Source organism: Ursus arctos, unplaced genomic scaffold, assembly GCF_023065955.2.
Source record: "Ursus arctos isolate Adak ecotype North America unplaced genomic scaffold, UrsArc2.0 scaffold_10, whole genome shotgun sequence".
Classification (NCBI taxonomy): Eukaryota; Metazoa; Chordata; class Mammalia; order Carnivora; family Ursidae; genus Ursus; species Ursus arctos.
In genome coordinates this window covers 54301117-54589474 of record NW_026622764.1, presented here as the reverse complement: position 1 = coordinate 54589474, position 288358 = coordinate 54301117, and the positions used below count along the sequence as shown (strand labels likewise).

The window sequence follows — 288358 nt, the reverse complement described above, 5'->3', positions numbered from 1 at the left end:
TTGTTCTCTCCCTCTCTCTCTCTTTCTCTCAATTTTCTTTCCTTTGTTAACAGAGTTCCGGATGTGGTATATATATATATATAAAAGCTGGAAGCTAAAAGGGGAGACTTGGCTCAGGTCTGCCTCCCAGGCCACAGCTTCCCCCAGTGACTTCTCCCTTCCTCAGAACTATCACCACCTCCAAGTAGCAACTGTTTGTGTTCCATGATCTGTGCATACACGATATCACTTGAATCCTCCTTCCAGTAGTTCCATGGGGTGGAAACAATGATCGTGCCCATTTTACAGATGAGTAAACAAAGGCCAGGCACTGGCCTCAGTTGTCGCAGGTCATATGGCTGGGAGTGGAGGAGCAAGATTCACACTCTGTCTCCCTGGCTCTCAAACTCAAATTCTTCACCCAGCCCTGCCCAACTCCCCCCACTTCCAATATATTTTAAAATTATGGTGAAATTCACACACACACACACACACACACACACACACACACACACACACAAAGGTTTCCATCAGGAAACCCTGTTGGCCCAGTCTTCAAAATGTATCCATCACTCCACGCTCTTACTACCTTGGTCCAAACCACCATCATCTCTCACCTGGATGACTACGGTAGCTTCCTTCCTGGCCTCCTGGCTTCAGTTCTTACCTCATTCTAAAAATCTATTCACAACACAACAGTGAGAAGGATCCTTCTGAAAATAGCATTCTGCTCAAAAGCTTCCAATGGGTCCCCACCTCATGCAGAGTACAAGGTTCTGTCCTTCTGGAGCCCAGAAAGTTCTGTACAATCTTCTTTCTCTGAGCTCATCTTCTGTAACTCTCCTGGCTCTGCACAGCCACACTGGCTTCCCTGCTATTCTCAAATGTGCCAGATCTGGGGCCACTTAGGGTCTCCAGAATGAATACAGCTCTACCAACACCTTAATTTTAGCCCTGGAGACTCATTGTGGATGTCTGAGCTCCAAAAAGGAGAAGATAACAAATTTGTGATGTTTAAGCCACTACATGTGTGATAATTTGTTACATAAGTAATAGGAAACTAACACATAATCTGCCTTTCTTTTATAGTAGCCCCAGGAAACACCCTCTCTAGACACAAGTGGTAGAAGTACTTCCAATTTTGAAATTTTACTTAACTTCCCAGTGAATGTATGGATTCCTTGCTTAGTTACTTATTTTCTCATGTATTTGTTTATTCTGGTATAATATATAGTAACTGGTAACGTAGCCTATTTAGTAGACATAATGCACACAAAAACAGACATCCAAATAGAGAAAGGACAGAGATCTAAAAAAAAAAAAATTTTTTTTATTGATCTAAAAGTTACTGAAAATCTCCCATGGGCCTGACACCATAACCATGGCATGTACTGAGTCCCTGAGAGTACAAAGGACACTCCTTCATTCAATGACTGAATCTGAGACTATGGATCTAACAATTACTGGCCGATCGTCTACTACTCAGTACTATACTACATGCTGAGTAACATAAAGAAGTGTCAGGATTCCTGATTATGTATGACCAGAATAACAGACAAGTGAACGGTGTATGGACCAGAGTGAGGGCTGCATTCAGCAGGACCTAAATGGAGGACTGGCAAGATTAGGATAAGTGAAAAGGGGATACGAGGGCATCTCAGGCAGGAGAAACAGCAGGAGCAAAAGTGTGAAAGAGAAAATGAGCATAGCGAAAGTGAGGGAGAGTGAGGAAATGAGCTTGGTTACAGCACAGGGCTTGATAGGGAGCAGTGCAAATAAAGCTGGACAGGTGTGGCACAACTTTTTAATTCTGAGCTTTAAAAGCCAGGCAGAGGCCTTTGGACTCGATGTAAGAAAAGTAGGGAGCTGTGGCATATATTTTCCCATTTTACTTGGTAAATTTCCAAACATCAAAAACAGTTGAAAGAATTGTACATAAACAACCTCTATGCATCACGTGGGCTCCACAATTCACCTGTTAACATGTGTACTTTATTCTTATCTAATCATCCCTGTACCTCCTTATTAATCCATCTCGAGGTTTAGGACCTTTTAAAATTGTTGTAGATTTTTAATTCTTATTCTTCCAGATGAATCTTGCATCATTTGCCAAGCTCCACAAGAATACCTTTGGAATTTTGAAGAATGTTACACAAAATTTGTCAATCTGGAGGGAATTTACATTTGTTTAATTGCTTGTTTTCCTTCTTAGGAAAATAGTCTCAGTAATGTTTCGTGTTTTGTATTTTCCCCCTTGCATAGGTTTCACAAATCTATGATCAAGCTTATTCTTAGGTATTTTATCAATGATGTGAACATCCTTTCCCCCCCACTTCATGTTTCTAACTGGTGGCCCAGATCTTTTCTTTCATGGTCATGCTTAGCCATTCTTTGCTCATCTTGTGTGTTCCTCTTATCTGAGACCCCATTTTAACCTGGGCTCACGGTGCCAGACGCAGGGCTGAGATGGGGGCAGAGGGTAGTCCATACATACAAACTAGCATTCTTCTCAACGATCCATTTAAAAAATATTCATAAGCTAAGACTCGCTTCTCAGTACTTATAGACTCTTTTGCTAACCTAACATTTGGTAGAATAATGATTTCAAAAAACATTTAAGTGTCCAGGGAATAAAAGACCTAGCAATTGATTAAAAAACGAAATGTAAATCCCTCTTCGATGGTTGGCAACATTCATTTCCTGAATAAATATTCTTCTGAGAGAATAAAAGCCAGGGTACAAAAGTTAGTTATTTAAAGTCAAAGATAAAAGGTGGTGAGTGTGATAAAGTGGAAAGCAACTGGAAAGCTACATGGCACGTATTTCCAGCAGCACAAGGCCATCCTTCCCTGGACTCATAGCCTTTGATTCAACTATGAATGAGCAGAACTTTTAAATAAATGATGTATTTATTTTACAGCTAACCACAGAATACAAATATTTTCAGTTTGCTTTAAAATTAGTTTTATAGTTAACAGATTCAAATGTTTCCAAAAAATCAAATCAATATAGTTAGGAATCTCACGGCTTCCTGTTTCCTCATATCTAGCCCCAATGATTTATCTATAGATAGCACATTTTATTAGATTTGTGTATCCTCCCGATATTTCTTTACACAAACACCTATTTATGTTTTTCTACTTTTATATATAAATGGTGGCATCCTGCACACATGGATCTACACCTGGCTTTTTCCTTGAACTAGAGATCATGCCATATTTATACACAAAGAGCTTCCTCATTCTCCTGTAAGACCTCATAGAATCCCATTTTGTGACGCGCCACCGTTTATTTAATCAGCCTTTTACTGATGGAGACTTGGGTTGTTTTCCTTGGTTTACTATTATAAACATTGCTACAATGAATAGCTTTGTATGTATAATATGTCATATATTTGCAGTCATATCATGGAGTTTATAATGTACATAGATGAAATATTAATGATACAAGATCTAAAAGGATGACGGGTTGGGAAATGAAACTGTGCTGTTACAAAATTCTCATTTTCATAAAGTGGCATAATATTAAGTCAGGGTAGACTATTATTAAATAAGAATGTATATTGTAATTCCTAGAGAAAGCAGTTTAAATATACAGAGGTTAAACTGAAAGGCAACAGGAGAATACTGAATACTGAACACAGAATATACAAATATTCAATGAACCCCAAAGAAAGCTGGGAAAAAAGTTCAGAAAAATAAAAACTGGAGGACAAATAGAAAAGAGCTAACATATAGACCTAAATCCAATATATCAATACTTACATTAAATGCAAACAGACTGAATGTTCCAATGAAAAGACAAAGACAATTCAAACTGATAAAGGGTCAATTAATCAGGAAGATGTAACAGTAATGAATGTTTACCAGAACTTCAAAATACGTGAGGGAAAACTGACGGAACTAAAGAAAAAAGAAGATAAGTCTATAATCGTGGTTGTACATTTAAATACCCATCTCTGAAAAATTAATGGAACACCTTTAAAACTTCCTACACAAAAAATTAATAAAGATATGGAATATCTGAACATTATTGGTCAAAAATAATACAAGTAACTCTTGTACATCCTTTACCACTTTTGCTCTATCAAAGATCCTTAATATTTAAATTTTGAAATAACCTAGTGCAATTATTGAAATCAGGAAGTTAACACTGATGTAATACCATTAACTGATCTAGTTCCTATCTGAATTTTGTCAGTTTCCCCTTTAATTGTTGAATAAAGCATCCAGTGGATTGGTAGGGGGTTTTTTAATTTGTTTGATTGATTCGAATAAGTATTCCCATTACAGTTGAATTATGCTGTCACTTACACCCACTTTAGTAATGGAAGAGCTAAAGTACGTGGGTTTCATCTCTGAAAGGATCACCTAACCTCACACACAGAGGAATCATTCAAGACCACAGCCTCATTCAAGAGCACATCATCTCCACATCATCTCATGTCTTCAGTATGCAGTAAATAGCTATATACTTAGCTCAGTATTTGGGGGGCTGGGGAATGGGAAGTGGGGCACCTTTAGGAAGTTAATATCTTAACTAGTTACAACCACTTGGAAATTTATTCTTATTTGTGTTTAACTAGGAAAAATTTTTCTCTCATGTTCTCATGGAAAGCCTTAAAATTCCTTTTTCCATTGGAACTAGAGTAGGCCTTTACCTAGCAAGCTAAGCCCACACAAAACCTTGTCTAGACATTACTAAGCCCAAACACGTGGCACCACTGTAGAAACAAAGTAACACGCACACTGATTAAATAAATCCTGTCAGTGGAGAATTATTTACTGCTGAAAAAAATTACCCAATACTAAGAAATGGGCAAAAAGATTACTGGGAGTGCCCTTGGTGGAGATCAGACACTGTCTAATAGACATTCTGGGTATTATCTGATTCTATGGGAGTGTGCATCTGTGATTGACTTTCTATTAACTAGGCTATTCTACAACCCTATAGGGGTAAGTAATACCAAACTTAGCAGTCAATGCAAATGATTCCAGTTAGTAGCAGTGCAAATTATTCATTTTTATGGTAATGCAGATTAATTTTATCTAGCAGAGAATATAAATCTCTGTAACTCATTTGAACCAATTTTAACCATCTGACTAGCCTTTCCTTTAATTAATAAGTTGAATAGTCTTTGATTCATGTGTACTTTTTATTTGTATAAGAATGACTTTTAAAAAATTAACACTTTGCAGTACCATGAGGTAACAAATGTTTCCTCTAGGGAAACCAAAAAGGCAGCATGGTCAAAAGAAAAGGGAGAGGTGACAACTTTATCAGTAATTTAAAAAATTTCCTTGGAGAGAAGTTAGGCCTGTTGAAGGGGCTGAGACAGCCTAGGCATGTGTTAATCAAAGCCCCCTCATGAGGATGTAAATCCAGAAAAATAAAAAGTGAGAACTATTTATGAAATTCTGGGAAGAAAATGCAGTAGGACTTGGCAATTGGCTGGGAAAGTACAATAAAAAGTAATCAAAAATACAACTGCTTGGAATTTCTTGTTTGAGGAATTGGTGATACTAAGGCATTGAGAACAAAGAGACATCAAGTCATTAATGGAATGTGAATAGTTAAGGACTCAGAAAAAGATTATTATGCGGTCTGATCTAATGGGAACATGACCAAGAGCGAACTAGATGAGTATTTCCCAAATTGTGTTTCAGATGACAAAAAATCTCAGAACGCTGTAAGACGAAAACAGTACTATATCTCCCAAAGGGAGACGTATATTGTTTGCTAGCACCTGAAAGATTCAGTGAGGTCCTTTGTTTAACCTACCACTCCTACATCTAATCACAGAAACATGAATCTAAATAATCTCCAGAAGAATTGGGAGTTTCTCCGTGTCACTTTGAGAAATGCGCCACTAGATTTACAAAGAAAGTTCATTTATTAAACAAATTTCATCAAACGATGATACAATTTAAAGCGAGATATAAATTTTTACGTGATCTCTGACTTCACCTAAGTGTATTACCAAAACATCCTAGCCTATGATTTTATAGAACTAGTTCATGAAAATTCCAGAGATCTGGCAGTTTTGCAAGAATGGTCTTTCATAGTACCAGGCAATTCAAATATAGTAATAAAATTATCACTGTTTTCCTTACCATTTCCAATAAGTCCAAAATGATCTCAGTATTTTTTCCATTCCTCCATCTCGAATCAAGTTCCATTCCAAAAAAATCTCTAATAACCACACATTTATTCTCACATTGTTCTCATTCTCCATTAACTCTTCTTACTCAGACTTTTTTAAAACTCTGCTCTCCCCTTCTCTTATGGATTCCAATTAAAACATTTTTAGATATGGCTCATTACCCCTGTCTCCTATTCACAACATAATGTTTCTCAAGTGTTTATATAACCTTGCTAACTTCGAAGTTCTGTGCTTCAATTTAGTAGAAGGTAGATTGGAAGAGACCAGAATTTACTAAGAATCAGGAGATACTAGCTATGTCTTCTCAAATTCAACTGAGTTTTATAGAGCTGAAAGCAATAGTCATTCGCAAACACATCAGAGTCCATTCTATGGGACAATGTGTTGCCTTTCTTGCAAACCTTGCTCTGTTTCAAGGAATTAGATTCACTCAGCATTTTAGTTGAAATCACATCACTTGGGTTCATGAAAATCTAACCTTAAACTTGATTTCTGGCTGTGCCAATGCCTTGTCCCCTCGTGAATCAGTTTGTAGTCTGTAAAGACCAAATTAACTGTATCCAAAGACACTTGATTCTGTTAACTGAGTTAGTATGTAAAAATTTGCTTTACTAATATAGAATAATACTTTTTAGGCTTTTAGAAAAAGTAAAGTCTGTAAGCGCAGAGAATTTGATTTGTCCATTTCTATATTTCCAGTACCTAAAAAAGTGCCTGGCCTATGGTAGGCAAAACAATAATTATTGGTGGGTAAAAGAATGGATGAATGGATGACAGTATAAGAAGAGATCTAGAAGGTATGGCAAATGAGTTTACTCTGCCCAGTGATGCAAAATAAACCCATGTCCTTGCACCTATTATCTTATATTTTAAAGGTCAATTCCTTAGTGTTTACATGTTTTCATAAGATGTAATTTGAGGATGACATTGATTTGTTCAATCTACAATGCTTTGATAGCAAAAATTAAGGTGTATACCGCGATCTTCCTCATTATTATTACCAAAAAGCGGCACGGAATAATGGTTAAACACACAAACTCTGGATTCTGACTAATGGAAACAAATCTCAGCTCTTCCACTTACTAGCTCATTGTCCCATGTTAAATAATTTATCCGTGTTTCAGTTTCCTCATCTACAAAAACATAAACATAAAAATACTTATCTCAGAACCTCATAGGTTAACCCATGTAAAGAACTTAGAACGGTACCTGCTCATAGGAACCACTAGGTAAGTGTCTACTATTATTAGTAATAGTACTATGCACTCTTATCTTAGAAAAGTGTAGAACAATTGTTAGAAATGGCAAAGCCTCATTTCATCTCGATCTTTAGGTACCAAACACAGAGGGTCTCACAGTAGAGCACCTTTAGCATCTGCCCTGTTAGCCTTCTTTCTTCTACGGAAGCACACCAGGTTCCACCTCAGCGCCTTTGCACTAGCTGTACCCTCTACTTAGAATGGTCTCCCACTGATCTTTACAGAAGGGAACTATTCTTCTCGTTGTGATCTCCGCTATCTAGCCTCCTCAGAAGTCCTTCTCTGACCAATGTTTCTGAAGTTGAGGCTTACTACTATATCCCTACTTACTCTCTGAACAGTACTTAAAACTAACTGAAATTTTATTTATTTATTTATTTATTTATTTATTTATTTATTTATTTATTTTTTACTTTCTGGATCCTCCTTCTAGAAAGTCACTTTGATAAGATCATGAACTTTGCCTATCTAGTTCACCATTTTATCGCAATAATAGTCCTGGTACATAAAAGAAAATAAATAAATATAGACAATGCCAAAGTGACTGAAACAATCTCGAATTCCTTGAAACAACTCATTGCTAAAGTCATGGGTAACTTTTATTCCAGTAGTCTCATCTCCTGAAACAGCATTTTCAAGGAGATAATTACTGTTTAGTTAGCTACAATCAGAATTGATTTTACACAGTTCATAAAACGTTTTATGAATTAACTCAGAAGGAAATTAACTCAGTAGAAAAATAAACATATATGTAACTATGAGATGTAAATCCTATTTGCCCATAATTTTGGAAACTTGATCAGTCTCCCATGCTATATTTGCAAGCTAACACATAATAACGGAAAGCTAAGATACCAAACACAATAATGTTTAAAAAAGGGTGCCTGGGTGGCTCAGTCAGTTAAGCATCTGTATTCAGCTCAGGTCATGATCCCAGGGTCCTGTGATCCAGTCCCGCATCACGCTCCTTGCTCAGTGGGAAGTCTGCTTCTCCCTCTCCCTCTCCCCACCGCACTCATGCACACTCTCTCTCTCTCAAATAAATAAAATCTTTAAAAAATAATATTAAAAAAATACAGGATCAGAGACATAAATCATTTCAGATGTCAATCTAGGGTTGTTAGATCTATTATCTGAGTAGATGTAAAATGTTAAAATGTGCAAAATTCTCTTCTATAGCTAGTTCTGTGTTGCAAAATAATCCATTAGATGTTTTATTAAAAATAGTTTATAAAAACAAAATCAGATTAAGCTTAAAATAAAGACTTTGATTAATCCCAAATTCCTAGCTTATTTTGCCAGGTGAATAGCAAAATAACTCACTTTAATTTTTTTTTTAAGATTTTATTTATTTATTTGAGAGACAGAGAGAGCATGAGAGGGGGGAGAGTCAGAGGGAGAAGCAGACTCCCCGATGAGCAGGGAGCCCTACGCGGGACTCGATCCTGGGACTCCAGGATCAGGACCCGAGCTGAAGGCAGTTGCCCAACCAACTGAGCCACCCAGGCGCCCCAACTCACTCTAATTTTTAAATGGCTTCTAGGTCATATACAAAAACTAATACATATTTAGCTCAACCCTCAAATCATCTACATTACTAATTAAAGATATAATTTTTATCAACTGATTTATAATTTGACCTTTCCTCTCGATCTTCTAAAAATGATTGAAGGTAGAACTAATTGTAGTAAAAACTGAATGTTCCCAAACAAAGGAGAGAAATAAGTAACAAAAGAGGAGAAAAGATAATTTAGATTTTAAAAAATCTTGCTTAAAGTGAACAATACTATAGTAATTGGATAGAACTTAGTTCTTTATTCTGATCATCCTAAAAACAAGGATGAAGAAGGAAGTACAGTACATAGCTCTCACCAAGAGACAGAAGTACATTCGTTTATCAGGAAAAACAAACTTTTATCCAGATCCTTAGTGCCAAGATAAATATTCATAGGAGATTTTGTACAAGGGAATTAAACTGCTTTATAAATATGACATAGATCTCTTTCAAATGTTACATGTTTTCAATTCCATCATCTACATAGGAAAAAATGCCAAAGCACGGTTTTATCAATGCAGGCACCAGGCAGGCCTGGAAATGCGGACAGGTGGTGCAATGCAGGTATTGAACTTTCTATTTTCTTTAACACATGGTGCACATGAAAAAGAAGCTGCATTCATCAAAACATTGTCTTCCTGGGAATTATAACTGGAGAGTTATTCTATGTGATTTCTGAGTTCACATTGGGAATTTGTAGTAAATGTGCTTCGGGGTATGTATCAGAAAATGCGACGTGTCCCACTGTTGATGAACATTGCGTAATAAGAGGACATGTTGATGGGATGTAAAGTGACATAAATGTTCTGTTATTTTGGCAATATATATCAGCAGGCTTAAAAAAGGGAATAAATTTTGACTTAGCAATTCTATTTCTAGAACTGGGTCCTCAGGACATAATTAAGAAAGTGGGTAAAGGTTTACTTACTAAACACCCAAACAATACAAGAGTGGTAAAATACATTTTATGAAAAACTATTTATCCATTAAAAATTCCTTGGCAGAAAAAAATTTTTATCCTGGAGAAGTGTTCAACTGCAGGTTAATGTTAGGAAAATGGTAAAGAAGTAGTTTCTTTCCTATGCTGGAGGCTGCATAAATTTGGCAAAGCCTTATGGAAGAGATATTACGTAGATTTATCAAAATTCTAAACGTGCATGCTCATGGAATAGCACTTCTATTTATGAGAAATATGCCCTGCAGGAATCCTTACTGTGTGCATGAAGATATATGTAAGCACATATTCATTGTTATGTTGTTGTAATGAACAAAGTCATAAATGGCCTAAATGTTCTTAATAGGTGTGGTGGTTTTATGCACAGTCTCTGACACTTCTCCCATCAAGAGATGGGGTCTATGTCCACTCTCCTGAAATCTAGGTAGGCATGTGACTACTATGACCAAAAGAGCGTAGCAGAGGTGACACAAGGTCAAAAACAGCTATGCATCTCTGCCTGGTTCTCTGGGGGCATTCACCTTTAGGACTCGCAGCCACCCTGGAGAAAGTCTAACTACACTCAGGCAGCCACACTGTGAGGAAGCTCAGACCACATGCAGAGGTAGGTGCTCTGGACAAGAGCCAGCAACAACCACCTGGCATGTGAGCAAAAATACCTACCAGTGACTCCATTACCCAGTTACTGAATTCATCTGGCTGTTGGATGACCCCAGCTGAGGCCCCAGACATCATGTATCAGAGAGAAGTCATCTCCACTGTACTGTGTCTGAATTTCTAATCCACTGAGCACAACAAAATGGTATTCCACATGATTAACTTTTTGAGTAGTTGATAATACAGCATTGCTAACCAGAATGGTAAGGCATTGGTTAAGTAAAATATGGTACATCCATTGAATGAAACTCCATACAGCTGTTAAAAAGTAAAAGATGGTGTAGTTTTAGGAACAATACATAATATGACCCTAGTTTGTTCTGTATTTTTTAAATTTAGTTTCAACCTTACAGAGGCATAAATGACAATTATGATCCAGTTCATGAAATAGAGAAATAAAAACAAACATTGCATATGAGTCTTATGAACTTTCTAGAAAGCAATTTAGTAGTATATTTATTTCAAGAGCAGTAAAAACCCAAAACAGTTGACCCAATAATACCTTTTGTAGGGTATCTTTATTTTGTATTTTAAAATTTCATATATAATCTAAGAATTGTTCTAAAAAAGTTTCTTTAAAATAGTTCTAAAAAAAGGCCCTTTGAAAGAATCAAGCAAAAAAGAGAAAGAACACATTCAACACTAAAAAGGGGGGAAAGTGTGATAACCACAGGAGTGGAGATTTAAATTTTTTTAATGCTACAAAAAATATAAAATCTGGATAAAATAGATTTCCCTTTTTGAAAACATAAATTATCAAAATTTAAAAAAAGAACTTAAAAATCTAAACAATCATGTTAGAAAGTGAAAAAGATTTCACTGCTGCTTCCAAAAAATTGTCAGGCACAAAAAGTTTTGCATGCAAGTGTGTTCAAATCTTAAATGAATAAAAGACCTCTCAGAGAAATTAAATTAAATTCTCTCTTAGCCAGTAGAATTACTGGTAATTTCACTTTCTTTCTTTCTAAGTGTTCTACTTTTCAAATATATATTTGAATTATATTAATTCAAATTATATTAATTAATTATATTAATTAATTATATTAATATTATATAATAGTACAATGAAAATGTATTAAAAATGTGGACGAATCTAACCGAAATCATGAGAATGGGAATATGTAATTTTGTATGCAGCTTTGAAATCAATGAAAGGCAAGGTGAAGGTGGTACTAATCTGGTCGGGGATGCTGAAATCTTGAGAAAGTGGTAAGAACAGAAACGTAGCCTGCTCCTCAGGCCAAATCTTCTGGACCAGCAGATAGGCCCCTTGTCAGAAAGACAGGGGTGTGATTCTGTCTGCTACCAGTGCAGTGCCCTAGGGGTGCAAGTCTGGTTTTTCTGCCTCCAGAGCCAGACAATCAAAGGGCTTCCCCTGGGCTTTCACTGCAAAATACTGGGGCACTAGACTGTGTAAAAGCTCCCCTCAGAAGATCGTGAGGCTGTGGAGCGTGGCAGAGGGAGAGCCCGAAGATGGCACACACCAAGGAAAGAAGAAAGGTCTAGAGAAAAAAAAAAAAATTTTGGAAAATGGTGCCTGCCAGCAGCTCTATCTCTAAAAGTATCCCAACAGGCCCCTGCCCCTCCAGGGATGCTTTAAAATGAGCAGATGAGGGGTGCCCGGGTGGCTCTGTGGTGGGATTGAGGCCCAGGACAGGTTCTGCGATCAGCACAGAGTACGCTTGAAATTCTCTCACTCCCCCCGCCCCCCAGCCCCGTTCCCACGGCACCTGCGCATGCGCTCTCGCGTTCTCTCCTCTCTCTCAAATAAACAAATAAAATCTTTAAAAAATAAAATAAATAAAATTAGCAGATGAATCCCTTTCACCTAAATTCTGGGTAATTTTCAAAGAGCTGCTTCTGCTCTGGGCCCTGGGGCCTCTGAGCCTGCGCGAGCCCATTTAAAGACCGTTCCTCAGCTCCCTTCTGGTCTCACCGACTTGAGCCCTGTTCATTTTCTGAGCCAGATGTTTTGCGGGTTCCTTTCTCTGGTGCAGGTTTTAAAAGTTGGGGGTGCCTGATGTGGGGTACAAACTCTACACTCCTCAGGGAGAAACTCTGAGTTTGTGGGATTCCACCTGATCGGGAGACACTGTGAGAGGAAGGTTAAAGGTGAGATTCTGTCTCAGCCTCTCCTACCTGCTTCTGGGGTCTTCATTTGCCCAAGTGAAGGACTTTCCCAGCTTGTTTTCAGGTCTTTTTCAGAGGAAATTGCTCCATATGTAATTGCAGACTCCCTGTGTCCGTGGGAGGAAAGGAGTTCAGGATCTTCTTCTGTCGCCATCTTGAACTGCTTCCCAGGACTTACCCTACAACTGGAAGTTTGTATCTTTTGATCCACTTCACCTTTTGCGCATTTGCTGGCCCCCAACTGCATAACTCTGGTAACTACCAGTCTGCTCTGTATATCTATCGATGAGCTGGGGGTTATTATTAATATTTAAGGTTTTACGTATAAGAGCGATCATATACATGTAAGTGAGACAGTTTTGGCCTTTCTCTGACTTATTTCATTTAGCGTAATGCCCTCAAGGTCCATCCATTTTGTCACAAATGGCAAGATTTCCTTCTTTTTATGGCTGATTTATATCCCAGTGTGTGTGTGTGTGTGTGTGTGTGTGTGTGTGTGTGTGTATATATATATATATATATATATATACCCATTTCTTTATCCATTCATCCATCAATGGACTCTTGGGTTGTTTTCATGCCTTAACTGTTATAATACTGTAATGAACATGGTGGGGGGGTTGTGCGCGGTGCAGTATCTTTTCAAATTAGTGTGTTTCCTTTGGATAAATACCCAGAAATGGAATTGCTGTATCATATGGTTGTTCTATTTTTAATATTTTGAGGAACTTCCACACCGTTTTCCATAGTGGCTGTACCAATTTACATTCCCACCCACAGCGCACAAGGGTTCTCTTTTCTCCACCTCCTCACTAACACTTGTTATTGCTTGTCTTTTTGATTATAGCCATTCTAACAGGTGTGAGGTGGCATCTCGCGGTTTTGATTTGCAGTTCTCTGATAATTAGTGATGCTGAGCACCTTTTCGTGTACCTGTTGGCCATCTGTATGTCACTCTTGAACTTTCTGAGACAAATAAGGAGTAACAGATAAAATAGAAAACAGTCTGTGAGATTTGGAGATTTGTCAATATTAGTTAGATAATCTTCCAAAGTTTCATCTGTACTCACTCTGCTGTAGTCTGTGGTTAGAATTAAGATAACAAAGTCAAGATGCGACACTGGCATAGGGCTACACATTTGCGGTACTGGGTTAAGTTTCCATGGTTCAGAGTCCTCAGTGATACACATTTAGAATTTTACAAGGTGGGTATCACATTCAGAGGTGACCGGTCTCTTAGAGAATGAATCACCCCAATTAGATTATCCAGATTAATGCATTATTATCCTAAAATCTGATTTATTAAATAATAATGAAGGCTATTCTTCTCTAAAAGGTCACTAAATGAGAACAGAATCAGAATAAAAGGAGTTTTGGGATGCCTGGGTGGCTCAGTCGGTTAAGCGTCTGCCTTCGGCTCAGGTCATGGTCCCGGGGTCCTGGGATCGAGCCCTGCATCGGGCTCCCTGCTCGGCGGGGAATCTGCTTCCCCTTCTCCCTCTGCCCCTTCCCCATGCTTATACCCTCTCTCTGTGACAAATAAATAAATGAAATCTTAAAAAAAAAAAAAGGAATAAAAGGAGTTTTGAAAGATATTTACTTTGGCCAGAGTTTCTCAAATAGGAGCAAATTGTTTGGCAATATCTAGAGACATTGTGGGCATCACAGCTTGGGAGGAGGGGGAGTCCTATTGTCATTTAGTGGGCAGAGGACAGGGATGCTTACTACAATGCACAGGGTAGCTCCCACAGCAAAGAATTATCTGGCCCTAAATGTCAATGGTGCCAAGGTTGAGAAACGCTTATCAAGTCTGTGGAAAAGCCATAAGAACACTTCTCAATAGCACAATGTTGATGCCCAATAGATTATACCATTCTTCATGTATGATGCCTTTTCCAGGTGCCTTTCCCAAAGACCTTAAACAGAATTGAGTTTTTCTCATTCATTACATCTCTTTTTCGACTCCCTGAGAGTACATCCTATTTATTTTAGTTCAAAAAGAGTCCTTAAATCTTCTCAGCCACATATTTACAGATAATTTTTGGTCTATTTCTTTAAGTAGTTAATATTCATCCATTTTTAATACTAGTTTTATTATTAGAAACATCAACCTTAATTTATGATTTCAGCTTACTTTGTTTCCATGCATATAAATATATATGTATGAATATATATAAAATATGTCAAAGAAGAAACAGAAATTAACTGAATCTGTTGTAATATTATTTATGCTGAGTAAAAGAAATTATAGTTCTGGTTATTATCATACTGTATTTGTGACACAAGAACACTTTCATAAAAGACTACATGCTCACAGTTGTTAGGCTGGTCTGCACCGCATAGCAATCATTTTATTAAATAAACACCCTTTAGCTTTCTTCAAATATTTCCTATCAGTTCTGAATAACTTGCAAACCTGGGTATTCTGTTTTAGTTGTGAAAATCAGTTTGAAGAACATTCCCTTTTCAGTGATTTATATTTAAAAGTAATAGAAAGCAAAAAGAAAATTTCACTTCAATAGTTTCTCAGAATACAATCTTTTTGATTAGATAAACATTATTTTTGGACTGAGTCTCAATTGATCCACAGGTCCGCGGGTTCAGTCCACAGGTTAGGTCAGTCCACAGGTCATTATGGCAAAATGGACATGGGCCACAGGACCAATTCTGGCATCCATGTTTGTAATGTCAGCGCCCACACAGGTCATTTCACCTACCAAGCCTTTCAGCGGGATCAGCCACATGATTTGCAGGGCTCAGTGCAATAGGAAAATATGAGAACCCCTTGTTAAAAAATTACTAACAATGTGGCACAGCAAATAATTACACCAAGTAGAGAATTAAACCAAGTGCAGGGTCCTTCTGAGATAAGGACCCTGCTCTATGGCTTGCACCCCCATGAAACTAGTCCTGCCTTTCAGATTGTATCATTTACACTCAGTCTAGCTGTTGGTTTAAAAAAAAAAAGCTTCTTGTGGTCACATTTAATTTTCTCAAAAAGCAAAGTACATGCACAATCAGTTCAATTAAATCAAGTCAAAAAATAAAAAAAATGAAGAGAAGATTTGCTGTAAATTATCAACCAGCAACTATTAGTTCAACTAAGTTGTATTGAGAGAAGGGAGAAAAGGGAACATTGGTGGAGTGTGTCTCCTCCTATGGGTCTGGCACTGGAGATTTAAAAATGACGCTTCATGTGGATGGGGGGATGGGTGAAATAGGTGAAGGGGATTAAGACAGCACTTCTCTTGATGAGCAATATATGAAACTGTTGGCTCACACTGTACACCTGAAATTAATGTTACGCTATGTTAACTACACTGGAATTAAAATAAAAAATAAATGAAAAGTAAAAATTACGCTTGTTTAAATCCAGCTAAGTAGATGAACTGGAAAGATTTAGGGAATGGGGGCTCCCAGACACGATAATATAATCTTGTTTTAAAATGAGTTCAAAGACTTCTTGGAAATCCTTTCCACCAGATAAGTGGGGCCAGACCTCGGGCCTCTGGGAAGAGCCCGAGTCCGGGGGTGGGGGTGCGGGACGCTGGCTCGTCCTTGACAGAGTAGCCCGCACCAGGACCAGCAGGAGGAGGAACGCAAGAGGATTGGACCAGGAAGCGTTTGATAAGGCTGGGTGGCACCAGGGCGGCTGAGCCGCCGGGGCGGGGCTGCGGCTGGGCGGGGCCAGTGAGAAGGGACTCGGGAGGTGGGACCCGGAAGTGGGCGGGCCCGATAGAGGGCGGGCCTGGTGGGGGCGGGGTCGAGGCTGGGCGACCCTAAGCGTTCGCCCGTGCCCTTCCTCTCCGGCTGCCGCTCGTTTCCCAGCCGCCGTCAATCCCAGAGGTAAGACTGTGTCAGGGCAGAACCTTGGATGTCCTCGGTTCGTCTGCGGCTCCGGCTGCACCCGCGACACGGCGGGGCCTGGTCAGGGCTGACGCCGAGGCCAGAGGCGAATCCGGCAGGCTTGATCGCGGGAACTGCGGCCCAGATCCCGAACGCGACCAAGCCAACTCTGGAGGCCTTGCAAGGGCTGGGGCGCCCAGGCCAGGACCTTGGCTGCAGGCGCAGGCGTAGGCCCGAATCCCTTTCCTTCCCTGAGCTTCCAAATAGGTGTAACGCTGGGCGCTCGGGCCTGCAATCTTCGAGCCCGCTACGTTTATTTAGCTCTATTTCGCATAGATTCTCCGCGCCCTTTGACCTGATCGCCAGCGCATGAAGTAGCTGTGCACCGTTTAGTTAGAAACAGAGCCCAAAGCCGTATTTGCCCTGGCAGGCGCGCGTTTCAGGGCCCCGCGGACCTGGGATCCCGCACCTGCTAAGGCACGTGCAAGAGCTTTGTTAGTGTGTCCGTGTTGTAAATGCTGTCCGAGTTCTGGAGGGGGCTGGAACACACTCCCTGATGGCCTCGCCCAGGAGCTGGCCCTTAAGCGGACGTGGGGGGACTTCGAGGTTGCTGGAATAATAATAACTAACATTTGTATGCATAGCCTTCAGTGGTAAAATCAATAATGAATTAACTCATTTAGTCTCCGGAGCAACCCTATCAAATTGATCGAATTTACATCCCCATTTTATAGATGGGGAAATGAGCCATAGAAATATTACCTCGCTTGTCTAAAGTCATGTAGTAGTAGTACGTGGTGAAGCCAGAATGTGAAACTGAAGGGTCTGCCTCCAGAGCCCACTCTGAAGCTGTTACACCATGGCATTGAGTCAAGCCACCCAAAAGAAACATCCAGGCTATACTTGGATTCTGCATAATTGAGTTTGAGTGACTTAAGATAATAGAAAGTTTGGCCAGAAAACTAACGTGGGGCCATTGAAAACAATTTTGAGAGCCAATTAAGGTGTTTGGAATTTGTGGATGCTATATTTTTTTCTGCATGGTGGATTAAAAATTTCTAAATGGGCCAGCCATGTGAATTTTTATGAAGGAGAAAAAACTATGGCTTGTACACAGTTAAAAAGTGACCAAAATATATATGGAGTTTTATTCATCTTTATTTCAATTTTATGAAGTTTTGATAGCATCGAACTTGAAAAAAATTATAAATAGTTACATTATTTTTCATTTCAATGGTTTAGTGATTTTCAAACACTAGGTGAGTGGGATTCCCTCTACACCTGTAGCAGCAGCGTGGAGATCGCCAAGGTTTCTCCTCTGCTGGTTATTTGGGCAAGCTAACCATGTTTTTAAAATTGACAATATACTTAACACTACTGAATTATATACTTAAAAATGGTTAGGACAGTAAATTTTATGTGTTTTTTATTACAATTTTTTAAAATCAAATAAAAAATAAATGACAATGACTAACAGTTGCATGTATGTCATGTTAGGCCTGAATATGTAATGTGTTAGGTATCCGTGAAGCAGTAAGTTACATGTATTAAAGCCCTCGGCTTCCATGCAGGATTGATTTTAGTGGGACATACAAGAAGGAAAGAAAGTAGGAGCCTAAGTTTTCATATTTTTTTTTTGTATAATTAGGATGGTGGCAGTGGGAATTCAAAGTAGAGGTAACTTTTAAGACATTTCACACATAGATTGGGCAAGACAGGCATGGATGAAAAGAGAGGCAAGAAAAGGAAAGAAAAAAATGGTTTGAAGGTGGGAGATAGACATTTAATTTTATTTTTTGAGAGGCAGAGTGGTGGGGAAGGAGAGAGAGCATCTTAAGCAGGTTCCAGGCCCAGCACGGAGCCCCACATGGGGATCAGTCTCACAACCCCGAGTTCATGACCTGAGCCGAAATCAAGAGCCTGGCTCTCAACCAACTGAGCCACCCAGGTGCTCCAACACTTAGTTTTAGGTGTGTTGAGTTTTACTAGCTGGTGGCATATCTTGGTAGAAGGGTCTAGCAAGACATTTCAATTCTGCTACTAATGCTTGAGAGTGATTAGGTCTAGAGAGGCAGATTTAGATTCTTCCACCTAGAAAATGTGGTTCAAACATAGGGAATGGGAGTTAGGGAAAGAGTGCATGTGAAGAGAAAAGGAAAGGGAGATGGGAGGACAAGGGGAAGGAGTGGAAGAACCCAGATCAAGAGTTTTCTCTGAAGAGAGGATTTGAACAGAGACGTGATGGTCAGCAGTGCCATAATCTGATTATGCTGGGGAGACCTATGTAGGTTGTAAGAGCAGGTGGAGTGGGAGACCCTGAAAGTGAAGAAATGGACCAAAGTCCGAGGAATCACAGAGAATGGGAACAAAAACACAGGAAGAGATCGAGACCTTCTGCGACTCATCAAAAGAAGAAAAGAATAGGTAAACATATAAAGAACACAGATTTCTGGAGGAGGATGGCATTTAGCTTGAATAAAGAAAGAAAAGAAAACTAAGATTTGACAAGTTGGCTTTCTGGGGGAACAGATGCTTCATGAATAAAGATTTCTCTTTGATAGTTTTTACCTGATTGGCTTGGCAGTGCACTTGAGAAAACCTTCTCTGAAGAATATTGATGTTCATTTCATTGACTTTCTAGAAAAATTGTGTAACACCCACTGGCACTGTGAAATTGTTTGCTTTTGTTTGGGGTTTTTCTTGGGAGAGGGATCTGTTTTGTGTTTTGCTGTTCTCCCCACTCTTTCACTACATTTCTCCTACAAAATATGTCCAAGAACCTAAATAAGACATCCGGCAGATAAATGATGCTGACAGGCCTATATGTCCAAGTTTCTATTTATTTCTTACAGTGTCGCAGCAGTCCCTTCACCGTCATTCCTAAGCCCATTTTTCCCTGCAGTTCATCCTTTCTAGCCTGTCAGCCCAGCAGTCCTGAAGTCCTCTTCTCTTCCCTCCTTTCTCCCTGCGAGACACGGTCCCTCTACACCTTTTAGCCAGACAGGTTTGGGCTATCTATCTCTTTCTACTCTTCCAGTCCCCACTCCTGGTTTCTTTCCTCTCAGCGGTTGATTGTATCTCATACCAACAAATTACACTTTAAAACGTTTTTTTTCTATTTAATTAAAAAGAGAAAAAAAACACAACTTTCTTCATAGGAATCTTAGTCCAGCAGAAGTTTTTGACAGAACATCCTGCCTTGTGGCAAAATAGGTATTAAGGTAATTAGATTAAGGGCCGTCGTGATGGGGTGATGCTGTTCCCTCAGCTGCTTTTGCCATACTGCCTTATCCAAGGCAGACAGTCATCTGCCTCAAGAAGAGAAAATTGCTCAGAATGTGTTGTGCCCTGCACATGTCTGTATAACCTCTGTTGTGAAAAGTATGTCCTATTTATAAACCAGTTGGTCTTTTTATTTTTTTCAGGATCATCTGTCTATCCTTTGGTGCAGGCAAAAAAGCAAATAGCAACTGATCAGGTAAGTTTAAGTTTTATTTCTTATGTGTTACTTTGAAAGTTGGATGAAAAAGCTAATAACTTAAGTTTAAAATATGTTATTTCTCACATAGAAAAACTTTAATGAAGAATGTAATCACCTAGTGTATTATTTCATATAGTGTATCTAGTTCTTAGCTTATGTCATATTTTTATTGAGTGTAACTTTTATCTTGAGTTGTAATCGAAGGTGATTTCTAAAATGGGTGGCTAGAGGAAAAAACTTCAAAAGCTTTGATTTTATTTTTTCAGCTCTTTCTGTCAATTGAAAACACAGCATTTTAACTTGGTTTTCTCTGATTAAATGGGAAGTATTTGATTTTGAATTTTAATTAAAGCACATTAAAAAAGCAGAAGAAATAGACTAGTTATGCTTTACAAAAAAAATCATTAAGTATAAAACAAAAAAGGTGAAGGACAAGCTGATTTTTAAAACTTTCACATAATTGGTAGTCAGAAGTTAATTATTATTAGTTATCTCTTATGTACTAGATATAGGCTCAGTGTGCCATGGTTTGGGAAAGCAGACATAGCCCTTCTAAATTTAAGAAAACAGGACATCCTTATAGAATAATTCAGCAAAAAAAATTCTACTCCTTGGTCTCATGTATGTATGCTAAAATTATACGTCTTTCTGTGTTAGTATATTATTTAAGCTGGGATCATGAACAAGAATAGCTGAAGTTAATAATCAATAATCAATAACATTTGTGAGCAGTTTGTTAAGAATTGATCTCTTATAGATTAAATGCATAAACCTGTGAAGAGAAGGTAATTTCTCTATAATCTCCTAATCCTATAAATTTAGTCAATCTCAGAGCATCTAAAAAAGAGAGTATATAAAGACCTTCCAAAGAAGCAGGAGAGAATAGCAACAAAAAGTAGGGGTTCTGATGTCAGGCTTCCTGGTTCAAATCCCAGCTCAATAATGCAAAGCTAAGTATTTAGATTTACTGAGGAAATTACTAAAAGGTAGGATTAAAACTAATCTTATTTAGAATTTTGCAAAGACATTTCCAAGATTAACTTTTTAAGATTATTGTTACTTTTTTTTTTTTTTTTAAGATTTTATTCATCTATTTGACAGAGAGAGACAGCCAGCGAGAGAGGGAACACAAGCAGGGGGAGTGGGAGAGGAAGAAGCAGGCTCCCAGCAGAGGAGCCCGATGCGGGGCTCAATCCCAGAATGCAGGGATCACGCCCTGAGCCAAAGGCAGATGCTTAACGACTGAGCCACCCAGGCGCCCCGTTATGTATTTTTTTAGAGTAACCCTAACACCACAACCGATCAGCATACTGTAGAACTGAGAATGTTAGAAATTATGTGGAACATGTTCACTGAGAAGCCCACGAGAGTGGTAATACCTGTTCCTAGTATGTGAGGATTTTTTATTTAGTGTGTACGGCTAACTGATTTTTAATAAGGAGGGGAAGGGAATCCTTCCTTGAGAGATACACATCAGAAGAGTCTGGTTCCTCTTTGCTGAACACGCAGTTCTGATAAGGATGGTTCACTGACTTTTTTTTTGTATTATTAAAAATTAATAATGTATGGCATTCTAACATTTAAGCCTAAAATTATTTATGAACATTTAAAAGATCTGTCTGAGAGAAAAGAATTACCAAACTTCAAAATCTCCCATCTATGAGCTGCACTTTTAATTCACTAATGTTTTACTTGTCAGTTCATTTTAGAAGGAGAATTGTTGATAAAAGTTGTGCATCACGTTCTCAGAAGAACTCTCATAAGACGAGGAATTTGATCTGGGTGTGTGTACAGCACAGCAGCGATGATGCTATAAGTGCTCAATAAATGTCACCACTTACTGTCACCAAATCGTTATGGTGACATCATTTTCCTCCCACTTGAAAAAATCAGCCATAATCAGTAAGACCAATTCTTTGATTCCTTTGTTACAGTTGACAGGTAAACTATTAACAATTTTTGTTCTTCTAAGCTAAAGTATTTAATTAGTAGCTTGTTTATATTCTCCCTTTCTGAAAAAAATTTGGGGCAGTCCACAAAAAGAAAAAGAAAAAACAAAAAGCTTGTTAACCAACTGGATAAATTAGTACTCACCTACCAGAGTACTAAAGTTTCCTGAAGTACATAACAGGTATGAGTGTGTACATGAAAGTGAGTCAGTTTCTTTATGTTATTTATCAGAGAAAATGAGCAAGCGAAAAAAAATATTCTCAGTGGAAAACAGTTGTATGTTGGATAATTTATCTGAAAACTGTTTTATTTCAAATTTTTCAGGAACTAATGTTCTAGAAATTAATGAGATTAATCTTCAATCATAGGGGAAGAATGGCATTGAAGCAGATTTCCAGCAACAAGTGCTTTGGGGGGTTGCAGAAAGTTTTTGAACATGACAGGTAACTACCAAGAAGATAAAATTTTAGGTATCTCTCATTCTGCTTCCATCTATTTGATTCCTTAAATAGGCCCATGAAAGATCATTATTGCACAAATTACCATTTACATGGAAAAATACCTGTGGTTTTTATCAAAATTACCTCATTTGTGATATTAGTGATTATAATAAGATGTTAGTGACAAAGAACAAATTAAAGAGGTGGTACATTTCAGCACCTGTGAACCAACATATGATTTAAGATCTTTAGAATTCATTTTTCATAAAAGCTGATTTGTTATTTCATATATCTCTTTAGAAACAAAAACAATTTTTCATTTAGCAGTATTAGTGCCATATTGAGGGTATTACATTTATTTTATTTTATTCCCCCCCAGTGACTTATGTGCCATGCACAGCAAAGACCCAGGTTGCTTAATAGAGCACTATACTAAATTGGCCCCATTATTTTTTTAAGATTTTATTTATTTATTTGACAGAGAGAGACAGCGAGAGAGGGAACACAAGCAGGGGGAGTGGGAGAGGGAGAAGCAGGCATCCCGCGGAGCAGGGAGCCTGAAGTGGGGCTTGATCCCACGGCCCTGGGATCATGACCTGAGCCGAAGGCAGACGCTTAATGGCTGAGTCACCCAGGCACCCCATAAATTGGCCCCATTCTTTATTTAAGGGCCAAGGTACATTCCTTAAATGTTGGTGGAATCATTTATTTTGGACATTAAATCACTTATTTTCTGTTTCTGTCTTAACCAGTGAGAGGCATTGATTTTTTTTGTCATGGTTGTTAAAATTACAGTGTTGAACTGAAGTGCAAAATGAAATTTGCTGTCTACTTACCACCAAAGGCAGAAACTGGAAAATGCCCTGCACTGTATTGGCTGTCTGGTAAGTGTTATTCATTTGAGTTTTAGAAAGGAGTTTGTTCTTCTTTTTAACTGCTTTATCTTACTCTTTTATCTTGACTTATTGGTGTGCTTGCTGAGCCATTTATAAAAGACTTTAGAAGCCTCTTATAGTCTACTCGTACTTTATCCTGAGAGTAATTTCAGACCTACTGAATTATATTTATATCACTTCTTTTAAAATTAAACCAAGTAATTTAACAGAGAATGTAAAATTCTGGACTCAATGGCAAGAGCTTAGAAAAGTTACTTACTTAATTTGTACCTACCTAAGAATTTCTGAAGTTTATAGAGATTTTACCATTCAAATAGAACAATATTAGGTAAAACCAGAACACCCATGATACACTAATTAGAAACTACAGACAAGTAACTTCTTATAGTCTTCTTTAGAATGTTTTAATTGGACTCCATCAGTCTTCTCTGGCAACAGTCTGGAAAATCACAAAAGAACACGAAAGCTTCTTCATTGGTGAATATTAAAGACTATAGACTGGATTGTGAGAGAGTAAGGTTTTGCCACCAGTAATTTGAAGCTGTCTGCTAATTCTTTCACAAGATGTTGTTGGCATTTTATCTTTAGAAGCAAACATAAGGAGATACTTGATAGAAACCAAATTATGTCATAGAGTGCTATTTTTGTTACTTTAAAATTGCTTATAACTTTGATTTTAATAAATCCCTTCTTACATATGTTTTACCAAGGATAAGCCCCAAATACAGTTGTTGAAAATGAGAATAAACATTTCATTTCAAAAGGTAAAAAATTTTAAAAATAAAAATAAATAAAAGGTAAAAATTAAGTGCCTATCTGATTGTAACTCAACAGCCCATTTCTGTGGTTGAAAAAAGCAAACTGATTTTGCTGGAAGAGCACTGGGTATTGCCAAAAGCAAAAAGAACAAAATTGCATGCTTGTTTTAGAAACAGTATTGTGTAGCCGAAGATGACCTTAGAACCACATCCTGTCTGAAATCCAAAACCCATTCTTTTTACACTATTACCTTGCCTCTGAACACATTTACGTTAAGGTCAGCAAGACCGCTGACCTTTTATTAGTATTTGGGGTAGTTCTCCATCATGATGTGGCACCTGTATCTCTGGAAGACGTACTGGGAAGGAACATAGTGGACAAACAAGGACCTTGTTCTCCTGCCAGGACTAGTGGAAGTATGTATGTCCTAACAGTTTAAACATGAACTCTTGTAACAGTTTTATCCAGTGATAGTTGTAACTTTGTATCTTGAAATTATTTATTAATTTAGTCTTCATTAGCAGTCATTTCATAAGTCCCTGTGCTGGCTGCTAGAGGATAAACAAACTATAAAAGTGTTCCATAGTTAATTCACACCGCATCGCACGTACTAGTAAGCTTTCCTGTCGCTAATTAGCAGTAGTGGGATATTTAGCATTGGCCACTGGAAAAGGGGTGTTGGGTTAGGTGGTACTTAGCTCATCCATCTATTGCCAGTTTATTCTTGGCCTTCTCCTGTAATAAGAGGATTCAGTCATCTCGTCTATCACATGACTCAAAAGGCTATAGCTAGGAAAAGTGGCAAAACCAGCCGGAAGAGTTAAGGAAGGTATATGGTGACCCTTTCTCTCTTAAATCGGCAGGGAATACAAAGACGATCAGGCTAATTCTGTTGCTGAGGACTACTCATATATTTGTAAAAAAATAAGTTATTTATAGTATTATGATGACTTATTGTGAATATTTATGCTTTGATGCAGGAATGGTAACATGTTTAATTAGCATGTTTGACAACACCCCACTGGGGTTGATATAACATTTGCTTTCTATTGCCATTCTACACTTTGAAAAATTCTGAATTACCAAATATATCTGTCTGGTCCTAAGGATTTCAATAATTAAAACTTTAGTGAGTGACTTTGAAAGGACAGCTATGAGAGCATTTAACCTAAGACAGTTCTTAGGTTAATACTACTGTAAATTTTATGAGAAAGAGAACTTTATTGTCTTCTTTAGAATTATTTCTATTAAAAAAAAGTGTTTTAATAATACTAAATGAGCTTGTTTTCCTGTATTATAAAAGGGTTACATCTTATAAACCGTCCAGAGTGTAGCATGAGATAACACTATTTCCGATCTTCAGGTTTGACTTGCACGGAACAAAATTTTATATCAAAGGCTGGTTATCATCAAGCTGCGTCCGAACACGGCCTTGTCATCATTGCTCCAGATACCAGCCCTCGTAAGTGTTCTCAGTCCAGAGGTGCTTTGTAAAAATATAAATCTTTCAGACTAAGTTATAAGTGATATAATGTAATATTATTTTGTTTTTTATTTATTTTATAATTTTGCTATTATCTCTATTAATCTTTGAGATGATATCATGACTCTAAAATACTGTGCTATATATTTTCCTCACTGTGAAGTTTACTCATGACCTCACTCTTATGAGAAGGGACCATTTTGCTATTCCCATTTTATAGATTAAGACACTTCAAAACAGAGACTGAGCAACTTGATTAATATATCATTTTGGCACTAGTGCCAAGACGCATAAAAATATTTCTCTCCCATAGGTAAACTGTCTTGTCATATGAAAATTATGTCTTTTCTCATCTGCTCTTTATCAAACAATCATACAGTTTAACATGTATTGGTTTTAATATAAATAACTAGAATGCTTACATTAGAGAAATGAAACGTTTCGTCAAATATTTGAGAACTCAGTCCATCAGAGATTATTTTGTGACCCTAGAAGTGTCAAGAAATGGAATTTATTAAATGGCAGCTCAAATTATCTGGAAGATAAATGGCTGGCCTTAGGAAGTAGTGCGTTTCCTTTCATAGGACATCTAATACACCAAAGCCGGACATGTCTCACAAGAATGTAATAAAAAATTTAATTCTGAGTACTATCAAAAATATTAAATGCCTAGGAATAAACTTTTAAAATATGAAGGTTTATTTTTTAAAAGAAATGTAAAATTTGCTAAAGATTTTAATAAATGGAAAAGTGCCATGTTCCTGGATGAGCGTACTGAATATCATGAAGAGGTCATTTGTCTGTAATTACTCTACGTATTACTGCAATTCTGTTAACAGTCTCAGTGGTTGGCTTTTTAATCACCTGCAAGCATATAAAATAAAACCTAATAAATTTTAAAAGATTATATAAAAATCCCATTGGGGGATGAATAAATAGGGGAAGCATGATGGAGTGATTCCAAAGTACCTAAGGAAACATTTTCAGTGCAAAGTAGTGATCTGAGCACAAGCATTTCTCTCCTTTTCCTTCTAAAAAGAAGAAGAAAAGAAGTGTTGATAATAGGGACGGGTCCTCAGGGAAGGAATCTCAACATATTTTGGAAGAATAGAGAGAGGATGTAAGTCCTTTGACAGGTGAACAGTGAAGAAGCATATATTCAGAATATATAGGAGGGCCCGTCATCCACAGAGGAAGCCAATGTGCCTCACCTCAGCAGTGAATTCTCCCCCATGAAAGGGCATTCCCTCTCTCGCCTCATTAGCTAGAACTAGTCACATGGCCCCATTCTGGGACAAGAGGGCCAGGAAGTATGCGCCCCAAAAGGCGGAGAACTGCCATGTTTGGTGAATAGCTCAAATGCAAATGAACTTTCAGATTCGTTTCAAAAGGTATTACTAAACAGGGGTCATTACTGTGGAGTAGATGAAACCCCAGGATGTTTCCTTGGTAGGTGGCTGCAATATTAAAGGAGAAGATGAGAGCTGGGACTTTGGCACCGGTGCTGGGTTTTATGTGGATGCCACTGAAGATCCTTGGAAAACGAACTACAGAATGTACTCTTACGTAACTGAGGAGGTAATTTCATTTATGTTGTATGTATTAATTGATGATGGCCAATAATTTGGTTTGGGACACGAAATCCTTCTAGTCCTGAGAGTTTTAAACCAGGGTATGGTATTGTTGAATCTGCTTGGTACATATTTATTGATTGTCTTAGTGAATATTCTAAAGTTTACTTATATGGTAGCCTTATTTACTACAGTTTAAATTAATATTAAGTACAATTTTAAAGAGGGTAATAATTATATTGATACCTGTGTGCACTCCCCAGATTATACAAAGAAAACAATGTATAAAAACACTCTGGCAGCTGGTTTATTCAGACATATTTTATGATTATTAACCAAGACCTACCTAGAAAGGATAAGGGTAAATCTTTGCTTCTAGTAATAATATTTATATGCAATTAATGCATTTTTCTAAATTTTATATGATTTTAATTGTTAATATGTATATCATAAAAACCCGGAAACAATAATAAAAAATTTTAATCACCCATTATTCTGTACCTCAAATAATAACAATGTTTTGGTATATTCCAGACTTTCTTTTGTATGACCAGTTTTCATACAGTTGTAAAATTTTTTATCTTGTTCTTTTTTTAGTTGTATAAAATAGATATTTTCTAATATTCTTTTTGCAACATAGCCTTAATGATTGCATAATATTCTGTCATATGTTATAATTTAGTGTTTCCTAATGTAGGATATTTACATATATTTCTTACCACAATAAATTTTACTGCATTGATTGTCTTTATGTATAATTTTTTTCCCCTAAGGACTTTTCCCTTATAATAGATGCCAAGTAGTGAAATTACTAGACCAAAAGTTAAGACATTTTAAAGGCTCTTTCTGCATCATCTTCTTTAATTTGCTTTCTGAGAAGGATTGCTTTTCTCCAGTGGCACATTAATAATCCTTGTCTACCTGAGGTTTTTTTTTCATCTTTATTAGTTCATAGTATTGTAAGACTGTGATTTGGAAGTGTTAATTGTGTAATTATTTTATATGACTTTGAAAAAGTCTAAACTTGTTTCTTTCTTATCTTTTGTCACGATATTAAATTCTCTCTAGCTTCCCCAACTCATTAATGCCAATTTTCCAGTGGACCCCCAAAGGATGTCTATTTTTGGCCACTCCATGGGAGGCCATGGAGCTCTGATTTGTGCTTTGAAGAATCCTGGAAAGTACAAAGTAAGATGACCAAAGCTTTCAGTGACAAGCATTTCTCTTGGATAATACCACTTAGGAACTTTCAAAAAGTGAAATTAGGATATTGTTATTTTATAGTACTGGGACTAAACTTTTCTAGTGTTGGGAGTTTCAAGGGACTGTAGGGGAAGAGTATTAAATTTGACCACACAATTCTGTGCTCCAGAATCAGAAGTAAAGGAATTCTATCACAGTTGGTCTACCAGAGGTATGATAAAGCAATTTTTATTGCTTCTATTCAAACTATAGTTTTCTAGGCATTTTTTCCCCTAAAGTTATTCTTGTAACTGTGGCAGTGTGTATCATTTACTTATATTTTTACCTGGAATACATTTGTTAAGTTGACTTTGATTTTCTGAGGTAGAAGACATTCATGATTTGTAAAAGTTTAAGTATTCTGTCTTCTCATTGCCTCTGATGAAAAGTGGATTGCAGCTTAACTTTTGAAAAACAACACTGTCAGTCTTTCCATTCATTTATTCGAAACTGTATAGCTTTACTTTTTTGTTGTTTAAAGAAGCCAAGTTGGAGTAACCCCCATATGTAAAATGTCCTCCAGGGCAGAGCCGTATACCGTCAGGTTGAAAAAGGAAATTCTGAAGCAGTGATGATCTCAGGATTGCTTCTGTCTTTAACATCACAGGGCTGATACCTCAAGATTTGTTTAATCCATTTCCTTCCCTTAGAAAGAACTTCTTAGCCATTTCAGGTGTGCCAGTGAGAAATGAAAATATTTCTTATACCAGTTTCTTATTGTGGCACCAAATATTTTTCTTTTAGTAGACTTTATTATAAAGTTGAACTAATTCATGGCTTCACAGTAGGTTTTTAAAAATAAGGTCTTGTTTTCTTTTTGTACATAAGGCAATTAGTTTATTACGTTCAAGGGAGAAAATAAAATTCAGTTGTTTTTTTGTCCTTTAAAAAAAGGTAATAGACATTGATAAACATATACTTTGATAAGTGCTCTGAAACTGAACGATTCTGTCTCTGCCATTTATCCAGTTAAAAATAAGAGTGCGTAGAACACAAATATTTAAGGGCATTGCTCCGGGCTTTCTTGGCCCTGTTTAAGAGAAATAATGTGTCTCAGATTTAATACCATGATTGCAAAGGTGGGTATAAGCTGTTCTGTATTACTACTCATTCATTTTAGGTGGAAAAAATGAGTGGAAACTGAATATAAACTTGTATTTGTGCCTTATTTAATGAAAATGTAATGCCTTACAGTATGTTGGCACCTACGGTTAACAGCTCTCTTAATAGAACACACAAAAGATGTATCACGAAGAGGCCTGCAATCTCAGCCCTTCGTATAGCCAACGGAAAATTGTTTACAAGTATTTTCATGGCAAGTCAGAGGTTACAAGCAAGTTGCAAATAAACTTCTGGGTTTTTAAGTAAATTGCAAATGTTTGTTCATGTTTGATTTAGCAAAATATAATTTGTTTTTAAATTTCCTTTGTTTCTGAAGTCCGTGTCGGCATTTGCTCCCATTTGCAACCCAGTGCTCTGTCCTTGGGGCAAAAAAGCCTTTAGTGGATATTTGGGAACAGATCAAAGTAAATGGAAGGTAGGTACTGGGATGGCTGTCTTCATACTCATTCCTAAGTTTTCAGATTTTGAAAGAGCTGTACACCACAGACATATTCCTAACTCACTGAAAGATCCTGAGCTAAAATAATTAACAAAAGAATAGACATATAACAATATCAACAACAAAAAAGCCCTATTTTCTAATTGTATTGAATTGTGGATGTTCTGAAACTACATTCTTTTTTCTGCTAATGATTAATTTTTATGTTTATTTCTAAATTAACATTACCAAAGAATGCCACATTTTACTACTGACTTTACATTTGTCTCTTATTAACCATGTGCTCAACTGTACAACAACAAGCATGAGTCCTGGCCTTTTAATTATTTCACGTATCTGTTTCAAAATCCAGCATCTCTCAGATTTGGATTTTTAAATTCCAGACTTAAAAGTCTTTAAAAATAGATATCGTGTAATGTACATTTATGTGAACATTCCCAATCTCAAGATTGCTTTTTCAAGCAGGAGAGCAGATGCATCAAAATGAAAATTAAAAAATGGCTCTTTCTCTCGAGACCCATTTGGCTTTTGTGCAGAAGTAGGCTGTTTGTAAACATTGCCAAGAGTTTGAATATTTTGCAAATGCCTTCATCATCATGTGCATGTTAACAAGTAGAGAATACTTGAGTGGGGGGAAGAAAGAAACTTTTTTGTCTTACTGTTGTGCGTTCAGGGTCATTCACACATGGATCCTAGTTTTATATGAGATTGGTCATTGAAATTCTAACAAATTGGAGGGTTAATCCTTTAGTCACTAGATTAGAATTCTGTTTTGTTTAGGCTTAGATTTGTATTATATTGGAAGAATGCAGAAAGTGATTACTATTAGGTACTTTGAGAGCTGACAGTGCATGTTCTTGGGTGTTTGGAGTCCTTGCCACCGTGCAGAGCCTATGTGGAGTTTGAGATCTTAGGTCACAAAGGTGATAACCTTTAACATCCAAACGGTGCTTAGGTTCTGATGGGAGTGTTGGGTAAAAGACCAACTGGTGGGGTGCCTAGGTGGCTCAGTCAGTTAAGTGTTCAACTTGTGATTTCAGCTCAGGTCATGATCTCATGGTCTGTGGGATCGAGCCCTGCATCGGGCTCCCCACTCAATGGGGACTTCTGCTTGGGATTCTGTCTGTCCCTCTGCTTGCACTTTTTCTCTTCTCTCACTCAAATAATGAATAACTTAAAAAAAAAAAAAGAAAGAAAAAGGAAAAGACCAGCTGGTTGGAAGAAAGGAGGGGAGAGGCAGAGGCACAGGTAACCTATAAAGGAATCTAATTATCTAATTTTTCTCTAAGTGGCAGTAGATTTTATTATCTTAATTATGTTGTGTTTATTAGGCTATTATTTAATTTACTGTTGGAATAAGGAGGGCATGCAGAATTATGAAATCACAGAACTTAGAACTAGTATGACTTTACAAATCCCCTTCCAGTCTCTCCTTATAAGATTAAAGAAAGCACGTCTTTAAAAACAGGATACTTTAGAAGGAGAAGACTTTGGGTTTTTGTTTGTCTTGATTGGTACATAGAAGTTGTAGCTAGGGGATATATATGAATACTCAAGAACACTTAAAGGTAGATGGTAAAATATAAACTTGTAACTAGTGGCAGCTCCTCAGATTATAAATTTGAGGGGTTGTTTATATGATTCAGATTATTTAAATTAAATCTTCCTGAAAACTCATGGGGATAACAGACATTTGGTGCTGTTCAACAGACCACAGAAGAGAAGGCTGAATGTATTTAAGTCTGGAATTAGAGCCAAAGAGAAGAGGCAACAAAATAGTCTATTTATTTGAAATAGAAAATATCTGGAAATAGAAAAAGATAAGGAAGTTAGAAGAAATATTCAATTTGTGGAAGGGTTTATAAAGAAAAAAATTACTATTTTGTTTTTGTTTTTTGGAGTTGAGAGGTGATTAAGGACCTCAAAGGTTTAGAACAAAAAAGTCTATACTATGAAGAATGCTGAGATACAGAATTCTTGCCACTGGCCCAGAACTGCTTGGAAGTAGAGAAGCGGCTATAAGAGGGACATAGATTTCTGAAGACCTTATAAATAAAAACCAGGCAAGACAACATAAAAAGAATTTTTCTGATTTAATCATCCTTAGAGCTTAAATAACGTTAAATTTCTATTTGGTTGTACTGCAGTCTATTTTGAAGAACATCTTTCTGGGCACTTTCAAATTTATTTTTCAATATTTTTCTTTTTCTAGGCTTATGATGCTACCCATCTTGTGAAGTCCTACCCAGGTTCTCAGCTGGACATACTAATTGATCAAGGGAAAGATGACCAGTTCCTTTCAGATGGACAGTTACTACCTGATAACTTCATAGCTGCCTGTACAGAAAAGAAAGTCCCTGTTGTTTTTAGATTACAAGAGGCAAGTATTAGGAAATCTCAGCTTGTTCTAAGTAACTATAAGGAAGAATTCCAGGGGCGCTTGGGTGGCTCAGGCGGTTAAGCAGCCGACTGTGGATTTCAGCTCAGGTCATGATCTCGGGGTCATGGGATTGAGCCCTCCGTCTGGCTCTTGCTTAGCTCTGGGGTGTGCTTGAGAGTCTCCCTCTCCTTTGCCCCTCCCCCTGCTCACTCGCTGTCTCTCTTTATAAATAAATAATTTTTTTTAAAGCAAGATTCCATAATACCTTGTATTTCAGAATTTGAAAAGCTACCTCTAGTAAGGTATTTTTTAAATTATAACAAGACACTTAAAGTGAAAGCCGTCTAATTAAGTTAATGATGCCTGTGGTCAAATTTCACAGAAAGAGGAAAGCTTTCAGAAGTGAAAGTATTTATAGTTTTTTGTCCCACTATAGAACCAGTGAATAACAAGTTTCAGGCTTGAATAGGACTTAATCTGCAGCATTACTGGCTGCGTCTGTCTTGACACATACGGCTGTTTACACAGTAAATAATTGGTAAAAGCTTCCACCTTAATTACTCTTCACTTTCTCTACACATCTTAGCCTCAGAAGCTGTGAATGGTTTATCTCACACACACATAGTTACTTTATACTGTTTGAGTTAGTTGCTAATCTATCCATTGTGCTACTTGGTATTTTTTATTGTTTAAGAATAATTACTGAACTTCAGTTGGTTTGCAAGTTTTCCTTGACTAAAAGGCTTTTGACTATCTACTACTCACCTACCTCAATGCTAATACAGTTAAAATTAAATTCTACTTTTAGTTTTTTAAAATTCCTTATTCATAAGCTTTGTATAACATAAAATATTTCAGGATGAAAAGTGAACACTGTAAATTACAAATGATAGTGATTTTAAAAAACATTTTATTCATGTTCTAGGGTAATGTGTCAGGCACATTGATCTAAAATGTATAATTATGATGATAAATGTCCAGATAAATCTAGATCAATGTGTAATGTGGTACATTTCAGTTTACAAAATGTTTTCATAGCATTAGCTCATTTTATCCTTTTGTGACCAAATGAGCAACCATTCCTATCCTGTCCATCTGGTTTTTTTGTTTGTTTTTAAGTTTTTTTTCAACTTTTTTATTGTGTCAAAATACCATACATAAAATTTACCATCTTACCTTTTTTTTTTTTTTTTAAGATTTGTGTATTTATTTGAGGTGGGGAGGGACAAGAGCAAAGGGAGAGAGAGAGAGAATCCTCAGACTCCCCTCTGAGCACAGAGCCCGATAGGGCTCCATCCCAGGACCCTGAGATCATGACCTGAACAGATATCAAGAGTTGGCCGCTTAACCAACTGAGCCACCCAGGTGCCCCCCGCCCTGTCTTAACTATTTTTAAATGTACACATCTATGCTAGTAAATACATTCATAATGTTCAGCCATCACCACCATCCATCTTCGTATTTTGTAAAATTGAAACTTTATACCTGTAAACACTAATTCTTATCTCTTCCTCCCTGTCTCCAACCTATGGCAACCATCATTCCACTTTCTCTGTAAATCAGACTACTCTAAGTATCTCATATAAGTGGAATCATATAGTTGTTTTCATAATTTCCCCTTTAGATTGTTCATTGTTAGTGTATAAAAATGCAGCTGATTTTTGTGTGTTGCTTTTGTATCTTACTACTTTGGATTCTTTAGGGTTTTCGCATATAAGATCATATCACCTATGAACAGATAATTTTATTTCTTTCCAAATTGTACACCTTTTATGTCTTTTTCTTGCCTCATTGCTCTGGCTAGGACTTCTAGTACTATGTTGAACAGAAGTGGCAAAAGTGGGCAGCTTGTCTTGTTCTTGATCTTAGAGGAAAAGCTTTCAGTATTTCCTGATTAAGTGTCATGTTTGCTGTAGGTTTGCATATATGGCTCCTGTCCATCTGTTTTACAGGCTTAGAAAAGTATTATATATCTAAGGTCACACAGCTGGTTTACAGTAGAGCCCGAACTGGAAGCAAAGTCATTTGAATGGAAACACTTGTCCTCCTGTCATCAGTTTAACCATTCCCAAGCAAGGTGAAGCAGTCAGGGGAGCAAAGGGATGGAATTAGCTAACACAAGGAGAACTGATGCATAACCTGTGATCTAACTTATATAACAGATCTTAACAATCTCCCTGTTTTTTTAATTCCCCTAATATTTTGATCATGTAAATAATATATATTATAAATAATAATATATAATCATATATCTATTTACATACATTTACAGGTATATATAATATTTACATGTATATCTGTGTGTGTGTATATATATCATGTGGGAAAATATGTCAAAAACCAATATATTATATATACCTTGTTCTCTCTTGAGTATTCATCTTTAATAGTATTTTCTTAGGTTAATTTAAACACTTACCAGAATTACATGTTTTCAGTCAGTAACCAACTTTGAGAAATCCAAATACTAATTTGATTATAAAGTGGTGTAACTACATTAACTATAGCTATATAAGTAACGCAATCAACCATGTTTCTTTCCAAATCACTTCTTGGCACTAGCTGTGCTGGATGCGTCCTCTTCCCCACAAGGCGGTGCCAGAAAGTTCTGTTGTTACTACCAACCAACAACAGAGTTTCAGCCTCCCAGCGAAGACTGAAAAATCTCTGGAGTTTGTTATAAAAACAGCACAGAAGTAAAATACTGATGAAATTCTTGGAGCAAAAAAATAAATCAACTTATTTATTTCTGAAATGCTTCTATCCTAAGCAACTAAAAACACAGTTGGGTGTATTTAATGAGGAGTCAAGACAAAACATTCAGTTCTAAAAAAAAAAGTGGGGAAGTATTGAAATTACCAGCCACAATCTTTAGCTCAGACGCAATTCTTCATTCGCTTTCCTTCCGGCAAGGGCAGGTTAAGAGCAAACTACATAGTCTGAAGACGATGTGCAGGCTTGTTATAATTGAGCGACTGAGGAGACGTGACTGGGCATGGCTCTGGAGAGGCTGCCTTCAGGTTTTCAGGCCAACCTCCAGTGACTTCAGATCACCTCAGGTCTGAGAGTCAGATCTGCCTTATCATTTGAGTATAAGCACAACAGAACTGTATTATTTCTTTATGAAATGGGAGCTGTGAAGCCTTAGTAGGCTGAAAAAAATAGGGGCTGTATGTAAGTATGTGAAGTAAGGAGGAAGATCAAAAATTATTACAGTCATGTGCGTGATTTACCCAGCTTCATTTATTTACCTCTTTTTGGTGTGAAATACTCACCGTCTATTTTTATACTCTACTGTCCAAAAAATAATTGAGAGGTAAGTGTGGTACATAGGGATATTAGTTTGTTACCTCATAGAATTTTTCTTTTTCTATTTTGGCTTCAGCGAATCTAAATTGAAAAAGCACTAGATAGCAGAATTCTGATAATATACACAGATCAGATCTTACTCCGAAGTCTCATATGTCTTCTTTCCAGTTATTGAAGCTACATTGTGAGGAAAAGATTTCAGTGCCCTAATAGAAACTTCCAGAAACAACATTGAAGCAAGGCTATCCCACCTCTTCAAGTCTCAGGCCGTTTTTGAAGACCCAGAGGCTGTTGTGGCCTCTGCACTGGGTGATAGAGAATAGTAAGAACATGGCACAGAATTCCAGAAGTGCGGGGATCTTGTGTCCCTGTACACTGATGCTCGGCACGATTACCCAGCACAGAGGCTCTCAGGGAGTGCTTATTAAATAAACAAGTGAGCACCTTTCAACAATCTTTGTATTCTGAAGAAACTAACCCAGGGATTCATATCTGAGCTTTTCTAATTGGTCTGGAAAATGTGTGGGAAAACACTGCCTGTTAGAATAAATGTTCATCATAGCTGCTGGAGCACTGCTGCTTTTTTGAGAGCTGAGGGAAGAATGAAAGAATGTGTTCATTTATTTTTATACTCTTAGAGAATTTGCTACTGATGATTTTTCCATTTAAAGTGGAAGGTAGAAGACAGAATTATGGCTCCTTCAAGTGTCACTGAATATACGGAATTTCACAAGCTGCTTAACATAGCAAACCAGCTTAAAGAAGTTAATGAAAGGACCCACCCCCATAGAATAGTGTCAATAAATAGAACAGGAAAACCAGTCAAGAATGACAAGTAGCTCAGATTATATAAGCATCTTCTATCTACAGGGAATGCCAGTAGTTCAAATGTGTTCTCCTGCCTTTAAGTTGACATTTAAAAAAAACTCTTTCTTGGGGTGCCGGGTGGCTCAGTTGGTTGGGCGTCTGACTCTTGATTTCAGCTCAGGTCATGATCTCAGGGTTGAGAGATCGAGCCCCGCAGTGGACGCTGTGCTCAGTGGAGAGTCTGCTTGAGATTCCCTCTCCCTCTGCCCCTCTCCCCTGCTCATATACACCCTTGCTCTCTCTCTCTCTCTCTAAAAAAAAAAAAAAAAAAATCTTTCTCATTGTGTCATGACAGGCCATTTTCTATTTTCTTGTAAAGGTGGACCTTCTATTAAATAGCATTGTGGAAGTTATGGACATTGGCTTTGTATTTTAGATAAAATATACCGTAATCTTTCAGGACACTCCTGAGAGCTCCAAATTGTAACTTTGCTTTACCCTGGGACTTTGCTAATAAAATGATAATAATAAATAATAACAAGAATAGTCATAGCTACCCCGTGGGTTCCTGAAACCGCACGTCTTTTCATCTGTAAAAACTGGCAGGCGCTGCATGGTACTACATTTCCTAGGGTTTGTGGGTTGAAAATCATGGGCTTGTTTAATCTCATAACAACTGAAGAATTATAGGAGTGGAAAATGATTTTCTTTATGTTTCTCTGTATAAGAAATTCAGTCCTTCAGCTCTAAATTGAACTAATTAACAGGGACTGATCTAATCATTGAGAAATGTGAAACCAAATAATTCCAAAGTTCAGTCTTAATTTTGACAACATTCATGTCAGAGTCATTTCTGTGATTTGGCCACAGGAAACAGAAGATCATGCTTTTAAGTTACTTTGGTGACTTTAACCTAAAACTTATTTATTAACTTCCATTCCCAAGATATATAACATTGCATACCTCTGGAAAGTAAGAGATTAAGAACATTTACTGATTTCATCAAAACCTTAGGGATTTGCCTTTTCCTTGGAACCCAGGTGATATTTTTATTAGGGCTATTTTTGCTTCTTAAGTGCTTAGGGAAATTCCCATTTTCTCCCATCAGAGACCATTGACTAAGCTAAAAATTTAAAAATCTTTCTTAGACTTGTACCTCCTTCTGGTTTATTCCACCTTAAGTTTTCATTGTGTTTTGGAAGGGAGGCCACCCCCAAATTACCTGGTGTTCCTTAGGTTCTTCCCACCTTAATTTTTTTCTTTTTCCTTTGAAAGCATCTTCTGATCTTAGAGGGTGCTCCTGGGAAGCATCCTCTCTCCATTTATCTAGATGTAGTATTAATTAACCAGATAGCATGAGATCTGTTTATTACATTTTCTCTCTGTTTCAGAATAGTTTTCAAAATAGTTTACTGACTACTCAGTGTGGTTTATTGCTAAGGGGTGTTAGGGTTTAATGAATTACTCCTTTTTCCTCAACTAAAGATGTGATATGCTTTTATTGTGTAGGAGATGAAATTCCTAACTAGACTTATGACGGCTGTGTTTGGGTTCCCAAACAACGTTTAACCATTTGAGTGGGTGGTTGCTCTTTCCCTGTATTGTCTTTGTGTGCTTATTTCACATTTTAACATTTTCCATCTTACCAATGTTAGTGTGTTTCTTCTGTGAGTTGAAACTTCTTGCCTGTGTTTCTGACTTCTTTAAATTCTGATTATTTTATTCCTTGTTGATGTGACCACCTGTTTACATACATTAATGTGTTATTTCCTCTCTTTGCATATTAATGGCAGGATCTAGAAACTAGGCTCTGCAGAATGTGTCTTTTTCTTCCTATTTTTGCTGTTCTTCTAATGTTCAGTGAAAATGTACAGTACAATTATAATAAGCTTGATTTTTGATTATAAACCTTCCTTATACTGTAATGTCAGGATTTACAAGAAAATTAAGTGACATGAGAGGTACATTTAATGTTCTTAATATTGATGTTTCTGACTGGTAAATATCTTACCATTTCTCTCTTTTGTCTTCTAGGGTTATGATCATAGCTACTACTTCATTGCAACCTTCATTACTGATCACATCAGACATCATGCAAAATACCTGAATGCGTGACAAACTTCAGATAAGAGAATTTGTTCAAGATTATGAAAAGGGAAAAATGATTTCAAGACATTGGATTTCATAGTGCTAAAAATGCATCATTCCATTGTTGAATCACTTTCTGAATAAATATGTAAAACCTGCTTATGATTTAAAAGTTATTTTACCAGTGTTCATATGGGAAATGTTTCATACTTTACAGCTTTTTCAAGGTCATTTGGAAATCATTGTTGTATTAACCTCAGGCCACAGAATATATGAATATAATCCCATTTAAATAATAGAATGCTAACTCAGGAATGGGTTTTAGAGGTAATTTAGCCTAAACCCCTCATTGTGCCAGACTTGAAGTCTGAAAGCATGGACCGTCTTCATTATGTTCAGTGTTCTATCTCTAGTGTCTAGCAACTACTTAGCTTCTAATAGGCATTTAATAACTATTTGTTGTTAAATAAGAAAGTAGGCTCGGGTGCCTGGGTGGCACAGCGGTTAGGCGTCTGCCTTCGGCTCAGGGCGTGATCCCGGCGTTCTGGGATCGAGCCCCACATCAGGCTCCTCCGCTATGAGCCTGCTTCTTCCTCTCCCACTCCCCCTGCTTGTGTTCCCTCTCTCGCTGGCTGTCTCTATCTGTGTTAAATAAATAAATAAAATCTTAAAAAAAAAAAAAATAGGCTCAGAAAGGTTAAGTAAATTCCCCAGTTACCCAGTTATTTGTGGGACAGCTAAGATTAGAAGCCAGATTTCCTAAACCCAATCCATTGATACTTCTTTTCTTATCTATTAAGCCAAACAGATTTGTGGACATTGATTTCTGGACCCTCCCAAGAGACAAGAATTAAATAATAAGATTCAGTCTGAAAATAGATATATAAGGAAATTTGTTTCTGTAAACACAGTATTTTCCTTTAGTTACATGCAGAAATTTAGCTTGGTGAGCTCACCAAGAAAAGTAATCAGTCTCTTTGTAAATACCAAATTGTGTTCCTTTAAGAATGTAATGAATAAACTTTTGAAACAAGATAGATGAAGTCTGGCTATTTTAAAAAGATTTTTCTATTGGAAAAGCATGAAGATTATGCATTTTTTAAATTTTAATTCCAGTGTAGTTAACAGAGTGTTGGATTAGTTTCAGGTGTGCAATACAGTGATTCAGCACGTCCATCTGTTCTCAGTGCTCCTCAAGATAAGTGTGCTCAGGATCCCCTTCCCCTAGTTCACAAGGATTATACATTTTAAACATTCAATAAGACTGCATATTGTATAGTAATTGAAAAAGCCATCAGGTTTTTAAAGTTTTAAAATTAGTACTATTTAAATGTGAATTAGATTCTACTAAAATTTTTAAAATCAGTCCTATTGAAATATCAGTAGTCAAGATTGAGCCTATAATAAGCTAGACACAGAATGGTTCCAGTCTTAACAGTCTCAGGTCCTCTAATAAGGAAGATCATTTAATTCCTGAATTTTGTGTATGTTGTTGGTAATTCCTTTGTAAAGAGAAGCAGGTGTGTACTTCTAAGATCATTGTAGTAGTTACAGATTTAATCAGAGAAGCAGAACTAATAGAAGATAATACATATTGAGAGATTTTTTTTGTTACAAGGAATTGGCTTACGTTAATGTAGGGGCTGGTTAAGCAAGTCTGAAATCCATAGGGCAGGCCAACAGGAAGGGAGGTTCGTGAGCAGGATGGGACCCCACAGGCATGGGCTGAGGCTATTGCCCACGGGTGGGATTTCCTGTCTGGAGCAAGCTTCAGCCTTGTTTTTAAGGCCTGATTTGGTGAGGCCCACCATATTACCCAGCATAATCTTCCTTATTTAAAGTCAGTTGATTAGGGACTTTAATTATATCTGCAAAATCCCTTAATAGCAATACCTAGATTAGTGTTTGAATAACTGGGAGCTATACCCTGCCAAGCTGGCACAACATTATAAGAAAATTGTTGCTTTGCCCTTTTGCAGGGTAAATGCAAAAACTCGGTAAATAATTGCTGACATACAGGCAATGATAACTAATAAAGACAAAGGCTTTCAATTACAACACAGAACTGACTGCCAAGGATATATAAGAAGTGAGTAAAGTGCAGATTGCTCTTAGGTGCTGCAAAGACCGGTCTGGGAGGAATGAATTCTTAAATATGCCTACATGTAAGATGTTTTTCCCCCCAGAAGTAATTCTCAAACTTACCCGTGTTATAAGGAACCATCTTGATGATTTCATAGTAAAAAAAATAACCCCAAAATGACCTCGTACTATTAGCTCTGTGTGCTCCTAAATGGCACCGGACAGAATCAGGTGTAAAAGGAGGCAAAGGAATGGACACATTTCCTGGATTATAGATGTTGTAAAATGCTTTTTATGCTCCCTTCAAGAAAGAATACAAAACAATGAAGTGTACTGTATTCTTTGAGAGTGAAAAGGCAAGCCGTGCAGTGGGTGGAATTGCTAGCAATACACCTATCTGATTATGAATTTGTATCTAGAATATCTAAAGAGCTCCCATAAATTCATTTTAAGAAAAATGTAAACCAACAGGAAAGTGGACAAAAAATTGGGTAGCTCATGAAATAGGATGTAAGTGTGCCTAATAAACCCACAAAAAGGTGCGTAACTTCCTAAGACCAGGAAAATGCACATAAAAACTACAATAAAATGCCACTGCACACTCACCTGAGTGACTAAAGTTAGGACAGCAGAAATCCCAAGTGTTGGCCAGGCTGTATGGGATCTGCCAGCGGGAGTGTGACTGGCAGAGTCCGCGGAGATGAAGCATGTGCACCCTACCCGACGAGTCCACTCTAGGTACCCCCAACCATAGCATGTGCGTACAAGACCTGCCTGAGAGTGGCCTTAGCAGTACTGTTCATAAGAGCCAAGCTCTGGAAACAACCCGATGTCCATCTACATAGAACGGGTAAATGGGGCGTATATTCAGACAGTGGAATATTCTACATTAATGAAAATGAGCGCGCCACTAGATGTGGCCCCATGGAGTGGTCACGAACGTAATATTGAGTAAAGGAATCCAGCCAAAAACTTATGTCCTGTGTAAATCATTTTGTGCCATCTCATGTAACGTTCCAAGCCAGGCAATATTCATCCGTGGTGTTAGAAGTTGGGATGGAGTTACCATAGCGGGGGGGGGGGGGGGGACCCTTGGGAGAGATGATGGGAAGGAGACAAGAGAAGGAGCTAGTGAGGCTCTCTTATTACTTTATCTGGGTGCTTGCTTCCTGGGTGTGTGCACTCTGAAAACGCACCAGCCCATACACTTAAGATTTATATACTTTTTCATATACTGTTGTACTTTAGTGAGGCTTACATTAAAAAAGAATAAAGCAGTCATTCTGTGAAGATCATAAATCTACCGCTGCATGAAGAAGAAAAACTCCCGATGTTACGCAAAGGACACTCATGGCGGGGGGGGGGGATACAATTTCCATCTGACTTCTAGATTCAAATAATGTCGTACCTCACTTACAAACCACTGAGAAGGGAAGGTGATGTGGGACACTTCAAACAAGCGGCCCATGATGTCTGATTTCGGAGATGCAAGTGAAGTGTTTGAATAAAACTGTCTCATGAAATCTTACGGTGGAAAAACTCTAAGCTGATGTCGTAAAAATATTTTTAATATATATGCGCAGTAAGCTGTGACAAGTAGACAAGCATTTTATATTGAAGAGCTCATAGACCTATTCCCAAATTAGCCAAGCAGCTTTGTATATTCACATCTCCATTTGAACACACTGGACAAACACAGTATACAACAGAGATTACATTGGCATATGCAACTTCTGAAACCAAAATCACTTGTTACTGAAGCAAAAACTGCCAGGTGTGGGGGGTTTTTTTAAGCTTTCATTTTAGTTTGGGTTCATTTCATTTAGTTTAGTTTTGGGTTGAGTTTAGTTTGGGTTTAGTGAAGAAAGGACACTTACCGGTGGTGCCTCCTGGTGAGAACGGCAGCCGCGAAGGGATTGGCAGAGGTGATGGACAGATGGCATGGCAGTAACAGCCGCAGGAGCACTGGTGACCGGAGGACCACAGCAGCGGCCATGTGCAAGGCCTATGAGTATTAGACGAAGTATTAGAACCAAGATCAGCATCTCAAATCAGCTATTTTCCTATCAGCTCAAAAATATCTAACACGAACGTATAAAAGGAAAATGATCCCATTCAGAGCAGCAACAAAAACCCAAAGTACGTAGAAATACCCCAAGCAAGAGTGGTTTGAGGACTTTAGTAAAGTAAACCCTTAACAAATGGACAGCAATGTATTCATGGAAGAAAAGACTCAATATTGTAAAGGTATTGATACGTTCCAGATTAATCTATAGAGGCAATGCAATCACAATCAAATCTCAATACTTTTTTTTTTTAAGATTTTATTTATTTAGTTGACAGAGAGAGAGACAGCCAGTGAGAGAGGGAACACAGGCAGGGGGAGTGGGAGAGGAAGAAGCAGGCTTCCCAGCGAAGGAGCCTGATGTGGGGCTCGATCCCAGGACGCTGGGATCACGCCCTGAGCCGAAGGCAGATGCCCAACGACTGAGCCACCCAGGTGCCCCAAATCTCAATACTTTTAGTGGAACTTGACAAGCTAGTTATAAAGCTTCTATGGAAGAACACACCAAGACAGTTTTGGAAAAGAACACATTGCTCTACCAGGTGTCGAGTCACACTGGAAAGCTGTGATAATCAAAACAGGCTTGGAACCGAAGAGCGCGGTGGATCAAAGAAATCCTGCTGCAGACCTAGGCGGGGATTTAGTCTATGCGATTGGTGGCGTCTCAAGTCACTGAGGAATGCGGACTTCCATATGGGGGGCCGCAAAATGGTTTTTCAGCAGCTTCACGGAGAAAGACGTACAAAAGTAGCCCCGGAAAGGGCATGCCTTGCAGCATTGCTTGTGGTCGAGAACATATGAAAACACCCCAAAACATTTGCCAGTAAAAATAAGCTGCTGAACAATGCACATAATTCAATACTGTTAACATTTTTTAAACCACCAACACAATATGTATACTTTCTATAGATAGAAATATTTCACAGGAAAAGGTGCAAATGTAGATAATGGCCATTACTTCTGGGAAGGAGAAGAGCTTCAGAATTGAGGATGATAGGCAAAGGGTTTTATTTTTGATGAATGACATCATTTTTACAAATACAAGTTATGCATATATATTTTGAGTTGTAAAACATTAATTTTAAACCTTAATGTTTAATAAATGTTGAAAGCCAGAAAGAACAAACAGTGCCGACACCCCGCTGTGTCAAGGTCCAGAAACACACCTTCACGCCTTTTCCTTTCTTTATACTCCTGGGAATTTAAGTTCTCATTCAAAAACACTTTTTAAGAAATAGAATTATCATAACTTGCTCTGTGACATAGTGAGACTTCCAGAAGAAGAAAACCGGATGTGATTCCCACATCCATACTGTACCTTGAGCCTGATTCCTCGTCTGCAAATGGAGCAGACAAGAGCCCCCACGCCATCTAACTCACGGGGCTGTGGCACATAGCAAAACAAGGTGGCCTTTGAAATCACCATCGTCCCATCCAGATGTTAGTGATCAGAGGCCTCAGTGCCACCGGGCTCCACAATGAGGTGTGCTCGCCTTGAGAGGGTGCACAAGACCATTCATTGGAGTGTGACAGCTTCTGTCTATGTGTATTTTTAGCTCATCCCCTTCCTGTTAAAATGTATATTTTTGTGCATGCTTTATAATATCCGTAACATATTCGTATGCTAATACATACAATGATATGTAAATAGCCATATATTGCGGATGCACGTGGCATGTGTGAGACCTCTCCCCTAATATTCTCAAACCACAACTTTTGGAGTAGAAGAAAAGAATCGTGAGGGTCAGCACACTGACTATCAGCTGTGCATTCAATGTGTACCCTGTATCTAGGCTGGTTGGCTATAGAAATAAAATAGTTTCCTCCAGGAGAAAGTAGTTTGTAAATATTTTCACGTCTTTTAGCGGCCCTAGCCAGTCCAGGAGAAGACGTCCTTCTGGTCTTCAGAGAGGAAATAAGAGGAATCTATACCCTTGTAGTAGTTGGCCTGAGACCAGAACTCCAATCCAAGAGCATCGGATTTCCAATTTCACTCACGTCTCTTTGGCACCAGTTGTCAGCCTTCTGTCCCTGATGATGTTTAATGAGTAGTTCACTTCCTGGTGACAGAACGTAAGAAAGAGAATCCTAGTGCCTTTTTTGGTTGACAATGGTATATACTCAACCAGTTAAATATATTAACATTTCGTTGTGTTTATCAGACAAATTAAAATAGTATTAAAAATGGGGCATCGAGGTGGGAACTAGAAGAGTCAAGAGACTTAACTTATCAAGATGGTATTTCTGGCATCCTGGTGTGAATGTGTGTGTGTCTGAGTGTGTCTGTGTGCGCTGTGTGTGTGTGTGTGTGTGGTTGAAACATTATACTTAGAGTCGTAATTTTCAGCACAGGCTGTTCAGGTGGTGGGTTAATGGCATACTGCCTTAAGTTCATTGCTGCTGAGGGTCTTATTCTTCTCAGAAGACTGTAACCTACTGCTTTTGGGACTCTTGTGAAGTCATTTCAGTAAAAATACTGCCACCCAGTGTTTTGATCAGGACAATCACAATAGGCCACATACTAAAAAGTAAAACTTTCCAGAGTAAACAGCAAATAACTCATTTTCTTAGTTATGTACACATAAGGCCTGACAGACTATTGAACATTCTTGAACACAGACTAATCCAGCCCCTCCATACTTGTGTACTGCAGAGAGGCTATCTCAGCTGCTGGGATTATCATTTTGATTTTAAAATATGAATTCTAAGATAATCCTGCTACTATTCCAGCCTTATTCAGTTGTTTCAGGCTGAGGGATTTCGTAATTCGGTTCCTCCCACAGCCTTTATGCTGTAGCCATAACCCCCTCCCCCGCAAGAACTTACTTCCAGAAGAGCTCAAAGCAACCTCATAGAGCAAGTCCCCATTGTGGGGGTGGGGCAGCGCATCTGGAGAAGCCTGTGTTCTGTACCACACCCCAGAGAGGAGCACAGTTCATTCCCCGGGCAGCCCCCTTCTCTCCACCCTGCCACCCCACAAGCCAGAGTTCAGATACCAGGCCCTGCATCAAAAACTCCAGAGAGCACACATCAGGCTTTCCAAAAAGCCCATGTATGACCACCTGCAGAGGCTGAGGTCAACCATTCCCCCTTTCCCATGGCAGGGCAAGGCTGGGGAAATGCACAGCACCCCACATCTTTCTCTGAAAACCTTTGGCCTCAACTCTTCTTAGCCCCTTCCCAGAGGGTTTTGGACAGAGCTGGGTTTTACATCCCTCTTTGCAGGTGGCCTAACACCTCCCTTTCGAAGGTGACCATACAGAGTACCCACTATTCGGAGACCTCCATCAGAACTGGGATAGAGAGAGCCCCACGACAACTTCCTATTGCACTCATGAGCAAAAGAGGGATGATAATAATGGGACCTACTTCTAGAGTCATTGTGAAGATCAAAGAAAATAACCCAAGTAAAGGCTTCAACTATTTACTCTTATTTTTATGATTGTAGATATTTGGTGAAGGGCCTTCAGGCAGTGAGCAACGATTGATAGTAGCGTGGTAAGGGCGTGAGTTCTGAGACAGCCTGTGGGGGATCTGAATCCAAACTACACTGTCGCTTAGTACTCAGGGACCTTGAACAAGTCACCTCCCTGTCAAGTGGGGTTGTGGTGGGTGCTCCTTCCCAGGGTTGCAGGGAGATGTGCAACACAGCCCTCGACCAGTGTCAGTCAGGTAGTGACTACTCAGTAGGCATCAGGCATGGTATTTTGTTTTCTTCATCACACTCGGATCTATGATTTCTCTTATTATTAAGATTTCGGTAAGAGAACAGATGAATTATTGAGGGTCTTTTTATGTCCTTTGCCCCACTGAAATGATTTTGTCCAATATGAGCTTGATAAAGAGCCGTATTAAGAAATGAACATTCAAATATAGCGGACCAAATTCTTTTTCAGGAATTTGGAGGAGTACCAAGGAGGAAGAGATCTGGAGGGAGTGGGGAAAGCTTCACCAGAAAGGAAGGCATTGACTGTACATCTTGAAAGCTGGGTAGCCCTTAACAAAGTCAAGAAGAAGCTTGCTGCTTGGAATGTCCTCTCACTTCTCCTTGGCTTTGTAAAGTGCTACCCGGGGACAGAGACATGAGAGACCCCAGAAAGGCCCAAGAGGGAGGAGACTGGAGTAGCTGCACCAGAAGGCGTTAGCAGCAAACAGTTAACAGATCGGAAAGGCACGCATGGCGCTAAAATCTGCTGCATAAATAACAGTGAGATACTGAGGGTGTTTCCAGCAGGGATGAGACGTAAGATTTGTGTTTTATAAATTTGACTGTAGTAGTAGGGGGAGGATGGTGAGGAGCAGGGAGACAGGGAGACCAGAGGGACCACTGACTACTCATCCCTGGGAGAGCCTTTGCAGGCTGGCACTAAGGGGGCAGGGATGAAGAGGAGATGCTGGGGCTGAGATCCTCTATTTCTGAGGGAAGATCTACGTGGCTTAGTGACCCAGTAACAGGGACAGGGACACACTGGTGATGATCCTACAATGCCTCGCTGGAGAGAATGGGGAGGTGGTGAAACCACTGAATCAGGAAATGCATGAGAAGAAGGGATTTGGGAAGGTAGACAGGGAATTAAATTTTAAGTACCGTGAGACTGGAGGTTCTATGGAACTTTCAAGTGAAGATAGCCAGAGCTACTGCATGCTAGATCTCAGATGGGAAGTAGGACCAAGAATTGCAAAGATCTGTATATTTGTAAGTCTCTACTGCTGGGGGGCACCACCAGAGATCTTGAATATGGAGGGAAGAGTGTCAAGTGCTCCTCCTACAAGAAAAGAAAGAGAAGACTATGAAGAAAATGAAAAAAGAACAGTCAGAGAGATAAAAATGTCAACAGAAGAAAACTCTGGGGTTTCAAGAAGCAAGTGTTCAACCATCCCATATGGTTACTATACAGGAAGATCAACTAGAACAAGGACTGGAAAGAGACCATTGGGATGGGGCCCATGACTTTATTATGAGTGTTTTCAATAGAGTGATAAGGATAGAAAGGAAAATGAACAGAAAGCAAAGGCATCTGTTCAACAAATATTTATCAAGCACCTATTATATGTCAGCCACTATTCTGGGCCTTGAGGATACCATGATAAACGAAACATAGACCCCTGCACTAATGGGGCTTACACTCCAGCTCTGTTTATAGGATATTCTTTTTTGGTGGGGGGCACCTGGGTGGCTCATTTGGTTGAGAGTCAGACTCTTGGTTTTGGCTCAGGTCATGATCTCAGGGTTGTGAGATCGAGCCCCTGGTCAGGCTCTGTTCTCAGCAGGGAGTCTGCTTGCAATTCTCTTCCTCTCCCTCTGCCCCTCCCCCACTTATGTGTGCTCTCCAGCTCTCTCTCTCTTAACAAAATAAAAAATAAAAACCAGATTCTCTTTCTAGAGAGATAGAGAACACACACACATGCACACATGTTGGGGGGTGGGGGGAGGACAGGGAAGAGGGGCAGAAAGAGAGAATCTTAAGCAGGCTTCACGCTCAGCGTGGAGCAGACTCAGGGCTCAATCTCAGGACCCTGAGATCATGACCTGAGCCACAATCAAGAGTGGACACTGAGCCAACCAACTGAGCCAACCAACCCAGGTGCCCCTTGAATATTCTTTAAAGAACATTTACTAAGGATTTGGGAAGACAAGAGATTAGACAGTATTTTGAGGTGAAGTCTGCCTGTATGGAACCTTCCTCAGGCAGTAGACATGGCTTTCCCCCTGTCCCCATCCCCAGCTTTAATGACTCCAGCAGGTATTTACGTGGAGATCACATTCTAAGAGATCAAGAGCTTTCTTTTACTTCTCAAAGAAAAGTGATAGTTGTTTGGGAGTTTCCTGGCCAGGAACTTTGGCATTTCTAATCACAGTGGAAAGCTGGCAGCCTACCTATCCCTGCTTCTCCTCCCCAAACCCACCCCCACCCTATGCCATGTGACCTCGTAAAACACCGAGTCTGCCCCCACCGCCCTCTATAAATCCTCAGCAGCTTTGTTTTTCATGAGTGTCGCTGAACTGATTGACCTTCAAGTCCGGCATACAAAAGCACAGGGAATGGCCAGATGGATTTTCAATGGTTAACTGCATCCCATTCCTTTGGTCTCATCACTTCTTTGGCCTTGTCAGAAAAGACCTCTTTACTGTCCTCCTGAAGATGTTTATCCTGCATTCTCCATGACACTTAAGGCAACAATCCTCACCAGCAGACCTGTTTGCCAGGATAGTGTCCTCTGCCCACAAATAGGTATACTTCTTAAGACCTTCTGGTTGGGCACAGCGGTCTTCGCCCTGGGTGTGGGCTGACACAGATTTCCAGTGCTGCTGGTGGAGGGTTCTACTTACCTTTTGAGATGGTCTTCCTCGGGTGCCTTTACCAAGTGGAGCACCCAGCCATTAGAAGGCAGAATGAAGAAGGTAGAATGAAGAAGTCTGGGTTCATGTCTTCACTTTTAGGATCATTTTTAGGGCATTACTACAGATATAGAGGTATTTTTTTTTTTTAAAGATTTTATTTATTTTATTCGACAGAGATAGAGACAGCCAGCGAGAGAGGGAACACAAGCAGGGGGAGTGGGAGAGGAAGAAGCAGGCTCATAGTGGAGGAGCCTGACGTGGGGCTCGATCCCGTAACGCCGGGATCACGCCCTGAGCCGAAGGCAGACGCTTTAACCGCTGTGCCACCCAGGCGCCCCTAGAGGTATTTTTACTTCTCCTGCTTGAAATGTGTTGTGCTTCCTGAATCTGAGCATTCAGATGCTTTATCACTTTGGGAAAGTTCTCAAATACCATCTCTTTATATATTGCCACTTCTGTGTTGTATTTACTCACCTCTTAATATCACACTAAGATGATAAAGACTTGAATAGGGACGCCTGGGTGGCTCAGTCGGTGAAGCGTCTGCCTTCGGCTCAGGTCATGATCCCAGGGTCCTGGGATGGAGTCCCACATCGGGCTCCTTGCTCAGCAGGGAGCCTGCCACTCCCCCTACTTGTGCTCTCTCTCTGGCAAATAAATAAATAAAATACTTAAAAAAAAAATAAAGACTTGAATAGCTTCCTGCCAGCTCCAATTGAGTCCTGCCACCAAATATAAGTTGCAAAAAAACTTTCAGGCTTCGAGTCTCAGGGCTTAATTTGTAATTTTGCTTCAGATGCTCATGCCCGGTCAGTGTCATCCTGGGGAATCTGTGGGGTCTGTTTCAGTAAGCAACTGCTTTTCTTCTCCTTGCTGTCCTGGAGTGTGTGTGACCAGCCTGAGACACTGTAAGTAAATACTATTCATCTTGGGGTTTCCCAGACCACGGTTGCAGTGGAAATTCAAAGTATAAATCTGGGGAAGATGAGACTGGTAGTGACAGGAGCTAATTTTTCCCACTTCCTCTCACCCAAGGATGGCTACTCTTCTTGTCATCTCTCTTTGTAGACAGAATAACTTCTTTTTTCTCTATCCTTTCAATGAAGATGCAGCCCTTTACGGATGCTGGCTCTGTGCAGAGATTTCAGATCCAGCTCTGGACTCACATTGTCTGGGTCCGTGTATTTGTCGCCATCATTGAGTGCCCATTAGTTAATACACCATCTCTTGGTCAAGAGGATGGACCAGTGCTCCCAGCACGGTCATAGCTTTGCCTTCATTTTAATACTCTGCTCTCTAGTTCCCTCTCCGCTTAGAGATCCTGGGGATTTCCTTATTTTCTTATATAAACAAAGCATTTACATGTGCATACATTTATTTTTTTAAGCGTTTCTAGGCATGATGTTGAGGGAGGTTTTGGGGGGGTATAATACCTCCTGGGAGTTTCGCTGGGAGGATTTTGAGGTATGAGATGCTTTCTACCATCTCCCAGAGCTTCCTCCAGGACTAAACTTCAGGCTTTCACTATGGGGCTGGCTTGAAAATGTACCTCTATTGGCCACTTTCCCTTTCCAGCCATACCTCCCAACCCCCCTGGAGACCCTCTGCCCTCCAAAGACCAAAAGACCCTTAACCTTATTTCAGGGTCGGTCTACTTCTTTTAGGTATTGCCCACCTAAGACCACATGATTCGAGGAACTATATGCTTTTAGAAGGGCTTCTAAAACATCGTTAATGCCTGTTCTGGGAACCCCATTTTTTCTTTCAGCAAACAATATTATCCTGGGGGAAAATGCATATACTCTAGTATTGACAAGGGGAAAAAGTGTGTAAAGTTGTACTGTGTAAAAATATATAGGAATGCCTCAGAGAAAATATTTCAAAAGTTTAACAGTTCCCTATAAAATGGGATTACAGGTGATCTTCCCCAACCTCTTCATACTGTCCAAAGTTTCTATGATAAACATGTATCACTTGCATGAATAGATAAAAATTTCAAAATTGAAAAAAAAAAACCTATAGTAATGTTTTATCAAATTGGGAGAGAGAAATGGCAAGGAAACTGGAGGTTTCTTCCTCGACCTCATTTCAACGTAAGGAACACTTCCTTTCCACTAGGCCTATTTTGTAAACCTCTTTTCTTTATCTTGATCTGTCTTAGCTAGCATTTAAACTGGTCCCAATAGGCTCAGCTTATCAAGTTTTATCCCACTAATTTGCTTTCTCTCATATCCCTAAATCCTAAAAATTGCCCAAGACCTTTAAAAAAACAAAAAACAAAAAAACCCTCCAGAAACTTCAGTCAGTCAGCTCTGCTGGGATACCCTCTGTACAATGAAAAGGACACATGCCCTACAGTCTTAGCCCCTGGAAAGAACTCACGGAAAGGCTGACTACCCAAGCTTCAGAAATGCAGGACTCTTACTACCAGACCCAGGAATGCAAACATCAGGGTTTTCTTCACTGTTTCTTATCCTTACTTCCCTCTGAATGTCCATGTTATCCTCTACGTCTCGTCCAGGTTTTATATCTTTTGTCTCCAGTCACCAGGAAAAGAATTAAAATCTTGGGGAAGAGATTTATTGGTCAGTTGAGTAAGGTGGCTGCTCTTGAACCAGTAAACAATAGCCACGGGGACAGTGTCAGGTAAGAACCACAAAAACCTCTTGGTACAGGAAGCAGGGTTAGTTCCCTGATGTATGTGGTATTAGCTATAGGTGTCCATAAGTCCTTTCCTGGTAGCATTTTGGTAAGAATTTTTGAAATACTGTATGCAAAGTTCGTTAATTCTTCTAACTGGCATCTTTCTAGTGCCTTCTGGCGAGCACTGTTCCAGACAATGGGGAATCAACAGAGAACAAAACAGACAAGTAGCCTTGTTTTGATGGGGTTTATAGTTCAGAAAAACACTTGACCCACCGCAGCCACTCAATGAATATTGGCATTAAGATGGTGCATGAGTGTGTGAGTGTGAGGAGTAAAGGCTGCGAGTGGAGTCCTGCTTTACACACATGTACCCCACACAAGAAGCACCAGCCCCGGGGAGAACTCCCTGAGTTCATACATCCCGAGAACAGACTCAACAGGATCTGGTCTCGGCTACTGTCATGACCACCTGCGAAAGACGCGAGATTAGATAACCAGCCCCATTGGGGTCATTGCTGCCCAGATCTCTCGGACTCGCCCAGGAGGAACTGGGAAGCCTCCGATGCAACCGATGGCCAGAACTCAGTCTCTGGCACGGTCCCCCGCTTCGACCAATGCCATAGGGCTGAACCTCATGGAAGCCCCCAGTGCCAGCGTGCCCCACTGCCAGGTCCCCCCGGCGGCCCCCAGAGGCCTCCCCTTCGCACGTTCCCAGGTGCTCCAGCCAACTTACAGCGTCAAGTGTCTGTGAGTGCTAGCCTTGTGCGACCTGTCCCCATCGGAACACCGTGGGCCATGCATCGGTTTTCTCGGCGCGGCAGGAACGCATCTTAAATGGAGAGGCCCTGACCCTGGTCCCCGCTTGCTTAGGCTGCTGGTCTCGTGTTGTGTTTTCTCCTGAATTCCTCGGAGCAGCTGCTCACCTACCAGAGGAGGGCTGCGCGTGCGCGAATTCACGGGAGGCGTAATCATGGCGGCCACTCCACTCTCGGCGCTCGGATCCCGCCGGGGTGCAGCTGAGGAGAAAGGACCAGGTCCGGTGGTCCTACAACGCGCACCACAGAGCCTTCAGGCTTCCTCAGTGACACCTTCTGGAGCCGCCCCCCAAGGGCAAGGGCCAGGTGACGGGTCCAGAGTCTATACCGCCACAGGCCCTCACCACGGCGACTCTGCTTTTAACTGCTGTATGTTCGGCCCTTCCAGGAAAGATTTTAGTTTGAAAAAAAATGGTCGGAATATATATATATATATATATATATATATATATATATATATATATATATATATATATATATATATATATATATATATATATATATTACACACACACACACACACACAAGATAATCGCTACAGTCTATTTCAGCAACGACACCCTAGGATTTGTTTTGTGACTACGGTCAACCTTTGCATCAGATGGGTAAGTCAGGCAGAAGATGGTTTGTACAAATTCAAAGTTTTAATGGTTGTTAAATAATAAAAGAAAGGATATTTGCACTATGTACATTCTGTCCACTTACGGTACTCTCAGCTGGCCATGCACATTTTATTGCACGTACAAACAGTGTACAAGGATTTTGAAGACATCTTAGCCATACAAGGACTGCATTTAAAAGGAAAAAAAAAAGCCATTGCACAAAATATTGAAGCCATTTGTTTTATACAGCCAACTTTAAGAAAAATACTGAAGATTAGTATCAAAAGAAATATTTTAATTTTGGGGAAAAAAATCTCTCAGAACAAGGATTACAGAGCTTCATGTTTGCCATATATACATGTAAAAAAATATCTCAGGACCCTGCATTCTGAATGCCCCTCAAGGTGCAGCAATCTAAATTCCTATTTCTCTATCGACCTTGGCATGTTGTTGACATTGAATACACTCTTTGCCCAAAATGCCTTTCTCTTTTACATCATTATGCTATTTGACAAAACAGGTAATTGTGCAGTACAGGAAAATATTAAAATATATTTTAAGTTAGGTTAAAGTGCACAGTACATTTGATAGGAAATAACTGCTAGCTGCCAATCCAAATGACCATTTCCAGTAACCCCCCATCTCGCCCCTGGCAGAGGGCAGCCTTGGCATTGACTGACGGTAGTCTGTGTTCAATGCATACCATCCTCCTGGTGTCAAAACAAAAGTCTTATACTTGTCTTACGAATTGTGGCGGCGGCTGCTCTCAAAACTACAATGGCTTTTCACAGAAGTGATGCTGCAGTCAGCCTTCACAAGACTTTGAAAGACGGATGACCGGGCTGTCTGTAACTGCGGGGCCAACGCACATGCACGGTAACCCTGTCTGTGATGCCTTATGTGAATCTCTCAAGCCAACATAGATCCCTTTCCTCTGCTGACTCTTCTCTAGTCGTGTTTTGACTGAACTTCCTCCTTCCTAGGCTTACTCAGTCTTCCAAACACCACTTACCTAGCCTTCTCCTAAGCCTGCCTTGGTGTAGCAGGCGGCTGCCCCACCAATTGGCTGACTCATTTCTGTGGTTTCACACCAGACTGTGAATCTTGCAGCGTTTTATGGAAGCCACCAACTAAATTACAATAAAATGAGCACGTCTGCATCTCTGAATCGATTCCTCTTTTAAGACTGGCAGTTGTGAGAAGGGCTGGTTTCCTGATCCAGGTCCTATGTGCCCTATGCCATTCTTGCTCACTCAGTCGAAGCTGTCCTTACAAAAGTTTTTGGTCAACCAATAAACTTTCTGTTATCTCTACTTCCCTATACTATTTCTTATCATCTACCTTTGGTGCTAGACTTTCTTTCATTAGCCAAGTTACAGTGCAAAATTATACTTCAAGACACATGACACTAACACTTACTACTTCTTGTGTTAAAACGTGAATGTTTTGTGCATAGCAAAATAAGTCTGAATCCAAAAAAATAATTGTTCACATTTCATCTTCAAGTTTAATATGCTTTTTTTTCATCACAGCTATTTACAAATAACTTTGGGGTGCTCCTTAATTTCACTCAGTTCGTTATATGAGAGGACAACAGGGCTGCTGGAATGTAGGAAACTGGATGGAATGAAGAAATATAAATAAAACCAATGTTCCATAAACCAAAGTGTAAATAATGCCTCCCCAAAAAACAGTTCTTGTCACAGAAGCACCTGTTTTTGGCTTAAATTTTTTTTTTTTTTTTTTTTTTTTTTGCTGAGTCACATACACCAGAAAACATGATTACTGAGACCTAGAACTACTGCACACCAAAGAGGATAGAAAATAATTCAATATTTATAATATCAAAATAAAGTGTTTAACCACAAAAAAGCAGTAATAAAATAGTTTCCTAATTTACAATTTGCATCCAAAGGATGAATAACGACTCACTAATAAATAATATTTATATAAATATTTTGTATGTCGAAAATAGTTTTTTAAAAGGCAATGGTCTCAAGAAACGTCTTGAAAAATTTGGTGGTGAAAAACCTGATCGAGACCCCCTCCCCCCACTAAATACACAAGAAGTTTGGTTTGAATAGAACAAATGCATCTTGTTGCAAAAACAGTTGTGCTTGGTGTGTTGGTAATGGCAGTAGGTGAGCATGGAAGGGAAGAAGGGGGTTGTAAAAGGCAATGAGGTGCTGCTCAGTTCTTCACAGACAGCTCCCTCACCGGCTTTAGGGTAAGTATCTCTTTCATATCTTAACAATGGAAGTCAGTTCTGAAAGGTGGAAAATCTTCCCTTCTGTCCTCCCTTCAGTGCAACCGGAGCCAGGGAACTGACAGGCAGTGAGAGGGAGGGTAGGAGGAACAGGTGCTGAGAGCAGAGCGCAGGATCTCTGACGAGAGGAGAGTCTGAATCAACCCAAACGAGAGGAGCTGGTTTCATGTGAACAGAGTCTTTGTGACCGTTACATCTAGTAATGCTTGAACGGTAGTGCCCACTTTGACCAGGCCTTTCTCTTCAAGGATGTGATGGGGTAGACACAGTTTTTCCTAAAAGGAAGAAGAACAAAATGTCAATTTTTAGATAACCAAAAACATAATCATAAAATCTTAGAGGACACCACTGACAGGAGTTAAGTTGAGCTCTGACATATGCCTGTCTGATCGTCTCAGACCGTGCTCCCTCCCCTGCTTTCCACCCATTGGCAAAGAGCTTTTCCGTGTTTGCAGAGAAAATAACGATTTTTCACAAGTGAGGGTTGTTCCAGAAAGTCTCCCAAGCATCTTGAAATGTGCAATAGGTCTAAACATTAAAAAAACCCTTTATGCTAAATAACGGAGCTACACAGGTGGAAACCAACACCAAGGATATGTTAGCTTACGTTCTTATAAAACAAAGTTGCACATAGCCTTTCACACATTTTAAAGGAAATTGTACACTCATTTATACAGACCATGCACCGTTCTACTGACCATAAACATTGATTTTATTTGCTGTGATCTCTGAAATGGAGGTATGCTGGTGGACTTGGTATCCTTTCTTCATGGTTTATGAACAGCCTTGTAAATAAGTAATTTTAACCACAGCCTTCAACAGTCTCTCTTTTAGGACTCTTTCATAAAACTGTCAAAGACACAAATGCCCTGTTACTTTCTCAAGTTGTATTTTTGCTCTTGGGAAACGGCTGGTACATACAAGTCAAGGGAAATAACCAACGCCAGTCATTCCTTATGTGGAGAACCTGCACGCTCAACCAAACAGTTTACAAAAGAACACAAGAAAACAACTTCACACCTTTGTCATTTGTCTCTGGGAATGAGCAGAATCTCCTTGCAGAATACGTCTCCTTGTCTAGGAAAAGACTCCACAGCAAGCACTCCCTCTTGTCTACCGGATCATGGTATGTTCTCTACTGCCCAAGGACCGCTGTTTTTAAGGACAGTTTAAACGGGATGTGCGCCGCACCCCAGGTGGTGGACACAGTGTTTAACATGAGGCCAATCAGGCTCTTGGACACTTCTGCTTCATTCCATGTGACTCTTGCTTGAGGAACCAGATCTTCCTGCTTCCTCAGCGCAGAGCGCTCCACAAATTTCCACAGACACAGGCATTCTGCGCTTAGATCTTCGAAGGACATGCCATGACATCTCCTGTAAGTTGTTCCACCACCTGAAAATGTCATTTTCCTGCACTCTCTCAATCACCTTATTACTCCTATCCCTCCTCCCTCCACAACTTGTGGTAAATGCAGAGTATCTCAGACTCTCTGTCTGCCACCAGGTCTTAAGAAATGGCCACATGTCGACATAGGACAACTGATTCTTTAGAACACAATTTTAACCATTATTTCATGTGTCTGCTCTGTACCATAATAGGATTATCTTGCCAATGGCATAGTTGGTGGGCATTCAGGTTTATGCCGCTTGCCAACTCAGTAGCCACATGTCAATCTGAGAAAGGACGGGAGGCCTCACGAGCTGTGCACGAGGCCAGGATGGGCAAGCCACAGCCAGGCGTCAGGGGAGATCTCTTCCTGATGCCATCTGTCACAGGCTTGTGTGTTGGGGTTCATGTAGAGCATGAAATCAGCCATAATACCTGGCTTGCTAAAACGTACCACAGGGGCTGCTGAGGGCAGGGAAGGTTTCGGAGAAGGGCGTAGTCCTTTGGAATGCCAAGGCCTGCATGACCACTCTGCCTTTGGAATGCCTCGGGGAGTTGCCTTCCCAAAACTTTCTTAGCCCAAACCACTGCCCTGTGATCTAAGAGATGTCGGCATTGTCCCTTGGGTTATGTTTAGCAGAACTCACAGAACACGCAGATTAGCATTATTCCTGTAAACAGACCCTCCCAGTTTCAGTAAGACCCCTTGTCCCATATCACATGCTTGAGAAACAGTGATAAAGATTTGTGATTATCCTGAAGGATCAATAAAAGCGGGAGCAAAGAAGAGCAAAGGGTCTTCGCCTTTGAGCACTGACCCCCTTGCCTTGTCCTCTCTTTCACGGCAAAGTTCAGAGTAATCTTTCATCCCTCGGTACAGGGATTGCTGGCCATTGCCGGCACTTGTGAAAGCACCTCAATCCAGCTTTTCATTGCTAAGGCTGGCTCCGCAGAGGCAGCGGTGTTTACCCCATTCTTATGATCTCCACAGCGCCCAAGGTGACATCGGGCTTCATAGGTAATTACAAATGACTGCTATTATGGTTAAGCTCCTGGTACAAGGCATTACTTGGGGAAAAAAAATAAAGTCTTCTATTTACACCTTATGCTAAAATCAATTTGAATGAATTAAAGAGTTAAATGAACATCTCTCCTAATAAAACAGAGATGAATAGTTAGCATTTTCTCTTATAAATAACTGGAGAATTTTCTAAGCTAAAAAAATGATATAAAAATCACAAAAGATAAAAATAATTGATTGCCTTAAAGTTTAAAACTTCTATGTGTCAAAAAAACCCCGAATTAGGTCACCTGGGTGGCTCAGTTGGTCTGCCATGGGCTCAGGTCATGATCTCAGGGTCCTGGGATTGAGCCCCATATTGGGCTCCCTGTTCAGCAGGGAGCCTGTTTCTCCCTCTGCCAGCTGCTCCCCCTGCTTGTACTCTCTCTCTGACAAATAAAATCTTTAAGAAACCCTCAAATTAATTAAAAGATAAACTCTAAAAAAGTGCATCAAATTACAAAGGGTTTTATATGATACGTAAATTCAATAAATCATTGTGAAAAGCAGTAACAGATCAATAGAACACTGGGTGAGGAAGACAAACAGAAATCCTGAAAGGATGCATACACCCAGGTCATTCTGAAAGATACTTTGCTTCTTGACCACAGTGTTTACTTATATTTAGTCCTAAATGTTCCTAAATTCAAGTACGAATATTTCCACAGGGTCTAAACTCTGTATACAAGATAGCTTTTATGGGGCTACGTGCCCTACACTAAGTCCTGCTTAAGATGTAACATGGCTCCATTAATGGCTGTGCCAGTCCCTCTGAGGAGTACTGGCTCCAGGTTCCAAGCTGGAGCGCAGGAGTGGGAAGGGATGCGGGCTTGAGAGAGACAGGGAGAGGAAAGCACTGAGGTCTCAACCTCCCACTGACAGAACTTCTGGAGATGACACAGACTGAGCTCGCTCAAGGCCATCCTCTCTCCCAGGCCTTTAGTTTTCCAGTTGGCATTTCTCACCCTCCTGGTCTCCTCACTCTTAAACCAGATGCAGAGTCCAAGAGTCCCGCGTCCACCTCACAGCTGGCAATGAGAAGTACACAGAAGACATAAAAAGGTACTTCTCACTTCCTTCCTGCCTTTCTCCTTTCATTCAGATGCCCTCAAGAAACCCAGAGTGCCCTCAGATTACTTGGATGGGGTCGGAGGGACCTACAAAGACGGGCCTAAGGTAACACAAACATAAAAACACAGTGGTTCTGTGATTTTATCCCCGGACTGGGATGAGGCCTGACAGGATGATGAGCTGAGGTGCTGGCTGAGCGAGGGGAGCCTGCCGGAAATGAAGAGGGTAGCAAGGACGGCCAGAAGGACGGCCACTTCCACCACACTAGTCCTGCCACTGCATAGGCCAGCGGGGCGTGAGGCGAGGGTCCTGGAAGTGACCCAGAAGCTGGGATAGGGAAGACTGCTGTACATTTATAGCTGGGTCCGAAGTGACAGAGAAGGGCCACCCAAACCTGCAGGAAAGGGATTGAAAGCAGAGATCACTGTACATTCACACTGACTTTAAATGCATTTACATTTATTTCAATGTTAGAGGAGCCTGGCGGCTTTCCTTGAGATTGCGGCTCCACTGCTGTGTTTCCTTTTAAAGCACAGAGCGGAGTCACAAAGGAGTATCTTACGTAAGTATAATGCTTCCGATCCCCTCTGAAGAACCCGTGCTTTGTTGCTTCTCCGATGGTGGAATCAGTAAGGTTCCCTCACATCCCGTCACCCCGCTCTTTTTGGAGCCACAGCAAACACGGCTGGAAAAGGCAGGCAAGCCAGGAACGCGAGACGCTAACTCAGAAAGATCTCTGGGGCCCCTCCCACATGCTCGGTGCCAGTGCTACAGATCTACGTCGCTTACTTCTTCAGGACAGCTGCGGAAGGGGGACATAACACCCCTCTTTTACAGAGGACAAAACCGAGATGTAGAGAATGTAAGTAACTGCTCAAGTCCTACAGCTGGTTAGGACTAGACCCGGGATTTGAACACGTGTCTCATCTCCCAGCCGGGGCTCTTGCCACAACATCATGCGGCAGCCCATAAATTCCTGCATCTGTAGGTGGGTATGTTGCCTCTGTGCCCTGGGGACAGGGAGGGACCTCTAGACGCCCAGGGTCCTATCGTGGGAAGCCCCATCAAATTCAACAGAGGGTGGAGGACACAGAACCCTCAATTCAGGGACACGCACTGGCTCTGCGACTTGGCTTGTTGGGCTTCTCTTCATCCACAGAAACAGACCTCTCTCTTCTCCATAGTTCCTTGTGCTCCCAAACAGCCACACACCTCCTCCCAGGCCAGCTGCTAGACTAAAATGAAGTCATTTACGTCCGCATAGTTCATATCGTTCAGTCTGTTTCTCAAATGCTCCTTCCTGCCCCTGCAGGGACTGAACTGAGAGCAGAACCGTCTGCATTGTTCTAACGTGAGACAGCTTCAAGTTCCTGCTCTGCCACCGAGCATTCGGAGGATCGGCTTCCTCCTGTGAAAAATGCAGACCGTGTCACACTCCTGCAGACTGAGACGGTGTCTCGTCACTCTCCCTTGGAGTCTCTGCTTCCCAGCCCTGCCACCGGCCAGTGCATCCTCCCTTGGGAATACGTCATTCTCCACCCATATTGGCCCCTTTTCTCACTTCCCTAACCTGCGCCCCCCCTTGCTGGCTATTCCCACACACCTTTCAGGTCTTGGTGTAAACATCACAGTTCCAGAATGGCTTCTCAGACTCCCCATTCCCCATTAGGGTCCCATCCCCTGCCGCGTGCTTTACAGAACCTTGTGTCACCCTGCATTCCGTTTTCTTTGTCTACTAGGTCAGGGGTCCAAAAACCACTGCCTGCAGGCGCATTCAGTCCATAGCCTGTTTCTGTAAATAAAGTTTTACTGGAACACAGCCATGTCCACTCACTGACGCATCATCGGTGGCTGCTTTCAGACTGTAACAGCAGAACGGAGTAGCTGTAACATACACTGGAGAGCCTACAAGGCCTACAATATTTATAATCCGGCACTCGACAGAAAAATGTTGCTGACTCCTGGTCTAGACTGCAAGATTTCTGAAGACAGGGTCATGTATTCCCAAGGTCTACCCCAGAGCCTTACGCACACAGTGCTCCTTCGATATTTGAAGAACGAATAAACAAACACAAGCACAAATAAAATCACATCGAAAAGCCAAGGAACTGGACCCTGATAGTCTCAAAGAAGAAAAAAAGTGCACATTCTATATTTATCTGATTGTTTATTGAGAACTAATCTCAAAATCTGATGTCTAATTTTAAACTCAAATCTCTTAAAATAAAATGATACTAAAATATTTTTCACGTAATCCCAAATCACTTTCAGGCTCCTGAAATTTTAATCCATTGTCCAGTACTTTACCCTGTAAGCTGAAGCATCCTTTGTCCTTAGGATGTCTTGTCCTTGTAGAGCAGCATGGATTTTAGAGATGACCCTGGCCACAATGCACTGAATGTAATGTCTTACTCACAAATACGTGGTATCAGGGTATCAAGTGCCTTTTTTTTTAAACCTATTCTCATTGATGAAATTCGTACTCGTGCTCAGTCGTCTTACTTTTGGGTTCTGCAGGACCCCTCTCCACCAGCCCCATTCCATAAGTGTCTTGCCCAGAACAGTGAGCTGCATGTGATCACAAATCCACAAACAGAGGGAATGAACAGACACATTAGCTGTGACATATTGTGGAAATCCTGATACTGAGTGGTGAGCTGCCACCAATGGAGGAGCTGGAGAAAGAGAACCTTCTGTTTCAAATAGATCTTTCTATCTCAAAGAGAGAACATAAGTAAGCAGTCGGTTCCTTTTATCAGGCAGTGCAAGTGCTGGGAAAATGGTCTTTCTTGTGTGAGGAAGGAGATTTAGGATGCACATAAAAATCACCCAACTAAATCCCTGCCCACCTCTCAGACGACAAGCACATCAGCTTCCATCCCCAGTCACACTGTAATGGCAGGCCTCACGCAAGCATATCATAGGTGTGTGGGTACCTCGGGGAAGAACCATGGAGGGGTTTACTAGTCTGAATAGAAATGAACAGCCTGACAAGGGGCAAGACAGTTCATTCCAAGTTTTGCCTAAAGGGCTAAATTAATTGTGTTCTGCTAGTTACCATGCCACTTGATGAAAAAAAAACAAAAAAACAAAAACCACCACCATCCCACAGATCCCAAGAGGAGCAGCGCATTAGGGCACAGACACATTAATGACATGAGAAATGAAAGTGCATCCAAAGAATCCTTTGATGCCAGGACTGAAACACGAACATAGCCTGAGAATGATGTCAAGTCAGCACCGAAAATTAAATCTGATCTCACATGATTGCTCTACTCAGTTTTTATTGATAGAATTTTCTTTCAAGTGCCACGCTGTAAGTCATCTCTCTTCTTCCCTTTTGCCCCCCCACCCCTCCCAAAGAAGAAAAAAACCACAAAAAACTGATCATTAAGGGAAGCCTGCAGAGCCGGACGGAGATGCAGAGAGCTGCTCTGGGGGGGCACAAATCAGAGCATCGATGGGCTGATAAACACCTGGAATAATCACCCAAAATGTGTTTATTGAACAACTTATGGCTCAGGGTGCTCATCAGACTTTGCACAAAGGGCTTTTATTGTGTTACAGATCGAAGAGTACAAGATAGCACCAAAAGCAAGCGGTACATCTGCGGGTTATTCATACACAACCATGGCTAAGTAGGGAACTTCCGCATACCCTGTATTTCACCAATCAACACAAAGTCAGGAGGGAAAAGCTCAGGTAACTCAAGGTCTTTCCGTGAAAAGAATGATTCCCGTTAGAAAATCTGATTAGCAACAAAGAATATTTATAAATATACTTTTCTAACTATGTGGGTTTTCCATAGTCTCAAGTCCCCTGGATTCATGGAGGCATTCAGAAAAATAAAATTATCTTCTTAGTAGCCATTGATGTAGACTCTTCGCATCTCAGTAAACTAGAAATTTGTCTTGAGGAAGTTAACACCACCATCTCCCAAATTTAAGAAATAGTATTTGGCAACCAGATGTAAAGTGAAGCATAGGGGAAACTGAACCGTGGAGGAGGGCGTTCTCATATTAGAAAAAGACATCCCAGAACCAGGAATATCTTGGCCTAAACAAGATTCTAATGGGCTTTTTTTCTTTTAGTTACAAACTGATCGCATTGCTCCAAAAGCAGATATAGCTAATATATAATCCTGTAAGCTTCCTTAAGGATAAAGCGGCTTGCCAATGTCACTGGAAATCAAAGGTTAAATGAAAATTTCAAGTCATTAGGGAAACTACATTCTTCTAAAATAAGAGCAATCTTATTGTTGGCTTCTGCCATAGTAACCCAAGTCCCAGGACCAAGAATGTTCCATGACTCATGGCTTTATTTGAAAGCAAATACAGTCAAATTCATCACATTCTTGACCTGCAGTTATGATGTGATGTAGCAGAAAAGCGAAACAACCCATTACATTATTTAAAAATAGAAATTCCCTTCTGGAAAATGCTTTTCTAAGAGCTCAGAGTAGACCTAACAAGGAGCAAAAAGTAAAAATATGCGCAGTGATGTGCAAGCGAACCCTCCAGGTGGCGCTCTAACAGCAATGGACCCTCCTTCCCCAGTGACCCACTGCACATTGCACAGCTGGGTCTCAAGTGGCAGGGCAGAGGGGCTCCTTCAAGGTAGAGGTGGGCGGCAACCCTCCCTGGTGCCCCTCACAACTCCCATGGCAGGAAACAGGGAGGAATCCAACTGCATGGCCAGCAAAGCGGTCATTTGCCGATGGTATTTTTCAACTTGGTCAATGATGGTATTATTAAAGACTTTCATAGGCCAAATTGGGCCCCAAATGCCAGTTTTCTGTCTCCTCTGCAGGGTGGTCCTTCTACACCTCAATTGCCCAGTCCTGAATTAGGTCCGACACTGACCCAAAGGAAAGATTTCCATACGCTAAATCCCCTCTGCTCCTGTTCTGGAATCTTCTTCTGCTCTACCCAGGGCAGCAAAGCTCCCCGGGAGAAAGCGAACTGCATAGCACTGCTGCTGGCACTATGTGAATGAGAAAGCGTGAGGTCTGGATACACCTGACGCTGTTTTTCAGTAAGGGAGAGAAATTATTTAATGGGAACTGCGTGCTATGAAGTTTGTGCTTTGGGAAAAATCTGACTCATAAAAGTTCGGCTTCGAAACTCCAGAGATTACGAAAGAGATGACAGGGATGGAAGTCGGCCAGGCAAAGGCTCAAATGGAGGAAGGACCCTGTGATGGACCAGGGGACATAGCAGAGTGTCTGGACGCGCATGCAGACTTTACGCGGACAGAGCATTCCAGCGGTAAGTGATATACACGAGCACTATAAAGAGAATATGGACAAGACAGAAGCTTAGAAGGTCCCTGGAGCGGAGGGCAGAAGTTGGTTGTGGGGGTTTCTCCCCAAGGGCCAGCAGAGTGTCAACAGTCTTTCGAATGTGACGAAAGTCCAACTGCAGGATGTCATACGGAGAGCAGAGGTCGGCCTATTCCGTGGGCAGCCATTAGAACAGAAAGAGACAGTGCATACAATTAAAAATACACAGAAGAACAGCTGGAAAGAAGCACACATTTCTGGTTACTAGCAAATGGCAAGAGTAACCCCTTATTTCAAGCAGCTAAAACCCATTCCACCATCAAAGATATTTTTTAATCCATTACAAAAGAAAAGTAGCATACCCAACGTGTTTTCTGCAAGCAGCACAAAGAAATCCTCCACCCACAAGGCCACTACCAAGGAATAGCACATTCTGTAATTTATAGGTCATTCTGACATCAAAACAGTTTTAACGTTTAAGTGGTATCATGTGCTCACCAATGGCATTAAAGTAAGAGCTTTCCACTGGGGACATAAAGGACATAACCTCACCTACGGGAAAAATATAAACTTCCAAGTTGAATCCCCACCTGTCCTCACCATTCTCAATGTATTCTTCAGTCTGGTTTATGAAGACTGAATGAATATAGAGTATTCCTCTCTGAATGGTAATGCATCCCCTTAACTCGTTTTTGTTTTAGGGTTACCGATAAATTCTGGGGAATGTTGGTTTTAATTACGTTCCTACATGTGTTAGAAAGTACATGAAATTTCATGTTTTTGCAGCCACACATAAACCAAAGTCTAGAGGAGACTTCTCAGATGTGCAGTTAGAATAAAAGTACATGCCCCCATGGGGCTGTTATGTAAATTTCTTCACCACCACACAGGTGGGGGGGGGGCACAGGTCTTACGTCGGCCTCTGCATATCTGCTGCTGTCAGGAAGCAAACTGTTTCCTGATTCACTGAGTTCCTGATCTGGAAATGACCACAGCTTGACATTAACAGTTGTTATAACTGATATGCCAATAGGAAAAGGAAGTCGTTTTGTGTCCAAATTAAGCAAGGATTGAAAATATTTATAATTTTAAAATTGGTAAAGCATTAAAAATATATATAACATATATTTTATAACATACTTTGCTACAATTTGACCCTTTATTTTAGCCTCATTGCTAAGCAGATGCAAATTGCACAGCCACTGAAGGATTCTAAGATTGAGATGCTATCTTGCTTGTATCCTCTGAAGTTAGCTGGATGTCCTCAGAAAAACAGAAATACTACAAGATCAAGTGGGATGAATAAGATAAAAACATTCAACGCTTAATTTCTGAAGGTAGAGATGCTGCTGTTAAGGAAAGACTTTAAAGATATCAAATCATGTTCTATCTATTCAGATCACGCATCTTTTCTCAGTGGATTTGGAGGAATCAAACTACCACTGTTATTTTCCTAAGATTTAAAACAGCTACACATAGATTTGATTTCACTGGGAGAGAGACGCTGCTCAAGGATGAGCAGATGGGGAAACATCGAAGGAAAGACGTTTTTAATTGCAACAAGAATTTTCTATTGCAATGTTGTGCTTTAACCAGTGAAATCTGAGCAAAGCAGACATAGACAGAAGGCGTCCACAAACTGAAATGCGATTTTCACAAAATAGGTATTTCCATGTTAAAAGCAAATCATTCTACCTCCAGTGTATATTTTAATACACTTCCTGGAACCCTATGGAAAATGTCTGGTCTGCTCCCCAGCATCGCCATCAAAGCACCTGGATTGGACTGTCCACGCAGGGTTCTTCGGTAGCATGCTTCTCACAGGGGTAGCCAACACAGACCTTTCTTCTCCTCCTGGAATTAATTTCATGATGCCACAGATTCTGGGCTTTATTCAGATTAAAGTGGGTAGGGCCTAGACTCACAGTCCATGGTAGCTGGTTTAAACTAAATCATGATCTCTAAAGGAGAAGGCATGGGTCTAAGACCAACTGGTAGGCAAAAATCGTCATCACCGTAACGTGGGGAGTGCAGGCTGCTCGGGCCGTCTCAGACCTGCGCTCTAATTCGGTCCCACATCCTGCAGCCCACAGCCAGCAGAGCAGCCCCTGCAGGGATGCTGGGCTAGGAACCAGCGCTGAAACCACTGGGAGAAATGAATTTCCTGACCCTTGTGCCTACCAATTACAGTCGTAATGAGAGAGACTTAGAGATTATACATTTCTTATCTTAAAATTAAAATAGGCAAATGCTAAAAAGGAGGAAAATTTGAAGAGGCAAAATATCACTCTGTATTACAGAGAATTAGTAATGACTGCAAGGCATTTGAAAAACACAGTTACTATATTCAGAGTCCTCACAGGCAAGTGTGGATGCTAATTCCCACTGTAGAGACCAGAAATCACAATCGCCAGAAGTTAACTGACTCTCTTAAAGTCGGCACAAGAATGTGTGACCAAGCCTACTATGAAAGATTGGCCCAGCTTCCCCGAATACTATGGACACAAACAGAAATGTAGACGGATCAGGCAAGAGTCTGGTTTATAAATGTTCTGAGTGTCGTGCAGTCTGAAATATAGGAAATTTAGAATATATTCAATTTATTTAATTATAATTTTAATTTTTAAGGTCAACATATTTACAAAGTATTCTTCTTTAATCTCAGATAACAAAGCTCAGGAATGTTGATGGTCATTCTGAACATTTAAAGTGCTGATGGACAAGGTATAATCTGGTGGGAGTGCAGTGAGGAAATGAAGGGTTTCCAGAATTTTCTCCAAATACATAAGAACTAATCATCAATTTTACGGATTTAGAGGGTAACTGTTATATCAGTAAGCTACTTAATCTAGATTTGTAATTGAAGATGGTGCTTTTAAAATGTTTATTCTCGGGACGCCTGGGTGGCGTAGTCGGTTAAGCATTTGCCTTTGGCTCAGGTCATGATCCCAGAGTCCTGGGATCGAGTCCGTGTTGGGCTCCTTGCTCATTGGGGAGCCTGCTTCTCCCTCTGCCTGCCGCTCCCCCTGCTTGTGCATGTGTGCTCTTTCTCTCTCTGACAAATAAATAAAATCTTTTAAAAAGGATTTAAAAAAAGGTTTATTCTCAACAATACACATACAAAAAGCTGTTGGACTGTTGACCACAGAGAACCCTGCAACCAGGAGACACATGGTGGGAAAGGAGTCTTACATTCTCAATGGTAAACACACACTACCTGTAAGAAATGTGCCTGATTTTACCCGCTAGAGACTGACCCCTTTTAATAAATTATGAATGTACAAACTGCTGTTAATAAAGTAATAAATGTGTCAGTCCGCACCTCTCATTATTTGACCTCAAAACTAATCAATATAAATAGAAATTTAAATTTTGTAATAATAATCTCATCTCATTCCCCAAAATTATGTATTAGTTATGATTTAAATTGATTCTGAAGTTACTGATGAGGGAGAAAAAGAGAGGCATCAAGCTCAAAGAGAAGGAACTCATTTCTCCTGTTCTCAAGATTAAAACAACAACAAAAAAAGAGTAGCTTCATTTTATAGAATATATGTCAATAAAAAAAAAATTCAGATTAGTTACAAATTTCCTAAACCCTCACTGACAGTAGGGAAGTTACTATTACTTTCAGATACCATTATCTAAAAAGGCAAATATGAAAGGTATTGAAAAGAAGACTCAGCCATAATGTCAACACAACCCACTTATATCAACATGATCATTGTTAGAATCTGAACGTTCTCCAGGATTTTATTTTTAACTCCATTTGGCTGATGCAGAAGCTGAGGGATCCCCTATAGTCCCAAAAGCCCCTGCCCTCTGTGCTGCCCAGGTAGGCGGTGGGGGGCGGAGGGGGGAACTGAACTGCCAAAGTGTCTATCATTCAGGGGAGCTGCTGCCCCGAATCCTCTTCTCTATTTTCCTTCTGCAGAGAGTAATGACTATGAAGGGCTGGGCATTTCGTCTAAGTTCCCTCCTCTAAAGAGAGCAAGCCTCTTAAAGACCTTGCTCGTCACAGAGTCTGAGACCAAGGCTACTTCTTTAAAACAGAGTAGAAAAATTTCCCTGGTGAACCAAGCAAATATCTATTTTCTAATACTTTTAATGCTTCATAAAGCAGAGGTTTCTTTTGACCTGCGACAACAGTAATAAGAGCCCCAAACTGCCCTAAATTTGGATCAATTTGGAAACCCACAATAGCCAACCATGAATCTTCTACAAGTTTATAGACCAAGAAAAGAAGCCTCAGTATGTCCATTAATCGCCTCATGACTCCAAGGCTTAACTGAAGTCAGATTCTTGGGTAACACAAAGAACATATCCTCAAGAATTTGAAAGCCCACCAACGGTAGGCCTACCTTCAAGATCAAGTTGATGCTTACACCAGAAAAGACAGCCTGCACAGTCTGATGACTGGCATCATTACCACAAGGAGCTCTGGGTGGTGACAGCACCACCACTCAATCCCCAGATATTTTCCAAGGCACCATGATGCACCTGTGGTTAATTCTTCCGCTAAGCAGTCCCCCTAAGCAGGGGAAACAATGACGGAGCTGCAGGATACAGATGAGCTTTCATGGAATCTTACGGCTCAGAGAAATCTTAGGAGTCCGATGATTTTCAAACTCTCTTCAGCAATAGGGTATTTTTCCCCCCAAAGAAAATGTTAGCTGGAAATCCAATATATGCTACGGACAAAGGAGAAACTGCTCTGGCAGATGCAAGGGGGCAAGAATGATCTATATAGCCTCCTCCCTGCCCCCCACCCCTTGGCTTTCCCTTACCTCCTGTGCTGGCCATTGGAAAGACTCGAGGGCTCTGAAAAATGTGGTTTGAATTTACCGCTCAAGTCCAACACCTGCAGACTCAGTCTGCAGAGCGGGGAGCTCAGTCACCCACAGCCGGGTTCAAAGGCCAGCTCTGCAGCTACCAGCTGTGAGGGTGAGCTTAGGAAATTGTTTAAGCTCTCCGGACTTTAGTTTCCTCAGGGTATGGCAATCAAACGTTTACCTCCATCCCTCCCCGGTGAGCACGTAAGATGATGCATGGATAAGAGGTCCTCAAGGAATGGGTAACCGCTGCTAATTTTAGGGAGTTTGCCTCAGGGCACAAGACTAGTTAACAGCACAAGTAGGGATAATTGACCCCAAACCTTGTGCATTCCCTCCCTCTGCTCACAGATCCCCTTCACCCACTCACTCATTTCCTTCCAGGTTATGTTCACTCCGTTTGTGTCCCTTTAGTGGAAGAACTGGTCTCCAAACCCAAACCCCAACGAACTCAAAATGGGCAGCAGGAAGGAAAATGACCTGCATGAAATAACTACTGGAAGGAATGTCATCCCCTCCACTGAGAAAGAAACTGGCCCACGAGTGCTACTTCTGGTTCATTTTTAGGGACCTTTCCTTGCATTCTCATTAGCAAACCTCTACCTCACCCCAAATCCCTCTCAGTTAATACCAAGTAATTCTCCTGTCACCCTAACAGAATGTCTCCAGATCCCCATCGCTAACGTCTTTCTGTGAGGTCCTCTTCTTTCCATCAGTAGCAGCTGCTGTTCCAAATCCTGTCTGCTTCCCCAGCTAAGGAGCCAAGGGCATAGATTCAGCCTCACCCAAACATCACAAGTAACACGCAGAGGTCTGGAGTGGCCTTACCTGTCTACATACGCTAACCTGCTGCAAATACGATGACCGGGCTGCTTCCACTGTCTGCAGCTCTGAACGCAGCCGGTTTGAAGAAGGCACATTTATAGGTAAGCCACACGAGAACCTCTCTATCAAAGCGCAGAGAAAAAAGCTTCATGAACCTTGACCGACCCTGAGGCACAGAGCTGGAGTTGTGTCCTCGGGGACTTCTAAAGAAAATACAATAAACTATAACAATTGGAACAATTTTAAAATTACTTCCATCCCTTCGGATTATTTTATATGTAAAAACTTAACTACATCTGCTCAGCAACCACATTCCACACATAGGAACCTGACAAAATTACACGGGCTGCTGACACTGACTTTGCCTTGGAGTTTCGAACAGCGATTCTATTACCAAGGACACCGAACGCAGAGCTTAGAGCACAGCTGTGACTTTCCAGTCTCTACAGGATGATTCATCACTGTCAATTAGTGTTGAGCTTATAAAATACAAAATTCAAGATCTCTGTGACTTATGAGTGTAGGTAAGTAGATAAGTAATGGATGGAGAAGCAAGCAGGAAAAGCTTGCGCGTTGAGGAATTAACTATATTTGTGCCTGGGAAATCAATGACTATTTTGTTACCCAAATATGAAGTATGATGCAATTAAGAAAATGTAATGGGTACAGGTGCTCTGTTTTGTTTTTTTTTAGGTACCAGTCTTTTCAAATGTCTGATCGTAAATGGAGAATTTCTGCGTTTAGGCTTGTGATATAATTATTTTTTTTAGTGTAAATAATTAATTGTACTGTGCCACGTATCCATTAAAACATCAACCCCCTTCAGTAGTGAAAAAGTGTATCTAAGGAGAAGGGAGCCATTTCACCCCTCCCCCAACTTACTATCATAGGCCCGGATGAAAAGATTTCCTCATTTCCAATCATGTATTCCTCGTGCATTCTGTGAGATGAAAGCAGGCTCCCTGGTGTGTACAGGAAGATCAGCCAATTGCCTTCCAATGCGTTTCTAGTTTTCCACTAGAATATTCCCTCCGCACTTTAACCTGTCTTGTTAAGAAGTTTAATTGCTAACTAAGCAACAGACTTTTTCTGGTAGCAAAAGCTTAATGTAACTCTAGCCCCCGGGAAAATGCTATTGGATTATCCATCAGGATGGATATGTATGTACACACATACACAAGTGTGCACACAACCACACAAGTGTGCACACAACCACACATGCACATTGTACACAATGCAAACTTGAGAGTCACCTCAAATCTTTAAAAAAATTCCAAAAACAGCCTATGTAATATGTTTCTTACTAAGCATAGTTGAATGGGACACTGGCAAGAAAGGTTATTTATTCCCTGTAACTCGATCTTCTCAGAAATTATGAACTGCTGATTAGAGCAAGGGCGCATATGGCTAGGCGCATATTTCAGAAATTATGATACATTTTTCTCTGCATATTATGGTAATTTAATTTCCTTTTCCCTACTTTAAAAAAAATTGTAATTACCAATCTTTACTCACAACACTTGGTTAAGGGCGTTTCCACTTCATTTTGTATCACCATAAGCCAAAAAAATTTTCTGATAAGTTAAAAAATATCACAGGGGATTAGGTCATAACTCACCAGTGCTTTCTAGCACAGACACAAGTCATTTATCTTCTGAAACTTGGTACGATAGTTCTGATTCGCACATGGAAATCTTATTAGCCCACGATGGGGTCAAATTATTAAAAATCATATGTGTATAGGAATTTTCACAAATATTTGAAGCCAACGATGTATATGCAATATTAAAACATACACATGCCATATAGACACACAGATTAACATTGCTGGAAGACATCTGGATTGATCACAAAGACATTTAGTCCATTATATAAAGATTACACTCTTTTTAAACACGAATTTATAAGCTTTTCTTTATTGATACAGTTCCAACGTAATGATGCTTTAATAATTCTCTCCTTGTCTTCAAATTAGATTAAAAATTATACTACTAACCCCTTACACCTTTGAATCTTAACAAACTAAAAATAGGGAGGGGGAGTGGGGGGAGGGAGGGAGGGAGAAAGCAAAGAAGGAAGGAAGGAAGGAAGGAAGGAAGGAAGGAAGGAAGGAAGGAAGGAAGGGAAAAAGCTGGAGGGAAAAAGAGGAAGATGGGAGGGAGGGAGAATAAGCCTTTCTCAATTCCAATACCTAACCCCTATCACTGAGTAGAACTGCATTACTATATCATTCCTTCATATACTCATAAACAATATTTCATGACACAATTTGTAGTTACTTTATCTGTGGCGTATTAGAAAACGAAGAAGAAAATTTTTTTAAATGTAATTTCTGTCCATTTCTGTTTATCACAATGATGGTAAACTTCTCAACTTACCCCCGGATTCTGAGTGGATTGGCTTTTGTCTCACGAAGAAATCATTTTATGTTACTAACCGCAAAGTCCTTTAAAAGCCCCACTTAGCCATCGGGCTGAGCCTGAGGCTGGGACTTAGCTTGGGAGAAAGAAAAAGTAGCCAAGTATAGTTGGGCGGGTTTTGGGAATGCCAATTGGGTCTACAGCGGACTAATGGGGAAAATGGAACTGCAAACAGATAACAAAATATAAAGCAACATAGAAACATTGTTATTATTATTGGTAATGATTAATTATAATAATAACAATAATTATAATATTTTCAATGTTGATTACTTTGATCCATATACCCAAAATTCAACTATATGGAATAGAAATCAACAAATTAGTAGTCAACTACAGGCCTGCTTTGCTTAAGAGCTGTGGATAAGGAAAACCAACAGCTCCAAAATTCTACCCTATGGAACCTGCTAGAAGGCTCACTGGAGCTGCAGTAATTTCTGCTCTTGGAGTAGAGGATCAAGCTGACTACATGTTTTTCCTCAAGGTTGGAATTTTGCATTTGTTTCAAAACCTTAAGGAAATTATATTCCCTTTTCCCTCAGTATTGATCTTACTACTTTAAGCCATTTTAATTTCACTGCAATAGAAGAATTTAAACTAAAATTTTATATAACTTATTTAATATTATTCCTCAAGAAAGACTGAGACTAAAAAGGATATGCAAAGTTGTACACTGGGTTCAAACACATATATTAAATGAAACCTGCACCAAAACATAGTTATTGGGACTAAGTTTGACGTTACCTCTGGTACTCCTAATTTTCGGCATGCTTCCAAAAAATTCTCCACGTTTCTTCTGCATTTGGCCATGCTAAGTTTGGGCTATAAATACAAATATGCAGAAATAAGGAATTATTAAAAGAGAAATAATTTTAATAACAGGTTAAATTTTAAACTTTCTAAATGCCACAACTAATACACGTTCAAGGGAGGAAAAATATATAAGCAAATAGAAGACAGTAAACATCACCTAGAAACATCACCAAGAGATAAGAATTATTAAGATTTTGGATTATATTCTTCCAGACATGTATATGTGTGTGTGTGTGTATGTGTGTGTAAAGATGTAAGTAAATGGGGCACCTGGCTGGCTCAGTTGGTATAGCATGCACCTCTCGATCTTGGGGTTGTGAGTTTGAGCTCCACATTGGGTGTAGATACTACTTAAAATAAAATCTTAAAAAAAAAAAGATGTGCATAAACATATGTACAAACATTAATGTTTATATAAGTGGAATTTCTGCATGTGTGCATACATGTGTCTATGTATGTGTATACATGCAAATTTCTGCATATGTATGTATACACACACACATGCATACTGGCAGTTTTTATGGGATCATACTCTTGTGTAATCTGCTCTGGTTCATCTACAAATACACCATAAGCATCATCTGTTCCCATCAGCAAGTATATTTCTATACGAAGGGTTATATTCAGCAGGTCAATTAATCTCCTTCACACCAAAGCCAAGGGTTTAACAACAAAGAGGCAACACAGAGGTAACCAGCATGAAAATGGTTGGATGTTTAGGACCCAATCAACAGCCTCTCACAGTTGAGCTGACTGTGGTTATAGATCACCTCTAAGGTGTGGGATGGAAAACAGGTACAATGGATTCACACATTTTAATTTTTGCATGGTAGGTTTAAAAGCTTTACTGTTAAATTTTACTATTTCCTTCTTAGTTCCCTTAAAAAGGGAGCAAGAGGTATGACTGACCCCAACAGTCTAGGTGTAGAAGCAAGGTTTTATAAAGACTGATTTTGCCCTGTGAACAGCAAGTGACCGTGGAGTGATTTTATTCTAAATGGTCTATATCAGTCATCACAAAAATCTAAGTTTGCACATGATCTATTTTTAAAAAAGGGACTCCTTCTATCCCTACCCCCCAACCCTGGAAAAAAGAAAAAAAAAAAAAAGAGCCTGATGATGTCAGACAATTTAGTTTGGAAGTTAAACATTCTCCATTTTGGCTAGAGAGGAAATGGTCCCCCTCAACGTGAGCCTTGCAAAGATGGGGCAGGAAGCTGCTTGGGTAGTTTTTTTCCACTCCCTGGCATGTGTTAGGACAAGACCACCACAGTAACCCTTGTGCAAAGGGAAGGACTGGACAGAGGTAATGAGACATGGGGATACAAGAAGAACAGGTGCTGGCCCAGCTGTCAGGACACCCGGAGGCATTTCATCATTCTGAGACCCTAGTATTTGTCCCTCCAATCCTCTGGGCCCATTATCTACCTTCATATACTTATTATTTAGGTGAGGGTGTCTGTTCTGAAACTCCAAAGATGCCCAACACCATTCACAATATTTAGGTCAGCCCTAAATGAGGTGTGCTTCAGTGAGGTGTGTTTCAAGCTACACTAAGGAGATTTCCCATCTTTGGAAGTAAGGGAAGGTCCCATTCTACAATTGTCGCCTGGGTTTAGGTTAGAAAGGCACTTGCTACAAATATAATAGTTAGAGGCTCAACCCCACCATGGGCTGAAGAGTCAAAATGACACCAGCCCGGCATTAAAAAAAATGGGTGCTATTAATTTCATGAATGAAAAATTAGAACGCTTAATGCTGACAATAACGAACCACTGCTTGGTGCACATGAAGTGTTGACCGGGTGTCAGATACTCCACTCGGGGCTAAGTGTGCACCTGTGGAAGCAAAACACACAATCCTCATGGTCGTTTAGCTCTAGTCTAGATGGAAATATTAGTAAGTTACAGGAGATTACAGTATAGTATAGTACAGGTCTTAGTTGTGAGATGACTATAAGGAGAAAAAAAAAATCAAGAGAAGACTCTAACTCTAACTCTATGCTAGGGGTCAAGAATGGCTTGGCTCCTACAGACATTGAAGTAGAGGAGAAACGGGAGCCAGCACGGCTGCAGAGTGGGGAGATCCAGAGAGAGGGTAGGGAGCAGCCCTCTGGGTTAGAGAGCACAGCCCGTGTGCACACACTGCAGGGGACGATGATGGCGAGGCTGGGCTGCTCATGGGGGACCCCCCCGAGACGCTCACTCCAGAATGTTTGCTAAGGGGACATTTGGAAACAGCCCGTATTTCCCAAAAGGAAAACTCTGATATGATAACATAAGCTAAAATAGCTTACAGTTATTAAAATGGGCATTTATTGAAGAATTTTAATGGAATGAGGAAATATCTAGGTTTGATAAATTTTAAAAACTACTAAATGGTACACGTGAGGAGCTCATAATTCAGAAACAACTTAAATGCAGAAAGGATGCTAGTAGCTTTTAGAGAAGCCAAAACAGTAACAGTGGTGGTCTTTGGTTTATGGGATTAAAGGCTGTTTTTTTGTTCTGCATTTCTGTATTTTCTCTAGTTGGGCATTACCTCCCATTATTTTCCAATTAAAAAATTATTTAAAAAAGAAAATAGGGGCTTCTGGGTGGCTCAGTCAGTTAAGCGTCTGATTTCAGCTCAAGGTCATGATCCTAGGGTCCTGGGATCGAGTCCCGCATCGGGCTCCCTACTCAGCGGGGAGTCTGCTTCTCACTCTCCCTCTGCTGTTCCCCCTGCTTATGCTCTCTCTGTCTCTCTCTCAAATAAATAAGTAAAATCTTTAAAATAAATAAATAAAAAAGAAAATAGCTTGACAACCAAAAGATTTCTAGAAGAATGCAGCATTTTTCCTGAAGGGTTAATAAAATATAAAAATGCTTAGATACGTGATTCATATTCACTATGAATAATATAATTGTAAATTCACATTGGAAGCTACAAGGAGTCATGGTTTCTCTCTTATAATTTGGGAAAAATTATGAAATGAGAATTTGGCACATGGCTCAGACAACTTTATAGCAGTTTGGACTTCATTTGTAGAAAACACTGGAAAGTTTCATACTGCATTATAGGACAGAATTTGCTGCCCATACTAAGGCAAGCCAGAGACCAATTTGAAAGAGAAGAGAAACTGATCTTTTTTCCCCTATGATTCTTTTTGTTTTTAAAGATTTTATTTACTTATTTGAGAGAGAGAGTGAGAGATAGCACAAGCAGGGTGGAGGGGCAGAGGCAGAGGGAGAAGCAGGCTCTCCTCTGAGCAGGGAGCCCGATGCAGGGCTCAATCCCAGGACCCTGGGATCATGACCTGAGCCCACGGCAGACGATTTATTGACTGAGCCACCCAGGCGCCCCTCTCCTATGATTTCTGAGGCAAAAGTGAAAAATATGTTCCACAATATAGAAAGGAAACCGACAGTTGGAACGGGATCCTCAGCTGATTTCTGCTGCTACCAAGAGAAAAGAAAGCATAAATAATACCACTGTCACCCACTTAATGCCCATCTCCCAGTGTGATGAGCACTGGATGTTATATGCGACTGATGAAGTACTGACCACCACATCTGAAACTAATGATGTACTATACGTTGGCTAATTGATTTTAAATTTAAAAAAAAGAAAAGAAAAAAAAAACGGAAAATAAAGATAATGCCATTGTGAGGCTTTCCTGGGGGTGAGGAAGGGAGAAAAACGTTTATTATGTGATATTTTATGAGCACCGTGCCTTGAAATTAGGGGTTCTGAATTTTGAAAATCTGTTCTACAAACACTAACAATAACAATGGCTTACATCCGTGCGTCATATGCAGTAACCTTATTTTATCCTCTCAGGAACGTTTCCATGATAGAGAACAAATCAAGGCAAAGAGAGGTTAAAAATTTGCCCACAGTCGTACAGCTTATAAGTAGACGTGCAGTTTGAACCCAAACCTTGCATTCGTAGCCCCAAACTCTTCTGCCTCTCCTAATGAACAGCAAAGAGTGTGGACAGAAATTCTTCTTTCTTCTCTACTTGCCTGAACCCGACCTAGGCTCCAAAGACAAGCTGTTCCCTGATTCTCCCTCATCTGTAAAAGGGACCCCGCAGCTCTCTTCCAGATGGAAACATGCTCTGTGACCTACGGGCAGCGCCTCCCACCACCAGCTTCATCTCCCCTACAGCGGACGGGAGGATTTTTAGGGTATTAGGGGAGTCTCACCGATCAGCCTTTCTCACTGCTGCCCCATATCTCGTGTACCCCGAGCAAAGTGAGGCATCAAGGAACCGTGGAATTAATGTCTGGCTGACCGACCTCTGGCTTGACAGGTTCTTTAAAATGTCATTTTACATAGAACCACATCTTTTCAGAGTCACCCTAAAATCCTCAGCGACTACTAAAGGAAAGAGATTCCATTTAGCAGAGAAGTCACCAACCAAAAAACCTTTCTGGAAAGACTTCTCACTGTTTAAATAACCCCTAGTGAGAAATGAATCTTTACGTCCTTACAGCCTTGGAAGTTCGCACCCCAACCAGTAATTCCTTTAACGTGGTGATGTGCTTTATCTTTGAAATAAATTATTTTCCTGTCATTTACATATTTATATATTCTCCCTTTTTAGATGAAAATGTCGCTTCATTCAGAGCTTTTTCTTTCCTGCTCTTCTAGTTGTTGAGGTTCTGGGGGGCCCTAGGCATCTTTATCAAGCAACACTGTCCCCAAAGAATTTGTCCCATGTGAAAGTTAGTGTCCCTTTATGTGGTGTTACTTACAACTGCTGGTGAGGGGACGTGGATGCTTGCGACGGATCGCGGGCGGATGTGATTGACCAGGTGGCAGAGGACCACGCCGTCCATGAGTGCGGCCCCCAGGTCTTCGTGCAGGCTGACCTTGAGTCTCATCTCGATGCTCTGGGGAGGAAACAGAGGGAAGCCACTTGTCATCAGGCAACAGAGGGTCAAATACAGTTATGGGTATTTATGAATTGAGACATTAACTTCATTATGAGGAAGAAGAATGGGAACACTTGGAAAATACTGACACTGTGTAACTTTTTCCTAAAGATATAGTAAAAATCCTGCTGTAGAAAAACAAATTCAGCTGCGCCTCAAATTTTTAGTAAGTTGAGTGAATGGAATAATGGAATTACTTCTTGAGTTCAATGTTGCCTCAGCCTTGGCTATGGAAATAGAAAACCAGAATGAGGTGACCAATAGAAAGCAGGTCCAACGGGTTCTGACAGGCAGCCAGGGGCAGAGGAGGGATTAAGGGATGCTTTTCTCTTATATTATGTGTTACCTGAGAAATCAATTTCTCTCCCTTTAAAAAAAATTGAACTTTCTATTTTGAGATCATTGTAAATTCATACTCAGTGACAAGAAATAGCACAGAGATCCCATGGACCCTTGGCCCAGTTTCCCCCGAAGGTAACAACTCGAAGAAGCATACTGGAGTATCACGAGCAGGGTACTGACACGAATACGGTCAGGATATGGAACATTTCCAGGACCACCTTCCTCACGGTAAGTTTTTATACCCACGCCACCTCACTCCCGCCCCAAGTACTGCTTCAGCCCTGCTCTCCTTCAGCCATTCCCTCAAGGCTCCCATGACATGAATATGGACCATCTGCTATATTCCCACAGGTCCCTGAGGTCTGTTCACTTATTCTCCATCTGTTTCTCTCTGTTATTCAGACTGGGTAACTTCTATCACTTCACTGTCACCTCCATTCTGCTGTTGAGCCCCTCCACCAGGCTTTTTGTTTGGGATAACGTGTTTTTCAGCCCTTTACTTTGGTTGGGTTCTTCTTTATGTCTTCTATTTCTTTGCTAAGATTCTCTATTTCTTTGCTGACGTGCTCTACTGTTCTCTCTGTTTCAACCACGTTTGTAATTGCTTGTTGGACCATTGTGATCACGATGCTTTAAAATCTTTGTCAGGTAATCCCAACATCTCCGCCATATTACTGCCTCATCTGTTGACCGTCTTTTTGCATTCAATTTGAGATCTTCTGGTTCTTGGTAGGATGAGTTATTTTCTGTTGAAACCTGGATATTTGCCTATTAGATGTTATGAGACTCTGGATCCTATTTGAACCTCCAGTTTTAACTGGCTTTTTTGGACACTGCTCTGAGTTACTACCCTGTTACTGCTGGGTGAATGCAGAAGTCTATGCTTCCCACGAGGCCTCAGACTTGGTGGAGGGAGGATCTTACTGCTGGATGAGGGTGGAAATCCAGGCTCCTGTGTGGTCTCCACTGACGCCTCGGGAGGAGATGGGCTTGTTCCCAGCTAGCATGGATGAAACTCCTGTCTGCTCCCTTGGTCTTCTCTGATACCATCCAGCAGGGGTGGAAGTCTAGCCTGCTCCATCTTTGCTCGTATGGATAAGGGTGGAGCCACAGTACTTTTCGATGTTTAGCTGGAGCAGAGCATTTATTGTCTAAAAGTTTTTGTCTTGTTAGGTTGCTCCTTTCCTGGTACTTTCACTGAAATAAGCAAGCTTTTGGGTGGCCTTTTAAAAGAAATTGTGCCCATTAGCATTTCTAGGTTTCCAACTACTCTAGCTCCAAGTATGAGATATATGAGGTAAAAAACAAAACCCACAGAACTCACCACTGTGTCATTTCTAGTCCCAAGGGGCCCTAGCCAGTTTGCTGTCTTCTCTCTACCTTTCAGAGTGTTCTTATGTTTATTTTATATATAATGTCCAGGGTTTTTACTTGTACTTAGTGACGGAAATAGGGAAAAGTAGGTATGTTCGATCTTCTCAAAAGTAGAAGTAGAGAAATTAACTTTTTAAACTTCAAATACAAATTCCTATTTTATAACAGTGGTTCCTGTTAAACGGATAACAGCCCAAGAAAGAATGACTTAGAGATCTGGAATAAATGAAGCACTAGAAAACCAGTGCATAAAACAGTGTCGCATAATTCGCTTTCAGAACGGTCCTTTGTGTAGACACCTACTTTTCTTCTCCACATTCTTTCAGTTCCTTATTTTACATCGTAAATGAAAACGTAAACAACAAACATAACCCACACTTTAAGATAAAATTGTGTCACTCTTTGAGAGGCATATCTCAGCTTCTGACCTTATGTTCTCCTACCTCTGGAAGTTCACCGCCCAAATTTATAGCACATGCAAATACTCAAGGCCAATGACAGTGGTCTGACTCTCACTCTGTGACTGGAGAGCCAACCACAGTGACTTAAAGTGGTGGTAAAAGGTTTTTGTGTTTTTAATTCTTCCCTCCTGACAACCTGCTAAACAATATATAAAGTATCATCTGCAAAAACAAAGATGTGGACCTACCTTAATTTAATTTAATTTAATTTAATTTAATTTAATTTATGGGATTCATTTCTCATTTGCAGAACTCATTGCCATCTGAAATTATATGTTTATTTGTTTCTTTCTCATTTATTATCTCCTCTCATAGACTATAGACTTCGTAAGAGCAGGGACCTTTATGTTGTCTCCTATATCCATCTCCTAGAATATTGCCTGGCACACAGTAGCAGTCAATAACCACCTGCTAGTGAAGGGAGAAGATGTACCTTAAATCTATCCCCTCTAGACTTTCTTACACTCTTCTGGTTCATGGCTATGGTACTTCTCTTTGAATATAAAGAACTTATGAAGCAATTTATGATGTGCTGACTTTAATAACTAATACCAATGTGTTCTCTGGCAACTGACCCATGCACTGCTATCTGATCTTTCATATATTCATGTATGAGCTCTCGAGCTAGAAGCTGTGTGGGAACAGAAACACAAGGAATAAGACTGCCTTGTGCGCTGCCACCAACAAGCTTAAAATCTTCATGGCACTTAGCACAAGGCTTCATTCTGGGTAGGAACTCAAACGCTTTGCTTACAAAGTTCTGACCAGTTGGGATACAAAGTAGGGTAATGATAAACATTTTTAAATTAATGAATGGAATATTATTACTAAGTAAAAGAATGACAGTGTATTATTTTAAAGCACATCTGAATTGAAACAATACTAGGCTTTATCCATATGTATTTCTACTTCCATTATCTCATATATTCCTCACAAAACCCTACTAAGATGGGAAGTATTTTTTTAATACATGAAAAAACCTGAAATCAGGGATGTTATGTGGCTTGCCCAATACCAGTCAGAAGGTGACCTGGTAAATTTGAAATGAGGCCTTTTTGCAGTACATCAAAGTCTATTTTCCAAATGTACAGAATGCTGCCTCAATTCTGAAAATGAGTATTTGGTGACAGACTATTTCTGGGTGAAAATGGGTATTCGATGATGGGCTGTTTCTGGGTGAAAATGGGTATTCGGTGATGGACTATTTCTGGGTGAAAATGGGTATTCGATGATGGGCTGTTTCTGGGTGAAAATGGGTATTCGGTGATGGACTATTTCTGGGTGAAAATGGGTATTCGGTGATGGACTGTTTCTGGGTGAAAATGGGTATTCGGTGATGGACTGTTTCTGGGTGAAAATGGGTATTCGGTGATGGACTGTTTCTGGGTGAAAATGGGTATTCGGTGATGGACTGTTTCTGGGTGAAAATGGGTATTCGGTGATGGACTGTTTCTGGGTGAAAATGGGTATTCGGTGATGGGCTGTTTTGGGGGTACCTCACGGAGTTGTTCCACCAGTTCCTTCTCCTCTCTCATCTGTTCCATTTTCCTCCGAATTGTAAATTGTGGGTCTATAGATTCCAAATTTCTCTGAGGTCTTAGAAACACTGTAATAAAAAGGAAAAAAAAAGTCTTTATTGAGTGCCTCCCACAGATCACCGTATAAGACTACTCGTATGGAAGTTAAATAGTTCACCCCAAATAATGCACTTACCACTCACAGAAACAAATTCTGACTTCACACGGAAAGCTCAATTTGAATATTCTTAAGATCATATTTTAAATTGTACTGAGTTATGCAGACTAACAACAGTTGTATTTTTGGTGATAATAGACTGAATCCAGGGAAGGGTGTGGGTCATCCTTGGAACCATGCCAGGCCACAGCTCTGACACATGTCCCCTCTCTCCTGTTCCCGCTGCTTTCGTCCTAAGTGCTCATTATACTTGGGGTTTTACGATCCTTTCATAAATTCAGATAATTATATTCAAAGAAGAGGACTCTAGAACTGCTTTACATATTACAAATGAGGACAGGTTAATATTTCTGTTGGCCAAAATTTGTTATCAGCCTGAATTAAGAACTAAGTGATGATACACAGGATTGCGTATTAAGTGTGGAGTGGAAAAATTCTGCCTTCTATCATATCACTGACACCACATCCAAAAAGTTAGTTCTTTAGAGATGAGCATAGACTCCTTTTAGAAAAGCTGGCAAGATTAGAGGCAGTTTAAGAGATCATCCTTGGCTTCACGTCTTTAAAATTACGACCATCAAGAAAGGCAGCGAGCCTCAGGCTCCAGAGAAAATGAATGTCTAAGCCTCTGAAGGATAACATGTCATAAAGACTCATAAAGAAGGTACACAGTGTTCTACATATGGCAGGGGATTCTAGCAAGGATTTTAATCACTTTTTATTATGATACAAAGCCCAGGGCAGATTTAAACTTGAATTTTTTTCTTCCTTGAGATTTTTATCCCTTTGAGACTGTCGACTTCCCATGTACACAGGAGGGAGCAAAGTGCTGGCATGAGCTGTATTTGCTCCCCTTGTTCCACTGACCTTCAAACTACATGTGTGTTTAGGCGGCAAGGTGGGCTAGGGGAGCCCTCCAGGAAATTCTGGGCAGGGAACTTCGGTTTTAAAAACCACTACCACGGGGAAGGCTGCACTGGTGCTGCAATTCCAGTAATTTCAATCACCATAATTGTAATAATGTAAACAACAAGGTCATGCAATGTTTATTCTATTCTGACAAACATTTCCTACAGGCCACTTTAAAAGCTACTTCAATATACTAATTTTTAAAACTTAAATATGGTTTACAGATACACTTAGAATAGAAAAACCTGAGTCCACTCCCTGTAATCAATTATCCCGTGCTCACCCAACTATGTCGTTTTAATCTCAGTGTGTACCTTTGGACCAAACCACCTCAATAAATGACTTGCACTGGGGCGCCTGGGTGACTCAGTCAGTTAAGCATCCGACTCTTGGTTTTGGGTCAGGTCTTAATCTCAGGGTCCTGAGACTGAGCCCCACATCAGGCTCCATGCTCAGTGTGAGTCTGCTTTAGGTTCTCTCCCTCTCTCTCTCCCACTCATGCATGCACTCTCTCTCTCAAATTAATTAATTAATTAAAAATGACTTGCATTATGTTTCTCACATCTCAGTATTGTCTAAGTCAGCTGTAGGGTATTTGAATCAGCATTCTGATGCTCTGTGGAAGACTAGAAAGCTGTCGTAATAAACCCTTGATTTACAGTCAATGGAGAAAGAGGGTAGTCTACTAGACATAACACCTTCTGGAACCTCAGGGAGGGGGTCAGCCTGGGGCCCGGGCCTCTGCTTCAAGCCATCCAGGGAGGTCACCAGCAAAAAGAGCTAAAGACATGTCACCAAAGGGCTGTCATCAAGACCCACAGAAACCAAACCCACAGGAAGTGAGACCGATTATTTAAAAAATCAAGGCAAGCCCAGCAAAGGAAGTAGGGTAGCGTAGCCCAGCAGGCAGAGATGAGCAGTTCGCAGAGCAAAGAATGAGGAGAACGTGGACAAACTAGGAAGCAGGGAAGAAACTGGAAATGCGTTAAGCTTGCCTTTGCATCCTATCAAGACCAATGAAAACATCTACCCATTTACCATAACATCCAGAAGAAATATATATTGGAATGTAAAATTTTAGAAATAATCCATGCCCCCAAAGAAAAGAAGTCAGCCAAACAAACCAAAAAAGTCAAGGAGTGTGAGCAGAGTTGAAGAGTATACACACTAGCCAGCAAGGGGCACCCCAACATCGTTTAAACAAAGCTAATGTTTTCTTTGGAGGTTTGATTTCCCTTTGCCTTTTTTCTAGGGGGCAATCTTATCTAATACAGCATGCTTAATATTTTCAATATGTTTTTATTGGCAGATTTCTCTCTGAATACGAAACTATCAGGAAGCTGAATTAACCATGAGCTTTAGTTTAACAGCACACAATTGAAGTATCTACACCTTGTTAGAGCCCTATGTGAGATAAGATAATACAGTGGTGTCTGGGTTTTAATGTCCCAGCATCATTTTTCATCTTAAATTCCCGTGCATCTTAAAAATACAAAATGCATGCTTGCGTATTTGCTCTACGAATGTTAAGCAATCACAAAGTGTTAAAACACATCTGAACTATGTTTTTTTAAATGAATACTTCAAATGTACCTAAAATTATGGGAAACCATGACTGTAATACTGCTGGTTTTCTAAATGGATTAATTACTGTGGAATATATGAAAAATTAAAACAAACTCTTCAGGCTAATAATAAATCTACAGAGCACATATGTGCTTGCTTATTTTGCGAGGTCTATTATGACAGAATCATTTTAATGGGACCATGATGGTAGCTCCGATTCTATTACCTATGGTTTTTTTTCTTTTCTTTCAAGTCATATTTAAATAATACATGCAGTGACCAGCCGGAACCAGAGCTTCGGGAAATGATCTACAGGAGAATGATCGTTTTTTCCTTAATTTCATATCACTAAATTTTAAGAATTTCCTTACTTAATTCAGGGGGGATAAAGTTTAACTCGAGGCTACAAGACAATATTAAGAAGAGCTTCACTGTTGGTACCTGTTTTTCAAATCAAATGCCACCCTATTTAAGTGTAAGTAAGAAGAAAAAAAAAGAGGGGGAAGAGAGCAGAGTGAGGGTGTAGAGGACTGTGTGTGTGTGTGTGTGTGTGTGTGCATGTGTGTACATGTGTGTAGGAAGAGACAAAGAAGTGGGTGGTTTAAGGGTGATTTAAGATGCAGGAGAAATTAGTCCTGCTTAACGGTTTAATTACCATGTATCTAATAAAGAACATTCAAAGAATGGAAAAGATGATTTGCCCTATTTGTAATTTCTTTAGCAGAAGAGACAACTCTCTAGGCAAAGCCCCTGCAAGGAACGATGAATACATTCATGCAGAATGCCAAATTCATCTTTACAGGTACAGATCAAATTCCACGGATTCTTCCATTATCTCTGCTACTTCCTTCACTTTTCTCCTCACCCTCATCCCTGACCTGGGAGTGGTCTGTTCATCAACGTACAGAATTCTTTATCAGTGTCTCTCTCATGGCACTCATCACTTTCTCTCTTACAGTCTAGATCTGTTCCTCTCCATTATGACTCTTTAAGAGTTTATGTCTGTTTCCAATTTGTATGTCTCCTACTGCCCCACAAAGCAGTTTGATGGATGAAAAAATGAAACAAGTGTTTCCAAAATTCCCTCATCCAGAGATCAGTCTATTTGGAGAGCATCTTTGCAGAGATTATCCTACCTGATAATCAGGCACCTCAATTTTTCCTGTCACGAAAAATCTACTAAAGCTTGGTTTCCAGGTCTGAACTCATTAGACTCTGAAATAAAAGTTCTATAAAAGTAGGTATCTTGTTTGTCTTTTTCAGAGTTATAGCCATAACAACGAACATCATGCCTAGCACAGAGTAGACAACAGACATTGAAGAATGTGTGCAAGAAACCATTTCTCTATTTAAGAGTATCTTTTTAAAAAGATTTATTTATTTTAGAGACAGAGAGTGGGGAGGGGGCAGAGGGGATAGGGAGAGAGAATCCTCAAGCAGACTCCTTGCTGAGCACAGAGCCCAACACAGGGTTCAATCGCAGGACCCTAAGATCATGATCTGAGCAGAAATCAAGAGCTAGCCACTCAACCAACTGGGCCACCTAGGCACCCCAAGAATATCTTTGGTTAAACTAAGAAAGCCCACTGCTCTAAAAATTGCCTGAAATGCTTATTTAATTATGTGAAATGCACTTTTGGTATAGAATTCATCAGTCTATATTATTAACCTTTATTACCTAAATTTAACTCAATGAGAGATTTCTTCTCCATGGACGTATGGGGTTTTGAAATTCAGCTCTCAGATTGTCCTTGGAAGTTAGGAACCTGCACTGGGTGTGATGTTTAAGACAGACAAACTCAAGGGCAGCAAAATAAAATGGCTTTGAAAAACCAGCAGGGGCTCTAGATCCTGGCTAATGTGAATTAGAAGTCTGATTAATGCATTCATTTATTCCCTTCTGGTGCCCCAAAATGAATTAGATACGTCCTCTCTGCCCTCAAAATACTCATTATTTCCTCTCTATAATTTTGGGCAATTTATGCTAACCTAGTGGATTTCACCTACTTGAATAGAACACAAAGATCAGTAAAAAAGTAATCAATGTGCAGAGTCTATGTGACACCAAATAAATTAGCACCTCTGAGTGTGGAGCGAGGCAGCTACAGTCTTAAAAACACTCAGATGATTCTAGGGCTAAGAATTACTGAAACGCCTCTCATGGCCTATTTCCTCATTTTTGTATGGGGAAAAGAATACCTAGAAGTGCAAGCTTATTGTAAAAACTTAGAAAATGTCTGTAATTGAGCCAAGATGGATATGTCCATTCATTCATTCTCCAGTGATAATTCAACAGCCAATTTTAAGTAAGTATAAATTAGCACCCACAAACTAATTGCAAATGAAAAAGGGACAATGATTCAAAAGAAGATAGGAATATTACTCAGCTATCAGAAAGAACGAGTTCTCAACATTTGCTGCAACATGGACGGCACTGGAGGAGATAATGCTAAGTGAAATAAGTCAAGCAGAGAAAGACAATTATCATATGATTTCTCTCATCTATGGAACGTAAGAACTAGGAAGATCGGTAGGGGAAGAAAGAGATAAAGAAAGGGGGGGTAATCAGAAGGGGGAATGAAGCATGAGAGACTATGGACTCTGGGAAACAAACTGAGGGCTTCAGAGGGGAGGGGGGTGGGGGAATGGGATAGACCGGTGATGGGTAGTAAGGAGGGCACGTATTGCATGGTGCACTGGGTGTTATATGCAACTAATGAACCATCGAACTTTACATCGGAAACCGGGTATGTACTGTATGGTGACTAACATAATATAATAAAAAAAATTTTAAAAAAAGATATATCATATAAACTCCTAAGAAAGCTGGAAATTTGGGCACAATTTAAATTTTAGTCTATATTAATTTAATATACTAAATTTAATAATTAAAATATTAAAATTAATTTAATAACCAAAAAAGAATAAAATAATTGCATATTATATCAGAAATATTTCATGTGTTATTTGAAAATTTAAGTATAATTATATACATCATACTAAATATAATAAAACTAGGTTCAAATATTAAAAAAAAAAAGATGATAGGAACAAAAAAAGAAGAAGAAGAAAGGAACAGTTTTCACTTCCCAGTGAAGGGGCGAAGGGGAAAGGCAGGAAAGAGGCAGAGTGGTAATAGGGCACAAGAGCAAAGGAAAGAGAAGTTGTTCCTAAGTTAAGAACCAGTCGAAGTGAATTGCCCCACCCAGCGCCAGAAGTGCCCACTCAGCCCTGCACACACCCTCCCGCCCTCCCATCCATCTCAAGGGGCAGAACTCTGGGGACTGTGGGAATTCAAACTTCCAAGAAATCTTCTAGCCAGTTTGCCATTTTTTATTTCTTTGAAGAAAGAGTTTTAGAAAAAGATGGGGGATTGAAAATGAGACATATTTGGAATGAAATACTGAAAAGAATTTAAATTAAGGGGAATTTTAATATAAAGCAAGACAGTGAACAAGGTCTAAAAATGCCAACTTTACCAAAAACTAATAAAATATAAATGAAAGACAAACTGCATTACACACTGGGTTGAGTCGGGAGTAAGATGCCATTTCTTTACAAAGGTTGAGATAGGTGCAGACAACGGATACCAGGAATAGGGGGAAACAAACTGATTACGGCTTGGAAATGCCAAGAATGGCCCCTGAACTGGATCTACTATGTAAGAGGAATGAGTAAGAACAACAGAAAATCGCAGGCTGTACTTCTCCTGCAAGATTAATTTGTATGCTTGTGAATACGCAGAGTGTAGCTTCGTTAATATAAAAAATGCTTTGGAAAATATATTGAAATCACAAGGCCAAGTTAGCACAAAGAATGAAGAAGCATGTGAAAAGTCAGATCTGGGAACCTGCACAAATATTGGTAAAGAATAGTTCTGCATTCTAGACAAACTGCAGGTAGGGATAAATGACAACCGCCCATTACCTGATGTGACTGATGGAACCACATGAATATCGAAAGTGATTCCTTTATTATGATTGTGGTACGGCCTGATAGCTACACGTGAATCCTGGAATTTGCACTCGTACAAAAAATACCAAGTAAAGAGTGCAAGGTTATTTTCTTTTCAGAGAGATTTCTACAATTATTAATTTCTATGGAAATCTTAGGAATTTTATTAAAAAGAAGGCAGTCTGGCTTATAGCTTGTACCGAGAGTCCTCAAGAAACAGCTGCAGAATGAGGATGGAAATGGTGCAGAGTTAGGACTCTGGGTGGCCTCGCCTCCATTGCTACGCAGCAGCATGACCTCACCTTTTTTTAGTTGGCACATCATGAGATAGTTGGCATGTCTATATAGATAGAAATTCTACTGCTACATAACATGACTATATCTTTCCCAGCTTACACCAAAAAAAGGTCCTTTGGTTTCAGATATCACTACTAAGGAAATACCAAATCACACATAAATCTTTCATTTTAGGCTTGATTTCCTTTAAACAACAGCAGAACCATAAATAGCCATGCTTTCTGAAAAACAAAAATGCCTCTCCCCCTCTTTTTTATTTTTGAGTAATGGAACCGTTTCTCAAGAAAGTTTCCACTGAGCCCTCTTCAACCTCCAGAATTTAAAATAGGGATGGTATAAGGAGGGACTTCTGTTTCATTGCTGTTATCGTTGAAGCGTAATTATTTTCAGTTAAAAAAATTTTGAAATCTATGAAATAATAAAACTCCTTTTACAACTAACCTGCCAAAATATACATGTATCCTTCTTTACAAGGAAATTGGAAAACTTTTTAAATTGAATTTTGACCAGAAATCACAGCAAATGTTTTAAATATATTTTTTCTATATAACATACTTCAATTAAAAAATAACTATGATCAGAAAATTTATTTTCCTATTGTGTTTGCATCTTGGCTATACCTCATATCTCACTTCTCTTACTTATAAATCATGCTGTTTCATTTAAAATTGCTTTTGTTACTTTGTACCTCAGAGTAAAATAAATGGAGATTCTGATCTATGTGGCATGTGGGTCTAGATAACTATATTTTGTTTTCATTTTTTAGGCTATTTAAAATATTTAATGGCACAAAATTAAAAGATATTCATAATAATCCAATTAGCTGTCTTCAATGTTTTATTGGCACATTTGATTTTCAGGCCAATTTGAATATTATATAGGTGAACGGACACTCAAAAAGGTACCAAAAGTTAAAATTTGCAAATAACAAAAAAAGGAGAAGGCAAGTGATTTCTCTTCATTTTCAGAAATTTCTCGACGTTAACATTATTTTCAGTGCACCACTCAGGGATCAGCCGAGGCATTAATTACCTTAAAAATCTCATACAGTTAAGCATAGATAATAAAAGATCAAACTCCAAACGCACTTTGGTGCAGATGCAGGAGCAAGCAGAGACACTCCAAATGTGCAACCCCCAATTTTTGTAAACAAGCAAACAAACGAAAAACAAAACAACAAAAAAAAACAAAGACAAAAACAAAAATACCCAAACAAACCCAAGCGGAAAAGGTAGAGAAAGAAATTATTGCAAAGTCCTCCCGAAATTCAGAATTTTCAAGTTAATTAAATGTAGTTCTACAAATTGCTAGAGAACCATCCCCATGCACTTTTCTGGACTTTACTTTCCCGCTTTACTCATTGGTTCTTAGAGCCGGCATGCAGGTGAAGATACTCTATCCTCAGCTGAACAGATATGAACGTTCAGTCTATTCATTGGCTTATTAATGAGCACATTGAAGAATAGGTACAAGGCCACCTACCATTGTCACTGTCTCCTTCAGATGGAACACTGTAGCTAGAGCTGTCCCATGTTTGTGCCTGTGTAAGTTTGTTGAAGGAGATAGGAGGAAGAGTGAGGGCTGGGTCTGCAGGAGAGCAAGAGAGCCGGTCCGCGTACAGTTGGACAAGGACCAGGAAAAACCAAAGGGGCGGCAGCATTTCACAAATGGCATAAGGTTTGTATGGAAATGAAGCGAATTTCATATTATGGGATTTAAATTCAAATGTACAATATAGGGGAAGAATGAAAGATGGCGCATGAAATAAAAAGAATGATAAAAACTGAGTGTTAGTACTTATCAATCATATACTTTGCATGCAGTTAATATCGTTAATCTTAACAGTTCTGCAAGCCCACAGACTCAGAGTCCTAATGAATCATGTCACCAGAAAGGAAGAGTACCCACAGATAACACAGATACAAAGCAGAAGACCTACCAGACACTTTTTCAAAAACCTTCTAAATAACTAACAATCATAGCAAATACAATTCACACAAAAAAATGTGGTTACGTAGACAAAGCTTAATATGTGTAAATATATCCATTATTTAGAAATGAGACTATTACAGAATCAGTGTTTACCATGTGTCTTTTTTTTCCCAAGGCAATGTAAAATTTCTCTTTAAAGGCTACTGGCATGCTTTATTGATAGCTATAGGTAGCCAACTCTGCTCAACCCTGGGCACGCACACCTCTCAATACTGTCTTTGGTACTGATCAGTAGAAAAACAATTTTTGATACTAGCAGAGTCTCTTTAACAACAAACCTAATTCACCAATAGATGTCAATCAATTTCAAGCACTTCTGAGTTAGGAATGAATATTTGAGTATCTATAGTTGTCTCTCTTTGGAGGAAAACACAGAAGAGAAAAAAAATTTCTTTTGAAGAAAACTATCAGCCTACTTAAGAAACTACGTTCTTATTCTAACTTGCTGATTTGAGTAGTCTGTTTTTATTTATAACACAGAAATCACATAAATCCATATACTTCACTTAAAAAGAAAAATTAATTGGCTTTTAAAAGTTCCAAAGCTAATAAAGTAGAATTTCTTCTTAAATCATATGATCCATAATTAAGATTGCTGTATATATTATTTTTTGGAAAATGTGAAAAATACATACTGTAATATGTTTAAATTACTAAGTACAATGAAAAAAAATCCCCAATATATAACACAATTTTATAAAATTCCAACACGCCACTCGATGTTCCTAAAGATAAATCAGCATTATTTACAGCAACCAAACTCCACAAAGCTTTCAACAACTAGAACAACTTCCACAGTGGTTAGTCAGCATTATAGAAGGGCTGGAAGCTTGGAGAGGAAATTATCTTTGTTTTCTGCTATTCAAAATAAATACCCCATTTCTTTTTCACCACTACAATGAATTTGACATGGTTGAATAGTACAAGTACCATATTGATAAGCTGAATTTGGATGCCATAAAAAAGAGAAAAAAAATCATTGAGACAATTTTACAACTAAATCATAAAGATGCACGTTCAAAAGAATATTGTTCTTTGGAGATGCATTCAACTTTTGATTGCCCAATTATATTTGTAAAATTCCTTAAAACTACTTGTAAAGATTAGAAGCAAGTCTGTAGCCCAGTGAGGTCCTGAATGTACAGAGATGACTCTCCTGCCAGGCCATCACTGAAGGCACAGAGGAGATGTACCCACTGATCATCTCTCCCAGCACACACCTGAGACCCCAGGGAAATGGAAGCCCAGCCCAGCTCTGACTGCATGTGCTCAGTGCCATAAATGAGGAGGCCAGTCATTTGAGCCTTATTTCACACACAACTTGGCTTTCCATAAAACACCTACTAACTTTTGCCACGCCTAGCATTTTCTCAAATAGCGCTGCCTTATAGCCATCCAGAACGCCAGGAAACCATTACACCTGGCTACATGTTACCCATCAATCAACGTGCTCCCAAAACAAAAAGTTTCCTTCATAAAGGAATTATATTTGGTTTTTTATAGGTACCTGTTTACAAAATATACACACGTATAACTTCTGTTTGCCAAAATGCTTTACTGGAAAACCCAAGAACATCTAAGTTCTTTACTAGCTTTTTGCTTAAATGTGTCTGAGTCCTTTCTTAGCACTTACTTAAAAGCATTATAGTCATGAGTGTATGCAAAGATCTGAAAGTATTAAAATAAAAAAGGACCTAAAAGAAGGTAGAGATTGCCAGAACTTTAGTGGAGAAATCAGAAGAACCGAATTGCTCAAAGCATCATCCTTCTTTTTAAAACCCAGAGTTATTTTGCACACTGCTATAATTTACGTCTGTGAATGTGCTAACAATTAATTAAAAGAAAGCAGGTAATATTAAGCAGAAAGGCTCTTTTAAAGAAATGACTCCTGACTACTCATGTGAGCCTTGAAACAATCACCCAGTTGTAGGAGAAAATACCTAACCCTATGAGGTTAGAAAGCCAACAAAGGGTATTTTAGAGAAGTCACCCTGTCAGAGGCTGCTCCTTAGCTCAGCAGCTTACCACGAAGCCCTAGGTAAAAAACTCATTAGAATATTTCTTCCCCACTTACATGCCGCATCACCTTTTCTCTTTGCTCGGATTGAAAAGGAGTTAAGATATCTACTACAAATAACATGGACTTAACAGGTGAATCACTGAAAACAAGGCTCCAAAGTCTGGCCTCCCCAAGCTGCCGCAAAGCTCTGATGTCAGGACTCAGTGTTCACCGAGTGCGTTCACAAGGCTGCTCACGCTAACACATTAAAAAGGCCAAAGACAAACCACTGAGGGTTTAGAAGTGTCAGGACGCTGAGGTTTTAATTTACCTGATCGAGGCTTCAGGCCAAATGGAGCTGTGCTGTTGGAGGTGGGAGAGATTGCAGGCGAGTTCGCTCTCATCTGCAGGATCGGAAGGAAAGGATGCTTTTAAAAACAGACAGTTGGAGCAGAACTACACACGCTTCTCTACACTGCATAGTATTATGGTAACACCACTTCCCTTTTGATTTGCTGCTGTGTGATGAAGCCCTGACTAAAAACACATGAGGACTGATGCATTTTCATATTGTAAGTGGTTTAGGTGGCATCATCAATAGAATGCTGTCCGGGGGGAGAGCCAGTCAATTTTTATTTGCGCAATAAAAAAATTCTCTAACCATGTGACACCGGTGATCCTTTCCGGCTCCAGAATAGATGCGTGCACCTGTACACATACACAGGCCCACATCACGTCCCCCTCACGGGGGCACAGCTGATGAAGAACGGCATGACACGTAAGAGAGGAAAACAGGTCACACTGAACGGAGTCTCATCCACAGGGACACCACGCACTGCATCGTTGATGGATGACAGGACATTCGAAATGCTGCCCTATTGGAGCCATCACTCTGTTTTCTATAAAGATGCTGCCATATTTGGCTTTCAAAATATATCTCATAAAATTAATCTTTCATTATGGATAGGGCAGATAAGACTATGATAGCTAATGAAAGAGACCCCCCCAGAGGATCTGCAATACAATTAACTCATGAATCATGACAGTCTCAGATTACATATTTCTTTCTTTCTTTCTTTCTTTCTTTCTTTCTTTCTTTCTTTCTTTCTTTTTTAAGATTTTATTTATTTATTTGACAGAGAGAGACAGCAAGAGAGGGAACACAAGCAGGGGGAGTGTGAGAGGGAGAAGCAGGCCTCCTGCCGAGCAGGGAGCCCAATGCGGGGCTTGATCCCAGGACCCTGGGATCACGACCTGAGCCGAAGGCAGACGCTTAACAGCTGAGCCACCCAGGTGCCCCAGATTACATATTTCTATAAAAAGTATTCCAATTCAGCCTTCACAAACTACCTTGGCTTACAGTAATCTTCAGGACACGTACCTCATTTGGAGAATACTCGCTCCCATTGCTCTGCAAGGTTAGATCATTTTGCACCTTAAAGAAAAAAATGCATGGTACATTCCATTAGACCATAAAATTATTGAGGCAAGAACGGCCTCCCGCTGACTTCCCTCACATCCCTGGCACCTGGGCACTCCATGAATATACACTGAATTAATTAATTAGTGTGTTAAGTAGCTAAGTAGGTCATACTGACATTTGCTAAAAACATGCAGCTGTACTCACAGAAAGAATACATCTAGAGTATCACACAAACTCAGAAAAGGGATCTCCCAGGGCAAAGAGCTCAGTCCAAAGTACCTGCAAACATAACCTGCCTTACTAGGTTACCGAGCCATGAGCCCACTCCTCATCTGAATCACAGGTTTTTAGAAATGGTCCATGGCAGTATATCCCAAATACACAGAATCTCATTGGGAGCTTTAATTTTTTTTTTAAGATTTTATTTATTTATTTATTTTAGAAAGGAGAGAGAGAGAGAGAGAGAGAGCTTGGTGCCTGTGAGCAGGGGGAGGAGCAGAGGGAGAGGGAGGGGGAGATAGAATCTTGAGCAGATTCCAAGCTGAGCACAGAGTCCTATGGGGGTGGGGCTCCACCTCAGGGGCTCCATGAGATCATGACCTGAGCTGAAACGACGAGTTGGCGGCTTACCCGACTGAGCCACCCAGGCGCCCCTCATCGGGAGCTTTTAATAAATATACACGCCTACTGCTCCAAATCACCTGAGACAATCTTAGGTTACCAATTCGACGCCAGTTTGCTTTGGCAACCAATGAGGAAACTCTAGGTTATTTTACTCAGATCAGCCTTCTTTATATGATCATCAAGGAGCTCACTGATAACCCTAATAAAAAACCTGGTGATAGCGAATATAAACATCCTCATTTATAGTACACCAAATTAGTATAAATTTAAGATGTCTGTTCCTAGTACTACTGTTGAGGAGTGCTATTTAAAAAATACTCCAAACTTCAACAAATCCAAAGGAAAAACATATTTTTAGAATAAAATGTCATTAATTTCGTTACCCAATTAAATGGCTTTGTTAGAAATACTAACAAGTACCTGCAGGTTTGATTCTCTCTGTAAGTAATTCCTTCCTCTAAATTTTCTTGTTGTCCCCCCAACACCTTCCCCACTTTGATATTTATGAAAGAGACTATAATTTGCAATTCTTCCGGAATGGATGCTAGTGCTACCCAAACTTGATACAGACCGTCATCTAAAGCATATTTAAAGCCCGACGATGTGATGTATAAACCCCTTGGCCATCTTGGCCCTACCTAGTGAACAGGGCATCCCCCCTTCCTCAGGGTGTTTGCCTGGCTCACACACTGTGCTGATTCTGCCAGAGCTGCCTGCTGGGACCCATGCAAAGCCAAACGACCCCCAAAATCTAGGTTTACTTACCTCTCCTTAAACTATCTTTTCCCAACTCTCCCAGAGCACCTAAAATACTCAGGATCACAGACCATCTCAAATTCTTTAAATTTTTTCAATATACAAGTCTTCTTCCCTCCACATTTTTTAAAACATCTTATAAGTGAGGACAACTTCCTACCCTTAATAGCCCAGTCCTTGACACCCAAAACAAGACCAAATCCAGCACAAGTACTCAATAAGCACTGGCTAATTGATTCAAGACTTATGCTAAAGTTATTGCTTTCCTCCTGAATGAGACAGAAGAGAAAACATAAAAATAACCAAATCATAAATGAGGACCACATTTAATTTCTGTGTGAACATTAGCCCTGGCCTTGGTAAGCCACTGCTCTCTCTTCCTCCTCCTTGTGACTTCCAGAACCCGCTACGTGATCCTTCCTTTTTAAATCATTGAGATGGGCCTGTCATGGACAGACGATTGCCCTAGAGAAGGAAGACAATGAGTAAGAATTTCTTACACCAAACAGGAGTCCTCATTCAACCAAAAAGAAAAAACTAACTTATATGAAAATAAAACATTATAAATCAGAGATGGAGTGGTCGTATCTTTTTTCTAGAGGACTTGTGTCTTACTGTTTCTCCTGAAATCATGCACCCAGGTAGGCATCTGTTTTATTAGAGTCAAAAATGGGTGGGCAGCAGGACCCCAACCGGTCCTAAAGTACCTCTTCACTGACTGCTTATCGGTTGCAATGGAAAAACAGAACAATAATTACACAGTGGACAAATCAAGTCACACAACAAAAGGGCAATCAAATTAACATCACCAATCAGGCCCATCTAGACACGTGAGATACCCTGAAAAGGACACAAAATCACCTGTGCAGTGTTCCGATCCAGAACACAGAATCTCAATCTAATCATGAGGAAATATGAGGGACTTTCGTCTCACGAAATAAGGGGCACACCATTAAAAAAGAGGAGAGCTATATTCTCCAAAATTTCAAGGTGGTAAAAACCAAAGAAAGGTTACAGAAATGTTCCTGAATAAAGGAAACTATACCTCATAACTAGATGTAATACCTGCCACTACTGGATCTACGTGGGAGGAGAAAAAATACTATGAAGAACAGCATTAGATCAACTGAACAATTTGGAATATGAAGGTAGATTAGATGAAAACAGTTTATCAACGTAAATTTCTGAATTTGGTAACTGAAATGTAGTTATGTAAAATAAAACCTCTACTAGAATACATACAGTGAAATATTTAGGGCAAAAAGGACTATGATATATGGAACCCTCAAATGTTTCAGAAAAAGAACCATGTGTGGAGAAAGAGAAAGAAAAGAAACGATATGATAAATGTGGTAAAACGTTAATAATCGGTAACTCTGGGTAAAAGGATGCAATTTTTGTGACCTTTTGTAGAATCTTTCAGTTTTTCCCCACATTTTTATAAGTTTAAAATTATTTCCAAATAAGCTTAAAAAAAAAAGTGGGTCAACTATAATCAATCAATAATAAAATAGTGGGCCTGCACAGAATCACAAGTAGCCTGTCTCAAAGGACAGCCTGGGAGAATGGGCTGGGGGCAGCCTTCACATAAAAGGACTGGGTGATTCAGTGATGCCTCGACCCGCGAAGACAGGGTGCAATAATTCTGTCTGAGGACCACACCAAGAATAACACTAGAATGGTAGAGTGAGAGTCATAGCTAACATCTAGGTGCCCTGGGTTGTGAGACTGGTCCCAATTTACAGAAAATGAAGGCGAAGTTTCAAGAGGTTGCCCATAGTTAGCAAGTCTTTGAGGTGGGATTAAAACTCAACATCATTCTAAGTCATGGAGCTCCGCAATGAGACCACAGTGGTTCTCTCTCCTCTTATTTAACTTAGCCGGAGACTTAGCCAGTTAATAGAATGAAACAGCTTCACATGCTCAGACACCTAGGGACATAAACTGGTGTGTCCTGAAGCCAGCCATCCCAAACCCACTCACTACGGCAGGATGAATTAGGGTATCACCCAGATGTCACTCCCAAGTCACCAGCTCAAACTTATTTTTATGACTGTTTCTCTGGGACCTTCTAGGCTCATCTCTAGTTTTATGTCAAAACTGCTTTCGACGGCCACCCAAATTCCAACCAGAGTAATTCCACCCTTACTCTGCCCCACATAACCCACCAGGTCTCTGCCAAAGTTCTCCTAACCCTCCCAGCCACTTACCAAATCCTTTGTTCTTGCCTCTCAAGTACTTTCTAGTTTATTTCCACCTGGCCATGCCCCAGTCTTCGCTCTTGGCTCTAAAATCCACACTGAGTGGTCCTACCTCTTTCTGATGCAGCAGGTTCCGCAGCTATCTTGGTTGCTACGGCCTGGCTCAGCAGGACTATCTGACCCCCACAATTCAGAGAACTTAATGGGAAGAGCCAACTCTCATCTTTAATGGAAGATGAAGTAGAATAGGTATGCAGGAAAACTATATAAGGCGAAAGCGTAAAAAATCGGAAAAACAGACCGTGAACAAAATTGAGTATTAGTCCCACTAATGAATGTTCTACCCTACAATCAATCTTTTCTAGACTATGGTAGTCGCTATTCTGCGTCAGAATACTGAACGGAGTTCTGGTTAATCCAAGAGCAGCCTTACCTCACACACCGGAGATGTCTCCAGCTGTATTTGACCACTGTAGGAATAAAGACAAGGAAAGGATATAAAGTGGAATTTAAAGCATACTTATTTCAATATAGAAAGAGAAAATATATTCAGCTACAACATGGTCAACATACTTTAGCGCAGAATCTTGTAAGTCTAAGGCTTCTGCAGACTCCATAGGATAAAAGTTTACAACATTTCTCTCTGTAATATCGGTGCTTAATCTAAAGAGAAGGGGAAAAAAGATGTTAGCAAATTTATTAAACTTTTCATATGTTCTATAATTTTAATAAATCAAATGTTTTGGGTCTATTTAGTTTAAATCCAATGTTTTGGGTCATATTTAGTTTATAATTTTAATATATTAAAAAGTTATGTCTATCATTAGAGTAAGTAATCAAAGGTTTATGGTAGAAATTTCAAGCCACATTTATTTTCCCACCATGTGTCACATTTTATATAATTTTAATTTAATTTTCTATCTGCTATTGGTGTTAAAATCCAACTTACTTGCAACATAACAGTAATTTCTACTAAAGTCATAATATTCATAGATAGCACACACTAAGTTTTATTCTAGAACTTGATCAATTTACAGAAGCAAATAAAATTGCTAAGAATACTATATTATATGTACCAAGGGCATTTTGTTTTAATAGGAAGATATCTCTGATATACATGAATACTTTCACTTTAAAAAATTAAAATTCATAAGCAATTTGATGTGCAATTTTGTTTCTGAAATTGTCTTCCAGATAGTTTCTGATTTTCTTCAATTTTAAGAGTTGAGTTCTTTTTAAGATCTGTAAAATTAGGAATTGCTGTAAGTCATATAAAAGTTACAAGGCTATCTTTAAAAGTAGGGATGCGTCATATTATACATGCTTATTGAAAATGCTATCAAACCAATAATCAGAAATCCTTAAGAAATCAAGATAAAGGCAAAATACGGTACCAATATTCAACTAGATTTTCTGATGTTAAGGTTATATGAAAGGTAAACCTCTAAAACTTAATCCTATAATCAGTGGCTTAACTCAAACAACAAAAAGCTTGGATCTACGAAATATGAGATAAAGGAAAAACCCAATAGGTATGTAAAGTTTTTATTATTAATATTCAGTCCCAAGCAGCTAGAAATAAGTGACCTCTTGAAGTGCCCTCTCTTTAGAAAAAACACAGGACTCTTTTTTTATTACTATTCTACTGGCTCACAGAAACATCAGTATACGTTAGAACTGTCCTATTGTGGTAGTTATTTCAGGATGAACAACGGAACGATCTAAAGCAGCCGAAGGAGTATATAATTTTAGGGAGGAAATGAAATCCATATAAAGTTTTACAACATAACGCATTTCAAAATAGCACTCCATAAAGATGTAAATCAATTAGCTTTTGGAAGGTTACTCAGGGCTGTTTTCTTCCACAGTCCAAGCACACACCCACCATTCCGACTCGCTCGACATTCTTGGCAACTCATTGCCTCAAACGATTCCAAGCTAGAGAGGAATCTCGAGGTCCTCAGTTCATCCCACTTCTCATGAAGGAAGACGAAACAAAGGCCCGGAGCTGGGAACCCTCCTCCAGGTCACTAGGATTTTTACTACTGGGCTCCAGTCCCACATTCCCAAGCCACTTCCATTTCCACCAAACTAGGCTATTCCTTTTCACTTTGGGGTTCACATACTCATCAATCTTGAGTTTGTAAGAAAAGTGTGTTGGAGGAATGATACAAAAGGTTAAGAGGTGGAAGTATTAAAACAATATGAAGTTTGAGCCCCACTGTGGCCTTCTCTCTGTCACATCATGTCTTCAAGGCTCGTTCCTGGACTCATGCTCCCTTCCCATCAATATGCTTGGCCTTGGAAATCTCATCCTCCTTAGACAGCTGTCACCGCAGCACATTATGAAAATGACTTTCAAACCTAAGTCTTGAAGCCCCAGAACTGAACCCCTAGCAGCAGAGTGGACGTTGCCACCTTGGATTTTTTTCAGTGCGTCCTATGCTGACCCCAACATCCTCCTCTTCAAACCTGCTGCCCCTCCTGGTTCCCCGTCATAGAAAACGAGAAGGGGCTCAGATCTAAATACTTTAATTCAATCCAGGATTTGTGTTCTCCTTGAAAGGGCCAGTTATTAAAGGTGCAGATGAACTGCCCCAGGCTTCACGGAAGCCAGCCCAACCACCTCCCTGTTTCCATCTGAGACCAGAATTCACTTCAAGCACTTAAATCCATTCCCCTTACAAATATCTATTCAAGGCAATCTCTACCGCAGCTTAAGTTCTTAGAAGGCAAGAGCTGTGTCTTGTTCATCCTCAGTCCCCCGAGGTACATGCGGTAGATCTTCCCGTGCTCTAAGCACTCAACTAATGTCTGCAGAACTGAAATGCTCTTCAAATCAATTGCAAAAGTTTTCCAACCAACCAAACTGACCCGTCACTCTTTTTTTTAGGGCCAGGTGACGCAGGTGGTGACCCATCACTGGCACTCTGGGATGCACTAACCACCATTTTCATAAATTCCCAAGATGTGGTGTAGTTTCCACACTCACCATATTACAAGACCACATCATCTTCAATATTTAAATCCCCAGGACCCCTAAACAGTTTACCGGGAATAAGCTCAGGATATACTTCTCTAGTGATGAAGTAGTGAGTACCTGACACCTGGTATATTGTCTTACTGAAAAATATTTCATCCATGGGAATTCCATTATCTTTTGCGAAGGAACCAAAAAATATAGCTACCGCATATAGTGCCTATTACTGACAATGGCCAGTTCAATTAAAAAATTATCTTGCGACCCAAATCTTTAGAAATATATTACTTTGTTAATATATATTTAGCGTCTCAGAAATAAATATGATAGTACCTGATAAAACAATTCTTTCTTTTTTAGAAAATCTCCCTGGTATTTCTCTAAGTCAGGAGTTAAATTTTAAGCAATATCAAATACGCATTTTATTGTATTTCTGTTTTCTAAGGATTATACCCAAAATCCCCATATCAATTTCATGAAGGGCAACTAAATTTCATTAAGGAGTAGCAAAAGGGGGAAATGATCTCAATTACTCCCAAGTGTGACTCTTTTACTTACAGATCTTGTGAAAACTTCTCTTTTGGTGGTTAGACTGAGTCCAAACGGTGTGTACAAATATTTTTAAAGGTGAGATAATGTACTCAAAAATTAATACGCATTATTTACACATGAACCCTGGGCCAAGGAAAGACACGCATACCTGTTGGGATCTTGCAGCAAATCTACCGCTTCTCTCAGCTGTTCAATCATCGCTATATCCATGTCCTGGTCTTTGGACGAACTTACTCTGTAGCCATGAACCGAGCATAAGAATGAAAATGATTACTGGAACGTGGATATTAACCAGATTCTTAAGAGCAAACTTATAAAAATCCATCTAACATATAAAAATGATTTTGACAAGATCTCCATGATAATGAACATGTGTCGGTCCCCTGTGCAGTGGATTGCCAGAGGGTAGCCGAGGTGGAGCTACTGGGTGGGGGAAACCCAGCTCCGCTATAAAAGAGCAGCTCACACAAAGTCCCAATGCCTATGGGCCTGCATCTGCTCCTCTATAAAATCAAGGCAATGGACTAGCTGGGTGGTTCTCATACTGTGTTTCCCAAGCCTGGGGGCGGGTTGGGGCGGATGCACAGGGATGCCCAGCTGCAGCAGGGCATCTGCAGCTCTTTCAACTCCAGAGCAACTAGCATGGCTCGGTTTTATCGCAACTAGCATGGCTCGGTTTTATCGCTTTCGTACAATACGGGACTTCGCTGGGGGACAGTGGTTCTCAGTGCAGGCTCTTTATGCAGCAAAATCATCTGTGGCCCTTAAAAAAAATGCCAAGCCGGATACTGGGGCTTGGGCTTCTTATTAAGCTCTACAGGCAGGGTTGAGAACAACAGGTATAAGATTTTGCATGGGGTTTCCAAAGCTTTATACACAGTTGACCCTTGAACGACACAGGTGTGAATTGCATGGGTCCACTTATACACAGGTTTTTTTTCAATAAGTATGTTGTAAAGGTTTTGAGATTTGTAACCATTTGAAAAAATTCACAGATGAACTGCATAGCCTAGAAGTACTGAGAAAGTTAGGGAAAAATTAGTTATTACTGTAAGACTACAGTAGATAATTCATATAACATACAAAATATGTTAATTGACTCTTCATGTTATTGGTAAGTCTTCTGGTCAACAGTAGGTTATTAGTAGCTAAGGTTGGGGAGAATGAAAATTATATGCAGATTTTTGACTGAACCCAATCCCTGCATTGTTCAAGGGTCACCTATAGTTTAAAAAAACACTCTCCCTATAAAATCTCTTTCCCTATAATTCTATGATTCTATAATCAAACTAGTCCTCCTTGACATTACAGAAACATACAACGAAGAGCTGGTAACACTGAACAATGATTTGAAAGGAACTTAGCAATGTTTTTAAAGGTCAGAAGAGATTTGATCATGGTTACTGCTTTCCACTACAGAACATGAGCCAATGTGTTTCTGTAAGTGGAGAAACTTTGTAACGATACAGTAAATCCTCACTAAGGGGAAATCCCTCCCAAGGTATGAAGGAAGATCCAGGCCTACATGCCAGATCATGGAAAACAAAATTCTGGGAACCAAAAATGTACTGTAGGCCACGTGGTTCAAGCTCAGTTCCCCTGGAAATCATCATCTGAGGGGTGACTCACGCCCTCCCTGGTAAAGCTGGCCAAGTAAATCCTCAGATGCAATAGGGTGAAGGGATATCCACCTGGTGTGAGACTCCTTGGGTTCCATCCCAGCCCTTGCGACCTTGGAGCAACCTCTCTGTGCCTCAGTTTTGTCACATGTGAAATGGGAGATAACGACAGAACTTATCTCATAGGATTGTTGTAAAGATGACATGAGTTACTACTTGTGAAGTATTTAGGACAGTGCCTAGCACATAGTATTTAATAAATGTTAGCTATTACAACTGTTAGCATGGGACCAAGACATGAGCGGTATATGGTTTCCTCAGATTTTGAACCTGAAGATGGGTAAAGGGTGACTGGGACTATATATTGCTCTGGTCCAGTTGTTGGTTTCTTCAGACAAATGGAAGTAAGCTAGAATCTCCAGTGTAGGAATTTTTTCTGATTTCCTGAATCATATTCTATCCACACCTTCCAGTCAGATAAAACTCCAGGCCAAGGAAGAGGTCTGACCTTGCACTGTGACAATAAGCACCTGACCGAGAAAAACTTGCAATTTATCGATAAAACATTGGGCGAGACCATCACCTGCCCAAAGAAAAGCAGACCAAAATCCTGTCATGACAGGGTTGCCTTCTGCTTGAACCATGAACTTTATAGGATTGTGGCCCTGGATACTCACATTCCCTCAGATTGCCAGTGCGTGTCCTCTTCTATCCGTAACAGTTCTTCACAGTCCTCAGCCCTATCCTGTGGACAGAACATACGGGTCTTCTGAGAGCCACTGGCTATCAACAGCCGACAGTCAAACCCTGCCCTAGTCCACGTTCACAGAAGCATTATTCTCAACAGCCAAAAGGTGGAAACAATCCAAGTGTCCATCTACAGATGAGTGGATGAACAAAATGTGGTCTATACATACAACGGAGTGTCACCGAGCCTTCAACAGGAAGGAAGTTCTGACACATGCTGTAACAACGGAGAATCTGCAGGACATTCCGCTCAGTGAAGTCAGTCAGTCACGAGAAGCCAAATACTATAAGATTCCAGTTCTATGAGCTTACCTGCAGGAGTCCCTCATGGAGACAGAACTCAGAATGGTGGCTACTAGGGAGGGGCGAGGGGTGGAAGGAATGGGAAATTAAAGTTGAACAGGTACAGTGTTTCCGTTTGACAAGATGGAAAGAGTTCTGGAGATGGACGGTGGTGATGGCTGCCCAACGTGAATGTAGCCGCCCCTGAACTGTACACTTAAACACGGCGAAAATGGTAAGTGTTGTATTACGTGTATTTTACCACAACTGAAAATAAAATTAAAACAAAAGATACCTGACCCAGGACCACAGTACCTGTTAACTTAAGAGTCAGAAATGTAAAGCTTAATTCTATTTCTTATTGCCCTCTTAGCACCTCTCAATGTTCAGATTCCTCTGTTAGCTGGCCTTTTCGGTCACATGAGAAAGCGCATTCTACTCTTTGTGAGAGGAAGGGCGTGTGTGTGTGTGTGTGTGTGTGTGTGTACACGTGTGTGCGTGTGTGTGTATTCTTGGAGAAAAAAGAAAGTGTAAACTACTGAACAACAGAAAATGCTTCAAATTGCATCTAATAGTTTTATGCACACCACACCCAGATTTCACTGAAATGTCTCTCCCGCTCACACACCGTTATTTTCCCAAATGAACGTGTGATGGGCTTAGTCAGCACGGTGTGTCCCACTGCTAAGGCTTCCATGTGCTCTGTCCGCTGTCAGCTCTGACACAGAGCAATGCTGCCTTAACTCACCTACAGCCAGAAGAGAAGCCACCCTTGAATGGCGGTACATTCCTCAGGCAAGGAAGGAACAATAAACAGATACGAGGACTGACATGCTGTTAACTAACTCAGACCCAGCCAATTCTCCAGATAGGTCACTGAGAAAGGTCGTCTTCTGAGGAGGTGGCTAGCACCAGATGCCAGCCTCTGGCTTAAAGAACACTCAGACTTTTCTTTATTAATTCTAGATTTAGTGCATAGTAAACATAGAAATTACTGCAGCACTATCCAAACAATAGTGAAATTCATGGGCGAAAATATACTACCAGAAATGAGCAAGAAAACATGTTCTAATCTCTCTTTGTTGGGGTTCAACTACAGGAGCCGTGGGAATTTCCTTCTAATTCTCAATTTCATAATAAAAGAATAGCCAATAGGATAAAACACCAATTTTTTTCAGCATGCAAAATAGGGCTTACAGGTTTCTTTTGCTAAGTTACAGGGTTATACAGTTGATCCTCATTATTTGTGGGTCTCATTTTTATGAATTTACCTACTCACTAAAACTTGTTTGCAAATGAATCAATAAATCAGTACTCGTGGTGATTCTCCAGAGTAGTGAAAACCTTGAGTCCAAAATACATGTGTATTCCCAGCTGAGGCTGAAGAAAGCAGCGTGCTGCCCTCTTATTCGGACCCAGCCCAGCAGCTATCCTAGCACCAACCTAGGAAATAAGGACGAGCACCTAGAGACCTCATACCTGCTTTACCACAGTGAGCTCGGGACCATCATCTCTCATGAGCCATAGTGAAAATGAATTTTATCCAATTACCCTTGTGATTCCTGGAGGCCACAACCTGCTCCAGAAGGACTGGCAGAAACACACCAATCGCATCCCAAAGCGGAACCCTCATGACCAGCGTTAGTAAAGGGCTAGTTTTTCTCTATTCTTTTTGCTGCTACTGTGATGAAGGTTCACCTGAAACACCAGTGACTCCATCCAACCTTTCAACACCTCAGTGCAAGGACAAGAGCTCAGGAATAAGTGTCCTCAGAGTGACCTTTCCAGAAAGCGAAGACATCTGTTTCCAGATTTTAAAGGTCTCCACTTTTCTCTTTATACTATGAACATACTCCCAAGAAAAGCATTCACCTAGAATACATGGAAAAGAACGTGAAACTCTATTTTAACTTTTACTGGATGGTGATGGTAATGCTGGCACGTCTGCTAACTTATGCACCGAGAGGTGGAAAGCTAAGCAATCACTGAATATAAAGGAAATCAGATGCATTTACAGACAGACAGACAGACAGACAGACAGGTATCACAGGGACCAGCTCCTAACATCAGAAAACAGACACCCCAAGCTTTGAGAAGATATTACAGAAACCTGAGGAAACTGGCAGTAAGCTGACATTTAAGGTGATGGATCAGTAACCTTGAAATTAAATTCTAAGGCATCAAACAGAAGAAAATTTTTAAAAAAATTAGCGGATCCTCAACTTGCCTGAATATAGGTTATAAATTCGGAATGGAGAACATCTGTTCCATCAGTAAATTGGTCTTTTTCTTCTCCTGAGTTGTCATTGTCACCCAAAAGGGAAGGCTCTGGTTGAAATTCCTGATGAAAGTCCCCTATCAGGAAAATGTAGAGAAAGACAAAAAGATGGTTTCATGAAGAGATGAGCAAAGCACAGACAACCCGCAACTACCATCGGACTATCTTCAGTCACTGCTCTTAGCTCTTCTGGAGCTCTATGAATGACCCAACGTTTCTCTTCCCTGATGAGTGGGATGAAAAGATGAATAAAGGAGGAACAAGAGGAAGAAGAGTAAAAGAAATGGAAAGCCCACCTCCCCCCATGGCGAACTGGAAATTGGCCTCTTTATGGCTTAGTCCCTGATGGAAGAAATGAAATCTCCTGTAACTTTTTTAAGAAACAGAGGAGAGCAAGTTTGGAAGAGGCAAAAGGAACACCAAGCAGATCTCTTCTCCATGATCTGCAAACTAAAAAGAACCAAGTAGGGCCACCTTTAAGGACTCCTACCCAGTAGAATATCTACTTCTAGAAAAAACTCACTGGTAACAAATTACATAATTCTTTTATTGTAAAAATTTGCCTAAGACAGTACCTCTTATACCGTGTAATGTTACATAGTTTATCAAAGTTAATAATATGGCAGTTATATTTTTGCATAGAGTATACAGTGATTTTTTTTTGGACAATGTATGGTTCTAATCATAACCTCAGATACACATAAATGCTACACTTAAAAACCTGAAGGTAAAAATTGGAAGCAAACACTAGACATTGAGTTGGTTCACACAGCTCTCCCATCACTAATGAGAATAAGAGCATTCTCAAACTATTAGGGAGATCATATTAATCTAGCTCTATACTATTCATATATCATGAAATCATCTCTGTCACAAATCATTAAACACTAAATTTTAGTATTTTCTTTAAAAGTCACTGAAAAAACAGGAGCAGTGAAAAAAAAAAAAAACCTCCCTAATGTAATCAAATAAGGGCTTCTCACCAAGACATGAAATACATTGCTAGGATTTTCAAGGTACATAGGACATAAAGTACTAAGTGATCACTTGGTGATTGTTAGAGAACCACAGAATTTTAGAGCCACTGAAGACCTTACATATTACCTTATCTAATCACCTCACTTATATGTGAGAGAATTAAGGTCTACTGTCTTGTCCAAAGTCAAGTGGATTCCTGGGCACACATCTCAAATACATTTCCCACCTTCACATGTGGTTAGATGTAGCCATGAATCCAAGCCTACCTTGTAGGTGATGGGCACTCCTAGGCCCAGTCCGTTAAAAACCTCCTGTGAGCAAACCTCCGTGCTCGGCCTACTTCTGCCCTCAACAGGACTTGGAAACTTTGGAAATCTTGTGTTAAAGATGGTGGAGTCACAGTATGAAAGCAGCTTGAGTCTTTGAATCATTGCTTGGAGGGGAGTTGCCTGTCAATCACGCACTCCCACGTAGACTTGATCTGGACTGTGTTAAGCCAATGAGATTTGGGATTTTATGTGCTATAACAACTGGTGTTGCTTAACACATCTATACATCAACATTTGTTTCCAAGGATGGATTTGAAGACTGTTATATAAATCTTCAAAATGAGAACCACTCTACTACTTACTAAACTGTGTGATCACTGGCAAGTTACTTAAACTCTCTGAGCCTTGGTTTCCTCACCTATCAAATGGAGATGATTAGAATATCCACTTCAGAGTTTTGAACTTAAAATGAGATCACCTTCATGGATAAGCACAGAGCCTGGTGCACAGGAAATTATCAAATGAACTTTAGCTATTACCATGACCCTATTTGTGCAGATTGTAAACAAAGCATTTGAAACTTAAACACAAGCACTTTCTCCCTATCTTTCATTCTCACACCTTTAACTGGGCTAAGGCGATGGCATGAGTCCTCCTTGATGATCTGTTCTTCTTCCATGATGTTTGACATTGGCACATTGAGGCTAACAGTGTCTTCATCAGAAGGCTAAAAAGAAACAATACACGGCTTCATTCAAGGGACAAGCATTATCAATGTAGATTAAGAGAATGCTATGTGATTAAGAAAAATACTGTTATTCTCAAAAACATCATATTGACTAAAAGAAACCAGATACAAAGAACAATTCCACTTACATAAGTTCAAAAACCAGCAAAACTAACCTGTGGTATCTGAAGATAGTGACTACTCTTGGCATGGAGGGTGGATGCCGGAGTCGGCTTTCTGGGGTGCTGGTAAAGCTCTGTTTCTTGCACTGGCAGCAGGCAAGGTGGGTGGGATCACTTTGTTAAAATTCACTGAGCTAAGACTCAAGTGTTTCTCTGTACGTATGTTCTGAGCTGAAATTTTGTCAGTTACACCGGACGAAAAAAGGAGTAACCAAATATACTATCACACTAGCCCTAAGACTAATCCACCCTTATCGCAGCAACGGTACTTGGAGACCTGACGACAACACCAATTTCCCAAACTACATTAAGATTTCATGGGCCGGATCACAAAATCATGTATTCAGTGAATCTTACGTGCAACATTAAGCTTCGGTTTATTTCCCTGAGTGAGACTGAGGAATATATAGGCATTTGGGCTGCATCAAATATAGGCAAGTGCTGAACGGCTGTAGTGCTTAAAAGGAATGAAGCATGAGACTATGGACTCTGAGAAACAAACTGAGGGCTTCAGAGGGGAGGGGGGTGGGGGAATGGGATAGACCGGTGATGGGTAGTAAGGAGGGCACGTGTTGCATGGTGCACTGGGTGTTATATGCAACTAATGAAATCATCAAACTTTACATCAGAAACCAGGGATGTACTGTATGGTGACTAACATAATATAATAAAAAAAATTAAAATAAAAAAAAATTTTGAAAAAAGGACATGTGTTCTGCACAATTTTCAGAATAAGGCTTCGACTTGGTAATCAAAGTGAGCTGTCTCTGGGGGGCTTGTTTTCCACACTTGCTGATAAAGCTTATTCAGATAATCTATGATTCCGTCACGAACGAAATATGGAGCCTCATTTATTTTCCTAAGTCTCCATTTTCGTGTTGCTATTTAGTGAAAAGCTTTCCAAATCACAGGGATCATGAACCTTCACAGAACACACTTCAGGGAATCATGGGCTGCTCCTAAATTCCTGAAGCCACGACTTTCAGAGTACACTGTTCACTTACTTCTGGACACGTGCACAAATTGTTTAGAAACTGGCGCGAAACAAGTGTGCATTTCATCCATTCAACAGACACTCATTCAGCCGCCAATTTTTTTTGCATGTTTATCTTGACAAAAGTATGTTTTAAACTTCTTAGAGACAAATGCTAAATCAATCAGACAACGGCAACAGCCAAAGAAAGGGAATGAGATGTGCTTTCTGAATGCCACAATGAAGTAGAGGTGGGGAGCAAGAGAAACGGACCATAGATGGTAATGTATTTGCCAAACAAAGTGAAAATAGAAAGCTACACTGGGTGTTATACGCAAGTAATGAACCATGGAACTTTACATCAAAAACTAGGGATGTACTGTATGGTGACTAACATAATATAATAAAAAATATTATTATTAAAAAATAAATAAATACATAAATAAAAGAAAGCTACATTGGATAATTCAGAGCCCTTTTCCTTCTGAAAAACAAATTGCTTGGAGGTGTTCTCCGGTAACAAGGCTACAATGTGAGAGGAAAACGGCCAAAAAGAAGATTCATGCACTCATTCTGTTGAATATAACCCTTTCTGTAGTCCTTCCTTCCACCCCCCTCCCATCTTAAAAACTTAGCAAAATTCCAAAGATATGCATCTAGTTAAAAGGGAAGGAATAAACCCTTGGCCTCCTTTTAGAATGATATTAGCATCCTACTTGTATTAAGTGAGAACAAAAGGATAATGCAGTTCTTTGTGTGATGTTTTATTAATGAACTTAATTATCCTTAAAAAACAGATAAAGGATAAAGCAGAGTCTGTTTTAATTTCATAGAAAATAAGCTCAGGGTGAGTAATTTCTGAAACAATGGGACATTTCAGGGGACTTACGAGTTTTAATAAAGCTAAGGGGGCTGAATTAAATACAACTTATAAAGCGATGTGTTGAGTATTTTCTCCCCCAGGGAGCTACAGTAGACTATTCATGTAGTTTCATGAGAGTAATTTTCTTTTACTGAAATTGGCCTTTTTTTTCTGCCTACAAACTCCTTTTGAAATGTTCTGTATTAGAAAGATTTTAAGGTATCCTAACTTTTTAATACATTGCTTTATAAAGCATTTCGTAGGAAATAAAAGCAAATATCTTAGCTACATATTAATCCTCGAAGACCTGAAGAGAACAGGGAAAAGGCATTTTTCTTGGAGTCACACACAGCATAAATGTGAACTCCTTAAATGGGGTAATTGACTTATGAATTACATCTTCAAAGAGTAGTATAATGTTTCAAAACTCAGTAATTACAAAAATGCAATTAATTTCCTCAGAGGGGAAGACCTGATGATACATCCACCCCTACCCCAGCTACCCCTTCTAGCTCCCGTGCTCAAGGAACCCCATTTAATGGTATATTAGTGAAAGGTTTGGGGGAATCTATAAGTGAGATAAATACACTAAATGAGCGATTTCTAACCACTTCAGGAAGCTCAAGTGTGGGAGCCTCTTAGCTGACAAGTAACTCAACTTTTATCCAATTGTCTGAGAAGAACACAATCGAAGAGTTTCAGGAAAACAAATATTGCTATAAAAATTATGGCTCCTAGAAATTGCATTTCCTATGGGTAAACTGCTAAAATGCAATGTACATTTGACTCCTTAACATTTATGCATGCAAGTAACTTTTTTCCTAAATTATTCTGTCACTTAGAAACAAACACATTTATAAAAAGGCCTCCCGGATACCTGCACATCACTCTTAGTCATTTCATAATATTTACAAAGCATTCAAGAACATTCTAGGTAATGTGAGGAGTGTGGTGGGAAGGGAAGGGGATAGGGACTCTACTTTTGAGACATTTACAAAATATTAAAGATGGAGAAAAAAACAACAGCTCCTATTTATATAACACTTGGAGGATTTCAAATTGCCTTCACACACATAATCACATATTCTCACACAGATGCGTTAACGCCCTTCACCACAGAGTTCAGGAATGCAGGCAGATGTATCTAGCACAGAAAGAAAAAAATCTAATCACAAACTTTACCTCATTGGCAGATAAACGCTTATCTCCATTATCACTTCCAACGCCGGAATCAGAATCCTTCTTGCTGGGATAGATGCCATCAGTATGGAATCCATTTAGAAAAATTGAAATCACAAAGTTCACAGTAAGATACATCAATTTATATTCAAATAATGACTTTGTTATACAAATTTCATTATTACCATAAGGCAACAAATCAGCCCAATATTAAAGGAGGTTGAGACAAGGGCCTAATAATCAGAGAGTCTTTCTAAATAGAGGACAAGATAATTCTTTGTGTTCAGGGTTTCATAAATTCATACTCTAACCAAGTAGCCTGTTCTTTGAAACAGTTAACAATTTTCTTATCCTTATGGATTCTAGTGTCTAAAAAAGCAAAAATTGCCTAATTGCTTTTACCTCTTGTAAGAGGCTTTTACCTCTTATGTGGTTACTCTCAATAATTCTGAAGCTTTTATCCAGTGATTAAACAAATGTGATGCTTATAAAAATAAAATAGTGAATACATATTTTAAGCACGATATAAAGGTATCATTAGGGTAGGCTGAGATTTTAAGTCACCATGTTTTTCAGTAAAAAGTTAAGCAAAGGTCTTTGCAGTGAAGACCTCTCAAAACAACCTGTGTTTCTGTACATGTGTTCAGCGTGGGAATTTTGTTCTTTGAAAATTCAAGGCCCAGTTCATGCCACAAAAAGGCCAAGGGCATGTGAAAGGATTCTAACACTTCTGTTCCAAACAGGAAATGGCAAAAACTATGCACGTTGCATTTTTAAAAGACAATAAAAAACAAAACCCCCAGGCTTTCTGAACAATGTTCTGGAGGCAGATTAAAATTAATAATTAAAAAGACATGCCTGAGCTTGATACAGTTGTTTTAACTGGTAAGTAAAAAATACCTATATTTATATTATAGATTGCATTTATAAGGATATATATACACATGCATATAACACACATGTTATAACACACACACACACACACACACATATATATATACACACACACACACACAGAGTACTCAGGAAAGACTGATCATTGATTAGAACAGGGAAGGTAAGATTTGCAAGATGCCGAAAGGTTATCAACAGCACCACCAATTTTCTCTCTCTTATTCCAAAATGCTGGAACACTTGAGTTATAAATCTGCACTGGTTAAGAGAGGCAAAGGGATTTTTGGAGTTACATACCTGGAGCGCCTTGGCCTAAGCAAATTCTAAACGGGGGCTTTGAGTGACTGCAGTCACACTCACCTGTCTTCCACGTGCTGGTGTAAATGTGGCCTCTCCATCGTGTGGAGATAAAGGGAGTCGGTTGTCTTAATCTGACATGCTTGTATGCTCAGATACTTGAATATGTGCACTTTGCCCTTTGTGCAAACCTATGGAGAAAATAATAATACATATTTGTTTTTCAATGGCAAAACAAAACGTAAACACTAGACATTTGACTCTGTAATTTTAATTTTTACATTTTCATTTTAAGTAACACTTCAACAATACACACCAAATTTGACCTCTCCAAAACATATAAAAATTTAGGCAATCATTCCTTCCAAATTCTACTTTGAATAGAAAACCATCCTAACAGAAATGTGTCTAAGTCTACATAGTGTAAGAAAGCACAGAAGTCGGATACCTGACATGGTAACATTCTAATTCTGGAAGCATTCGTCTTGTTCGTACACAGTTTAACAGCTGAACTTGGAACTTATCTCCAAATAACCACAATCATATGTGAAAATGTTTGAACTCCATTTCTCAGCGCACATGAAAGTAAGGAATATATTACTCCTTTGATAAACTGTACACTCCATGAAGGAGTTCCCAATGTGTGTACAACTGCTAACCTAATCAAACATACAATCCCAGGACCGCAGTGGCCAGGACAGTGAGTCGAATGCTGGTAAATGGACTTGGTGTAGCAGAAGACAACATACTGTCGTCAGATTCACCCAAGGTTTCATCTTTCAGAGACTGTGATCATGTCTAAAACAGTATGAATTCAGCAGACTCTCAAAGGCCCCGCTGTGCTGAGAGCTGCCACGCACTCTTGATAGCATATGCCGCGGTGAAACAGCTTTGCTGCCATCCCTCACCTGCGCTGGAGGAGACTGCAAAGGGTTGTTCTCGAGTAGTAATACTTGTAGCTGTTTCATCTCTCTAAAACAAATGGGAATCACGAGCACTTTATTGCAGGAAAAGTCAAACTTTACCAAGGGAAGATCTACTAGTTCTAAAGAACAAGGGGAAAAAAAAAAAAGAAAGAGAAAGAACAAATTCAGAAAGCAACAAGATTAAATGGCTAAACATTCAAAAACTAATTCTCTGTTTACCAGGAAAAATAGCAGTTAGCATAATCAAAGCAAGTTATGCATCAGGAATATGTGGTATGTGTATACAATATTTCACTAAAGGGGAGGGAGAAATCTTCCATTGGGAGTGCAGTAATTTTAAATTGTTGTTAGTTCTGATAAGAGCTAGAAACACACTTGACATTTACAATATCTATTGTTTAGAAAGGCCTTTCTTCCAGCAAAACAATCACATAAGCCATACCACATAGGATATGTTTATGTTTTAACTTTAATTGTGAGTTTATGAACAATGTGCTAATCATAAAATACTCTTATCTAGTCAACGTATCTGGGCTGGCGTAATCTCAGAACTAGTTACAAGAAATATGTTCATGGTTTTTTAATTCCACTTTAAAAACTAAATGCTATCTAATTCAGAACTTTGCAGTGGACCCTGTAATCCTGATTTGATGAGGCTCCATTCTACTGCTTTTAAAACGTCTTCTGTAGCTCCACAAACAAGACAGAACATTATATTTAGCTTAAAATCCCCACCCAGTGGCATAGTAAACACTCAGTAATTTCAAGCATTCCAACCGACATTGGCAGCTGCGAGGGCCGAAGTCAAATATATTCCATAGAGCAAAGAGGCTGGGCAACACCAGACATGTAGAGTGACATGGGGCAAACCGCTAAGATCTCTGCGTGAGACACTCGGGTGGGTTCATGTCGAAAGGGGCCTCATCACGTTTATTACAGGACTTGGTAAGGGGTGAAACACAGTGCTTGCAAAGATGCAAGGAGTTCCAAAGTGGAGCCAGGCACTGTATAAAGTGACCTGCAGTGAGAATTAACAAAATTCCCCCTCTCCCCCTAGTATGCCCTAGGGTTTTCACTTGACTCAGCTATGCCACTTCAAGTTCCACAAACAAAGATGCTGTTAGCAACCAGTATCTCTTCTATTCACCTGGCTCTGGGCCTCTGGGTGTGTGAGGGACTTTCCTTGTTTCATGCCTTAGTGAATTACTTGGGATTTAAAAAAAGAGTCCCGGGGACTCAAGTGCTAGAAGAGAGGCAGAAGAACATCCAGCTCAGCAGGTCCCAAGCTCAGCTCTGCGTCAATTGCCCTGAGTAACTGACTGCCCGAACCCAGTCCCCACCCCCTACCCCAACAGCAGGGTAGGTGATTGGCTTCACACCGACTTATCCTGGAGCTTGCCCTTGATACAAAGGGCTCTGTGAGCAGCAGAAGGTGGAGGCCGGGAGAAGGGGAACCTGGGGGACAGCACAGAATCAAGAAAATCAAAGGAAAAGGGAAAGTAAGATCCCTTTCACTTCGTAGTTTATTTCTAAAACAGGACTAAGGCTTAGAGGGATTTATATATGAGAGGAATATCTCCTTGCAGTAACTCTTAGTGATATTAATCCGTCTCTGAGACTGTTAATTTTACTCATTTAACTCAGGTTGGCAAATTAGTGGCAAAATTTAACTGGAGTCTGGATCTTCAGCAAGTCTTTGCTGCTGAAAATTAAGACTTTGAAGCAAGACTGAGGGCTAAGTTCCTGGCAGCTGTAGCAGGAAGGGGAGAAGAGGCAACTTAAATAAATAAGGTAAATAAAGTAAGAATGGTTTTTATAATGACTATCCCCGTTAATTGCAGTTTGGAACACAATTACCATCTTAGTTTAGGAAAAGAGAGCCTGGCAGTTTCACAACAAGAAAATGGGGGGTGATGATAACTCCAGCCCAGAAATGGTCAAAACAGGGCAAAAAAAGGGAGGTAGAAAAAAAAATCCCAAGGAATCTTCTGTTGCAAAGAAGGTCAATGACTGGCTCCTTTAATCTTAACTCTGTCCATTCTGGTCCTAGAAAAAACAAAATATGGTCTCTCTGTTGCAGTATTTGTAGTAAAACCACCACAAAATTGATATGGGTAATTAGGCCACAGACTTGTTTTCCCTCCTCAGATTGAAAGCACATGGGGAGGGGTACTCACAGAGGAAATACAAGTAAATATGGAAAGTCTTTAAATTCACTGCCTGAAAGCACTATCAATGCTCTTTTGTTAATAGAGTTCTCCAGAGTGAAGCAAAAAAGAAACTTGATATTCAGGAAGCTATTAAAAAAAAAAAAGATTTTTCCAGTAAACTGAAGTTTTAGCTTTGAATATTTTTTAAAATATTAAACCTGAGAAAACACAATTATGAAAAGGATAGTAATGTGTAACTGATCTTTTCAAGGGAAAGCAATTCTCTTCAGGCAAGAGCGTAGGGAGTGCTGAGAGAAAGAAAAACTGGTTGTGCAGACACACTGTTTACACGTTTCTAAACTATTATAGGCAACTGTGAAATGACTTATATTTTTCTTTTGAAAATGAGCGTTTGATGTTCTGTAATGATTTTTCAATGATGAGCATGAGAGCTACATTTAGAGGCCAGTTTTCTTTAATGCCACAAAAGGTTAAATGTTTAGAAATGTGCTGTTAGTAAGAGTGTTTCCCCTTTGCACTTGCTCAAACCAAGAAAAACAATTTCATCCATTCAAAATGGATTAGCCAATGATGGAATGAAAAATCAATGTTTTCATACCAAGTTATCTCAATTAATAAAGTAACATATCCTTGTGCCGAGAGAGTTTCTAATTCTACTTCTTTAAACTGCTGGTCAGTGCAAGAAGGGTGACGGATGGCAGGGGGATACTCAAACTCTCATCTATAAAGCGCACTGCGTTTTACGAAGTTCTTTCCCTTCCGTGAGCCTCATCTGCCTGCCTTCAAGCCAAAGATCAAGATGCAGGAACAGAATAATAAAAATCGGGCAGTTCTCAACTAGCTGCAGTGGTGTCAGATTAACCGAATGCTTTCGTTTTTGTTTCCAAATACATGCTTTTGCTTTGAGGTATAGTTTTAAATATATATTTGAAACCCAGTATGCCTAGTGGCCCTAAATGAAACTGATGGAAACCAGTGCAATCTTTGAAAACCAGAGGACCCTTCTGGGAAAGCATTCAGTATGCTGCTCATCAACTCGTTCTGATTCAAATCTGAACAAGAATCCCAAAATAGGAGATTCAGATCACCACCATCTACAAAGCTGCTTGTCAAGGTTCTTAATGGTGCCCACTTTCTGAAGAAATGTATCTTTTTGTTTGAACTCCAAGACGATGTATCAGAGCGACATACTGTGGAAGCCCACAGGTGCAGGGAAGGGTTTGCCCGAGTCTGGCTCCTGAGCAGGGATGTGTGAGGGGACAACCAGTTTCAGTGCTGAGGTTTTACAGGATCCTTGCTTCTGGCCTTTGGGAAACTCACCAAAACTACCAGTGACATTAGTCCAACTGCAACTTTAGCAGGGGTAGTACCCTCACCTAAAGCATAGATACTAGACACAGGGGATGGTTCCCAACCAGGGTGACCAGATACCCAAAGCCAGAAATTCTAACAGCTGGGTCTACAAGACCAAGGACATTGCCTAAAGTGTTGGCTCGACGTTCCAGAACACCACACATCCATACCCAAAACAACTCATGTTGCCTGCCTCCTGTTATGAGCTGAATCGTGTGTCCCCAAATTTCCTATGTTGGAGTCCTAATTCCCAGGATCTCAGAATGTGACTGCATCTGGAGATAAGGCCTTTAATGAGGTCATTTGTGTGGGCCCTAACCCAATAGGACTGGTGTCCTTATAAGAAGAGAAGATCAGGACAGAGACACAGGAGAAGGATGATGTGAGGACACAGGGAGAACATAGCCATCTGTAAGCCGAGGACAGAAGCCTCAGAAGACACATCCTAGACTTCCTGCCTCCAGAATTGTGAGAAAATAAATTTCTGGTGTTTAAGCCACTCAATCTGTAATACTTTATCACGTGAGCCTGAGCAAACTCACACACACACACACACACACACACACACACACAGAACCTTATACGGGGGAATGACTGCACTGCTGTACTCCTTGACGAAAATGAGACGTTGAATATTAACTTTTCTGTTATCTGCATGTGACATTCATATAATAATTAATAATTAACATCATTAGACATACACAAACATGACTACACAAACTACCTTCTTCACATACGTAACAAACAAAGAATAAACGTCTCCTGTTTTATTCTTTTTTACCTTGTGGTAAAACTTTAAGGTAATTTCTTCTGACATTCAGTTCCCGTAGAGATTTCAACTGACCTATCTGCTGGGGCAAGGCTGTGATCTCGTTGCAGCTGACGTCCTGCATCAAAAGCAAAGGCAGAAATGATCAACACCCTTTTCCGGGAAATCAAGCATCTCCTGTAAAATCTCCTTAAGGAATTTAAATATGAGGACAACCACTCAAGTACAGTTTTATCTTGCTCTGTACATCCCTGGCCACGTAAGGCTTATTAGCACAGAGAAGAAAAAGAAAGTGCACCATTTTGAACATCCCCTGAGAAGAAAAAAAGAGAAGAAAGGAAGGATGTTTGGAGCATTGGGGCCACTCTGAGGGCCTCTCGCCTGCTGTGTTCATGTGCTTCAATCTCGTTTAATCCTCACGACGAACCCATGAGGCAGTATTCACAGTTCACCATTTACAGTCAGAAGAACAAGGCTCAGGGAGGTACGTCAGGTGTCCAAGGCAGTTAACACTCAGAACGAATGCCCGCCCACTGTTAAGTCCCTAGCCCGGTGTCTTGAAATAGAAGCTTACATCTCCTACTTACCAAACACTCAGTTTACTGTGAGAAACCATGACTGTTAAGGCATCTTTTGGGTGTACTACTTACGTAAGATGGAGATCTTACTGGAAGGCTGGGAACTCTGTGGACCTAAACACCTTTAAGTACACTGTACAATCAAGACTGTGAGGCATGTGGATGATGTCTTTTTTTGCACGGAAACACTAATATCCCATTAATCGTTGATTGGAACCACCTCTCGACACACGCAAAACGAAAGCTATGACATTTATAATCGTATTATTCTCTCCCCCCATCCCACTCTTCCTCCTTCTCCGGAAGCTCTGCTCTGCCCTCACCCCCCACCCCAGCTACTCTCCAGTCCAGAGCAGCATTCTGTCTCGTGAGACACTACGATGGTCTCCTTGACTGGTTCCATACATTTGTCTCCCCAGATCCATCTTTCACAGAGCTGCCAGACTGTGTGTTTCACTATGTTTAGCAGCTTAGACATTTGCAAGAGCTCCTGGGAAACCCATGGGGTAAAGTCCCCGACTCTGTGGCAGGGCCCAGCAGCTACGGTTCAGGGCTGTTTCTCCAGCACCATCTCTATGAAAAGCCCTCCCTTGCGCCCTCAAGCCATGTCATTACTGATTGCGGTCGCCAGCATGTGCCACGGTGTTTCACGGTCCCATATCTGTCAGGTTCCTCCCTGTCCCCAATGTCCTTTTGTCTGACCAACATCTAATTCAAGGCTTGCTCTGCTCTGAAACCTTTGTGGAGGTTTCCCCCACTATCCCCCTCTGAACTAACACCCAGGGAGAATGACCTCTTTTTTCCTCTGTGGTCCTGTGCATAACCTATTACTATATTCATATGCTCACACATTTGCCTTCTCTCATGAGCCCGTGAGCTCCTAGCTGGAAGATAACCGGGTCTTATTTGCTCCATCTTCCTGCTGCTGAGCAGAACGCCAGGTATAAAGCAAGGGATCAATACATATTGGATGAAATTTCTGAAGTCCATTTATGTTGATACTCTCCTTCTGCCTCATGGCTGGAACCCCAGGATGCTCCAACATACACCCCAATCCTCGGCAGGTCCTGCTTGAAATGGCAGAACCACAGATATACTTGGGCTAGGTTTGATCTCAACGAGATTGAGCCTTTAAATTCCCCACATCACTTCTGAACCTGCAAAAACCGCCCCTTTTACCAGGCAGCAAAGCAGTTTCACATTCACTCAGATGAGGAGAACTTACCCTTGACCCACCCCCAGCAACCCCAGGGCTCCGTGTAAGAGCAGGACTGTGCAGAACGCAGGGGATCACTGCCCTCTGATCTCTTCTCATCTAAAAATCCTCAGGTGACCCGCCCATCTGGCAAGGTCACGAGGCTGCTAAATGAGTATCACCTGGTGAAGGAATAAAACCGCTCGTGCTAAGGGGGATGAAGGAGCCCTCTGCACAGGCTGAGTCTACACAGTGCAACGAGCCGCGGTTCGGCTCTGTGCTCCGCATCCGACTGAGGTGAGCTGGCGTGACAGGCTCACAACACTGGGCGTTCAAGAGCCTCACCCCCAGGCTGGCTGTTGGTGTACCCCTCTTGGTCCTGAAAAGTCACATAAAATTCCACGAAAAAGATCCTTAGTGTTTAAAAACAAAAACAAAAACCCACCAGTACATCTGCAGAGAAATAAAAGCTGAAAGAAGTAATTATTGAATTAAAAGGTCCAGAGATTTGTTCAGTCACTTTGAGCCCCTCACTGAGTCAGTAGATAATTCTGCCTTTCTGCATCTACTTCCATATATGAGAAGGAAAAAGTGAAATGCTACCTCTTCTCCGGTACTGTGGCATCTGATCAGTCACAGATATCAACAACCAAATCCTTTCAGTGAAATCTTTATCTTTCTTCGCCTCAACCAAGTCACAAATAAGCAAGAGGCGCCATTCCATTCTCTTTTAGAAGAGCCCTCACATAAAGGGTGTACAGTAAGCCCTAGAAATACAGGAGATCAAAGCATTCTATTGGACTCACAGACAGGCACAGTCAGACTGGTGATGGTTGGCGGGAGGGAGGGGGTCGTGGGGGAAGAAATCGCGGGAATTTTCCATATCTAGAGAGAAGTTATGTTACTGACATCTATAGTTAAGTTTTTATTAGTCTGTGAGTGACTGCACGAGAAGGACCCTTTGTTCGGTTTATGGGAATCAGTTTTTTGATACGAAACTGACAACTTTCAGAAGTTTCAAGGACAGAATTCTTTAAAAAATCATTATTTTATTTTATTTTATTATTTATTTCGGCGGGGGGGACAGAGGGAGAGAGAGTCCCAAGCAGACTCCCTGTTGAGCATGCAGCCTGACACGGGCTCGATCCCAAGACTGGGAGACCACACCCGAGCCTAAACCAAGAGTGGACACTCAACCAACTGAGCCATGCACGCACCCCGCCCCCCGCCCCGCAAAATCGTTCTTTTTAAAAAAAGGAGGGGAGAGAGGAAAACAGAGATAACAGCTATATTTAGGCAGCTCATTCAGAGCACAAAGTCTCAATTCAGTCTTATCCTATTTTTTGGGGTGTACTATATTCACCTTGCATTTTGTTGATTATCCTCTGTTTAGCCGGAAAAGTATGCCTGGTTCCCTAAATATAAGGTAATTTTTTTCTGACTTATATTTCTAACATAATGGCTTTATCAAGGAAAATCAACTCCCTTCAGCTATATTTAAATGCTTATTTACCAGTAAGGAAAGCAGTTACCCAATTTACACTTAAAAAAAAAATAATGATAAATAGTTTTTCCTTCTGACCTACAGGATAGGACATCTGTAGACAATTAGAAACACAAAGTCCAATTGTCCATTCACATTTTGAAGTGTGTATAGTGAAGGTCAAATTATTTTAATAGTACTCTGCTGTCAGTTATTTCCTGTCCTGCCAAAATAAGGAGGGGAAAATGCCCAGGCAGATTTAGCATGAAAGCAAGGTAACAACTCACTATTGTATAATCAATATTGTAGAAACTATGCAAAACTCCTTGGCCTCCCAGTTACGGAACCTTGATAAATTTTAAAGAGCTATGAATTTCTTCAGAAAAATAAAACCCCCCATGTCTTCATTAGCTGGGGAATGAGGAGGAGGAAAGAGAGGATAATAGTCTAAATGCTTTGGTAAGATGTTTCAGTTTAGAATATGAAAAAGCAATATTCCTGGAATGGTCTGGTTCTCTAGAACATGTCCGTCCACATTTAGCCTAAGGTATGGTTTTTTAAATTTGAGTTCATTTTGAAAAGATAACATTTAGGAAAATAAATTTAATAAATAAATAACATCACTGATTCACACTTCTGCATTTAGTGAGAATTTGCCAAGCTATGAATTCCAGATTCAGTTGCTTCTTAGAATAGTCAAATGAATCCCTTCTGAATTATCTATTAGCCCCTAAGCTATATCTTAGAAAATACTTATTATAAGCTTCAGTGAATCCAATTACCATATATTCACTGTTATAATAGTGCAAATGTACAGGCAGGCCAAAAAGAAATCATCATAAACATGTCATAAATATTTACTAATTCTATTCTTTTTTATACAGAAGTGAGTCTAATTATTAAATATTAACATAAATATTCAACCTAAGTTTTTGTGGACCAGCCAGTCTAATTTAGTCATTGAGATAAAAAACAAAACGGGGAATTTTAACTATGACTTAAAATATACTTTTTTTTCCCACTGGTTTAATCAACATGTTTTTAAAAAACCAAAGGGAAAACTTTGGAGTCATTTCATGCCAGCCCTTCCAGGCAATAAAGGAACTCTCTAGAAGTGTTAAATGCACATTGGAGACTAAGAGATTTTTGTTATTAAGTGCTAGTTGTTAATTTACCTTCAGGATGCAAAAATGACAAGGATTTAAAACATTAGATTAATTCAGGGATTATTAAGCTAGGTAATGTTCACTTTCAGGAAATAATATAAAAAAAGAAAAAAACTGTTTGTTAAAGGCGTAACCTCTAATGAACACCAACACAACTACTGCGTACTGTGTCAAGATGATCTTGGTTGGGGAAGATGCCCAGTGAGACTGGGCCACACTACGGAAATGCATGTGGTATTCTCATGAGCTACCTTGCTCTGACTCTCAGGTTTTCAAAAACCTAGTGTGGTTATACTATTGCTGAAGTCGTATTTTTATCTTAAATATAGCTCTTCATTTAACTGAAGGAAATGCAAACATTCTGACAGGAAATTTAAGCTATTAATTCCCATCATGGGGATCATGCTCTTTTTTTGGTGGGGGGGATGTCTGTTGTATGACTCACTATGTAACTTTAGGTAAATGTCTTAACCTCTCTGTTCCTATGCAAAGAGAAGTGGCAAAATTAAAAAATTTAAATTTTCTTGTGATATTAGGAAAATCCAATTATCACAATAGAAATAATGAAGAGATTTTGAAAGACAGATACTTAACCCACTTAGGAATCATGTCAATTTTGATTTCTTAGCAATCAGAAACCTCAATGCCTGTAGTCGGAACTTTTTTTTTTTTTTTTTTTGAAAGATCAGTATGCTGGGGCGCCTGGGTGGCACAGCGGTTAAAAGCGTCTGCCTTCGGCTCAGGGCGTGATCCCGGCGTTCCGGGTTCGAGCCCCACGTCAGGCTCCTCCTCTATGAGCCTGCTTCTTCCTCTCCCACTCCCCCTGCTTGTGTTCCCTCTCTCATTGGCTGTCTCTATCTCTGTCAAATAAATAAATAAATAAATCTTAAAAAAAAAAAAAAGAAAGATCAGTATGCTCATTTAAACTCAAGACTTTTTCAAGCAACTGCTGGTATGATAAATTACCACCTCCCGACGTTTACTGGATGTCTCCTTCCAGTATAAAACTCCACTTCACACCCTTGCATATACTCACAAACATCTGTCCCAACTCAAAGCTCTTCAACAAAATGGATCTTAAACAAGCCATGGATTTCCAACTGTCCCACAGAAACTAGAGACGTTAGGAGGCATCTCCAGAGACTACAAATGGAAAAATGATTATGGAAGACACATGAATTTACGTCTCCCCTACACCGAGCTCCGAGGTTGGAATGTTATGGATGAAACTGAAGAAGGGATTTTTCTCAGAAGCAGGCCAGTACCCCCTGTGTCTATAATCAATCCTTGAATTCAAACTCCCCCCACACACAAACATTTCATGAAAAGAGAATAAAAAATGAGATGCCTAGTCAGAGCCAGGAAATGCCCCTTTCTATCAGTTATTACTTGCGTTAGGCTCTGTGAGCTTTTCGGTGGTAAGAGCAGGTTCTGGATCAGGGATACTACGTTCTCTTATACGGAGGTAAGAGCTGGGAGCCACAATTTTCACTGCCTGAGGTGGGGAAAGACAAATTGAAAGAAACCACGCAAGGGCTAGAGCATCTCTGGACCCCAGTATATCAGCATGCACAGGGAACCATGAGGAAACTCACCTTCATTGTGCTCTAACTTGGTGTGCTGTCTTCACAGCTGTCTGGGAATCATAACATAGGCCATTCATATGGCACCTCCTACCAAATATTCAACATGCCTTTTCCTTCAGGCATGGTTTGACAGTAAAGGAACCATGTCTCCAAATGTTAATGTGGTTTTAATGAGTAAAATAAGGGTTAGTCAATACCAGAATATTCTACTGACCTTCCCTGACTAGCTGTAGATCTCCATGAGGAAACTTCCAGACAGACACTGACCCTATTTTTGTAACATTCATTCTCTGATTGATTCACTTTCGGCTGTTCATGCTCTGCCCCAACTTTAATGGGAAAACCACTGCAAGGGGAACCAGGAACTCAACAAACAAACAACAAACAAAACATTCTCCTCATCATGTGACACGTCATCTAGAAGAAGACACAACAAGCAGAGCTGTGTGGTGCTGTCATCACACAGAACTGGTTTTCACCCCAGCTCCACCACTCCATAGCCCCATGGCTTTGGATAAGTAATTCTGAAATTCAAATTTGTCTACAGAATGTAGATAATATATCTACCTTGCTGAGTTACTGTCAAGATTATATGCAATAATCCATGTCATGTACCTAGCAGAGTGCCAGGCATACAGCAGGTGTTCAGTAAACGCCAGGGCTTTTTCTCTTTCTCTTACAGAAAGAACAGCCAGATACAAAGACTTACAAAGCAACATATATCCAGATTACAGCTACACCTCTGAGAGTACCGGAGGGACAGAAGTAATTCATAGTAGCCAAGAAAGTCAGGAAGTTCTAGATCTTTCCCATCAGAAATGACCCTGGAGGGGCCAGCTGCATAGAGCTAGGATTCCTTAAATTCTCTTGCACCTGAAACAACATAGAACACTATCCTGGCTTCCCATGGATTCAAAAAAGGACATCTCGATAGGTGCTTCTTTTTTTTTTTTTTTTAAGATTTTATTTATTTATTTGACAGAGATAGAGACAGCCAGCGAGAGAGGGAATACAAGCAGGGGGAGTGGGAGAGGAAGAAGCAGGCTCATAGCGGAGGAGCCTGACTCGATCCCATAACGCCGGGATCACGCCCTGAGCCGAAGGCAGACGCTTAACCGCTGTGCCACCCAGGCGCCCCTCGATAGGTGCTTCTTAATGACTTCTCCATGGAAGGAGCAACACTTGTGTTCCTTTGTTCTCTGCACAATCTCAAATGGCTGGATGACCCAATCACTGCACGGCAATGCTTTTTGTTTTATTTTCGGATAACCGCGGTATACTGAAGATGGTAAGATGGTGTTTTCCAACTTTAGTTCCTCTTAAAAATTAGAGAGGACTCCTCCTTTCTTGCAGACAGCTACAGTGCTTTTGTTCTTGTTTTTCAAGCCAATGATGACTGTGGAATACTCACACTTGGAAGAGAAGAGGGTTTACAACTCCATCTAGGATACTCTTTGAGTCTAACGTGAAATTTAAAAATATTTCTTCCAAAATAGCTAAACACTGCTCAGAGCCTGATAAGCATAGTGATTTTATCAGCACTTAATTGGCTTCAGGTACTCTGAACGCTTGGGGGCGGGAAGGAGGTGGCTCCCAAATTTTTTTAACAAGGTGGTTACCATGTAACTATAAAACAAAGCCTCCCAAGCAAGTCTAGAATCACTTTAGGCTCTCCGGGGAATTGCTTTCCAACTGATAGCTGAAAATCATTGGACATGGTTACCTACAGTAGCGCTACTATTTTAAGAAAAGAAGAGATGAAAGATAAGTAAGAACGGATGGAAACTAATCTTTTTTTAGTCTGTGACCTTAAGCAAGGTCACCACCCCTTGTGGTTAAATAATGGCAATCAATTAAATATTCACCAGAGTCAGAAATAAATGCTTTTCACAAAGACAATGCCTGTTCACACAGTTAAAGAACACAGGCTGCAGAGCTGCCCCACCTACACGTGGCTACTGAGCACGAGAAATGTGGGTGGTCCAACCTGTGAGATGCTGTCTGTATAAAATATACGCTGGACTTCAAAGACTTGATATGAAAAAAATACAAAATATCTCATTAATTATATATTGCATACATGCTGAAATAATATTTTGGCCATCCTGCATAAAATAAAAAAAATTATTAAAATTAACTTCACTTGCTTTTTTAAAAAAAATATGGCTACCAGTGCATTTAAAATTACATTTACTGACAGCAATGAGATAACAAAAAGAAGTAAAAGGCATCCAAATTGGTAAGGAAGAAGTAAAACTCACTATTTGCAGATGACATGATACTCTATATAGAAAACCCTAAAAACTCCACCAAAAAACTACTAGAACTGATAAATGAATTCAGTAAAGTCTCAGAATATAAAATCAATGTACAGAAATCTGTTGCATTTCTATACACTAATTTCTATACACTAATAATGAAGCAGCAGAAAGAAAAATTAAGAAAATAATCCCATTTACAATTATACCAGAAGTAATAAGATACCTAGAAATAAACCTAACCAAAGAGGAAAAAGACCTGTACTCTAAAAACTATAAAACATCGATGACAAACTGAAGATGACACAAAGAAATGGAAAGACATTCCATGCTCACGGATTGAAAGAACAAATATTGTTAAAATGTCTATACCACCCAAAGCAATCTACACATTTAATGCAATCCCTATCAAAATACCAACAGCATTTTTCACAGAACTAGAACAAACAATCCTTAAAGTTATATGAAACCACAAAAGACTCCAAAATTGTCAAAGCAATTTTGAAAAAGCAAAACAAAGCCGGAGGCATCACAATTCCAGATTTCAAGTTATATTACAAAGCTGTAGTGATCAAAACAGTATGGCACTGGCACAAAAATAGACATATAGATCAATGGAACAGAATAGAAAACTCAGAAATAAATCCACAATTCCATGGTCAATTAGTCTTTGACAATGCATATAAGAATATCCAATGGGAAAAAGACAGTCTCTTCAACAAATGGTGTTGGGAAAACTGGACAGTTACATGCAAAACAGTGAAACTGGACCACTTTCTGACACCATACACAAAAATTCAAAATGGGTTAAATACCTAAATGTGAGACCTGAAACCATAAAAATCCTCAAAGAGACCACAGGTAGTAAGGTCTCTGACATGAGCCATATCAACATTTTTCTAGATAGGTCTCCTGAGGCAAGGGAAAGCAAAAACAAACTGTTGGTACTACACCAAAATAAAAAGCATCTGCACAGTGAAGGAAACAATCTACAAAACTAAAAGGCAACCTACTGAATGGGAGAAGATATTTGCAAATGATATATCCAATAAAGAGTTAGTATCCAAAATATGTAAAGAACTTAGGCAACTCAACACCCTAAAAAACAAATAATCCAATTTGAAAAATGGGCAGAAGACATGAACAGAGATCTCTCCAAAGAAGATGGCCAACAGATGACCAACAGACACATGAAAAGATGCTCAACATCACTCGTGAGGAAATGTAAATCAAAACTACAATGAGATATCACCTCACACCTGTCAGAATGGCTAAAACCAAAAACACAAGAAACAACACATGTTGGAGAGAACGTGGGAAAAAAGGAACCCTTGTGCACCGTTCTTTTTTCAGTGGAATGCAAACTGGAGCAGCCACTCTGGAAAACAGCATAGCGGTTCCTCAAAAAAGTTAAAAATAGAACTACCCTATGATCCAGCAATCACACTACTGGGTATTTACCTAAAGAATATAAAAATACTGATTCAAAGGGATACATGCACCCCAATGTTTATAGCAGCATTATTTACAATAGCCCAATTATGGAAGCAGCCTAAGTATCCATCGACTAATAAATGGTTTTTTAATGATTTTTTTAAAAGATTATTTATTTATTTATTTGACAGAGATAGACAGCCAGCGAGAGAGGGAACACAAGCAGGGGGAGTGGGAGAGGAAGAAGCAGGCTCATAGCGGAGGAGCCCGATGTGGGACTCGATCCCGGAACGCCGGGATCACGCCCTGAGCCGAAGGCAGATGCCTAACGACTGCGCTACCCAGGCGCCCCAACTGATAAATGGTTTAAGGAGATGTGACATGCATGCATGCGCACACACACTCTGGAATATTATTCAGCCATAAAAAAGAATGGAATCTTGACATTTTCAACAACATGAGTGGAACTAGAGAGTGTTATGCTAAGTGAAATAAGTCAGGGAAAGATAAATAGCACATGACTTCACTCATGTGCAGAATTTAAAAAACAAAACAAATGAGCAAAGGAAAGAGAGAGAAACAAGCCAAGAAACAGACTCTTCACTATAGAGAACAAACTGATGGTTACCAGAGGGGAGGTGGGTGGGGGGATGGGTGAAATATGTGATGGGGATTAAGGACTGCACTTGTCATGATAAGTACCGAGTGACATATCAAAGTGCTGAATCACTATATGGTACACCTGAAACTAATATAACACTGTATGTCAACTACATTGGAATTAAGAATAACATAGAGAAGGGGAGGGGAGGGGAGGGGAGGGGAGAGGAGGAGAGAGGAGAGAAGAGAACATTTGCTGCTTGCATTATCTTCCCATCAAGCAGTGCTGGTGAGGGTGCTTCCGCTCAGGCCACAAGTCAGCTACACCACACCGACCTTCTGTACATCACATGCTGTCTCTCTATGTTGGGCTTTTTCATTTATAAGATGTCAAGAGCTTGGACTAGATGGCTTTTAAAACCCCCATGGCTCTAACATTCTAGGATTCAAGGATTCAACAGTTATTGCTGATGGAGAAAAGAAACCGGAGCCAGTTGATGACAGTGCTAATTAGTAGTTAGTCGACACCAAACAGTTAGTGTAACGAAGAGGCAGGGCAGCCCTTGCTAGAGCTGGGCTCTGGACAGGGTGCCTAAGGAAAGCTCAACGGGTCCCTTACAGCCACCCCCTAAGCATGGGTGTCCCGAGGCGGGAGACAGTGCTATTCCACCCCGGCCGCGGTGCCAGCCCAGCAGCTGACGAGAGCACCTGAGGAAAGCCCTGCTCTGGTGTGGGGCTGGCTCCAGGCTCAGCGCACGGGCCATGTCGTCACAGAGGAGCTGGTCTGCAGCTCCCACAGCACAGCGGATGCGGGGCATGCTGCCAGCTTAAGACCAGGATGTGGTGGGACAGAAACGCATCCCAGCTGCCAACAGGTTCCAGCAGACTGACCTCACCTATGAGCCACCCAGCTGTGGGAGCCCAAAAAGTGGGGAAAAACCAACCTGTGATTCATATTGTGTTTGTAAGACTTAACCCAAATTCTAGCAGACCTGGATTTTGTGGTTTACGAGACTCCTAAAAGAAGTATTATTAAAAAAAAAAAAAAAAAAAAGTATATGACTAACAGTTTTTTTCTTTTCTTTAAATATTTTTAAAAATCTTATTTAATTATTTGAGAGAGAGAGAGAAAGAGAGCAAGAGAGAGAGCATGGGGGGCAGGGGCAGAGGGAGAGGGAGAAGCAGACTCCCCTACCGAACAGGGAGCCCGACTTGGGGCTCCATCCCAGGACCATGAGATAGTGACTTGAGCTGAAGGCAGATGCTTAAATGACTGAGCCACCCAGGCACCCCTGGAAGTTTGCCCTTCCTAATCCCATTCATCTATTTCACTCATCCACCTGCCCCCATCCCCTCCAGCAACTGCCAGTTGTTCTCTGTTACTTGTGAGTCTCTTTCTGGTTTTTGTTTGATTTTTTTTTTTTTTTTTTAGATTCCACATATAAGTGAAACCATATGGTATTGGTCTTTCTCTGACTTATTTCATACCCTTTAGGTCCATCTATGTTGTCACAAATGACAAGATTTCATTCTTTTTTATGGCTGAGTAATATGCCATTGTATATTCATCTATCAATGGACACAGGTTGTTTCCACATCTTGGCTATTGTAAATAACGCTGCAATCAACATAGGTATGCATGTATTTTTTCAAATTAGTGTTTTTGTATTCTTTGGGTACCCAGTAGTGGAATTATTGGATCATATGGTAATTCTATTTTTAATTTTTTAAGGAATTTCCATACTGTTTTCCATAGTGGCTGCATTAATTGACATTCCCAACAGTGTGGGAAGATTCCCTTTATTCCACATCCTTGCCAACACTTGCTATTTTTTGTCTTTTTAATACTAGCAATTCTGACTGGTGTAGCGTGTTATTGTGGTTCTGACTTGCGTTTCCCTGATGGTCAGTGATACTGAGCACCTTTCCATGTGTCTGTTTGCCATCTATATGTCTTCTTTGGAAAAACTTCTATTCAGGTCCTCTGCCCATTTTTTATTCAGATTTCTTTTTTTGCTGTTGTTGAGCTGTACGGGTTCTTTATATATTTTGGATATTACCTCCTTATTGAATAAATCACTTGCAGATATATTCTCCCATTCACTAGGTTGCTTTTTTGTTTTGTTAATAGTTTCCTTTGCTGTGCAAAAGCTTTTTATTTTTGTGTAGACTCAATAATTTTTTAAAAATATTTATTTATTTGAGAGAGAGCATGAGATGGGGGAGAGTTAGAGGGAGAAGCAGACTCCCTCCTGAGCAGGGAGCTCTTGTGGGACTTGATCCTGGGACTCCAGGATCGTGACCCGAGCCGAAGGCAGTCACTCAACCAACTCAGCTACCCAGGCACCCCTCAATAATTTATTTTTGCTTTTGTTTTCCCTTGTCTAAGGAGACATATCCATAAATACATCATTAAGGCTATTTGATGTCTAAGAGATTACTGCCTATTTTAGGGGTTTCATAGTTTCAGTTCTCACATTTATGTCTTTAATCCATTTTGAGTTTATTTTTGTGTATCGTTTAAGAAAGAGGTCCAGTTTCATTCTTTTACATGTAGCTGTCCAGTTTTCCTAATACCATTAATTGAAAAGACTGTCTTTTCCCCATTGTATATTCTTGCCTTCTTTGTCACAGATGAACTGACCATATAAGCATGAGTTTACCTTCTGGGCAGTCCATCCTTTTCCACTGATCTATGTGTCTATTTTTGTGCCGGTACCCTACTGTTTTGATTACCACAACTTTGTGGTATACCTTGAAATCTGGGATTATGATACCTCCGGTTTTGTTCTTCTTTCTCAAGATGGCTTGGCTATTTGAGAAGACCCCTGCATCTTCATAACCAATTCCAACTTTGGTGTGAGCTGGTTGGAATGGGTTTCATATACTACTATCACATAAGCCCTGAGGAAGACACTCCTTCTTTACCTTTAACGCCTTTATACAGTAATAACACATTTCTATACTAAAATCAAAGCTGATACAAATATGACATGGGTGCTGTCACTTTCCCAGCCAACTCCCCATGCAGACATGATGAAGGGTTAATAGCACTCTCTATCTGGGCCTCACAAGTCATCACCCTAGTGTCCCACGTGGCCCCAAAGAAATTAACTGAAGTTGGCACACAGGGGAAAAGTTATTGGCCATAGACTCAGGTGCACACTTACAAACCCATCTCTACCCATAAAGTTTGTTTTTGTTTTGTTTTTTGTCTCTGGGGATATGGTCACATTTTAGATTTCATCAATTTGGGGCAATGGTTACTAAAACCCTTACAAGAATCAGAGCGCTCTGTTCTTTCTGAATTGAGTATTTATATTCATAAAGTATGGCCTACTAACTTATTTGTACATTATTTTGCCAGTTTATCCATAATTTGTCACAAATTTATATGCAATCTGAAAAAAACTGATCTAACTACCACATGATAACCTGCAAACTTCAGGAACTGTAAATCCTGTGAACTTCAGGAAGTGTAAATACAGGAAACCTGTAAATTGCAGGAACTGTGTCTGCCACAGCAAGGCCAAGATTGTTCCTCTCCCCACTTAATGTCTTTATCATACACAGCCCCCCCCCCACATAGGTGCCTCCCTGTCCAACAGTAGCGAAAAGTCTTTCTGACTACCTTGATAGACTAGGATTAGTAAACAAAAAGAGCATCTTAAAAATCAGTAACATACCAACTCCATCAACTGTTTGAGCTGACCTATCTCTTCTGGCAGCGATCCAAGTTTGTTGTTACTTGCGATTAAGACTTTGAGAGGCAGACCACACAGGCAGGCAGGCAGGGCAGACAGCTGATTTCGACTGCAAAGACAGTACAAGGACACAGGTGAACATACAGGCCACTCCATGCTGTTTCTGAATGTTTGTGAGTCAGCAAGAAGAGAGGAGTGATCCGAGAAGACATTTTACGAATACAAACGGTCCAATAAAGTTTCTGCATGTGTCATAAATCCCAAGTACAGAACATAATACAAAAGATTTCTAAGAAAGAAAGGCAGGGGCCCCTGGGTGGCTCAGGCCAGTTGAGCGTCTGACTCTTGATTTTGGCTCAGGTCATGGTCTAGGGTCCTGGAATGGAGCTCAGTGGGGAGTCTGCTTCTCTTTCTCCCCCTCCCTCTGCCCCTCCCCTGACTCCTGCACGTGCTATAAATAAATTAATTAATTAAATAAATCTGTAAAAAGAAAAAGAAAGGCATAGGCAGTTCTGCGGGAAACAACTTTTTCCAGCACGAGGAGCCCCATCAAACCCCCCGCAGAAGCTGAGTCCTTGGCCAGCCCCGAGGCAGATGGGCATCACGCCCTGTGCCTCCAAGAGCAACAGGAAGCTGTGGCAATTGTTCTCTCCCTGACAATGTGAGCAGGAAACTCAGCAAGATCCAAGCACCACGAAGGCATCCTCCCGTCCATGTTGGTAGTGATGGGGAAGATCATTTTGCTGCAACTTATAAAAGACCCTCAGCCTGATTGCCAACATTTCGAGCCTGATTTCCAACATTTCGACTCTGCTTCCTTTTGCTAACACAAGAGCCGCTATGGTTAAGGTCTATTTTGGTGTCCGCAAGGGAGCTAATTAAAAGAAGAAAAAAAGCTGGGGTGCTTGGGTAGCTCAGTCAGTTAAGCGTCTGACTTTGGCTCAGGTCATGGTCCGAGGGTCCTGGAATTCAGCTCCCTCTCCATCTGCCCCTCCCCCAGCTCATTCTCTCTCTCTCTCTCTCTCTCTCAAATAAATAGATAGATAGATAGATAGATAGATAGATAAAATCTTAAAAAAAAAAAAAGGAAGAAGAAAGTAAAGTTGGCCTCCTGGCAAAAGTGAAGCTGGAGGCTCGAGGGGTTCAGTTTCACAGAGGGTGGGTCCAGGTCTCACTTCCGCTTTGCATGAAAAGGTTTTCTACCGAGAAGTGTCTGAACTTCCTATCATCAGTGCTTAGTTTTCCTGAGAAATGGGAAAATAATGGATAAGTGAAATACATGAACCATCTTATGTATGTCAGCCATTTATTTCAACCTCCTCTCCCACAAAAAGCCCCTTTCCTGCCATCAAGTAAGGAGATAGATGGTTTTCAGTTTCCCTGCCTTTCTTTCCCCACTATTCTGCCGATGAAGCCAATGGCCAGGCCATGAAATATCTAAAAATCTGTTTGTCATGTTACTGCAACTATTCAGAACTTCTTTTGTGTGTGTGCACGCACATGCACGAAGCTTCCGAGGCTGTGGTACAGTGTGCGTGTGTTTATGGGCACACATAAATCAGTGTGTGTGAGACGAAGGGACACACAGCCTGAAAACACACCAAAATGTTATCAGTAGTTCTTTGAAGGAGATTAGGTACAATGAGTGTCTTTTTATTTTCTTCCTTATACTTTGCTGAATTTTCCAAAATTCCTACAAAGTGCTTTTATAATTAAGAAATAAGTATCACAGGGCGCCTGGATGGCTCAGTCCATTAAACGTCCAACTCTTGGTTTCAACTCAGGTCGTGATCTCAGGTGTGTGTGATGGAGCCCTGTACTGGGCTCAGCGGGGAGCCTGCTTCTCTTCCTCTGCACCCCCCACTTGCATGCTCTCTCTCATGCACTCTCTCTCTTTAAAATAAATAAATACATCTTAAAAAAAGAAATAAGTATCACTATAAAAAGATAAACTTCATCTGTATACTAGTTACATGGTACTTCTATTTGTGAAAATTTACTGAGATGTATAATTATGTGATGTGCACTTTTCTGTACGTATTATATTTCAGTTAGAGGTTTTACTCCCCTACTCCCCCATATAAGGAGGTGGGAATTATATGGCTAAATAAAGCGCATCTCTAGCTGATGGGCTGAGAAAGAACCTTTCTAGGGACACCTGGGTGGTGCAGTTGGTTAAGCCTCTGCCTTCGGCTCAGGTCATGATCCCAGGGTCCTGGGATCAAGCCCCACATGGAGCCCCTTGCTCAGCGGGGCGTCTGCTTCTGCCCCTCCCCCCTCACTCACTCTCTCTCAAATAAATAATGAAATCTTAAAAAAAAAAAAAAAAGAACTTTTCTAATGTGGGTGCTCCCCTGTAACTACTCTGATATCTCTTCTGCTCCAGGTACCCAATGCCTGGGTAATAGGGTTTTATCAAGAAAAGATACAGTCAATCATCCCTTCATTGCCCAGATCTGCAAAGAGAGCTATTTCCAGAAAGGAGCAGAAGGAGAGAGGTTTCTCTAAGACAGTCCAGTGGAGGGACAGAGGAGATTGAAAGCCGTATGGGGGTAGAGGGTGTCCCTGGCACTGGAAGGACCAGCTGGCTCTTCACTTCCTCCTGGTTAGAGTGACAGGTGAAAATAAGGGTGATGGGTGTGCCCTGGCACCTTCTCCTGTCTCTGAGGGCAGCGTAACGGAAACAAGGGCTACCAGCCTGTCTTCCAGCCTCTGACATCCACCCACAGGAGCCCAGTGGAGCTATTCTGGCTGGTAGACAGGGACTTTCTGGTGCTCTAATGGGAGAGCTTTCTTCAAGCTCCTTAAAAAGCTCCTTAGACACTACCTCTGGAAAAAAGAACGAAGTTTATTAAAAGGTGGCAAGTAAATAATTTGGAATGTAATTTGTGGTTATAAAATATTTATTAATATGTAATTTCATAAAGTGAGGACTGGTTACTTAAAATGTTAAAGCAATTTTTTTGGAGCCATATTTAAACTTCCTTTTGAAGAGAAGATAAGGAAACAAAGATTAGTATTTTCAAAAATTTCTACATTTTTATTTTCATAGAATTAACAATTACAGTTGAAGATTCTTCCTGTGTTTTTTTGCTTGGAAACTCAGATTTAAACTATTTCCAGTCTCACCGTAATGCAGGCGTCTCATCAGATTAACAGATATTGAACCAGGAGAGCCATTTATCATACCATTTAAGCAACGTAATGAAGGCTCTGCTCGCTCAAAAGCATGGTATTTGAGATTACATGGGATTATGCTCATGGGAATTCTAAGGTGGATACTAATTTAAAATTTAAAAAATTTAAGCATTTTAAATTTAAAATGTTAGTATTAATTTTAAATTTAAGCATTTTAAATTTAAGCATAATTAAATGTAAGCACGGTTTCTTTGATGGAGGTACAAGCTTTTTATGCTAAAAGTTGCTGATGGAATAGCCTGTTTATGCCCCCACACCATACTATAGTCAGTCACCTGTAGATAAATCCAGATGCCAGAACTTTAGTTATAATACAGCACGCTACAGACCTGGGTCACATTTCTTCTATTTCATTGATCCATTCTGTCAGGCTCGACTTCATATATTTTATCTCAGGATGTTCCTGTATGACTTGTAATTTCCCCAATAGAAAAAGGAAATACACATGCACACAAAAACCCATTAGCCGTCCAGTGAATATTTATAAAGGACAGGAGAAACCCCACTCCCTTTAATCCTCTACTGCGAAAGACCACATGGGTAGCCTGAGTTTTTTGAAACCACTCATCTGGCAGCAATTTTTCTCAAGCAAATAAGAGCCTCAGGCCGCAAACAACTATCTTGCTCCCCACTTGTCTCCTGCTGGCCTCTGTGCTAAAAACGGGCCCTTCACGGGAAGAATGTTTAAAATAAGGCCATGTAGTGTCTAATAAGATAATGGCCAACATTTATATTCAAATCTACCCCGTAAGCTCCACCTGAAAGCAAAATTTAAAAAAAAAATTTTTTTAACTTGCTCATTAGAGTAGATTAAATTAGTGTGGGAAAAGGGCCACTCATTCAGAAGCAGAAATTACAGATTTGGTCATGGCAGCCCGAGCCTTCCTGCCCAGCATCTCTTGTCACTCTCCCTGCCCAGTCTGGTGGAGGATGATGGCACAGGGAGGGAGAAAGAGGGGCGGGAAGACGTTAGGCTTTTACCCGGCCTGTTTATTGCTAATGCTTCCTCTTCCATCATTCTCAGTTGAATACTCCGTACTAGATTTATTGGTCTATTTCCTCATGTCAAGATGAAACAAGGCAGCCCAACATAATTTGAACACTTCTGATAGCTTTAGTTTACAGGATAAATTTCTCTTGGCTTCAAGTACCCACTATCCCTCACTTAACCTAATTCCCAAATTTAGGAATTTGCAAACCAAGTCACTTCCATATGGTTCTACTGTTAGAGAGTCCTAATTTAATGTGTTTTGACTATGGCACTTATTAATATCCATGTTTTCAGACTTAATGGTGGTATTTAACATTATTTGTTATTGGTTTATCAGAAAGCTATTTTTCCTAAAGTATGTGATGATAAAAAAATTCTATATTCTTACATGTGATTTTATTATCAGGGTATCATATTTTTTTTATTCTACTGGAATCGTGTATGGGTTCTTTTTAGTGTATGACTCACTCAATAATTGAGGGTAGAACTCCCTCAACAGAAAATAATTTATAGCAAGACTTCTGTAACATATTCACCTACTCAACTGGTGAAAAGTTCAGCAACTATAGAATTAGAAGGCCTGGCTTCAAATCCCGTCTCTGCCACAAACGTTTAGTTTAAGTAAAACATTTAACCCCTCTGGTTTTGTCGTCCTTAAAACATAGATAATAATACTTACCTAACACAAGACATGAGATTAGGGATGCAAATGTGCACAGCCCAACATTAAATCTCTACATGAAGATGAAACCGTACCCGACCGCTAATGTGGCAAAAGCAGCGAGGACGGGACCAAAGAGAGCGTCTGTGTGCTTAGCTCGGTTTTAGTTACTTATTTTATTTCCTAACTGCTCAAATTTCAGCCACTTTTAAAATACGGTTTCATGTTCCATTCACTGAAAACATATACCAATTAAGCATAAAGATGCTCCCTCCAAGGCATGCGGGGTAGGACCAGGCTGGGCTATACAATTTCGGGTTAAGAGAAACCAAGTAAACTATGACTGGTCTGGAAACCCTAGACTGGCACCTGCGAGCACATGAACGGCTTTCTCTCCCCAAATGCCAGGTTCCTACTATTTCTCTGAGAAAACATGAATACCCAGGAGTTACCATCTTCATTTACTGTTTGGTTTCTGAACAGTAACAGAAATCATGATGTGGGATCCTTAACGAACGCAAGCCTAGTCAGAAAATGCCCCAGCTCCACCTAAAAAGCCGGAGAGAAAGCAGGGCAGGTTTCATGGTGTGGACACTCCGGGCTCCCCCTCTAGGAGTCTCGCCTGGGGGGAGGGGGAGGAAGGCAGAAACAAGTACGCGGCGGTCGTTATCACTACTGTTCGTGTTTGTCTGTGCTTGGGGTGTGACCTCCAGAGACAGCAGTTATTTTCCTTTAACCAACCAAGCAAGTTTCCTTTCAAAGGGTACCTCACCCAATTTTGTGTTTATGGGTTCTTCTGGGTGTTTTTGTTTGTTTGTTTTGCATACCCTGTTCACCTTTCGTTCAAGGCAGAGTAAATGTTTTATGGGTTTTTTTTCTCTTTTGCATATGACACTTGACTGTTAATTGTCTTTATACACACACATTAGTGAACAATATCTATAGAGAACCATTTCCTTTTTCCTGCTGGCTCCATTCTGAAAAACCCACCATGGCAAAATGTCTCACCCTCGCTTCCCCTGATGACAGAGTACTTCCCCTTCATCACCAGCCCTCCCCCTGCATTCCCACCATCAGCAGATGCCTGCGACACTTTCCAACAACCACCAGAGCCTTGCTTCAAGTTGCCTAGCATATTTTGGTGGACTTCAATGTTATAAATACAAATTACATGAATACCATTTTCATCATGTTTTACATGAAATTTGTAATGCAGTCATGCGATTCAGATTTTGGGCATGCACAAAAGCTGGGCACCCACGCTGAAACTGAACTTTGAAAGCAATTATGCTGTCTACAACTTAAGGGTGGCCATCACCCGAAAACTTAAAATGTTTTAAGACCAGGAACACAGAATCATCCTTCCGCCTGAATCGTGAACCAGCTGCTGAACACTATACCAATCTGAACACTATACCAATCCGTTTCACATTCTACACACGTGAAGGCCATGTCTGGAGAAGCGAAAGGGTCAGCCTCAGAAAAGAGGACTAAAAGAGAAGCAAGAAGCAAAAAGTGAGTGTCTACAGCAGCTCAGAATTCAGGCCAAAGGCTGCACCAGCCCTCCGGCTGTGCATTTTCGCGTGCATACCTGCACCATATTTGGCCACTGCAACTGAACCCAGTTCCCACAATAACAGCCTATCAGTCTCCTCCTGAGTGTAAATAAAGCCTTGCTTAAAATACTCCACTTTTTTATACTCTCCCTGGCCGGCAACCACCACTGCCGATGTCTGTAATTAGATTTCAAAGTGTAATTATTGATAGCGTGCCCCTTCTCAGTTAGTTCCTATCCTTTCTTCTCAAGAGCTCATCAATTCTAAAAGGACAAGGCTCTAAAAACCATGACTTTAAATTTCCTCTTTAATAGTTTCTCATGCCCTTCCTTCACTCGAAAATGGAGCTAAGTGTTCAAAATCAAAGAAGCATTGGATGTTCAAAGAGAATGTCAGCAAGAATACTAATCTGCTAAACACCTTCAGAGGCAAGAATGTAGATTTGGGGTTTTAAGTGTTAAGGCTGTAGGGGCACCTGGGTGGCTCAGTCAGTTAAGCATCTGACTCTTATCTCAGTTCAGGCCTTGATCTCAGGGTTGTGAGTTCAAGCCCTGCATTGGGGCTACTTAAAAAATATAAATAAACAAAATAAAAAATATCAAGACTGTAGAGGCCTGAGCCCTATGTCCTGAAAGACACCACTGTGCAAAACACTGTTGCTGGCATACAGGCAAACCACCACTAAATGGCTAAGAAAGATGTACTGGCACTGAAGAGAATTCTCCCACTTTTTGGAGTCATGTTCCAGGTAGAATGGACACTAGCTTCCTATTACCAGGCAAGGATGCCTACCTTACCCACCTTCTCCTCCATGCGACTCTACCAAGCCAAAATGTTACTTTAACATTTTTCCTCCACCCAAAGAGACAGGGATATCCATATGGACTTAAAGGAGAACAGGCTGCCCAGATCAACTTCCACCCAGGGACACTGAGTGAATACAAAATATTCATAATAAAATTTAAGATGCCTGAACATTTTTTAACATTTTTTTCTATCATTTAAAGACGGATATCTCTTCATATATTTCTAGGCATTTTTGAACGCAGATGGAATTGCATGAATATAAGTCTATACACATCCTCTTTTTTCTACTTATCCTTCTGAGGAAATGAGGCTTCATTAGAGTTCCTATCATGTAGGAGCTTGACAACCTATAATAACAAAGTTCCATTTAACTGCTCTAATACTTTTACGGATCAGCACCATATCCACGTTACTAACAATACGAGAAAATCTATTCACTTTACGAGATCTTTCGCACTCTTTTTCTTAACCCATATTGCAATAGATATGACATAGCATATCACAAACCTGATTTGACAATTTAAGAAACATTTCTTGGGTCGTCACTGTGCTAGGCACTTAGACAACTACTATTTTATTTACATTCACAACAATCATAAAATATAAGCATTAAGCCCCCGACTGTTCAGATGCAAAAGCTGACGTTCAGAGGGTTCAAAGCACTTGCTCCAAGTTGCCTAGCTAGGGAGTTGCTCTGTGCTGTGTGGTTTCAAACCAGGTGGGTCAGGCTTCATATCAATGTCTGTGATCTTCCTCAATACAACACAGCCTATTTCCATTGACTTTGGAATAAAAAGTGAAGGGAAACCAGGAAAACTGTAGAAGAGGACCCCAAATTCCTCTCAGGAGGCAATGAGATGCTAGACTGGTCGTTCAAAGATTAATTTCTATGAAAAAGGATAGAGGACAGGGTCAAAGATAATTTCTGAGATTCCAAGCTAGGGGGCTGAAGAAAAATGGGAGCGTGGACAGGAACAAAGATGCTAATTTGGGAAAGAAGAAAATGAGCTTAGTTTAGCAGATGATGAATTCTGAGGAGTCAATAAGCATCTAAGAGGAACTGAATTTTAAGCAATGGGGAAAATGAGGACGAATGACTCCAGGGGACAGGGCATATATTTGGGACACGAAGCATGGGTCTGAGAGAGAAGACTTAAGGATCAAAGATTGAGTTTTGGGGAATTCTAGTGATAAGGTGCAGAGAGAGAAAGAACATGCAGATAGGGGAATAAAGAAGAGACAGAAAGACACAGAAAGCAAGCAGGAAATCCTGTGACCAAATTCAGGAAGGACGGTGCCATGGTGTCAAATGCTGACAGGAAGTCAATTATTCGTCTACACTACTGAGTGCCTGCTCTGCTCAAGAGTCTGTTCTAAACTCTCAGAAAATATGAAATGGATATGAACCCTAAAACTTAGCCCTTCACAAGATTAGGCAACATCTCTCTGAGCTGATGTCCCACTTTAACATCGGACATTTATTTTAAAAACGCTGTAGCAGCAGGTATTTCCTACCGGGTGTCTCAAGACAGAAGATAAAAGATTAGTGACTCTTAGCAAATAAAGTGAGACTTCCTTTATGGATGCTCTCCTGTAAGGGGGAGCGAAGGAGGCCAGGCTCGTCCTAACAACTCTGTAAACAAGTGTCTGCAGACTTTGGGCCCCACTGTCAATTGCTCAAAGGCTGCCTCTGCCCAAGATTCTAGGCTGTTCTTTCCTCTTGGTAAGGAGGTCACAGTGGTCTCTCCCTGGAAATAACATACGGGAGGGAGGGCCCACTACTCCTAACAGTTTACTTAAGTTTCCGGAAGGTCACCCATTCAAATGCCTGGCCAGACAAAGGTACCCGTGTTGCCCTCAGAGCACAAGCTCTGCCTCTTCAATCCTGCCCCGCCACCCACCGGCACACAGCCTCTCACAGTCTTTGGGACACAGGTTATGCAAGAAGAGTTTCACAATCCCCAGTGAATACCACTGCTTAATTTTTTCTTCTACTTACTATCCTGTTCAAATAGTTCATACAGCTGCACAATTCTCGCATGCAGTGATATAAATGAAATTACTTAGCATATCAGGAAAATCATAACTGATTTTGAAACGGGCAGAAATCACTGCTCGGGGTCTTGTCTAGTATACCCTTCAAGGTTCGCCTGCCTTTCAATGTCTGAGTTATCTTACAGCCCTGTAACTTGTTGTAAAACCGACTGATAGGAAGGCAAATAATTTTTGTGCACAGAAGCACAGACAAATTGTGATGAGTGTGGCAGGACTGCAAATGATGACAGCCGTCTTGCAACCATACATAAATTCATTTCAGCCAGCCCACTAGTGTGTGTGTGTGTGTGTGTGTGTGTGTGTGTGTGTGTGTCTGCCCACGTGCTGAATTCTCCCTTAAACAGGCTATAATATCTTACTGGCTCCTTCGTTAATTAATGAATTATATACAATCTTTGATGGATATTATATTTGTATGAGAGTCCTGATTTTACCTTCTTTTAAAGAATTACCCTTTAACGGGTAATTATTTCAACTATAGGGATGTGGCATTTCAACAATAAAATTTCAGTGCAGACAGTTAAAGACTCTTTCAGCTGCTTCAGACTTCTGGTCAAGGTCATTCTTTTCTTCACTATATAATATTGAGCTCTCAAAACCTCTGCAAAAAATCCTCTCATCCCCTACAAAAAAAGTTCAATCCTATAAAGAAAGGAACTGGGGAAAAGGAAAAAAAAAACTTATAAGCAAATATCACAAAATATGAGCAATTATTTGAGTACTGGCGAAGGACTGATATATTGTTTGTACTTTGCATTACTTAATTTTTTCTCAAAAAATTGCATATTTTACTTGATAGCTAATAAATAATAATAAACAAACAAATAAATATTTATATATATTTTAACATACTAAATAAAAAATAAATCAGCTTGGATGGCAGTCTGTGTAACACACTTTGTGCTTTAGTGTTTTCTGGGCCCTTCTGTCTTCTACTTATATTTCATTTTTCCCTTCAATACATATAGTCCATATGAATGACTGGGCCACTGAATATAACATCATGAATGGACATACTTTTTAATCTCATCCTTTTTAGGCATGAGGTCAGTTCTTAAAGGAATCAGTGGGTGATAAAAATTCTTCTAAATTAGTGTTTACAAACTGATGTCCTGGAAGGCACCAGTCTGGGAGATGCTAATAGGCAGGCCTCACAAAAAAAGAGGGAAGAGTTCTGTGTTGCTTGGAGACACACGGTGCAGATTAGTACAATACATGCTTTTGGGTTTTTTGTGGTTTTTTTTTGTTTTTTAAGTATACCTATATCCAACACAACATTTTTCCATAGAATATACTCTGGGGAAACAATGTTCTGCTTATTCCTTAATTGATCCAATGGCATCACTGAGGTTAGAAATAAACAATTTTTTTCTCCTATGGAGTCTGGCAGGTAAGTTTTCTCCAGATCTATTATTTTCTATCCATGAATAGACGAATTAATCACTGAGTAGAAGGGGTCAATTTTCTTATGTTATTTTCAAATTCCTTTCTGCCTTGGCTTGCCAAATGGCGTAACAGAAAAACACTGCCTGATTTCATGAGGTGAGGGTAGATATGCTTAGATTAATAGATAACACAGTTCCACATGATCCAACTCTGAAAGCGACCCAAATCTTCTGGTTATTTTCTCACTGTTCAAAGAGATTATCTCATTCCATCTGTCCTGACAGTCCATCTGGTCCAGAGAGTGTAAAGGTGTTCCAAGAAATGGCAAGAGATTAAAAAAAAAAAAAAAAAAGCCTCACAGAATCAACCGCTCACATCACAATTATACCCTTTGTTGCCTAAACATTCAATTCCTTGAATGCTTCGAGATAAAGAACCACAGAATATGTATTTATTCTTGACTTAACTTATCTACCTGGGAAAAGTGCTATTTAGGATTATCATGCATGCTGAAATTCTTGGCTACATTATTTTATCAAGATTTCCCCTACCTGAGCTCTCAGAGCACAAGCATTCCTTTCAGAAGTAGGATAATATTTTTAACATCATATTCTACAATTTTCCAGCTAGGATAGCATATGTTTTTTTACTTTTGAAAATGAAGCCATGCATTTAGATTTGAATTGGGAAACTGAGAAAAAACAATACTGTGTCTCTTTTCACAAAAGTAACTCTTATTTATAAAAACTTTTTTATTTGCCCTGTCACTGTAATTGTCACTAACAAGCAAATAAGAACACAAAGAAAACCAAAGTGAAGTCCTGGCTTGGCCCTTACGCCTCCAGACTGCAGTCAAAACCTACTCGCCTTCATAACGCCCTAATTCCATCTGACCCTCAATTTAAGACACCAGGGAAAGAAGGTATGGAGGATGCTGACAAGCCAGGAAAGGCAGAAGTCAACAAAGAAAGGACTGAAGATTAAGAAGTCAAATTCTCATAGGTTCCAGTTTCATGGGTCAAAGGCGTCAAGACTTGTTCCCAACTAATTTTATAATAAAATAACTTAACTCCTAGAAATTCAGTACCAAGTGAAAGTTTGTTTTTAGCTAACCAACAAAGTATACCATTATAAGGGTAAGAGAGTGCATCAGATCTCAGTAATGAGCCCAAATACAGAGTTCTTGTGCTATACACTCCTATCACTGGCAGTCTTTTCAACTGAGCATCCCACGGTACAACAATTTTTCCTGCTTTCAAAGTATTACTGTACTTCCACTTTCAATATGCTTACATGCATTCTCATGTTTGAAAACTGCCCCAAATATAAAGAACTGAGAGCTATATAGGATACTAAGAAATGAGGAAGAATGAAAGATTTGAAGTTAACTAATAGGGAGTACCCAATAAGGCAGAAATCATAGAAAAACAGAGGAAGGGGCAATATGAAAGAAGACAAGGACTAAAATTTTTCTAGGGTTGATGAAAGACATGAATCCTCAGGCTCAGGAAGCAAAACAAAGTTTATAGCTTTGCTATATCAAAACCAAAATAATATACATCTATACGTAACGTAGCAAAAAATATAGAGCAACAAAGATAAAAAGAAGGTATGGGGAGAAATCAAAAGGAAAAGCACGGAAAATTCTCCACGGGCCTAAAACATTTAGACTAGCAAAGGATTTCTCTATAACAAAACAAAGGTCAGAAAACATACTATCTTTAAAATACAATAGAAAAGAACTGTAACTTAAAACTTTACACTAATACAACCTAAAATTTTAGCCAAAGAATTGAACCTTCTTTCAAGAATGAGGGGAAAAGACATTTCAGAAAAATACTGTATTTACCACAAGCATACCATCACTGAATGAACTTCTTAAAAATGCATGTTATAAAGAAGGAAATTGACCCTAAAAAGAGTGAGATGAAAAAGTAGAGAATCTGGTTTAAAAAATATAGATAGAGAGATAGATATAGATATACACACACAAATAAGCATCAGTTAACTCAATTCGAGGTAAAAAGCAAGATGGACCTAAAATAAAGAATAAAAATAATATATAAGTTTGTAGAGGGACACTTAAAATGAAAGCTCTCTACGAACATTATTACTTCAAGGAAGATGGAAGAGGTATTTTTTACCTTTAGAACTTTGGGCTTTTGTAAGTCAAATATTCATGTTACCAATTTACATAGGCAACCTTTCAATTAAAAGTGTAAAGATATAATGACTAACTTCCAAACCAGAGGAAGAAAAAGATTAGAATACATAAAACTTGGAATATTCAATAGAACAAAGGAAAGGTCGGGGGGGGGGGAAGGCAATAATAATCTTGATAAAAAAATACAAAATGAAAAGAAAAATGTAAGTCCACATACATACATACTGAAACTAAGGTTGAAAGGTAAAAAAAATGAAAAGATATGTGCGAGCAAAAGCCACCAAAAGTAAGCTAAGATGTAAGTATTAATTTCATATACAATAGACTGTAAGTCAAAAAAAGCATTTTCGGGATAAAGTGAATCACTACACAATGAAGAAACCTGCAGTTTGCAAGAAAGACATATTCTTTTCAACTTGGGCTCAAAACACTTGGCCTATAACTTTGTCTTAAAATACATACATTAAGAATTGATGGAATTACAGGGAAAAAAGCAAATCTACAATCATCCTATTTTGCTTAAAGTGCATCTCTCAGTAACAGATATATATTAAGCAGACAAAAAATGTCTTACGGTAAAGGAGATGTGAGCCTCCAAATTAAAAAGTTATACTTAATGGATTTCCTGGAACCCACATGCAACACTTGGAAGGACATACATTCTTCTCAAGCACACGTGGAATATTTACTATGCATAGGCTATAATGTAAATCTCAACCAATGTAAAGAATCAACATCAAATAAAATATTCCCTAAATGCAATACACTAATATTAAAAATCAATTTTAAAAAGCAACTTTAAAAATATATTCTAGCAAACTCATGAGTCAAAGAAGTAATACTGAAAATTAGAAAAGTTTTAAGAGTGAGTTTAAAAACATGACACATCACAACTTTTAGGAATCAGCTAAAGTGCTACATACAGGGAAATCCACAACCTTAAATGCTCCTATGAGGAAAAAAAAATAGAGATTAATGAATACATATCCCAAACTCCAGAAATTAGAAAAAGAATAAACATATAAGAAAATAGACAGACGGGGGGCGCCTGGGAGGCTCAGTCATTAAGCGTCTGCCTTCGGCTCAGGGCGTGATCCCAGGGTCCTGGGATCGAGCCCCACATCGGGCTCCCTGCTCCACTGGGAGCCTGCTTCTTCCTCTCCCACTCCCCCTGCTTGTGTTCCCTCTCTTGCTGGCTGTCTCTCTTTCTCTGTCAAATAAATAAATAAAATCTTAAAAAAAAAAAAAAGAAAAAAGAAAATAGACGGAAATCTGACAGATAAAAATCAGAAACTAATTGAAATAAAAGATAAAAATCTAAAAAAAGTTGGTCACTAAAATTAAAAGCTGATCTAACCAAAAAAATACACAACCAAAACAGATAAACTTTTAAAAAAATGAATAAAGGAAAACACAAATTCACAGAATCAGGAATTAGAAAGGCAAACCAACTATAGATACAGTAGAAATTTTTAAAATTACAAAAGCCCTCGCCCCTTACTTAAACAGCTAGGCTGGTCTCCTAGATAATTCTCTAACAACTGTTTTTAAGATTATGAAACTGTCCCAAAGGACAAGGAATGCAATCAAGCATTGTTAATGTTAGACAAGATAACAAAAGTGAAAATGCCAGGCAAACTAGAAATGTCATAAAAATAAATTCCACTAATTTCTGTTATTCTTATTTATGAACTGGTGTGGCTGGGGAATAAATCACATTCCTGTCTCCTATCTAAAGTAAAGGGCTGTTGAAGGACCCAAATATGATGGTGTACCAGCTAAATCCTATTTAGCTATTAAGAGGTGATGATGATGACGACGGTGATGAAGAGTATTCCAAAAATCCACACCCTCATCATTGTGTATACCTTCCTTTTCTCTTTTCCTCTTCTTGATGACAGGACTTGTTATAAGACTTAGCAAACTACAGTGTTCTTAGGGTAAACAGAATAAGTTGATTATTGATGAAATGACAATGTTTCAAAGGGTCTTTACCTGTCCAGTTAGAAAAACAAATGTAATTTGCATCTTGTTCATTTGGGCTTGCAGAAAAAACTCTGAGAATTACTATAAACAAAACATCTATATAATCAATTAGGAGTAGGTATTTACCCCATTTTTGGAGGGAAAATCTGCAGCACAAAGATCTTAAGAACTCCATTAAGATGAGAAGCAGAACTGAAAAAAACACATTCTGACAGTGCTCTAGCCATCAAAGCCATAATGTCCCTTTTGTGTCTCTCTGTTCCTCTGTTTAATACAAACACTGATCTAAAACAACGTCTGTGATCAGGTGACATGTATAATGGAAAAATCCTCTTTGGAAGTCTTGCCAAGTATGAATTATACTAAAAGGAATGGAATCTGGTAAGAAATATCCTACTATTAACTCATTCACACTCAATAAAAGCCATTAGGTACCAATGCCAATGTACATAATTTTATAGGCATTGCAAATTATAAATAGATTGCAATTTTTAGGGACCACTGTCTCTAGGCTCTGCCTTGAAAATGAATGCCCAGTGAGCACACTAGAAAAAACAAGGCTTAACCCATACACTGCTGCTTGTGCAACTAATGACCCAAGGGCCACTTCCAACTATAGCATTCTACAAAAAACATTTGCAAATTTTAAGACGATGTTTCCAAATTCCAACACAGTTCACTGTGTTTTGGTGTCTTCCTGCTGATCATAAAACACAACCTAGCTACCAAAGGCCAGTTCCAAAATATCTCACTTTCCCTTTGAAAATAAAATAAGATCTTCATAAAAGGATTTGGGATAGAAGTTTGTCTTGAATTGAACAAAACTCCTCCCCTTTTCCAGTGTAGGAAGACACCATCTCTTTTCTCACTTTCTAGAAAGAATAAATGCTATCTTACAATTGAGGCTTTCTTCAGAGATGTCAGTGCAAGAAGAGGTGCATTTCTTAGGGATAAAATTAAAATTCTTAAGAACAAAGAAAATTAATTTTTAGTTCACAAAAATATGTAAAATCCATGCTTTCCGAGGCAACCCTCGTAGGCAAGATGCTCTTCCTCATCCTTCAAATAGGGAGACGTTCTTAGGATTAAAGATTATTTCTCAGAATGACCTCCCCCCAAGGAATGTGGGGATACAGGTTACATGGCCATCAGGAAGCTGGCTCTTTCTGCACATTGTTTAGGAGCCAAAAAGGATGCCAGGCTTCAGAAAAAGCATCCAAACCAGATTCCTTTTATGGTGTGATAACATTTTGTTCAATAGGCTGCCCTTTTCTTTACAGGCAATGCCTCAGAAACGACTCTTAAATGTACCGGTAGAGATAGGAGCTACTTTTTTTTTTTTTTTTAAGATTTTATTTATTTATGAGAGAGAGAGAGTGCAGGGAGAGGAGCAGAGGGAGAGGGACAAGCAGACTCAGCGCTGAGCGCAGAGCCCAACACGGAGCTCTATCTCAAGACCCTGAGACCATGACCTGAGGTGAAACCAAGAGTCAGATGCTTCACCAACTGAGCCCCCCAGGCACCCTAGGGGTGTCTAATGAAAAAGCCAGCTCCCGTTTTCTGTGTCTCACCCTCAGAAAGTAAAACCGCCCAACAAGAGTTCTGGATGCAGTATGATCAAATGCTGTAAAGAACTCTCATTTTTTTTGCAGCTTCGACTCCTGAACCTCTCTGAGACGTAACTTTTAAAACCTGAAGTCCCTATTCTTAGATTCATGGCACCTCTACGGTTCCAGCCAAGAGTTCTGTTGCTTCAGGTTGTTCTATTTTGTAAGGTACATTTTCTTCATGGGTCTCATCAACAACAACCTCCCCAGCACCTTAAAATAGATTTTAAACTTTGTAAGGCTTTCCTGTGGAGCTCAGGTTCAAAGTGTTTGCTCCTATATAGGAACAGGTCTTGCTTAATCATTTTTATTGTTCTTGGCCACATGTCTGGGATTAAGACACTTTATAACAGGAAGAAACACAGTGGCACCTCCATTAAACTAGCGTGACCTTTCGCTGTGAATACCGAGAAGCAAAGATTAAAAGCCCAGAGCCTTCAAACACAGGCTACATAAACAGCAATAAATTAATGTTTTCCACGGATCTGACATTTCTAGCATGTGGGAAAATGCTGAAGTGTTTTTCACTGTATTTCACAGCGAACAGTTTCATTCTGCATGTGCTAATCAGACCCATCTCTGGTCTAAGACAGGAATGGGGCTTCTGGCACTACGCGGCCATTTGACATTTAAAGATAACATCTCTGAGAGATCGCATCAGCCGGCAAGCTGTGCAGGCAGTGGCACATCACCACCGCCGCCGCCATCATCTTCATTGTCATCGTCACCACCGTGACCATCACATACTTACGGCCGTTTACTCCGCTGCAATAGCCAATATATCTCAGAGGGTGTGATCAATTTTGAATGTTTGCCGCCAACTCAGCGTAGCTTCATATGGCAACCCTCCTACTTTGAAACATAAAAACTAGTGATTTCCACATGTGAACTATTAAAAAAGAGAAAAGACTAAAAATACTGTGAGGCCATGTTTAATTTTAAGTATAGAAACATGAAATCTGTGAACATTTGAAAAGCAGCTTCTCTGCGCTACCTTATCTCACGGCTCTTGATTCATAGTTAATAGAAATAAGAGGAAAAACCCCTAAGTACCACAGAAGAGAAAGTATCTCCAGGTACTTATTTATAAAACCTGATGAACTTGCCTATTTGTTAAAGCTGTTTCGGAACCTGCTATGGTTAATACAGTCTATCTTAAGTGTATGCTTGAAAGCAATTTACTTTTTTCTTTAATTTTTTGAAACTCATAAAGATTTCCCCCGATACATCTAAATTGGTGATAATGTCATGACTTGATTATATATTTCTGTCTAAAACATAAGCTCCTTTCCTTGGCAGAATACCCCATTTATCACAGAAAAAAAAAAAAACCGTGCTGAAGACAACTCGGTAGTTCTTCTATGAGGCAGTATGTCTGCAGTCCTGAGTCCCTTGCTTCCTTTTCAAGCAAACGGATTGGCAGCCTCTCCTCCACAGGCTAAAGTTAACCAGAGTCCAACATGCCCCTACACTATACCCAAGAAGAAATATATTTTATTTCGCTGACTTAATTTTCATGACAGGCACAAAAGACCTGAAAAGGCCATAACACCCGATCCTGGATATCGAGGAGGGGACGTATATCATGATCTCACACAAGCACAATATTCTCAATGTCCCCCTGGTCACCAGCTTAAGGGTGGCTGGGAGTGGGGTAGGAGTTTGAGGACAGGAAGAACGCACACGGACACCGCTACCATGCAGATGATATCACTCAGCATGTTACAAGAGCTAACAATTTCATTAGAGGCCACTGGTATTTTTCAGACGTTATTACATAACTGCAAATAAGCAGATGTGACAGCCATCTACTATTTTACAAGCTACAATAAATCCTTTAGGCAAATACAACATTCCACTTCAAATCACTACCAAACAGAGAAATAACTCAATTCCAGGAGTCCAATTCTCAGAAGACATGTTCCCACCAAACCCATAAATCAGGAGTTAAAGGCTTTAAAATTGAACCAGGTGACCATCCTCCTGGTTACTTTAAAGCTTGCCATATGTTATTATTTTATGTTACACATTTATACTTACGAAATAAACTTAAAAGAGGTATCAAAAATAATCGTGTGTGTGTGTGTGTGTGTGTGTATACTACCTGTCTTTCAAAGAGTTTAGAGGATGTACCTAAGTTTTTTTTTTCTGCTTTCTTTCTTTCTTTCTTTCTTTCTTTCTTTCTTAGGGAGAGAGACAGCGTGCATGAGCGGTGAGAGGGGGCAGAGGGAGAGGAGGAGAGAGAATCTTTTTTTTTTTAATAATTTTTATTTTGTTATACTAGTCACCATACAGTACATCCCCAGTTTTTGATGCAATGTGGGGAGAGAGAATCTTAAGCAGGCTCCACGCCTAGCACGGAGCCCTTCGTGGGGTTCGATCTCATAACCTTGAGGTCATGACCTGAACCAAAATCAAGATTTGGATGCTTAACCAAATGAGCTACCCAGGCACCCCAAGGACATACACGCATTTTTCATATACCCTGATGTAACACCTCTGAAAAGTAAGAGACATACTTTTTCTTTATTATCTCCATGTAGTTAACAATTCCTTTGAAGAGTCGGGATTCGACACTATAGAATATGTCTTAAAGCACAGTAATATTAAAGTTGAGATGTGAGCAAAGAAAACAACACAAGATAAAAGTGAACTATATAAAGGGAAGAAAAGATAGAGGCAAACAAGGAATTAAACAAAAAACAACGCTTAAAGAGTTGGGTGTTCAGTAGTCCCTTTTTTTCTTTCTTTTTCCTATGACCTAGGAATTCACCACAAAACTGTTTACAATATACCCACATGGTTCCTCTTCAGCATCGTCAGTCTCCACGATTCTCATCGTTCTTGCCTGAAAGGATCCTGAGACCCACACTTCAATATATCCTTTCTGCCATCTGAAGATAGCAATATTATTCTACTCTCAACTAAGCCCAACATGAAAATCATCACACCAAACCAACTGTATTAGTGCTTTTAAAACGTAATATAAATTTTAAGATTAGATTATCTCCCATTTGTAGGATTTTATAGTTCGTATCATCCCAGAAGAGATATGTCATCTATATCCAGAAGTTTCTCATTGTGTATGGACTTAGCATAACAGTACAAAGTTAAATCTTCTTACGTGTTGCATATAGGACTACTGGAGGTGAAAAAGTCACAGCAGGACAGACCTAGGTCAGTAAACACACCAACTGCATATGCTCTTGGGATATTTCCTCTCTGCAGGTTGGAATTAGAGGGCCAATGTTTCAGGGAAATAGTGAACCAAATCCTACAGACACCACTACATTGACGCCATCAGGCATTCCCAAGGTAATGAACGTTCTGCTGTTGCAGAAATAATTTAGACTTATTCAAGGAAACTCAAAATGGTCAGAGGAACTAGAAACCTGGAGAAGTAAAAGTTAGCTATACAAGCTGCTAGATTATGCTAATACTAACTTACATGTTATTCACCAAGAAGAACTGAAGGCCACTTAAAAACACGACTAGGATTTTATTTTTCACTCCCAAGGAGGATATACACACCTAATGAAATGCAGTGGAAACCCATTTTTGACTGCAAAGAAAGCAAGAGAAGACCACAACTTTCAGTGGCCAACTAAAAACAAACCAACCAACAACAAAATAACTGACATTATTATCTATCATAAGTTAATGAGCCGGTTCACTGGGAATTTTGCACTTTGGCATGATTGTTGCACTGCACAAGCCTTGCTAATCAAGTGCTGCTCTTTATTACACACCAAGATAATGCCAGTGACATGAGTACAGACTTTGCTCCGGCTGGACCTTTGGATCCTTGCTTTCATCGTAGAGACAGATTTGGTATAACAGTTCCTCTCTCTCTCCTGACATCCTGTGCGAGTCAAAGATTTAGGAGACAAGGAACCAAAATCTGGCCAGAGCAGCTGACAGTCACAGCACAAAGTCTAAAACCTAGGCCTTGTTGTAGCTGATTTTCTTAACTTCAGGGCTACTCGGGGGCATTAATATGTTACACTGTGCTGTGCCTAAATAGGGAATCAATACAGACCACTGACCTGTCCTTGGCACATGCTGACCTAATTGAGTGGGGTTACAAAGACAGCAAACTTCCTATCTTGCTGGAGTTGCTCAGTGCTCTTGACTCTTCTCAGATGGCCTAAAGGGAACAGTCTCGGACAATACTAAGTAGCAAATCCAATGGTATAAAAACTCCCAAAGACCAGCTAGGCCCCAATTTGTCACAACCCCCAAGTTCCTTTTTCACTTCCCTTAGCCCTCCTCTTCCAAAAACCACATCAATACATGAAGACAATAAGCCAAGCACCAAAGAGACAAAAAGTATAAATGATGCCATATAAATTATTGTTAAAAAAACCACTAAACCAAAATACCTTGTCATATTGACATTCAGAGAAGTCTAGCAACAAAAACAATATTAATGGCACTACAAATTTATTATGAAAGGTAAGTTTCTAAATAATCTTGTGTTATTTACTTCAAAGGGTGATCAGAAATTGCAAAGAGAAAAAAAAACCTGATAGAAATGAAAGCACAATTATTTGGGGGTTTTTCCATTGAATTTGATTACAATCCTTATAAGTCGACCTACCTCAAGTTTAAGTAAGTCAGCATCTGCAGATTAATGATGGCCTCAGGAATGACTCTGATGCAATTATGATACAGATTAAGAATTTCCAGTGATACAAAATGGCACAACTCCATTGGGACTTCGACCAGTCTGTTTTTAGATAAATCTGTGAAGAAAGGAAAGAATGTTTTGTCAATAAATCTTCAACATAATCCAGTACAATTATCAACTATCAATGCTTTTTTTTCTTAACATGTTTTAAAATAAGTATAATCTAAATTTAGATCAGCATTTTCTTTTTTTGTAGCTCTATTACTCCAGGGTTGATTTCCTTTTCCTGGAATATTACCTAGTTCATATGGAAAAGCAAAAATACTGCTAAAACAGTTTTAGCTCTATATTAATTTGTAAATACAGGCCAGATAAAAGAGTAACCGAATCAATATTTACTTTCCATTCTATCTGAAAATTATTTCAAAGTCATTCACCCCTAGGCAAGTATGAAAACTGTATCCTTCAATCTGTCTGAATATAGATCTTTACCATAATATTTATTTAATTCCATTTTGCATTCATAACGTATGTTGTCTCTTGGAACATTATATCCTCTGCAAACACATTACACACATAGTAGATACTAAACAAATACTTCATTCACTGGAATGACTGGAAAGCTACAATGTACAAGACCAAGATAAATCAACTGTGTCTCTCTTAAGGACAGGCAGTGTGTCTGCCACATGACCAGCAATAAAACTGGGCTCTCTTCCCCAAGCTTACCAAAGACCATAACAATGGTGCTCTGCAGAGCAGTATAAACACACATCGTGGTTTACAATAGCACCATCTCAACAATAAAAATATGGAACAGTCCTTAATCTCTAAACCTGGGAATGGTAGACGTAACTGTCAAATACCATGAAACACCAAATATAAAAAAAGAACTACCACTCTCAAAAACAATAACTCAACATTACTGATCATCTCACCAGGAAGGACTCAATCAGTATGACTTCAGGATGTTCATTAAATACCATGTCATATATACTTAAGGAATCACACTCCATTTAAAAAAAAAAGAAAATTTAAATAGATCAATACTATAATGAAATAGAAGTCAAAGAGCTATCCTGACTACCCTTCTGAGAATAAATACATAAATAAACCAAGACAGGCCTAGATGGCTTCAGAGGTGAATTCTAAGCAGGTTTAAAGGGACAGTTATGATAATATTTAAACTATTCCACACAAGGTAAAAGAAGGAAAGTTTCTAAATACTTATTTAAACGGTAAGGTATAATATTGATACCAACACCTAACAAAGAAAATACACAAAAAAGAAACTACTTATGACTCTCCCTTCTACATAAATACTTATGTAAATCTAAATCCTAAATTTAAAAATTAGCAAACAGAATTGAGCAGTACATAAAACGATTAACGTGTTATGAGTAAGTGGGACTTATGCTAGGAATATAAGGATTTTGTATTATTTAAACAATTCACCGTAAAACTAGAGTAAAAGCAAAATAGCACATGATCACCTCTATAGGTACTTAAAAGGTATTGAGAAAATACTGTATTTATTCTTTTTCAAAAACTACTTTATGGGGCGCCTGGGTGGCACAGCGGTTAAGCGTCTGCCTTCGGCTCAGGGCATGATCCCGGCGTTATGGGATCGAGCCCCACATCAGGCTCCTCCGCTATGAGCCTTCTTCTTCCTCTCCCACTCCCCCTGCTTGTGTTCCCTCTCTCGCTGGCTGTCTCTCTCTCTGTCGAATAAATAAATAAAATCTTAAAAAAAAACTACTTTATGGAAGTAAATCTTATCTATCATAAAACTGACCTATTTTAAGTGTACAATTAAGTGATGTCTAGCAACTTTACCAAGTGGTACAACATCACCATAAATCAGAACATTATTTTAGAATATTTATATTCATTCTTAATGTAATTGCTCAATAAAAGAATAGTTGGCTATTTCCTTACATAATTACACACGCACATATGAGTGAGAATTTTTTTATTTATTACTAAATCTCAAATGACTAGAAATATTACCAATAGAGTCAAGACAAGACATCACTACCACTATTATTACTTATTATTGTTCAGGAGTTACTATCCAATGACATGGGTAAAGAAAGAAAAGAAGAACCAAAATTGGAAACAAAAAGAATTATCATTGTTCACAAATAATATGATCATTTTCCCAGAAAACCCAAAAATATCAACAGGAAAACTATTTCAAAAAAGGTACAGGGTAGAAAATGAGTATGTTGAAAAATAGCCTTCACACACACACACACACACACACACTAGCAAAATGATACAATGAAGGAAACCTAATTTATTATAATAACAAAAGTAAAACATCTAGAAAATCTTAAGAAATAGGCAGTTTATATGAAGAAAACTCTGAAATGCTACTAAGCAATAAAAAAGAAAAGTTACGATTGAAAAGATATTCCACGATTGTATATAAGAAGGACCACATCAAAAAAGTGTCAATTCTCTCTAAGCTGTATGTGTATAATGGAATGAACGCCCAAGTCAAAAACTATAGTTCTAAGAAATATATTTTTTAATTTGCTGAGGTTACAAGTTGACTTTAAATTTCATATTGCAGAATGACGCAAAAAGAGCAAGGTATCTCTCAAAACAAAAGGTGCTCTGAGGGGCACCAGCTCTCTGAGACATTAACAGACACATCATAAGGCAGTATGATGGGCAGGTGGTAAGGTCAGCGGAACAGATTACAAAGGGGTCAAAGATACATATAGAAATAAAGTGTGTAGTAAAAGTGGCATTTCAAGTCAATAGGGAAAAGAGGTAAGGTCAGTAAACGGTTTGGAAAAACTGGATAGCCATCTGAAACAAAGGATAACCTACTTTGCCCCTTTTATCTCAATAAATTCTAGATGAATTAAATGATTAACTTTATTTTTTTAAGATTTTATTTATTTATCTTGAGAGAGAGCACAGGAGCGGAGTAGGGGAGGAGGAGAGGGAGAAGCAGACTTCCTGATGAGCAGGGAGCCTGACCTGGGGCTCTATCACGGGCCTCGATCCCAGGACAGATTCCCAGGACACTGGGATCACAACCTGAGCTGAAGGCAGATGCTTAACCGCCTGAACCACTAGGTGCCCCTAAATGATTAACTTTAAAAAAGTGAACTCAGCTTTCAGAAAGAACGAATTCTCAACATTTGCTGCAACATGGACGGCACTGGAGGAGATAATGCTAAGTGAAATAAGTCAAGCAGAGAAAGACAATTATCATATGATTTCTCTCATTTATGGAACATTAAGAACTAGGAAGATCGGCAGGGGAAGAAAGGGATAAAGAAAGGGGGGGTAATCAGAAGGGAGAATGAAGCATGAGAGACTATGGACTATGAGAAACAAACTGAGGGCCTCAGAGGGGAGGGGGGTGGGGGAATGGGATAGACCGGTGATGGGTAGTAAGGAGGGCACGTATTGCATGGTGCACTGGGTGTTACACGCAACTAATGAATCATTGAACTTTACATCAGAAACCAGGGATGTACTGTATGGTGACTAACATAATATAATAAAAAAAAATTAAAAAAAAAAAAAAGTGAAGCCATAACAGCACTGGGACAACACGTGGGAAGTTTGTTTTTATGATCTTAGAATGGAAAATGTCTTCCTATGAATGGCATAATGCAAGATTGATAAATTCAATGCGATAAAACAAAATTTATAGCATTCTAAAACAAACAAAACTCCACCAAAAACATACATGACAATCAAGGAATGGGGGGCAGGTGGGAAGACCTATAATTCATAAACCCAGTAGGCTAATTTTTTATATATAGACAGAGCTTTTACAGTCAGTGATAATGTCTGAAACCCAGAAAAAAAAAAAAAAGGACAGAAGGAAGGAAGGAAGGAAGGAAGGTGGGAGGGAATGGAGGAAGGGAGGGAGGAAGGAAGAAAAAAGAACAGATGGCTCACAGAAAAGGAAATACAAATGGCTCTTAAGCATATGACAAAATGATCAACCTCACTCACATTAGAGCAAAGCAAATCACAGCTACATGGGATAATATTTTTCACCCATTAGACTAGTAAGTATCAAAAAATTTGATGAACACATTATAATGTAAATGAAGAACATACTAGCAATATCAATCAAAATTACAAATGTATATTACTTCACTCAACCTAGAAATCTTTCTCATCTACAGATAAACTCGTGTGCAAATGACATTTTTTTAACGGGGTTTGAAAAAGCAAAAGATAGAGAGCAAGTTAAATATCGGTGGAGGTCTGGTTATATATTAACACATTATTAATAAAGATAAATAAAACTAAAATTAAACCGATAAACAAATATTAGCATAATACTACTGTTTCATGTGGTGGAATGTAATATTAAACACTGTACTTCACAATGCAGCGTGGGTCTGCAGTCATTAAGATGAACGAAGCAGCTTTACATGCGCTGATCTCGTATGATCTCCCAGACATATTATAAATTTTTGTAGAAGCCTGGCATAGAACAGTGTATATAGTATTTGTGTTTTTAAATGAATATTTACATAGTTGTAAATAGATATATAAGTATAAATAGATTATCCCTGGAAGCTGCAAAAGAAACTGGTAGAAGTAGTTGTTTCTGGAGGAAAGGGTTTCTTGCAGAGAGGACAGGCGTCGGGAGGGAGACCCCCCCACCATAAACCCTGCTGTACCTTTAGAAATGTGAATGCATTGCTTATTTGATTTTGCATCAAAATATCCAAGAAATAGATTCACAATATATATATATATACACACACACATATATATATATATGTACAAGTGTTATCTATATTGTATAAAAACACATGTGTACATATATGCACAGATACACACACACACACACATATCCTCTACATACAGAATTTTGTTTCATTTTAAAAGAGAGTTAAGAAGCCTGAGCAAACTGTGAAGTCCCATGTTCTTTAATTAAGGGAAATACAGAGGCACCTTCTTTTCATGAATGCTTAGGATCTCAACAGAAAAAAATTCCACAAGTCTCTTGCATTCTTTTTTCCTGAAACTCTTTACTAGACATGGCAATCCTCCTGGGCTACGATGCTGGAAATCTGCCAGAAAACTTTTATGTGCTGCTTCCTTCAGGCTCAACTCAAAGAAAAATTCTACTGAAGTTTCACTGTACATTCATAACGTTACCTTTCCAGAGAACTGCTAGAATGATACCATCAAGTTGAATGTTTTGATAACTACTTTAAATAATAATGTTTTTATTAGTTTCAGCGTCACTAATGCTTTTTTTTAAAAAAAAAGTATATAGGGTTTGTTTGTTTGTTTAGAAATGCTGTCATATAACTACAAACTTTTTAAAAGATCATGGGATATCAAATCAATAATAGAAACAGCTCCAATCAGAGAGCAGACCAGTTCTAAATCTACAACCACCTGAGATGTTTGGGAAAGTTTATTCCCCAGGTCTCTGTTTCTGAACAGGTAAAATTAGCGTATATGCAACTGGATGAATTCTAACACTCTTTTCAGATCTAAGATTTCTATGAATAAAAAGTATTCAGAATTCAAGTATTTTCTGTCAAAAGTATTCAGAATCCAAGTGATTTTGTTTCCTCATGATAATCAATAGCAGCAGTTGAACATCACAAAAAGTTATAAAGTACAAACCCACATATAATAAATACTAGCACATATTTTTAACAAATTATTCCTTTTATTATAAAATCTATATTCTTATCAGATAACCTAATTTTTAAAAGTGCTCTGTTTTCAAACTTGGGGACAATGATGCAAGGGTAGGAGAAATAAATTACATAATAGCTTATAAATTAGGCTAATATTTAATTCTGGGCTAAACACGAATAGCATCATTACTAACAGTTGGCTTTACAATGCTAGAATAATGTTTTAATTGATGTATGTGTCTGTTCTCTTCCTTACTACTCACAATACAGATGTTTTATGTTCTCACCCCTTTCTAGGGTCTCCCTCCCCAATCTCCAGATTAGAGGGGGAGCTTTCGCACTTTTCCTTCTCTGTAATTTTCCCCGACAGTCCAACTTTGCATCCCAGAAGCAGGAGCTGCGGGAAGGGCTGCTTAGCGCTTCAAAAGACATGGTGTTAGTCCTGCCTGCTGAGAGAAGCGGAAGCACGCATGGTAACCTAAATTGCCCTCATTGTAAACTGTATCTCATATCTCCCCTTTAATCCTTGTTTGTTTGTTTTAATTTAGAGAGAGAGAAAGAGGAAGACAGTGGGGGGAGGGGAAGGACAGTGGGAGGGGAGAGAGACAGAATCCCAAGCAGGCTTCATGGTCCACTTGGAGCCTGACACGGGGCTCCATCTCACGACCCAAGCTGAAATCAAGAGCTGGGGATGCTTAACCAACGGAGCCACCCAGGTGTCCCTTTAATCCTTGCTTTTAACTGTGTTATTTTCTATGTATTTTTTCAGGAACCCTTTTTCTGAAAGGACTCAGGCTATTCAATATAAACGAAGTTACAAGGTGTAAGCAAAGGGCATCCGCCAAGCCTGAGCCTACACTGCTAGCCGCGTGAACAGAAACTCCACGTCCGACTGTGAGTGAGAATTTACCCATGAGTGTGCTTCCTACCATCCTGCATTCATGTTCCAGCTTCCACATGAAAAAGGAAGAAATTTATTACAAAATCTGCACACAGCTCAAACCCTTTCAATGCCTAAATAAAATAAAAACAGTTGCCTAAACCAGCACTGTTCAAGTTAAAATAAAGCTGAAAAGCAGGCCAAAAAAAAAAAAAAGCTCTCCTTTCTTATTTAAGTTCATTACCCATATGATAAATTATTGACTTATTTATCAACATACACTCAGGACATGGCTTCTGGAGAAATGAAAAGCACATAGGCTTACTTTTAAGGAGTTTATCATTTGAAAAGTGAGATGAAGCAAACCCAGAAAAGACAATAAGGTAAGACGTTCTACTTGTGCTGAAAAGGGAAAAGGTACATACAAAGAGCTAAAGGCCAGGTGGGTAAACCGCATTACCATCCGTTAGGCACGTCCATTGTGCCACACACTGTACCTGGAGTTTTATATCTGGTACCTCATTTAAACCACCCCAAGGAGCTCTACTCCCACCATCTGAAGAAATGAGGCTCAGAGAGCCCAAGTGGCTTGCCCAGAGCCACAGAGATAAGCAGTTATACTCACACCTAAGGATGTCTAACTCTAGGGCCTGACTGAGTTCCCTGCGTGAGACCACTCTTTCTCCACGGAACAATGCCAGCAAGACCATGATGTGTCCCTCAGCGAGGTTATTAGGAAGATACGGCAATTAATCTTCACTGCATTTGTATTTGTCCAAAGTGCAATCAAAAGAAAAGCAGCGTGTTCTATGCACAGACCCAGAGGGGAAGACGGTTATAAACATGATGTTCAAAAAATAAAGTACTGAAAACAATATGTCAGCTAATGGGCTAAATTCTGGAAACAGCTACAGGAAACTTGGTAAGTAGAAATCCTGGCCTCACCCATTAATTACGCTAACCCCACGTAAGCACTCTGTTCACTGAAGAGGATAGAACGGGTTTTCAAAGACATGACTTACTTCTCCTCCGTGTCTCTAAGTATCGTTGAATTCTCAATGAACTTTATTATTGGAAGACAGAAAAAGGGGGCAAAAACCAGGCACATGTGCTTTCCTCAGGCTAATGCAGAAATCACCTTGTATCTTTGAGCGTCCACAAGCACCACGGGAAACATGTCCAGAAGGGCTGAAGTCAGTCTGGATTACGATGTTTTGACTTTGATGACCCAGAGCAGGTAATCCAATTATAAATACTGGGGGATGAAGGGGGGAATGACACACAAGTTTGTTCAAACTCTTTCCTGTTAGTGGAAAACAAAGAAATAAAACAAGGTCTGATCCTTCTTGAAGAAGGAGGAGGGAGGAGAGGGGAAAGAAGGAGGAGGGAGGGAGGACAGGGAAGAGGAGGAGGAGGAATAGCAACAGAAGGAAGAAATCTAGGCCTTAGCCGTAATTAAATAAGTAAGAGGACAGTCGGTTCACAGTGCGCACACAGATGTGAGTGTCCTTAACTTGGCCTTGGAAAGGGCAGAGCCATGCCAGAGGCCTGGCCATCCCACGGACTACTACAGACAGACCAACGTGGGGGCAATGAAGGTTCTCCAACCCAGGAAGACAAAAAGAACAAGTACTCATAGACAACAGGCAAGTGTTAAGAAGGCAAATAGAATCTTTGTCTTGCAATACAACCAAAACCAGTCAGGCAAATGGGTCAGGAGCTGTGAAATGACCCAGTAAGGTCTGAGTGACAGGTAAGTAAGCTTTTAAAGGTAGAGATAAATATAGATGAGGAATGTGTGTTAATTTTTATTGTTCACTGTTCTAATTCTGTTATAAAGATACAGAGGTACTTCTATAGTAGTAGAGCTCACGGGCTGGCTATTTTCCTAAATAAAACATTGCCTAGTGTTTCTCAGCCTTGTTGGTACGCTGGAATCACTTAGAAAGTTTTTTAAACCCTCAAGCCTGAGGCCCATGGCCATAAATTTTAGGATGTGGCTCTGGCATCAGGATTGCTTGGTTGTCCAGTTGCTTCCCTCTCTTCTGGGGAAATGCAGTTGAGTAGAGATGATCCAACCCCTCAGGTTCCCTGCCTAAACCAAGCCTGCCCAACAGGTGGCGCTATCCTAGGGGCAGACAAGGGGCCCCAGGAGGAGCCTGATTTGGAGAGCCCACTGGTACCTTTACCATGAATCCTAATTTGGGAAAGCAAACCTGAGCTGATCCACCATTAACTGTTAGTCACTGAGATTATTATTCTAAATTCCTCCTCAACTAGTTTTTGATACAATCCGACCTGAAAGGGAGTTTTATGTATTATGAATTGGCTATCATAATAGAAATTCAGGGTTTTTTTCCTCATTGATTTCTCACCGTAACTTAGTGAGGCAGGTGCTGTCTTAGCTCTCAGTTACGAGTGGACCCTAAGGCCCAGAGAGGTTAGGTAACTTGCCTGAGGATACAGAACTAGTTAAGTGACAGAAGCAAGAAGGAAACCAGTAGACATGACACTTGGAAAGCTCCGCACTATTTTTTATTCTGCCTCATAGGACTGCAATATAGGGAAAGTCAGTTGTTTATACGGGTAACTCTTGCTTAAAAAAAAAAAAAAAAAAAAGATCCATTTCAGATGCCCGACCAGGAGACATTCCCTGACCCCAGAGCCCTGTACTAACAGAAGTGACCTTTGACCAGGCGCTAAATATTTTCTCCAAAAGAAGAGCCTGTGTCACGGGCGCCGCGTCTCCCACCCCGAGCTGGACGCTGTCCCACTCTTGGCTGCGAACCCACCCTGGGGGCTAGCCCTGCACTGCAGGGGAGTGGAGTGGGGAGCACCGCCTCTCTGTGCAAACACAGCCGGGCAGCAAACCGGAACCCCCGGAACCACGTCCTCCCCACGTCCGCTTCTTAATCGAAGCATCGACATGAAAGCTGCACAGCCAGAAATAAAACAATACGTTTTGCCGCGGCCAAAACAAGCTTTGCAGATCCCTAAAATAAAGTAGCCAGATGAATAAAAAGAAGCAGGCGAGGGTGGAAAAACAGTCGATGGAATCTGGTGTGCGGTCAGCACCATCAGCAGCGCGCTGTTGTTTTTATGTGAAAAAGGAAAGTGGTGCCTCAGGAGGAACTGGATGAGGCCAGCAGCCCGGCAGCGACATCCTGAGCCACGAGCCACAGCGGCCGTGAGGCAGAAGCGCAGACAGACCCGTGCAGCCGCCAACCGCATCGGCAATACCTTGCCCTCCGCTCAGAAGAGAAGGCCTCATCTGGGAAGTTACAGTCGTGCCCAGCTCCGGCTAGACCAAAGGATATATTTTTCAAGCTGAACGATATAAACATGTTATCTGAAAGTTTAATTTTAGATTAGCACTAAGCATGATGTTTCAATAAAATTGGGTCAAATGGGTAGGCTTCACATAGAAATCTAAACTCCTGACCCACCAACTAGAGCTTGGGACCTATGATTTTCCTAATACGGAGGACTGGACGCACTGTGCCTGGCCATCTCCACCCCCTTGCTTGGTGACGTCACTCCTGGGACCACCGTGCAGGGACAGTCCTTAAGCGGAAGCATGGTCTGGAAACACCTGCCCTCTCTGGACAGTCCATATCCCCTCGCACCTAGGCACGCAGGGGTCTCTTTAGAAGAATCTCAGCTACATCTTTCTGTGCCTTCTGAGCTTCCTCCCCATGCTCCACAATGCCCCTGGCATCTGACTGCCCCTCACTTCAACTTTTCTCTTGGTACAGACAGCCTAGCCAGCTCCATGACTCAGCACCCATGGGGGTGCTCCCGGGCACCTGCACGTTTGGAAATGCACTGGAGTAAGGGTGTGCTGCCCTAGGCAGTGAGGCAGAGCCCCTGGGCTGACTCATCCTGACTCTGGAGATGAAGCCACCCGATGCTTCCAGGATTAAATGGACAGAAATAATAAGCGGGTTCATGAAAGTTTCAAGACGGTCAAAATCTCAGGCTACATCTCTAACAGATCAACAAAATTCTTATCAAACAGTAGAGATGAGTTAAATAATTCCTCAGTATGAGCCATGAGTCTTCCCTGAACACCTATTTAAAGTTTCAACATCTATCTTAACCTCACTCTATTCTACATTTTCTTCTTAGCCCTTAAATAACTGCATCACAAAACATACCATTTATTCATGTATTATGGTTATTAATTTTCTCTTTCTCCCTACTAGAATGTAAGTCCCGTGAAGGTTGGGATTTTACTTGGTTCACTGGTATACGTTAAGGGCTTAATAAATATTTGTTGAATGAATGGAGTAGAAACGCAGGTTCTTAGGTCAGACAGCTTGAGTTCAAATCCTGGTCCCACCACTCTGCTGCGTGGACTTGGAAATAATGATTTAATTTCTCTATGCCTCAGTTTCCTCACCTGTAACATGAGGATAATAACAGTCCTGGCCCCACTGAATTACTGGAAGGATTACATGAAATGATTGATACCTTTAAAGTCCTTAGAGCAGTGCCTGGCACAGAGTGAAGCCCTCTAAGAATAGTCTCTATCGTTAGGCTAGCTAACCCTGGGTTCTGAGTATTTCTAGCAAGAAATAATACTGCCTGGGCTGGAAAGGAGCTGAAAACCTAACTGACAAGCTCATGAAGTACACCATAGGCATGAATGCCTCAGGATAACAGCAAATCGTAGATAAAAGAAAAAAAAAATCATGTATTTTGAGTGAAAAATTTATAAGTTGGTTCGAAGGTTTCCCTTTCCAAGGTTGCAGGAGGAAATAAGAAACAGAAATTAATTTTGGTAAATGCCAAAAAGCATCTAGTGACAGATTAGACTCTTGGTGCGGTGATTTTATTAGCGGATGATTCCCATTAAGCCCACAAAGTACCAAAGAGGTAATTACATGTACGTGGCCTTTTACTAACAAATGCATTACTGAAATGTTGACAGCAAAAACTGATTTCTTTATTGTGCCTCTCCTATCCAAAGCACAGACAAAAAAAAAAAAAAATCAGATTATAGATTTTTAAAAGACCAGCACATATATGGGCGGGAGTGGAGGAGGGCAATGGATTTCCTGCCCCAAAGTATAATCATTTCACTTAAAGAACCTCTAAAAGAGGCTTTCTACTCTTAAACACAATTCTAACAAATGCTATTATTAACTGTTCCAGCCCCACAGCATTTTAGAAACAACAAGCACGTAAGGAAAAGAGAAACAGCCGTAAGAAAGTACACTTCTTGCAAGGAACAGTAACGAACAGTGAAATCGACCTACATGTTAAATTTTAAGTATTTTTAATTAAAAACTTTAAGATGCAATGCCAGGACCCCCCTAAACACTACAGCACAATGCGGCTGTGACACAAGAACATACTAACAACTCCCAATGATCCAGCGATAGTCCATCTATTCGAGGATTAAACTAGGTTTAAAATGTTCTGTTGAAGACAGGAGGGAAGTGTGTAAGTAATTCTTTTAACGTTCTCCCATAAAGTCACTCAAAACAAAAACATTTTAGGTGGTGACAGCCTCTCTGTGTCATGACCCATCGCCTGGCGACTCTGCGGAGCTAAGGCTTCACGGCACCACGAATCATTTCCCATTTGCTTAAAGGCAACTTTGGGCTCAGAGACGTAATCAAAACAGCCCATCGACCGTAATCATCTTTAAAATGGGACATACTAATTTGAAGGGGAAATACTAATTTTCTTATAAAACATGAATGCTTTAAGCAGCCTAATTTGCAACATTCAAAAGGTGGGACCAGCCCAAATGTTCACCAAGGGATGAATAGAGAAGCAAAATAGGGTGTATACACACAGGGCAATAGTATTCGGCCTTAAAAAGGAAGGAAGTTCGGACACGTGCTACAATGTGGATGAAACTTGAGGACATTTTGCTAAGTGAAATAAACCAGCCACAGAAAAGACAAATACCGTATGGTCGCACTCGTAGGAGGGGCTTCACGTGGTGAAACTCATAGAGACAGAAAGTAGGACGGTGGCCAGCTGGGAGGCGGAAGGAAGAGCTACGTGTAGAAGCTACACAGATAGAAAGAGTCCAGTGGATGGATGGCGGTGACGGTTGCACAGCCACGTAAGCGCACCGAACGACACACTGAAACACGGTTAACGTGGTAAATGTTATGCTGTATGCTATTTTTATCACAGTTAGAAAGAAATGAATTTTTTTCCAAAATGGTCACAAAAGACAAACATTATCCTGGAACATAAAATTCCCCAGAATGCTAGAAATGACTAACCCTATAGGGGCTGGAAGCCTGAGAGAAGGGGGCAGCTCTGGAGAATGACACAGGGACAGTGTCATGAACGGTGTCATGCCACTCTGTGACCAAGGACCACGTAACAGTTTTCTCTAGCTCCATCCATGCATCTGTAGATATGCACCCCCACTTGCCAGGGTGCCAAGCATATGTGCTCGACACAGTTGTCCTCCTCAGTGTTGGGGAGAAAAAGTGATGATGAGTACGAAGCAGCAGCACCTGGAACTCAACAAAAGACGATTAAGAAGGAAAATATAACTAGGACAGCTCCTGCTCTAACAGTCTCACAGCACAGAAAGGAAGAGCCCTGCCTTTCACAGTAGTGAGGTGTGAGAACAGGCACCACAGGAACAGGGGTCCCTGGGGGTGCAGAGAAGCCCAAATGAGACACTGCATGGGACTCTGCTGGGAACAGGGCTCCTGAGCCCCAAGGCAGGGAACAGGGAGAGTAGGGGGTCGGCAGCTGCTCAGGTGCTGTGAAGAGAGGGCAAAGACTCCAGGTTCTCTGGGCTGCAGGAGGGACAGCTTTTCCTGTGTGACTCCTGAGCTCAAAGGCCTCTTCACTAAAGCACGTGGTCAGTATTTAAAATATAACAAACAGTTTGTTGCCTGACCAGTCACTTAGCAGCCAGTTCCTGGGTAGTCTGTGTCTCACCCTAACTTCAGGAAAACTAGTTGCTAGTCAATAAGGGGTCTCGCAAGTACTGCAAGAGGAGTCATCTGGGGGAGGCAAAGGAAGTGAGTCCCAACGGCTCTAAGGAGCATGGACTTCGCGCATGCCCAAACTCACATTAGTGTGCTGGAGTCGGAGTCAGGGAGGGGACTCCATGTACGCAGGCGGGGGAGAAGAGAGAGGAGCAAACTCGGAACTCTATGGTCCCAGACTTGCCCGAGTTTTATTATCATTCCAGGCTCACTATCAAGAATGAAACAATGTGCTGTTGTGAGTTGATGATTACATAAATACTGAAACTCTCAACCATAAAAGAAATGTTATTTGCTGGAAAGAAAGCCCTTTCTCCTAAAAATGACCAATCCATAAAGTTTTTCGAGGATTTTTACCTTTGTTGGAAGCTTTTGAAATCAAATATACTGTGAAATAGTCTATTTAATTTTAGTTCACCATAACCATCAGATTCTTTTATTATGTTCTTCAAAAATAGCAATAAAACCATTAAGAAAAGTGAATACTACCCCCAAAGATAAAGAGGATGGAGTGCTTTTGTAGTTTACATAGCACTTTCACATGTATTATTGATTTGGTCTCACTTATTAAAAAGAGCCTTTTAGGGGCGCCTGGGTGGCTCAGTCAAACATCTGACTCTTGATTTCCGCTCAGATCATGATCTCAGGGTTGTGAGATCGAGTCCCAAGTCAGGCTCCACGCTGGGTGTGAAGCCTGCTTAAGATTCTCTCTCTCTGACCCTCTCTCCCCCCCAAAAAGGAGCCCTTTAGAGGCAAATCAAATATTACCATTTTTTTCTACAATTTGGTAAATAATCTCAGGCATGAGGCCATGTAAGATCTTTCATTATCACAGATAAGATTACTGACCCTCCTGGAGACTTTCTAACTGGCCTGGAAATGTGTTGGTACATTTTAAGAGAGTTCTAAGACAAAGAAAGGAATCTTTCCTTTGATTAACTATGAAGGAAACCGCAGCTCCGCTAGCCAGACAGCCTGTTATTCAAGTTTTCCAAGTACTTGTGTTAAGTCAGTAGAGGGAGGGTAAGAGCCATCATTTTGAAGCAGAAATCATACAGAATTAAAAATTTATATCATATGATGTTAATTAATTATCAGTAGATGATTAATCTCAAATGAGGCAAAATTTCAAAAGCCATCCACAAGTTTCAACATATGCTAGTGAGGTTGAAGGAGGACCACAAACTTTACCACAAACTCTATTAAAAAAAAAACCTCAAAGATACTACCAGTGATATTTTTAAGATATGAATCAAGAAATCTAAAGCTACTGTAACATTTAAATGTAACAGTCGATATGAAAACAAATTTTATATTTGAGTCTATTTGAAAATCCATAGGAATTTTGCAGTACATAATGGAAATAGTGTTTTTACTACTAATGATATTTCATGTGTACAAAAATGTTCAGAGCAGCCTAAATTATGATTTCATTTGTAGGTGCTTTTTTGAAAGCAGACACATTATGTTGGGGAATTTTAAATTCAGCTTTGTTCATCTTTTAGATACAACAAGAACTTGAAATTTCAAATGAAACTTACTCTATTGGGAGAGGGAAATGGACAGTGAATTCTAATCTTCTGTTTGGGAAAGTTTCTTCTCTACAGTCATTCAACAAATACTTGTGCACCGGCTCCGTGAACACTGGCAAAATGCCTGCCCTCCGGCACTTACATTCAGGGGGGTGACCTAAACAAAACTAACAGGGAAAATAGAGAGTATGTTAGACGGTGGTACAGGCTAGAGAGAAAACTCAAGCAGGAAGTGGGAAGAGGGGGCCTGCGATTTTAAAGAGGGAAGAGAAGCTATTAAAGGTTTAAGGAAAGACAGAGTATGAAGTAGTTAATAAGAAAGCTGGAAAGTGTCTGCACTAGACAAATGTGGAGTGAGAGCCAGGTGACGTTAAAGGCCCACTTGAAGTGTGTGGGCATGAACAGAAAGTGAGACCACTGGGATGGCCACAGTGCATACAGATGCCTGAGAGAAATGTGTGTCTTTCACAGTGTTAATTTGGTTTTGCTCAACCTCAGTACCTCTCCCTACCAACAAGCTCAATCTGGAAATGTAAAAAATGTCCTGCCTCATATTTTTCAGCTCCGGTCCCAGAGCACATATCTAGCTGGAGAGAGCCAAGCAAAATCGCCCATGTAAGCTTGCTCAGCAGGAAATCACAGACGATGGAGGGAGACTCCCAAGGGCTGTGTGGCACCTTCCCAACCCCTTCCCCCGCCAGGGAAAACCCTCCACATGTTCACTCTCTCACTCTGTCATTTATTGGCTGTCCTCCACAAGACAGACACACCATGCCAGGTGTTATCTATAGTGATGTGAATTTAAGACTCAATTCATAACAAGTGATTTGTGGAGCCCAACAGGGGAGGTAGAAAAGGAAACAAAACACACAATGAATTAGATCTACATTTATCAGCATGGTTAAATATCAATTCTGAAAGGTTGAAAAGGGCTTCAAAGAGGCACAGGCCTAGAAGCTGAATCTCCAGACAGGTGGACACGGAGACTGCCAGGGCAGAGGGGATAATTCACTCCAGACTAAAGCACGCAGGCCGGATGAAGAATGCAGGGATGGAGAAGCCTGTTGAGGAGGTGGGACTGGCATTATGGCCGAGGCACGTGAAATGGATGCCGAGTAGGGATCCATGGAAGCAGCTGTTAACGAGAGCAGCCACAAAAATCCGGGTAAGAAATAAGGAGGGTCTGAAGTAAGGTGAAGAAGTTGATATAGAGAAATGGACATCATCGTCACTGTCATTACCACTGCCACCACCACTGTCATCGTTATCATCAAGGGGGAATGGACAGGGGAGACCTTTATGAGGTACAACTGGCAGAGCTTAGCAATCAGTTAAATACAGAAAGTGAGGAGAAAGGAAAATTGAGGGCATCTTGGGGTTTCTGGCTTGGAAAAATGCCTGGAAGCATGCTACTTGCTCAAAAGGAAAGCTGGAAAAGAAACAGGGTAGTGGTGGGTTAGAAGAGGCAGGGTGAGCTTAGTTTTGGAGACACCAATTTAAGATATCTATGGAGCAACCAAGCAGAGTGGTCTATTGGTCACTGGATTGTGTCATGAGAAAGGTGTTGGTTAAAATGTAGTTTTGTGGGGCGCCTAGGTGGCTCAGTTGTTAAGCATCTGCCTTTGGCTCAGGGCGTGATCCCAGGGTCCTGGGATCGAGCCCCGCATCAGGCTCCCTGCTCCACCGGGAGCTCTGGGAGCTTGCCTCTTCCTCTCCCACTCCCCCTGCTTGTGTTCCCTCTCTCGCTGGCTCTCTCTCTCTGTCAAATAAATAAATAAAATCTTTAAAAAAAAAAAAACAAAAAAAAATGTAGTTTTGAAAGACATCAGCATTGAAATAAGGAGTTGCCATACATGATGTCACCCTGGAAAAATGTGAAAAATGAGGAAAGAAAATGAACTAGAAAACAACCTTCTAGAAGGTGCTACCATAAAGCAATGCCTTTCTCTTTCCCATCACAACTTCTTGAAACCTAAGGGCTTGGCTCCATGGTCCAAGCACCATGGTGAGTCCTGGAATTCAGACTTCCTGAACCAAAATCCAGTGTTATGCCCACTACAGCACTCTGCCCCACGGGTTTATTACACAATTCCATGATAATGATGGTATTATACTGACGCCCTGACCAACTGTGCGTAACATGATAACAGCATTGCTTGCCACATTATCACTCACTTGTTAGGAACCAATCATGATCCGTGCTTTAGAAATGTGTCTTCTTTCAGTTATACTTAGGGTCACTACCAATTCCTAAAACAACAAAAATGTTGTAGACTAAACTACTAAGGCAGTTGAAAAGTTTGACTCCTTCCAGAAATACTTCCTTGGGCAATTTTTTTTTTCTTAGCCCCAAAAATATGAAACAAAGAGTGAACTGTCTACAAAGTGCCTGGTTTTCCCATTTTTAAAGTTCACATTTAGCTAGGGCAGCACTGATAAGAAAGACATTTTTGTGATGGTGACTGAATGTAGTATATTCTCTTGTAGGATCATGAATTTTAAGGCTAGAAATAGCTTAAATTGGATGATTTCCGCATCCTTTTTTACAGATCTAGTTAGAAGCTCCTTGCTGAACTAAAAAGTAAAAGACTTGATTATAAAAAAAGAGACTGTTTTTATCAATTAACAGAAAGTATAATAAATGTGCTTTATCTAACTTATTTAAGAAAATATATTAAACTGGTATATTATTTTCAAACATACCACTTCTGGAAGATTTAAATGTAAACAAAATGCTGCTTCTCTTCAGACTTCTCTTTTTCCTCTCATTGTGATCACATGATTTACTCATCTAGACTTCATGAAAACAAATAATTGTTGCTATCATTTTTTTTAAAGGAAGAACTTTCATCAAAGGCTCTGAAAAGAGCTAGTGTTTGTGGGATACAGTCAGAAGCCCACCCTCTTCAAGTCTCTTGCATTATGCTTTGAACGTGAAGACCAAACAGGTCTTATCTTTTCATTATTAACTGCTGTGCAAACAATCTGAAATCTAAATCTTGGAAAATCTTTTCTTCCCCTGAATATCCAAGTGCATGTTAGTCCCATGCTATAGTGGACACAAAAATAAGGGAAAATACCCAGTGTCTGCACTGAGAATTTTCTAGGTCTTCACACGGATTCAGTGGACAATAGTTGCCACCAACTACCTTTTCACGTAATGTATGCAGCATACATAGGATACCAGCTCATCAATGGTTCCTCCGAGCAAAGGCAGGTCAGCCAGTACTACGTGTGGTCATGGCCATTAATCATCACTGAACACTTACAGTGGCCTGGAAACACTGAGTATTTTCTAGAAACTAACTCGCAGTCTTCTAAAAACTTCATGAGTGTGTTATCCCCACTTGTAGATAAAGAAACTGAGACACAAAGAGGCAAAATAATTCGACCAAAGCCACATGGTGGCAAAGCTGTGAACGTCCTTAATGCCACCTAACTGCACACCTAAAAGTGGCTAAAATGACAAATTCTATGTTGTGTTATTTACCACAAGAAAAACATCATTTAAAAAAAGAATAAATAGCTAGATCCAAATGTGACTCCTTATAACAAAATAAAGTCCAGGTAGATAAAAATTTTGATAGTGAAAAGAAACAATAAAGTGGCCAGGAAAAAAAAAATTGAAAAGCTGGGATTCGGGGCACCTGGGTGGCGCAGTTGTTAAGCGTCTGCCTTTGGCTCAGGGCGTGATTCCGGCATTCTGGGATCGAGCCCCACATCAGGCTCCTCCGCTATGAGCCTGCTTCTTCCTCTCCCACTCCCCCTGCTTGTGTTCCCTCTCTCGCTGGCTGTCTCTCTCCGTCAAATAAATAAATAAAATCTTTAAAAAAAAAAAAAAGAAAAGCTGGGATTCAAACCAAAGTAATCTAGCTTCAGAGTCCATTCTACATGCTAACGGTCTTTCACAAAGTGCTATTTTATAGAATGCCCTCGCCATCATCAAATTAAGTTTATATGAGCGCAGTAGTACCTCGTGGCTCGCTGGAATATACGGACTGCCCTGGGCACGCCTGGCTGCGGAACACACGGAGGGCAAAGCCCAAGACAAGGTTGGAAACCACCTGGCAAAACTCAAAACTGCAGCAAGTTGTTCACTGCAGCGACAGTCACTCTCAATCAGCATTCCAAAGGAGACTGTACGTCAAGTGCACTCAGGAACCCACTTTTGGAGCCTGTAGTTTAGGGGGAAATGTTTGCTATGGAAAGGATGCAGAAAATAATCACACTTGTGTTTTAAGAAACCACATGCATACAGCAGAGAACAAACAAAATTACAGTTTTCCAAAATACCTCAGAGTTGAAAGCTTGCAAAAAGCCTCAAATCTTTCCTGCAGCTCTAAAAAAGAGTCCAGAGAGAGGAAGGAGGGGGCAGATCCCAATTTTGAGGTCTCCCAGCAGCCTTCAGACAGAAAGATTCCCAGATCTAGGGAGCACATTTCTTCTTGGAGGCGGATCTAGAGGGGAGCTGGGTGGGACTGCAGAAAACCAGAGAAAACCTGATCTCCCCCAAAGCCTGCAGTTCCAGAGTGAAGAGTTTATAAATGCCTCTTACATAAACAACTGCCCACCTTGTTTATTTTACCATCTGTCATATAGTATATTAATTAGTACTTTCCCACCATTGTTCTGAATACCAGTTTAACTGCATTTTAAAAAGGAAGGGAAGTCCAAATGCCCTCTCCTTGTCCATGTAAAGCCTCGATGCTGAGTATAATTTCCATTTAACAAACAATGCAATCCTTTCTCGGGCCCAGTATCTTCATGCACACAAAAGCTTGGCAGAGAGCAACTGAAAGAGAAACAGAAGCGACTGTGGGGTGGAGCTCTCATCAAACTGTGGGACTTCAGAGACGTAGGAAATGTACTCTGGATTCTTAGACAATGGGTCATGGTAAAAGAAGAGACATATTAGATTCAGATGACCCTGGTTTATGAAAGCCTTAAGTCCAACCTTGTTAATTCTCAATAATCAATGTCATTCTTTGATCCATTTGCTAAAGAAGCAGTCATAATAAATAGTAATAACCTTCAATAATCTTGGAATCTAGGACCACAGGGGAAATGCCAATTTTTATAACTTATAATCAACTGTCATTTGTAGGAAGAGAAGAATATTCCTGCCCCATCCATCTGCTTTCCACCCACCAATTATGCTCCAGGGATCCAAATCCTAGATAAGCTCTGAGACTTCCCATATGGCCATTATCATCAATTTCCAATAAGCATTCTCTGAGTGAGTGGCATGAAGGGCATGAAAGGAAAGGGGAGGGGAGGGGAGAACAGAAAAGAACAACAACAACAACAAACCCAGAAAAAGAACAGCCCAGGCCAGAAAAGAAACGAAAAGAAACAAAACGAAACAAAAAAAGAAAAAAGAGAAAAGGTCAGCTGCCCTGTGGTTCCAGGAATGAGGTCTGTGAACATCACAGTGGTCATCCTCAGGAGCCCAAAGGAACAGCTCTGTAATCTTCCCTTGCCCCAAACCCTCCCTCAGCCCCACTCTTCTTCCCTACCTTTACACCATCTCCACTTAACCCGATCCTGTCCATTCCTGAAAGACCTGCTCAATTACCACCCACTAGGGGACACCTCTGTGCCACCAGCTTGGAGGGATGTCTGCCTTTCCTAACTTCTGCTGGGTGGCCCAGACATGTGGCTCTTACTCAAACAGTCCTTATCCTGTGGTTAGTGTCTGAGAGCTCCTCCAGCAAGTTACTGCCAGGAAGTAACGCAGGACACACATTCCAACCTGCATTGCTGCTCCTAATTCATAGTCCTGCTCCTATTTGGCCCCATTTCTCAGTCTCTCTTGTCACATCTTATTCTACAAAGCCCCTCCACCTCCCCAGTCCCAGAGACTCAGAGAGGCATAGACCACCCCCCAATTACCAGGCAGAGACCTCCATGCGGTCCAGGGAGACACCGGGCATCCACATGATGGGCCCTGAGGATGGTGGGAGGCTTGGTGAGGACAGAATCGAAGGTCATGTTAACTCGGTTTAAGGAAACCCAGTCAGTCACCCATGGACAGCTTCAGCCAGCCACTTCCCATCATTTTCAAACCTTCCAAAAACCAAGCAGCTAGAGGTATGAGTGGTGTTTATTTCTGTTTTTGACTGGCGCGCCGTGACACAAAATGCACTCCCACAGGGTTAGTATAGAAAAAGTTAAAAATGACAAATGAAACGTAAAAAACAATAAAAAACAGAAACAGGCTACAGACCCTGAGAAGACAGTGTTCCTTGGTCCTGTTCTATTAACTGGGGAAAGGTGTCTTTGGCCCCCACAAAGGATTCTCTCCCATCCCATCAGTTTGCTTTTCTGCTCACTGATTTTGCCCCTGGTTCTACACCCCTGAGAAGCTCTGTGACTTTGTTCTTGGCCTTTTGTAACATGTTTTCCATAACCTACCAGGAACAAGATACTAAATAAGGTTCTCAGGAAAAGTCCTCTGAGATATCTCTATTTACTTTCCAGCATTCAGGAATATTATTCAAATATTTGAATTCTGTCGAATGCAGAATGAATAAACGTTCCACAGACTACACAATGAAGCTGATACTCCTCATAGCACCAGAGCGTGCGTGCTCTGTCCCCTCATGGCCTGAGCCTGGTGGGCCCTGAGTCTTATAAATGCCCCTCTGGGGGCGCCTGGGTGGCTCAATCAGTCGGTTAAGCGTCTGCTTTCAGCTCAGGTCATGATCTCAGGGTCCTGGGATCAGAGCCTCACACCAGGCTCAGCAGGAAGCCTTCTTCTCCCTCTCCCTCTGCCTCTTCCCTTCCTCCTCCCCATCCCCCTGCTCTCTCAAATATATAAAATCTTTTTTTAAAAAATCCCAAAATATTATCTATAAAAAAAAATAATAAGTGCCCCTCTACACAATTCACGAGGCATGATTCTCAGAGACCTTTGCCCACTTCCCTCTTGTCTCCCAATCCCCACCAGCCTCTTAGCCTCCCTTCCATTCCCATCCATCAAGCAGCCCACATTTCTTAATAAGTTAAAGTCATGTTTATCCAAATACATATGTATATAGTAGGAATTTAATATGTCTTCTGAACTGTGCTACTGTTTTTACTCTGGTTTTATTGTCTTTATTAGTGCTCTGGTTTCAAAGCAGCATAGATTTAGAGTGCTCGGCCCCAACCCTCTGTTTCCCATTAGGCAATTGCCTGCATGATTTTGCAGAAGGTGAGGATTTCAGAAATATATATATTAGGTTATAGCAGAGATGCCTGCAATGGTAATTCAGGTCATGGAAATTGAGAAAAAGAAAATAATGTGGGTGCCTCAAGGATATCACATGGGTCCAAAAACTACAAATGAAAAGGAAAACCTAGAAAGAAGGAATTATATTTAGTTCTTCAAAATATGCTATTGTTGTAAGTGACCAAGAAGCACTGACCATGTCTAGCCAGGAACAGTACTGGCAGGCTCCCGTGAAAACCAAGCTAGACATTGCATCCTCCTCGATCTCTGCCGTCCAGTGTGTGTGTGTGTGTGTGTGTGTGTGTGTCCACGCACTAAAGCACGGTGAACTGGGATTGAAAAGAGGGAGAAGGGGGAGGAAAGACTGAGAACATGGTAGGATAGGCAGTGATATAATAATCAATACAGTAAAACAATGGACAAAGTCCCTGGTTCTGCCTCTCATGTGCTCTAGTCCCCGCATCATTCATTTCATCCTCTGGGTCTCAACTACCCCATCTGTTAAATAAGAATCTGGCCTTATCTAAAACGCCATGATACTAAGCAAAAAGGAAGGGATAGAAGCAGAACCATAGCTTCTTGGTACCTCAGTTCCCAGAATATGTCGGGTTCCACTTTCATCATGTTTATGATTACAAATACAGAAGCACACAGATGCTTAAAACCAATGGGTCAACTGGGTCGGACTGAATCTTTCCAACTGGCCAAGAGATCTCTCTTATTAGTCCTACTTTTCCCAAGTAGTACATTTACAAGTAAATGACAGAACCTAAAATCCAAATCTAAGCCTATCCAACTCCAAATCCAAAGCTTTTCCATTTCACCATACTGTCTAAATAAAAGATGTAGGAGGCATATGGAAACTCCAAACCGTTCCTCAAATGTTAATGTGAAGAACACGCATGAAGAAATTAAAGGAAAATACTATCCAGTGTTTATCTCATTTATAATAAAACAGGAAGTCAGGATATTATGATCACTTTCATTTTCGTTTTTGTTTATTGGGCTTTTTTTTTTTTTGCATAAACTCTCTGGTGGGGGTGGATAATAAAAGAAGACAAAGGAAAACAAGGATAGCTGTTTATTTGATATATTAACATATATCCTTCTTCCTCTCTGGTCTTTAAATTTAACTAAAATAAAAGAGCAACAAAGCCTATGCACGGATTTTACTATGAGCCACCATGCCGTCCACAGTCACTATTAGTGTCACGTGGACTGCACTTTAGAAAGAGCTGCTACCACCCAAGTCTGCACATGAAAAGGGCTAAAATGGATGTAGTGAAAATCAAGTGTAATATCACACAATTTGCACATAATGTGTCATTATCAGGGCTGCCAGGCTTAAAATGTAATTAAGTAGAGACAAATCAACACACAAAGGAAGTGTGCTACTTCACAGCTCCTTGAATTACTCAGAAATTACTCAATACAGGATCACATGTTAAGCACAGTGGAAGGCATAAAATAATGAAAGATTATTAAAACATCATCTTACAAGCTCCACTTCCCAACTGCAGTTTAACTCAACTCAACCCAGATTTATAAAATGGTCACTCTGTACCAGGTGCTGTCCAATAAGGATAAAATAATAGAGCACAACTCGGCAGTGACTGCTTTAGGATGCATGTTATGGGATGGTCCCATCTTCGACAGGACAAAATATAGCCATTGCCACACTTTAGAAACGAAACTTGCCACCTTGTTTAGATAGTTGTCATCCATCCATCCATCCATTCATTGATCCATTCATCACTCTTACTAATAGATTTTTTGTGCCTGTGCTGGGCCTTAGGGATTTAAAGAAGGAAAGACATTGTTCGTGTTCTCAAGTATCTCCAGTTCAGGGAAGAAAAAGAACCAAAAGACAGAACAAACCACAACAGAGAGCTGATTTTAAAACATGTCCTTCACTGTAGAGCCACGTTCACAGCAGCATTATTCACAATCGCCAAAAGGTGGGAGCAAGCCAAGTGTCCATCGACAGATAAATGGATAAATAAGATCTATACACTATATGCATACAACAGAATATTATTCAGCCTTTAAAAAGGAAGTAAATTCTAACACAAACTACAACTTGGATGAATCTTGAGGATGTTACACTAAGTGAAATAAGCCTGACACAAAAAGTCAACTACTATATGATTTCACTTATAGGAAGCAGAATTCATAGAAACAGAAAGTAGAAGTGGGTGCGAGGAGCTGGAGGGATGGGAAAATGTTTAATGGGTACTGAACTTGGTTGTCTGCAAGATGAAAAGAGCTCTATGGATAAACATGGTGATGGTTACACAGTAATGTGAATGCGCTTAATGTCACCGAACTGTGCACTTCAAAATGGTTAAGATAGTAAATTGTATGTTCTATGCATTTTACCACAACTAAAAATCTAAAAGAAACCAAAACTAAAAACAAACAACAACAACAAAAAACCCATGTCCCTTAGTTCTGTGACACTCCTCCCATCAAGAGGTGGGGTCTATGTAACTCCCCCACACATGAGCAGGACTCTGTGACCATCTCAATGAATACAGTGCTGCTAATGCAACTGTGTGTAGCTTTCAAGGCCAGGCAGGTCCTGCCGGTCTCTCTTGGGACAGTGGCTCCAGGATCCTTCAACCACCACGGAAGAAGTCCAGCTATCTGAGGCTGCCACGTGGAGAAATAACACAGGAAGAGAGAGAAATGCCCCAGGAGCTCCAGCAGTTCCAAACCATCAGCTGTGGGACTCTTCCAGGCCCCAGCACCAGACCACGAGCAAAGGAACCTCTGAGATGAAGACCACGTGAGACACCAGGCCAGAACTCCCTAGCTGTGCCCTCCAGATTCATGAGCAAAATAAATTATCGCTACTGTTCTAAGCCACTGTTTAGGGTGATTTTTTGCACGGGAATAGAAAGCTGGAACACAGGTATGTAGGGGACGGTAGGGCAGTTTGGGAGAGGGTAGTCCTAACTGAGACTGGGGGAGTCAGGGAATAGGAGATAATTAAGGTTAAACCTTAACATGCCAAGGGCATTACTGAGCATTTGGGCCAGGGAGAGGGCTGGCATCCAAATAGATAAAACCACACCACCATGGTTGCTGGTAATCAGGTGGGTATGGTTAGAACCTGGTCAGAACAGGGGTAATGCTGAAGATGAGGCTGAACAGATTGTCAAGGGCCTCTGTGCACGTGACTCGGGGGCTGTGGGAGGTACTGAAGGTTTCTGAGTAAAAAAGTAACAGGAAGAGTTTCAGTGGTAGGAAGATTACTGACCAAAATCAATCCACTGGATATGGCATTCTATTCCACAAGTAAATGTTCCACAAGAAACTAGGGTTAATATGTATCTTGAAAATGTCATTCACCTAATTAGAGTCACTGGATTAAACTCACCATATTGAGATTCTGCCATCATATTATCACTAGGTCATTCCAAAGGTGTTAATATTGTTTTTCTTTTTTCTTCATCCTGGCTAAAACAGATTGTGTCCCCAGTATGAGCTGCTGAATTCTAACTTTGCAAGGAGCTCTCCCTACCTGCCTTGTCTCCTGGGACATTCTCACCACAGAATCCCTCCATGTTCCATGGATTCCCTGCAAGATTTTCCAACTCTGAACACATTCAAGCCACCATTTAAACAGACATTTATGTCCTTTCATCAAAGAAAAACGAAAGCATGCATTCCACTGAAAATGGGAAATTTGTCAGTTGCAAAAGCCCAAGTCCTAACAAACAGAGAAGAATTGGGAATGGGGAGAGACTGAGGGTGTGCCAAAGCACTGTCGTTCTGAAACTTAGTTAGGTGGGACCTGGCTAGTTCTCAGTGCTTTCCTTAATAAGGCATAGAACACATCCATTCTCAAACTCCACACGAGTCAAATCAAGCACCAGAGAACAAAAACGAAGGAAGGAAGCTCTTACAATGGAGTGTCCTATTTTGCCCACAAATCTTAAAATCTCATAAACTCACTCCTGCAGAAAATTTATTGCAAGTTAAAAACAGAGACATGGTGGCACAAATTATTTTTTGAGTCAAGAAAAAGGCGGCAGGGCAGCAGGAGTGAAAAGAATGACTGGATGGGCACGATCACTAATGGCAGATGATGGTCTTAATTAAACATATCCCTGGAGGAAAAGGTTGACTTTGAACAAAACCAAGTGACCCGCCAAGGATGAGTAGAGTTTTATAAAGGAAGCTAGAGATTGTGGACATTTTGCCTGATTAGTACTGAAGAGCTCCCGTTTTTATGAACATTTTACTTAAAACTCTTAAACTGATCATGTATTTGTGGCTTTCCTTATCCTATAAAATATCTGCTTTCTCCTCATCATTATCCTTTTACTAAATATTTGCCTTCCCCCACCACTACCATTCTTAACGCCAAGGCCCCTACTCAGTCGGCACATTCTAATAACCACAAGCATTATCTTTCACCAAGAGTGTGCATTATTATTATTACGCCCCAGAAACTGCTCCCAAGATGAAGCAGGATTCCATTAAACACACCGGCTGATAGGTCCCAGCTCACAAGGAATCGGCAGCCCTTCCCCAGCTGCTCTTGCTGGAAGTATAATGTAAAGCTCCATCTGAAATCTCTTGCTCAATTTCAATGGATGCAAATGACAGACTGGCATCTTTTAACTCCACTAAAAGCTTCCAGCCCTGCTTGCTCTGGGACACGTGCCAGTGGGTTCAGCTATTACACCGTGGCTCTCTCTGCAAATGCTGTTTCCCAAAAGGCTTCAGCTCATCGAGCAGTATCATAGAACAACAGAGCTGCTTTACTGAAATAACTAATGGCAAACTTTTTCCAAAAATGAAAGCAAACGTAAAAGGATCGTGACAGAAAAGTCCAGCCTTACCACAGTGCTCTTGAATGTTGCTGGAAATTTCTGCAGACTGTTGAGGTTGTTTAAATTACAAAGTAATTTTCTTAGCTTAATTCATAGCATACATTAATTTTAAGTAAGTAAACAATCTGAGAATTTCTATTTCCCTTTCCATTTATACATTCTTTAATTCTTTGCCAGTTTCCCTTGGGTTTATTAAAAAATCAGCATTGTTTGAGTGGTATTGCTCATACTAAGTCTTAGAGGACAAACTTTCATGGTGGCATGAACAGTCAGGAAGCTTTACTGATACGGGAAACGCAATCCACTTACAAGGGTTCTGCAAGTTAATGCCTGCTGCTTGAGATGTCGTCAGGATTTGCACTGATTTTTAATGAGCTTCTGCAGGCAAAACACTTGCAGATGCTTGTCTGTTAGGAAAGATGCAAATCACACCAAGCCAAGCTAGAGAATTAAAACCTATTTAATAGCTGATTTTGTACAACTGTAAATTATTTTACTTCCTTTGCAGAACTCCAGTGTCCCTGACTGAGTTAATGGTGTACTCTATTAACCAGTCAGGTGGTTGGCCAACTGGAATTCAATCAACACAGAAGATACGGGATACTCTGCCTTGGGAAAAACCATACGAATCAGAGTGTGCTTATTTGGATTTCAGTTTGTAAAAGTTCTTTATTTCACAAAAGTTTCATCACAGGGTTTCTTTAAATAGCAACTTCTGTCAGCACATTCCACTTAATTCAATTTACTTAGGGCTGATTTACACACAGCTCGCATAAACATTTCTCTTACATAAAGAAGAATAATTCGATATTTCTTTTACGTTTGGAGTTCAATATCTAAAACACAGACATAAATACCCTGTATCTTATCCATCTTTTAAATCCTTCTAGCTTCCTGGAGCATAGAAAAGGGGCTAGATGAATATCTGCAGGTTCAAGAGATGAATACAAAGTTCCCCAAGCAGGATTCTCAACCCCCTGATGAGTTTTCTCTTTTATTATCATAATACAGTGTAAAATATACCAACTGTTGAAAAAACATCCTTACTGATCACAAGGTAGTTACTAACTCCCTATATTCCTTGATTATACTGGGCTTTCTGAAACTTTAAAATATCAAAGGCATTCCAATGTCAAATTTATTCAACTGTAAGTACTGCAAAAATCTAATAGAAGTACTTTTTTACTGAGAAGTCTAGTTAGAGCAATGAGAAATAAGCAATGCAGAGCTCCATCATCACTCGCCTTTGTCAAAAGCTTTCTAACTAGCCTCTTATCCCACTATCTCCCCTCATCTAACGCCACTAGGAATAACTTATTAGGAAGCCCACAGAAGCCTGTCACTCTTCTGCCCCACCTCCTGCATTCATCTCTTTTACTGCTTCCTTCTGCTCCCAACCAAAGTCTAGACTTGTTTACACAATCTTCAAGTGCCCGACACTCAGAACCGGACTCTGGAAGAGTCAGCTTCATCTGCACTCATTCAGCGTGCAGGGCATCCCACCATGTGCTAGACTCTAGGGGTAAGCAAGCCCTGGCTCTGAAGCCACTCAGAGCTACATGGGAAAGATGGGTGTATGAAATACACAGAAAATACACTGTGGCACCTGCAATGCACCTCCCACAGACTGGCAAATGCCACTTTGCAGGTGGAGAACTATCTAATTCACTGTACCTACATGATACTGGAAGATCTTCTGTCTGGGCTGGGGAAGGGAGGTTGGAAAGGCTGCTGGGTCCAAGAAAATGTGCTCATCCATAGCTCTACCACTCCAAAATGTCCTGAGTGCTGAGGTGCAAAACATGGAGAGAAGGGTCTACTGAAGAAAAGAAGCATGTGTGGGCATGGCAGACCAAGCCCCAGTCCCTGGTCTCAGATCCCATGATGTACCTTAAATTCAGTAAGAACTCAATGAATGTACCACATTTCTTAACCAAGAAAGATGGCGAGTTCCCCTCACAAAATAAAGTAGCTCATATATTAGTTAACTATGTACTCGATTTCTCTTAAAATGGAAAAAAGAAATAAGTGCTAATTGAATATACTTATAACTAAAACTTAAATTAAATGAGAAGCACGGAAATGTCCAAATACACAGGCAAAATTCTCCATAAAAAATAGAGCAAACAGCAAGTTCCTCTAGACGCTGGCCACAAAACTCACCACCACAAAACTCACAAAAACATGGTGGCTCATACACAGGTCACTTACCACTACATAGCTCCATGTTCTGATTAATTACCTAATCAAGGTTTTTGTGATTATTTACAACACTGTCCTTTGAGCCCCTTTGTTTCTGGTGGGGAATACCATAGGCTCCCGATTTACTCTATCCGTTTCATTTTTTTCCTCGGGAACTAACTGAACATAAATGCATACACCATAGAAAAATGAACATAGCACATCATTAATAGTGTAAAAACAGGAAGAAAATAATATTCTTTTGTATTTTGGGGACAGCTAGAAGGATATGCAAGAAACTGACAATACCAGCTGCCTGTGGGGAGGTGACCTGCATGGCTGGGGACAGACATGGGAAGGAGTTTGCAATCTGTCCCTTTTATCTGTCAAATCTGGAAACACATAAATGTACTACTGAGTCCAAATATCTTAACAACCAATACAGACAACAGAATTACATTATCTCCATTCATAATTTATTACTAAACCAAAAGTAAATTAAATGCACTCTTTCTTTTGAACATACATTTAATTCAATATTAAAAGGATTATAATGCAATTCTGGCATTTTGGAAAATGTGCTACTGGCAGTAACACAAAGACTGAGTATGTGGGTGTAGAATTTAGGAAATGTCTCAACATAAGGATCTATTTTAGCTAGAATTCTCAGCACATGAAATCCACAAGGCTCACAATTTGGTCCATCTTCCAAAGGAAAAACAGTAGTAAAAGTCATGCCAATCCAACAGCCTTTTCATCCAAATGTTCACTTTCCTTTCTTCCGACTTCAAACACTGAGCTTTGTGTGTGATCTCTTTCTAAGAATAAATTACCCTGGAAGATGATTTCTGTATTGAAGTACCTTCTCTTTATATAACTTTGCCATCTCCTTGTTTCTGTCCTGTAAACCTGCACCCTAACTCTGAGCCCGTTCTGCTGAATAATTCATTCCTTAATGGATTTCCTGGAAATACTTAGTCACTGCCTCAAGCCCCACTTCTCAAACTGAAAAGAACCAGAAGAAAATGTTTAAATGGGAACTTAAGACATGAAGCTAAAGATCCCAAGAATCTGACAAGATCTTTCTAAAAATATTTGTAATCTATGAATTACCACACATATAGTCATTATTATTTTTCCTAATAGTAATAAAATACTAAAACCCACACAGGGAAAACACAACAGAGGGAGAGCTACAGAGGCAGGAAAATTGTACTTTAATAACAAAATTCAACTCTCAGCCTCCTCAGGGGCAAAACGAACAAGAAAACATGGCTGACAAGGGAGAAAATGTACCGTCACAAGTGGAAAAAAATCCTTTCAAGTTACTCAAGATACACTAAGTTTGTTGTTATTATTGTTTTGTTTTATATTACACTTCGGCTTCAAAGAAATGTCCAGTGCGGAACTTCATGAGGGGGCTGCTACAGTATGACATCAATGTCCTCAACATCATCTCCACGGTGAACGCCAAAGGTGACTCTCTACAATCATTTGCAGTAACTTTTCTTATAAACAGAGGGGGAAATATCAAAGCAAAATTCAGTGCAACCAACACAAAGAACAATTTTGCTATCTACCAGGCTTTGCTAAAACTTGAAGTAGCCATCATTTCATCTATATGAACACACATATACACAGCTTATATAACACACCAAGGGCATCACTGCCAGGGTGTACAGCGTCTCGAAGGTAAGACCTGTGTCTGATTTCTCTCTGTCTCCAAGTGTCTAGTAAGACCTAGTGCTCAGCAAACTCTCAAAAATATTTACTGAATGAATGAATGAACCAACAAACAAATGCAAGATAAAGATGATACCCCATCGTGATGAAAAAAAGGTTCTGGGGCCTATCTTGGATGAGAGCTTTTATTGTTCTTTGGGAACTTTCTTCAAAGCTATCATTCTCGGGGCGCTGGGTGGCTCAGTCATTAAGCGTCTGCCTTCGGCTCAGGGCGTGATCCCAGGGTCCTGGGACCGAGCCCCGCATCAGGCTGTGCTGGAAGCCTGCTTCTTCCTCTCCCACTCCCCCTGCTTGTGTTCCCTCTCTCGCTGGCTGTCTCTCTTTCTGTCAAATAAATAAATAAAATCTTTAAAAAAATAAAATAATAAAATAAAAGCTATCATTCTCTATGGAGAATCTGAGTAAATAAGTCTAAGACAAAAAGACAGCTTAATTGCAACAGAGAAAAGGCCTGACATGTGTCTTTTAAAGAAAAAGGTTAGGGAAGGACCAGTGATGTCCAAGATCATGAGACCTTCAGGGGACCTGAGGTGGGGACCTGCCCCATAAAAGTCTTGGTCTGGGTCACCCAGCTGCTTCTCTCAGCCTCCCTGAGTAGCAAACAGGACTACACAGCTCAGATGACCCTTTATGAGCTCCCACTTCAAACATGCAGTCTCCAACTCACAAAAACACAATGTTGGAAGGGACCACACAGATGAGCTAACATCCTGATTTTACAAAAGGAAAAAGGGAGGTTCAGACAAATGAAGTGACTTGCCCACACAGCTAGTAAGTAACTGGTCCGGGATGAGAACCAAGTTCTCTGGGACCCGGGTCCAAAGTTGTGTCTAATTCGCCACACTCCCCTGCCTGAAATGAAAGGCTGACTCCCTGACTATTCCCATCCAAAGCATCCAAGTATAAACAACCAAAAACACATTTGCAGTCCGCCAGAAGCCCGCCCACAGAGCTGTTCACCTGACACAGACGGCCTGACAGTTTTGAACACTGTATTATGCCACCCCTGAAAAACACACAAAAAAATTTCAGATCAATTACCTTCACAGAGAAACAGAAGATTTATTCTGGGCCATTTTTTTTTTTAAACAAATGATAGTGCACTCCTGTTCTTCAGTATGATACTACTTAGAGTTCTCTGGGAAGAATCTAGAAGTAAGTGACTCAAGAAATTACACTTACTTTCATTTTTAGAGACTCATAAAATAATAGATAAACATCAGCCTCCACTGCCACTAGGTGCTGGCATCCCACCACGCTATTTTTTTTTTTTTTAATGTGTCAGGCTTACAACCAAGGACTGGAGTGACAGATACTGTCATCTTGAGGACAGAGGAAAAGCCATCTGTCAGACAGTGGTTCTGTTTTAAGCTTATTTTGATAGCAAATAAATTATTTTTATGATGCTGTAGTAGAAAAACCTAGTTTCAAGGGCTCTGTCTCTGTTTTGTGCCATTTACTTTCAAATGTTATTTGGAAGTTGGTCTTGTGCCCAGGTAGACTCATCTGGGAAGAGAAAGTACTGTTCTGACATGAGGGCACAGGGGCTTGTATTGTTCCAATGTGCTAAATAAAGCCAGTTCCCTTATCTGCAAAACTGAAACTCACTTCAGGATATTTTTCTTTTTCCAATACACAATTCCTCTGCCAAATGTATTACCACAACTTAATTCTCAGTCTCTTGTTTGAATTTCCAAGAAATGATGTTTAATTACTCTAGGAGGGAAGTCTAAGGCAGCTACTCCAATTGTTTACAAACCCTAACTACCACAGTTGCCTTACAGGGGGCACAGAGGGTGAGAAAGCAGAGAGGTGCCAGGAACGGCTCTGCACATCAGCCGGCGGGTTCTCCTCACCAACACTCAAAGTCTAAAACTTCTTGGAAATGTTTCCCTCAAACCCTTCATAATAATAATAATAAGTAATTTTTAAGACGATCCACACAGAACACCATAGTTGGGCATGTACTAGAAAAAAATACAATTGAAAAATATCCATTCTTGGGAACAAAAACATTCCTGAAACTTTTGCGCTTTAAGTCTGGAGAAACAATAACACAAAAGTAGGTCCCAGGCATACCGCAAGGAAGATCTGGACGACTGAACAGAAGGAAGCTTAAAGCTGGGATTTTACAGAGTGAAAATTGCTATAGTTGCATCTTATGCCACTCAGCCATGGAAGAAATGTTTTTATGAATAAGAACTCAATCATCAGAGCAAGAACTCAGGCTCACTGCTATGCAATCACAATGAACTGATCGGTGTAGCCATGCATCCCGCATAGCCCTACAGAGAACAGCACCCTGACAATTAAATTTATAAGAACATGTGGCCATGGAATGAGGTCAGCGTCCCAGATGCCCACATGTCAGACAGTAATGCCGAAATGGTTTTCTACATTATCATACCACTCCAACAGGATTTTCTGAGTCATCGTCATCTCTTCCTGGGACAGAATGTTTTGATATTGCGCTGTGATATACAACTGAGTAAGTCCATCTTATGTCATTGTTCATCCCGAATGTCCTAATACCCGTTGTCTAAGTTTGGCAGCCCTCACCACAGAGTTAACACAATAATATATAAGGGAGCTGAAACAAGGAGAATCCACCAATTATTCATTTTCAAAGGAAAAATAAAAATGCCAATCAGAAAACATGATTCAAGGTAAAATTCTAGATGTGATTGGGAAACAGCATCTCTCACTAGAGATCAGATTTTATTAAGACTTTCTTTCTTAAGTGTTTCCTTAATCGTGCATGTTCTTCCCTCTAGGAACAGTTTGGTTATCTAGTCTTTAATGAACTCAGTATTTTTTTTAAAGGTTTTATTTATTTATTATAGAGAGAGAGCGAGCAGGGGAGGAGCAGAGGGAGAGGGACAAACAGACTCTGCACTGAGGGGGAAGTCCAAAGTGGGGCTCGATCACACGACCCTGAGATCATGACCTGAGCCAAAACCAAGAGTCAGATACTTAACCAACTGAGGCACCCAGGCACCCTGTGAATTCAATATTTTTTAAAAAATGTTTTCTGTAATGTCCACTGACAGATGAATGGATAAAGAAGATGTGGTGTGCATATATACATACATACATACACAATGAAATATTACTCAGATATCAAAAAAATGAAATCTTGCCATTTGCAATGACATAGATGGAACTAGAGGGTATTATGCTAAGCAAAATAAGTCAGTCAAAGAAAGATAAACACCACATGATTTCACTCATATATGGAGTTCAAGAAACGAAACAGATGAGCATACAAGAAGGGAAGGAAAAATAAAAGAAGATAAAAACGAAGAGGGAGGCAAACCATAAGAGACTCTTAACTACAGGAAACAAACTGAGGGTTGCTGGAGGGGAGATGGGTGGGGGGATGGGATACCTGGGGGATGAGCATTAAGGAGGGCACTTGATATAATGAGCACTGGGAACTGATGAATCACTAAATTCTACCCCTGAAACTAATAATACACTATATGTTACCTAAATTCAACTTAAATTAAAAAAAACTTTTTAAAGCCAATCTGCCTTTAGAGGCCTCTAAAGTAGGGATGACGGTAGAGCTCCCTCGTTTTGTGCTATTCCAGCATTCTGGTGTTTTATAGCTTGTCACATTCGTAGTTATTTCCTTTATGCCTTCGTTTTTGGTATTCTTTCAAGTTTAGAAAATTCTTACCCGCCTTGTTTTCCATTGCACCCCAGTGCTGAGAATAGTGCCAGCAAATAATTATTTGTTGGAAAAAAAAATGTTTTCTGTACTAGGATTTGTTTGGCAGATATTTTACGATTTTGTTCACGTATCATCTTTAAACTCTTTCCATATTCTTCTTCTAGTCTTTCCCTGACAATTTCACCTCTCTGGAAGCAGACAAAAGGCCCCAAGAATTCAGTGATTGCTAACCATCACATCACATTACTACCTCAAAAGGCATAATGAATTAAGGCAGCACCACCAGATTAAAACACACAACCTGGCTCACCAAGAAAGAGTAGGGGGACGCCTGGGTGGCACAGCGGTTGAGCGTCTGCCTTCGGTTCAGGGCGTGATCCTGGCGTTATGGGATCGAGCCCCACATCAGGCTCCTCTGCTGTGAGCCTGCTTCTTCCTCTCCCACTCCCCCTGCTTGTGTTCCCTCTCTCGCTGGCTGTCTCTGTCAATAAATAAATAAAATCTTAAAAAAAAAAAAAAAAGAAAGAGTAGGAAGAGTTTATGAAACAAAACAACCTGCTAATGTTTTTAATGCTGGAAAAGAATATGTTTGCACCAAGCCATTTCAAAAACCTGAGTGGGAAGTAGGAATTCAGAAGACATTTAGGAACATAACAGATTTGAGTGATAAATTCTGTGGTCACCTTACTTCTCTAGTGTCTATTGGAATGCCTTCAGCTACAAGTCACAAAGAACCTATTTCAAAATGGCTTAACCCAGGTCCCGCGTCAGACTAATTAAATCAGAAAATCTGTGAGCACAGCCCAGGCCTCTGAATTTAAAGCTCTCACATCAATTCTAAGGGCTGGGAAATCAAAACTCTGGCAAGTCATGCTTTAGGCGACATACCTAAAGCAATGGAAGGGAGAGGCCCGAGCAAAGCTGGGGTTTTATTATCAAGGAAAAAAAAGACTGGGAAGAGGGACAGTGACGGCTGATGCAGAGGGAGCAGAAAGAGGTAACTAAAGAGGCTCATGGGTTTTTTAAAGGAAACCGAAAATCTGGTCATATCTATTACAGCAATCTAAAATAGTAATGTTCAAATTACAGGTTTCTGCAGTTTTTCATCGGCTTTCACTAAATTATGTCATCCATCAGTGTACAGATACCTATTTAACCAGGAACATTTACAAGTACTTAATCATTCCATTGAATGATTTCAATAGGTCAAAGTGAAAGTGATTTCCTTAAATTTTGGTTCTTCAATAATTGACAAAGTACATAAACAGCAAACTATGCAAAAATTGCCTTGGAAGTGAGTAGGAAATATCATTGGCTTTCAACAATTTACACAATCCACCAAGGTTCACGTATATACATATACTTAACCAGGGAGCCTCACAAATAATCATTTCATTCTGTGATTTCAAGGGCTTGAAATGAAAGTGTTTTCCTTAAATTTCGGTTGACTGACCAAATGCATAAACAACAGAATACACAGCCTTAAAGATAAGTAAGGAAACAGCTCTGTTATCTTCAAAACACTTTAGTGACACTATTTCCTTAGGAATCATCTGCCTATCTAACAAGACCTGCACATGGAGTACAGAATTTTCCTTCTATGATTTTGCTTTGAAAAAACAAAACTAAGCCTGCTTAAAATGAACAGCTCCATCCGTAGTTTGGCTATTGTGGACATTGCTGCTATCAACAGTGGGGTACAGGTGCCCCTTCAGATCACTATGTTTGTATCCTTTGGATAAATACTTAGCAATGCAGTTGCTGGGTCTTAATTAAGGTAGCTCTATTTTTAACTTTTTGAGGAACCTCCGTACTGTTTCCCAGAGTCGCTGCACCAGAGGAGCACTGGATGTTGTATCTAACAACTGATGAATCAACAGCAACTGAAGAATCACACAACTCTACCTCTGAAACTAATAATACACTGCATGCTAATTAACTGAATTTAAGTAAAAAAATAAACAGCTCCAGTATGTGAACTATCCGTTTTCCCCAGAAAACACAAAGGTAAAAATAGAGTGGTTCTCCGAGTATCAAACTTGGTCTCATGCCAAGACGGGGTGTCTCAGAATCAGCACATACAAGCCCATCTCTCTAAAGAGGTGGGAGTTTCAACAAAACTGTGAGCTTTTTTTTATGAATTTACACTTGGAGCCCATGATATAACAAGCCCAATACCAAAGCACTATGGCATAGCAAGTTAGTTCTTGCTTATATACATTTAGAACTGTGAGACAGAAAGATAAAACTATACAGTTATTTTATTCATTAATATGTTCACACCTTAATAAATATGCATATAAAATATACATTTTTATTGAAGGTATTCTCCTTAAAAAGCAGCAAACACGAAAGTAGTTTCTTAAAAGACCTATTTTATTTCACTGCATAACTAATTAAAGCTTCCTTTAGCTCTTCTATGTATTTTCATGTACCTCTTATCCAATATAACAACAGGCTGCCAGTTCTATTTTGCTGAGGAAAACTGAGGTTTCCTTACAGCCAGGATTTGTCCTGTTGCTTTTTAGTGATATTGACATTATGGAATAGAAAGGGTATGTACTGAGTCTCCTAGTACTTCATGCCACAGACTACCACGGGAAATGGGGCCCTTGTATCTTTTTTCAGTAAGCTCTAGATCAGTGCCCAACAATGAAAATAAGGTAAGCTTTATGTAATTTTAAATTCTCTAGTAGTCACATTTTTTTAAAAATGTAAAATTATTTTAATAATATATTTTACTTAACCTAACATAATCAAGGTGTTACCATTTCAACATGGATTCAACATTTTTATATTACTGAGTATTCAAAATTCGGTGTGTATTTTATATAGAGAGTACATCTCAACTTGGATGCTGAATTCCTATTGGAAATATTTGGTCATAAAATTAGCAGCTGAAAAAGTAAACTCGTATACTCAAGTTTTCCAATCACGGATTTGAATATCAGTTTTAAAGTTTAAATTAAAATTAATTTAAATTAAATTAAATCCAATTCCTCATTTGTATCACCACATCTCAAGTGCTCTTGAGCCAAATGAGTCTACTGACTCTAGCACTGGACAGCACAGCCCTGGGTTATGGGAGCACCATGGTGCTGGGATGCTACGCAGGTGTTCTCCAGAAGGTCTGGTCCATACACCAGCCCTCCAATGTCCACAGGAGCCCAAGGAAGGGAGCTGTGTAGCTGAGTCCAAATAAGGCTGACTCCAATGTGAGCAGGCTGAGAAAGGCTGGCCCTCACTAGTCTAAATAGATGTTGTCTTGGAAGACCGTGGAGGACCTCATTTGGTGACAAGCGCAAGACTGGTTCTCAGATGCAAACTCGACTGACGACATGAGGGCCAGAATCTTATCCTAAAGCTTCCCAAAGCAAGGTTACCCCAACTGAGAGCAAAAATCTAAGCATTCTGGACTTTACACCTCTAGAGCTGTTTCAAGCTTTGCTTGTAAAACTGTGTCCCAAATAACATTTTAAAGTTATGCCATCTCTTAAATATGTATGTTAACAGGATCAACGAATTACATTCTATGTCATTTTCCTAATCCATTTCCAGTTGATTTTGTAAATAGCGCATACCTAATGTCCTGATGTAACAGATGGTGCAAAACATAGCAGATGAACACATAGCTGAAAAGATATTGTTATTACCTCTGGGGAGGGAAATAATCTGAAACGGGCTGGATAAATCAGTATTACCCTCAGAAAACTGACTTTGAACATAAAGTAAGGTGCAAAAAATAGAGAGAGAATTGGATACAATTAAGTGTTAAAAACAAGGTTTAAATGATTAACTTCTATAGCCATCCAAAGGGAGAGATAATTTTGGATTATCATTTCAAACTCTCTCCCAAATAATGCTGCACCAGAATTAAAAGTAAGGCCTAAGAAGTAAGCGTTCCACTTCCTCCTTTCTCGCTTTTGTTTGATTTGACAATGGAGGCCATGAACAGCAAAAAAGAGAAGAACAAGGAAACAGACACTAGCTTGCAGACGTCTTGATGACCACAACTCGTAAAATACAAACACAAACCTTTTCTCCTTTCTCCACATGTCTTCCTTCTAAATGGACATTTATTTTAGATGTCAAGAAGGTCCTTTCCCTGCCTGCCAAACCCTTAGGTAGCTATGTGTGTGGCCAACAGTGGACATTCAGATCACCTCCTCCCTCCTCTGCATTAATTCCCATTCATCACCCTGACCTACCATCCCCCTCCCCCAGGCTAGATCTGGTCCCCTTCCCACCTATGCTCTCAGAGCCCCCAGCCTCTCCTATGGTGGACTCACCATTCTTTTAATTTCTGGTTAGATATATATATTTTTAAAATTATTTAAATATTTTCTGTTACCCCCTAGTCTGTGAGCGCCTTGAGACAGGGACCACATCTGTTGTGTTCAACATGTAAGCACATTTCCTAGCACAAAAATCCTCTACCCAGTAGGTGTTCATTAAGTCTTTCTAGTTGGATGAATTAATTAGCTACTCGATTAGTTAATCTGAGACCCCCTTTTCATTCTGAAATTCTAAAACTCTCTATGAGACCTTGCTTAAGTAAACTCTTTCCCTTTCAAACAAAGACAAAAGATCAGTTGTCAAGTGTTTATAAAAATACGTGATTTCTTTCCTTGTACCCTTGTCGCCAGCTTTCTCAAAATGCGGTTTTTCATCATAGGGACCATGCAGGGAACAAAGTGGTTCTCAAACTTGGAGAAAACTGATGTTCAAGTCTTGTTAGCAAAACTGTCACCCTCTAAGGACAAAGAATGGAGATGTTTTGTCCAAGGCAACAGCCCTAGAACTCCACCCCAGAACGACGTCACAAAATGAGGAAGGCACACGGGCCTCGAGCCTCATGCTCATGTCCAAACATGTAGCATGTGACGAAGGGGCTGACCTCAGCAGATGACGTAGATTGAGGTAGTACTCCATGCCTGCTCTATGAAGAAATTACCGACCCCATGTTAAACTATGATGACAAGTTAAAGGTCATGAACAACTAACCTGAAGTCTCTGTGGATATTAAAAAAATGGTCAGGAAGTGGCTGCTTCCACCTGGTTCAGTCAGCTGGTTCATACAGTGCGGAGCACACAATTACACGCCTCGCACTTCCCCTTCATGAGATGAGCAAGTGGGGGAAAGCCAAGTTTCTAGAAGAGGATTACATCGTTTTCTGACCATTTTGCTTAAAAGAGGGATGTATACAGTGCATTTACTTTCCTGAAGAATTATGGAAAATAAAAGAATGTTCATCAAATACTTATTATGAAAAGACTTTATAGCACTCTATGAAGCATTTACTTCTTTTTTCCAGAATTTACTCCAATTGTGTCTTATGGTCTTTTCTTCAAACTGAGTGGAAATAAAAGTCAAAGTTACCCCAAATGACACAAGGCACTGTCAGTGGAAAATATGATTAGCCATAGACACAACAATGTGTAAGTCTCTTTTGAATTCCAAAGCAAATCAGCTGTGCTGATGAGAGTACTGTCTTCCCTGTCTTCCCTCTCTGTTTGTACCACTGCTGGAAAAGACATGGGGACATGCCTGCACTTTTCTTTTGCCCTGTGACCACTGTTAATGCAAGAGATCAAGAAAAAAAAAAAAAACTGGATTTGGACTAGGGGAAATAAATGTCCACTGGGCCCCAAGTTCTGATCACTTTGGAAAGGCATCCATGATCTATGACCCCCCTTCACAAATCCCTGACTGCTTTGATTGTACGATGGGGTCACAGGGTATCCAATAGCAACTCCTAGCCTAACCTCTGATCACAGAGTGACTCATCACCTTTCAACTCTGGCTATAAAACCAGTATCTCATGGAGAGGGAAGTCAAGATTGCCCTATAAGCAGAGAAAATGTCCCGCCCTCAGCCCCACTTCAAAACTAATTGGTAATTATTAATAGTATTAGAAATAAACAGGGGTGCCTGGGTGGCTCAGTCGGTTGAGTGTTGGGACTCTTGATTTCGGCTCAGGTCATGATCGAGCCCAAGTGGGGCTCTGCGCTCAACAGGGAGTCTGCTTGAGATTCTCTCTCCCCCTCTGTCCTTCCCCCTGCCCTGCTGCTTGTGCACGCATGCTCTCTCTCTCTCAAATAAATAAATAAATCTTTTCTAAAAAAAAAAAAAAGAAAGAAAGAAAGAAAAAAAGAAATAAACAGATGCACTTAGTGCCGTAGATCCTTCTCCCAAAGTTGACGATCTTCATCCACAGAGAGAACCTCACCTCTCCATTAACCCTCTCGGCCCTTCCCCACCCCACCCCTCACTTGCATGGAAGCTGTTCACCTGGTTCGTAGGCAATAAATGACAATTATCTCTCTAAGGTGTCTTAGGTCCTGAGATCCTATATTATGCTGTTCATGGTATCAGTAAAATGGTATCATAATTTAAATGATTTGCATGGAGAGTGGCAACGTTTCAAGGGAGGGGTTGGTTATCTCCAACAGAAAATACCTGACACTAAAATGTTAATGAACAGTTTTGGTCTCAATCCCAGGGAGGCAACAGCTTGTATCTTCCTTTAGCTCGGCATCTTTTCAGAATCAGGGTGGCATCTGCACACTCAACGGACTCAGTCAGCTAAAACCAACTGAAATATGCATTCTTTCTCACAACTATTTCCACTGAAGTGCAGTTGTGTATGTGTGTGTGTGTGTCGCTGCAGAGTGTATGGGGCATTCTGCGGGGGGGGGGGGGATCTTCTTCTGGTCACTTGAGAATATATAGAAATGGAAAGTTCTATAGCCTGAAACCATCTGAGAACCTCTTTTCTTTGTTCAGGTCCAAGTATCTGGGCACTCGTAGCCCAACAGGAGTCAAGAAACAACAAATATGTGAATGCAGACTGTATTAGTTTCCTACGGCTGCTGTAACAAATCAGCACAAACTCAGGAGCTTGGAACAGCACAAATGTATCATCTTATGGTTGCGGGGGTCAGAAGTCAAACGGGGTGTAACAGGGCTAAAATCTAGGAGTGGGCAGAGCTGGGTTCCTCCAGGAGCCTTATGCCTCGCCTCTTACAGCTTCTAAAGACTGTCCGCATTCCTTGGCTCATGGCCCTGTGTCACTGGCACCTTTGCTCCCATCCTGTCAATCACATCTCCTTCTCTGACTGTTCCTCTCACCTGCTGTTTATAAGAATGCTTGTCATGATGTTAGACTCACTGGGAAAATCCAAGATAATCCCTCCATCTCAAGATCCTTCACTCAATCACATCTGCAGACTCCTTTCTGCCATGTAAGGAAATGTATTCACAGGTTACAGGGATCAGGACCTGGACATCTATTGGGGGTGGGTGTCATTTTTTGACCTAACACATTAATGAATTACATTTCAATGTAACTGAAAATTGAAAAGCCTTTGGAAATTGGGGTTTTCATTCAAAATATACATATATATAATTTCAGCCTACCAATGGCTCAGATTAGGCTGAAGTCTTTCTGATTCAGTATTTTTCATTACATGACCTTGGTTACCCCAAACTCTCTTTCTCTGGCTCAGTTACTCCACCCCTAAAAGCTGGATTGTCCTATTAGATCCATAAACATGGAGCGGGGCCGGTCTAATGGAACGTCTCATAATATTTTCTGTATTTAGACAGATAGCAATCTCTTATATTCCTGGAGTCACTCAGCAGACAGCCTCGATTACCAAGATAAATCTTAAATCCCCTAGGTAAGCAACAATGGCAGATGGCAAGCCACTGTAGATGTCACTCCACAAATATTTACGTCTGGATACCTACTAAGCACACGGCTCAACAGTAGACACTAAGGGGAAGACCTAAGATAACAGAGGAATATGCCCACTAGAGGACAGGAAAGGCACAGAGGGGAAAAACCAAAACGTGGCAAATGCCACACCAGAAGTACAAGAACAGTGCTTTGGAGTCTGAGCCAAGACAAGTAGTCAAAGACAATGACATCTCAGTAAAGGTGGCCTGTGGGCTTAGTTTAAAACATAAGTAGAACTTTACATCAACCTCTCCAACGAGAAGAAATAAAATGGATCATGGTCTCAGGGCAAGAAAATCCTCACTCAGAATCTATATCACTCATGCATATTAAGTTTCCAAATAAAATAGACTTGTTTTTAGTTATAAAGAATTTTAATCTTTGTTTAAAAAAAAAAGTCCCAATTTACAGAAAAGCACAAAAATAAAGTAAATATCCAGTTGGGAGAAAGTTCTGCTCTGGAGCTCGGCAACCCAGTCCTTCCTACTCACAACTTCTCCACTAACTCCTCTGTGTGACTTCGGGGAACTCACTTTACATCACTGAGTCTCCATTTCCTCCAGTGAGGCTAAGTGTTGAACTAGATCAAATCTCCTAATTTTGGCATCTTATATTTTATAAGTGAATGGTCTCTACTGAACCTAAAATAAGAATTCCAATCACATCTTTCAGTCATTATCACAAATTACAGCTTGGGCGTTGGCCTTATGACCAGAAATGTTACATTTTTAGACAGCAAGGAAACTGAATGAAAAAAGAAAACTAAAAATCAAAACAACTCAACTCTCTCCTTAAGGAATTTATCACATGAAGAAATACCCAACCTCCCCTATCAGGATGTTTAGAAATCCCAGTCAAGAATGCCCAATAAAAATATTTACAGGCACATGATGAGAAAAAAATATGCTATGATTTTTAAGAAAAAGGAGGGGGGAGGCTAGAAAGGAATGGGAGGAGGAAGGGAAGGAGGAGGAGGAGGAGTTGCTGTCCCCTGACCCTCAGCACCCAGAGCCTATGGAGTCTCTAAATAGAAAAGACTCCACAATTTCTGCACCTCTGCTCTTGCAGCACACAAGTATGTTTCCAAGCGGAGATGAATGGATAAAAAGCACAAGACTGCTGTAAAATAAATACGTAAAGTAGCATGGAAAGAACACATTATTGTTCAAGAGTCAGGAAGCTCTGGAGCCCAGCCCAGGAAAACACTCTGTAACCTAAGGTGTGCCCTTCCAAGTCTTGGTCTATTTGTTTATAAAGGACTCAGAGAGATAATTCCAGACACGTGTGTTTTAATGTCAATCCAACTTTTTTTGGAGAAAAACTGTTTTAAATTTGGGATAGTTAAGATTTGGAATGGGTAGGTGAAGATCACTCTTCCAATACACTTCTCAGGGCTGCCGTGGGCTAACTGGATTGTCCCTCCTAACTGAGGACTTAACGGGTTGACTTCTTGAGGAACCGGCACCACGACCCAATTGCCTGCCACTCACCCCAACATTCTTCTCATCCATCTGAGTTTTTACTCACACCTCAGCCTATATCCAATATGGCCCAGAACACTCTCGTCTGCACCTTCCCTCTCATCAAAGCATTAGTACTAAAAGAGTTTGCCTGTTGCTAATTTGATCATAGTCAGCACACTGTCTGGTTCCTCAGAATCAGGGCTGAAAACTGTGGACAGTGCTAGCATGGGATGAAAGTACTTAGGTTCTAAGTTCACCTAGTTCAAAGCACATCACAAATTCCCACCAGATTGTTCTGGGGGATCTCAGTCCTTTGATCATGAGAAAAAGAGAAAAAGAGAAACCTTGTAGGAAGTCAGAGGCTGAAGGCAGAACCAGACCAACAAGACTGAAGTTCAGCCTGCTCTGCTCGAGCAATAGTTCGTGCTTTCGCAATATCATGGGGGAGAAAAGGCAGACAAATTTAACTCGTGCATATGGGAAATACACACACGACACACAAAAAATTCATGAGAGTTATTAGATTTGAGTTTCAAACAAATAACCAATAATTTTTTAGTGTAATTATGTCCTAAACGTTCCATGAGAGATACATTAAAACATTATTTCTTGTTTATCTGAAATTCATGTTTATCTTTTGCACAGTAGAGCCTATACTTTAAAAAAAAATTATTGTTTATGTGAAATTCAAATGCAAATTGAGTGTCTTGTACTTTTTTAAGATTTTATTTATTTATTTAAGAGAGAGAGAGAGTCCTAAGCAGAACCATCTCTGAGTGCAGAGCCTGAGCTGGACTCAATCCCAGGATCCTTAGATCATGACCTGAGCCAAAATCAAGAATCAGACACTTAACCAACTGAGCCACCGAGGCGCCCTGAGTGTCCTGTACTTTTTACTTGCTAAATCTGACAGTCCTATCCCTAGTTGTTTTAATACTGTTTCAGGGTACTCTATAACACGAGGAAAAATTTAATTGCGGCCAGTGAAACAAATTGGGGGCGGGGGGTCAACAAGCTAATTTTAAAAGGAAAGTTGAACAGTATTAAGGAAAAATGATTTCTGAGACTATCACTGTACCCCCCCCCAAAATCTGTGTATTATTGAAATTAATGGGTTTATTATCATTATTTGAAACAGAGTCATTGGGGTCTGAACATAACCTCTTGCATAGTACTTTGAATATTAAAGCATTTGATTTAAAAAGGTGGAGGTTAAGATTAAAAGTTGTTTTTAGGGGCGCCTGGGTGGCTCAGTCGTTAAGCATCTGTCTTTGGCTCAGGGCGTGATACCAGAGTTCTGGGATCGAGCCCTGCATCGGGCTCCCTGCTCAGCTGGGAGCCTGCTTCTCCGTCTCCCACTCCCCCTGCTTGTGTTCCCTCTCTCACTGGCTGTCTCTCTCTCTCTGTCAAATAAGTAAATAAAATCTTTAAAAAAAAAAAAAAGATTAAAAGGTGTTTTTAAATACTTAAAACTTGTAAATACTTAAAAAGTTTCCTAATAGAATTAAGTTGTCTATGATAGATAAAATTTTCAATTTACTGATGGCATTCAGTGGAAGCATCCACAATTTTCCACTTAAACCACTTGCTTTGGTGCCACAGAGGAACTCTCCCCCAGTCCTTTTCTACTAGACACAGAACCCCTCTGTGGATACCAGCTCTGGAAACAACCCATTTGGGTTATGTAAGGAGGCCTGCTGACAGAAAGAGAACGGGGCTGGCTGAAGATTTCAGGGAAGACCTGAGTCAGGGTCAGGCGAAGGAAACTGGACAGCTTCCCACTACCTCAGATCCCCACAGTGTCCTTAGTGATCAGACACACCCGTGCTCCAAATACAATGCCAGGCCACAAAGAAGTGATCTGGAGACTATCCATATCTCTGAGCATAAAATGAAGACCATGGAAACTGTGATGGGCGCAAAATTATTTAAAAGATGGATCCACAGGGGCGCCTGGGTGGCACAGCGGTTAAGCGTCTGCCTTCGGCTCAGGGCGTGATTCTGGCGTTGTGGGATCGAGCCCCACGTCAGGCTCCTCCGCTATGAGCCTGCTTCTTCCTCTCTCACTCCCCCTGCTTGTGTTCCCTCTCTCGCTGGCTGTCTCTATCTCTGTCGAATAAATAAATAAAATCTTTAAAAAAAAAAAAAAGATGGATCCACAAAATGGAGTCATTTCATTATAAAAATATAGCCATGTATTCAGCAAGAAACAAACTTATTTAAATTTACTTCCTTTTTTTTGTTAATTTTAAGTACTGACAATGGCTATCAAAATCACTCTGACCATGGAGAACTTCAGCCTGGTGTTCAGACAGCATATTGTTGGAGGGGGATCAAAAGCAATGCCCCCTCTTTTTTTTTAAGATTTAATTTATTTGAGAGAGAGAGAGCACACATGCACACACATGTGAGAGCAGGGGAAGGGGCAGAGGGGGAGGGAGAAGAAGAAAAAAATAATCTCAAGCTGAATCCGTGCTGACTGCTGAGCCTGATGTGGGGCTTGATGTGGGACTCGATCTCACAACCCTGAGATCATGACCTGAGCCGAAACCAAGAGTCAGAGGCTTAACCAAAGGAGCCATCCAGGCACCCCAAAAGCAATGCCCTTTGATTAGGAAATAATAATGACACCAAGGATTTTCTGGGCACCAGCCATTGTGCTAAGAGCTTTACATAAATTTACCTCATTCAATCCTCACCACACCCCTGTAAATTAAAAAAAAAAAAAAAGGCTCTTATTATTTAATCCCATGGGAAGACTAAGTCCGCAGGAAGGTAAACAGCTTGTCTAAGGTTACAGAGACAATAAACCACAGGGGAATAATTCAGATCCACTACAGACTAGTCCAAAACCAGTCCTCTTAATCCTGTGGACACTCCATTCCAGATTAAATGACATGTGTTCTGGGTGAGGATCACGGCACTACCACTGACACAGCAAGGGAACAACAAAAATGCACTTAAATTTCTCTGGGTCTCAGTCATACAATGAAGCTAGATCTTCTGCAAAGATCTTCCCACCTTCCAAAATCCAGGCTCTTTTTAATTTGAACTAAGATTCCTCAGGGCCAACTGCTCTTAGCTACATTTCTTTTCCCCATCTGAGGCATGGACAGGTTAGGGGGCTTCCTCAAGGCTGCACGGCTAGAGTGAGAATCAAATTCTGGTCTTCTGAATCCACATCCCATGTAGCCACTATTAAACCACAGCCTGGATCCATGATCTCTAATTTATATAAACAGTGCTGCAAGTCGGTAGACACAAAAACATCCACGTTACACCCCAATTACAACAGACCAGTCTATTAATTCTCAGGCTTATCAAATAGGCTCTTTCCTCCCAATAGAAAAGAAAGTAGCTGAAAACTTGGACTCATTAGTGCATTTCCAGAGTTGGACAGCAGTGCTGCTGCCAGGATGCAAGCCAAACTCATGTCCCTAACACCCGAGGCGCTGGTGACCTTGCAGGGAGACCTGCCACCCGCAAAAAGCACCCTGGTTCTGCAGGACTTTCCCCGGGGCGAAAAGAAGCTCAACAGGGCTGGGTGTGGCAGGTAAGGGGTAGCCGGACACCTAAACATTGCTGTGGAAATCCTTGTTAACCTAAGACTCAAATTTTATGGTTTTGTGATATTTCACAGGGAGCCAAGCCCCAACTGGATTTAAAAGGATTGGATAAGAAAATTCAGATGGTCAGAGGACATTGAATCAACCTTAGGGGATGAGCCATTTAAAAGCCTCTCTTTCCCCCTGACCAATGAGATCATTGCTAATCATCCCTTATATTCATTTTTTAAAATTCTGTCATCTTACTTTCCCTTAATTTAAAGAGTCTTTTCCCCAATTTGCCTTAAACGTAAACTTTTACATATGGGCACTCTCCACCTCCCAGGCCAGTGACCCCTCAGGTCATTCCATACAGTCTGTTTATCTCTTACTGTATATATAACTCTGCTGTAGGAAGGAAGAAAAGGCCCTGGAGAAACAAAGAGGGAGAATTAAAAGACTCTACCAGACCTGAGCCTGATGCATTTTCTCCACACCTTGCGTTAATAAGCGTGAGAAAGAGAAAAGAGAATCAGCCCCTCCCCTCAAAGCATCCTCGAGGTGGGTAGACAGGCTGCTATTCCAAGTGGACATGAACCTATGCTTTTAAGGGACGGGGTGGGCTGCTGTGTGATTTCCATCCTGCTGAGCCTTCCTTTGTGAGCAACCCCTCCCTCCACACGTGAAGCTGTTTCTATGAACCGTTCAATCTGCTCCCACCTCCCAAGAAGCAGCAGCACAAGTAAAATTCAACAGCAATGGGAGCCAGCATGACTTTTACAATCAAATGCTTTAACATGGGACAGAATCCCCAGCAACGGGCAATCAATCATAAGCAGAAAAGTTGACTACTGTGACAGGACACGGAAAAAAAAAAAAACGAAATGCATATCCTTAGCAAGAACTATTATACTCATTACAACAAATACTTCAGGTTCAGTTGTGTGTGTGTGTGTGTTTGTGTGTGTGTGTGTGTGTGTATGTGAAACTGGTCAGGATGTAAAATGTATTTCTTACTGGGGGGGTCATGATTTTAAAAGCTTGGAAAACATTGTCTTGGGCTCAGTAGTAAACTCAATTTAGGGTAACAGCAACAAAGGGAGCAGCAATAAGGACCGTGACCCGAGGAAAGGCAAACAAAAATGAATAAAAATAAATACTTCCTTTGAAGGGCTGACCATACAATTCATAGTCTTGAATCCCAACTCTGTTATTCTTGGCTTGAGGTAATCCAACTATCTGGGAAAACTACTGCAAAACACCTGAAAGATTTCAAATGCAGGTGTTTAGAAGGCGCTTAGCAGAAAAATAAAGAACATCAAGATCGGGAAGCCACATTCCCAAACCATAAAGACATTACTAGAATAAAAATGTTTATATTTCTGTGTTTAAAAGCCTGGCCCAAATAGTTCATGCACACTGCAAAGCCTCAAGATGGCCCCTGGACACCAGACAGGCAAAATGTCACCCAGGCAATGCCCTGGCGTGAGATCACAGAATAGGATCACTTTCCTTTAAAGGACTAGCACATTTAACATTCAACATAACTAGCACATTTAACCCTGGGTAACATTAATATCCAGAACATGTAAAGAAAAATCACAACTCAACAACAATAAAACCACACAATTAAAAAATGGGCAAAGCACTGAAGTAGACATTTCTCAAAGACGACATACAAATGGCCAAGAAGCATATGAACAACGGCTCAACATCAGTAATTATGAGGAAAATGTGAATCAAAACCACAGTGAGATCCCCTACACCCATCAGGATGACTACTATCAAAAATGAAACAACAACAGAAAATAACCAGTGTCGGCGAGGATGTGGAGAAACTGGAACCCGTGGGCACGGTCAGTGGGAATGTGAAATGTTGCAGCTGCCACGGAACACAGCACGGTGGTTCCTCAAAAAGTTAAAAATAGAATTACCATATGATTCCGCAATCCCACTTCTGGGTATATACCCATGAAAGCAGGGACTCAAACAGAGATTTTTACGCCCACGTTCACAGCAGCATTGTTCACAACAGCCAAGAGGTGGAAGCAAACCAGGTGTCCGTCGACGGATAAATGGATAAACAAAATATGATATACAGTCAAGGGAATATTATTCAGTTTTTGAAAAGGATGGAAATTCTGCTCTATGCTACAGCTTGGATGAACTTTGAAGACATGATATGCTAAGTGAAAGAAGCCGGTGCCAAGAAGACAAATACTGAATGATTCCATTTATATGAGGTACTGAGAGTAGTCAAATGCATGCAGACACAAAGTAGAACGGTGGTTGCCGGGATGGGGGAGCAGGGGGAATGGGGTACAGAACCTCAGTTTTGCAAGATGTAAAGAGCTGTGGAGACTGGCTGTACAGCAACATGAATATACTGAACACCACTGAACACTTAAAAGTGGATAAGATGACACATTTTATGTATATTTTACCACAATTTAAAATACACACACACACACATCAGTTTCGTTCTAGGGTGCAGACCGCAGTGCTACCCACGGCTCTGTAAGCGGAGGACTTGTCAAGGGCCGAACTCTAGGCTTTGCAACAGCACACATTTCTCTTCCCGAAAGCCCATCCCGGAAGTTCTGACACTTTAATTCACTGTCCAACCAAAGAGCCTCACAAAAGCATTTCCTCAAAACACAGAACAAGGCTGTTTTGTTTGTGTCCTTTTCTTTTTCAGGGAGTGGGATGGAGTGGTGGGTGCAGTGTGAAACTACAAAAGAAAAAGTCGTAGGGAGTACAGAAAGGTACTTTTTCTCTTGAGTTTTTTGAAACTGGACTTTTTCTTGAGCCGGCAGAATATCATCCATTCAGATGCAAAAGTTTCCTATAAATCTGCAACCATCCCCCCAAGACGGCCGAGGTCCTGGGTTGCCCACTTTTATACTGATTGTACAATGAACCAGGACACACAGGCTGCAAGAGCACCAGAGAAAAACCACCCCCAGGGCTGCTTGCAAGAAGCCATTTTACACACGAAGAAATGATGTTTCTGGAACTTGTGGAGGATAAAGTACACTATACATGCACTTACACTGAAATGGCCTCAGAAACTGTGAAGTTTAAATTCTGCTCCATTTTGCTAGATGTGTGGCTCTGGGCCAGCGCACCAACACATTTTCACACCTGTAGTGACAGACCAACAACTACAGAATGGTAGCAAAAACCCCCCAAGTTCCCAGAACTTCCAGTCCTGATGGTGAGGTACTATGGTTTATAATCTAACTATGCTCTTAGAAATGTTAGAGAAAACAGGTGGGATGGAAGGAAAGGAGCTCCCACATATGGTTGATCCTCATTATTTGTGGTAATTGTGTCCTATAAAGTCACCTCGAGCACTGGATTAGCAAATACCAAAGCACTGTTACTAGGGGACATACAGGGTTATGTTCCCTGCATGCCTCCAGTCACATTTTAGTCAACCCATCAATACATGACCTTGCTTTTGTGTGTATTTCTGTTTTAAAACCCCTTATTTGGGGCACCTGGGTGGCTCAGTCGGTCAGGTGTCTAACTCTTGATTTCAACTCAGGTCATGATCTCAGGGTGGTGAGATGGAGTCCTGGGTCAAGCTCCGAGCTCAGTGGGGAGTCACTTGCGATTTTCTCTCTCTCCCTCTCTCTCTGCCCCTCCCCCTCTCCGTGCTCATGCGCTCTCTCTCTCTCTCTAAAATAAATAAATAAATAGATCTTTAAAAACTAATGAAAAATTAAAAAAAAATAAAACCCCTTATTTGATATATGTTGTTGATCCATTAGCAGTGCACCCATAGTATAGGCCCTATAAATTCATACCTGAACAAAACTGCCAACATATACATTTCTCCAAAAGACACATTACGCCTTTTTTTTTTTAAGCTTTTTTTAAATTCCAGTTAGTTAACAGTGTAATATTAGTTTCAGGTATACAATGTAGTGATTTAACAGTTCCATACATTACCTGCTACTCATCACTCGTGCCCTCCTTAATCCCCATCACCTGTTTCACCCATCCCCCCACCCACCACTCCTCTGGTGACCATGGGTTTGGTCTCTATAGTTAAGAGTCTGTTTCTTGGTTTGCCTCTCTCTTTTTTCCTCCTCTTTTCTCATTTCTTTTGTTTCTTAAATTCCACATATGAGTGAGATCATATGGTATTTGTATTTCTCTGACATATTTCACTTAGCATAATACTCTAGCTCCATCCATGTCATTGCAAATGGCAAGATTTCATTCTTTTTTATGGCTAACTAATATTCCATTGTATATATACATATACCATATCTTTATCCATTCATCAGTCGACGGACACTCGGTCTGCTTCCCTAACTTGGCTATTGTAAATAATGCTGTTATAAATATAGGGGTTAGTATATTTGTTTTCTCTGGGTCTTGCACTTAGAACACTAGGCAGCACTTTAGCACGAGCTAGGTAGCACTTTAAATAGTGAAATCACCAACAAAAAACACAGAAACTGCAAAAAGTGTGGCCCGACTGTAAAGGACACAATACGAGAGCTGAAGCAAGGGAGAGCATCGCCTAGTCCAACCTCAACATTTAGCATCTAAAATTTTTCGCCACCCCTACCCATGTCTGCAAATGACCACAAAAGCACCATGGGTACTGCTCTGGGGTTACAGATAAGCCTTAGCAAGTGGGCAAATTCACAAAAGCAGAACCCACAAACGATGAGGATCTACTGCAGCAGCCGACTTGGGAACCTTCCTACACTTAAGCTTATGATAATAAATACAAAATCTCTTCGAACCTATTAGTGGTGACCCTTTTAAAAGCCATTTGAAAATTCAAGTATTTTAAGCTGCATATACTGGGCACAAGTGGCTGCCTGCCGGGGGCAGAGGAAATGCTCCCCTTGCTCCCCAAATTCAGCAGCCCAGACACTGGGCAAGTCGCTGACCGCCACAGACCCAGCAGCCTTGACTACCAGCATCAACCACTACATCGCTGTGACTTTGATCCAACCAACAGCCGCTGCTCTACCCACGACGGGATTTCCCAACGTCTCCAGAAGACACTTCCGCAAATCGTCCCCTTTAAAGTCTCATCTGAATGTAACTTCCAGTTAGAATTCACGGGCATTCTTTCACACTCTAACAAAGAGATCTCTGTTCTTCTGAACATTTCATTTCCATATATATGCTTACGATAAAATTCAAAATTGAAAAATGCCCAACTTTTTCCTAGTTACTATATTCATGGCAACACCAGGTGTCTTGCACTATAAAAATGGAAACATGACAGACGTAACGCAACTGATAGAAGTTCCTTGCACAACAACAAATAATTTTTTATCTCTCTGGAGAAGTCAAGACTGTGAGTTATCATCACTATATGAGACTACACCAAATCGTGCTGCCTCCTCCAGGCAGAAAACGTTGAGGGCACAGGAGAGGCACTGGGTGCCCCGGGAGTTTTTAGGATCCCAGCACTTCTTCAGAACTGCAGGAAAGTTCAAAATTCACTCTCCTACAATGAAAGAGATAAGCACTCAAGAGGTGCGTGCTTCTAGGGAAGGAGCCGTTTTTGTTTTTTTTTTATTGTCTCCCTCAATCACAGCCAGACAGTTCTCAGCTCCACCTTCTTGCCAGTCTTATACTAAAATAGGAACCCCTGCTCTCTAACACTTCTGCTTTTTTAAAAGTCTCAAAACTGGTTACTTTTTCAAAGCCTTTTTGACATCACAACTAAGAAAGCTTTGGAGCACTAAAGTTGTGATTTACTGTGTTTCATTGCAAAGCTATGCTCACCACTGATAACTGCTTTCCCACCTTTTTACCATCCCTTTCCTACACAAAATAGTCAAAGAAGAAATGTCGAGCCATGCTTTTGATTTCACAGGGCTGATTTTGCTCTGTGCCCGTTGCCTGCAAAAGTCCGTGTCTGGGCCAACCAGTGTGTGCCTGGGGCCTTTCCTGTTCTTTTTGTTTCCTTGAGTCAATTCCTGTCAGGTGCAAATGCTCCAGAAATGGAGAATTAGGACACAGGAACTCACCCTGAGTCATAGCTGGAACCCATCTTCTCTTCTGAGTCCACAATGAAAAACAAACGAAATCTAAAATTACACTTAAAACAAAAAGGTAGGTGGAAGTTTGAAGTGCAGATGTGGCTGCAGTCCCAGCTGGATATGTTGGGGCAGAACAGATGTCAGTAATAAACCTAGGAGAGCTTCGAAGCTTACTTTATATCCATCCCCAGTCCTAAGTGAAAAGGCTGCCATGAATATAAAGCCCCACCGCACTTGCTTTGCTATGCCATTCTGCGCGTGCCATCTGGACATACAACCTGGAAAAGAATCCGAAAATGGTCTGGGGATGCAGAGCAGGTCTGCCGCATTACGGCGAGGAAGTGGGCATGGGACCTGCTCAGGGCAGTTTTACAGGCAGCACGATCAGACAAGCTATGGTTTCTTCAAACAGTGGGCACCAGGCCTCTTCATCCTCCTGGTTCCCCAGAGAAAGAAAACAGGTGACCCACTGTTACCTTCATTCCAATCGGCCATAAAGGAATATGGTTCTTGGGGGAGCCTGGGGCCAGCAATGGTAGGAACTTAAACCCTACTGTGACCAAGGAAAAAGCAAACCTAGAAATGATCATCATGATGCTGGGAACTAAATAAAGTCTGTAAACTCAGAATAAGGTAGGAGAAAATCCAGAGCCTGGAAAGTGAGAGGAAGGGAAGCAGTATTGGGAACACTGTCAATAGGACTTAGATGGAATCTATTTATGAGACTTCTTTTATAGATGTAGCCTGGAGAGCCACCTACGCTGGAGTCAATCAGGTTTTCCTAAATTACATTCTTGTTATCTGATCTTAGTACAGTCTTCACATTTCAGAGCTAGATAGGTTTTATTTTTAGAAGGCAGCAATGATACACTTGAAAACTCGGGGCGAGTATCTTCTTCAGGATTTGTAGCCATTGTAATACGGTGATTTTATTTGACGCAGCTAACTGAAGCAGTCACTTATGAAGTCATAGGGACTAATTCAGTCAACCCAAGAAGCATTAAATATTAAATCCTACTGTCAAACTCAGCTGGAAGTTACCCCTCCCTCCACCAAACTGCCAGGGCACCTGGTGTCTGTCCTAAGACCTACCTGTCTCAAGGAGGCAGCAGGTAGTGGTGTGAAGTCCAAGGGTGTTTATTCTCCAGGGAGATAAGAGATCATTTATCACTCTATAAGGATCTTCTCACTAAATTTTTCTTTGTGTTCAAGTAACACTAGCACTTGTCCAAAAACAAGGGTCCCCCATCTGTCCTGCAGTCTCTTTCTTAAAAATCTCATAAGCGAATATATTTTTGGAACAATTCCCTATTAGCTTGGAAACTTATTACAGTACATTCTTATTTTGCTTAAATGTTAAACATGCATTTTCCACTTTTTTTTCTGAAATTAAGGAGGGGTCCAGTTTCAAACAGAAACATTACAGGTAATAAAGGAAAGAACAATGGATATCTTAATTTGTTTCCTGGAGTCTGACTGCCTGGGTTCAAATCCCAAATCCTCTACCTATTGGCTGTGTGATCTTGGCCAAATCACTTAAGCTCTCTTGTGCTTCAGTGAGGATAATAACAGTCACTACCTCGTAGGATTACTCTGAGAATTAAATAGGTAAGCCAAATATGTAAAACACCTAAATTGTTCCTATCACATAGTATATGCCATATGTGAGTTAACCCTTGTGTTGTTAGTATTACTATCACTACCTCATTTCACATCTTACAACATTTGAAGTTATAATACTTAATCCATAATGATACCCTTAAACTTTACCATATCAAATTAAAATTGGCTTCATACAGGAAATGATACAGGATAAAAAATATTAGCTAAAAAAAAAAAGTGTTTTTTTTCTCTATCATTATTGTGAGCCTACTGAACCAAAGCTACCACAGTGAACAAATATGAAATCAAACCAGGGTGAATTTAAAATTCAGAAGAAGAGAAGAAAAAACTGAAATGAAATATGGGTTCACCAGGGGCAATTCAGTGCTCCCTGGACTTGATATCATGGGAGCATCGGCCTCACCTCAGGGCCTTACCACGGGAAGGATGGTCCCCACCTGGATCGTGCTGCAGGCGGGGCAGCAGGACTACGGGGACACCCTGCAAATGCTCCAGTGCGCCCACTGGCTTGCTAGACAGCCACTAGAGAAGCTAGCCCCTTGGATCAAGGCACAGAACAAATTTATTCAGAACATTGCCTCACTTATCTGATATTGTGCTGTATTCAGATCCATAGAGATGGTTTGGGAAAGTCACTTTGGTTTCTCCTGGCCCTAAAATTCAGTGACTCTCTGGGCAGACTTTTTCACTTCTGCCTTTGTATTCTCTAGCATGACCTAATCAGCTACCAAGTGCTGGGATTCAAAGAAATGTTTGAAGAATGGCATGTTCTAGTTCACTAAATTTTTCTAATCAACTCAGCTCTTATGAAAACAAAATTTTTAAAAAAACTTTCTAAGAAAAACAAACATTTTTGTTTCAATGCTTGTTGAAAACTGTTTGAAAACACAGTTGGCCCTTGAACAACGCAGGGGTTAGGAGCACCAATCCTCCCCCACCCCCCACCCCAGCACAGAGGAAAATTCATGTATACTTTGACTCCTGGAAAACTTTACTAATAGCCTACTGTTGACCAGAAGCCCTACTGGTCAGTAGTAACATAACAACATAAGCAGTCGATGAACACATACTGTGGATGTCGTATATATTATATACTATATTCTTATAGTAATATAAGCTGGAGAAAAGAAAATGTTACTAAGAAAATCATAAGAAAGAGAAAATACATTTACAGTACTGCACTGTATTTATTGAAAAAATCCACTTATAAGTGGATCCTCACAGTTCAAACCCATGCTGTTCAAGGGTCAGCTGTACGTTGACAAACTTTCTTCTTAAATAAACAGAAGTATTGAGCACTGTTTAATATTTCTTAATTAACACTTGAATTCTAAATAAAGTTCCTTAGGGTTTTAAGAGAGCTATAAATATGGGGTTAGCAATTTAGAGTTGGATGACATCATTTTCAGCTGGCAGGGAAACAGGAAAGCCTACCTTGGGGCACAGGACCCCGAAGGCACAGAGGTATCTGGTCAGGTGGAAACTGGGGGGGGACAGGCCAGGGTGAGAAGAAGGGGCAGGAACGCAGGTCATGAGGAAATTTCAGGTGGAGAGAACCCACAAACTCTGGAAGTCGTAAATTCAGTGGCATGTGTGGCATGGCAGCTGGTACCAATCCAAGCCAGAAGGGAAGCATGAGCCCAGAAAGGAAAGACAGGGGCAGATCACTGGGAGCCTCATATGACCACCTAAAGAGTTTGGATTTTAACCCATAGGCAGGAGGGAATCACCAAAGGCGTTCACCTCTAAGAACACAGACTGGTGAGAGCCAGGACATGACCAAAGGAGGGCTTTAGAATAATAAAACTCTCAGAAATGTAAGTGGTGTAACGCTAAGTACCATTTCTAACATACTTCCTAAATGCTGAACATAGTCTAGAAATTTAATCCCACTTTACAGATAAGAAACAGGGGCAAAAAGGGATTAAATAATTCTCCAGATCAGTGTGACTCCAAAGTCCAGTGATGGCAGCCACAGGGAATGCCAAAGGATATAGCCCCTTTATACAGAGAGCAAGAACTCAGCACCCCTGTCTATTCTGAAATGGAAAAGGGAAGTCTAGAAGCTAACAGGATGGAATAACACAGTGGCTTATATCATGTGGCAGTGTCACGGGCAGGACATTTTCAGGGGCCATAAAGCGGTTAAATTGTGATGTCATCTCCCGAGACTGCTGCCTATTAGCCATGGCAGAAATCAGGAACACTCCTCTGTTTTTCATAAAAATTAGCAACCCAAAGCCAGGAGACCATCATTCTCTGTGAATGTGATAAGATGATACACTTCGAAAGTCTATCCAACTATGCACACCAGTAGGAAGATTTATTTGTAGGACCTCAACATCTCGCTATGTTCCAAATAAGGACTGAGCCACAGAAAAGTCCTGCTGGGTGGAAGTGTTGACTATCCCGCTATTTTAAAATAAAATCCTGTTTTTTCTTTAAATACCACATGACACTAGGGAAGGCCTAAAAGCCAAGGTATGGCGACTAACATAATATAATAAAAAAAATTTTAAATAAATAAATAAATAAATAAAAGCCAGGGACGTTTTTCACCTACCTCCATGACCAAGTTTACGGACTCCGTGGCACATAGTTAAGCTACAAACTGAGGACTGAACTCCTCTAATTTCTCCAACTGTAAATACTCTTTTCCTCAATATCGACCTAGCTTATTGTATTGAAAATAAAACTATTATTTTATTTTACCTATATTTAAACTATAAAAGAAGACAGCCCAGGCTCACCTGGGAACAGGAGTTAATATTTTCCTTGCCTGAAGGCAACAAGCTTGCCTTGCCAGCTTTCTGTGGCCCCTTTCTGGTGGAAGGGCTCTAATTTAATTAGGTTGGCTAGACTGAGAGCTCCCCAGAATCCTGACTCTCTTCTTAATTGCCACAAGGAACCTGGTGGCTAGCCTTGAGCACTGCGTGAATAAATGATACTTAGAAGTGAATGCTGAATGCCGCCTTCCTTTTTATCAAGTGCACATTCAGAGTCTTATTTCTTTTTCTTCAAATCTGATTAAAGTGTTCATTCCATTATGCTTTTCCAGAAGGGCGTCACAATGAAATCATAATAATACTACTGGAATCATTTCCACTCCAACAAACTAGATATTAATGAAGGCTTATTCTTGCGATAGAAGAAAGGAACTAATTCATTATGGAAATAAATAACACACATGCATGCTTATCAACTGCCCATAAAATAAATATTTTCATGTGAAAGCTGTGTTTTTATATCCCAAAATTATTTCCAGCATTTGGCATGGAACCAAGGCAATTCAGAATCATTGCCATTTATAGCAAAGTTTAGGCTAAGTTGTAGGGCACACAAAAAAAGTATACTTGCTCAACATTTTAAGGCCATAGAGCCCATCAGAATGTCCGTGCAGGAAGGGACTGTGTCTAACTGATATACCAGGCTCTGTGAAAGTGAAAGAGAGTCTACATGTTTCCACAGGTATAGCAGGCAAAGCACTAAGAGAAAGAGCACCACAGGCAACAGAAAATTAGTTTCAGAGAAGACACACATCAACTCCTAAAAACTGGGATACCCGCTGACAGACACACCTGCCTTCTCACTTCACTTGGGGGAACCTGAAGACCAGACATGACAAAGTAGCTAAACTGAGGACAGGAGAGAGCGTGAATCCATCCAGTATTCTGAGAAAACATCTATCCACCCGGCAGAGACAACTGAGTGGTGGATCCAGAAAACTCCTTTCCCATCCAATTTAAGAAGAAAGTTTTAAATAAAAATAAATTAGCAAAATCTTGTAATTCAGTGTGGTACCACTGAATTGTTCCAATAAAATCAACACCATTCCTGCTGTGAGGATCTCACAGGCTGGGGTGCAAGACAAAAAAAGTACATGGCAGCTGCCACATTGTGAGGAAAAAAAAATGATCCACTAGTGACACACACTCCCAATGCCATGAAAGCCCAAAGGAGAGGAGACAGGAAGGGACTTCTCCTTCAGGTCTCTGGAAATAAGGAAGAGACTCTAACCAGAAGCTTACAAGTATTACCTTCCAATAAAGTCATTTTTTCTTCTCCACTCTACTCACTGTCACAGAGGCCTCGGTTTTAAGGAAATTTGTTCCTAAAAGACAGCATTCAGTTTTTCTTAATCTCCTCCACCCTAACCCAAAAAAGGTGAAAGAAATAACCTCCAAACTTTTTGCCCACCTTCCAGTTTATAGGAAATATAGGAGCAAAAGAAAACTGAATGGCCCCAAGGGACACAATCCATCAGAAATATCCTCAGTGTGAGGCATTCTCCAAGGCATGCAGCCTGGTGTCTTTCAAAAAAGTCAATGTCATATAGAAAATGTAAGAGAACATTCTAGATTCTGGAATAAAGGGCCATAGACAGCATTATTGCAATGTATGAACACTGACTGGGTTTTAGTTCAGGGAAAAAATAAACAGTCATAAACGTCATTTTGGAGACAACTGGGGACATGTGAATATGAACTGGATATTAGATGTCCTGAAAAATTATTAATTTTCACATTTTGAAATTGTATCATGGTTATGTAGATTATCCTTTTTTAGAAGACAGACGTTTAAGAAAGTAGGGAATGCACATCATTATTTGCTTACCCCAATTTACCTCAAACTGTTCAGCAGTACACACATATATGTATATACCTTCACACCCTCACACGCATGCGAGCGTGCACACATACACACAAAGCAAATGCAGCACAACAGCACCTAGTGACTCTAGCAGTACCTATATAGATGTGCACTGTACTAGTCTTTCTTTTTTATTAATTAATTAATCGATTTATTTCTGTGAGAGAGAGCATGCACGTGCACATGAGCTAGGGGGGCAGGTGGCGCCGAGGGAGAGGGAGACAGAGAACCCTCAAGCAGACGCACTGCTGAGCATGGAGCACGATGCAGGGCTCGATCTCGCGACCCTGAGATCATGACCTGAGCAGAAACCAAGAGTCAGATGCTTAACTGACTGAGCCACCGGGCGCCCCAGTGTACTATTCTTTTAATTTCTCTATGTTTGAACTTTTTTATAATAAAAAGGTAGGTGGGGAGCTGGGGGAGAAATGCTGCTAAGACCTTAAGCATGTGAAAACAAAGTAAGGATGTCTATAAGGAAACTCAAAAGAGTGAAACTCAAAAAAGGAAAGTTATGTATTATTTACCATGTAACTAGCAGAGAGACGTTTGATCAGACGAATAGGTTACTTATTTATCTCTGAAAATTGCTACCACTTTCACTATCTCAGATCTGGAGGAGTTTGTACTGTAACCTATCCCAGATTTACTATGTAAATAAAAAGCATTTTATAACTTAATATGATAATGAAACTGTATGGTTCTGGTTTTCACACTTTCATGCACAGCATGTTGTAAATATAAATACTCCAAGATAAGTCAGTCAGGAATGATCAAATAACTCGGCATTTATGATTGTATCAGAGATATACGACTGGATTTACGTAAGGGAGAAATACGGCCTCCAATTTGCACATTCCTTCGATTCCCTCATATTAAATTATATTTAAATATCCCCATAATGCTAATAATCACAGCCCCATCATCACTGAAATACTCTGTGGTATTGAAAATGAAATAGAAACACTAAAATTGATTTCAGCAATTGAGAAGAGGAAGCAGAGATATTATTAATCTCATACACTGTGAAGAATAATGTGATCTATGTATTTTCACCTTTTCTCACAGCTCCCTAAGACTATAATTTCAAGTTATGCTGTCACAGATGTCAAAAAAATGGTAGATTTGTTTCAACTTTTCACCAACAAAACTGGTGGCATTTAATGAAATTCACCTCTAAAAGCTTGTTATAAAACAACCACACTAACAAGAAGCCACACTCGTGCCCCCTTACCTGTGGGGGATACGTTCCAAGCCCCCCAGTGGATGTCTGAAACCACAAACAGTACTGAACCTTATTTAGACTGCGTTCTTCCCTATACATACACATCTGTGACCAAGTTTAACTTACAAATCAGGCACAGTAAGAAATTAACAACAATAACTCATTTTTTTAAAGATGTATTTATTTATTTGAGAGACAGAGTGAGTGAGAGACAGAGAGCACAAGCCGGGAGAGAGGCAGAGGGAGAGAGAAAAGTAGGCTCCTCGCCGAGCAGGGAGCCCGACGCAGGACTCGGATCGTGACCTGAGCCGAAGGCAGACGCTTAACTGACTGAGCCACCCAAGCGCCCCTAACAACAATAACTTATAATGAAATAGAACAATTATAACGACAGACTATAATAAAAGTTATGTGAGTGTGGTCTCTTTCTCCTCAAAAGATCTTATTATATGGACTCACCCTTCTCAGGATGATGTGAGGTGATAAAATGCCTATGCGATGGGATGACTTGGGGTGGATGACGTAGGCACAGCGATGCAGCGTTAGGCTGCTACTGACCTCCAGACAGTGCGTCAGAGGGAGGAGCTTCTGCTTCTGGAGCGGGTATGCCGGCCACTGATACTGTGAAAAGCACAACTGCAGATAAGGGAGGACTACTGAACTCTGAAATTTGCCTCCAATTCCTGATTAATAAACGTCACTAAAGGAAAAAACAAAAGCATTTACTAAAAGACCCATTCATAAATCAGGGACAATCTAAAATTTAATTTGAGTCAAACATCCCCTCTCAGGCACCCACAATATGTTCCAATAGCCTTATTAATTTTCTTCTGACCCTTCTTCTAAAATGCCTTTCCCGTACTACAAGGTTATCAGGAGTGTCCTAAAGGGTTGTCTAATCTGCCTTAATTCATCAATGCCAAAAATCAATTATCAAGCCTCAATATTTTTTCACGTAATCAGTATAACAATCTGCACATTCTATTTGCAATGCAACCTATCAGGCCTTTGCAGAAGGCATACATTTGTGTTTTCTTTACAGAAATTTGCCATTCCATGACTACAGAAAGTGGGGCACATAAATAAAGTGAAGAACAAAGATGGCGCCTAAGGCCATCCCTCCACTGTTCTCCTGAATCAGGGCAAATGGAGGTAAGCCTCACCATCAGCAAGCAGTGTGTTAGAATATTTACAATGCAAGCAACCTGGATTGGGAAAGAAAAGTCTAGACTTACAAGTTTCTTGTAGCAGCTGTCAGGAGCTGTATGATCCTTAGCAAACCACACATCTCAAGGGTCTCAGAAGGTACGACTGAGGTCATCAATGGCCTACTCCTTGATTTCCTGATAAAGATATTGAGTCCCAGTGGGAGTCACTGTCTCTCCTCTGTTGAAGCTGAAACAGAAGTCCTGAGTGACCTGAACCACATCTACACAAAATGTCTAACAATCCTTTCTGCTTGGGGAGTTTGGCTGCTAGGGAGAGCTGCTGGTGAGGACAAACTATGGCACGACCCTAGACTGACCCCCAACACTTACTGTTGCAGCTACAGTACAATTCCTAAAGCCAGGGAAGGAAGTCAGTCAAAGCTGGCTGAAAGAACAAACAATGAGTGAAGTTCTCCTCAGCCTTGTTGGGGCTGTTCCTGGCTGCCAAACACATGTGACAGGCAGCCCTGGACCCCATGTGTGGCCTTTCCTAAGGCTTCCTAAGAACAAATACCATAGCGAATGCAGCAAAATGTGCCATCGCCGTGGTCATACCCACTGGTCTTTCTCCTGTCTGTCCTTTTCTTCCCCTTTCTTTATTTTTACAATGATTTTTTGTGTATCTCTATAGGTCAAGCTATTTCTAGATGCTAGACTATCAATACACATGTTATCCTAGTGCATGGCCTGTGAAAAGAATGCATGATGCCTTTAGGGTTTAAAAACCCAAAATGAAAAGTTAAAGTAAATTTTAAAGTGCAATTTTTTTTTCCCCCAGTACTGGCCTGATTCATAATTGTGTACTGGGAGAACACGAAGTCAAGAAAACTCTTAAAAGCAGACACCTGCGAAGCACAACCAAATCTGAATGTATGGTTTAAATTTAACAAAAAAAAAAAAAAAAACATTTACAAAGACTTAAACCATAGTCTTTGTGGTTTGGTCTTCAGCTGGAAAGGATTTCTTAGTACTGCAATTATATTTATCATTCCAGGGGCCCGAGGGGGGGCGGGGATGACAATGTTCATTCTCATCCCCAGTAAATCCAGTCACAACCAAAAAAATAGAACCTGAAGAATGAAAATTATTTGTGTGAATGATACATATGTAGGTAAAGCATCTTCAGGAAAACTAGTTTTAGATCATTCTAGTTCCTACAACGTTGTCGCAAATTACAGAAATGCTGAATGTATTCTTATGAATAGCAGAAATACAAGTGCCAACTCCTTTTAAAACATACTAAAAAAGTAGACTCAAAATATTTTGAACTATATGTCAGAAATTGTACCAAGTTGTTCCTACTCATTTCTAAAACCTTGCTAATACTAAGGGAAAAAGACATCTGTTCATTTTAAAAGCTGGAAATGTTTCTAGTTACCTATGAAAAATGCAGTTCTCTTAAAGAACTACTTCTTCTCAATGTCACTATTACCCCATAAATTTCCCTTTACTTTTCAGTAGTGAAGCAAATTGAGAATTCTCTGCTCTTTCCTTGCGTAGTTGTGTGGAAGCAATTTGGGGAGAAACTTTTATAGCAGACCAAAATATACTTCCCCATCAGTTCCCAACTGACGCACAAATTCCACCCACATTTTACATAGAGCTTCAGCTCAAGATGATCCACTCTTTTTCTTAATAAGTGGTACTTTATAAAACATTATGAAATAGATACCATGTGGGGTTTGACTATAAAATTATCACCAGACCGAAATGCCATGTTAAAACTAAGAAATAAAATGCTATTAAGTTCAGAGCACTTAGGAAGACGTCCCAGAGACAAAGTCCCAAGGGACAAAAGCACAGACGGGCACAGTTAAGAAGAGGAACCCAGGGTGCTGGGACCCACAGAGGCCCTACGGCGGCCAAGGGGACTCTGTTCATCCTCAGAGAGAAAGGAATGGGCATCTCTGCTTATTGGCCACACAGGCTACACAACTGGGCAGATCCGACTGAGGAGGTCTGGGGTGGGGTTGCAGTCCGCCTTTTTCTGTGAGCTCCCAGGTGACACCAGTGCTGCTACTCCACGGACCACACCTTGGGTAGTAAGATCTTAAATCAAATGTGTAAGAATGAGATTAACATAGCATGCCGTGGGAAGGAATGAGGCTATGTGTGTAAGGAAATGGAGGTTCCCTGGAAGAAAGCCACTCTGTAACTAAAATCACAATTACCCCAGTGGTAAACTGAACAGACTATAATTTAAATGTCTTAATTACCTTTATGTCTTTAAGTCCCACTGCCTGGAATTTCTATATAACTTCTATAACTTTACATAAAGTTATAGACAGATTAATTTTTACTTACAAAAGTAATGTTTTTCTAATCTTATGTGGTCTTTCTGATAGTTAACATAAATTTCTAATAAAAGGCATGTGCTTCCTCTGAGATACTGGAAAATTGTTACCATCACTTCTACACTTCTTTTTTCTTTTCTAGGCTACACATCCAGTTTCTTCAATTATTCTTTGATTAATAAGGTTTTATTTTGTTTTGTTTTGAAGTAGGCTCCATGCCCAGCATGGAGCCCAATGCAGGGCTTGAACTCTTGACCCTGAGATCAAGACCTGAGCTGAGATCGAGTCAGATGCTTAACTGACTGAGCCATCCAGGTGCCCCTGATTAATAAGGTTTTGATTTCACTGTTTTAGTTGCTCTATTCAAAAACTCAATGTATAGGTCTACATGTGTTACTCTCCTGTTTACTATTAAAAGTCTGTAAAATAACAATGAACAGAAACATAATAACATTAGTTTGCATTTATTGGATGTTTACTGTCTGTCAAGTACTGAGCTTTAAGTAAGATTATCCCCTTAAATCTCCCAGCATCTTTTTCACATCCCCATTTTGCAGAACAGGAAAATAGGACCCGAAAGATTAAGGAACTTGCTTGAGGCCACCCAGCTAGCAAGTGGCCAGGCCAGGATCTGTATAAGAAGAGGAAACTTCAGGGGCGCCTGGGTGGCTCAGTCAGTTAAGTGTCTGCCTTCTGCTCAGATCATGATCCCACGGTCCTGGGATCAAGTCCTCCATCAGGCTCACTGCTCAGCGGGGATCCTGCTTTTCCCTCTCCTCCTGGCTTATGCTCTCTCCCTCTATCTCCATCTCTCTCTCTCTCTCTCCCCCTCAATAAAGAAAGAAATTCTTTAAAAAAAAAAAAAAAAAAAGGAGGAAACTTCAGAGGTCAGGTCTTTAACCACTACCTATATCACCTCTAAAAACAAACCTAGAAAATACTCTTCTATATAAAGGGAAAATGCATTATGTAAAAAATAACTTTCCTAACTCCATACAGTTTAAAATCTTGGTAACAAAAAAAAAAAAAAAAATCTTGGTTGAAACATTAACAAGTAACACAAATACAAATAAAAGATTAAGGTCAAAAGTTTGTAGGAATCCAGTCAGACCAAATCACATTGCTAACATCTACTCTATGAAATAGAAGACAAACCTAGGGGAGTTAGTGACTCTCAATTGCCTAGAACCTAAAAACCAGATATCCCGCCCAGAAGTGAGTACTGACATTCACACGTGCAGCCAGGAACCTGAAGCCATCTTTGGAGCTAAATACTCCCAAGTGGCTCCGAATTAGAAGCTTTCCAGATGAAAGACTGGAAGGGGAGCTGAGCCACAGAAGGTAGACAAAACTACACTCCCACATCCCCAACCAAGACCTCCGATGCGGGATATAAATCACTGACTTAATTTGGCAATAAAAATGCCTTGGTACAGCGAAATTCATTCTTATAAGTTTGGCCAGGATTCTCACTGGCTATATTTCTTTAGCACCCAGAAAAGAACAGAATATTAGTGCTTTTCACACGGCAGACTGAGGATGGGCATAAGCTTCCAGCACATTTCACCAACTAAACAAAGGCAGCTAGGACTGATTTGTCTTGGTAGCTGTCAAAATTAAATGTTGAATGTGAGGCTTGATAAACTTTGAAAAGACAAGAAGGTTTGCAGTTTTATGACATGAGGATCAGTCTTTGGAGAATCTGCGGCCGAATATTCCTTGAGGTTGCAATAAACAGACACTGGATGCCTCTGGCTTTGATCAACATGGATTTCTTGGGAATATATTTTTGAGGAATGTATTAAGTTCCTGGCTCCACCCTTGGCTGAACGGGACTGTCATTTGTTTTCTTTCAGAGAGAGCAAGTCTTTGTGGCGTAAGCTGTTGGAAGAGCTGGGGTAGAGCCTTTATCCCTGAGCCCGACAGCCCCTGTGAAGGGCTTGGTAACATTTACTGTCTAATTCCATCAAACAACAACACGCTCATCCGCCCGGTAAGACATCTAAGGGAACTCAAAAGCAACCACTCGGCCACTGGAAAGATGAAATGACAGAAAAGATGAGAGTAATAGCTGTTTTCCCATTGGTGGAAAAGCCTGGTAACAAGGGTCCTTTGTGTCCTACAAGACACTCAGGTTGTTAAAACTGCCAGGGTCCCCTAAAATGAGATTTCAGCTCACACCCTTCACTTTCTTCAAAAAATTTTTAAAAATTATTTTTTCTTTTGGATCATATAAAGGAAGGGCAACCGAATCATGGGAAGGAGGAGAAAACAAAAAGAGGGAGTACATGGGCATGAAAAGGTGCCAGAGGCTGGGTGGAAAATCAGAAGGACGAAGCAGCCTCTGGTTGTGATTTCTGCCCCACACTTTGTTCAGTACAGTGTAACAGTTAAGTGCATAACCTGGAGTCAAACTGCTGGGGTTTAGTCCCCAAAAGGGCCACTTCACAACTGAAAAACTGCCTACCCCTTTGTGCTTCAGATTCCTGGTATCTAATATGGGGATGATCACGAGAGCACCTTGCCTAGTAGGACTTCGTGAGACTCTGATGAAATAATCAAACCCACGCGCTTGGAGCCAGGCATGGCACGTGCCACATGTTCGGCAGATGCTGCTGGTCTTTCCGCACCGCCCTCTCATGGTGCCCATCTCCAGATCCTGTGGGCCCCCCGCCTCTACCCCAACTCCCAGGTCCCTTTTGTGCTGCTGTTGTTTTCATTCATTTCTGTCCCTGGCCTCCCCGACGCACCTCCCCTTCAGCCTTTCCCTAAGATGCTCCAGGCAGAGTCAATGCCATGTTCCACTTAGTGCACAAAGGTTGGGGGGTGGCGGTAAGGGGCAGGAGGCAAAAGCTCCCCGGCTGCAGTATGGCTTATTAAGGCAATGAAAGAGATGAGGAGACTGAAGGACCCCACAAAGCCCCACCTGCAAGTTTCCAAACGTCAGGAAGGAGATGGCACAGGAACTCACTTCCCGGTACCGCAATGCCGCAGGGGATTGTGTTTGACTTCATTTCATTAACCACGTGAATGCAGAACCATTGGTCAAACAGTCTAGAAGCCCACACAGTGATACATCTATGAAGGAAAAAATGAGTTCCAGCTGCACATTTCAATATCTGAAGCATCACTATACTGCTGCTAATAATAATACTAATTAATAATAATAATAATAAAGACCTAAAGTCAGCCCTTCTGCACAAATTTCCTTTCCTAGAACTTCATTAGAACTGACACAGCCCTGGAAACTTGGCAATTTTTACCAATTTGCCTTGTGCCCTGCTCCCCTTTGGTAGAAAGAGCTTTGTCTCTAAAGCTCTGTCCTTTCCGATGTCACTGAAATGCATTTAAGCTTTCCCATCTTGGTCCACTGCATGTCAGAAGTGTTTCTCTGGTGACACTAGATTTACATCAGTATGTTTGCACTAATTAATCCACATCTTACAGAATCCATAATGGCAAAAAAGGAAGGGACTTTCCTTTTGGTCTCACAAACAAGTTCATCTGACAAGCCTTGTGGCGAAATATAAATTCAGCGGTCATTTATCAATCTTACAGATTTGTCCCAGATCAAAAAGCAAGTGTCCCCAGTTCCAATGTCAGTGCCCCTGGAACAGACGTGCGCACTAACCCCTACGTGCCGACATTACAAAACAACACAGAACCCTTTATGTTTTGCTGTTGTCGTTTCAACTCCTGGTTAAGAGGCAAACTGCAAATTACACTTCATACGATTTCATATCCTGCTCTAATACTACAGGATTCCAGTAAGAAGGTAAGAAAAGGGCCCTATAAGAAAAAGTACAATAACCAAAGCTCTTTTTATTATTTTAGATCTTTAAATACATCTATAGTTAGGTTATAATTTGATTACAAGTTATAGAAGTCATTTTAAAACTCCTTCTTCCTTGAAAATGATTCTATAAGGTTATCTTCCAGAGCTAGTTCACTAGCAAACAAGAATGTTTGGGTTAAAGGAGACTTAATTTTTTAAAAATTGGAGACAAGAGGGGGTGCCTGGTTGGCTCAGTCGGTTAGGTGTAGGACTCTTGCTTTCAGCCCAGGTCGTGAGATCAAGCCCCCTGCTGAGCACAGAGTCTGCTTGAGATTCTCTCTCCCCTCCCTCTGCCCCTTCAGCTTGTGCTCTCTCTCCTTCTCTCTCTAAAATAAATAAATAAATCTTTTTAAAAAATTTTGAGACAGGAGGAGGGGAGCCTAAGAAAGGAACAATTGCTATTACAAAAAAAAAAAAAAAGCCTTGGGCCAGAAACTCAAAACAAACATTCATGCCAAAATGCTCCAAGAGCTTCCCTTGACCCCCACCCTACTGGCCTGAGGTGTCTCAGTCCATGAATCCACTCTCTAGACCTGCCTTTCTGAGGTACAGACTAGTCTGGTCAAATTACCCGAAGCTACACAATGCTAACAATGTTATAACGCGGAAGCTGAGATCAGGCACCTCATGTTTTGGTATTTCAAGGTGCAAGATGATGAACAATGGGACGGATGTTTCTGAAATCAGATTTACCTGACAATTACTTCGATGTTCACGTTGCTTATGTACATCAGGGACAAAGAAGGCAGCTGCCTTTGAGTGAGTTTGCAGAAAAATTAACTCTGAAAGGTATGAAGGTGGTGAAAAGTGATAAGGTAATTTAGGAAGCTAAAGGTTATTTGCTTGCTTGTGATGACTGAGGTGTTATTACCTCTTGTTCACATCATCAGATTGACAGTGACGAACCCCAGAAAAGGAGCCAGCTTCACCCTCTCTTCAACTCAGCTGGAAAAGTGATTAATATAGGGAAAGATCGTCTTTTTTTTCCCACTAGCTACAAAATGAGCGTATATGGAAGCACCCTTCCCAATAAAGAAAAAATAACCATAGACAAAAAGACAGAGCATTATCAATCCATCTAATATTGGCGTCTCGTTCCATGGAGTTCTAAAAAGCCACTTTTCGTAGTGATTACTCTTTCTCTGATGAGTTAAAAAAATGATCACTGATCACCAGTGACAGTCCCCGCTAGAGTTAAGTTGTGTTCCGTGGGTTCAGATCAGGTGGCAGTCCAGTCTGCAAAACCCTGCCCATAATTAGACGCTGCTGTCAAGCGCATGACAACACTCCTGCTCAGCTGAGCCAACCAGACCAGGTTTCAAAAGAACAGTCCTTTGGCCTATTTTGCTTTTATTCTAAGGTCTACATACAAATTCTTGAAAATGCAGCCCTTGCCCTGCACACAGCAAGTCCCCCACCTACACACCTGGGAAAACAACCTTCTTCAGGAGGGAGAGAACTTTGCTCAGCATGGAGGTTTCCCTGCAGAGCTGGAGAAGGCAGTGTGGCCCTACCGGTTAAAATCATTAACAACCTCATTAATAACCTTAAGCGAATGGCAACCCTTCCTCCCCCAAAGAGCTCCCCCACAGCCACAGCATGCTTCCCCGTCCTCTGCTGCAGGAGGGCCAAGCCCTGTGCTTCTACCTCCCACAGTGTGAGCCTCTAACTGCATAAGGCAGGTGTTCCCAAATCCAACCCAGTGACTGCTGACTGATTCTGCACCAGCTCACGGAGACCAGCCGCCACACCATTCCGGTCCTCAAGGGAGTCCCAAAGACCCAGCATATTAATTTTAGGAGGGAGTAAGAGATTTGGAAAACAAGGACAGTTTATTGTAAAAAAGAAAAACATGGTTCTTCTGGCTGCAATGCTGGCTCTTAGAATCCAGAAAGACAATCAGAATGTATCCAATTGTTAATCAGATGAGACAAAGACTCTTTTACTGTTTGTACATCACCAGACTCCAGTCTTCATATTTTCCTCCCAATTTTAATGAGATCCTCCAGCTGCTATTAACGTGTCATCCTTTTGCCTCTGCAATGCACTAAAAACAGCAATGTTTACACAAGGTGGCACCCATGCCTGGGAACTGTCAGGGAAGCAGGGCCATTGTCTGCACGGGAAGCTTCTAAGGCTGGGCAGAGCGGTATTATGTCATGGAGACTTTTATACTACGTGGGCGCCACAAAGCACACATCCTTTCTGTTCTTCCAAATTAAACACAGACGGCCATGGTTCAATTTGATTTTTAAAGCCAACCGCAGCCAGGAGATTTGAAGTTAAGGCTTCCTCTCCACACCTAATGCATCTCACTGCCGGAGGATTCCAAGAGATGCCGCATGTGCATGTGGTTACAAGGGATGGAATAAAGACTCAGGTTTTCATTTCAGCCTAAGGCAGAGACTCCATCTCTGGAAACTAGAAGCCAGGCTGACTGGGGTTGCCTTGACTGCCTCCACCCTGCTGCACCCATAATGGCTCTGCCCCAGGGCAGAACGGAGCAGACGCTCATAGCTTCTGGTCTCTGACTGCCTTGTAAATGTCAGCAGCCTGGAAGGTGGGTAGAGCTCCTCAGAACTGCCATCTGAAATTAGCCCAAGACATGATTTCCTTCTTCTCTTTTTCCTTCCCTGCTTTCTTACTGTTTATTCTCTTCTGCTTATGCCTTTACAGCTGCCAGGAAACAGCTCACTGGTGATAAAGAAACTGCTTGCAACTGCATTTTGCAATAAGGACCTCAACACCTTCTCTCACTCCATTTTACAATCAAGCTGGTTGCTGTATTGCCATCTATCAGAATTCATTCATCTCATTCATTCATTCTTTCAACATTATTGGGTATTCTGGTAGGCAGAATTTTAAGATGGCCCACAAGATATCTGTCCCCGTTATCTATACCCTGTATAAGCCTCTTCCCGTGAACGTGAGTGCAACCCGTGAATACGATGGCATATCATACAATACTCCCATAACAGAGCAAAAGGATCTTGCAAGAGTAATTAAGTTCCCCAACTGGTTGACTGTGAGTTCTTAAACACAGAGATGATCTCGAGTGAGCCTGACTGAATCAGGCAATGCTTTTTATTTTTTTAATATTTTATTTATTTATTCATGAGAAACAGAGACAGAGAGGGAGAGGCAGAGGGAGACGCAGGCTCCCTGCTGAGCCCAACGCGGGACTCCATCCCAGGACCCTGGGATCACGACCTGAGCTGAAGGCAGATGCTTAACCGACTGAGCCACCCAGGTACCCCAGGCAATGTTTTTTAAAGAGGGGCTGGAACAGGGACCCTCTTTCAAAGAAAAAAAAAGCCACTATGAGTTCTGTGAGTTCTACAACCACAAGAAACTGAATTCTGGCAATAATCTCATGAACTTGGAAGAGGACTCAGCCTCAGATAAGAGCAACTCCAGCCAACACCTTGATTACAGTTTTGTGAGACCCTAATCAGAGGACCTAGCTAAGCTGTGCCCTTACTCCTGACCCAGGGAAATTGTGAGATAATAAATGTTATGCTGTTTTAAGTAATTACATTTTTTTGTGGCAGTTTCTTGTGAAGCAATGGAAAACTAACACAAATGCTGACGTGGGCCTAGCACTGTGCTGGGATGCTGAGGACAGAAAAATAAAGAATACAATACAATGAGGCACGTATAATAAAGGGTAAGTACAAAATTCCATGGGGCCACGAGGGAGCCTCTAATTCTGGCTGGGGGGAGGGGTGTTGAGAACATCAAAGAGAAGCAGCATGCTCCCCAATTTTTCAAAGGGCACCAAAGTTGACCACATTTAAAACTCAGAGCTTTCATCAACAAAAGCATTGTGACCATGTTGTGACAGCCCTCCTGGGTCTCAAAATATACACTACTAATCAGCATAAAGAATACAATTATTTCTGCGGAGTCCAGCAGCCACTGACAACTTCGGTCAGGACTCCAAGTTATCAGAAGGAAAGGAACTTAAATTGATCCACTCAGGAATTTTTACACTGACAGGACCAGATACCTATAGAAAAAAAAAAAAGAAAAAGAAAAAAAGAAAGGGAAGGGAAGAGCATTCTCATTTAGGGCCTGCATACAGGGAACACTGGGGTTCAAACACACTGCCTTGCGTGAGAACCTCACTAGCAGCACCTTTCGGGTTCTTGTTTCTCTGGCTTAGGGAGATGTTACATGAACACAAGGTCCGTGGCAAATGTCTAATCCAGATGGTTTCCCCTGGTCACCAGCATGCCTCAAGGCTGCCACTTTCTTTGGCCATAATCGGCGTGTGCTTAAGGAACGCCGACTGATTCCAATGTTTGTCCAGGCAGAACACAGGAGGCAAATCCACTGCCAAAAATAAAAACGCATTCCAAAGTTGAATATTAGTTACTTTCCGGTAACTAATGTATTGTTTTGTATCATCCCTGCCAGGGCGTTCCTCTTTCACTCCTGTTCATCATGTTCATTCCCTCTGAATTTCCCAAAAGATCTTCCTTACGACTTTACCAAAGGCATGAGCTCAAGGGCTCAGTAGCCAGCTTCACTCTTTCATTTCAGCCAAAAAGAGCTTCCTGGATGCATCTCATAAAAAATTTGGAGAGAAAGAATATATGATGTACTTAACATAAATCGAGCAAATTTCTGTATCATTCAATCCGGTTCAAATGAATCCTATCATTCAGTCCAAATTAAATGGCTCCCATGAACACACATTAATCTCCCACTGTTTGCAAGGCACTGAACTGGGCTCACGTTTAGTCCATCCAAGAAGCTGAAAAACATGAGCCCTGTGCAAGGCTTTGAAAAGAGCCAGTGTGTCCCCATCTCTCAAACACACACACACACACACACACACACACACACACCTTTTAGTTTTGCAGATTTATGTGATGGTGCCATGTCTCCTTCAACTGACAAAACCATCTGTGTGCAGAGCATAGGGAAGCAAAGCCCTCCAAGCACAGGGCTAGCACCCTAACCACCAGGCTGAGTAATAGTGCTTTATTTAGATGGCGGTGCCCACACCTCACGGCCGTGTGAAGCTAAGCCATACAGTAGGCAACTTCGCAAGTCTGGAGTACACAGCTGAGCTTAAACTCCACGCCTGTAAGATCATTAATCTGCAGCAAAGAACATACTTCTTCGTGCTGGTGATGATGGGGGGAAGCAGCAACACAGAGCCTTCTAGCAGTTTTTAGCTCCCTATGGTCAGTCCGAGTTAGGACCCTATCGAGGATTTCCGCCTCCTGAAAGAAGGTGGCTCTTGTCCATTAGGCATATTTTGATTTGATCTTTTCAGTAATCTCACCATCCACTGGCCAAAAAGAACCTGTTATTCTAACATTCAAGAATGTACTTGTAAATATTTAACGTAAATCTCATCCTAAAACTAAGCAGAATCTTTATCATTCCTGCTGCCAGAAAGAATTTTGCTGGCTGAATTTATCCAAACAGACAAGGAAAAGATGAAGAAAAACCAATAAATATCCCACACACCAAAATGGAAAAAAAAATTAATTCCAAGCAACCAAAAGTAAACAAGTGAGTGTTTATCATACCCAGTTTTAAGTTACTTGGTTGACTTTTTAAAATCTTTTAAATCATTGAAGTTCGTTCGCCTTCCTTTTAAAAACTTTAGAACACGCACATAATGGTTTTATGTTTAAAGAAAGGGAACAGTTGAGATGGAAATGCTTTAAAAAGCAGGAAGGGTCGGGGCGCCTGGGTGGCACAGCGGTTAAGCGTCTGCCTTCGGCTCAGGGCGTGATCCCGGCGATCTGGGATCGAGCCCCACATCAGGCTCTTCTGCTATGAGCCTGCTTCTTCCTCTCCCACTCCCCCTGCTTGTGTTCCCTCTCTCGCTGCCTGTCTCTATCTCTGTCAAATAAATAAATAAAATCTTTAAAAATAAATAAATAAATAAATAAATAAATAAATAAATAAATAAATAAATAAAAAGCAGGAAGGGGGACCCACAAATAACTATTTTAAGTCTTCAAACAGATGAAGAGAATAAGGTGCGCCATTTATCAGTCAGCCATACGGGGTCCAAAAATGTCACTATTCCCTGATCGCATCATCAAAATAGTCTCCCCTCGTTCTTTCTCTGTGTGTCACTCATCACCATTGGTCATGATACATCTCCAGTCTCCTCTCCACCAGACTAACCGGCAGCTTCATGAAGGCAGATACCAGTTCATTCTATGACTAGACATGAAGCATCCAGCATGGAGCCCGGCATTCATTCACTCGTCCACTTTATTCATTTACTGAGCTCGAATATTTACTAAGATCCTACCATGGGCTAGACACTGTCCTGGGAACTAGGGATACTCATTACAAGAGAAATAGAAAAACAAGGTATCTGTCAGCATTTGATGATGGAGGGGGAGAAGGACAACAAAGAAGCAAACAAAAAAGAGACAAGTAATAATAGCCAATAATTACTGAGTGTTTCTCAGATGCCAGGCACTGCTCTACACTCCTTACATATTCAACTTCTAAAAGCCCTCGGAAATAGGTACTGGGCAGAGCATTCCCAGTGACTTGCCCAAGGTCACCATGTCTTGAAAAAGCAGGAACGCCAACTCTGAATGCCTTGAGTGTGGTTCCAAGCCACTGTGCACACTGCTGTGTGATCTGTTGCCCACCTGATCACATGATCTCCAAGCCCACTACCTAAACAGCTACCATGGTTTTAAATCTGTTGGAATGTCACAGCCAAAAAGGGAGGGAAGCCAGTGACAAAGACATGGTGACGTGAGCACTGCGGTGTTTGACGCTGGGAAAGCTCTCGTATCATGTACATTCTAAGAAGCTCCATAGCCCTGGGAGATGACATACCTGGCACCCTCTGAGAAAACCCAGTGCGCACAGCCAGCATTTCTGTTACCCAGAGCACAAAAGGCCATGTGTGGAAGACAGAGTTTGGTGTCCATCACTCAAGAATCTACACTTGAGTCTCTTACTGGCGTGCAGGCTAACACATATCACTGTGAGTAACACTGACAACTGTCGTCTTGGCATGTGGCATACTCAACAGAAACCCTCTGCTCATAGAAATGAAAGCAGAGCACATATTCCAAGATCCAGGAACTGGACCTGATGTAGACCTGTCTTCTCATCACATTAGGTTACCTGCACAAATAGCAGAGACACACGAGTGGCACTGGGCAGTTGGAGAATGTGTGCTTTGATCAACAAAATTCTAACTATCGTAACATACATTCAGAACTGAAAGGAGTTCTTGTTTTGTTCTTTGGGTTTGGTTTTTTGTTTTGTTTTGTTTTGTTTTTTAACAGTGAATTACTCTTAAGGGTGAGCTCTGGGTGAATTTCAGTGGTCTACACATCCACCAAAGACAGGGCCCAGGGTTAAGCACCATTAGCTTTTAATTCTGTGCCTGAGAAAGGTGGTGAGAAGTGGGGAAGCAGGTTGATTGGAGTAGGCTAATAGCACAGCAACTTAAAAATGTGAACAGAAATCCTAAGTCATCCCCTCCCATCTTTTAATTTTAGACGTTGCTGCTCCACGTCAGGAAGGCATAAATTACATCCCCCAGGATAAGTGTGGGTTTTCTGTGGTCGCCATGCCATTCAAGAATCAATTCCACCTCATTTTTGTTCCAGTAGCATCTCTTTTAAAAATCTAACTTCTTTGTGGGTTCTACCCTTCCCTACTGGAAGATGCCTTATCCTCTCATGATTCTCCAGAATAAAGGGAACCTTTGTGTTTTTCAATCAACCTATAACTAATTGAAAAATTTTCACTAATATATAGCTGGGCCCTGGAGAGAATAAAAAAAGAAATAAAAGGCCCTGGAGAAAGAAATACAGATGGAGTTTCTCATGCACAGAGCTGTGCGCCTCTAGGGGCAGAAAGACCTGGTTTAATTTTGATGTCTCCACTTACCAGCTCTGTGACCTGGAGCAAATTATTTAAATTGAGCCTTGGTTTTGGAGGCCATAAATCTAATTTTTAGTGTAAAAATCATGTGAGGAAATGAACTGACTCCTCTACGCCATCCCCTAGTAAAGGCACAGGAAATGTCACTTTCCTTTCTTTTCCAGTATCTTCAAGGAGTGTGCAACGAGTCCATAAAGAGTGAGATGTGACCGCTCAAGTCAAACTGGATTTGAATCTCAGTTTCTCCACTTAGGATTTGGACATTTCTCTCTGAGCCTCGATTTTCTCATCTGCCAAACAGGGAGAAAACATATTCTTGCCTCCTAAAACTGTTTTGGGGATTAGCTAAGAAAAGCCACCTGAAGTACACAGCACAACACCGGACTCAATAAATGAGGCGATTATCATTCTCACTGTTATGACTTGGAAAGAAAAGACACAAAATTAAAGAATAATTGAGGAACAACTCGATCACTTCAACCACCTGTTTCAGACCCAAAGCCTGAAGTTCAGAAAAGATGGGAGGTGAACGGGGAGTGGGAGGCTGGGGTTGGGGAAATCACAGAAGAGGCAGGCGTTGAGATTTGGGGACGACTGACGGGCCCTGGAGTCCTGGAGTTTTATTTTTTATTGTTTTGTTTTCGGTTTTATTTTATTTGGCCAAGGCAGAGAGGAAAGCAAAGGTATGATCAAAGGCGAAGGAGAGGCACTTAACCCAGAACATGTGGGGACATTACAGGAAAAGGCAGCTGGAGCCCCAGGGGCCGCGAGGAGGGTGTGAGGAAAACCCAGTGGGATAAGCAGGGTGGCGCCAGTTTCCAGAGGCCCATCAGATCCCCCGGCAGGCAGGCAGCTGACGCTGGGAGGGCAGGCGGGAGAGAGCCACGGGAGGAGGCTGGGGAGGGGCCGTGCCGGTCACAGTTGTAATGTCGGAAGTCTGAAAGTGATAGGCCACATGGTCCCAGTGCTATAGGATGCCACCAGGGAAGGGCCAACGGGCTCCACTTTCTCCAGGAAAAGGCAGTTCTTTCTAAATGACCATGTGCTTTAGGGTCAGGCAACTGAGATTCAAACCCTGGCTCCTCCATTTCCCACGTGGGGATGTTGGGTAAGCTGCTTAACATCTAGGAGCCTCAGTATCTGTACTTGATGACATTTAAGCTAAATGACACCTATCGTACGGGCTGGAGAGAAGAGTGGGATCCTGTCTACATAGTGTCTGCTACCCTCTAAAAGGGGCACAACAAATGCTCTTGGGCCTTGGACTTCATTAGCCAACATCATCATCCCAGTGACCCTGGAAAACTTGACTTGTTATCAGTTTTTACTATCAATAAAATAAAATGCCACTCATAAACAGAATCAGAATATTTTATTAGTATGACTATACAGACAGTTAACAAGCTGTTCCAAAATAAAGAAAATGCAGATCAAAGAATCTGTCCACTACAATAGAAAGATCAGTCTTCCGGCAGTAGGCATTGATTCAGCCATAAAACCCCAATTATTCTGTGTTTTTAAAACAGCTTGTCAATCAGGGATACACGGCATGCAGAGAGCTAAAACGAATATTGCAAATTACTTTTTAAGTTGAATAACGGGTCTACTTTACTAAGGTCTAATTCATATACAAAAACAATGCCCCCATTTTTAAGGGTAGGGTTTCGTGAGTGTCGACCAGTGCACACCCCTGGGAAGTCAGCATTACAATCAAGACACAGACTGCTTCCATCACACCTTGTACCTCCCCGGGCAATGACCTCCCCACCCCCAGTCCCGGCTTCCTGTCTGCTCTCTATGTCAATGCTACTGTCACCATTTAAATCATGCCTACATTTTGTATAGACTCCTTCCTATGCTGCATTTCAAAATGTGAAAACGAGTACTGCATTTTGCCCACAAAAATGAACAACAAATGCCAAACACCTCCTTCCTGTGAGGGTTTCTTGATGTGAAAGTTAAAAAGAGAAGCCAGCCAAGTGCTGCCATTTCTTCAAAGGACAGCAGTATGGGCAGTAGACAGGGATGGCCAGGATAAGCTCTTCGGATTCTAGACCTGATCCCACACTAACTGGCTGGGGGGCAGGGTGATGTGCAAGTCACTTCATTTGTCTCCATTTCGGTTTATTCTTAAAAGATGGTGTCTATGGTCTCCCATGAATGGAGTGACCATAGAATTTACCATCCAAATCAGGAGCTGCTATCCTTCATTAAGCCAGGGCAAGAGGCATACACCAGACTGGACTTAGCATGCTGCTATTTATGACCATCCTATAAGAGCACATCTTGTGATGTCCACAGTGACCAAATGTTCTCTTTCAAAACTGAAAGAGTGTGGCATGTCACAAAGTGATACGTTTGCAAGCTGAGGTCTTTCATCCAAAACTACGGGGCTCATTGCCCCTATCTACCATGTGGTGTTGAGAAAGTACAAACAAGGCTGCCTCGCTGCCAGAGGAGAGCAGGGGTCTGAGACATGGAAACACTAGGGAGCAGAGGGCACACGCTGAAACGAAGAAACCACTTTAGAGACCCAGGCTGCCTGATTATGCAAGCACTTAGCTGGGGTCTCCTATCTTTGTCACTCACGCTCTATGGGGGGCAGACATCAGGGGCTCCATCAGGGCGCATTACCTCAGAACTCCCACTGAGCAAATTTCCTATGGAGATACCAAGTCTTCATTAACATATCAAGGACGGTGGGGCGTGGAAGGGGAGCAGAAGCAAGTCTTTATAGCCACCAAATGAATTTCATAAAATAGATCAGACTTAGCGCATTAGCACTCCTAAAGTTATAGCACAGCAGCCTTTAAAGGACTGCACAGATACAAGAAAGCATGAATTGTAAATATCTGAACAAACCACAGCTAGAGTTACTGCAAGACTAACCACGGGAATGACGGGTACAACTAAAATTAACTTTGATTTATCCGGGCTTTCTAAAGACCAGAAAAAACATAATTGCCTAAAATTGCATGCAGAGATTACCATCCACACCTCCAAGGGAACTGCACAAAGAGGTATCTATTTGCCTTCAATTGCACAATCAGATTCCTTTGAATTGGATCAATTTGCATCAACACAAAAAATTTTGGTTATTTAGCCATAAGGTGTGCTGCCATTTTAGCCAAAATGGGCTGCTGTTTGATCTCATTTATAAGATTGTAAAAGCAATTAATTAATGTATCAAAGGATCTGTATGACAAAATAAAATGCATTTTTAGAAGTCAAATCAATTATTACTTAATAAAACGACTTTTAGAATATAAACACTGTATTACAAAGAGAATGTTCTAGAAAGCAAACAACTTGATCACTCACCCAATGGGTCTTCATTCATTTCTCATAGTAGGGAATAAAATCTCGTATAGTTAAAATGGGTTGTTCAATTAAGTTACATATTATAAAGTCTTTTATAATAAAAGACTATCAAGGTTTTTATGCATAGTTTTATTAAATTCTTTAAAGTAGTTTAAGTAAGTTTTCAAAGTTTATAATGCCCACAAAATATATGTAAATATATATTTTATGTACAATACATGTAAAAATAGCACAAAGGACAGAGTAAATGGAACTGAACTGAATATTCTGAATATATTACATATTCTTGTGTTTTACATGAAGTGATATAACATTAATTCAAGGAAGATTGTGATAAATTAGGGATATATAGGATAAGCCCTAGAGCTACCCATACAAAAATTGCATACGAAAACTAAAAACCCTAATGTGTATTTATGTTTCTAAACAACAGACACCTGGGAGAATTTTTAAGACTAGTCATTGTTGCTTCCTTTAAAATGCAGTTCTCAGAAACGGAGCTGATAGCTGGTCATTAGAAACACGTGAGGATCAGAACTTCCCACACGTGTACCTGCATTCCTGGCACCCACTTTCAGATTAGTGGGAGAAAGAAATTAGTCCAGGGGCGCCTGGGTGGCTCAGTTGGTTAAGCAGCTGCCTTCGGCTCAGGTCATGATCCCGGGGTCCAGGGATTGAGCCCTGCATTGGGCTCCCAGCTCACCGGAAAGCCTGCTTCTCCCTGTGCCCCTTCTCTTCCCCTCCCCCTGCTCATGCTCTCTCTCTCTCAAATAAAAAAATAAAATCTTTTTTAAAAAATCAAAAGAAAAGAAAGAAAAGCAAAGAACTTAGTCCAGAATCTGAGTCCAACTCAAGAATCTGCTCTTCAATCTGAGTCACTCCAGGGACTGCCTGTCAAAATGCTACAAAATCCCCTCCTCTGGCTGTTCCTCCAGCTCTAGATAGTCCGTGACACCGTAATAGAGCCTGGCAAGAGACTCCAGAACTTTCCACAGGAGCTGACTCCAGTTCTGGCTGTCTTTACTGGATCTACAAACCTACTAAGATTGCCTCACTGATGTGTTTCCTTCTCAGCAACAAGAACACTACTTACCTTGCAAGGTAGTCGTGAGGACTGAATGAAGAAATATTCTGAAGGAGCGTGGACCCAGATCACATGCCCCTTCCAGTTCCCTTAGCAGAAACTTCCAGGTGATACTGAACCTATCACAAGGCTTTTAAAGAATTGATTCCTGAATAATGTTCAGAATAAATACCAGATGCCAGGAAAACCGTGAGAAAAGAACAGATACATTTAAGCCTATTTATTCTTAAAGCTTTGTCTCCTCATACACATTTTCTCACATCTTACAGAATTATTTGCTATACATCCTCACAGCAGTTGCCAAAACACGAAAAGATTCACAAATTGTTTTTTGCCAAGAGCATAAAAACGTGGTCTGTTTATTTATTTTAACCTAGAAAGCTTTTATTTATTTTATTTACTTTTAAGTTTTTTTAGTGGGGGAGAGGGGCAGAAGAAGTGAGAGAGAGAATCTTAAGCAGGCTCAACACCCAGCACAGAGCCTCACTCAGGGCTCGATCTCACAGCCCTAAGATTACAACCTGAGCCAAAATCAAGAGTTGGACACTTAGCCTGAACCACCCAAGCACCCTTTTCTAGAAAGCTTTTAAATCAGCGGCAGGACTCTTGCACAGGAAAGAGAGCCACAAAGTAAGCCCTCCTCTGAGGTCTCACCCCCAACTTCCCACCCTTCCAATCCTGAGGCCAAAAATAAGCCTTGGGGGGCGCCTGGGTGGCGCAGTGGTTGGGCGTCTGCCTTCGGCTCAGGGCGTGATTCCAGCGTTCTGGGATCGAGCCCCACATCAGGCTCCTCTGCTGGGAGCCTGCTTCTTCCTCTCCCGCTCCCCCTGCTTGTGTTCCCTCTCTCGCTGGCTGTCTCTATCTCTGTCAAATAAATAAATAAAATCTTTAAAAAAAAAAAAGCCTTGGATCCTAGACTCTTGGCCTCAATACATAATGCGACATGGAATACTGTTCCCCATCCTTTGCTGGGAGAATCCTGAACTCATTCTTCTCATCAGGCTTGTCCCCCTCAGGATTTCTCTGTCCTGGTAAAATCAAATCAGACCTAAGAATGCTGTTATATTAAAGATTAAATGGAAATCACATAAAAGCTCAGAAGACCTGTCCTGGCTCAACCACCCACTAGCAACATAACCCAAGGAAAACCATTTCACCACCTAGTCTGGACTTCCTCACATGTAATTCAGCTCCGAATATTTAGAGTGGGAATAGTAAGTACCACCTACTCCACCATCTTCCAAAGACTTTCCAAGAATATCAGCAATGCTTACACACACTGAAATCATGTATACTCAAACTTTCTGGGGATTAAAATTACTTTATAATGTCACAAAATTTCCAAGAATTTAGGTGGGTTTTTTTTTTTTAAATAAAATTGAATCCGCTTTCTAAAGATGGTGGAGTATAATAATGACGGCAAAGGTCAATGCCAGGCATTGAACTTAACACTTTACACATATATTCATTTACTTACTCCTCACAATAATCCTGTGATTATTATCGCCCATTTTATGCTGTGGGAACTGAAGCACAGGAAGGTTAAGTACTCGCTAGGTCCTGGTGGAGCCAGGACTAAGACCCAGCTACAGTGTGCTCTTAGCCCCTATGCTAATAATATGCCAACAATTTCCAATGACTTATTTTACTGAAGAAACTATGACATAACCCCAGGGGAACCCACATGGGCCAGTGACATCTACTTATGACTCACTGTGTGTCAGACCCACTACTCTGGGTCCTAACGTCTTCCCTCAGGAATCCTCACAGCCCCGAGGGGTAAAGAGTATTTTCACTTCCAACAAATTACAAACCTGAAGCTCCGTGAGATCCAGGAATTTGCTTCAAATTCTAAAATTAGTAAATTGAGGAGAAAATACATTAAAATTTTTTTTTAAATCACATGGAGGAGAATTTGAATCCCTGCCCTTCTCCCTCAAGCAACATCTGCTGGGCCAGCCACTCCCCAGCCTCCAGGCCTCGAGGAGTCCCAGAGCCTACCCTCTGACTTAAGTTAACCCCTGTTCCCATACCAGTGGGAAGGGACACCCACTGACCGAGGGACCTGGAGGAGGGGAGGGAAACCTTTTGAGGTTCAGTCGGAAAGGATAAAGAAGAGAGAATTATTCCCATGAGGCGAGAGCTTCATTCACAGCCTGATGCCAAGATCTCCAGATTCAGAACTTCATGTTACAACTAAGGCTGCATTTTTTCCAAAGAAACAATAAGAAACCACCATTAATATGGAGGCCCACCTCTGCCAGGGATAAATAGAGGGTTGGCGGGAGAAGCAAACCACCACTTACTGCTTTATTTCCACAGGAAAATGTATTCCAAGAAAAACACTGCAATGAAAGACTGTTGTGGGTCTCCAGTTTGTAGGCCAGGGACTGCCCCACATGCCTGCCTTTAAGTATTTGGAATCCAGTTCACCCGCGGCCCATGCATGTCCCCCAAACCACGTGTAGTAAAATCCTGAACTCACACATTTCATTCATCTATAACCACTATTAGTTTTATATCTTATACTCCCTGGCTTTAAACCATATGCTATTAAATGTTTCACAGTATTTTTTGTTCTTTTAGGTACCATCCACGTGGCTGGTCTGGAAGAGTCTGACTTAAGAACTCTACGGAAGAAGGGAGGTCTTCCATCCATGCCAGGGTAGCCTCCGGACTTCACAGAAACAGCCCTTTGGTGTGAAGCTGAGACTCTGCCTCGGCTCAGGAGCCTACCCACCGCCCTGCTGTGTGATGTTGGTCAAGTGGCTTAAGCTCTCTGGACCTCAGTGTCCTCACTTCTTAAATGAAGGAGAGATGTGAACAGATGCTTTCTATACATATAAACTCCCTCTTCAAGCCACAGTAGTCAAAAAAGGCCTTTCGGAAGCAGATGAACTTGAACCAGATACGACATTGGGTGGGATCCAAATAACAGCTAGAGGAGTCGGGAGTTAGCAAGTTCCTACTATGGTTAAAACAGAACACTTAGCAAGAATGAAATGAGGCAATACCTATACGACATAGATTTAATACATAGGTTTACATACAAAGCACGAGGAGCAATATGTGGCCATCTGATAGTGCTCTGCTGTCATTTTATAATCACTGTCTTCACAATAACCCTACTGAGCACCTGTCATTTGCACTCTACAGGGTCAGGGTCTCAGTTATCTGGTTAGATTGGAGATTATGGATTAAAAGTACAGAGACTCACAGTGGGCCGCGAGTAAGAAAGAGCAGACACCATAGTCACACTGATGGAGATCTCGCACTGTTTGTGAGAGGCATGGAGGGCGCATAGAAAAATAAAGAAAACCCTGCCTAGCCAGACCTTCCAGGACAGTCAAGGCAGCAACAGCCTAAACATGGGAAAAGTACCAAAGGAGGTAGGTAATCATTAACCAAAAATGCCATAGGGAAATACTGCAAAGGTACCGTGAGGCCATGCATGATTCAGGGCTCAGATCCCCAGGGAGGGCTGGCAGGGAGGGTGTGTGTTTTAAGTCGGGGGGGACTAGACGAAATGAGAGTGGGACAGAAGTAGACTCTGACGGGGCAGTCAGGAGGGGGAAGTGAGGGAAATGACCTGGAAAAGCGAAATGAAGGCAATGTAGAGGAAAGCCAAGTCAGACAGTCTGCAGCTGATGCCCTTCTTTGAACGTGTCACTGTCGCCTGCGGAGATAACGAGAGTCGAATCAGAGCTACGCTGATGGAACCAGGTCAGACATATTGATGCGGTTCCTGACACGCGACGGCATCAACATCAAACACAGTTGGAGGAATACGTTGTGTAGCAAAACACTGGGTCTTGCACTGCAGGGGTCAGCTGTCAAAAGCAAGGCCATGGAAGAAACCAGAGAATTAAAAAAGCTAAGATGGGGTCTCTTTCTGCCCGTTGGGGACAACAGTGAAGAGGAAATTCAAGACTCACTGAGTGGGGGAGTCTCATGGCCCTGTTAATCTCTCAAGGTCTTAGGGCCCCCTCCAGCAAAAAGACGGAGGAAACACAGCTTAAGGAAGAAAAGCCAACAACAAGGAAGATTCCAAACCCATAGAGCCTGATGCTAGTGACAAAAATGTCCTGGAAGAGTTGTGGGACCCGTAAACCAACAGCATATTAACACAGGAGCAATAATTTCTCATCATGCAAGAACATAAAACATTTGTTATGGAAATCAAACATTGTTCTTCTGTAATTGGGTTTTCTGCCCACCTATATCCTCCTTTGTGGCCTGTAAAGGGGGATATGGTTGGGAAAAACTAAGAACACAGACAGCAATCTGATGATAAAGGCATTTCCCCCCTACTGCATTGCTGGAGTAAGCAAGAGAAGCCAAATTCTCACAGTTCGTCAACTTTCTGTTCATGTAAACAATCTCACTTTATTTTTTAATTACTTTGTGGGAACAGATGGTTTCCAAATGCATGACTTCTTACTACAGTAGATGGACGCAATACTACTGAACTCTTCAATTAAGATGAAGAAAACAGGCATACTTCAAGTCTGTCTCTATGGGTAGACCTAGTTTTCCTCAACTAAGGCTTACTTGGAATTCTGACTTTTTTTTTTTTTTTTTTTTTTTTTTGCTTGCTTGCTTCCCCCTCCCCTTTTGGTTCAACAATCCACATCATACAGAAAAAAAAAAAAAAAAAAAAAAAAAACCCTTCTGAAATATCACAGTAACTGCGAATTCTGGAATTAATTTTCATGAAACAGCAGCAAAAAAACCAGGAGCATCAGTAACAGAAGCCTCTAGGCTTCCTATAGGCTACATATAAATAAAGGCATCAAATATGTAAATATAGTTAGGTTTTGTGCCTTATATCCTTAAACCTTTTATGATAGATTATAGTACTATAATTTGAAATACTCACCGCAATTTACACCAAATTACCTTAATCCCTTACCAAATCTAAACCCAGGGCAGTTTCCCCTGATGTCTCTCTAAGGCAGAATCCTAGTTTTCCAAAAAACTAAACCAAATCTAGAAAGTAGTGTCACAAACAGGTTTTTGTGAGGCTTAGACAAGAGTTCAAGTTATGTGGCCTGACTGATAATCCACAGCCACCTTTAGTACAGTTAATAGCACTTCTATCATTTAAATTACCAAGTCTCTGGAGAAACATAATCTGTACAGTACCTGGGGATGACTTTGCAAAGAGATTAAAAGAGTAAATGCTGCTCCTTTAAGCACAAAACTATCTATCTATCTGTCTATCTATCTATCTATCTATCTATCATCTACCTATCCACCTACTTATCTACACTTTTATGTGTATTTCCCTATTTTGCATATTTTGTACTTATGTATATTTATATGGATAGATATAAAGGGAAAAATAGAAAAGTACACACAGAGAGAGAAAAAAAAACTTCTTGATGAAGTTGAGTAACAGGATAGAAAAAGTCTTCATACATATCAGAAGAACAAGAGTAAAAGGAAATTGACCTGTGAATGGATCAAGATTAACACAGACTTCAAAAGGGATCTACCCTTTAAACGCTTGCCACCAGTTACTAAAGCACAGCATGAAAAAATTTAAGTTTGCAATGGAACTCAAAAAAAAAATTATTTTTTTAGTCACCATTTTAAATAAAAAAATTTTAAACGGTGGGGTATGCCCAATTTGGCCTAATGACCCACACTCCCCAAAAATCAAGTAAGATGTCGCAGTGACTGACAAACTATTTTGATGATGAAGGTCAAACCCTGGGCTGTTTCTTTATAAACTAGCACAGGCCAAAAATTCCCGGAGGTTTTGTGGCCTATAATTGTATGCTATTATTCTAGAAACTTGATTAGTGTGCTCCCGCCTCTTCAATGAAGAGCGGCCTATAATGCAAGCACTGAGAATAGCAGTGTGTTTGTGGAGACGGTTTCTGCCATATACAGACACATCAACCAGCACATCTGCACAGGATCCGAGCCACCACATATACTGAGTTTTCGATGTTCTAAAAGCTTTCACCACTAGAAGTCCTCTATACCTTAACAAGCAAGGAATTGATCAACAGAAGAAAAAAAAATAATAGGAAGGAAAGCTATGACTGATCATTTATGAATGGAAAAGTATTAAAGATACATGTCATAAATATAGACATTTATATGATAGCGACGACCACACTAAATGATAGGTATGGCAGTAACTAATAAATTTAATTCAATAGCAGAAAAATAATCTGAAACTAAATATCGCTGTAAAAGAACGTTAAGTTTTAAGAAGCCACAGGATTTCAAAAGTTTCATCACATTTGTAATGAAAACTTTCTGTGGCCAAATTAATGGAACAGAACATATTTTTGAGAACACATAGATTACTTTATCAAGTCCTGTATGACTTAATATCCCAATATCCCAAAGATTCAATTGCTATAGGATGGGAGTGGGAAGTCAGCATTCAGCAGATAAGCCTGCCCAAAAATCTCCCAAGAAGATTCTTTGAATCTGTATAGACATTTGAGAGGGCTAGCTCAGAAAGACCAGGGTGTTAGTCCCACAGGCTGACAAATCCCAGGCCTCAGCCATCTCCAGAGTCTTCAAATAAAAGGTCCTAAGAGCCTGCTCTCTGTGACGTCATTACATGGTGATAGTGGGCAGGGAGGCCATGACCAAAGGCACAGGCCTAAATGCCTCTCTTTCTGTTTTATTCACAGATCTCAGGCCATGAGGTTCTCACTCTACATCTCAGAAACCTCTTTCCAACCACAGAATGTTCATGGGCACTTCTATCCAAAACTAATCCATTCTATAAAATCTGACCCAAATCATGCCTATGCTATGAAAGTCGTTCCTAACCAGCTTAACTGAAAAGACCTTTTCTTCTGAATTTCACAGTGTCTATTTATGTGATTCAGCATCTCACCTTGACCCGCTTTGAGGTTCTTGTGACTTCCTGAACTATTACTTACCTTCTCGTGCATTCCTATCTTATCTTCACCTTGCAATCTCCTATACATTCCACACAGGCACATGCGGGATCATAGTGAGCATTTTTTTATGCCAGACTTCTATATTCCTGCTTAGGTAGGCTCTTCATTTCCTGTACTGTCTTTCCTGCTTCCAGCCACCTCAAAAAGATACTGCCATGATACACTCCACCCTCTCCTTTTTTTTTTTAAGATTTTATTTATTTATTTGAGAGAGAGAGAGAGAGACTGATAGAAAGAGAATGAGCAGGGGGAGAGGGGGAGAGGCAGAGGGACAAGAAGAGTCCCCGCTGAGCTGGAAGCCCAATACAGGGCTCAATCCCAGGATTCTAGGATCATGACCGGAGCCGAAGGCAGACCTTTAATTAACCGAGCCACCCAGGCGCCCCTCCACCCTTTCCTTAATGGGACCAGTTCTCACCAACTGTCTGCACATCAAGTCCAAGGGCTTTTATTTTCTAGCACCTCCTGTAATCAATCTGAGACAGACATTTTCTTTTCTTTTTTTTTTATTTTAATGTTTTTTTTATTATATTATGTTAGTCACCATACAGTACATCCCTGGTTTCTGATGTAAAGTTCGATGATTCATTAGTTGCGTATAACACCCAGTGCACCATGCAATACGTGCCCTCCTTACTACCCATCACCAGTCTATCTACTCTTTTTGATTTGCTTTTTCTCAGTCATATTTCACACCATCTTGAACTTCTTCATCCCAAAACGACACACTTAATAAATCAGCACTAGGGAAAAAAAAGTTTTGCTTTCCTGATGTATGTGTGTACTTCTTTTTATCAGGCCCAATTTTATGCTTGTTTCTATTTCTTACTAGTCATCCTTTGTGCTCGTGTTAAAGGCCTCCTTAAGTCACCTTCATTCAAGGCAGCACGTGTCTTTCTAAAACAAGGTATTATATCTATACTCTAAATCTTCCAACTCATTCTGCAAAATCAATTTCCTACTTTCTCTCCCTATCCCCCTCCAAATAGAATGGAAACTCTGTATGAAGGGATATAGTGATTCTCTGATGGTCCCTGGTGCCTAAGACAGTGCCTGGCACTTAGCGGGGCTTGGCAAGTTCTTATGGAATGAATGCTGGCCGAATGAATCTCCAAACAGCCTCACAGATTCTGCTTCTCTCCACCTCTTCTCTGCTTCACAGGAAAGTAGTCAAGAATATAAAAGCCAAAGTGAATCTGTCAGGGTCCAATCACTGGCTCACCACCTAAGTAGGGGTATGATCTTGAACATATTACCTGACTTCTCTCAATTGCAATCTCCTAACCTTAAGTGAGGACATGAACAGGCTTCCAATGAGGGCTGAACGGGATAATGCCGATAAAGTACTTGGCACACTGCAAAGTGCGCACACCAAGGGCTAATCGTGTTCTTTTGTTCACACTTCTCCCATTCAGCGTCACCTGTGCCACCACACCTGCATAGGTCAGCCTTTCTTTCTGAACCTTCTCACCTGCAAAAAGACTGCACCGTGACAGCAAGATTATTTTGACTCAGACATGAGCAAATCAATAGGCTTTGAGCCTGAGTGAAGGCTTGAGAGGTTTTTTCCCATGAAGAATATGTATGCACTTCAGTGACAGAGCTTAGACCTCCACTAAGCCACCCACGGCCTCTATGTTTCTGCATTTACATCTCAGTTTTCAACTCTGTTCAGATAGGTTACGTTGTCCAAGCGTGCAGATCTGCTTGGTGGCTACCAGAAGAGGCACTTTTACAGGGAATAAACCAAATGGCCTGTATTATACAACTGGACAGGAAGAAAAAGCTTTCTATGTCACTCCTTGTTTTACAAAATTTATGAAAAAGTACACTTTACACCTTAGGTCTTTAGGAATCTTCATGTGCCGTTCTGATTTTAAGAGCTTTTCTGTAAATTAAATATTAAACAGGAGAAACCACTATCTTTATTGTATGTCTTACTCCTTATATTCTCCACTTTGCTAGAACTCTTCATAAGCAGGAAATGTCAATACTGTGCGAACTGGGGGTGATTCAACTCTTGCTTTATTTTGATTTTTGCTCCTCCAAATAAAGAACAGTGATAAGTAAATATTTCTTTAGAACAAAGGGCAGAATACATTTGGTTTACAGCCAGACTTGACCTGAGGCAAAGATGTTTTGCAGAAGCAACCCTTGAATACATCAGGGAACTCACATTTCACGTGAAATAGCTGGCTACTTTGAACACACTTTATCTTTTCCAGGTTGTCCTACATTTCTACAAACGGTGACATTCCCTATCCCATAACATTACATTTTTTGTTGGGAAATTCATGTTAAGACTCTGAGTTTTAACTAGTTAGAATTTTCTGAACATTAAACATGTGCAAGAAAGGGTCATAATTAAAAGCTGGCAAAACTCACAACCTAAGTTCACCACAAGCAAGCAAGAGAGGAGAAGAGGAATGTTGTGGAGCATTTACTTCACATGGCAAGGTCTTAACTGAAAAAGGTGGTCCCTGCTTTTAAAAGCACAGGTCTCAAAGAAATGCCAACACAGCAGACACATCAAGTTCACTCAAACTTGGGACTAAACATCTGCATAACTGAAGTGTACCAACAACTTTCAAACCCCCGCACAGACTGTACAAACACATAATACTGGCATGAGCCAGCTCCGTTTTCCGCAGTCATATCCAATCCTTCCATAGTCCCTGGTATACTCTATGGCAAAAGGGAAGTAGAACTTAACAACAGATTTTTTTTTTAAGTTAATGATTCAGGCAATTCTTGGAATAACTTCCACTTGAGAAAATTTAACTAAGAGGTCCTATCGAGAGACTCCCCAGCTGCTGAGAGCTCAACTCTGGAAATTCCCTCTTTTTTGCCGATTCCTGACTATCCCTAATCCAAATCACAAAGTTTAATGACCCTAAAGAGCCCTTTTTGCCTCCAGCGAACTTGGAATTCTTTCTAAATACTCATTAAGACGCTCAATAAATGTTTACTGAGTTGAAGTGGAAAACAAAAATCACTGGAAACCTAGCTCCAAAACCCTTGAGCCCTCGCCCAACCCCCTCTCTTCCCTCCCGAGAGAAACTGGGAGATCTGGAGCTGAGAGTTGAGCCATCCAGTATCCAAGGGGTCTGACACTCAGCCCATAAGGTGATGACAGCCCGGAGGTCTGGACAGTGGTTCCAAAATGGGGCACCCACTGCGCTGGGAAATGTTGGGCGCTTGCCAAAATACAAACCCTCCCCCGGGGAGCTGAACCGGATGGTCGGAAACCAAGGCTGTTCTGAAGGGATCCCAAGGCCTGAATCGAGTTCCACCACCCTCCTTCCTGTTTATAGATCCCGCTCCAGTAACTCTAACTACCAAAGAGAAAGCAGACGTCTCAGAAATATGTCAATACATGACATAACTTGAAAGAGCTGGCTGCTCATTGGCGCGAGTTACAACTTGTCGGGTTCACACAGGAAAACCGGCTCACTTTAATTACTTTTCTTTTAATATGCCCTGCCGTCCGCTCCTGGGCCCCCGCAAAGATCGCGTTACTGAGAACCTGGGAGCCTCGGCGGTAGGACCAACCCGTGTGGGCGGTTAGCTAAAGGCAATGAGCGCGGGAGCCGAGCCTACCGCGGGCAAAGCGGCTGCACATTCGGACTGGCGACAACAGCAGCGGCTCTTCCCTCGCACAGGCGCAGGAAGTGGAAGCCTGGCACCTCCTCGCAGTCGGCACCAACTTGCCCGACCGCTCGGGGATGTCGCGAGGGGGCCTAGTGGCACCGCGCCGCTGCCCTCGGGTCGGCCCCGGGCGCACCACCTTTGTCTCGGTTTCCCCGTCCGGACGGGCAACGCCTGGCGCGAACCGGGCTTGCCCTGGTCGGAAGCACCGACCCCGGCGCTCGGCTTCTCCGGCCTCTGCGCGGAGCCCGGGGAGCCAACGCGGCCGCCCAAAACCTCCCACTTCCACTGCACGCCCGTGACTCCCGGCGCGGCCGCCGCAGAGTGGGGGAGCCGGAGACCCGCGCGCTCGCGGACGCCGCGGCCGGGAGCACCCCAATTCTCCGGGCGCTGCGCTGCCGGACGCCCGGCCAGGCGGGGGCCACCTTGCCCTCGGCAGGGCCCGCCTCTCCCGCGCCCACGCGTGTTCCTTACCGTGGAGACCACTGGCCAGAGGACCGCCAGCGAGGCCAGATCTCAGACTGGCCGCGGCGAGGGGAAGGCGCGACAGCCAGTCACCCACACCCACTGCCTGACCCTCGGCCCTTTCTCACCTGCCTGCACCGTGTCCGAGAGGTCGTGTCCGGGGGCCGCGGTCCTGGGAAATTCCTTTAATTTCCTGGCGCTGAGGTTCAACCCCCCGGAATTGGCCGCTTCCTCCAGCGCGCGCTCCAGCCCCCGGTTCAAGGGCAGGTTGAAGCCCCCGCTGCCGCCGCCGCCGCCTCCCCCGACCCCGCTGTTGGCTCCGGTTCCTCCGTGGTGCTGATGGTGGTGGTGGTGGTGGTGGGGATGATGATGTGGGTGCAGAGTAGCCACCGAGAGGGCAGGGACGAAAGGTTGGGGTTCGCTTCCCGGCGTCGCCATCTTCTCCCGCCCCCCCCCACCCCGCCCCGCCGCTCCTGCGGGGGGGTCACAGCTTTCCCCCGGGAGGGGGAGACTGCCGCTCGGGCCGAGTCCCTGCAGTGCCCCACCGGAAGATCCTGGAAGAAGGGGAGGAGGGTGTGGCAGGCGCGCGGAATAGGGGGCAGTCGGGGAGGCGGCAGTGGCAGCTCGGTCTCGAAGGTTTCCTGTCCCCGGGAAGCTAAGGACTGCGGCGGCGGCGGCGGCGGCGGCGGCAGCGGCAGGCAGCGCGCATGTGTCTCCTCCCGCCCTTGCTCCCTCCTCTCAGCGGCTCTCCCCTCCTCCGCAGCGCCGCCTGCTCTCTCCTCCTCCTACCCCAAGCTGTCAGTCCAGCCCTGAGCCTTCCTCCGCGCGGAGCCGGGCAGGCCCCCGCGGCTTCGCGGCGCTCCGCCCGGCGGTCTGCAGTCGAGGGTACGTCAGGGGGCCAGACCCCTTACCCGGGCGACCTTCGTGTAAACGCCGAACGCCTCTAGGTTTCTTTTGCTGCCTAGGGTATTTGGGGGGACAAGAGGTTTTAGAGGGTCTGAGAAGACGCCAGCAAGGCAATAGCTGGGGTTTGAAATACAGTGAGATCATGAGGAGGTGGGAGGTTATCTCAATTCTGCGAACTATATTGGCTCTCTGACCCACAGTTCCGCAAGAGGCAGTTTTTCACTGCGGGGTCAGACCCCTGGCATTCGGGCGCCTATAATGAGCCAGTGGTAGTCTAAGTAGGCTACATTAATTATCTCATTAATCCAGGGATTCCATGAGTGGAAAAACTGTTTCCCCTGACTACAGAGTAAGTTAAAAAAAAAAAAAAAAACCCAGAAAACAAAAAACCTTGCCTAAGGTCACCCATGCAGTCAGAGGCGGAGCTGGATGCGAACTTGTAGCCCTCAGACTGTAGGGTTGCCCTCCTTTCTGTGTAGTCCCGGGCTGGACCCCAGGGCGAAGAGACAAATAGGAGTAGAGCAGAAGGTATTCTAAGCGATGGGGGGAAACTACAAACACAGAAAGCAAGGACTTTCACAATGAGGGGAGTTTTGATGGTGGACAGAATCCACTGTCACATGAGGGAGAGGGGCTGGCTATGGCTGACTGAACCCCGAAGTTGAGTGGTGCAGAGAGAGCTAAGAAAACCAGCGACCCCCAGCTAGCCAGTAACTCAGGACATTCTGATCCTGCACACAGGCACCGTCAAAGTGTCCTCGTGCCGCTTCTTCTTGCCCCCAGTGGACATGGGGACTGACGTGTAAGCAAATTTACGTTCCGCCCAGACGTGACGACAGAGCGTCTGACAGCCTAGGGCAGACCAGCTGAAGACTGATAAAACCCACTGCTTTCTGAAGTTGTAGCTCCAGCTCTCTAGGGCCTTCATTTCTGCGAGATAACCGTCTTGACGGTCACTGTGAGCGACTTGGCTGGGAGAGATGAGGATACATGTAGGAAGATACCACAACCCTGCTAGTAGAGGAGTCGGTCTTTTAAATGGTAGTGCAGAAAGATGATAGCCTGGGCAACAGGCTGGAACTGGTGACTTCATGTATTCGGCACTAAAGTACGACATGAACCACGTCACTTGCGTTGACTGCAGGCACTGTCGCCCTTAATTCCTACAGGATTCTAGGCTGAGTAAAATATTCTGATCTCATTGGGGGGAGACAAGCGCCACCTGCTGGCATCTCCCCCCCAAACCTCCTCTCTCGCCAAGCCCCTTTCCCTCCAATCTCCCAGACTTAAAAACCAGGCTTGAAAATAATAGCAATAATAATAAATAAAAGCACACTTACATCACTTATAAAAACTAACCTCTTCTCCCCTTTCCTCACTAGTCTCTCCCCAAAAGGTGAGTGAGAAACAGACACAGAAAAAGTTTTCAATTAATATCTTCAGCTAAAACCAGGTGGTAGTCTCTGTGCTCAGTTTGCAAGGTATGATGGAGGACATCTAGCAGACTGCAAATTCAGTTCACACCACAGATTGTGGTGATGCGTCATATAGGGCGCGACTTTTTTTTTTAAAAGACCACAAATTCTTTTTTAGAGGAAATGATGGAATAGGCGTTCAGGATTTGTCTTTTTAACAAGTGATCAGTCCTTATGTTAGGTTAACATAGTCATTATAGTTCCTTTTCCCTCTACAGATTACTAAACTGTAAACTCCTTGGGGGCGGGACCTATCATCTTTGTAACTCCCACCCCATATCTAAAATAGTACTTTGTGTATAATGCGTGCACAATAAATACTGGTAGTTAAGCATTGCACAATGAACCAAGTGCACAATCAACCTGTCTATTGCACAACAGAAAGCTTGCCATTTGTTGGTATGCCTTTCAAATTATATCCCTGAATGAAGGAGTTTTTCCTTAAAATGGAGGAGAGTACGTAACCCTTAAAACTGACCTTGATTATTTCTAAATATTCAAGAACTTGACAAACTATTTTCTCTTGCTGTCTTGCTTCTCTATTTTTTCAAAAAGACAGACATCTCTGTTTTGTCAAATACTCTTTTTACTTCTTGTGAAAACAGTACCGTCTTCCCATTCACTCTCCCCGCTCCATACATACAGTTCTTGGATACAGCTGGTCATCTCAGTTAGTCTAGAAGTGGACTTCTGACCAAATGACAGAGCAGCCAGAGGATCAGAGGGTTCTGATTATGTTCAAACCCTAGGTTCTGACTATTCCTGATTTGCATCTTTAGTTTCTTTGAGATATCCAGTATATTTGTAATACATTCTACTGCTCATCTAAGTCAATTTTATTTGGTTTTCTGTCCGTGCAACCAGGAGTTCTAATTAATACATTCAATTTATCATATTTTAGTCTTTATTCCTCCTTGTTTTCCTATATAACCTCATTTTTGGGTGGTCTACAAATAATCTTTTACAAAGTATTTGGATAATGTCAACAGATTTTTTTCATGCTTTATCTTTAGTACTTTCTAATCATTTTGCAAAGTTAACAGAATTCAAGTGATTGAGAAAATGGGGGAAATAGAAATATTCTCAGATTAAAATATTGGCTATTAGGAGAAAAGTGATCAGTTTCAACAACAAACAAAAAAATTTTAGAACCCATTTAAAAAACAATTCCTCTTGTGCTCAGAAAAGTTATCACACTCTTCCATATTTAAGACGCATCTCTTGTATTCTTGCCTGAAAAGTAGAGCTGTGGACAAGCTTAGGAAAATCAAACTTACAAGAATGGCAGATAGATTTGAGCAGGGCTAGGGGTGTCTGGGTGGCTCAGTTGGTTGAGCATCTGCCTTGGGCTCGGGTCATGGTCCCAGAGTCCCGGGTAGAGCCCTGCATTGGGCTCCCCGCTCGGCAGGAGTCTGCTTCTCTCTCTCGCTCTGCTCCTCTCCCACCCATGCTCTCTCTCTCTCACTCACTCACTCTCTCCTAATGAATACATAAAGTCTTAAAAAAAAAATTTGAGCAAGCCTATTCGGCCTGTACCATCTTTTCAGAAAGCCATAAAGAATTCTCGTTCGGTGGGAACTCAAAGCATTTGCTGAAGAGGTAGGCATGGTCACCCAGGTTTGTCCTTTGTGGTCCTGACTGCCCCCTCCAACCATAGTTAATTCAGTAAGAGGGGCTGACAGAAGATCCAATCAGCTCCAAGCAGGGGAGTTCACCCATCAGACTCTCCTGAAAATTGAAGCAAAACATACCGAGACCAGAGTCAAGTAACAGCAGGTATTTGACCCCAAAGGCAGCCAGAGTCCCATCTTTTTACCTGGATATTTTCCAACCTCCCTGCTTCAGTTTCCTCTTTCTTAAAAAAAGGAGTAAGAATATTCCCTGCATAACACCAACCTTTTTGGTTATTCACTCCACATGCTCTCAGACTTAAGTATTCTCTTTCTACTATATCAGTAAATATTTATATGTAAATATTTATCTGGAAGTGATCAGAGTGCGTTGTATTCATTTGTATTTAAGTACATCAGGGACAGAGCTCAGGCTTTTTTTTCCTAGAGCTCAATGTGTGGCAGGAAGACAACACTCTGACCTAGAACTTCTGAGAGATTAATAGCATTTTTTAAAAGACGTATTTATTTGAGAGAGAGAGAGAGAGAGAGAGAGAGAGAGAGAGCATGAGTTAGAAGGGCAGAGAGAGAGAGAATCTCAAGCAGACTCTGAGCTCAGCACAGAACCCTATGAGGGGCTTGATCTTGCAACCCTGAGATCACGACCTGAGCTGAAGCCAAGAATCGGACACTTAACCAACTGTGACACCTGCATGTCCCTAATAGGATTTTGAAAGAACCTGTGAGGGAGAGATAGCTTGGACCAACCATCGTGTGAAGATGATTGTGACAAAGAGTCTTTTGGCTTAATTCGGTTGATACCTCTTTGAGTAAGTTATAAGGAGAAAATGTCAGTGACCAATAGCTGACCCTCAGGTTTCTGTCAGAAGTTTCTGAAGAGGCTACCAGGGGAAGAGCCACTGGAAAATAAGGACTGGAGGGCACCAGCTAACAGAACATTAACTTATGAAGCAATGTATTTTGGGGGTGCCTGGGTGGCTCAGTCAGTTAAGCGTCTGCCTTTGGCTCAGGTCATGATCCTGGGGTCCTGGGATTGAACCCCAAGTTGGGCTCCCTATTCAGTGGAGAGCCGGCTTCTTCCTCTGCCACTCCCCCTATCCCATTCACGCTCTCTCTCTCACTCTCTCTCACTCTCATTCTATCTCAAATACATAAATAAAATCTTTTTTTAAATTTATTTTTTAGTAACTAGCTTTTTAAAGATGTGAATGTAAATATTTGATTATAGATAATAGCTTTACTATGACTGGTCCCCCCTAAATATTTCATCTATTTATTATATTGTGTGTCATTGGTTTATAATATAATGGCATATTACACTATTGGCTTGTAATACAGTAGTCTCCCCCTTATCTGTGGTTCTGTCTTCTGTGGTCTTGATGACCTGTGGTCAGCCGTGGTGTAGAAGCAGACAATCCCCCTGACATATCATCGGAAGGTCACTAACAGCCTACCCACCCCTCCAGCGCAATGCCTATGTCATTCACCTCACTTCATGTCATCACATCAGCATTTTATCATCTCATATCAACAGAATATTGTTATAATTGTTTTATTTTGTTATTCTTGCTAATCTCTTATTGTGCCTAATTTCTATATTAAACTTTAGCATAGGTATGTATGTATGGGAAAAAAACCAACATATATAGGGTTTGGTACCATCTGTGATTTCAGGGATCCACTGGGGCTGTTGGAATGTATCCCCTATGATAAGTGGGGAGACTACTGTATAACGAATACATGAAGTATTTAGGGGAACCAATTATTTCTTTATAAATAAATTGCTTAACTTGCATGGGTAAACTGAAACAGCATTATTATCCAGTACGTGTCCTCTGAACCATAGTTCTCTAGGCTGTGAATAGGCATTGTGCATAAAGGGTTTTATTGCCAATAAGTTTAGGTTAGTAAAAGAGTTTAGAAGTTATTTCACTCTGGGACTTCTTAGAGTCTTCGATAGGCTAATGTGTATTGTGAATATGCATAAAAGAGAAGTGGCTTATCTCCAGCTTTTCTCATATATATTTGAGAAACCCTAGACTAAGATAATCTCACATTGAGAAACCCCAGGTTGGGGTCATCTCTCTCCTGACATTATCTATAATAAATCACAGTTGAACAGATCAAAATTTACCCCCAAGTCCATATTTAAAATGATGCCAAGTGTCACTAATGTAGCATTTCCTCAGCAAGTGCCATTCCAGGCCTGCTGTTCATTAGGTGGATTTTAAAAGAACAAAAAAGTCTTCCTATCTGTACTTAAGGTACTGTGTATCTAACTACAACAATAATTTATATGTTCCCCAAAGGCAGTTTTTAAGACTTCTGATGTCATTACAGGGATATTTTCCAAATGTAAGGCTGTCATTACTGCTTAGTCAGATGCAGAACCAGAGAGTGCCTCCCAGAGGGGCCGTTCTCCCCAAATTTAGCAGGAAACACTCTCTGGCCTCAATGGTATTAAGCTTTCTGCACCTAGATGTTATCACTATTCATGTTCCCAGGATTTAAGAGTAGATGTGGAGAACTTCAAGTTCTTTCTTGAATGATTCCTGGGCATTAGAAGAGGGTTTTGGGGGTGCCTGGGTGGCACAGCGGTTAAGTGTCTGCCTTCGGCTCAGGGCGTGATCCCAGCGTTATGGGATTGAGCCCCACATCAGGCTCTTCCGCTATGAGCCTGCTTCTTCCTCTCCCACTCCCCCTGCTTGTGTTCCCTCTCTCACTGGCTGTCTCTATCTCTGTCGAATAAACAAATAAAATCTTAAAAAAAAAAAAAAAAGAAGAAGAAGAAGAGGGTTTCGGGTCCCTAGGTGGCTCAGTTGGTGAAGCGTCCAACTTCTGATTTCAGTGCAGGTCACGATCTCATGGGTCATGAGGTCAAGCCCCGCATTGGGCTCCATGCTGAACGTGGAGTCTGCTTGGAATTCTCTCTCTCCTTCTGCTTCTGCCCCTCCCTCTGCTGGCACTCTCTAAATAAACTAATTAATTTAAAAAAAAAGAGGGGTCATACCTGGACTTAGGAATAAGGCCAGGCAATGAAGCAACAGCTCAGAAGCAAAGGCATGTGGTCCTTTCATTCTTATTTCCTGGCAAATCAGGTCAACAGGTGGCACAACCAACCATGGTTCAGACCCAAAACAAGTTAGAACTTTCTTCAATTTCTGGTTGGCAGAAACAGCAAAGTCAAAATTAGTGGGGTTGAAGCTGGAGGACTAACCAGGAAGGACTACTAAAGTCCCTCACAGTAGCCACAAGGGAGGCCACCAGAAACCCCAGACAATCTAGTAAGGGCAAGGATAGTCTCAGATTCATGTGGGGTGAAGCAAATCACAAACCGGTAATGGGGAGTGTGTGTGGTAGAGCCCAACTCTGGGAGAAATGTCCAGCAAGTAGACAGAAATGTCCAGACAGGGCCCCGGGCACAGTGGTGAGCTGTAGTCTGGTCAGGAAGCACTTGTATGGCATGGAATCTCTCTGCCAGGATATATAAGAAACTGCTAACAGTGATTGTTTCTGGGAAAGAAAACTGGGAGAGTGGGCTGGGAGAGAGACTTTTCTTTCTCCAGATACATTTTTGTTCTGTTTACGTGTTTTATTAGTGCTTCTATGACTCTTTTTAAGCAATTTTTAAAGTACCAGTTGAAGAGATTGAGTTTGGATCACCAGTCCCTGAGGAACAGCTGGCAAGTCCTAAGGAGGATGGAAGTGATAAAATGCTCTGCGGGATGGATCAGAAGTGACGATGAGGCACATGGCATGCGGAGAATGGGTGGATGAGAAGTGCTGGTTAGGAAGAAGGGACAGAGCATCAGTGTTTAGCAGAGGTCTGCCCAGCCACTTCCAAGCCACCTGGGTACTGGCGGTCGGTGGCAGGAGGCACTGTCTCTGTCCCACAGTTCTGTCAAATGCCAGAAACAAAGAGAAGGGGAACACGGAAAGCTGTCTTCAAGAAAGCGCTCCAGGGCAGCTTATGAATGTCCAGACTGCAGAGGTAAGAAAGCAAAGGAAGTAGAAACAGCAGATGTAAGCTACTACTCCAAGGATTTGGGAATTGGGGGGAGGAGAAAAAAGGTGACTAAAAGGGCAAATGGAACAGAGAAAACTGACTTAATGTTTAAGGTAGAGAAGATCTGAGATTTGAAGGGTGAGGACAAAGCCTGTGAGGAAGGTAAGACCAGAGCGCCCAGCAGGAAGAAGTGGCTGTGAGGGTGGCAGAGACTGTTGGCCATGGGACATCCAAGATAGGGGAGGAGACGAGAAGGATGGGGTCCAGGGTGGATGGAAGGACTCAGATGCCTCCTCTGGAGACTGGAATGAAAAAGTCAGCAGACCTAAGTAAGAACACCAATATGCCAAACTAGCAATTTAGGCCCCTTAGGGATTGGATGCCAAGGGTCAAAAATCTAAATATATATTATCTGCTAAGAGCAGAATTGGAGGTTGGAGGTGGGAAGAGAGATTTATGAACAATATTTCCAAATCGGAAACCATAGAGCGGGCACCCCCATTATAATCAGAAATATGTGATCTTTGACTTTCAGCCTTAACTAGCACATTAACCTATCACTGACATCTCGATGCTACGCACAAGAGATGGTTTTCCCCTTGGATATGTCCATTTGCTTTTAATTCTTCTATGGGTTGCAAAATCCAACATGTCTTAAAATATATAGCTTGGTGTTTAAGATAGAAAAATGAACTAGCTCCTCATAACAGACCACTTCTCTCCCATAGCCTCTCTGTAGACAAAGCCACTCCAGGGAGTTTGTATCCAGTCTGTCATGTCCTCAGCGAGGGAGGCCTCAGGAATGCAGTCCAGCTTCCCTGTTCTGCAGATTGGGAAACTGAAATAAAGGCACGAAGGTGAATTACTCAATGTTATGCTGCTGGCCAGTGCAGAATGTAGATAGAACTCAGGTCATTTCTTATCCACTGTGTTCTCCTTGTCCCTCATGAGATGATGCCACTGCTATGTTTGGACATCTGCTCTTGTCCTTCCATCAGTGTGGTTTGTTTGCTTTCTGCCCTAGTGTGACTTTATGAAAGGGGAGTCATGTGGGGTGCTAGCTCACAGGGCTGATGCTGGGTAAGGGCTTTGGCAGGAGCTGGTCCGAGGGACCTGAGATGATCTAGCTACTTGTCTCTGGAACGGGACAGGCAGTGTGCCCTCGGGCAGCTGAGGGGAGATATAGTTACGCAAGGTCCAGGCAAAACACAAGGCCATAAGTTACATGATGTCTACTTCATGTAGTGATCCTTCAGGATACTTTCTGCCATGATTAGAAAGGCTGGGTTCCCCTGGGCTTAAACCAGTGGCTACAAAACATTTTGGGCATTGCAGATCCTTTGAAGTTCTTTGACAAGAGATATACTCTCTGCCCAGAAGACTGAGCATGAATCCCTACATGCACCATTTTGTGTACAATTCAAAAGTACTAGAGATACTCTGAACCTTCTAAGGCTGGTTAAGCAACATGTATTCAACTCTGATTCTAAACAAATCTTCCCTATTAAAAAAAAATGTCAAGAGAAGTAGTTTGTGCCATAAGACTATCTTGGGAAATATTCTTTTTTTTAGGTACAGCAAGTTTTTCTTCTTCTGAACCCCTGGTATTTCCTTTGCGCACAGAGGGAAGCTTGTGACATTGGAACTGTCTTCCAACACATAAGTAGAGGTGGAGGGTAGTTGAGGTGATTCTGATAAAAAGGACTCATCCATGCTGACCATGGGCCCCCATCTGTAACACTTTACATTCCTATTCAGGCTTCCACAGCCACACACCATATTTGATCCCCACCCAGCCTCTCCTACCAGCCTCCCACAGCCCAGCTTAGATAATTCATGTGTGCTCAGGTCTTTTCCAGCATTTCTGCCATCTGGCTAATGACGGGGCACCATATGTCAGCAGCAGGATACGGGCATCCGCCTATGGCTTGGGGCACAGACCTGCCCCCGTGAACAGCATGGCTTCCCAGGGTGAGGCTCACTCCCAAATGACACCAGGCATCTCTATGCATGAGTCTGCAACCAGGACACAAATGACTGCGGTTCCTCCCACTCTGGGCTGAGTGTGTGGTAGATGACATAAATGTGTTTGAGTTACCTTTAATTTAAGTCATCCATCACCTGCCTCTTCCCTAGCAACTTAGTGCAGTTGTTTCACACGTAGGCACAGATATTATCTGACTAATCACCCATTACTCCTGCGGGATTAAAAATCAGAAGGCAAGGGCTTTACTACTGAGTTCAGTGGATGTATCAAACAGACTTTCACCCAACACCGTCCCCAAGGGGTTCCAGATTACTCAGGTCATTCAGTGAGTGATGCCTGGGAGAGATCTCTTAACAGAAGCGGGTACTTCCTGTCTTCACACACCGTTAGATGGGAAACCAGGAAGCATGCAGATTGCCTTGTGTGGTTAGCAGTTCTGTGCGCAAACCAGGGAGTGGGAATGGGGCCACCTAAAGGTCCAGACCCCGGATAGTGGACCATAGCTTCCTGATCAGACATGAGAGAAGCACACATCTTTCAGGTCGTTGCTACTGATTAGGTTCACACTGTTCTGCACGGACTGTTTCTAATTATACATGTCTCTTCCCCTAACTGGGACCATTTGCGTCCAGATGGCTGCATTAGGCAGTACCTGTTTCTCTTTATCATGCCTGAAAATCCAAGGGATCCTCTAGGCTTAAGGTTTTCTAAAAAGGAGGCCAGGCTTTCATTCACTTTCTCCCTCAAACTTCTTTTTCAACTTAAAAAAATAATCTGAATGCAAATGAGAGATATTAAATGCAGGGCTCTTAATAATGAACTGTTATTAGTCATTAACTATTGAATTAAGTAGGCAAATATGTTTTCAGCATCAATTAGCCAGCCTTGCCTAACTTCAGCAAGCTAAGAGAAAAACCCGGAGGGCTTTCATAAATGGAGATGGGATGTGTGGCCGTCATATGACCTAGTCCAGCTAATGAGAACAACAGTGAAAATCAGGTATTAAAATTTATTTTTGCAAGTTGTAATTTAAGTGCAAATTTGTTACCATTGACCTTGCCCTTGATTTTTCCTTCAAATTAGTAAAACAATAAGCTTTTATAAACTGCATGATTTCATAAGATGAGAGAAGTTCAGGAAAATAATGCATACTATAGTTATTTCTTAACTACTGTGCTAATGGGAGTTCTTGAAGGGCAAGGTCATTGAAATGCTGTGTGTTACGGAAAAAGAACTGAACTGGAAATGAGGGTGCAGTCCTATTTCTAGCAAGGTCACCAGTCAGCTGTGTTACTGGGACCAAGTCATTTAATTTCTCTGGAACTCAGTTTCCACTTGTGTTACATGACAGGTTTGGATGGTTTATGTCGAAGATCTTTTTTCTCTGAAATTTCATGACTCTTAAAATTACAGTTTGATAAATAATTTCAACTTTCTGTTCTACCAAAAGTACTTTGACATTACTTCTTACCCAGAGAAAGCATCTCTCTTAAGTATCCCCTGCCTCGTCAGAGGAGAATAAAACTATAAATGGCTAATGATGAGCCTGAGGCAGAAGAAACTAGTATCCTGAAAAATCCACAAAACACATAATAATCTGTCATACATTAGGTGTGCGAAGTACTGCAGGCAAATTCAATTCTAGAATTCTTAATTAGGCTCTGATTGTACATTCCCCTTCTCATAACACCTTGCTTCTCAAGTATCAATAAGCAGAGAATCTTAATTTTGCAGAAAAAGAGAAAAATGTTTCGGGGGGGAATGAGAAGTAATGTAGTGGTAGCCCGGAGAAAGTTGAGAGAAGGACCATCTCAACCATCCATCTCAAAAGTGAGATTTAGGAAAAGTCCAGAGTGATCAGAACTTCTACAGTGCTTTGTATGCTGGTGTTGTAGGTCCTTGAGTTATGAAACAGAAGCCATGAGAAGGAAATAATACTGGCCTTGTTTTTGATTCTACTGATGCACATACAAAAAAAAAAAAAAACCCAAAACATCCTGGGGCATCTGAGTGGTTTAGTCGATTTAAGAGTCCGACTCCTGATTTCAGCTCATGTTGTGATCTCAGGGTCCTGAGATTGAGCCCCATGTTGGGCTCAGGGGAAGCTGGAGCCTGCTTAAGATTCTCTCTCTCTCCCTCTCCCTCTCTCCTTCCTGCCACACCCCCCTCAAAAAAAAAAAAAAAGATAATCTTTAAGGGTAAAATCATGATTGTCATGCTAATATAAAATAAACACATGTCAAGGAAATATTTAACTCCTTCATTAATCATTAAACCCATAAGATACTTCAGCTGGTTCAAAGGAGAATTCAAGTGAATACACACATCTTCGTGCAGAGAGGGAATGCTGAAATGAATTTACAAGTAGACACAAGTGCAGTCTATCCTCCGGGCAATTATCGATTGCATTCCACCAGACGCAAGTAATTTGCAACTCTGTGGACAAGAATCATTTGCATTATTATTAGCTTTCTGCAATTTGCAGAGCTGTAAAACAGCTCGGAGAGAGTGAAAGGGAAGATAACTAAGAAGGGTGCAGTAGACAGGACATTTGGGGATCCTTTTTCTTTACCTTTTTTCCCCCTTCAAAGTCTTTCACAAATTTCCTGACAATTTGCGTTGAAGGAATGTAATGTGGTAGAGTGTAATGAACCCAGGATATGGCAATAGGTGACCCTGCGTTTGAGTTCCTTAGTTATCTTGAACAATATATGACTTCTGAGTCTCAGTTTCCTTTTCAGTAAAATGGAAATGATGTTAGCTACCTTTGAAGATTGTTATTCAGGTTAAATAAGATAAACATATTGCAGGTCACTGAATAGATTCTGAGTAAGTAGTAGCCTTTATTTGGTAGTACTAATTACCCAGAAAAATCCATCAGTTCGTTAGAACATACTGATGGATTTACTTTTGAAGAAATCTGTCTGTCTGTGATCCAGGTACAGTTAATACAGGTAAAAGTGCTTTGTAAAGTATACAAGTCTATATAAAAATTAGCTTTTTATTTTTTTAAGTCTTTTAGTTGAGTATAGTTGACATACAATGTTACATTAGTTTCAGGTGAACAACACAGTGATTCAAAAATTCCTTTTTTCTTATTCATTGCTGGTGTGAATGCAAAATGGTGGAGTCACTTCGGAAGGCAGCGTGGCAGTTTTCTAAAACGAAACGTACTCTTACCATATGATACAGTAATCATACCACTTAGTATTTATAGAAATGAGCTGAAAGTTTATGTCCACACCAAAACCTGCGCATGAATGTTTATAGCTGCTTGTTCAAAATTCCCCAAACCTGGAGACAACCAAGATGTCCTTCAGAAGATGAAGAGCTAAACAAACCGCGGTGTATCCAGACAATGGAATACTAGTCAGTGATACCAAGAAATAAGCTATCGAGCTGCAGAAAGACAAGAGGCAAACTAAAGTGCATATTGGTAAGCAAAAGAAGCCGATCTATAAAGGCCGTAGACAGTGTAATTTCAGCTATACGACATTCTGGAAAAGGTGAAACTATGGAAACAGTAAAAAGATCCGTGGTTGCCAGGAGGTGCAGGGGGGAGAAGGGAGGGGTGATGAAGGGGAGCACAGAAGATTTTCAGGGCAGTGCAACTGTTCTGTGGGATACTGTAATGTGGGACACATGCCATTATACATTTGTCAAAAGCCATAGAATGCACAACACAGAGGGAACGCTAATGCAAACTATGGATTTTAGTTAATAATAATGTATCAATATCAACTTTTGAAATATAGCAAATGTACTGCACTAATGCAAGATGTTAATAATAGGGGAAACAGGTGTGCACGTGAGGGGGTATATGGGAACTCCCCAACTCTCAGTTTTTCTGTAAACCTAAAACTGCTCCCCCCAAAATCCTTGTTATTTCCTTGTACTGGCTGTGTGATCTTGGGCAAGATCTTTAAATTCTCTAAGCTTGCATTTCCTTCCCTGTAAGATGAATGTAAATGCAGGCTCTTCCCTGTAGGGTTGTGTTGGGGATAGGAGCTCTAGCACAGGGCCTGGCGGCTTTGAATGATATTCAGCAGGTGGACCTGCACCTGTTGTTCAAATACGCAACACTTCCATACGGGCTGCCCTGAACATATTGCCCACCTCCTCCCCACCAAAAAACACCCATATCACCTGCCAGGCTCCTCTTCTTAGTTTGTCACACACTTCCCTGTGCCCCAACATCTAAAGGGTTAGTGCCCAGTGCGGCAAGAGGTCTCAGGTATCCTACTGCTCATGTGAGACCAGCGACAGCTCTGACTGGTCAGTGCCCATGCCATACTGTCTATGAAATGCTTTATATCATTCCTGGTACGCAAGGAGTAGGAAGCCCTGAAGGACTGTTAGCTACTGTTATGAATATTACTATTTCTGTTATTTAAATTTTTATCCTTTGAGCACAGTCTTGTTTTTATCAAAAATGTCAATGGCTATGGCTATGAAAGGAATGTGTGTGCCTTAAAGCAATTTTTTTTTTAACTATGGAAAAACACTATACACAGAGAGGAAGCTTTTTGTGCCTGCCTGTAGCCTGGGCTCAAAATGCATGCTGCAAAAATTTAACTGCAGGCTGATGAAAAGCAAGGCAGTCGGCTGATATGAACATATTCCATAATTGCTTTAGCCTTAGTGTAGCATTCAAGAGTTATCATGCAATTACTGGAAATGGAAATCCTGTTGATCAATTGACCTACGTGTCGAGCGCCATGTCTAATTTGTATGTCTGTTCTCAGGTAGAACCCTGAGGCTGCCATCACAGAGAAATAATAAGAGACCAATCAGAGCTTGGGACTTCCAAGAAAAACATGAAAAGGGGGAGGTGAACCGTTATCGGAGGAATTTGATTATCTGCACTAGATTATCCTATCTAAGAGGTGTGAACTATGCTTTCTCCTTAAGAACATCTTATTTAGCCTGTGGTTTCGAGTGTGTCACCTGCTTGAACCATCCCTTCCGCCTTGTCTATGAGGACATCAGGAGGGAGGAAGGCAAGTAGCACAGGACAATACCATCAGGGAGACAATGGGGCATTACTATAATGGCAGCATCACAGTCATCAAAGTGCTCTCTTCTTTCCTCAATTCCTAAACAGCAGTGAGAGGACACTCTTTTTGGTGTCCACCAGGTAAGTCAAATCCAATTGAATCAACCCTTGGTCCTAGGAGAACAGCTTTAGCAGTAGAGGGAGGAACCCAGCTGAGAACCCTCACAGGGCAGCTCACCCAGAAAGGCTGGTTTAAGGCTCCGGGCCTGTCCTTCTGGGTCCCAAATAGCCACGCCAATGACAGTGATATCGTCACTTCACCTGCGTTTCATTTATATGACTCTGTCAGACAAGGTGGTTTGGCTTCCTTCCCTCCACTCTCCAGCCTGCTGCCAGAAACCCATCGAGGAACACAGCAGAACAAAGGCCTTTTTAGGAACATCATCTATCTTTTTCCAGGGCCCATGATGGTGTCAGAGCTGCGGTGGGAGGAGTATAGGCAGTAAGTATTTTTTTCCTGCTCGGTCTGCTTATGGGGAAAGACGCACAGAGATGCAGGCTCAGAAAGAGAAGGCCATCCCACAGCCTCGTTCTTCCCGCACCCCTCTGCCTGCACACCGACCCTGCCCTGGCTTCTGGTCCAGCTCTCACCTGCTCTCCCGGCCTGCCTGGGACTGCCCTGGATTCTCTCCTTCATGCTCTCCGGACCTTCGCTCAGGCCATCACCGGGGTATTTTGTTTTCCTAATTTCAAAGCTGGTACAGACACACTCTCCTGGAGAGGAGGACAGCCTTCCAGGAGAGTAGGGAAAAACCCTATTACATTCTGACCCATTATTTGTTTATCTGAATTATTGTTTTGTTTTGTTTTGTTTTGTTTTGTTTTTCTCGACTGCAAGCATTGTCTGTCCTTTTCTAATATGCAGGTTGAATAGGCTTCTGTTGAAAAGGATTTTGTTCTAATATGATCCTAAACGATGGAATCGAGTCAACAAAGACATTGTCTATGATAGATTCATTGCTCTCTTTGGAAGAATCCATGCCAGTTTGGTGTGTGTGTTCATGTGACTTAACAAAGGTGACCAAGGGGACTTGGGAATCAGCTAACGCCAAGAGCTCCTACGGAGGCTTCTTCAGTTACCTGACTTAAGTTAACGGTAAATGCCAACCCATGGTGGGGGGCCTCTCGCCACAGCCACAGGACGGGCCAGCCTTTGGCTCCTTAACCCATTTAGGGGGCTAATCTTTGCTCTATTATTACCATGTTTAAAATATATTTAAATACCTGATAGTCACTTAAATTACTCTTCCTTTTCTAAATTTTCTTTGATATCTTTATCTATTAATTCTACCAAATACACTTGAAAATAATTTTGTTCCCCCTCTCTCCAGGGTATTTGCTGATTGTAAAGGAGGAAAACTCCCCACATCTCTACAATAGAAAGATCTGGTGGTCACCATTTATCCATCTGCTAAATTACAAGACAGCCAGAACTGTATGCCTCCACATGTGTTGCAATTTGGAACATATCACATGACCTAGGGAAGTGCTCTTGCTAAAAATGTTTACTCTGGGGGTGTCTGGGTGGCTCAGTCTGTTAAGGGATGACTCTTGATTTAGGCTCGGGTCATGATCTCAGATCGTGGGATCGAGCCCCACGTCGGGCTCTGAACTCAGCGGAGGATTCTCCCCTTTACCTCTCTCCCTCCCCCTCCCCTGCTCCCTCTCTTTCTTTCTCTCTCTCAAACAAATATATAAACAAATCTTTTTTAAAAAATGTTTACTCTGAACCCAATCAAGCCTGTTTGGAAGATACAAAGACTAGAAGGGCAAGTTAAAGTGCACCATGAAAAGATAATCAGACACATCCAGGTCAAAAGGATTGGCCTGATGTTTTCAAAAGATCAAAATGATTTTCAAAATATCTCAAAATTATTTTCAAAATAACAGAAGTATTTTCTAGAAGCCAAAGATGTGAAAAATGAAGTGGTGGGACTGTTTTCTACAATAAAAGAGACTAGAGAGACAGAATAACCAAATGTAACTTGTGACCTATAATTTGATTCTAATTTGAAGGGCATAAAGCAGCAACAAATGACACATTCTCAGGACAATTAAGAAATGTAAAAATGAAATAGGTACTAGGAAATCATTGTTAATTTCTCAGACGTGGTCATGTTATTGGGACTATGTTGGAAAATATATTTTGAGGACATGGATATCAAAGTATTTAGGGTGAAGTGTGATGACGTCTGCCACTTGGTTTCGTATGATTTGGCAACAATAAAAAACCCAGTATAAATAATTGTGTGTATATACCTGATATGTGTATATAAATATAGTGTGTGCATAAATGTTTTATACATGTATAATCATACACACATGCGTGAATAGATAAATCTAACAATTATCGAATCTAAGTGGTGGATATATTGGTGTTCTTTCTACTATCTTTTCCAACTTCTATGTTTGTTTAAAAAGTTTTCATAATAAAAAATTGAGGGGGGGACATAAAATCGTTGAGATTTTGACTTGAATTGCATGAAAACAGTATGTTAATTTGGGAATAATTAACATGTTTATAAAATTTAGCATTCCTTTCCAGGAACATTCTACTTATCCATTTATTCAGGTCTTCTTTTATGTCTCTCGATAAACTACTTTTAGCTTTTTTTTTATGGAGGTTGTCATATTCATAAGCTTGATAGTAATGACAAATGAAAGTCATTTGCTTCGTAAACATGAAATGTGGCTTTTGTTCAGTCATTTAGTTGCATCTCAGAAACTGAGGCTAACGGGGAACTCAGAAGTCTATCTTACAGGGACGCCTGGGTGGCTCAGTTGGTTAAGCATCTGCCTTTGGCTCAGGTCATGACCCCAGGGTCTTGGATCTAGTCCCGCATTGGGCTCCCTGCTCAGTGGGGAGCCTGCTTCTTCCTCTCCCTCTGCTGCTCCCCCTGCTTGTGCTTTCTCTCTCTGACAAATAAATAAAATGTTTAAAAAAAAAAAAAAGAAGTCTATCTTGTGACTAACATGCTGCATTTATGGGGTCCATCAAAACTACGTTACGTGTTTGATGGGATGTGGAAAAGAACAGAACGGAAACAGGTCCCCAAACTCCACATGGCTTTGGTCTTCCAAGCACGTATTTTCTTGGGAACCTGGTATCATGTTGTTACAGTAACCCACTTAACTCCCTGCCAGTTCTCTCAAGTCCTTAGTGTAGGTCTAGGGTTTGAAGGGAGGTGATCGAACCTATTACCTAGTCTCTCCTCCAGATTCTGAACAAATTTTAAAAAGACTCAAGAAACCAGACTTAGCGACAATACAACAGCAGCTATATTCAAGTACAGCTCGTGGCATAAAGAATGCGACTTGACCCGAAGCCTAACCTCGAGCTTCCTATTCTCCCTGATAAATTCAGCAGCCACAAATTGAAAAGCAGAGGACTCAGGGCTTCCCTTGCAGGGGAGGAAAGCCCTCTGCTGAGCTGACTGAGGGAAAGGAGGAGGTGGGGAGGAGACTTTCTCTGCTTGTTGGCAGATAGGAGGCTGAGCACTTACCCCACCATTCCTATTGGTCTCTCCACTGTGGTGAGGAGCCAGTGAGAGGGAAGCCTCCCCGCAGGTCTCCAAGAGGGCTGAGGGGCTGGGGGTGAATTCCTCAACATCTGGAGAAGTCAGGAATTTCCACTCTACAGTCAAGATGGAGAGCACCGGACAAAAAAGAAAAGACATCCCCCTCCATTCCAAATTAGGTTTCATTCACATGCCTTCCTTCTTGGCTGACTGGTCCCTGGCAGAGCAACTGTGGACCTCCATGGGAGGAAGTGCATAAGACGGGGAAATACTTGGGTGAGCCATGGATGAGGACTTTAGTGTGGAACAGAAAGAAAATCAAGCCATGTTTTAATGTACCTGGCACCGTTAGAAGGTTAATTATCTCCACTGCAGTCTCTGTATTAAAGGCTGCCTGTAAAGATAACACAGAGAAATAAAAGGATTCAGAAAAGCCTGGAAATGAGGCTCAGGTTTTCTTCAGTCTCACTGAAAGGCTATCTGGCTGTTTCAGCTAAAATGTAATTAAATAGGTAATCATTGTGATGAAAGCCAGGCACGTAAAATGAATATCAAATGGACAGGATCATGAACTTAAAATAGCATGAGAAAGCCAAACAGATTTTTATTCTGAAAAATTATCTGCCCCCGTGCCTTCTCCCCCCCGCCCCGCCCCAATTTTTATTTCCGGAAGAGGAGAGATGAGTATGGGGGAATAACACTTACCACAGAGCGGAACGTCTTACCCAGAGGATTCAAGTTAGCCTAAGGAGCAACACAACTATGAAGACATAGTTGTAAGTTCTTAAAACCCCTAACAAAACCTTCAATGAAATGAATCAACAAGCGATTCATCAAAGAGCCTCATTTTTTCTAAGAGCCTGGAAGAATAAAAATTGTGAAGTTGAATCAGGGACTTTAAACATTCACCAAAGAGAAAAGATTTAAGTACATTCGTAACAGTTCATGAATGTAATTTAATAGTACAAGTGTTGTGCTGGTGAAATTTTATGTGTCAACTTGACTGGGCCACAAGGTGCCTGGACATTTGGCCAAACATTATACTGAGTGTGTCTGTGCAGGTGTTTCTGGAGGAGATGAATATTGGGAATTGAGAAACTGAGTAAAGCCAATGGTTCTCCCTGATGTGGGAGGATCGGATCTCACCTAATCAGTTGAAGGCCTGAAGAAGCAAATAGGCAGACCCTCCTGTGAGTAAGAGAAGATTCCTCCTGCCTGGCAATCTTGAACGGAGACATGGGTTTTCCTGGCCTTCGGGCCTTTAGACTTGGACTAGAACTACATTATCAGCTCTGCCGTCTCTCTACCTGCAAATCTTGGGACTTGTCCACCTCCATAATCCCATACAATAAATCTCTCTCTCTCTCTCTCCCTCTCTCCCCTCCTCCTCTTTTTCTCCCATCTAGCTATCCAGCTCTCATCTAGCTATGTTATTGGTTCTGTTTCTCTGGAGAACCCTGACTAATACAGGTTCACACTGATATCTGTGTCCATTAGGACTCTCTTGGCGAGTGACAGAAAACTGTACCTACATTGCCTTCCATAAATGGCCATTCTGTAGGTACATGACTTGGTTTTAAGCCTGGCTTTATACACTGGTTCAAATAATGACATCAGGATCAATTTTCCTGATCTCTCCATTTCTCAATTTTGCTTTCTCTGAGTATACTCTACTCTCACACAGATGTTTTTCTATTAGTCACAAGATGGCTCTCCTAAATTCTTATCTGAGGTGGAAGTGGGATGGGATGTAAGTTGCCTGTCATCTGGAGCAAAAGCTTCACACGTTTTATCTCAGTAGTTCTGGTTGGCTCACACACACACCCGTATGTAGCCAAGCAAATTTGATACTGTTGGGGAACACATGGCCCTGAGCATCTGTTATGTGCCTGCTGGGTGTGCCAGACCGTAAGGTCTGTGCTTCTCCTGAGCAGCTCTGGACCTAGTCACGTGGGCAACCGAGTAGGTCAAGGACCTATAGTTTGACCATCCTTTGCATGGGGGCAGTGGGGAGGAAAGACTGACTTGCTGCTGGCAACAGTGTTCTCTGCTTGCTCAAAATGTACTGGGCTCCGGGCTCTGTGTTTCTCTGCTGTAACACAACCCACTACATGTGCAGATGTCATCTCTCCTTTGCTGCACTGTGGAATTGGAGCTTGGGAGACCAAAACAAATGTGCTGACACTTTAGTACTGTTTTCGCTTTGAGCAATAGATTGTGTGTGTGTGTGTGTGTGTCTGTCTGTCAAAGAAGAGTCTTATGTTCTCTGTAAGCATCCACGAAATGCTTTCTTGCAAGTAGGGTAAACTCTCGGAGCCTTAATGGTTCTTGACAGAAGTGCTGATTGACTTATAAACCTCGAGAGCCCTGCTCCAGTGCATCTCCACCTGGGACACACCGACTGAGAAGGGGAGAAGGAGGTCTCCCAGAGGAAGAATGGGCACCGATAGGAGAAGAAGGGCAAAAAGATGGCAGGCAGGGAAAAAATTGAGAACTGTGCCAATTTACCCACGTGTGCCCTGCCTCCACACTTCCGCCTCTATCTAAGATGCGGTATGTCTTAACCCATTTCAACACTTGGGCAAGTCCACCTTCAGTTCTCTTCACTGGACCCAGGACTCCATGAAGACTTAAAAGAATTCCACACGACTCAGGCAAGGGGCCAAGAATCCCGTGGCTGTCTGTCTCTCAGGGAAGGACTCCTATGAGAAAGGAGGGACAGGGCTTAATTGCTTTCTGTCATTCTAAGGAGGAACTTTTTAAAATATAATTTCAAACACAGACAATACTAACAGAAATGAGGCTAGAAGGAAAAAATTCACCCAATCTGCCTTCTCCCAAAAAACCAAATTGTGTTTATTTGACCCTCTTTCTAGTTCTTTTTCATATGCATACATATTGTTTATAAAATCGTAGTAGAAAAATACAACACTGATATTCTCCACTCGACGTGCCAGTCATTTCCCCATTTTGTTATTGTTCTCATTTTGATTACAAAGCATTTAGTGCATTTAGTGCCAAAATATGAGTAGTTACTTACAGCTGGTTTACCATTCCCTTTTAAATGAGTACTTCAATTATTTTCCATTTTCTTCCTAAAATAGCACAAGCAAATAATATTCATATAAGTGTGCTTTCCATACTTGGTTTTACTTGGTTCTCCCAACAACTCGGCTTTGTTATTTATTCCCTGTTTACAACTGAGGAAAAAGGGACTCAGAGACGTTAAGTGGCCTGTTCTCAAATATAGCGCCTGGTGCCACAGGGTGACGGCTTGAGCCCAACACAGACAGAGCTTCTAGAATCCATTTGTTTTGCATATGTTGGTGCTGACAGATTTTTTATCTTTAGAAGCTAACTGCCCAAAAACTCCCACCAGTGACAGAAGTATTGATGTCAACAGACCGAGCTCTCTGGCTTTCTGAGTAAAGAACCTTCACAGCTCCCTAAAATGCAGTAATTTGAAAACTCAGAAGAAGGCTTTTGTGCCCCCTAAATATCTCATCCATTGGGGCCTGTAATGCATCTATTAGGAGAGCATTTCTCTGAGTCTTGGTGACCTTTCGGTCTTTTAAGAGGCCCTTATGAAAATCTCCAAAACACTGAGTGGGATGACTGTATAAACAAGGGTTCTCTAACCCCAGTAAGAGATTGTTTTTCAACCCTTGATGCTAGCAGACTGTCATAGACATCTGTTGTTTTCTTAACTTGGCATCCCACCCCCACTCACATTTAACAGAATTGCAACTTCCTCCCAGGGACGTGGGAGCAGTCATGTTAGAATAATGTGACCATTGGTGGTGATCGTTGGAACAATCTGACACTGGAGTGTCAGAATTGAGTCAATCGGGTCCTTCCCTGGGATTTTGGAATTGCAGAGAGAAAGAGTTCTCTCTCTCTGTTTCACCATCCCCTCTCTCATTAAAGGCTATTTTCATGGTCTACATGAAAGGCAAAAGTAGAAACTCTCTGCCCAAAGAATTGTGAAGACAAGAATTGAGCCCCATTCTAAGAAACATGTAGAGGCACAAATGGCGAACATCTTGCATTCCGTGGAGGTGTTGAATGTTAGTAATCACTCACACGTCCTCATAACTTGTGTAGATTTAGTTCATCATTCATTTAGTGAACGCCAATTGAGAGTCTGCTAGACAAGGCCCTAGGGACACAGAGATGCAGTCAGTCCTGTCCTCAAAAAGCTCTCAGGCTGGTGAGAGAGCCAGACGAGCAAACAAATTATTTCAAAACATGTGCTCAGTGTTCTAAGGACAATAAATGCATGAGGTTCTGTAACCAAGGAAGAAATCTGTAATCATGGTCATGGAGGAAGGGGAAACCAGCAAGGAGTCAAGTGAACTTCAGGGAGGGGTTACATTTTGAGTAGTCCTTGCTTGGTGAGTGGGACTTGTCCCATGGAAAGATAGTGAGCATGTAGTGTATGAGTTTGGGTGAGTACGACGCTGCATGTGAGGACAGTAGGGTGCGCGTATGTAGGGAGTGTTTGGTGGGAAGGCAGGGCCATCCTGGGATGGACCTTGTGCTCTGGGCTAGCAGATTCCATCCTGCGTTTGAGGATGACCATTTTGGAAAGCAGGTGAAGGATGAGGGGTTAAGCCCATAGGCTCTGGAACCCCAGCTCTGATGCCCAATAGCCGTGTGACCTTGACCAAAGTGGTGATCCTCCATGAGCTGCTGTTTCTTACGTACAAACTTAATGGTATTTATCAAAAAGGCTTCTTGAGAAGGGTGCCTGGCTGGCTCAGTCCTAAAAGCATGTGACCCTTGATCTCAGGGTCATGAGTTCAAGCCCTATGTTGGGTGTAGAGATTACTAAAAATAAATAAGTAAATAAAAACTTTTAAAAAAAAGAAGACAGCTTCTTGAGAGAATTAAATACATCATGTCTTTAAAGCACTTAGCACAGTCTGACAAAATGTAATGATAGCTTCATACAAAGTAGATACCATTAGGAATTTGAGTAGCAGTAGATTGAAGGCTCCAGCAGGAAATAAAGAAGCTTAGGTCGTATCTAGAATCTCCCAAGGAGGAAAAAACTATCATCTCTCTTGGAGAGAAAGCTTGAAGATCTTGCTGACTGGAGACCACTTCAAGTATTCGTTACTAATGATCTGGGAAATGTGTTCCCAAGTAGGTGGGTAAGAGCAAACAATTAGGATAAACAGTGGCATAACTTTAATTGATTAGACTATGTCTATGTAAAGCACAGGATATAAAACAAAACACATATGAAGGTTGCTAAGAGAACAAATCTTAAAAGTTCTCATTATAAGAAAAAAATTTTTGTAACTATGTGTGGTGATGGATATTAACTACATGTATCGTGGTGATCATATATACCAATCAGATAATGACATTGTACACCTGAAACTAATACAATGTTTTATGTCAATTACACCTCAATAAAAAAATAAAATAAAACCGAAGACAGGGTAAAGAAGGTTAAACTGTGTCTTGTTTACATTGGTTTGAGCTTCATTACATCAGGGGAAACCAAGATTTTCTTTTTTTCTCTGGTAACTCAACAGAAGAATATGTTGGCCTTTGATGCAGATGTGTTTAGCTGATTAAAGAGTTTGCAAAATGTAGGGGGACCTTTTTCTCTTTGTCAGATTGGCAAGCAACATGGAAAGAAGATTTGTGCACTGGAAAATATTGTGGGGAGCTTTTGTTGTGGGATACTTTTTGGAGGCTGAAATATTAAAATCTAATCACTACTAAGCATAATGTCTTCGGGATGCCAAAACATCTAGCACGTGTTGATTGATTAGACGACAATGAAATATTTGGCCAACAAATCAAAGTTTTGTTCTACATGATGCCAAACATCTGGATATTTGGAAGCAGCTGTTTGGCATCCTGTGGACCAAATAGAAGCATCATTGTACTCCTGTACAATGGCGAAGGCCCTAGATTGCCCTCTGTCTGATCTGCTCCTCTTCCTAAGATCCAGTCTCAAGAGCAATGTTGACCAAGGAGGGCCAGTACTAGTTTGGACTAAGGTCAAGTGGTAAAGTTGATGGAGACAGAATTTCTCATTGGGGTTCAGATCTAAGGAATATGCATGGGACAGGTTTACTAGGAGGACTGAACCTCCTCATTGCAACAGTTTGGGAGGTCAAGGTGTGCTGGAACAAGACAGAAAGTAATGTGGAAACCAGGGCTAGAGTGCTTTCTCCTGATGGTCTAGACAAAGGCACTTTGAGAAAGAGTCTGCACCAAGAGCCAACACATTGCTTGAGTTTTCAAGTTTCACTGAGTTGATGGTGTGGTGTGATGGAAGGAGCCCAGGACAAAGAGTTAAAGAACTAGACTCTGTTTCTGGCTCCACCACCAGGCTGCACATGTGAACGTGTGCAAACTCTCTGAAACTCAGCTTTCTAACAGGTAGAATAAAGATTATAATTTTATACCAAGATTATAATTATAGAATTATAGAATAAAGATTATAATTATTATACCAACTGTCTCACTAACATGCTTTGTAAACGGCAAAGTGCTATAAAATGTAAATTATCATTAATAGATCTTTCATTCCCATCTTTTCATCTCATGCAACATTTAAAATAATTAGCTGAACTTATGGGGGGCTACAGGTAAGAATATTTCAGAGAGTCCTGGTGGGTATGGGTTGTTCTGAAAGGTGCTGGGAGACCTTAGTGGAGAAAAGCTTGGGGTTTGGAGGAAAAGAGAGCTGGGTTTGAACTCCTGCATCAGCGCAGTCTAGTCGTGTATCCTTGGGTAAGTTTCTTCTCCTGCTTTGGTTTCCCGATTTGTGAAGTGGGGTAAAGAGTAGTAGCAACCTCAGAGAACTGCAAACAGTGAATGAGATAATGCAGCAAAGCCCCATCCCTGGCTCAAAACACACGCTAAGATGCTGTCAGTATTAGTTCAGAGAGCTTCCTGTCTCTGAAAGCAGACAAACAAAAGCAGAACCCCAGTGTCTTCAAGGTGTTGACGGTGTGTGAGGGGATTGGGCAAAATGACTTCTAAACCTCTTTCAAATTCAAACTTTCTGTGAGTTTCTGACATGGAAATACAGAATTGTGGGAAGGAAACCAGAAATGAATCTGATCCTTGGAAAAGATCCTTTGACTTACATGCAGAATGAGAACCTACATATGAGTAAACATCAGAAACTGTTCTCCAAAGCTTTTTGCTGGCCCTGAGTCCAGCCTATATCATTTAGGGAAGCCCAACACAAACCATGAGTGAGCTTGCTCACCATGTCCTATGCTTTGAAGTGTCAGAATTTCAACGTCTCCTGCTCTTGTTGGGTTGACCCCAGTACAAGATAAGGGAACAGAGGATAGTGTTCGCAAGTTAAAGAATGAAAACAGTAACAGCAACTTATCAGTGTAACTGTGCCATTAGTCCTAACTGAGGTTGTAATTGCTGGCTGAGCAGATAAGGTAATTCAGGGCAGAGCTATCAATGTTTCTCACTTCGCAAACAAAACACTATTCTTCTTGTTAAACCTCACCTTTTAGGAGGGAGGAAGGACAGCCCAGCTTTGGACACTGAGCCCTTGTTGGAAAATCTGTGTTGTAGAGAGAAAAATCCACTTTAGCAAAAGCGAATCTCTTTTTGTCAGAGGTAAAGTTAACCGTGAAAACCTCAATAAACACAAGGAACTTTTAAATATTTTTCTTCATGTATTCATGACTTCTTTCCTTCTCTCTTTTTGGTGCAAACTATGTGCTCAGCACATTGCTAAGCCTTCGGCATGTTCTGCCAGACATTCTCCATTTGCTGCCCCAGATCCACTTTTCACCCTGTCCTGGGACCCCAGGAAGCTCATCTTGAATGGACGGTGTCACCCAGGCTCCACTGACTTCCGGTTTGTAGTTGAGTTTGACCACAGGGGAGGCAACAGGAAGAGTTAGAGGGGCAGGAAGAGAGAGAATTTGGTTACTATTCCTACCCCCGCCCCCATCTCACATCCCCTCCCTGAGTTTTAGATACTGAAAGTCTAGGACCTGGATTGAGCTGTTGGTACCCCTGACGTGCCTTACCATTCCTTGTGCTTTCTCTTAACCTTGCTCCTGGCTTTGTAACTAATCCATTAAACAGTAGCCCTTTTGAGCATGCCATATGTCTTTTGCTGTGACTTGAATATATACATGCTTACTTCCAACGGGCCATAACCAGAAAGGACATAGTCAGTTTGAGGCCAAGCCAGTAGAGAGCCGTTGTGAATCCTCCATTCATCAGGAAGCAAAGTCCTCCAAGATGTCAGAGCTGCTATTGGGAAACAGCCCAAGATCTTGAGCACCCTTGGAGGAAAGCCAGCTGCCTCACCTCAGACTGTGACATGAGCAAGAGGAAAACTTTTGTCAGGTGAAGCCACTGAAATATTGGGGTTTATTTGTTACTGCAGCAGATCCTATCATATCCTGACTAACCCTCTTATTTAATTTAACCCTTATCTCCCATCCTATGAAGTAGGTACCAATTCTTAATCCTCATTTTGTACATGAGAAAACTGATGCAAAGTGCTTAAGTAACTTACAACAATACCACAAGAAGCAGAGCTGGTGCTCAAACCAGATCTTCCAGACTCCAAAGCCTAGCTTTTACCAGAACATGGGATAGTTTCTCCCTAAACCATACTCCTTTGAGTGGGATCAGGGGAATGTCTTCTTGCCCTGTGTAGGAGAATGCACTTTCTGTCAGTGAGTCTTGCAGGTGAAATGGTACAAACTCAGGACAGGCCTGCTGACCAGGCAGATAGTATATCCAGCAGAGGTTGAGGGAACTTTCCTGAAGCCGATGAAAGATGAATAGAGAGCCTCTCAATACCCTTGCTCACCTTCCTTGGAAAAAAGGGATTTAGGATTTTTTTTTTCTTGTTTAGACTTACAAAACTATTCCTGTGGAAGTATCACATTTTCCCATTCTTCTCTAGAATGAAAACCATAGCTCTTTCTTTATTATACCCATTGTTAGCAATTTATGTATTTTTTTAAAGATTTTATTTATTTGAGAGAGATTGAGAGAGAGAGACCACAAGAGAAGGAGCAGAGGGAAAGAGACAAGCAGACTCCTTGCTGAGTGCAGAGTCTGAGGTGGAGCTTAATCCCAGGACCCTGAGATCATGACCTGAGCCGAAATCAAGAGTCAGTCACTTAACCGACTGAGCCACCCGGGCACTCCAGCAATTTATGTTTAGAATGTGATTCTTCACTGACGTCTACCTCTGAAACCAACAACTATTATACATTAATTAATTGAATTTAAATTTTAAAAATCACTAGCATGAAAATAAAAATAAAATAAAATGTGATTCTTAATGTACATAATGCGCTGATCAAGTGGCTACAATGGTGACAGATGGTAGCTACCCCAGGGGTGCGCAGAGCATGACACATCGAGGTGTCGAATCGCTATGTTCTATACCTGAAACTAACGTAATGTGTCTGTCAACTATAGCTCAATAACAATTTTTTTTAATAAAGATTTTATTTATTTATTCGACAGAGATAGAGACAGCCAGCGAGAGAGGGAACACAAGCAGGGGGAGTGGGAGAGGAAGAAGCAGGCTCATAGTGGAGGAGCCTGATGTGGGGCTCGATCCCGGAACGCCGGGATCACGCCCTGAGCCGAAGGCAGACGCTTAACCGCTGTGCCACCCAGGCGCCCCTCAATAACAATTTTTTTTTAAATACTCATGCAGTAAAGGACAAAATAACACCCCAAAATGGTTCCAATTGGAAGTTTTATGTTATATAGGTTGGGCCACAATAGAAAAAAAACTGTCTTAAAATATGATTCTTCATTTTCGATTGATTAAGGTACAAGGCTGCATCTTTGCCATGGATTATTCGCTCTGGAAACACATGTCCAGCACATTTCCAGAGTGTCATTATCAGCTGGAGGAAACAGGCTTTGTCACTTGCAGGAAGAAATCATTGACTCTAGGTCAGATCTGTCCCTTGCAGTCAACAATGATGACTGTTTTTTTTGTTACCAAAGGAAATTCAGCAACACAGTGACTTCTGAAATTTTGTGCATAGGAAGGAAAAGCCAAAGGAGCACTTGGTGGCCCAAGGCGGAAATGTGACCTATTGAGCTTTTCTGAGGCAATGAGGTCAGAAAAATCCTTTACCCTCCTAAGCTGGATGTGCTAAGCCTCAGCAGTTTACTTTCCGTGGCTCTGTTGAGGACGAACTCAAAAGTAAAATTTCGATGCCGATGTCCTGTGTGCTTTCCCATAATCAGTTTGCCCACTTTCCTTCACTGTGTTTTCAATGCACCTGGAGGAGGTCTGAGTGCACGGAAACCATTCTTTCCTATTTACATTTTCCTAGACGTGACAGTGCTCCTTGGAAAAGAAAGCAGGCATTTACTCAGAAAAGCCAGCAATGTTATTTAGAACTGTGTCTGAGCCCACACGTTTTTGCCCAGAGTCCTTTGAAGAATTCACTTGTTGGGTAAAGTGGGAGTTTGGGGTCAGATTGTCCATGTAGTGTTTGGACCCAAAAGAGGCAGGGGCGGCTCCCACACCTATTGCTTGCTTGCTGTTGGGCCTGACCTCACCTTGGTAGTCAGAGTGTACAGCAAACCGTTCCAAGAGTGGCCTTTCCCCCGCTCTGTCCTTAGGGATGGCATGTTTTAAAATAGCCACACATTTCTATAAAAAGGATGAGAATTCTCAATCCACTCTGAATCTCTTACTGCAGGGGCTGATGAGCTGTTTATTTTCCACTAACCAATTCATATCCATTTCTTGCTCTTTTCTGTCCTGCCCTGTTCCCTGGGAACCTGGCCCCCACTGGATTGGATTACCGGGCTCCCTTACCCTCCTTTTTTCCAGTTGGATTTGGCCAACCCTAGTCACCAGTGAGGGGAAAACGAGTCCAGGTATTTCTCCCCTGCCTCCTTCCTCCCTGCTTTAGCACATGGCTCTGGCTTTGGCCAAGATTTTCCCCTAAGGTGGCTTCCCAGACTATGGGGTGGCCGCCTTGATGGCCCCAGGTTTCTGCAGGTTCCTAGCACGTTGACCCAGGGGTAGTAAAGGCTTCCTGCCGGGCTGTCTTTATCTGCCTCTAGATGTTTGTTGGGTTTGCTGGGTCTCTGAAGCCTGCCCATACCTGTGCAAACGTCCTGCCCTGAAAGACTCACGATCACCAGGGAAGCCCACCTTCTGCAGCCCGTGGAGGACTTGTCTGGGAGTCTTAGTTCCAAGAGCCTTTGCCATTTGCGTGAACGCCTTAATGCCTTGAAGCTGAAACTGCACCCCTTGAGGCTGTTGAGGCTTGAGCCAGTTTTAATGTTTCAATATTGACAGGGCTACAGTTTGTGGCAATGAAATTTACTCTGAAAGAGATTATTTTTGGTAGCCCTTGCTGCCCGGAGTGTGGCCCACAAAGCCTTGGCATCACCTGGGAAACTTGTTAAAACGTTGAAACTCAGGCTCCACCCTAGACCCCCTGAACCAGAATCTGCATTTTAACAAGATGTTAGACAACTGGGGGTTTTGAGAAGCACTCCTGTAACCCGCAGATCATCGAGATCAGTGTCTATTACTCCGCGGGCAGATCCTAGCTCAGAAGGATGGCTAAGGCAGGACGGAGGGTCAGCGTTGTGAAATATTTACAGATGGCTCTTTATGCTCCAGGCTGATGAGAGCAGAGGAAATTTGTATTATATCCCCTTTTAACGCTCCTTCCTCTCAGATATCTCATGAGATCCTGTTCTATTTGGCTTCTTCAGCCTAGCTCTAAAGAATCTGGTAAAGCCATTCATGCTACAGTAAATTAACGGGAAGATCTGTTTTCATTCAATCAAAACCAAAAATTCTTGAAGCGCCTGCTATGCACCAGAGAGCACTCTACAGGAAGAAATGGGGAGCTAATGATGGAAGGAGAGAGGGTGGTGGGAGGAAGTGGGAAATCATTTGGGGAGAAATTCACCAGAAGTTCTTAACTAGTGACTGGGCACGGCTGGGGGGGGGGGGCGGGGGTTTGAAGGAAAGTGTGGAATGGGATGGTTTCTGCATTTGTAGCCTGTGTGGTTGGGGTTGTGGGCAGTGCTGACACCACTGTGAAGAAGGGGGGACAGCAGGAGAAGGAGCGAGTTGAGGGGAGGAAGAGGAAGTAGGGGGAGACCTCGTGGGCAGTTAGATGAATGACTCTGAAGTTTAGAAAATCAATTTAAAAGAAAGAGCTAACCAGTAAACATAATGATTGGCAGGGAGATGCAATGGAGGAGTAAGCAGGCTGTTTCTCTAAGTTCAAGTGCAAAATAAAGGAAAACAACCTTCTAACCACCTGCAAGGTCAAGAAGGGTCAGGTCAGCTATGCTCCCCGTCTTTCCTTCAGAGAGCAGGGCACCCACACTCCATCCTCCCCTCATTTCACTAGACCACGTGCTCCTGCCACACCGTCTCACGGGGCTCCTCACGCCTGGCCAGGATGAGGAGTGGGATGTGGCTGCCCAGACCCCGTTCCTTGCTGTCCCTGGACCCAGCATATAAGCCTTTGGTTTTGGGGTTTTCACGCCAATCCCTACAGGAAATAGGAGAAAAGAAGTTGGAGCAAGAATAAAAGTGGTTTCTTGTGTAGTATTTTTACTGGGAGTAAATAGATTTTCTAAACGATTCAGCTTGGCGCTTTTCCTGGACACCAGAAGTGCCCTCTTGGGAATTAAATGGGAAAGGAAACTTACGTTGGCTGACTCTTTTGAGAGTAAAAACAAAGAGAATCCTAATAATGAAAACGATGTTATGCATTTTCTTCCTGGATTAATAGATGGCTCTGTTTTTTTTTTCTTTCTTTTAACTTTGTTTTGTTTTTGTGTTTTGTTTTGTTTCTTTATTCTTATTTGCCCTTCTCTTGGGACCAAATCTTGACTCTTGAACAAAATCCCTTGTATTTATACTGCAGTCTGTGAGGTCTCCTCATTGCTCCGGAGGATGAAATCAGATACTCCAACTGTAGGTATTGTGAACACGAGCCTACAGAACTCAAATGAGTTCCAAATGTTGCCCTGTGCAAGATGAATAACAGTCCCTTGCACTAAACTGGATGTAGGAGCTACGTGATATTTTATACTGAGAAATACACTGTCGCAAACCAGGCAAATACCTTGTAGTTTCTCCACCTTTTTCTCAAATGATATCAATATTCATTTTTCTCCTCTTTGACCAAAAAAAAAAAACACAAACCACTTGACCATCACCCCTGTAGTACTCAGCCTTAGCCTTCCTTAGAAGATCTTGCGTAGCGCAGAATAATGCCGGCATTTTTTTCAGTGAAATTCAGTAATAAAAGGACTAATCTGAAGAGTTCCATGCAAGTAGCCATCCTTTACCCTCAGTTACTAGAGTAACTCAGGCAAGGTCATTTCTTCGGAGTTTATCAGAATAGTTCTTGTAATGTGATGATAGTTTCTTGGTAAGGTTTCTGGGAAACTCCTTTGGCTTTTCAAATTAGAAGCAAGCATTGCCTTTTACATTGGATTGCTAGAAATAACTGGTGGATTTCCTCCTAATAGAAAATAATTATCAGTGCAATTTATTTACATGCATTCACTGAATAACATTCCTTGACACCCGTGATTTGCTGGATTTGGAGAGATCCTTATCCTTGGGAAATTCACGTTCTTGGCAGGAGACAGATACGTAATGATGTTCACAATGTGGAGAGTGATGCAATGGAATTATGTAAAAAAAGGCCATGGGGGCATGGAATAGAGAAAGTTCTAATTTTGTAAGGAGGAGAGGGAATGGATGAATAGCTTCATAGTAGGAGTGACATTGAACAGGGTCTTGAAGAACAAGTAGGAGAAAGGCAGGTAGTATGGGCCAAGGGAGCAGAGTGAGAAAGTCACAGGTTTAAGGTACATGCATGTTTAGGATATGGGGTGCTTGTTGGGGGGTGGGAGGAGAAAAGGAGGGCTAGGTCCAGACTGACTGGCTGATGAGCCGGGCCCAGAAGTTTACATGCTATCCTACAGGTGGTGATGAGCTGCTGAGAGCACTTTAATTAGGTATCTCTACTCTCTTTTTCTTCAAGGAAACATCCATATCTTCTGTTATTAAGAATTAAAATAAAATCGCCATGGGATCTTATTCCCTCAGGTTCACTTTCACCTTTTAACGGGTCCCTAGTAGTCAGTTCCAGTATTACTCAGGTCTCAAAGAGATCTCTGGACCAAGATGGACAGAAGGTTCTTCCAGCAATTCAGTGATACCCCAAAATCTGACAAAGACATTAAACAAGATTGTATTAAACCCTGGCACTACAAAAACAAACACAGTGGGATCATACAATTTATAAAATGTGGCTTACTCTCGGGATGTGAAGGTCTGGTGCCATCCAGTTCCGGGTCTGCCCTTATTGCTTGTGTACGTGAAGCCTCCCCATGTCTGTCTGCGGATGTGCTTACATGAGTGGGGCAGGGATGGGGGGATGGATACCCCTAGACAACTACCAACCAGGAGCATATGCCCAGACCTCCAACCTCCTCAAAGTCTAGCAGGCCTTGTCAACCACACTTCCCCCAAAACATTCACCTTTAATACCCTAAGGCACTCAACACATTTTTAACAAATTAACTTCTCTACTATGCATCTTAAATGCAATAGCTATGGACTTGGGAGAGCTGGGTGGGTAGGGCTCAGTTCTCTGTACTCTTCTAGTTAAGAAAGACTGGGCAAAGGCCCAGCTCCCTCACCTGCCCGCTTTAGGCCCATCTTCTGGGTTCAAGTTTCCATGCCAATCAGTTCTAGGAAGGGCCCCTTCTTCAGGAGAGATTACACCTAATGTTGGGAATGTGACCTCGCACTGACAGTCCCAGGAAGATTCTCTTGGATAATCTAGTGGTAGCAAGAAAAATGGATTGCAGAGAAGAGAGCCTAGAGGCAGGGAGAAAAGTTACGAGGGTACTACAAAGGCTCCGGAAGTGCACGTGCTGTCTTTGTGTAGCCCCCTTAAAGGGACAGGCCCCATCAACAGTGTTTGTGCAACTCTGTTCCCAGCCAGAAGGGGCTGTTTTAAGGGAAGACATCTCACTTGATCATATTCTCTCACTGAGAATTTGGAACTTGGAAAAGAGACACAAAGACTGAGGGTCTTTATTTTATTTTTTAAATTTTAGGTGATTAACATATAGTGCAATATTGATTTCTAGAGTAGAATTCAGTGACTCATCACTTACATACAATACTCAGTGCTCATCACAACAAGTGCCCTCTTTAATACCCATCACCCATCTTGTCCATCCCCCACCCACCTCTCCTCAGCAACCCTCAGTTTGTTCTCTATCGTTAAGAGTCTCTTATGGTTTGTTTCCCTCTCTCCTTGTGTTTCTTTTCCCCTTCCCCATATGTTCATCTGTTTTGTTTCTTAAATTCCATATATGAGTGAGATCATCTTTCTTTGACTTATTTCACTTAGCATAATACACTCTAGCTCCATCCCCTTCATTGCAAATATCAAGATTTCATTGTTTTTGATGGCTGAGTAATATTCCATTTTATATATATATATATATCTCCATTCATTAGTCGATGGACATTTGGGCTCTCTCCATAGTTTGGTTATTGTTGATAATGCTGCTGTTAACATCAGGGTGCATGTACCCCTTCAAATCCGTATTTTTGTATCCTTTGGGTAAATATTTAGTAGTGCAATTGCTGGATTGTAGGGTAGTTCTGTTTTTAACATCTTGAGAAACCTCCATACTGTTCTCCAGAGTGACTGCACCAGTTTGCATTCCCACCAACACTGCAAGAGAGATGCCAACACCTGTTGTTCCTTGTATTGCTAATTTTAGACATCCTCACAGGTGTGAGGTGGTATCTCATTGTGATTTTGATTTGTATTTCCCTGATGATGAGTGATGTTGAGCCTCTTTTCATGTGTCTTTTAGCCATCTGGATGTCTTTTTTGGAAAAGCGTCTATTCATGTCTTCTGCCCATCTCTTAACTGGGTTATTTATTTTTTGGGTATTAAGTTTGATAATTTCTTTGTAGATTTTGGATACTAACCCTTTATCAGATATGTTGTTTACAAATATCTTCTCCCATTCTGTAGGCTGCCTTTTAGTTCTGTTGATCATTTCCTTTACTGTACAGTTTTGCTTTTGTTTCCCTTGTCTGTGGTGACAAGTCCAGTAAAAAGTTGCTACAGCCAAGGTCAAAGAGGTTTCTTCTGAGCTGATTAAATGATGACAGGACTTTAGAAGTATCAACTGTTAATGGTCTCTTGAGTGGTGAAAATGTTCTGAAATTGATTGTGGCGATGGCTACACATATCTGTGAATGTATTAAACACCATTGCATTGGTTTACCTGGGTGAATTTTATGAAATGTGAATTATATCTCAAAAAAACCCTTATTTTAAAAGTCTATGGAGAAGTAGATACCAAAATGTGTTTCCGAACTCCTCAGAAAGTTTGGGGGTTCAGCAGGGACTCCAAGGCTCAGGCTCGCATGGTTAAGGATCCGGGGTGTGGCAACAGGCTCGATACTGCAGGCCTACGAGGCGCCACCAGGATTGCTGTAGCAGCATTTTACATCCCCCTGTGTTTGTCCTGATCCCAGGGCCCCAGAGCACCAGAGAGTAGATTCACTCGGGCTTAGAACCTGAGCCCCAGGTGCTAGGAGAATTCCTGGATTCAGTGTCTGGTGATGCTTCATTTGGCCTTTGACCTCAGCAGCTGGAGCCCAATACTTTTTGTGCAGAAAATAAATCAGTGTACTCTGGCTTTGCTCTGATGGTCAGGACAGGACAACGTGGCCATCTGAGGCCAGCGCCAGCTGCCATTAATCAGAATAATTCAGAATACCCAAGACAGAGCTCTGTAGGGCCTACACTGTCAAATTAATGAATGGGAGGAAGAAAAATCATGTTTCCAGACCTGGTGTAAGTAGTTTGAAAACTCAGTCATGCCATTCAGACCATGTAATTCCCCATTAATATTCTAAAGGACAGATCTCTGAAATGGAATGTGCTCACCCCAAAGAAGGCCAAGATAGTCTCCTGGGAACAACAGTATCATATTAGAATTTCTATGTATTCTTTGCTTCGTCCTTTTAAGTTTCTATCTCTCTGTTTTTTGATATATACAGTATTTTAGGGAAATTGTGCATGCATATCACTTATAAATAGATTAACATAAGTGAAGATGCTCAAAAACTGTTGATAGTTTTATGCAACTTTGAAAGAATGTTCAGGGGACTACTGCTCTACAGGATGTTTTGACTTGTTGCTACATGGGGTAGGGGCGTGAAGATTGCCTTAAATGACACGTTTATTTACATTTGAGACCTATCCCAAAAAGAAAAACTAGAACATCTATTTGCAAAGTTTTTTTTTAATAAATTCACCTTAACAGAACTCAAATCTCTAGGGTTCAGTCGTCTCCCCACAATAGATGGGAGGAACCCCCCGCCCCCCACCATGGCTGGCTCTGCTTGGGTTCCTAAGCACTTTATCCCTCTTCTTCACCAGAAGAGTTAGGCCCCCATATATAGGTTCAGTCCTGCCCCAACCTGAAGGATCCACCCAGACTTTAAACTGGTGGATTTAAAGTACTTGAGACCTACATTCTTGGCAAAAGGATCAATTCACCTTCATCGCTAATCTAACTTTAGGCCACTTGTGTTTCGACCCTGAGACCAATTCCCAGTCCGCACCCCGTTTGTAGTAATTGAACCCTCGCTTGCACCCTATATCTAAGTCTGGACCCAAACAACCCATCTCCTACCCAGTCCTACAGGGATGGAGACCATCGAGGCTTCACTGATCTCCAAGCATATGATTAGGGTCTGGGTCTCTGCTGACAGAGTTTTCAATGGTTGGGGTTCTTGGAATGTTTACGTGACAAAATGAAGCTATGCATAATTATCTAAAGTATTCTCATAACCGATGAGTAGTACCAGGCAGCAACAACCACTAGGAATCTTCTTAGTATTTAGATGCCCTCTTTGGTGAACAAAGCTCGTCCTTCTAAGAACACAAAGCTGTTGCACAGCACCAATCCCCTTTAAATTTAAAGAAAAATCACTGAGACTTCTGAGTGTATCCAATCTGGAGACCATAGATAACTCCAAGCTGCTCAGCTCACCTTTGAGAACTAGCCACTAATTTATGATGGTGAGAAATTGAGCTGTGGTCAAACAGATTCCTGGAACTCTGGACACCTGCAGATGGCCTCTCTTCTTTCCCAGGTCCAATCCTTCTTGGGTTGACCCTCAAAATCTGCCTCTATGCATTTAATCAGCTGTGATTTCTACTAACAATGTTTTTTGGGTTTTGTTTTTGTTTTTGTTTTGCTTCTTAACTATTTTCACTTTTCATATGCTCTCTAAAGAAAAAAAAGTTACCTTAGGAAATACACTCCAAAGTTCTCATAAAGCATTCTGAAGAGTATTCAGACTTGTCTTACTTTTATATCTTGCCTCTTTTTAAACATATAGTCCACAGCATATGATCACTCATCAGATTTCGTGGCTGACTAAGAGAACTGGATTTCAGTCTATTTCAGGTGGATCTTGTGGAAGGACACCATTCCATCTCATCTAACCACACCTGTCAGAACGGCAGGCTTGATCAGCTGTTACCTAACAACCAAACAACTCCTGGAGGTGTATCCAGGAGTTACTACATCCTGTGGAGTTATTTCATCTGTTAGTTTCCTCATGTCGGAAAGTCTTACAATTATCCACCTCACAAGATGATTGCTGGAGTATAGAGCAAGTTAAAATGACTACAAAACATCCTAACTTCCCAGATGTCACGATGGCTAATGCACCTATCAAGTTCTTCAAAATTTTCAGAATATTTCTCTTTTTTAAAGGTTTGTTTATTTATTTTAGAGAGAGAGAGCGCGCGCACACGTAAGCAGGGTGGGGAGGGGCAGAAGGACAGGGAGAGGAAGAGACTCTCAAGCAGACTCCCTGCTGAGTGCGGAGTCCAACATGGGGCTCGATCTCATGACCCTGAGATCATAACCTGAACTGAAACCAAGAATCGCATGCTTAACTGACAGAGCCACCCAGGCGCCCCTAGACTATTTCAAATGAATGTCTATGCATAATGTTTTCATCTGACTGTATAAGGTGCAAGTGATTCCTGACGCCTAACTGAAATTCTTCTTTAGTAGCCCATCATCCTTGCTTTCCCTAAGGGTGCTCACCATCACCAAGACCATGGTTTTCAGTGGATGGAAACTACCTGTGGCTTTCTCCAAAGCTTACCTGATAGTAAGTAGTATTCAGATAAGAAAGAGGTCATTTAAAAGAAATAATGTTTGATATTTATTCTTAGCACTTCATCTTTCAGAGCATAAACCTTATATGGACTTTAAATTTTTATTAATTGCCTTTAATGAGCAGTAAATTCACATGAAAGTTAATGGGAAGATTTGAAATTCTGAAAAGAGAAAGCAGAGCAAAGCCAACATCAGGGAGAAGAAAATACAGTCTCTGATACCTGGGGTGGAATTACCTGGAGATCTGCACTCTAGCTAAATAAACTTGGGAAGTTGTATGATCTCTCAAGGTTCCTTTCTTTATCTGTAAGATGGAAGTATGAGTTAGGGCAAAGTTAACCTGCTGTAGCAAAGAGACCTGAAAATACAGCAGCCTTAAAAACAGAAAAGCTTATTTCTATCACACATAATGATTCCTAGGTGAGTATTCCGGTTGGCCAGGAAGCTCTGCTCAGGGCAATCATTTAAGGATGCAGTATCATATTTAAATCCCACATGTAACCCCATGAGAGTGTTGCTGAAATCCATTCTTCATTCTTCTGGGGCACGTGGCTGCCCATTTTTGCTGTATTTTCTACTTCGCCACATGAATTGGCAAAGAATTTCTCAAACACAATCTTGGAAACATAAACTGTAAGGCAAAATTTAATGAATTTGATTACGTAAAAAGATTGCCATTGTTGCGGCCACGTGACAAGAAGCGCAGACCATATGTACAGAGAGGCTATGGGGAGATGCCCTGATTGACCAGCCCAGCTGAGTTACCAGCCAAGAGTCTACACCAGCTGTTAGCTGTCCCCTTCCACAGGGAGACAGTGAAGAAGACATCACGAAGTGGCTCCTCCAGCCCCAGCAACATAGGCAATGACCCCAGGATGGATACTAACCACCCAGCTGAGCCCTTCCTAAATTCCTGACCCACAAAATAGTCCAAAAAATCAAAATGGTTGTCCTAAGTTTTAGAACAGAGTTTAAGAAACAATATGAGCTGAAAACATAGATCTGAGATTTACAAGCATATAAGTAGTGATTGAAAAGCCCTGGAAATAGAGAATGTCACTCCAGGATGGAGAGTCACAACACACAGGAGCCAGGACACCAGTCCTCGTGGGTGGTCCCAGGAGGAGGAACCTGCAAGGGAGACCGGGAAGAATGGGATAAGCAAGAAGAGATGGAAAACAGTTTTATTTTATCAACTTATTTTGATTAGTTTAACTCATGGAGGATGGCCTAAAATTCTAAGTGCACTCGGATCAATATTGTCATTCAAGGGATTGCACGTAGAGCCCGTGTGAGGCAGTTGTTGAAAACTTGAGAGTGGCAGAGGCAGGCCAGATTCATACATAAAGCCCAGGCTTTCGTGTCTTTGCAGTGTGGGGTTTTTATTATTATTATTATTATTATTATTATTATTATTATTATTTCTTCTTTAAGATATACAGTAAAATACAATAAAATTCCCCCTTGATTAGTGAACAGTCCTGCGTGTTTTGACAAATGCAGATTGGGTTCTCACCACCACCAAAACCAATGGTCCCTTTAGAGCCGACTCCTCTCCACACCCTGATGACCAGTGATCTGTTTTGTATCCTGACAGTTTCGCCTTTTCCAGAATGTCACATGAACAGAATGACATGGAAACATACTCTGTTTTGTCTGGATTCTCTCACTTGGCATCATGCCTTCTGAGCTCCATCCACTTTGTTATATATTCAGTAATTCATTCCTTTGCATTGCTGAGTAGTATTCTATTCATGGATGTATCGTATTCATTTATTCATTCTCCCATTGAGAGAAAGTGTATTTTTTTCCTATTTTGGGAAATTATGCATAAACTTGCTAGAATTGTTTACATACAGGCTTTTATGTGACCATAAATTTTTGATTCACCCGGGTAAATACTTAGAGGAGTGAGATTATTAGGTCATATGGTAAGTGTGTGCTTACCATATAAGAAACTGTTAGTTTCTTTCCTGAAGTGTCTGGACCATTTTGGATTCCCACCTGCAACCCGTGAGCAATGCAGCCATTCCTCGTCTGCATTTGACATTATCAGGTTGTTGCATTTCTTTAAATTTCAGTCATCCTAGCAGGTGTGTACCTCACTGAGGTTTTAATATGCAATTCCCTAATGACTAATGGTATTAGTGATCACCATCTTCTTGTGTCCTTATTTGTCATCATTTATTATCTTTGGTCAACAGTCTATTCAAATCTGCTCTCCATTTTTTTTTTATATAAAAAAGGGGAGTTTTCCTACTATTGAGTTTTTGAGAGTTCTTTATATATTCTGGAAACAAGTCTTTTATCAGATATGTAATTTGGAAATATTTTCTCCCAGTCTGAATTGCCTTAAATTCTCTTAACAGAGTCTTTCAGTTAGTAGAAGTTCTTAATTTCAATAAAGTTCAATGACATTTTTCTACGGGTAGTGCCTTTTGTGTCATTTCTAAAGTATCCATTCCTACCCCGAAGATCACGAAGATTTTTCTACTATGTCTTCTTCTAGAAGTTTTAGAGTTTTAGATCTTACAGGTATATGTAGGAGCTTATTTTTGTATATGGAGAGAAATATGGATCCAGGTTTATTTTTTACATGTAGATATCCATTGTTCCAGCCCATTTATTGAAAAAACTGTCCTTTCTCCAGTGAACTCAGTGAATTGCCTTTCCATCTTTGTCAAAAAATCAACTGGCCATATACGCATGAGTCTATTTTTGGACTCTATTCTGTTCTATCATTCTGTATGTCTGCCCTCTCTCCAAAACCACGCCGTCTTGACTACTACAGCTTTATGTTAAGTCTTGAAGTCAGGTAGTAATTTTCATTATGTTTTGATCCCAACACTGTAAAGAAAGGTCAGAATAGCAGTTATACCAACAAAATCAATGAACTCAAATTAGAGAAAACAAATGATTAACCTTTCATCACAACCTCTCAGATGGATAAAACATGTTTCTTCTAAGTCAGAATATGATGAGTGCATATCCACACCAAATTACTAGCCCTTTTACAATAGGTAATATCTATAAAATAATTTCAAAATACAAAACATGGCCATTTGTTTTATAGTGCAAGTCCCACACACAATGTCTAATATTCAAGCAACTCACTATTATCATCCCTTTAATAAGCAGGACTGACACAAAATTCCACTTTTATGCTGGTCCTGACCTCTGCACTGACATAAATCCACTCACCTCAAAAACAACAGAAACAAGAAGAGAAGATAAATAGAAATAATCAATTACTCCAACTTTCACTTTCCTGTCACAGCATGACTGCTTCATAATTATTTTGAGACTAAAAAGAGAGACAATTTAAGAGCCCGAAGGCAACCTTCAGGCAGTTTTAATAACTTACACACCCCTTCAATTTTTGAAAGAAACCTGCCGCAGATGCGTGAAAGCAGATGACATTCCCAGCGGTGGTGCTTTTATCAGACTGTGGCTGCACCTGTGTAACAGAGAGGGAGGGAGCCCCGCTGGGTTCAAGCCCTTGAAATATCAACCCAGTGAATCCCAGGTTGCTTTCTGTGACAGCGATAGGAATAGCACTCACCACATAGTTGTTCAAAAGATTAAATGAAATTATGTATGGAGGTGTTGACCTAAAAAAAAAAAAAAGAGTCAGCTATGTCACAGACAAAGCAAGCTTATCTTGGAATGGCTGAGAATTCTTGAGAAGAATGGGTACTGACGAAAGGTTTAAATAACCTTTTGGAATTACAGCCTCATTTACTGTATTTTCTTGCTAACATTCCTTTGAAATCTCTTCTTCCATTCTTATGAGACTGATATCTTGACTATGTGTTATTTAAACAAAACAGAAATAGTTTAGAAATATATTACCCCCTGAAAATAGTTTCTATCAGTGCAATGTAGGTAACAAGAAAGAGGCAAATATACTTGTCATACTAAAATCTTTAAATATTGATATACACAATATTCATTGAAAGCATGGATAGATGTGTTTAATAGTGGGAAAACTATTTCACTAATAATTTTTTCTTTAGTTATCAGTGCAAAATGTTAGAAGTGTAATTTTTTTATTAATTGCCTAAATGCACATTTTAAATAAACCTGTACAGTTTTTGTAATTCTTTCCTCTTTTTTGTTTTTGCTCCACTTATATTTGCCAAAATGTAATTGTAAGTTTACTGAGGCTAACAATAAAATAACGGAGCTTGTTTATTTTATGTATTTTTGAATTCATTGTTCAAGTAATTCATGTTTAATTACTTTACGAAAGTGCTGGTCCTAGATGGATTGGAAACCTAGAAAACTGGTTCTTTACCACAGATAGTTGAAGAAGCAACCTAAGGAGACCATGTATCTAAAGCTTTCTGTGCATCTTGTTAATAAACAGATTCTGGTTTGGTAAGTCCAGGGTGGGGTCTGAGATGCTGTATTTCTCATAAACTTCCCAGTGGTATGAATGCTGCTGGTATAAGAACCAGCGTCTGACTAGCAAGGCTATGCAGGAGTGGGAAATTGATGATTCTAGAAGTTTTGAAACACTGGAAAGAATTAAGGGGAAAGAATCCGCGAAATCAGCAGAAAGGGCCCAGGAGAAGCAGAAATGTGAGGTCAGCCTTTAACTTTTGATAGAATTCTCTTGCCAGGTGCCCCTGAGGGTAAGAATTGTAGTCTAGAAGTAATTGTCATTGTTATGCAAGGAGACTGTGTTATGGAAATGACTGGTGTGCTCACCAAGGGTTGCCTGGACCCCAGAGGGAGAGGCTCTGCTTCCTATTGGAGAGCTGGTTTCTGCCCACCTCAGTGATAGTAGGGGGTGATTATAATATCCCATGGGTCTCAGGGACCCCACCGCCTCTAGGTTCTCCCATGGGAAGAAGGTTTAATGTTCCGAGATGAGTCTGTAAATAGTGGTCACGCAGTCTAGGTCTTCCTGACAAGGCCACTTCCTCATACATGTCCTAAGAAGGCCCACCCACAAACGGGAGATGTCCCTCCATGGAAAGAAATCGTAGCCCAGGTGTGACCCTCATCCAGACAGGACGGAGAGATTGGTGGGCCATATTCACCTCTGCCTCATTGCCCTGTGCATTTTCCTTGCTTCCTTTAAAGGCTATTTCTGAACCCATATGACATGACATGGTAGAAGTTGCCCTGACCTGCCTTGTATGAGTAATGGCAGCCTGGAAAGGACCCTCGTGACATGAAAGTCATTATTCCCCAAAAAGCCTAACAGACACTACATTTAGCTAAGATAAATTTGTACAAGCAATTACTTAATAAATCACCTTTCAGAGAAATAGTTTATTTTTTAAAGAATTTTTTAATTTTTTTAACATTTTATTTATTTTTAAGTAATTTCAACACCCCACGTGGGGCTGGAACTCACAACCCCAAGATCAAAAGTCACATGTTCCACTGACTGAGCCAGCCAGGCACCCTTCAGAGAAATAATTTAAATGTGATATTTGGGAACAGAAGAAAATGATAATATGAAAGGGGTTCTTGGAGAGGAAAAATTAAGAATCATCCAAGCTAGTCTTATCCACTTAAAATAGTATTCATTACAACATTAATTTGTGTTGTATTTTCCTTGGATTTTTTTACTCTCTCTTTTGATTTTGGAATGTGGCTGGGCCTTTGTGTTCTCTTGCTTCAACGCCCACAGCAGAAGTTTCGAGAAGATAACTCCACCACCACCTCCAGTTTCCCAACATGAGCTCTTAAAAGCCTAATGGGGATTATGCTCTGTCTCCCAGGAAGAGAGGACAGGAGTGAGTGTCTTTAAGGCAGAAAGTGGTGGAAGCTGTGATCACATGGTGGGGAGAGAGCTCCTCCCAAGTCTGGGACAAGGAAAGGGGTGAAGTGTGGGTGACCTGAGCCTGTGGTCCTTGCAGCACCTCTAGGAGGTGACCAGGCCTTAGAAGGGAATGTCTGGATAGAACATTGAGGGTGGGTAGACAGTCGGCATGGGGCCTCCGATGCCCCACCAACACCCTATGCTTGTTTGGCAAAGAAACAGCAGAGTGACCTACCTTCAAAGAACCTCAACAGAGGACCTAGCACCAGTGCAACTTATGGGCTAAAGACAGAGGGCCCTTTCTTAGATGTTCATGGGGGAGGGAGGAGCCTATCAATAAGAGTAACACTCCATTTCCTGCCTAAGTGGGGTCAGGGTCAGAGTTAACCTGCCTTTAAAAGAATACAAGGATGTAACAGTATCTAGTGCACCCAAGTTTGTGGGGTAAAGTTCATAGCTGCTTCATCGTCATGACACTGATGACCAAACCAAGCTT

At 40.9% G+C, this 288358-nt stretch overlaps 2 protein-coding genes and 1 long non-coding RNA gene across 7 annotated transcripts; 2 read left to right on the top strand and 1 right to left on the bottom strand.

Moving 5' to 3' along the window:
• The first annotated feature begins 16416 nt into the window (after nt 1-16416).
• ESD (esterase D) lies at nt 16417-38669 on the top strand. Of its 2 annotated transcripts, none has more exons than XM_026493281.4 (10): nt 16417-16544; nt 19970-20022; nt 22344-22418; nt 23211-23299; nt 25434-25532; nt 27007-27131; nt 28193-28312; nt 29805-29903; nt 32140-32307; nt 38458-38669. In XM_026493281.4, the coding sequence occupies exons 3-10, from the start codon at nt 22351-22353 to the stop codon at nt 38536-38538; spliced, it is 849 nt and encodes a 282-aa protein (XP_026349066.2). In that variant the 5' UTR covers nt 16417-16544; nt 19970-20022; nt 22344-22350; the 3' UTR covers nt 38539-38669. The 2 variants fall into 2 exon arrangements, with proteins under 2 accessions (XP_026349066.2, XP_026349064.2); XM_026493279.4 differs by having other exon boundaries at nt 16423-16544; nt 22300-22418.
• A 14415-nt stretch (nt 38670-53084) lies between these two features.
• LRCH1 (leucine rich repeats and calponin homology domain containing 1) lies at nt 53085-245015 on the bottom strand. 3 transcript variants are annotated; one of them, XM_026493287.4, is made up of 20 exons: nt 244393-244973; nt 152590-152734; nt 131561-131687; nt 117587-117692; nt 113264-113400; nt 112419-112546; nt 111168-111231; nt 107863-107968; nt 105944-106071; nt 103365-103432; nt 101217-101303; nt 98110-98199; nt 97970-98006; nt 93914-93967; nt 92864-92936; nt 90024-90128; nt 81617-81726; nt 77764-77901; nt 72953-73030; nt 64003-64300 (listed from the first exon to the last, which is right to left on the bottom strand). In XM_026493287.4, exons 1-20 carry the CDS (start codon nt 244700-244702, stop codon nt 64094-64096), a joined length of 2298 nt encoding a protein of 765 aa, XP_026349072.2. In that variant the 5' UTR covers nt 244703-244973; the 3' UTR covers nt 64003-64093. The 3 variants fall into 3 exon arrangements, with proteins under 3 accessions (XP_026349068.2, XP_026349071.2, XP_026349072.2); XM_026493283.4 differs by lacking the exons at nt 64003-64300; nt 90024-90128 and adding an exon at nt 53085-55605 and having other exon boundaries at nt 244393-245015; XM_026493286.4 differs by lacking the exons at nt 64003-64300; nt 90024-90128 and adding an exon at nt 53085-55605 and having other exon boundaries at nt 244274-244480.
• On the top strand, nt 244792-262277 carry LOC113251342 (uncharacterized). Of its 2 annotated transcripts, XR_003314424.3 has the most exons (4): nt 244792-245149; nt 259725-259767; nt 260191-260421; nt 260657-262277. It is a non-coding gene; the product is annotated as an uncharacterized LOC113251342 (long non-coding RNA). The 2 variants fall into 2 exon arrangements; XR_006408854.3 differs by lacking the exon at nt 259725-259767 and having other exon boundaries at nt 244893-245149.
• Nucleotides 262278-288358: the final 26081 nt, after the last annotated feature.

What these genes read in the sequence shown, in the direction of transcription:
- ESD (XM_026493279.4), top strand. Translation starts at nt 22,321, where the DNA reads ATGAGATTAATCTTCAATCATAGGGGAAGAATGGCATTGAAGCAGATT. An exon ending in AAAGTTTTTGAACATGACAG is followed by an intron (nt 22,419 to 23,210) that starts GTAACTACCAAG and finishes TTAAAATTACAG; the next exon opens with TGTTGAACTGAAGTGCAAAA. An exon ending in CAGATCAAAGTAAATGGAAG is followed by an intron (nt 29,904 to 32,139) that starts GTAGGTACTGGG and finishes TTCTTTTTCTAG; the next exon opens with GCTTATGATGCTACCCATCT.
- LRCH1 (XM_026493287.4), bottom strand. Translation starts at nt 244,702, where the DNA reads ATGGCGACGCCGGGAAGCGAACCCCAACCTTTCGTCCCTGCCCTCTCG. An exon ending in CTGACTTACTTAAACTTGAG is followed by an intron (nt 131,688 to 152,589) that starts GTAGGTCGACTT and finishes CTGTCTTTGCAG; the next exon opens with TCGAAATCAGCTGTCTGCCC. An exon ending in TCGCCTTAGCCCAGTTAAAG is followed by an intron (nt 106,072 to 107,862) that starts GTGTGAGAATGA and finishes TTTTCCTGATAG; the next exon opens with GGGACTTTCATCAGGAATTT.